The sequence below is a fragment of the Lagopus muta genome, chromosome 3 (genome assembly GCF_023343835.1).
Source record: "Lagopus muta isolate bLagMut1 chromosome 3, bLagMut1 primary, whole genome shotgun sequence".
Lineage (NCBI taxonomy): Eukaryota > Metazoa > Chordata > Aves > Galliformes > Phasianidae > Lagopus > Lagopus muta.
Genome location: NC_064435.1, coordinates 1829612 through 2117969, shown reverse-complemented (window position 1 = coordinate 2117969; position 288358 = coordinate 1829612). Strand labels below are relative to the sequence as shown.

Below are 288358 nucleotides of genomic sequence, written 5' to 3'. Positions count from 1 at the left end.
ATCTTTTTCTCATAAATTAATGCTTTTATCACTCCCAGTAGTGAGAGACATAAACACTGTTTTGGCCTGGGTAGAGAGGGAATCACATGTAGTGATGGAGTGGGGATTTAGAGATGAAATTGAGCAATAGTGCTTCCTCTTTTTTTGTCAAGGGGATAGAAATGCCTCACTTTAAAAATAGTGGTCCCCTTGGGCCATTATGGGAATATCTGTCCCACAGACTGCAGTAGTGGGCAGATAGAAAACTAGATTTGAACTAGATATTTGCAGATAGAGGGAGCAGGGGGCAGTGGTTGGTCACACATATGCACTTAAAGATGAATGGGAAGTCCATTCCGTGCTCAATGAGAGATCATCATCTCTCTGCTGCCAGAGGGCAAAAAGAAATTCTGTTCCATTGAAATTTGGAAATCTTGTCCTTCTCCTTGGAGAATGAGATGAGATGAGAGGTTTCCCCTCTACACATAAGCAGGAGAGTTAAGATGTCTCTAACATGGCTCTAATGTGTACTAAGTAGCAGTACATGGGGAAATTTTCTCCCATTTCTTCTTGGCAGCTTTTTCCTTTCAGTATTTGAAGTGGGACTATAACAAAGAAGGGGACACATTCTTGGACAGGATCTGTTGTGATAGGACAAGGGGAAATGGTTTCAAACTAAAACAAAGGAGATTTAGACTAGATATAAAGAATGACCTTGAAGGTGTCATCTGCAAACTTGCTGAGAGTCCACTCAATCCCACTGTCGATGTCATTGATGACACTGAAAATCATCAGTCTCAGTACTGAGCCCTGAGGAACATCATTCATCACTGATCTCCATCTGGATATTGAGCCATTGACCACCACTCTGGGTATTATCTCACAACCAGTTCCTTGTCCATCAAATAGTCCACCCATCAGACTGATATCTTTCCAATGTGATGAGAAGGATGTTATGTGGGACCATGTCAAAGCCCTGCTGGAGTCCAGATAGATGACATCAGTGACTCTTTTCTAGCCCATTGAGGCAGTGACATCGTCACAGAAGGCTACAAGGTTGGTCAGGCAGGACCTGCCCTTGGTGTAGTCATGCTGACTGTCCCTTATCACCTCCCTCTCTTCCATGTGTCTTAGCAATGCCTCAAAGAAGATCTGCTCCTTGATCTTCCCCATTACAGAGGTGAGGCTGACAGGTTTGTAGTTGCCTGGGTCATGCTTTCTATACACCCTTTCTGCATGTCCTGATGAACCACACTCAAATAAGCACCAAAAGAATTATCTCAGGCAGGTGGAAATACACAGTCAGGAGTCCCAATCCTTTGGTGTCTATGTAAGACAGCCAATTTGGCAGCCCACAGGAGATAGGTCACAAGGGTCCCTCTGCTTCCGACAAATCCCTTGGTCTTTTTTTTTTTATCATTTTACTGATGCAGAGAAATTCATTTCTGGGTTTTCTGCTAGCAGCTGTTTGCCAGCAGTCTAATCTGAGCTCCTTTTCAGTGAGCAAATTAAACAGAAGAAGAGACCCATCTGATGCCAAGCTAAACCCAGCAGTTGCTTCCATTTGAAGGCTGCATCACTAAAGGGCTGCAGAGAACAGTGTTGGCAAAGCCACAGGGTGACAAGCATGTCAGATAAGCGTAGGCACATCAAGAGCTCTCTTTCTGTAGATGGCAGGCTGCCTGGCAGCTGGATGGAATTGCTATGTGGGTTTAATACTCTTCTGCATTTGCAGGCAGAAGGAAAATAAGACCTGATACAGCTTGGCACCCAGTGAAGGATTTGAGGGCTGTGCAGCTCTATCACCTCCTGGCTTGCCAGCCTCTGAAATTCAGGGAGACAGCAGGACCCAGAATTGTCTTTTTTTTATCAGAGATGTTCAGCACTCTCAATGAATTATTCTCCATTTGACCTTCCCTGCTTTGGCTCCCCTTCCACAACCCAATGGCACTAATAAAAGTCTTTGATTAAAAAAAGCAACAACATGCTCTGAGGTTATCCCAAGAGGTTCATGGTCATCTCAGCTTAAGGCTTCCACTTCTGGACTCTGTGTCACTTCTCAAATATGCTCACCACTATGTCCATCTGGAAAGAATGTCCAAAGGACAATTTGCACCACAAACTCAAATATATTTTGTGTCTTCGCTGACAAAGTATGATGCACATTATATGTTGAGTTAGGCAGAGGGCTAAAGAGGAATAGTATGTTATCTCTTAGAGAGAAACATTTCTTATTATTGCTCTTTCAGATCAGAAAATATGACTCTGGGCCATATAGTCTTCATTTTTTAGTAATTTCTAAACGAAAAGGTCATCAGGGCTCCCCATTTCCAAGGACAGTTGCAATGCTAGTTTGTAAGAAAAGAAGTACATTTTCTCCAGGGTTGTCCCTGACTGGAAGAGGAGTTCTCCAAAATGTTCTGGTCACTGTGGTCTACACCCACGGTGGGGTGGTGGGACTGATATAGTTGTGGACATTCCTGTTCACTGCAGCAGATTTAGATCAGGTGGACTTTAAAGGTCCCTTCCAACTCAAACCGTTCTATAATTTTATGATTCTATGACTCTGCTTCTTTTCACAACTAATGCTACAGCTGATAACCTGTGGAGGGAAAACTCAGACTCAATTTTCCACAACTGGTTCAGTTATTCAAGTGGTGAAGGACACGTGCTTCTTTTGATGGATCAGAGGCTTGCAAAAATGCTGACTGCTCACAGGACCAAGTTTCAAATGCTTCAGACTAAATTCTAAACACCAGAGATCCATTTTCATAGAATCATAGCATTGTAGAATTATTAAGGATGGGAAAGACCACTAAAATTGTCTGTTCCAACTGTTAGCCCATCACCACCATGCCCATTATACCATATTCCTTAGTGCCACATTCATCTTAAAAACCTCCAGGGACAGTGACTCTACCACCTTAACTCCCTAGTAAATATATATATTAAAAAAAAAAAAAAAAAAAAAAAAAGTGGTTCTTTTTTAATTCCAAAAAGTAAATTAATAATAGTAAAATATCATGAATAGTCAGCTTTGAAGTCCTTTAAAAAGAAAAGCAAAGGAAATGGGACAGATCTAAAAGATGGGCAATTTTTTTTTTTTTTTTTTTTTTTTTTTTTTGTGAGCTGCTTTGATTTACAGCATAAGAGGCTTTAAAAAGTGTTAAAAGCAATGGTGGTTGCTATAAGCAGTAACATAAGACACTGAAAAAAAACTACAAGATTTTATGTCTGACCCATAAGCTTCTTTTCATTCACTTTGCACTTGCAAATATTTCATAAAAGATGAAAGTCCGTATTCTGGTTTCATATCTCTCAGTTCAAATCCCATATACAGTGAGATGTGTTTCTCACACTGACATTATTTTAAATGGGGTCTTTATCATGCCAGTTTCTAACTCTTGGGTTGCTTTTACTGCCAAGAAAGCTTTGGGAAACAAATGATATGAAGACTTCTGCATTGCATATACCAACATTTCAAGTAGCATAAATACTATGCTAAATAAATAACTCAGGTGTGGATATCAGCTCCACAGTCCTAAACCTGGCTATTCGTTGAGACCTTTGCAGCATGCAAAGAAAAAATACTTTTTTCCCCAGTCCATTGTATGGACAGTGTGAGTTGAGATTAATTATCTACTTGAAAACAAGCATTTATCTCATGGGTTAATGCAGCTTCCATGAGCTAGCAGCATACTCTGGTCCATTGTAAGGGACACACTTGAGTTACCCAGTAATGAACTGAGAATGGGCCACAGAAATTTTTCAGAACCCTCATGAACATGGATCCAGTGAGTTCTGGGATATGGATTGATTGCCATGACTTCTAGTGGACCACTATAACACCCCAGCCCAGGAGCTATTTTTGAAGGAGAAGCATTGCATCAAAGGCAGACTTAAGGCACCAGTAAGGACAAGAGTAGTTTGTTTTTTTGTAGTGGAATTCCTTGATTTAAGAAGAAAAAGGTGGATCATTCTGCAGTTTTATACTAGTGCTGTAAGAACATTCCCATCTCTCATGATTTTTATTACATTCCATGGAGCTCAATGATTTGTAAGATCCTAACCTAAGCCATCCTATGATCATATGATTCTATAATTTTATCATGAGTATTGCATTATTTGCTATTTTTTCCTGAAGTTCTATAGACTTTGGGTGTAGTATCTCTTTAATACGCATTGTATAACCTCCTACCTGTGAAAAGAAACCTGGAAACACAAAACCTCCAGAGCTAGGTGGCATAAAATCACTGTATCCTCATTACATCTCCTATTTATTCATTTTACACTATGATTTTCCAACCTGACCAGGGATTTAAGATTGTTTTTCAGGTTTTTATTGCAGTAGGTTATTTTCCAGCACCTAGAATACATAAAATCAGTTAGGTAGAGTTTATAAGCCCCCTCATTCTTAGCAGGAAAAGAGAGTTAATGAATAATAATAATACTAGTAATAACAGTAATAGCAATAATAGTGGTGGTAATAATAATAATAATATATATAACACAGGGTGATGCCAGCTCTGCTATCCAGTGAGAAAAAAGTACTCACAGCAATTACAGGCTGGAAAAATTCCTTTTGCTGGGTCCTGCTGAAATGAAATGTCATTTTCACAGGAGGGAGGAAAAAGAAAATGCATTGATATTTTGGGCTACTCTTCCCTCTCAACTGTCTGCCAATGCCAGATCTCTGTGGATATCTCAGAAGAGAACAAGTCTCCAGGACAGAGAAAATTATAAGTGTTTTTCCTGCATTTTTGTGCATTCCCTGTTCCCAATAGAGAATAACTGAGAAACTTTCATGGTTGACTCAAAAGTGCTGAAAGCCAGGCAGCAAGTCCCAGGAGGAGAGGAATGAGTTAATGATGAAGGAGGAGATCAGGAGAGGAGAAATTCTGACTGGATTAAAGCAAGTGGCAAAACTCCCAACACTTTTATTAAGGTCATAAATTCTGGTCTAGTTTTTCTTCATATTAAGAGTATAAGTTTGAACTTCTACATAAGAGAGTATATGCAGAAATGGCATTGGTGGGTACAAATGTAGATGCACACTATATTAATATACATAGTTATATACTCTAGTTGTGGGTTGATGCATAGTATATCAATATATATTTATAATGCTTGTCAAAATACAAAATAGTTCTTTTCTTTTCTTTTAAAATTTGTTTTATTCTACAAGAAATCCCAGGAATCACTCAGGGTACTTTAGTGCCACAATTGCTATGAAATCACATAACCTCTCTACAGCCCAACAGGTTACAACCCCTTCTCAAGCTTTGTTCTCTACCCCATAGGAAACAGGAACAAAATTCTCACAGCCTTTAAACTGAGCACAATTCAGTGCTGTACATCACAGATCTGGTGGGGAGAGATCTGGCTCCTCTCTGGGCTGAGCAGAAGCAATTGTGGTACAGCAACGAGAAGCTCATTTTGCTGCAGAGAAGAGAATAAGTGAGCCTGAATTCGATAACTGCCAGAAGCCCTGCACAGCATTAATGAAACATCTGCGGAATATCCTCCTGCAGAATCAAGGATTTAAAGGCTGCAGGAGCTGTTGTTGTTTTGTGGTTGTGCTAATAAGAGCAAAAGCATTTCTAGCTAATGGCTTCATTCACGTGAGGCCAAATCGTCTTTTCAGGGTTGCAGAAGGCAGAATATGCAGGAGGAGAAATATTTTCCTGGTATTCATATTTATGATACTTTCCAGGGTAATAGCCATGATGGCACTCAGTTAATAGCTGTAATGACACTTCATGCAGGTGTTTCTACTTAAATACTCATTAACACTCTAATCTTCCTCTTTTGGCTTTAGCAATATTTCCATCCTGTCATGGGTTCCAGAGAGAGTAAAAAAGGGATTCTGAAGAGCACCTCTGTGGTTCCCATTCTTAGCGAACAGCAACTGGGCTTTTCTGCTCAGGAAAACACTGAGGTCCAACATCTGTGCAGTTGGCCTGGGAAAAAAAAAAAATGCTCCAGAACCATAGGGTCCTAAATGTCATGAGATTTCTCTGCAGTCTGTGGTTCAAATGAATGAAGACCAAGGGATGATGTACATGTCCTGACTTTTTCCCTTGGCTAAGGTGAGAAATTGGTGTCTGAGAACAGAACACATCCTAAAAACGAAAAGCCTCTTCTTCTGTATGCAAAAGCCTGGGAAACTAACTGTAAGATACCTGTGATAAACACCAAGCTGTGTGCTGCGGTTGACACGCCTGAGGATGAGATGCCATCCAGAGACACCTAGACAAGCTTGAGCACTGTGCCCATGTGAACCTCATGAGGTCCAACAAATACAAGTGCAAGATCTTAGGGCTAGAAGAAGAAAGGTACAGACTATTTAGTGTTGTGATAGGACAAAGGGAGATGCTTTCAAACTAAAAGAGGGAAGATTTAGGTTGGATATAAGGAGAAGTTTTTTTAAATAGTGGTAGTGAAGCACTGGAACAGATTGCCCAAGGAGGTGGTGGAAGTCCCATCCTTGGAGACATTCAAGGTCAGGATGGACAGGGCTCTGAGCAACCTGATCAAGCTGTAGATATCCCTGTTCAGTGCAAGGGATTTTGACTAGATGATCTTTATGGTCTCTTCCAGCTCATATGGTTCTATGATTCTATGATTCTAAGTCTTAGAAGACTAGCTTTACTGTCTTACTACAACTCCGGAAGTTATTCAGAAAGAAAAAGATACAGGGATTAAACTTGCCATAACAGATAGTTTTAAAAATATATATTTAGCTAAGAAGACAGCAGGTTTACTGATCACAGAATCATAGAATCACAGAACTGTAGGGGTTGGAAGGGACCTCCAGAGGTCATCGAGTCCAACCCCCCTGCCAAAACAGGTTCCCTACACCAGGTGATGTCTTCCCTGGTTTCCTCCCTGCATTAGAACTGGTAGAAAAGCACACATAAACTCTGAAATCTGTTTCAACACCAGCTGCTGTGGGTTAACGAAACAAGTGCAAGTTACTTTGGCTAGTGGAGGTGAAGTACATAATTACTGTAATCTACTGTTCCGGTACAAAAGCATTCACACAAAGAGAAACAACACTTTCGGTGTGTTGAAAATAATATCTTTAAGATGTTTCCAGACTATATATGTATATTTGGATGTTGCTCAAGAACACCCCATCCCATAGCAGCAGAGAGTAAAATAATCCAATATTCCATTCAGAGATAAAGGGGTGCCCCAGTTCTCTAGTTCCCATGGCACAGATATCCCAGGCTAATTCTCATTGAGATTCCTAGTGACTCCTTCTTTGGCTCATTCCACATTCATCCAGTGTCATTTCCTTTCAAAACTCATTAGTGGCATTTATCCTCATTTGAATGAGAAGAAGCCACGAAGGTAAGATATACAGATGGCATATTGTCTGTGGAGAATCGTTATAGCTTGGAAAAGATTTAAAATAACAGGGGAGAAAAAAAAAAGGAAAAAAAAAAAAAAAAGATGAATAGTATACTGTGGAGATAAAAACTCCACAGCGAATTATCTGTGGGAGAAAGAAAGACAAAGGCCTGCTGGAAGGCTGGGATCGCTCTGGGGAAGGAGCCAGGCAGTCTCTGGAGGAGCAGAGGAGAATCAATGAAGAGCATTTTGCCTTTCAAAATGATGAAAGAATAAAAAAGCAAAACATAACGATTAAGCACGTAGGCAGGAAAGACTGAGGGGTTGAGCAGAACAGACTTACAGAAAATGAGTGGTACTATAAGAACAAAGTCACTTCTAGATGTAGGAGCTGGAAGAGTTCAAATTCTCCAGTTTTGATTACATTCTGATTCTGTCAAAGGAAGGCCTGGAGGTGGGCCATAAGGGTAAGGGGTGCTGGACCATTCTACAAGGAATGCTGCATTGTGACTAGAGACCTTCTCATTTACAGAGTAAATGTATTCATGCAACATTTCTACATATTTCTTATATCAGCCTTATCTTTAACCCCTTGACACTCCCTGAAGCATATAAAGAGGCCAATAATACAGAAAATCCCAAGTTGGAAGGGACCTGTAATGGTCTTGGAGTCTAATATTCATGAACATGAATTTCATTCTATAAGTCATAGAGACTTATAGAGGTAGAAGAGACATGGCAAAACTAATTAGTTCATTCCAGCAAGAAAGCAACAAAGAGTTTCACACTCATTCTGCTCACCCAGAACAGCTTTCCTAGCCCTAATACCTGGATGTTTCTGCCCTATGTCCTACAGGAGAGCCTTCCCAGAGTCTGGCAGGTAAGATCAGGTCCCACAGGCAGAGGAACAAATAAACATTGATGCCGAGGCAGTTACTCAGCCTTGGTCCTGAATAGCTTTGAGAATCTCTTCAGTAGGAAACTCAGCATGCCCTGTGACATCTGTGTCACCTGGGATTTCCTGTTATTCAAAGCATACCATCCCACCTCTGCTTGTTCTTCCTTTGATATTTCTTCTGGCTCTTGATTCAAAGACTCAATTTATGTAGCACAGAATGTACTCCTAGTAGCCTGTAATACAGAATGTGTACAACATAAAATTTATACTCCTACATAGCATTTTAAAGCCTATAACAGAAGTGTGTTAGCAATATTATGTCCTCTCTGTACTTTATATAATTATGATACACTTTGGGATTGAAGCTATCTTTACTATAAATGTGTGTACAGCACTATACAGATTTGGTCCACATTTAAAATTTCTAGGTATTGCTATGAAGTCTACAGGTTTATTGGATGAAAATTTTTATCACAGCTAAAGAGGCTTTCCTGGGATTATGACATCCATGCAGCCCACTTTAGAAAACAAAAACAAAAGAAAAACAGCAGACGAAGGAATAAAGAAATGAGTTGGAAGTAAGATAAATCCATATATATGCAGGTTTATGTTGGCAGTTCACATACTTAGTAAGAGAAAATAATATTTGAAGATGATAAAAGGGCTGGAGCACTTCTATGAAGAAAGATTGAGGGAGTGGGGCTTGTTTAGCCTGGAGAAGAGTAGTCTCTGGGGACACCTCAATGTGGCTTTCAAATACTTGAAGGGAGCTTACATGCAGAAGGTAGACTGACTTTTTACACCGTATCATGGTGATAGGGCAAGGGGGAAAGGCTTTAAAGGAAAAGAAGGGATGTTTAGCTTAGATGTTAGGAAAAAACTTTTTACTCAGAAAGTGATGAGACGCTGGAAGAAGCTGCCCAGAGAAGTTGTGGATTCCCCATCCCTGGGGGTGTTCGAGGCCAGGTTGGATAGAGCCGTGGGCAGCATCATCTGGTGGCTGGCAATCCTGCCCATGGCAGACTGGTTGGAACAAGATGGTCTTTAATTCTCCCTCCAACCTAAGCTATTCTGTGATCCTTTATATATATATTGGAAAACTTATAGAAGGGAGTGCTAGATTCAGGAGTCTTTTTAACAACTGGAGAGGAGGAAGACACCTTTTGCTTTACTTCATGCAGAGATGACAGGATGTCTTCATCCATCCTGTCACCTCTGTGCAAACTGATGGAGAAAGTACATTCTGGGAGGCACTTATTGCATATGCTGACTTTTAGTATGGCTTTTCTCTCTGTAGTTGTGAATGCAGTCTAAGATCAAGCTTCTTTGACCTAGGTATAGAACTCTATAGGAAGTCACCCTGTGCAGTTCCTTGATGCATCTCACTAGAGACAATAAAGTTTGAAGTACTATCTCCCCATGCTAAGGTAATTGCCTATGTTTCACCAGATGATTTGTGCTATTTGCTTCATTTACTGTATTCGCTAGATCTCTCATAATTGTAACAGCAGCATAACCAAGTAGCTCAAGGAATTCCAATATATCCTATCATTGGTTATAGATCTTTTTTTTGTTAAATATTGCATATGAAGGCAGAGCTGAGGCTTCCCAGGCTGTTTTCTCTAGAAATGAACCAGCTGGAATCTCAAGCCTCTTAACAACATCCAGAAGCATTAGCAAAATACTGGAACGCAGTATGCATTCCCTACTTAGATTTATGATGCCTCCCTAGTCACTGAATAGCATGAAAAACATCTTGCAGTTAAAAGGGATCCATGAAACGAGCTCTAGAGTCCCACGCTACACAACTGCACCCAACCAACTGTTCATCTTTTCCTATATCAGAAACTAATAAAACCCTAAAACCCCTCTGTTTGCACCTCACTCTTTTATTTCAGTCAACCCCACAAGCTGGGGACAAATGCATTTGGTGCTATGCAACTCCATTATGATCCTGCTAGGATTTGGATGTGGCACAGAGGGACATGGTTTAGTGGGCATGGTGGTGATCGGCTGATGATTGGACTAGATGATCTTGGAGGTTCTTTCCAACCTTGCTGATTCTATGATTCTATGACTGGGTGTGATTATGATGAGTTGATGTTTGGATTTGTTGATCCTAGAGCTCATAGAATCACAGAATCACAGGTCTTTTCAAACCTTACTGATTCTATGACTTCATGTGTTAAATAATACTTTTTTTTCTGGAGGATCATCCACTTCCCAACATTCAAATTCTACCAGTCACTCTGTATTCATGTTTTCTCCCCACAGTTTTTATCTCTGTGATTTATATGCTCATGCTGTTCTTTGCAGTCGGCAGATCCCTGTTATCTCTCAAATTGTTTTCAAAAGCACTTCTTAAATGGCATGCAGAATGAGCTGAGGATTATCTTCCACTGTAGTGAAACCATTCTGGTCGGATTTGTTACAGCACTCACGCACATCACCATCACAGGAGGAGAAGAATGTAAGCTAGGAGAGGTGAGCTGGAGCAGCCTACTTGCCGTAGGAAAAATATGGTATTTGTACCTGTTTTCCTAATGGTAGGTGAGCATTTATGTAGGAAAATCCAGCTGGACTGGCAGGAATGGCAGATTGAAGAGCTGATGTGTTGGATATTCACTGTTCTGTGTACATTGCTGGCATTTCCCAAACTCTTGCAAAGCATTAGAAAATTACTGTTCATTTCCTCACTTTTTGATATCCATATTAAAATGATGAAGAGAGAGTGAGTTTAAAAAAAGGCTTCAAGGAAGAATCAGGAATGAATGTCTGTTGTTCTGACTGACACTCTGCTGCTACAAGTAGAAGAGCACTGTTCTGTTGTTTTCTGGCATTTGCATCATATTTTCCAACCCTGAGGTCCCTGATCATAACTGCTTCTACCTCAGGCATGAGACTGCTTTGAAACCCAGAGGATGCTATGTCTGCTGTTACTGAAACTAGTAACCCAGGCAGCCTCTTTATTTGATTTTGCTCACACTGATTTCCATTTCCAAATTATTTTCTCCAGGTACATGCATGAGAAACATCCTTAAAAACCTCAGCTCAGATTTTTGAGTAATCCCGTGGCTCCATGAAACTAAAGTTTATAGAAGAGCCAGATGAGTACCCTGGGGCTTGCAATATAAGTAAGTGTAAGACCTGTCTATACCTCATTGAACGTACCTTGAAGAGCACTTGGTAACAGAGGAAAAGCATGCTCTGTAAGGAGGCTTGTCTATTGGGAAAAGCTCCAAGAAAGCAAAATGATACAAAGAAAGAGCCAAAACTGAAATGCAAGGTCTCATACATGCATTACATTATAGGGACATTTTCTGCAACAGACTAATGAGAAAACAGGCTTCTGTGTACTTCAGTCAAGCTATTTTATCCTTTCTTATAACTAATAATCTGCTGTAACTAGTAATCATCTAAACTGCCTTGTCTATCATTCTCTCTGCCCACATCCAGACAGAACCATTTACTCTAAAATCTTTAAAAGTATACAAAGGTGAAATCAGTCATAAATGATGGGGGAAGAATCTCTAGAAGAGATATTACAAAAAGTGAACAGTGTTGAATGTTCCTACTTGAAAGAAAACTGCTCAATATTATAAGCAGTATGCATCTGTACAAGATCTTCACGTTACAGCAGCAGTAAAAACTGAATGTGTATTGCCACACAGGAAATGGTTAATCCATCTGTTTGCAAAGACAGGTTCTAAGAAATAGGTCAACCACCAGCATTGAAAAATCATGAGATAAGATCTAAAATGACAAGTTGTAAAAAATGCAGTATGGGTTCATTTAATAACCTCCTTGGTCCTAGCTTGTAGGAAATGCTATTTGCATGCAGTTTTCCTCTGCCACGTGGTACGTAGCACTTCTAGTACGAAAATATCTTCATCTGGGCTGGAAAACTGGAACAAGTTGCCCGAAGAAGTTTTGGATGCTTTATCTCCAGAGGTGTTTAAGGCCATGTTGGATAGGGCCCTGGGCAGCATGATTGGGTAGACATCAACCCTGCTCACTGCAAGGGGGATAGTACTGACTGATATCACAGAATAACAGAATCATAGAATGGCCCAGGTTGGAAAGGACCTCAAGGATCATGAATCTCCAACCCTCCTGCAACATTCAGGGCCACCAACCTCCCCATTTAATACCAGACCAGGCTGCCCAGGGCCCCATACAACCTGGCCTTGAACACCTTCAGGGATGGGGCATCCACAACCTCTCTGGGCAGCCTGTTCCAGCACCTCTCTAGTCTCATAGTAAAGAACTTCCCCTTGACATCCAACCTACATCTTCCCTCCTTCAACCTAAAACCATTTCCCCTTGTCCTGCCGTTATCTACCTTCAAAAATTTGAATCATCTTTAATGTTCCTTCCAAATTCAGCCATTCTGTATCATTCTATGATAACACACTGATGCAGCAGTCACCAAAAGCCCATAGTCCTCATAATACAAGTGCAAAAGTTGTCATAATGCAGTTACCAAGCAGGGTGAAATTAGAATCACAGAATCATAGAATCATAGAATCATAAAGGCTGGAAGTGGGGCTTTAAACCATTCCCACCATGTCCACTAAATGATGTCTCTCAGTGTCCCATCTACATGCCTCTTGAAAACCTCCAGATACAGTGATTCCACCTCTTCCCTGGCCAGACTGTTCCAATGAAGGTCCCAGGCATGGAATATTCTCAAAGCTGAACTATAACTTAGCTGCAATTTTACTGTAAAGTCCATAACCCATTCTTATTTTCCAGAGTTTGTTGACCTTTTGGAGCACACAGTGTGAGCTCAAAACAGAAGGGAGCATTTCCCCATGGTTTCAGTGCTTGCCACAAATGCAGGAGCCATTTTCCAGGGGATAATTGTATTTTAGTTTTTCTGATTTAAAGGCAAATATGTGGAGCTATGATTGAATTTCCTGCCTTGCAGTTCAGAGAAATGAAAAAGTTTAATCAAAAACTACAGTTACTGTTATTGAAAATTAGTCTGGGCTGATTCCATTATTTTCCATCTGTAATTAGTGAGATAAGGGAGCTGGGATTTTCCGATGAGACCACCAGGTCTCAATCCAATAATTTTACCATCCAGAGTAAGGAGATGCTGACATGTCTTTGGCTAACAAGTACCTCTCACCATGAGCTGTTTACAGCAGTCTGCATTAAGGGCTACTAAGCTGCTTTGAAACCACTGGGAGAGTCTTAAAGGCAAAATGTGAATCCCCCAACTAATACCCTGCACTGTTGTGAGATATCCAGATGAAGAAGACTTCTACATAGGAGGGAAAACACTCTCCTTTTGTCTTTTTCCCATTCCTTGTGAATGTGAAGACAGAGGTCTCAGATATATATTCAGAAGTTTAGAAGGGAACTGACATATAAAAGGATAGTCTAAATATTTCAGCTATAATAGCCTTCACCTTTCCCTTCTCTCCCTCCAGTAACTATCTTATTATTACATTTCATTGTGGTTCTCAGGGGGCTTAGCCTGCTTGTTACAGCTGGATAATTCTTTTATCACTCCAAGGCTGTCTATTAGATCTCTCCTTCTCTAAATCTTTCTTCTTAATTATTCTCACATACTTTCTTTTTTTTTTTCTATTACTAGATTTCAACTGGAGGTTCACTCAGCAGGTCCCAGCAATTCCCACCAAGCCCTCACTCACCATCAATCATTCTCCTTCACGTAGCTTTAAATTGGAAAATTCTTTTCTATTCCCATGCCACAGGCTACTCCAGGAGGTTAGTATATGGGAAGGGTTGTACTGGAGTGAATCAGTGCTAACTCAGTGGACCATGCCAAGGAGACTAGTCTGTAACATGGCAGGAGCCTCAGTGATTGGCTGTGCTTTCTGAAGACTTCTGCTTCTGTCATAGAAAATAACAGTGTTAAAAGCTTATTTTGTATGTATGGAAGGAGAAGGAGGGCAGAGAGATGAAAGACAGCCTTAAAAAGTTTAAACCATCAACTTTTTGACACATGGACCTTTTTGAGCAGCTACTGTGTGTTATTTATATATAGCTGGATGGCTGAATAGGTGGCAGAATGGATGGATGGATGGATGGATGGATGGATGGATGGATGGATGGATGGATGGATGGATGGATGGATGCATGGATGCATGGAGGGATAGATGGAGCAAGCTGCTGTTCTCAAGTATGAGATGCATATAGAAATATTGCCCCTATTCCAGCTTCTGCTGTTTCTTGTGTCTGATTTGTGGGCCATTAAAAGGAATGGGAACATGTTAAACAGAAAGTATGGTTTGAGCTTGTTTATCTTGGAGAAGGGAAGACTCCAGGGAAACCTCACTGTAGTCTTCCATTATTAGAAAGCAGCTTACAAGCAGTAGCAGGCCAACTTTTCACAAAATCTGATGATAGCACACGGGGGAATGGCTTTAAACTGAAAAAGGGTAGATTTAGGTTAGATGTTAGGAAGAAGCCTTTTATTCACAGGGTGGTGAGGCACTGGAACAGGTTGCAAAGAGAGGGCCTTCAAAGTCAGTTTGGATGGGGCTCTGGGAAGTCTCATCTATTGGTGGCAACCCTGCCAATGGCAGGGGGTTTGGAACTAAATGATCTTTATTAAGGTTCCTTCCAACCTAAAATATTCTATGATTCTATGATTTCCACAGATGTAGATTGCATGCAGGAAAAATTTGGACAGCATATCAGGCACACCAGTTACATCTTCAGAGCTGTCCCACACTTGAGACAGATAGAGTCCCAGTTCACAAAAAAAGTATCAGGCAAAATAATTGACTGTGACTCCTCTGTTGAAGACTTCGCATTGACAGAATCAATAGCAGAGCTGGAAGCCTTTAAAGGGAAAGGCTGAAAATAAGCTCCACTGTGGGAAGCAAAAAAGGGGAGCAATTTTCTTACCCACTTCTTGCTTTGGATGCTCTTTTAAACTCATGTGACCTAACCTACATTTCCGAGTTTTTTGAGGCTCTATTTTTTTATTTTATTCTGTGTTTCTAACCCTGTTAAAAGCTGAGATACACAAGAATGGTAAAAACATATCTGTCAATCAGTGCTATCATCTGAAGGCCTGAGAAAACACATTATTCACAAAGACAGAAGGCTGCAAATTTCTCTTTCAGCAATGGTCATTATCTCACCTGTGTGGGTGCTGTATCATGGGGAATCTCCCGAGAGAGTTTTAAAACAAAGTGATGTTGGTGATGAAATATTTGAAGTGCAATGCATTTGTTTGTGTTTGTATGTATGCATGAGGGACATGTGCTTTTGCAAATGATCATTTTCCATTTAGCAATGAGAAGAACTGGAAGGCTGCTTTGATGACAACCCTCTAGGCTGGCAATTTTTCACAGAGTAATGTGAATTTGGCTGAAACTCTTTTCCCCATAATGACAGTTTAGCAACTCAAGTGGTTGCCCTGGAAGAGGACTCCACCCTCCCTAAGTCACTGTTTCTCCAAATCAATTGTGCTCATTCATTTGGGGTACTGATTTTGCCTCAGCCCTGTGCTCCAAACCCTCTTGGAGGCTTAGTAAATCAACACGGTTGATAAAGTCATGTTGCATTCCCTGACAAAGCATAGTTACTTTGATCCTGTGGGAGATGGTTGTGCTTTTATGCTCAGTTTTGCTTGGCTTCCAAGCAATCATTCCATTATGTCCTACAAGAAGCAGGCATGTTCATCTCATCAATAAGGGACACGTTCTGCACTTTCTTTTTTGCCGTCACCTCTCCGACCAGTTGCATATCAACCCATAAATGTCTATAGCCTCTGTATGATGCCATGTATCTTGCTCTGAGAGAAGAAGGTGTTTTTCTGTCCCTCACATCAAAACAGGATATTTAAACCCTTTCTTTTTTTTTTCAGGCTTTAAAGCCTTTTTGAGTACTCTGATATTCAGAATTAAAAACAAAGTTTAAAAGCAACAGCATGACAGCTGGAAGTGAGAGTCTGGGACACTTAATGAGACACCCTGAGCTGTGCTGTATATCAGCTGATGGCTCCTGCTCATACTAGAATCCAAATGCTCATATAGGGCAAGGCTATAGCTCCTTAACATACCCTGTGTCCTTTGAAACTTGCCATCATCTCCACAATTTACTTTCCTGAATTTTGAATCTAAGTTTGTGTGTTTTCCCTGTAGATCAGATCCATCAATTTGACTCAGAGCAGCTGACAGGTATATTATTTCATAACAACTACAGCTTTCCAAATGCCAATCCTTTACATCAGAGACCCTAAAAAAAAAAACAACCCATATTCTGTCAGGTAAATAGGCAGCTGACTGTCACCACTGTAAAATGTAAAAACATATTACTTTTTAATGACAGTCTGGATTGTGTTTCCCCAAACTCTGTTTTTCTTGCAAGTTTCTTCTAACATCTCTGCATGCTAAAAATTCTTGATAGCAGGGTTTTCTGGGAATGGTAGGGAAAGATTTCACTCAGAAAGCTCAAACGTGTTTTCCAAGCCTTAGGTTCACTAAGCAGCTGATCTACACATTTGGAACTTAACAGTATTTGATGAAGTGTATCATGTGAGGCTTGGAGACAAAGGGCAAGAGTCAATTGCACTGTTTATTCCATTTTAATGATGAGAGGTCAACAGAAGATAGAGTCAGAAGAAACACTAACAGGTGGTTCGTCATTCAAAGTGTAGTTAGTCTGTCCTACGATACGATGGATGCTAAAAGCTTAGATGAGTTCATGGAATAAATGGATACATAGTTCCTGAAAGAGAAATCCATCAGAGGCTACTAATACACAGAAACCATTTCTGGTGTAAGGATTCTCAGAGATAGAAATGGCTGAACAGTGAGAGACTGTAGGAAAAAAAAATCTTTGAATTCTCACCCTCTGCTTATGCTCTTCGAGCTTAGCGTCTGCTTTTAGTCACTCAGAGAAAGGAGAGATACATAGATGTGCCTCTGACAAAGACTGAAGAATGTGATCAGAGAAAGTAGACACAAAGCTCAAGGATCCATCCATACCAGGGTTAAGTAGGTCAGACTTTTCTAGATGGTTGTTATGGCCAAAATGTTTCATCTTGACCTTTCTCCATCCAGATTATTGAAGTGATCTCACTAGTGAACTGTTCTTATTTCTCCAGCCATGCCAGCAAACCACCAGGGCATGAGCAGGAGAAGCTGAGCCCATCGTTCCCTTTACTTCTATCTCCTGATGCATCTGTTGGATGCTGGATCTGCTGTTCCCAGGTCTACTAGAAACAGTCAAACCTTGGAACCTTCCTGAGAATGTCTGTGAGAACAGGAGCTACACAGTGATCCAAAAGGATAACCAGAGAGCCACACATTATCCCAACACCAATCAGACATTCAGATCAAGAAGCATTGGCCTGATAGTCCAAAGATCCTTTTGTTCCTATGCTTGAGTCTGAAGTTCTCAATAATTGCGTATAAGCTTTTTTTTTTTTTTTTTTTGTCTTTCACATCTCTTAAATGCCTTATCTTCTCCATGACATTTCTTGCTTTCTGAATTTTGAGCCATTCATGATAAATCTCTGACCGCTAGCAATGGTTCTGCAGAAGAGAAATATTTGTTACATTCTCTGCTGTGGGGATTGCTCAGGTGTTAATTCCTGAGATATGCCAGGCATCACATGCAATAGAAACCTTGTCTCAGATGCATGAAGGTGAAAAGCTCAGCCAAGCTGTTCCCAATCCTCTGTATCTTCCCATGCTTCAGACACCTGCCATAAATGTGTTGGCCAATGCATCTATTATTTCCCAAGAGGAGGAGACTATCTGAAAAACAACAAAATGGTGAAAATGTCAATTCTCACTTTCTTAGTTACAGCCATCCAAGGTGGTTTGTCTCATTGTCTGATTTTAATATGGGCACCTGGTGCAGAGGCCTGAATTACTTCTGTCCTTGGGAGCACTGGCACCTACTTTAGTATTAATATGTGGGCACCACATTTCTGCTGCTGGTGGGGCAGATGACAGGAGCTGCAGGCAATGAGCTCTGCTGAAAGAGGGTGAAGTATTGACTGAGTCATTGGATCCCCAATGAGGTTTGTGTGTCAGTTCCCTGAGAACTGAGATCTCTTATACTTACCTCAAATAATATGCTTTCCCATTTCTTTTATCTTTTATCATTATTTATATATATATTTATATATATATATTTTTTTTTTTCTGTACAAAATTATTTATTTATAAATATTATTTGTTTCCAAAAACAGTGAAAAGGAAGAAAAGGAAAATGACCGGAAAACTGTAGGGGGGGAGAAGGGGAGGATCCTGAATTTTGGGGTGGAAAAGTCTCGTTTTGGGGGGTGAGTTCCCTTTAAGAGGAGGGCCACCCATCCTGGGCTGCAGACCTCAACACTTCGGGGCAAAAAAGTCCGATTTTGGGGGTAGGGGGGGTTCTGATATTTTGGGGCTTTTTTGGAGGGAGTGTTACCAATTTAGGGGGACGATACCATCCCATTTTTTGGTGGAAAAGTCTCATTTTTGGAGGGGCTCCCATCACAGGGCTGCAGGCCATATGTTTTGAGGCAAAAAAGTCCAATTTTGGGAGTGGGGATTCCCATGTTTTGAGAGGAGGGGGGGAGGGTCCCAATTTGAGGGGTGGGGAGGGCATTGTTGGGTGGGAACATCTCATTTTTGGGTGGAAAAGTTCCATTTTGGGGTGGAAAATTCCCATTTTTGGGTGGTGCGGTCCCTTTAAGGGTACAGACCTCACCCTTTTGGGGTGGAAAAGTCTGATTTTGGTACCCCTCGATGTGGGGGCATGAGGGGGTCCCTCATGTTTTTTAAGGGGGGGGTGTCGTTCTGCTCAGGAACATGATTTAGCAGAGGGTTGTTAGTTAGGGTACTATGGTTAGGTCATGATTGGACTTGATGATCTTTAAGGTCTTTTCCAACCTATGATTCTATAATTCTTCTCTTTATTTATTATTTTTTTTAATCCCTTTGCTGTTGCAAAAAAAAAAAACAATCTCAGCTTGACCAGCTCTACAGCTCAAAAATAGCTTGATGGCTTCTTGACTCCTATTTTTTTTTTTTTAGCCTGGTGCTTATCCTATCTTGCTTTTCCATATGCCTTTTAAAATTTCTATTTTAATTTCTGTCTTCTTTTGAATACATATATTTTTAATCAGCTCACTGTATCAGCGGCCATCGTGCTGGCAATGTGTTGACTGATCACTCCATAAATAGAGCATTTCTATTGCTGCTGGAGGCACTTCAGCATTTTGAATCACTTTCCACTCTACATTATCTCTTTAAAAAAACAGAAGTGATGGCATGTTTTTCCTTCTGAGTCACCAAACATGGCAGGGTTGGGAGGTCCTTGGCAAGGGACCTACAAAATAATTACTGATTCTTTCTCTCTTTTCCCTCACTCTCTGGAGGAAATGCCCTCCAAAATGACATTTGAGGGCTCAAAATATTTTGCATGGGCCTACATATCCACTTGAGGTGAACAGTGCTTGAACATGATTCCTGCTGCTTTTCCACCCTGAAACTGAACATAAAGGAAAACAATTAGTGAGAAATCTTGATTTAATTAGAGATTTAGGGAGAAAAAATTTGGACATCACAATGGAAGAGATCTTGAATGATATCAGGAGGAGTTTAAGAATAAAAACACAAGTGCAGAAGAGATCTGTCAGGAGAGATGGAGCTGGGTGATCTTCAAGGTCTCTTCCATTCAAATCATTCTATGATACAAGTTCTCATCTAGCAGGGCTTCATGCAATTTTTAGTTTTAATAAATGCTAACTAGGCTGTAACAGTGGAAAGATCATAGAATACAATCATATCAGAGAATGACTTGGTTTGGAAGGGACCCCAAAGCTTATAGAATCACAAAATCATAGAATCATTTGTATAGGAAGGGACCCTTAAAGGTCACCTAGTTTGAATGCTTTGCAGTGAACCATCTCTCTAGATCACCTGTTCCAACTCTTCTGCCATGGGCAGGGTTGCCAATCACTTAACAAAATGATCAGGTACTAGAACAGGTTGCCCAGGGCACTGTCCAATCTGGTCTTGAACATTCATGGTGCATCCATAACTTACCTGACCATGATTCTGTGACAGACCTGTCACTTCAGGATATAGGCTGTAGCCCTTGGCATTGCAGTTTTCCTTTAAGCACTCTGAAGACAAGTCACCATGCCACAGTTCACACCCATAAGAGTAACTCCAACACTCCCATGTGTCCTCTTAGATAAACACACTTATCAACACAGCCAGATGGTTAACACCCAACACCATCTTGAAATTGCAGTAGTAAATCATAGAATCATAGAATCTTTTGAGTTGGAAGGGACACTTAAAGGACATCTTGTTCAATTCCCTGTAGTGAAAAGGAACACCTACAGATAGATCAGGTTGCCCAGAACTTCATCCAGCCTGACCTTGAATGTCTCAAATGGTCTTCCACCATCTCCATCTCTCCGGTCAACATGTGCCAGTGCCTCACAACCATCCAAGATTTGTTATCCAAGATATATATGTATATCTAAGATTTGTTAATCATGTGTGACTCCTGCCTTCCTTCTATCTCCCTCACATGTGAATAAATAACTTTGCAGAGATTATCTAGAGACTGGTCAGTATTAGAGATGCTGTGGACTTTTCTTTCAATCTTTAGTCTTCATTACTGTTGGAGACAAAGCATAATTTCAAATAAATAAATCCTGAAAGACATTCACTTATAAGAGTTAAATAAAGAGTAAAAAATTGTTCACACTGGAGGAAAAAAAGTCATTTCAACAGACTGGATAACAGGACACCAGAATAGACCATCAGAGTATGCTGAGCACCTATCTTTAATATTGGTTAACATTTCTAATAGCATCCTCCAGTTTATTCAGAAACTGTTAGAGCCAGAGCTAGGTAAGATCCTCTATCTTGTGTTATGCTGATGATGACAGAAGGCAAGTCATAACAGTCCATTATGGAATGAAAAATTTATGATACTTATCACGTTTTACATTTCCACATCACAGAGTAATCTCTTTATAAGAATAGTTAAAATTCTTTTGCGTTTCAGTGCATATTTTTTTCTGTCAGTTTGATCTCCAGAATGTTTCTTGATGTTGGTATTTGTTTGTATTATCACACAGTTAGATATTTCCTGGCCCAAATTAGAAATCATCAATGAGAAATTATATTCAGTCACCCTTAAAAAATTCTAATAGTTTCAGTTTCCATATAGATGTGTATAGATACATTTGCTTCTTGAATTAGATAGCCTGTTCTTGATGGAAATTCTTTTAAATTGTGATCAAACAATTAATTTCGCAAACTTCTCTCTAATAAGTAGGGTCTGTTCCATTTATTTCAAGCCAAGTTCAACCCTTTAATGAGTCTCATACCCTTTCTCTGAACCCTCTTCAATTTATCATTTTTTTCACTGTAGTCCAGGTCATAATCTCACCAGTGACAAATTCAGAATTAAAAGAGCCTCAGCCAAACTGAGCTTGAATGTTAGTGCCTCAAGGAATTGCATTAGTCTCTTTTGTCTCCTGCACTGAAGTAGCTCATATTTGTCTGATTATTTGCCATGAGTCTTTCTCAGATTTACTGCTCTATTTAAGTCCTATGAAGTATCAATCCACTCTATATGTTAATTTGTAAGATGGAGTCAGCCTCTGATGGGTGAATGATCTGCCTTTTTTGCTCTTAGGTGTATGTAAAATCAGACGCAATTGAAATACACACTACTTTCTGAACACAGTTAACAAAATGATGCATGTGGCTCCATGTCAACTCTGCCATCCTTCTTATTTAGATTCCCCCAAGCTTCATGACATCTATAAAATTTGATAGCTGTATTTTATTCCTGGCCACTAACCAGGCTAAAATATTTTATAGTAAAGGGAGAAAAACTGAGCTTTGCAGAAATCCGTTACAAATAATTACTTGGGACTGGATTGATGGGACCTGTATTATCTTACAGAACAGCTGCAGAGAGGATTTCCCGTTTCTTGATCTACAGAGAAAGACAACTCCAAGTTTATTTTCTGCTGAGAAGCTCCAAGGTAAAGTAAGGAGAGGAGGACTGTGTTTTCCCTTCAAATCTAGATGTAAACTGGTTAAATAAGAACTTCAAACGCACGAAGATGTCATCCTCCAACAAGACTTAATGTCACAGTAGTGTGGGTTGAAGATGGCAGCATGCTCATTGAATGACAGGAGTGAGCTGTTGCCAGCTGGCACATGTTTTCAAGGAAAGTCTATTAGCAATACCCCTTTAACTCATCAGATACCAATAACTTTTACTGTTCCCTTCCTCTGTTGCTGTTATTTCTGTTCCTTAAGAGATGGGACACATCCAAGTCAGAGAAGTTTGGTCACACCCTTGGATCAGAAAAGGGTCAAATCTCTATGGTTATTCCTGCTTTTTTCTATGTCCAGAACCAAAATCCTGTACTGATTTGTGTGCCATGGGAACAGGGTGCCCAGGGAAGTGGTGGAGTCACTGTCCCTGGAGGGGTGGTAAATGTGGCACTTAGGGGCATGATTTAGTGGGCATGATCGGGATGGGTTGCTCGTTGGACTCGATGATCTTAGAGGTCTTTTCCAACCTAAACGATTCTATGATTCTATGAATATTAAATGGGAATGAGAAATGTTTTACTTTTTCTCAAGAGAGCCCCTGTCTGGCTTTGTCTCCCAGGCAGAACAACCCCAAACGTTTACCAGAGAGTTGATGCAATTTCATATGAGTGGCTGCAAAGACGTGCTGATCTGTACCACCTTTCCAAAATCACTCTATCTTGGCAATAAAAAGCTATCTCAGACAGAGACTCCCACCTGATCAATAATTAAATTTACATGTGACAAATACCATCTTAGAAGACCCTGAGTCAAAAAAAAACTGATCTCCTTTTAAAAGCCAGCTGTATCCTACAAAGAAGAAGAAACACAACAAAGGCAGGGAGCAGCAGAAATTATATCAGCTCTCCCAGTTTACCATTATTGTTGCATTTGGAAGATCTGGGACTATAACCCTGAAGTTTGTTAATAGCTTTTATTTACTGTAGTAGCTAGCAATTAATCAGTGTGCCTGTTTTTCTGGGTTCTGTATAACAAGCATATAGAAACGAGCTTATATAATCTGCTAATAAAAAGACAGACCCTGTCATGAAGAAATGAACATCTAAAATCTACTTTAATTATAGGTATAATTACTACAATTGGGCATTCTCTAAAGCAAAATGCATGCTTCAGAGAGCCTCTGGAAAAGCATTCGGATTAGTTTATTGGCCACTTGTTCTGATTTTCTCCCTATTTTCAGGCATTATCTGGATGGATATAAGTACTTTTCCAGATGCATAACCACATCCACATGAAAAGTAGTGTGATTTCACATCTGCATAATGACAATACCACTTTCAAGTGTACCAGACCTCAAGTAACCCCGTTGCTAAGTGTTTTTGAGAACCCATCACATTGGTATGAAACACATCCCTTTACATTAGGAAACACACGGCAGAGTTCATTTACAGCACATAGTGCTCACACACATCAAAGTTCATTTAGAAGGAGACAGGACACTAAAATAGAAAAAACATTTTTAATTAACACACTTTGTGGATGCTACTGATCTAGAGTAAACAAGTCATATGACAAATTATTCTCAGAAATTGACTGAATTCACCTGATAAAAGGCTATCTTGTTCCATGATACGCACATTCACAGGAGGAATCTATAGAGGAACCACTCTGGATTTACTTCTCAGTAAAGAGAAGTCATTTCAGACTGAGGAACACCTCGCTTTTTGAAACTCTCCTCATGGTGGACCCATGAGGATGGGGAATTCTTCAGATTCATTGCACTTTGACTGAAACTGCTCTCCAAACTTTTTTCTTTTGGTATATTTTTTTCCCCTCACCAAACTGGAAATAATTGCCTGCGATATCCAAATTAGTCTGTGCAATTTTTATCAAGAACATTTGTAATTTAAATTGGATCAGCAAAAGGAGGGGGCTAAAAAAAAGTAATGTTCATTTCATGCTCATTATGTATCTCGGTGAGACTGATGACATTTTAATATTAACATTGTTATGGGTCTCTTATAAAAAAATTAAGTCTACTTAATATTCCAGACTCCGTTGATTGGAAACCGGTTACTCTTGAAAATCAATTGGCATTCTAATTAAAAAGAATAGCACAGAAACAAACAAAACAATGAAAAAATGTATTCCATATATTAGATGAAAGCCTCTGTTCACTCCTTTTAAAGCACCTCTTCTCCCTTTCAGTTTTCCTAACTGTCTAGTTTGGACTTTGGTCTTGAGCTGGAAGAGCAAATGTGATCCATAAGATCAACAAAGCACAAAGTAATGTCATTTAAGAATGTATATAAAAAACTGCAAGTGGATGTAAACGGAAATAAGAGGTGAATCCCCTCTTGCAGATGACACGTTGACTGTGTTGAATAGCTTTGTTTTCTTTTTTCTGTTTTTTGTAAAAATAATTTCCTTTCTCAACTTCAGTTTAAAAAAATAAGGTTTTAAAACTTAATTTTTCTACTTCACCTCCCCCTCTTTATTTTCTCTTGGTTTGCTGTTATATCTAGGAAAAAAAAACTGGATAAAAAACGGGGGAAAAGAAAATAAAAGAAATTGTAGAGAAAAAAAATATATATATTTTATTTCAGTTTTTTTTAACGACATACAATTCATACTGATACAAAGACAACTCTTATTACATTATATGCTGAGAGAAAGGTTTCTAACCTCAACTCCTAGCTTTTTTGAAGCCCTAATCTGTATGTCTCTCAGAACTAAACCTTTTGTTGTTGTTGTTGTTGGCTTTATTACATCTTTCCCTAAAACAAAGGGAAAAGTGAGTAAATATGACTAAAGCTTGGATATTAGGAAATTTTTATTCTCTGAAAGAGTGGTGAGGTATAGGAACAGGCTGCCCAGCATGGTGTGGGAGTCACTGTCACTGAAGGTGTTCAAGAACCATGGAGATGGTGGATTTGAAGACTTGGTATAGTGGGCATTAAAGGAATGGGTTGATGGTTCGACTTGATGACCTAAGAGAACTTTTCCAACCTTAACGGTTCTATAGTTCTGTGAGCAGGCATGTTGGTCAATGTTTGTGCCAGGTGACCTTAGTGTTCCTATCCAACCTTAATGATTCCGTGATTAAAGCCTTATTTGCTCCAGACAGGATCACTCAAAAATCAGACCATACATCTGAAAGCATTCTCCAGACACTTCTTGAATTCTAGCAAACTCAGTGTTGTGACCACTTTCTTTAGGAGCCTGTTCCATGCCTACAGCCCTCTGGTAAATAACCTTTTCCTCATATCCAAACTGACCCTACCCTGTCACAGATCAGTTCCATTCCTATTGATCTTAGGGGAAACAAAATGACATACCTTGAATAATTTACCCAGAGAAACCACACAATCCAATCCCCATTCACATCTATAATTAAAACTTCATTGGGCATTTGAGCAACCTGATCTGACTTTGAAGCAGAAATTAATTTCAAGATCAGCTTTGTTTTGAGCAGGTGGTTGAAACAGACCTCCTGAGTTCCCTTCCAGCTTCAGGTCATCTGTCATTCCATAATCATTCTCATTTTGTCTCTTCTCCAGCTTGTAACAGATCAAAGTGTCCCATGCCAGGACATCTTACTGTGTCTTCTGGATTCATTGTGGCAGTGAGGCATTCAATATTTAAAATAAAATAAAAAAGGAGGAGTCATCTTTTTTCTGAGTTTTTCACTGTAGCTCTCCAAGCAATTTAAGGTGATGTGAATAAGTATTGCCACTAAGAAAAGGAAATGTTCTACTTTGCTGCTCTTGACCACTTTTATCTAGAGAATCAAGGTAAAAGGTAGGAGGGGGAAAGAAAAAGGAAAGAAAAATAGAAGTGTCAGAGAAGCATCAGGCTGGAAAAGGATTGTTAGTAAGTTTGTCTGTAGATCAGTCCTGGGATATAGTTCACTGTTTTTTTTTTCCTTTTCATTAATCATGATTATGCAAAAATTGGGACAGTTTTCAGTTCAATGCACAAATGTAGAAGCCATTTTCCCTAGCAATGCGGATCAAGCTATCACAGAGAGAGAAAAAAGTAATGACCTTGAGGATATCAGTATTCAAAATGGGATGAGATACAGCAACATCAACTGCAAGGATCAGTAGCAAGAATATGTGCTCTAGGGAAGGAGTTAATCAACTAGAAATGGAGAAGACACTTCTGAAGATGCCTATCAAATGCTGCCATTTAACTGTTGATGTACAACATGGGTGATCACACCAAAGCTAATCACCCCAAAATCTTTTTTTAATCAACAAAAATTGACTTCATGAGAGTCATTAACATGAATCATCTATCCAAATGCTCATATCTTCTTTAAGGTGAGAAGAGTAACTGGCACCATACACAGCACTGACACTATTGACTCATTTAATTGAGCTACGGGAAATGAACAAGACTGTCATGCTAGCATGGTTGCTTCCACTCAACCAGCTTCATGTGACAAATGCAGACCTGGGAAGCAGTTAGTGAAATATGTGAAGGAGATATAGAATTAATGATATTTATTCGAGTCTCAAGTACAACCTAATGTGGACTGTTATGTGCATTTCCCATCACCTGCAGCCACAAAGAACAAATTCCACTCTGACCTTGTACAGTAAAGGCTATGAGGATTTCCAGGGGAAGAAGAACCTCTTTAATCGAATGAGATAACCAGGTGAACTGAGTTCAAGCAGCTGAACAAGGCAATGGCTGGGCATGAATTAATTGCAGGCTATTAATACACTGCCAAAGAATGGGACCTACTGGAGCTAAAGGACATCAGTGGCAAAAGAACGAATAGATCTAAATTAGCTATGCATAAATGCAGCAGTGAAATTAGAAGGAGGTTGCAACTGATTAGAACAGCTTCCCATTTGGAGAAACAGAGGCAAACAATATTTGTATCAAAGAGGAAGATAATTTATTTAAAAAAGGATTTGGAGGCACAACCAGTCGTGCCAGCAGGACAGCAGATGTAGTTCGCCAGAAGATTCAGAACCAGGTTCTCTTACCTCCTCATGGGAAACTCTTTGTGCATCAGTGGCAGATGAACCTTCTGCATAGGTTTAGATTAACAATCCTTCCAGACTTTACAGCACAATACTGCAGAATTAATACACAGATAAAATGTAATAGCCCCAAAGTGATATTAATAGTTGCCTTAGGGCTAAAACATCCAATGTGGTGAGAGAAGTGTAATGTGATCCTGCAATACTTGCAGTTGTTAAGAGTTCTAAAATTGTGTTCAGCTGGGAAAAATTTGTATTCTATCACCAAATACTGCAATGTCACATTTAGCATTGGTTTGGAAAACTTCCTCAAGGAAATCCCACATTTTCTAGTAGCATCCCACCTCTTACAAATGAAAAGATTTCTGTTTTTATTACAGTTATTGTCCACAAGTTGAGGAGAAATTATGGACATACCACTCTTCTCAGATATTACCTATGTATTCCCAAACAATCTCTTCTGCATCTCATCTCTAGTTACTAGTGTTTTCTTAAATGTTCCCCAGCCCAATTTAGTGAAAGAAAAAAAAACAAAAAAACAAATATAGACAGATTTAACCAGCTTGCTCATTTAAACTTCATTACTCACTTTAACTTTATTACTGCGCCTTTAAGTTCTTTGCACAGTTGGAGTTTGGCTGCCACTCAACCAAGGTGCCAGAAGAATTGAAAACCGTGATGTCTACTGAACTGATAGAAAGAGAAATCTCCTATGACACAAAATCAGTGTCTCTTGTTAATTGTTTCTGGCTCATTCTGACCAGCAATTATTTTAACAGCCCAGCTAAGTTAGCTCTGACGATGTGATACCAGTATCAATCACATTAATGACCCATCTGCTAGGAAGCCAAAGGAAACTATTACCAAAACCAAACTCACTGCATAAGAAGTCTGTGTGGCTCTCAACAAACGGCTCTACTATTATTTCTAAGTTAGAAAGCCGTTGATTCGTGTCTGTGTAATGTTTTTAACCAAGCAGAAGTTTACACCCATCTTGTCCAAATGTAGGCTCTTGCCACCAGAGTTGACTGATCAGCTAGAATCAGTAATGAGAAACAGAGACTTCCAGATGGTAAATCAGGACACCAATGAACTGAATTGTCCCTGGAAGGCACTCATCAATCATTGAAGGCAGCTGAATAGGTCCATAATGTAGGTACTTCACTTCAATGTTAAAAATCAGGTGAATTGAATTTGGGTCTCTGTGCACTGGGATCCTGAGAAAAGCTAAATTCAGTAACACCACACTGTTACGAAAGTCTGTTTTACATATTTTTCTGGCCCCTATCACTGGACTGACACAGTACCTTCTATTTATTATTTACCCTCATGTCCCCACTCAGGGTAAAGTAAGTGTTATTATTAGGCTCAGCTGAAACATCAGAATTCTGTTTTCTGGAAAAAAATTAATATTTAAGGACACATTTTGGCACAAAACAAAGCAAAAATAGACATTCATAGAATCATTAAGGTTGGAAAAAACATGTAGGATCATCTAGTTCAGCCATCAACCCATCACCATCATACCATATATTAAAATATAATTCTACAAAATTGGATTTCTAAAGTCTTTCTTTTGGGAAACTTCCTCTGAATTCTGAGACTTCCATTTTAAGTTCTGCTTGTTGCCAGTATACGATGTTCATCTTTAGTTTGTGGTAGCAGTAATTAGTGTGTTCCATAGATTTTTAATGAGATTATTCATACTCATGTCTCAGAAACTATAAAAATCCTGAAATTTTTTTCCTCTTTTACAGACATGGAAAATGAGGCATGGATAGATAATTTGGTAACCATAAATTAGTTATAATTTCTCAGTAAATTCTCCCCTCCTCTTCTAAGAGAACTATACTTCTTAATTTAAGTTTGTTTTTCTTCCTAAACATCTTTTTCCCATGGCTTCTAAAGGAATGCATGTCCTTTCCTCTATTAACGGATGTGACAAAAAAACCACTCTGGGAATTACTGCAGCAGGTTTGCTCAGTATCAGAAACTGAAATAAAATAATCTCTGGACATTAAATGAGTTCACTACAACAGCTAAAAGGAGTTCCAGGGTTTTGGTATAAATTTAGGTACACAGAGTAACTTCATCTCAAGACAGTTTTAGCCATAGGATAGGCTCCTTCCACCTTCCGCTAAAGCAAGGATGAGAGGTAATGGGGGACTTAAGCTGCAGCAGGGGAGGTCCAGGTTGGATATTTGGAAAAATTTCTTCTCTGAAGAAAGTCAGGTTTTGGAACTGGCTGCCCAGGGAAGTGGTAAAGTCGCCATCCTTAGAAATGTTTACAAACTGTGTAGATGTGGCACTGAGGGCCATGGTTTAGTGGACATGATGGGGAAGAGCTGTGATTGGACTGGGTGATTGTCGTAATCTTTTCCAGCCTCTATAATTCTATCATCCTATGGAGTTAACCAGCAGATGCTGGTGTAAGAGAGACTGCATGCCAAAAAGAATTACTGTTAAAAAAAATGTCTTGAATTGAAAAGGATTGAAGAATTAAAGGACCCCTCCCAAACAACTGCAGATCAAAGAGCCACTGAGCAAAAAGGACACAATTATTATGAGAAAATCTATCTGGAGGGATGGTGGATTAGAGGTATTCCAGGTGGAAGGAGTTAATGAATTCCCTGGTGGGGGGAGGAGGGAGGGAGGAAAGCAGGCAAAAGCTTCTCTCATATGGCTTTATCGATTTTTCACTGCACTAACTTCACATTAAGCTAGAGCAGGTCACATCACATGAAAATGTAATTGTAGTCAGTGTGGGAGAATGGACTTTTGCTGTTGCATTAAAGCTGATTCTTTGATAAAAGGCAGAAGAAAATGTTTTGGTTTTGCTTTGTTTTCTACTAGCAGATACTCAGCCTCGTTTCTCACTGAAGTTATTTTTAAAGACAGAGATATTCTTGTTTCCACAGTGCCTCTGGATCCAGCATATCAGAGATCTGTGAGGGGCACTCAAGGTGGATAAAACTCCTATCTTCTGCTCCTTATATTGCAGCTCAGAAGGGTACGAATGTCTCTTGCTGGATGGTTGATGTGGGGTCAAATCCCATCATTTAAAAAATAATAATAATAATTAAGCCTTGGAAATATATCCTTATTATTGAAACAATAGTTCCAGGCATCGGCTTCCATGCCATTAAGCTGTTGGAACAGCCTATATCAAAAGCATATTCTCCTGTGCACTTCTCAGTCATGGTGCAGGAGATAACATGTCAAAGTCCTTGGAGATGTTCAAGATCAGGTTGGGCAGGGCTCGTCACAACCTGATTCAGCTGTAGATGTCCATGTTCACTACAGTGGAGTTGGACTAGATGTTCTTCAAATGTCCCTTCCAATTCAAACAGTTCTATGATTCTATTAATTTGAAGACCTTAATTTGGAAATTTTAGGAGCAAAAGAATTGTTTCTTCCAATTCTGTGATTCTAGGATTCTGTGAAATATTTTCACCATGTGCCAGTCAGCATGTGTGCCAGTGAATGCTCCTCAAACAAGTTTAATTTCCTAATACAGCCTGGGGCATCCCAGTCCCAGTGCCTTCACTGTCTTGAAACAGGTAGAATAGAGGTTTTTCTGACCTCAATGATTCTATGATTCTGTGATTATAAATTGGCTAAAACCTCATTCCTCAGATTTCCCCACTGTAAATTTTTGCTCCATGGCGTGGTGCCTGAGTCCTCCCTTACCTTTAATGAGAAGTCACTTATCGATTCTGTTGTAAGAATTTTCCTGCCATAAGCACCACTGACTACAAAGGGAGCAGGAAGTCTAGATGGGATGACTTGCTTGTGGAGAGGAGCCTGTATACCAGGCAACCAAATTTATTAATCTGTACTGAATGACTGCTGTTGGGTATCCTCCCCTGAGTAGAGAAAAAATTACAAAGGTTGCCCCAGTATGCAGTTCTCTTCAAACAACCCTGTAATTTCCTGAAGAGTTTTGGAGCTGGATGAACTGCTGGAATACAAATTATAAGTTAAATTGGAGTTTGACTCAATGATCTTTATAAGTCCTTTCCAATTCAGGATATTCTATGAAATTGTATGTGTACACATGCACAATCATGTGCCGTCAGGAATTCCATGGATGAAAGGGACTGCATACCTTGATGTGGGTATAACATCACATACCATTCATATCTTTAGTGGCCATGCAATAAACCTAACAGCACCAGAAAGTTTTACTGGAGTACACTCTATTAAGCAGAGCAAAAATTCACTCTCTCCCCTTGAGTTTTTTGCAGAGAAAGTGATGAGGTCACATTCAAGCAACATTAGAAAGTTTAGTCCACCCATCTCATCTCCTTCTAGGTTTTTTAAGCAACACTTGTCACCAGGATATCTGAAATGAATATTTCAATCTGGCTTTAAAACCCAAGCCTAGCATTAATTTGAAGCTTTAATGCATTTTTCAGTATGCCACAAAAATAAAATGAGCTTGAAACATTTTTCTGAGCTGAAGCAATTGTTGAGTGCTCTGATCAGAGAACTATTAGCTCTCCTTTGGGATATACTTATGGATGGAGAATGTGTATGCTTGGGTTGAAAGTCACTGTATTTATGCTATTTTTTATGCAGAGTCACTGGAGAGGCAGGAAATGTCATGCTAGATTAAAGGAAACATCACATGTGACTCATTTGTTTTAATTCTATTGTTTCATAGATTTACTTACATAGAGGATACAGAAAAGCTCTGTCCCAAAACATATGAACCAAAAAGAGAACATAAATTATCAAAAATCATCCCCCTCTAGACTACAAACAAAAGGGATTAACAGATGTTTATTCCAGTAAAGGTTACATCCCTTGAACCCCAGAAACCCCAAAACTCCATAAAAGGTATAAGACTTCTCATAAAAGATTGAAAACTTTCTACCAATACCCCAAACTATGCTGTAATGTCAGAGTCCTTTGCTGGTATGCAGCACAGTGGGAAACAAAAACTGGTTTGAAATGAAAATCTACTTTAGAGGTATGTTTTCCTTAGACACTCTTCTGATAACGCGACATTAAAATCCGGGTGGGAAATGTTCATGCTTTTGAGCTGAAGGATTTTTATTTGAGTGTCATTTTCAAGCTGCACAGAGAGATGAAGAGAAGAAAAACAGTGTTTAGGCAATGCAAGGGTTTGTGGCAAGAAATGGAAGGTTGAAACTGGACCAAAAAATGTCTGATTATGTTTTATGTTCTTTTTTAGTTCTTTTTCATTCTCCAGAGTGCTCTAAAGCAGGAAAGATTTTTCTCCTTATCATAGTGTTTTCAAAAATATACTCTGAGTCTAAACAAACCTTAAAGGTCCATTCTAACTCACATGATTCAATGATTCTATGAACACATATCAACAACTTCCATGTAGCACCCATGTCAAACTGCTCAACCGTTCAACTGTCCTCTCTCATATAGTTCTGACATATGACATCGGTTTGTGGTGAGATGCCTTTGTTTTCACTGCAGTAGAGTTTTATTACAGGTGAAGAGATGAATTGAAGAAATACGGAAACATCATCATATCATGGATATGATCATCTTGGAGCAGGTCCAGAGGAGGGCCACTAAGATGATCAGAGGGCTGGAGCACCTCTGCTATGAGGAAAGGTTGAGGGAACTGGGATTCTTTACTTTGGAAAAGAGAAGGCTACAGGGAGACCTCACTGTGGCCTTCCAGTACTTGAAGGGAGCACATAAACAGGAGGGAGAACAACTGTTTTTGAGGGTGGACAGTGATAGGACAAGGGGGAATGGTTTTAAACTGAGACAGGGGAGGTTTAGGTTAGATATTAGGAGGATGTTTTTCACTCTGGGGTGGTGACACACTGGAACAGGTTGCTCAAAGGGGTTGTGGATGCTCCATTCCTGGAGGCATTCAGGGCCAGGCTGGATGTGGCTCTGGGCAGCCTGTTCTGCTGGTTGGCGACCCTGCATATAGCAGGGGGGTTGAAACTAGATGATCATTGTGGTCCTTTTCAACCCAGGCCATTCTATGATTCTATTATTCTGTGTGATTCTATGATTCTATATCATTGTATCAGCAAACAGTAAATACAAATGTGATTGTCTCTTGCTAGCATGCTTAGTTGGCTTCATTGCTTAAAATTCATGAAGTGCTCTGCTGGAGCACCTCTCCTACGAAAATAGGCTGACTGAGCTGAGCTTGTTCAGCCAGGAGATAAGAAAGATCCAAGGCGACATCATTGCTGCCCTCCAGTACTTGAAAGTAGCTTACAAGCAGCAATGGACCAACTTTTTACATGGTCTGCTATTGAAAAGACAAGGGGGAATGGTTTTAAACTAAAAGGAGGGAGATTTAGGTTAGATGTTAGGAAGACCCAGAAGGTGGTGTAACACTGGAATATGAACAGGTTGCCCAAAGAAGTTGTCTCATCTCTGGAGGTGCTCAAGGGCTGATTGGGGCTCTGGGCAGCCTGATCTGGTGAGTGGCAACACTGCCCATGGCAGGGGCGTTGGAACTAGACAGGTGTTAAGGTCCCCTCCAACCTTAACTGTTCTATAATTGTATGATTCTATGATTCTCAGATCCCTAGTAAGCATTCAAACAACTGGGTGACACTTCCCATACTAATGGTAGTTTCAATATACATGAGTAATTAGTGAAAATCCTCAGCACATACCACTGAAAAAGCAGACTTGCTAAAGAGAGGAATAATGCAAATGGAAATATTGAACTCAGCTGCAAGAAATTGAGATGTATCCCTTTACTTCTGTCTTTCTTTTACATAAAACATGATTAACAGGCACCAGCGAGGCTTGGAAATATTTTTGCAGCATCTGTGTGATCTTAATCTCAGCCTCTTGAATATTTACTATGAATTTCACTAGATCTTTATTTTACCAAGTAAAAAGGATCACTCAGAAAAGAAATGTGATTTCCCATATTGCCAAGCTGATCAAATCATACTTAGGGATTCCATTTCAGGACAGACCCTGAGCAATCTGTTCTTTGAGAAAAATAATTTGTATTTTCTCCACTTGCTTTTTTTTTTTTTTTTTTCCTTTTCTTTTTCCTTTTTTTTTTTTTTTTTTCTTTTTTCTCTTTTTTTTTCCTGAGAACGAGGAGTTTGTATTCAAGTCAGCCCTGGGCTTGTTTTCAGGTCTGGAGAATGGCTGGGAACCTGTCCCCTTTCTCCCACTTCAGACTCTTTTCCTGTAGCTCTAACGATTTCTGGACTTGACTTAATTAGCATGTGTGTAATTGGGCATTCTGGTAGAATGCAGCAAACCCAGTGAGAAGCAAGCAATGCTTAAAAGTTCAAAGCTTACCTTTGATTCAACCAGCCTTCTTACATATTCAGCTTTGTTTCATGCTATCAGTCAGTTGCTGAACGGTGGGATAAGACTCTTTATTCCAACCTCATAGTTACCTAGCCCCTGGGCAGCTCCAACCCCCTCCTTTTAATTATCGCTCCAAAAGCATAGAGCCCACGGTTACATGAGTCACAAATTATATCTCCCAGCAGTGCATAATGCTCCTTTTCACACCTACAGAGGATGACTCATTAAAAAATACATTTAAAAAAAAAAAAAAAAAAAAAAAAAAAGGAAATTCAACATTTCCCATCGGCAAAAACGGAAGAAAAAACATAAAAGAATAAATTGGACGTATCACCCCAAGTACAACCAGCTCCCTTTGAAATGGACAAAACTCTGAGCTTGTCTTCTGGTGAGTTTTGTCACATAGAGCACTGTTGTAGGAAAACAAATCTATCAAAATCCCACTGCAGCTCTGCTCAGCTCTTCTTTAGTTGAGAACAGTGGGAAAAGCCAATCTCACAGCAAGGGGATGGCAGACAGTGTGTGCAGAAGAGCTGAGCTGTCAACTGGGAAGATGAACCAAGGAGGAGAGAGATACAGTTAAAAAAAAGTGTTAGAAGTTGGAGTTTGATTCAAGGTCCAAATACATTCTTTATATCTAGTTCTCAAATAAAGAGAAAAGCCACTTATGCTAAGTTCAGTAATACAGGAATAAGTTGAGTAGGAGGGAACCTCTGGTCCAGTCTCCTTAAAGGAGGGTTGTCTTGAAAGGCAAATCAGATAGTTAAAAGGCCATATCCATCTTTATGTAGGTCATTCACTCTGTACATACCAGAGATAAATCTTACAGGTTCACAGGTGGACAAGTGGGATGTTGTAGAATCACAGAATATTTTGTGTTGGAAGAAACCTTTTAAGGTCATTTTGTCCAACTCTCTTGCAATGTGCAGGAACACATACAGCTCAATCAGGTTGTTGCCCTATCCAGCCTGACCTTGAATGTCTTCAGGGATGGGACACCACCACCTCCCTGGACAACCAGTTGGAGTGCCTCAGCATCTCCACCATAAAAAGCTTTTTTCCTTATTTCCAACCTAAATCTCCTCTGTCTTAGTTTGAAATCATTTCCCCTCATCCTATCATGTGTTGCCAAAATATTTCCCTGGGGACACTAACAAATATTATGGCTTTGACTAAGGTTTATTTGTTCCCTGTAGGCTGAGAAATCTTACGCTAATGGTTTGGTTTTGTTTTAGCTCATACAACACTGGTTCTCAAAAAGTGAGAGATTTCTAACAATATACACAAGAAAGATTTCTTTCAGTCTAGGTTGCTAGTGGATGAAAACCTACCTGGTGTGCTCTTTGGTGGTGATTAATAAATTCTCAGAAGCAATGCTTCTAAGAAAAATAAATTTTTGGTAAGCAGCTAAACAAACAAATATCAGAGGAAAAGGCTATGGGGAGGCAGAAGGACCACAAGCATCTGCCAGCTCAGAAAAACAACTCTGCTGAACCAGAACATGCTGAGGAAGCTGTATCACAGCCAAGTCTTTTAATGTATAAAACACCTCACATTTCTACATCCCAGAATTAAAGGAGATCACAGTGAAAGCACAGTATGTGCTATTGTTCTCTGTCAGTCCTCTTTTGACTTGAATATCTCTGGAGTGTTTTGTGTCCTTGTTCATTCTCCACATCAGCTCTCTACTTTGGCAAAGTTTGAAACACTTGCACCTGAGCTCTCTCCGACATCAAAAATTCAGAATAGTTCCCTTTTTTCTTCTCCTCCTTCCCTTGCAGACAAAGCTTCCTTTTCTGCCTCTTAAAGAGCAAGGAAATAAACATCAACAACTTCTGACCTTCTTTCTTTAATATATAAATACAATATCTTGGGGCCATAAATGTTCTTGTTCATAAAACCTTTTATTTCTATTTCCATACTGAATTTTTAATATTCATAAGAATTTAATATTACTTAGGTTTTAAAAGCAGAATGACAACACTGTCCAGTAGACATGAAGTGTTTTTAGCAGCTAAGGAATTTAGTGCTGAAGGTAGTTAATATCTTGAACTGATCCTAGAAAATAATGAGCCTGAAATATGGCAAAAGACAGAGCTAACTACAGTAATAGGACCACAACCATTGCTGGACAGGAATTGGTTAGGTGTGTTCCAGCTCAGCTATTTCTGCAGTCCTGATCTTCCACCAAGAATCTCCACAGACCTTCAGAAGAGCCACTCAACTGATGAGAAGTGTCAATGCACGGGATCTTCTTTCTCTAATGTATGACACAGACATAGTGCTTAACAAGCCAGAACTTGAGCTAAGCATAGTTCTTTAATGAGGTTAATATATTAGGGTGCATGCATGCTGAAAGACTAATGATGCAAGTTCTTGGACTGCCTCATACTAGAAATGCTTCTCCTAATGTACATCAACAGAGACAATCCTGCCTGTCTCACTCAGGATTATGGGAAGAAACAGAAAAGTCAGACCCTTGCTGTATCAGTGTGTGTCCTGACTATGGAAAGTTTGCATGGAGTAGGAGGAATTTGTTCTACGAAATCCAGGTGAATGCCTATGCTAACAGATTAAAAAATCTGACTGATATGGGAAGACTATCCATACTAATAAAATCTCTCATCCTTCAAAAGAGGCTGCCATCCACACTGCTTGCTGGGGTGCTCCTTGGACAACTTTAACTCTTTAACCACATCTAAGATTTGTTGAGGAGAGTGCTAATGTAGAGCAAAATCATGCCAAGCACCATTCCTGAATTTATCTGTGTCAAAAACGTACCTTCAGCACTCAGGAATACTCTCTAGCAAGGTTTAATTTGCTAATGTAAGTATAAATAAGCCCTGATAATTTTCTCATCTCCCTGAAGATGATTCCTTTGAAAAAGAGATTAATGGCCTTAAGTTGTGCCAGAGAAGGTTCAGGTTGGACATTAGGAAACATTTATTCTCTGAAGGAGTGGTAATGCACTGGAACATGCTGCCCATGGAGGTGGTGGAGTCACCGTCCCTGGAGATGTTCAAGAAACATGGAGATATAGCACTGAGACATAAGGTTTAGTGGGCAAGGTAGGAATGGGTTGATGGGTGGATTTGATGATCTTGGAAGTCTTTTCCAGTCTTAATGATTCTACAATTCTATGACAAACTTGAGTTTTGGTGTCGCCTGACGTTTCCAAGGGTCCCCAAATCAAATCAGTATTATTTGAAATAGGGCAGCACTGAATGCCTTGGTCAGGGTGAGGGATTCACTGTGGTCAGCAATACTCAGACATTTAGGAAAGGATTCATCTCAGCTGCATGGAGGGCACATATCTAAAGATCAGTCTATCATCTCAGATTTGCTCTCTGTCCAACAGAAGAAAAGAAGCACTTTGAAGATACATTTCATTTGACTTTGCTTTGCCATAGATTTTATGCTGAGATGAGGTGATGAAAAGAGTCTTGCATTTTCCACACAGCATGAGCTTCCCTTGCAAAGTGGGGATGTAAAATGAATATTGGGACAACCTGGGGGGAAAAAAGAAGGTGCCTGAAGCCTTTCTTCCATATACTTAACCACACTGTGGCATTAATTCCTTTCTGTCTTGACTTTTCTCCTTCAGTTATTCAGGAAACTCTGCTTAACCAGTGGCAACCATTGGTATTAAAAAGATGTCTGATCTCTTGCTGCCTTTCTGCAAGCATCAGGTCCATGGACTGGAATAAAGTAGGCATAGCACAGACTGAAAGGTTATGCTGATGCTTCCAGAGCTCAAGAAACCTCATTACCAGGCTTAGAAGGCTCTCTAAACTTTATTTATTTTGCACCCTGCTCTGTCTATTTTTCCTGTCACATTTGTTCTCTTAATTGCTTAGTTTCTTATTGTGGTGAATTTCTAGCAACATACTTTCCTTTTACTTTCCTGGTTCTTGAAAACAAGCCACTTAACCTCTGGGACTGATGGGTTTTAAAGGAGGTGGTGCAGCTGCCGAATCTGAGATGTGAAGAGAGGTGAAAAGAGATTGGACAGAGTCCAGAGATGCTATCACCTAAAGGTGTCTGCTTTGAAAGACTCTGAGAATCCAGACTTCTTCCTGTCCGTGCAGACTTGTCTTTGACGTAAAGGTTGTTAATTCTTAATAAAATATAGCAAGTACAATAGTAACAGACATCACTGTTACTGAAATAGCACAATGCAGAAATTTTCTTATCTGCAATTGAACCTCAGGATTGGCACTTTATGTTCAGAGGTTCATACAACAGACCACCAAATGCGGGTAGGTAGTTTTCTAAAATAAATGATATTATCTAATAATTACACTTTTAATATTGAAGTTTAAGAAATGACATTATCTGGCAGTGATTTGCCCAGTGATGGCTATAACTTTTCTCAGATTAGAAGCAGAATTAGTCCCTGGCTAGAAAGGACTGAAAGCTAAAATCAATATGCTGTTGCTCAGGCTAAATGATTAGAGTCCTGTCATTATTACAGCTGTATTTTTGTGTATTTTTTCTAATATTTTCTTCAGTGGAAAGTGGGAATAGTAACCTCTGCCACGTCAGTATTCCAGGAGAATGTGTTGGTTCAGGTTATCTGAGTTCTACCAATGCGTATGTAGATAATATAGCATTCTAAGTACCAGAATATTCAGTGTTCTGAACATACTCCTTTGCATTAAAAGCACAGACAATGTCTCTCATGGTACTTTTCTCCCTTATCTTCTCCTCTGAGACAGAGCACGCAATTTGGACTGATAACTTAGTTGGATTTTCTTTAACATATCTATTCCTGAGCACTTGTGTTAGAGAAGGGAGATCAAATGAACGTGCCTCATCCTTGCAACTGTAAATGTTGCCTGAAATACAGATCACCATTATAAGACAATAAATAAGATAGATAGATAGATAGATAGATAGATCGATAGATAGATAGATAAAATTATACATTTAAGTCAACTGTAAGGTGTTTAACTGAGATTAAGGAATTGGATTTGATAATTTACATAGAGATTAATGTAAACATAGTTTGCTGCCAAGAAGGCCCAGCAGTCTGCGCTTCTCCCTCTCCAGGGGCCAAACGTGATGAGATGTAGTGACCAGAAAGCAATAACTGAGTAGCCCCCCAGGGACAGTTATGATTGAAAGCATTGTCATAAAGAAAGACAGAAAAATGGTGGTGGAGTTAGCAAACAACAGTAATAACAGAAGGAAAAGTCAATAAATACAGCATTGATTTTCTGATGTTCTTTGTGTGTGTGCAATGCTACTAACTTGAACTTTTAAACAATTGAGCCAGACTGTATTGGTTAAGTATTCTTCTGCCTGAATAGCATTATACCTTGAATACCTTAGCATCTGAGCTATCTATGCATATTCTTTTATCCCTCATAAGGTACAGCTGAAAGAATAGACCTCAACAATTACAACTGGGAGATCAGATAGAAATAAAAAAGGAACGACTGTTACAATATTCAAAGGAGAAATAATTTCCCCTGTGCCTCAAATTTATCAGTTTGGGTTGAATTTATAAAATAACTTCCCTTGAAACTAGCAAAAAGCTAGCAAAAATATCATCTATTTTGCTCTTCCTTCACAGCCAATGGGTAGCTGAAGATAAACAGACTGAAAGAAGGTATTTTCGGAAGCTAAAGAGAAACTTACAACAGGATTAATAATGAATTGAAAAGGGGGCAGCTACAAAGCAGGGACTTTCTGAAGTGTGCTTCTGTTACTCTGTAGAAAATGTATGTGAATTTGCCAGTCAGGCACAGAGACACAGCAATTAACATTGAACACAAAATAAAGTTCCAAGAGAAAAGCAAATTCCAAAGATTAAACATAATTCTTGTTTACTTATTTATACCTATCCATAAAAACAGAATGGAAATTCACATTTTAATGTACCAAAAGTTCCCTTCAGCAAATGTGTTATTCATTATTTACATTCTTTTCCATTTTTTAGCATCCTATTTGAAAGAAACAAATAAACTGGTGGGCCAGTGGAGCAATGCATGCACTTGCACAACTTGCATGTTTATAGAATCATGCATTTTATATCCCAATATCCAGAGGTCTTGCTGTTATTTATATAGCTGATTGTTGGAATACTCTTCAAAACTTAAGCTTCTCACAGAAATGAAGACAAAATTAAGCAAAGTTGCACTGCAGGGTAGCCAGAAATGCTATTTCCTTTTGCTTTTCTTCAGGAGATAACTAACTTGTAGTTACAGATATACACAGTGCATATACGTATACCCATAATTATACATAAAAATATACAAGGACTGTATTTATAAATACACTACTTCAGCTATGTATAGACAGGGAGACAATGATGATGCCAAACTGCTGTACATAAGAAACCAAGAAAGACAGAAAGAGCCCCCAGAATCCTTCTTGTTCATCTTTCTCCCAGGCACCCATCCATGTCGTATGCATCAGTAGCCCCACAACTCTGCTGTGTGATAATTGTAAATGTCAGGAAGCACATTCCTTCTGCACCAAAATTAGGCAGCAAGTTGAATCAAGTGGGGTATGTCATTTTATTTTTGATTTTGGAGTCTTCCTTGGGTTTAATACCTATACAGGTGGCAGCTGTTGTTCCTTCTCCCCTTTAGAGATATCACATCCATCACTTTAAGTGATATTTTATTGTCACACATAAGAATGCCTTTCAAAGCCAGAGGAAGTAAAAGGGACATATTTAAGGTGAGTTGATGAGGAACTGGCAGCTATCCACAATACTCATCCAGCATTTGTTAGAGCTTGAAAGGAATTGGCCACCAATGGCTGGAGGTGTAAAAGCTCATGGAGAGGTTATCCCCAAAATGAGGATATCAGCAGGGAAGGGAGAAGTGTGACTTAGCTAGCTCCCTTACGCAAACTGTAGGAGGATTAGTCAGAGCCACTTCCAGCTGACAAATCTCAGAGGAATTCATTCACACTTGCAGGTAAGATGTATGGGAGCTTTGGAGCTAGAAAGATCTGTACTTTTTCAGAAATAAATACTGTATATTACTCATTAGTGCGTATTATGATCCCCGGTTGCTCTATGCCAGCCTTGTGAAAAAGAGATTACAGTCATCCCTGGGGAGGAAAATTTGCATTCAAATCCCTTCTCTGCTTTTACTGAAGTGATGTTAAAAGCCTGTCTGAAACTCTGTGTAGGACTATTTGCTCTCACCCCCCTCCCCCCCCCCCCCCCCCCCCCATCAGTAGGTCTTAACTCAGGTCACATGAAAGTATGTTTATTTTCTTTTTTAAATTAAAATATGTATATTTGAAATTGTGCGGTTTTATTTGGAACAAAGCAAAACACATTTCTGTGAAGTGCTTGCTTGACACAGTCAATGCAAAAAAATAACAACCAAGAAAGGAAATAAAAAACATACTTAGCTTTTTCAGTAAACTCTCCTTGTTCAAACTTTGCATTGAGAATCATAGAATCATTTGAGTTGGAAAGGACCTTTAAAGGTCAACTGATCCAACTTGCTTGCAATGAACAGGGATACATACCTATAGCTTGATCAGGGTGCTCAGAACCTGGTCCAGAGAATTTTTAGATTATAACAGAGACTCAGTCCTCTCTCAGGTCTTTTAAAAGTTGATAGAGTGCCTATCCCATGTTGGAGTAAAACTCTTCCTTGACTTAATGATTAAGTACTTTTTTGCACGATATATTCATAGCAAGCATTAATGGAAACCATTCTTGGTAGCTGTGTGTGCCACCCAGAAGGTGATAAAACCTATTCACTGCTGTCTTCCCTTCAGTGAATGTTTACACATTCCTATGCAGAGCACAAAAGCATCAACAGGCAGAAGCCTTGCAGCGCCCTGTGTGAAGCACTTTTCTTCTTGAGTAACAGCTTTCCTTCGTGGAGAGAGGGCAGTTCAACCCACAGCCTTGTTCACAGAATCCTTACAGTTGGGAAAGACCACTAAGGACATCGAGTTCTATTGTCAACCCATCTCCACTGTGTCCCTAAGAGCCACATCCCCATGTCTCTTGCAAACCTCCAGGGATGGTGACTCCACTACCTCCTTAGGCCACTTGTTCCAGTGCCTCAGCACTCCTTCAGAGAAGAAATTTTCCTAATACCCAATGTGAGTTGGAACTACTCAGAACCACCAAGTAGTTACTGCGGAGCTTTTCTTCTAAATGCAAAACAGTGACTAAACACAGCTCCATTAAAATATTTAGCCAATATCTTTAGAGAAACACGTAACAAATTTATTGCTGTGGCAACTCAAAGAGACTCAATACCACAGACAGAGAGAAAGGAAAATTCAGCCAGCCTTTTGTTTCCTTCACAAAGCCAAAATGAACCCAGCAAATACGTTTATAGCATTAAGTAGCTGTATCAAGGCTTGTTCTTTTGAGCTGTATCAATTGCTCGTTCTTCAGTGCTGAGATTAGCATGGAGAATTTGCCAGACATAGCAGGGGTGCCATAGAGGGCCTTCTTTTTTCCTGGAAAGCAGTAGAATTTCTTTACTGGCTTGAATGGGCTTTAGAAGCAGACTGAGAAGACATTCAGATATACAGAGCACATGTGAATAGATGCACGTATCTGTAGATTGATTATCTTCTGATAGAGTCCATCACTATCTTCCAACACCTTTTCAGTAGAAAATAGTGCATCATTTAAGCCAAAATGTATTTTGTGAACTTAATGACTGTTTCAGCAAGGAAGAGAATTTCTTTGCTCAAAGCTGCCCAGTCCCTCAAATTTTCTTCACGCTCTCTTGATTTGTGTTTGTGCTCAACTTAACTTCTCCAAACTCAACAGAATTTGAGGGAAACAAAAGTAGGGGGAGAATCATCCCTCAGTAGGAGAAACTGTCTCTTGAAGAGGCAATTTGTTGGTGACTGCTTGATAGACAGAAGCATGAAATTGGCATGCACACTGATAAAATGCTACTAGTTTCATCAACTGAACCTTGACCTTCTGAAAGCCACAGATCCTTCAGCCTTACCAGATGCCACAACTTCCCCATCCAAACCAGTGGGACATTAAACTTCGTCCCCTACCAGCAGTGGTTGCTGACTGGGATCTCAGGACAAGTGCCTTTGTTTCCAGACCATTTCTGATCCTCAGTTAATCTCTTCTTCCAACTTAGATTCTGTGAGATGGGTGGACTATTTCACCACCAAAATGATTTGTGAGGTAAAAAAACATTAATGCCCATAGGAACTTCAGGAATACTCACAGTGAGCATCATGACTCCCTAGATAGACTTGCAGACACCAGTCAACATTTCTCAACCACCCATTTTCAATTTCCAAACTAGTCAGCATTTAATACAGTCCCAAAACTGTCTTTTATTTCTTTAATCTAAATGAGTCTGAAATAAAAACAATTAACCAATAACCTCAAATTTGAACAGAAGTACTTTAGTGAAAGCTTGAATAAAAGGAGGTAATAGCTTTAGGGCTTGGTGCAGTGTTGTATGGGATCACATCATCCATCAATCTAATGTATCCCTCTGGAATGGAGTATGATTCATTATTTGTAATTTGATAGTATTCAATAGCTCCTAATGAGACAAGGTCATGATAGCCAGTACATTGGGTTGAAATGAATTCATATATTTTCTGAAGTACCAAAACATCTTGGCATGAAATGTCCAAGTTTTCAGGGCCTCTGGTCAACACTGACAGGAGAGTGTATAGGAGACAGACACAGACAGGAGAGTGTGTAGGAACCACATCCATTTTAAGAGAATGTGAAAACATTAAGGGTTACGTTTTAGTAGCTGCAGCTTTCACAGTTAAAACTCAGTGAAACATTTTCCATATTCTTATTATGGATAGCAATGAGATGCTTTTGCTTTGCTTATTTGTACTCTCATAATTCTATAAGCTGAGAAATACATGGAAAGAACTTCCTTTCAGTGATGAAAAAGAGCTATGATTTGTGTTCTGTAACCCAAAGAGGCACAGTTTTCTCTATGTAATGTGTGATCTGCAGGTTCCAAAGTTCTTAATAGTTCATTCCAATATACTATTATCCAAATACTAAAGATGGATTGTGTTCTGGGCATGGGAGATTATGTTGAACCTTCAGCACATCTCCAGCTGTCTTGTGTAATCCTAGAGATGCTGCAAAGGGTTGTGTAAGGAGGTGGAGAGTGGCAGGAAAGTGATAGTGTGTGAAGGGCAAGACTGACTGTCTATAGTCTGGTGAGATTTAAATTAGACCAATAAATACACTGAAGCATTGCAGCATCTCCTTCAGTCCTTGCAGGAGTTTCAGGGATGGTGCTGATTTACTGTGTATTTTGGAGGCCTCACACATGCTGCTGAGACATACAAAAAAAAACAGAGAAAGAATCTCAGAAGTCTTTGAGGGATTGAAGTGTCCAAATTTCCATCAACCAAGAGAAAAATGGGAAATGCAAACCCCAGTGGTAGCTTCCTTTCCACTCTCTAAGTGCAAATCTCTCATTGTTCTGCAAACTAGTGACATTAAATAACTTTTTCTCCCTGTAAAACCACTCAACGCTACACAGGATGTATGGGAAAGTTGTTTCCACGGGACACAAGGAAATGTGGAAGAACAATAAGGGAGAGGAACATTTGTTAGACCTGGATTTTTATTTATAGGCTTTTTCATGGGATTCATAACTTTTCCTTTTGTTTATGTTCTTAAAGTTTTGTATCTATCCTTGTCACCGTACAGCTCAAAAATATGAATAGTAAACAACACACTCTGCCCCTTGCTTCAGGAGCTACATCGATTCTCATCTGGAGTAATTTCCTGTTTGAAGTCTGAGAGCCTCAGGAATCCCTGTGAGAAAAGCAGAAGTAATAGGATTAGGAGATGTTGCCTGTAGTCAATAGCAGTGCTCTGGACAGTTGACACCTCCTGGTCAGGAAGCTCAATGTGAAAAAGAAAGGTTGGGATATTACACAGCCCGTGAAAAATGCCTGATGGGTGATTAAGCAGACGTCACTGTTGAAACAGCTTTTGACATCTCAGCCACAGTTCTAAATCTGATTCAGGTCTTTTATTTTTTACCCTCAACTCCTTCCATCTATAGCTGTTACTTGCCAATGGCATGCATTTACTTTTTACTTTTCAAAAAGGGAATATTTTCTGGCATTGGGATTGCCAGGCATGGAACAAGCCACATGCATGCCATTATTCTCTTGTCCTTCAAAACTAAATGACGATTTCCAAATTGTGACTGTGATGGTTTCTGACCCAGAATGATTGCCCACTCATGCTCAGGAGTTGCTGAGGAAGGTGTTATTTGGCCCAGGAGGATACTTAGTAATCCAGTGGGGGACTCTTTTTAATTCACTCTTATAGACAAAGCCAGAATGAAACAGGTCATGGTTTAACAGCCGTTCTGTTTACAAAGGCCAAGCAGATGATTACTGTTGTGAAATATGCTGCAAGCATTAAAGTACACATCACACATTGCAAATGCTTTGAGAGGAGGCTTTTAGGATGGTTCTAGGAGACCTGCCAAATCTCATATTAGTTAACCATTAATTCAACTGTCAGCAGCGACACATCAACCCTTTAAAAATGTTAGAAGAGACATTATCATTACTTCTTTGCACTGCAGAACAGGTTCTGTGTTGTCCAATCAAAGCACTCACATAGTCCTGCTGTTTGGTGTGCCCACTGTGGCAAGGCTTGAGGCATGCTCTGGGAACCCTCTACATTGCAGCCAATAGTCATTACAGCAGGGCAAGACATCTCCAAATACACAGCTAGGGATATGGGCTCTTAAACTCAACCTGATATTTCCCTTCCAGAAATAGGGATAAAATTAGAAATGGCATTGAGTGGTTGATTAGCATTGTCTGAGGAACTCTAGTGGTAAGGAACGTTCCTCACTAATGAGCAAGAGGAGAAACAGAGAAATAAGCAGGACATTTTTTCACGTGCTCTGTCTGCAGTGTTCTCCTACACCATTCACAAAGGTGGCACCTGAGTGTTTTGCGAGTATTATTGAATATCCTCACGTCTCTTGACTATATTTATTGTGCATGACTTATTAAATACAATCCAGACCATGGGAATCCAAGAGGAATTCAAAGACCCATTTGTACTGCAGCACAGTCACTTCTGTTCTATTCAGTCCTCTTGGGCACAGTTGGAAACATGAGAATTACCCATTTAAGTGTAATAAAATCAAACCCATGTAAGCTATTACTTGCTATTAAAGCTTTATGTAATGTGCAGCAAGGAAGAAAGCAAGGTTCCTGTTCTTTTCTTTTCAACCTGCAATAAAGATGTGTATGAGGTACTTTGAATAGTTCCTGTGAAAATCCTGAGGAAAGTAGGTCATGAGGAGTTCTCTGGAGGATAGCAAAAGACTTCTTATGTAAGCTGGAATTTCCCACTTGCTTCCTGGTAAACACTGCATTATTTCCCATCTGATTGACGCTTAGCGTAGGATGGTTTCTGTTGCATAGCCAACCACACCTCACCCTTATGGTTTGTAAAGAGCAGAACTGGATGATTCATGAAAGGAAGAAAGCCCAGAGGAATTTGTTCAACTCTTTCAGCATGCATCATGGGGCAATGACCACAACTACACTGGGAGATGATGTGATGTGAACCTCTAAAACCTTCTCCCATTTCTCACTTCAGCCATAGTCAACAGGCAGGATCTCTCACTACAACCTCTCACCCTTTTCTACACCCTTCCTCCTAAAAAAGGTCTTCCTCCTAAAAAAAACTCCTTTCAAATAGACTTGCCATTCATTTTATCAACTCCTTATTTCTTACTCTGGCTATTTCCTGGATATTTGCCAACATCGATCCTACCCTGAAACTTCAAGAGAAAGTAACTTTAAAACTGAATATATTCCTAGAAAAAAAAAAAATCTAAATGTCAGTATTTTTGTGATTCTTCTTTTTTGTTTTTTAAGAAAAGAATGCAACCTTCCTTGGTCAATTAGGGACATGTGCATTTTTCTCTGAGGAGGAAGAGCTTTGGATGGCATTTTTATACTTCTGGAGAAGCCAGTGTTGTTCTACTGTGTTCTTAATTTTCTTCAAAATGAAGATAATTATAAAAAGGTATGTTTCTATAAATAAGCTCATAGGAATCTGTGTTTTTCTAAATCTGTGTATATGTTCCTTACATTGTATCCTAGATAAAGCTGGAGTGGTGGCGTAATACATATAATGGGATGAGTTAAATGTCAGCACAGAGTGGGCGAATCTGGTGTTATTCCAAACATTCTAGCAGGGTAGAAAATTTCAAAAATTCACTGATAAATAAAGGCAAGTGGTTTCAAATAATGTTTTACCCTTTAAGGAAGTTCTATTCCTGAAGACTTAAATGTTTCAAGGTAAAAGAAATCCATAAGAAATTTCCATTTCCCCTATTAATTTCTGCCAAGGAATTACCAGTTTTAGAAACCTTGTACCCACTCTCTTCTGGAAGTGTCCTGATTTTATTCCACATTTGCTCTTGCTAAGAAACAGCATCACTGCTTTCAATGGAGTTTCAAGGAGTTCCAAAAAAAGATAGAATATCAGTAAATTAGTCCAAGAATGTCAATTCTGGCTCTTCAGTCTTCTCGATCATTAGAATTTTTATGCTCAGATCCAAAAATCTTTATTTGCTGGACTTTTTCTCCTATGGTTTCAGAATGTGACTTTGGCTTTGTATTTTCCAACCTTCTCTAACTCACAAAGACCTTTTTCAAGAAAAGAGTCCTATTTGTCATAACTCATGGGATTAAGGGAGATGACTGTGTGCCATAACTAAACAGCATATCCACAGAATGACATTGCTTACTTCTGCTCTTGGTAGCACAGAGATGAGATTGTACTGAGACATTCAGGAGAAAGTGAAAAGGTCAAAGAGGCTAATTTGTAATTAAAGGGATGTAATTAAAGGGATGAGTCATTCCATAAGTGAGCTGTGAACCTTAGCTCATCTCCTATCCAGGCACATATACTCATGTCTGTTAGAAGCAGGGGGATGGAGAGTTGTTTCATTTGAATGTTAAACATCTGTCTGGAGCTTCATCTGCTTAGTAGAAAAAACAGAACCTGTAGACTTCTTAAATAGCCTTTGCAGACAGTCCCTGCAAGCCAACTCTACCTGTAGTCCCTCTTTCTTCTCAGTGTAATCACTTCTTCCTGTCACATTTGTTCTGAGAGTAATTTACCAAAAAGCAGGGTTTTCCTGACAAGGGCACATCTGGGAACCTGTTGGGAAAGGTGCACTGGAATGTTCTCAGTTCAGGAAAGAAATCATCACAACATAATGAAAAAGCAAAGCAACAATGAGGAGTTGTGAGAAATGTCACTGCCCTAGGGACATAAGTATATGGTCAAGTGCGGGGTGAGAGAGAAAAGATGTAAATTCTTCAGTGTTTGGCCAACAGTGAGAAGAGATGAAGCCATACACACAGAATAACTGAAAATCTTCTGAAGACATCTGCTGCCTTCTGTCTTCTCAGTGTTGGTCCTATGACTGTACAAGACTAGGTTTGTATGAAGGGACCAAAGGTCTTTTTGCTAAAATGATCATTTTCTGGCAGCTGTTGCCACCTGAAGGTTCTCGAGGACATCTGAGTCTTCTGCAGAAGACTGGCTGATTCACCACAGAGTCCAGGGGAAAACTGTGCCTTTCTGACTCGGATGCTGTAGTCCTGGTAGTACACACCAGCACATTTCAGCTGTTTCTACGTGCTAGTGGGTGCTCAGATTTGTCTTAGTTGATGTCAGAGCATGTATTATCATCAGCAGAGACCTTCAGAGCAGTATCAGCCTTCACAGAATTGTAAAGTTTGGAATATACCTCCAAGATCATCAAGTCCAACTGTCACCACTATTCTCACTCATAGAATCATGGATTCATTAAGGCACTGTGAACCACTGAACAAAATAAGGGCTTTTGCTTTAGGATGAGAATAAAACCTTCATAAATTCCACTGATTTCACTGATAAGTCCAAATAGGGGTGCCTTCATGGCAGGCACAAGTATTCACCCAGCTGAATTCCAACTAAAGTTTCCTTTTATCATTTTTTTTCCCTTTCAGTTCAATGTCTGAAAGTCAAGCAAAAGGAACAAGGTGAAACAAATGCCAATAAAATGAGAGGAAAAATTTTCTCTTGTTCAGCAAAGCTTGGACTAGAAATGGCCCCTCTGACAAAGATTTTTTGGGATTAAGTCAACTAGTGATGCCCACAGTCAATGAACAAAGCATATTCTGTTCATAGGCCCATAGTCAGTGCTAGTCAGTCCAGCTAGACACTTGGTTATTTGAAGTTTCACAGCCTTTTTGTATTCATTATTTGGATCCTGAGAGGAACAGCCTGAGAGGAACTGTTTTCTTCCAGAAGAGAACTGTTGCAGACAACATGAACATCTGGTTGAAGGAGATGATGGCTGCCAGCGTGGTGCATTTGAACACATCAGGAGATGTGTTTCTACTGTCAAAACCAGCAAGCACAATAACTCCTGTAACAGAAATTATGGCTTTCCTCTCTCAGTTTAATGTCACTTTCCTCAATTGGAAGCTATCCAGTTGTTGTATCATCCATTGATGTTAAGCTGTGTTTCCTTTGTTTCCTTGAGTTTGTCATGGATCTCAAGAAACAAAAAAAAAAAAAAAAAAGGAAAAAAACAGAAGGGAAGGGAAGGGAAGGGAAGGGAAGGGAAGGGAAGGGAAGGGAAGGGAAGGGAAGGGAAGGGAAGGGAAGGGAAGGGAAGGGAAGGGAAGGGAAGGGAAGGGAAGGGAAGGGAAGGGAAGGGAAGGGAAGGGAAGGGAAGGGAAGGGAAGGGAAGGGAAGGGAAGGGAAGGGAAGGGAAGGGAAGGGAAGGGAAGGGAAGGGAAGGGAAGGGAAGGGAAGAAAGAAAGAAAAGGGAAGAGAAGAGAAGAGAAGAGAAGAGAAGAGAAGAGAAGAGAAGAGAAGAGAAGAGAAGAGAAGAGAAGAGAAGAGAAGAGAAGAGAAGAAAAGAAAAGAAAAGAAAAGAAAAGAAAAGAAAAGAAAAGAAAAGAAAAGAAAAGAAAAGAAAAGAAAAGAAAAGAAAAGAAAAGAAAAGAAAAGAAAAGAAAAGAAAAGAAAAGAAAAGAAAAGGCATTTGATGTGTATGAGCAAGCTCTCCAGAGCTAATATCATCCAACAAAATTTTGGCTGGCTTGTCTAATTAGAAAGGAAAAAGATATTTCCACTAATGGCAATATACACACATGACTATATATAAACATATATATATGACTGTGAAAGAAAGAGGCTCTCATTTCTAATTAACTGCCTGGCTCTTCTGGCTGTACTCCAGATCGATCTGACAGATGGTGACAAGCCACTCTTCTCTATCCTCCTTGTATTAATTTTCTAACCAGAAGCAAATGTCTCTTCCATTCAATGCAGAATTGGCTGAAACCCACGGCCAGCCCTTCTACTGTGTTTTTTATTAAGTCATTAATATCTGAATTCCGGTTCATTAATGCACAGGTTGTTGAAGGTCTCCAGTGTAATTAGTTCCACAACTGGCAGTAGATTTTTCTGTTAAAGATAAATTGGGACTGGTTTGTGACAGGAGTTTGTGAAGAGCTGTACGAAGGGAAAACTGCAAAGTCCCCAGTGAACATAAGCACATCTCCACTCCAAGCTTCCTATGCTGATGACAAGGTTGATTATTAGGAAAATTTATTCTCGGAAAGAGTGGTGAGGCATTGGAACAGGATGCTCAAGGAAGTGGTGGAGTCACTCTCCTTGGAGATGTTCAAGAAATGTGAAGATGGGACGTCATTAGTGGGCATAGTGAGGATGGGCTGGGGTTGGACTAGATGATCTTGGATGTCTTGTCCAACCTGAACAGTTCAGTCATTCTATGATTCTAAGAAGGAAGTTATTTTTCTCTCCCTATTAGCTCCTCCTCAGACTAATATTTTTACTAGATCAGCATAAAGATGCTCCCAGTCCTTGATGACAGCCAACAGGACAGTTGATACTGACTTTAGAATCAAATCACAAGTCACTTGCCCTAAATAAATGGAAGACTTAAACTGGAATACCATCTCCCTCGATTCTGCTCCTTTACTCTCCTGCTGAACATAAAACAAAACTGTAAGGATTTTGATTCAAAGCAGCAGCTATAGACCATTAGATCACAGAGTAATTTATGATTGAAAGAATCTGAGGAAGGCGTTAATTCCAACATCTTGCTCCAAGCAGGTTCAGATATGAGTCTAGTAGTGCATGTTATGCATGAAGCGCATTGAAGATGAGGAAGGTAAAAGCCTACTGCACAGGGCTAGCAAGGATAATTTCTTCATTAAACAGTCATGTAGATGACTGGAGGATACATTGTCCATGGCAAGGAGATTGGAACTATATGATCTTTAAGGTTCCTTCCAACCAAAGCCATTCTATGATTCTATGATTTGGAAAGGATGACCACGCAGTGAAGCATGGATACCTACAGCTAATGCTAACCAAGTAGCACTGGAACTAGAACCAGTACATCTTTACATTTTATTGTCTACATAGATCTTAGAGGGAGCAATGATTATCTCAAGTAGACCTGTCAGAATGGAGTTGCCCTCCAGTTCTTTGGAACAGGCTTCCTGTAGGTACAGCATGAATGCACCAGCATGAATTAGGAAACTGTTCCCATTCTAGAAGCATCATAGCAAAGCAGGGAAATTCCAGGATTCATGAACTGAGCTTCAAGACTTTCAGGTTTACTCTCAGCTTTGTTATTGCCAGTGGGATGACCTTAGGCCTTTTTTTTTTTTTTTCCTTACCTCTCTGCTCCTCAGTTTCCCAGAGCATAATGGAGAATAACAACACTACATTTGCTTTTTTTCTGTCTCTCCTGCAGGGTAATGACCTTATCACTTACCAGCCCTATCAACACACCTGCTTGCTACTCACGTACAAAATGCCTTTCCTTTCAAATTATCCCACCAATTAACACCAGGAAGATAACTCAGAGCAATTTTGCTCTCAGCTGTTCTTATGTTCAAGCCTGCTGCTTGCATTTCAGACCTGATGAAGGGCTTCCGTGCTCTGAGAGCTGGAGAGTGTTCTCCAGCTGCAACTGTTGGTCTCAGAAACAAAAGGACTTCCCGCTGTGAGCGTTGCCTCCTCACTAAAAAAGTTTACCATTGAGGAATTAGACTAAATAAGACTAGTTATGGTTATGTGGTCCTGTGCAGCTAACCCATAATTAGTATGCCTATTGAAAACTTTTGCATGCAGAATATTTGAGTAGCTGAGTTCACAAAGAATTAGAGGGGTTCCAACACCACATTGTCCTTTCTTAAGCCTTCTTCTTCTGCTCTCTATAACCTGTCTCTGATAAAAGTATACCATAATTATATGTATGCTCCTGCTGGCCCTTTTTTCAACCTTTTTATTTGTTCTCTCTCTCTTCAGTGGGTTAGAGTAAGGCTAGTGTGATCCCTCACCCCTTCATGTATGTCTTACTGCCAGGAGATTGAAGAGGATTGCATATTTAAGTAGCATGTCTACTTTGATCCTACTCAAGCCAGTACATTCACTGCCATATTTGGGAATTCCAAGAACATTGTATCCCAAGATGCCACATATTCAGCAGGTTTTGCTGACACATGAAGCAGACTGATTGCACTGATACCTTTATTTTCTACCTGACAATTCTTAGATGTAGAACTGTTTCTCAGTTCCAACCTAGTTCCTGCCATTTGTGCTTCCTTGGACCTCCTGTCTGATGAGGTTCAAGCTGACATCAGGATTCAGAATGGGAGAAGATCAAAAGCACTGCAACCTGAAATGTTCAAACACTTGTCATCTCATACTATGGACTAGACTTTTAGTCTACAGTCAAACATGTTATTCCTGATCACCTTGGTCACCCTCACCCATATGCCTAGCATCCATCAGATTTGTGGTCTCTGATGAATCAGGACCAAAAAAAAGTTCATTTTCCAGACTCACCAGCTCCACCAGAAATGAGAAACTGGATTCCAAAAACCCACATATTAGTCAAAAAGACAAGCGTATTTATCCATCACTCCCAGTCTCTCTTTGAGTCTTGGATGGATAACCTGGGTGCTATTATCCATTAAGACATTCCCACAGCTCCATTGCTCATTGAATGACACAGCTCAAGGTAAATAAGTTAAGAAAAAAAATCCCACCACTCTTATTTCCTTCAACCCTGTGAATGACACCATCTTTACAATCTCCGTATCAGTTCTTCATGCACAGACAGATAAACAGACAGCCATGCTCATTCCTCCACTACAAAGGCAGTCTGTAAGGGAGCACACTCATCACTCCATCTTTATTTAGTGCAATGGCTCTGTGGAGTTGTACAGGGGTAGAGAGAGTATTACTATTACAAATCAGCAGCTGCACCTCACCTCACAAATAAAATTGGTAACACATCTATTAAAAATTGTTTGGCTCACAATGCTAGGCAGATACTCAACATTTCCCATGCAGAAGGTAAAGGCTGCCTTAGATCTCTGCCCATCACTGCTACATCTGAGAGGAAAGCTTTGAATGTCTATGACACTTAAAATTGGTTTCTTTCACTTTTATATGCCTCTTGAAAGTGATTTTCTGACTGAAAAGATTATAGAATCAGAGAATCATTGAGTTTGGAAAAGGCCTCTAAGATCATCCAGTCCAGCCATCCACACATCATTGCTATGTGCACCCACAGAATCATAGAATCATTACAGTTGGAAAAGACCAATGAGATCACTTAGTCCAACCATCAACTCATCACCACCATACTCACTACACCATGTCCTATGTCAGTGTGCATGTATCCATGGCAGAAGTGCAATGGAAAGGGACAGTAGACACCGTTTCCCTCAGCTGTGATGAGGCTGCACTTGGATGCTGGGCCCAGTAGCCTTGAGACTGACTGGAGCCCAGGAGCTGCCTCTGCTCCTTAGGAAGCACTTCTATGCTGTGTGGCTGCTGGAGCTGGCACAGGGACAAAAAAAAGCTGAGGGCTACTCTTGCAAATCTCCATCCCCACCTGCTTGTAGCTCTGGACAATCTGTTCTGGGTATCCCTACCTGAGCAGGGATTGGACCAGATGTATACCATGGGGCTCTTCCAACTTCAGTCATTCTGTCATTCTGTGAATTGCAAGTGAGCAGAATTTAGTAGTAAGAACAAGAAAGCAGTCATTGGTACATGCTCACTAGCACAAACTATCGTTAACACATTCATCACCTGAATGCTAAAGGCAATGGGAAACATTTTTTCCTTCTTTTTAGCAAGAACTGTCAACTTGCTTCCTGCTTTTTGCAGTGGGAGAAATCTCTTGGATTTTGAGTGATTTGGGATTCACCTAAAAGGAGTTTGCTTTTTCCAAGGGAGGCCAATCAGAGCTGCAGTCCTTTACAGGTGTCTGCTCTTACATACACCATGATGGTCTTTAATAAAGCCGACGTGGTTAAATGGAATACAGATCAAAGAAATGAATAAAAAATGAGTACAAAATATATTGCTAGGAGAAAATATATAGAACAGTACATAAATCCAGGAAGCAAAATATATAACCCTACTAAAGGAAATCTAAGCTGTCATATTATCTTAAATGGAAAATTAAAAAAAAAAAAACAAAGATATATGAAGCTAAGCCCAATTCTTAATAACTTACTTAAAATAAAACTGAGTTTGCTTCTTTATTTCCCTTTCCTCTATGCAGGAGAAGGAAAGAAAATCTTCCCAAGTCTATATGATAAATCACAAGCAGTTAGAGCAGGCAAGGAATTTACAAGTTGTGGTTAATAGAAATGTTTATCAGAGACAGTGTAATTACCAGACAGCTTGCTCAAAAACAGAGTTGTTAAAAAAAGATGGGTAAAAAAGGCAAGAGTAGATACTAAAACAAAAATTTGCACGAACATATGTAAATGCAAGTGGTTTTCAATCCAAACAGGTGTCTCAGCTCTCTCTACTCAAAGCAACAGTCATAATATGAGAAGGCTATATAACCAAGGAATGCTGTAAAATCCTGTGTTAATGGGAATAAATAACAGCAATAAATGTCTGGGGTTGTGGAGGGTGTCCCTATCATTTGTTTGAGGGCATGTTTATTGAGTCAGACATCAAGTGGCATCCCCATCCAAGTCAAATGAGACTTAAATATACATTTAAAGTTAAGTACATGTTTAATTGTTTTGCCAAACGCATTCCCTGGGTAATTAGAAGGCCACCTTTGAGATAACATCACAGAGCAGCACTAGGCTGCTTTATGAGCAATGCCAGCAGCAGCTGAAATAAACAGCAAGTGATGTTTCATTATTACATGAGTAATAATAGCAGAAAGAGTTAATGGTGTAACCTGGATCACCAGGATTCAGGCCAGCACAACACCTCCTTCAGCCCTAATCTCACAGTGATCATCATGGAACAGGTTGCCCAGAGCGGTGATGGATGCCTCGCTTCTGGAGACATTCAAGGTCAGGCTGGATGGGGCTCTGGGCACTTTGATCTAGCTCTAGATGTCCCAGTTTATTGCAGAGGCCCTTTGACCTTTAAAGGTCCCTGTCAACACAAATGCTCCTGTGATTCTATGTTATGCCTGGTGTTGCTTGTTCTGAGTTAGCAGCACTGATGTCCAATGTGAATCATATCTCCCATTTCACACAGTCACAACACAGCTGAGGCTGGAAGGGATCTTCTGGGTCCATTTGGTCCAACATGTGCTCAGGCAGGGATACCCACAGCTGCTTGCACACAACCACGTACATACACCTTTTTAGTATCTCCAAGGAGCATATACCACAAGCTGTCTGGGCAACCTATGCCTGCCATGAGTCATCTGTACAGTTCTTCTAATGAAGGAAACCTCCTGTCCTCCATTTTGTACCCACTGCCTCTTAGAATTATAGAATCATTAAGGTTGGAAAGACCTCCAAGATCATGTCCAGCAGTTGATCCGTCACCACCATGCCCACTCACACAATCATAGAGTTATTAAGGTTGGAAAAGACTGACAAGATCATCAAGCCCAAATGTCAACCTATCACCACCATGCTTGCTCATAGAATCATTAACACTAGAATCTTGTCCTGGCACTGGGTGCCACTACAATGTCCCATCTTCTGTTTCACTTCTGAGCTAACTGCACTTCAACCCAGGGTAAAAGCAGTCACTGCACACAGAGCACTTTGTGATAAGCATTGGTTACTGTATTCCTGATAGGCTCAATCATTCAGCCTATGGGGATTTATTAGACTGACAAGAAGTGCCACTCTGTTGTGTTTCTATGGGTTTCTCTTCAAAGCTGTGGTCCACCTATGTAGATTCATTTAATTCAGAGGCTATCTTTCCTTTTTTTTCCTTCCCAGATGATAAGTTTGGAGTGTTGATCTCTTTAGAAGGACTGTGGTATTTAGCAGGTGTTGAGAACTGACACAAACTGTGGCACTGAGGGACTTGACTAGTGGGCATGATTGGGATGGGTTCATGGATGAACTAGAAGATTTTTGTGTTCTTTTCCAATCTTAATGATTCTATCATTTTATGATTCTATGAATGCAATACTTTTAGATCACCTACAAATTAAAGCTGGTCAAACAGTTCCTACTACAGACATGGTCACCAAAAAAACAGTAACAACCCCACATTTGCAGACTAAAGTTATTGTTTTCATGGCCAAAAAGCTTCAGTTCACTGCAGAAATACCTTCTCTATGGTGGTTATTGCCAATTTCTGTTCTAGCAAATTGGTCTGAGCACCATTAAACATGGAAAGGTTTTCATTCAAGTCAAGTAATGGTCCCATAAAAATATTGAAACATTTTTACAGAAAATATTAATTGCAAATCAATCAAATAATGCTTTGTGGAGAATTATAAATACTCCAAGGTTTAAAGCAGCACATTTTTATAAAAAGAACAAAATAATAACCCATTCCTACTGAAACTCTTGTAAGTTCTGTGATGTTAAGAAACATTAACAGGAATCAGCTGGTTTGGGTTAAATTACATTAAACTCCTGGTGTTGAAGTAGAAGGAAGTGGGAGTCTGTGTGTCCTCACACTGAGAACTGGAGATATGCCAGGGCACAGCCCATTTTTCTTTTGCAAACCCTAATACAAAGCTGTATTATTACAAATGTGATTTATTTATAACCTTATTTCCAAGCAAGCTCTGTCTAAACCAGTCTGATTTTGTACCATGGCTGATCCTGGATGTTCAGATTGAAAACAGACTCCTTCTGCACTTCTCACCTCTGCCCCTTTCTTTTGATTGTTCTTCCCTTTGTGTCTCTTTTTCAATTGTTTCAGATAAATGTAAAAAAATTTACTCAAAAATCACACAGTATCTAATCTAATAAATATAGCTAATTGCCCACAATTGTCCCAGACAACTGTACAATTAGTAATTAGTATGGGTGGGAGCTATTTAAAACAGCCAGCTTTGATATGGTCCTCCTACTTGCAGGGTAAAAGAATTTGCAGCATTTGCACATCCATTTCTCTGGCAAAAATAATAATACCAACCAACACAAATAAAAAACATGAATATTTGGTTTACTCAGAGAGATGTAGGCATTGCTTTTCAAAGTACTGATTTGTCATTTTGTCTGTGAAAGTTTTAAGAAGTTTTCCATGACTTCATAAATGGATGGTCAGAAGAAAACCTTAGACCACGCTGTCTCAGCCCCTTCAGAATTTATTTTAATACCACTGGTACTGAGCACAGAGTTCTACCTCACCTTTTGCAAAATTTCTTTGAAAAGGCTTCCAGCCTTGAGCTGGAGACCTCAGCAAGAAAATAGACCTGTTAGAACAGACCCAGAGAGAAGCAAAAGCTGTCAGCAAAGGTTTGGAAAATATGTCCAGAGAGGAAAGAGAAAAAGAAGAGGTGTTTTTCAGTCTTGGAAAGAGCAGGTGAAAGTTTGATGATAAGTAAAGCTTTGGTAGAGGGTGACTTAGTATCAAAGAACAATGAGAAATCATAGAATCATTGAATAGCTTAAGTTGGAGGGGACCATAAAGATCATGCAGATCCAATCCTCCTGCCAAGGACAGGGTTAACAACCACTAGGTCACACTGCACAGTATCCCATCCAACCTGGCCTTGAACACCTCCAGGGATGGGACATCCACAGCTTCTCTGGGCTGCCTATGCCAGAGCCTCATCATCCTCTCAGTAAAAAATTTCTTCCTAACATCAAACCTTAATCTCTCTCTTTCAGTTTAAAGCCATTCCTCTTCATCTTATCCCTGGAAATTGATGAGAGAGAGAGAAATGGGAAAGAGAAATCCATAAAAACAAATATTCCATACAGAATCAAGACGCTTTAGATGCCACCTCATTCTCAAGAAAACACAAAGCCATGTGTAGGCAAAATTAGGGGACTGTGTTGAGAAAAAGCATTTTTTCTGCCTCTTTCTCTTTTTCTATGCATCCACTAAGGGTTGATGTCAGAGGCACACAAGCCAGATGGACACTTCAGTCTGATTGGGGATGGTTGTTCTCCCCTTTCTAAGCAGCAGATGCCCCACTGCTTCCCAGGGTAATTCTCTCTGATGCCTAATCAGTCCTGCTGCTAAAAATAGGCATTGCTTATTCATGCTAAAATCATTCCAGTAATTAATAGAAAATTAATTCAAGCCAGGCTGCTATACTCCTGAGAACAAACGACCTTGCTTTGTTCAGTGAAGAAGAATTAGCCAAGGTCCATCCAATGTGAATCATCAAAATGGGAGCAGCAAACAGTCCCTGAGCTCCTTTATTTTTCCTACACATGGTTCGTGGACAACAAGGGAGGAATGGCACATGCTCCTTCTTATAACCTCTATATCTGTTCCCTGATCAGCAATTATTTTGTAACATCTTTGACATTTCATTTTTCCCTCCCTTCCCTTCCCTTTCCATTTTATTTTTCCGTTTTATTCATTTCTGGATATTATTCCTATAGTCCCATAAATCTTAACTTTGTCTCCTGTGGAAAAATGAGTTATGCAATATGGATTGTGCCTCTCCATCCCTCCACCCCTTGGTCAAATAGAGGAGAAACCCAAATGAGTGTTCCCACCAAAGAACCTCAGCTCCTCAATTACTCCTAAAAGCATCATCTATTCAACACATCGTGGGTCAGACTGGCCCATCAGCACATCCATACACTGAATACCAGTGTCTTTTGACAGTTTGAAGAGGAAATCATCATGGGAGAGAGCTGAAGTGCAAGTGATAATACCTAAATAGAGAATTTGGAGCTTTGAGGATACATGTGCACAGGAAACTGAGGGACATGGCTAGTGGGCATGTTAGGGATGGATTGATGGTTGTACACAATGATCTTGGTTGATCTTTTCCAGACTTACTGATTCTATGATTCCATGAAATCAGACTTCACTAGTTTTGCTGCTCATCAGAAAACTTTGGTAATAAAAAATGCATTCCTGTGCCCAAGCTGCAGTTTGTAAGTCTGTCTCCTCCATTTGGATCCCATCAGATCCTTGTTTTAATTCCAATCACATTTCTGTCTCCATGCTTCAGCATCTCAGGTTTTGCTGAAGAAACTGAGAATGTAGTCACTAAGTCACATGCACACTGCAGAGCTATGGTATCGATTGCAAAACTCTGTTTGGGATCTGCAGCACCTCTGAAAAGGTTACAGCGAAGGAGGATGTGCAATTTGTAAAGGTCGAGGGATCTCTGACTCCTGCCTGGGGATGCATGAAAGATGTTTTCAGTCAAGTGACAAAACCATAAAAGTAACCACTGGGATTGACTTTGAACACTTCAACACACAACTTGAACACTTCATTTCCTCATACGTGTGCATATGTTGACAACAATTTCACAAGACATGATATCTGCACTGAAGTGGTCTATCAGGTGCCCAAGTTCCCAGTAGATTTATCCAACAAAGCCAATGGAGAAAGCAACATATCTTCAACTTCAGCTTAAACTACAGCCCAAATTCCCCAGATATAAGTCTTCAATTGCATTAGACAATCTCATTGTTAGTGGCTACTGAAAGAAAAAACCCAGACCATCACCAAATCCCAGTATGATGCAACTAGATTAGAACTGGTAATCCAAGGATACACCTAAGAAATCTTTAAGGATATGGATGTGACCAGCACTACACTACAAGGAAAAGATCTTTTTTTCTTCTAATCCATATTGATTACTTTAACTACTTGCATGCTGTCAGAATAGGAGGGCAATTCTTGAATTATGAAATGATTTTATTTGCCTCCTATTGCATGCCAAAGGGCCTCCTAGCCAGTACTTACCTAGGATATACAGCCAGAAAAATAAAGCTCTCACTTTAAATCCATTTGCATATACCATATTTAACAAAAACAAACAAATGTCTCTTTTAGTAATGGCTCCAAGAAACTGTAGGTTGATTTTTGAAATCGATTTTCCAGCTAAGCTATCAAAACAGGAGGAAATGATAGATATTAATCAGAAATTCCATTATCTCTCCTGGTTTTACACAGCTTGTCTTCTGTTCTCCTAAGCGTTGGAGCATTTGATAAAGGAGACAAGAAAAAAACTTTTAAAATGAAGTAGTTTTTGTCAGAATTTGCCAATTCATCACAATCAAATTGCTTCAAGACACTGCATCTCTCTGGCCCAATTAGTTTATAATTAGTTAACACCAAGCAGAATGATTCCAAGAGGAGGGACAAAGACTTGAATCCCAGTATCTGTGGATAGAGAATCTGTTCAAGCAAAAGAAAACATGGTTTTAAAGGACTGATCCTCTATCTTCCTCATCTTAATTGCATGTCTTGAGTAGTGGAGATTGGCTATTCTAGATTGATCTTGTGCTCTCTACCTGGATTTGATTGTAAAATCTATTCTGGACTTAAAATAGCTTTATTATTTCTGCAGAACATTTCCTTGTCAACAAAATGGTACTTTTGAACAGAGAAAAAAACTTGTCAACAGATTTCTTACAAAGTCACAAAACAGTCTTGACAAATATATTCCCTCAAGAAAACACTTTTCCCATATTTAAGACTTTGAACTGAGCTCTTATGACAAAGTTTCTTCCTCAAGCTCTGTTAAAGTGGGGTAACCACTAACCGCAGGATCACTGGGATCAAAATGAGGACAGAGAGGCAAAGAAGGGTCCATAAATGGCCATGCAATTAATGCACCCACCTCCACATGGAGGCCAGTTGTTCCTGCTGAACTCATGTGAAGCTTAGTGTATCCAAACATCAGATCTGCATATTGCTATTTACAGCAGCTAGTCTGGAAAACTTGGGTGTTCCATAGAGAAACTGCGTGAATTCAGAGCAATCCTGATGGGAAAATAAGGTCACAGACTATGAAAAATCTCTGCTTGAGGGTTCTGGATTCAGATATAATGCTTCTCTGCTGCATCTCAGGACAATTATGTTCTCTGCCTGTTTCTCAAGTTGCCTTTAGCTATATGTGTTTGAAGGAAGTTGTGATGCCTGGCATGCAAGGGGGCATGAAAGCGTTTTGTAAGGGCAGAGTAAACACAGGACTGCTTTGTGATCCCAGCATAAGCTTCTCTCCCCACACTTCACCCCAATGCCAAAGTGTGGGCATGGGAAAATGCACTTCATTTTCCTGCAAACAGTTTGGAGATGGGTGAGGCATCGCCAACAGAGAGACTGGCAGGGATCCCACATTCCGAGCCTTTTACAACAAAAAGAACTCAGCAATTAGCAAAATTAAAAAAAAAAAAAAAGTCAAATGCATTTTTGATGCTCTGAAGTTGCTGAGATTTTAAACAGTCTGAGCTGCTCCCACACACTGAGGGCTCTGTGCGCCAACAGCGTAGCAACAGCACCACCGTATGGGCATCATCAACCCCTCCACCCTGGGAAATTTTGTCCATCTGGTTTGTTCTGTATGCAAGATTGGTACTACGATGGGATTAGTTTTAAGCAATTGATTTCATGGTTGTTGTCAAGAGCGTGGGTGGGTTTTTCTCCAAGGCTGGTCAGGGTTACCTCTGAAATATAAAATCCCAAATGGGAGCAGCTGGTCCCTTGTAGGAACACTCAAGGTCAAACAGACTCCCTGTGCATCAAACCCTGAAAATTATCACTGTGCAGGTTCTATTCGTTGGCACCCACAGATCTCAAAGTACTTCCTTTGTGATAACAGATGTCATGAGCCCAATTTGCCACTATAGGAAGAAGAGGCACAAAGAAGGGAAAGCACATGGAAAAGAACCCTAAACTAGCAGTAACACCAATACCCTTCTGTTTCCAATGCTTTTCACTCATTGACAGTTGCAGTCTCTTTGTTGAACAACAGTAAGTATCTATGCATGTGGCTGAAACAGAACTCTGCAGCAAGCCAAGGGTATCCAGAGAAGCAGGAATCCTTCTGCTGTACCAAAGTTGTGCCTCTCCATCCCAGTTCAGGTGCATGGGAGAGTGCAAAGCATCTGGGAACATGGTAGGAAATACCTTAGGCTGAGATAGGGGCCATACTATGGCCTTTTGCCACAAGCAGAGAAACACCCCAAAATGACAATGCTTACAACTGATAGAAGAGGGTGCACAGGACCATCTGCTTCTGACAGCAAGCTGTCCACCTCTCTCTTTAGATATCTGTGTGTCTATTTGTTTTTAATCTTCCTCTCCCCTTATCTATCCATTTGCTTTCCCATCTATTCAATCATATGCATCATTTAGGATCAGTGCATCCCTCCTTATACACGAATCTGTAATGCAATTTACCTTACTGCCATCTAGTGACTCAATGTCATTTATTCCCCATCCATTTTGACTTGAGACACAGTTGCTTGCATTCCCAGAAACACTGCTGTGCAGCCACTGAGAAATACTATTTCAATGCCTGAAATTTTCATTGAAAATTCATATGGTAAATCCTGTTCTAGCAGAAAGAAATCCCCTCATTCTAAACAGATTTACAGACATCACAGCAATGCTCAGGACAAGAAATCTCCTGTTCTTCCCATTGACATCCTCAGTCTAAGCTGCACTATAACTTTCAAGGATAGACCAAGGTAAGTCGACATTACTATTTGATTCACTGCACCCATACCAAACACCTTCAAGAAGTGATAAAGTCAGTAAGATTCCCCTTGAAACACACTGCAACCTCTGTGTATGTACTTCAGAAGACCTCAAACACTTCCAAAGTTTTTTTTGGTCTTTTTTAGAGGTGGGACCTGAGCTTATTTCACACATCCTACATGCTGATCTTAGGAATCACCTCATGGAGATGTAGCCTCTTTGCACATTGACTACTGAAAGAAGTAGGATGAGTGAGAGAGACTAGATGCAGAGTTAATAGAAATAACTCTGCTCCAAGGATCCTGTTCAGAGCAACTTTCTTCTCTCTTTGGAGATGCTTGGTATCTCTATCCAGATGTCCCAGGCATCAGTTCACCTACTGCTTTACATGTCCTCAAACTTCCAGCTAATGCCTAGCACTGTTTTCCATCCCCTCAGCGTAATTGGTGACACCACGTCCTCTATCACATCCTGCCACAACTTTTCCAGCCTGACACCAGCAGATGAGCCAGCAATTAACCAAGCCTTCCATCCCTACATCCTCCACATAAGTATCCAGGGCTATATCTATCAGGAATCTGCAATGAAAACATAAACTATCCTGAAAAATAATAAATAAAAATCAACCAAGTGACTTGTACACATCCTTAGGTCCCCAGGAGAATTAGCCTCATGCATGCAATTAGACAAACTTGGGATTGTATAACATCAGTAAAATAAAAAAATACTATGTACGTACAATCCTACGGGCAAGTGAGTGTTAATGTATGTATAAAAATAACAACGGGGCATGTTTGCCATCTTCAGGAGTCAAGCAGGAACTGCATATAAAAGTTCAAAAAAGTGAAAAGCTACAACTGATATAAGTGTATGCAAACATTAAATAATAATAATAACAATAATTCCAGACCTGGGTGGATTTTATTAGGTTTTCTACTCCCCTTGACTCCCTTTTTGTCTAGCACAAGGAACCAGACACTACAGGGGCAACCATAAGTATTTAAAATAAAAATTAGCCTTAAATATCTCTAAGTGAGGTACACCAGAGCCGGAAAGCATATTACTCAATTTTTATCAAGTTATTCCATAGAAATTTATGTATAAATAAATAAAAACACAATGAAACAAAAGGCAATAGGCACAAAAAGAATGTTAAGGGATTTTTTAAATGTTATGTTTGTTTGGTTGGCTTCTTTGGTATACTTGTTCATTTGTTTACTTTCAAGTTCAGGAGTTCACGGAGGAGCACTCAAGATCTGCAAAACCATCTCCTGCATTGGATTCACCACTGGTGTAACTCAGAGTGGTGCCACTAACATTAGTAGAGTTATGTTGGTTGACCTGATCTTCCTTTGCAGCCTTTGATGGAGATCACATATTCACCAACACAAAAACACGCCTTCTCTTGTCTTTGAAGGGGTGTCTTGTGTGCATAAGAGCTGCATTGTGTGCAATAAAGACAGGTTGGATGGGGCTCTCAGCAACCTGATCTGATTTAGTGGTTGGCAACCCTGCCAGCAGCAGGGACTGGAACTAGATGGTATTAGAGGTACCTTCCAACCCAAGCCACTCGATGTTTCTAAGGAGTCTCTGAAAGCTGTTGCTGCAAAACCTATGCTACTGAGATTTAAAAAGTAAAGCAAGAAATGACAGAATGCTGAGCTTAACAGAAGAGATTTTTTGTTTTGTTTTGTGCTCTTCTACACTGAGCAGTGGACAAAGAATACGACAGACAGAAGTCTCATCAACTCACCAAAGAAAACAGTCATGTTTCAGGTTGGAATGTGGTTGAACTCACCTGGCTCTGTGGTGGGAAATGCCATTTCTTTAACAAGCCAGGATTATTTACAGTACACTCAGGTAGGAGTTCAGCTGTACCCAACCACTACTCGACAAAGGCATGCCATAGTGCTGATGATGTGGAGATAAGCATAATACTAGAGAAAGTTATCAGAAGGTCTCTTTGATTTCAGAACACATTTAAAAAAATGAATTGGGCATTGTCTTTTACTAGATCATAAACAGTGCACCCAAATAAATATATGTGAGCACGCAGTTATGTGGAAGAGGCCTACATATTGTGATTTGCCAGAATACCTTGCTACCACATGCCAATGGTGTCACATTGAGACACTAATACAAATAAATAGCTGGAGGTGTTTATTAAAAAAACAACAATTTGTGCTTGATTTGAACATAATGGCTCCACTCAGGGTAGTAATGGGGGTGGAGAGCCCTGTTCACAGGGCGTAACCACAGCCTTGCTCTCCCCAGGGAGATGCATAAGGCCAGTCTTGTTCTAAAGAATTTGAGGGTTTTTTCCACTCATGAACATTTTATCCAAGGGTGGGAGGGAAGGAAAGTGCATAGTAGTGGAGCGGAGCTGTTTGTTGGTAGCTAGGAAAGTTACAGTCAGATAGGAGAGGCACCTAAAGTAAATATCACCACCACAACCAAACCCCTCCCTTGGGTCCAGCATACAATCCTGCTCAGGTGCCTTCACACGGTAATCTGGGCATGCACAATTGCTGCCTCCCACAGCATATAAAGTGCCCCACGAGGAAATAACTCATATTCAGCACAAGGGAGGCAATCCCAAAATGAAGGTTTTCTTCGTCCTCCTGCTGGCAGTCGTCCTGTGCACTGACCCAGGTAAGATAGATCTCCATCATCTCCAGCAGATCATCAACTGGAAGAAAAGACATGTTATGGGTTTTGATACTGAGGGGGAAAATACTGGTCCAGTTGTCATAAGATGTTTGCTTTTTGATGGAGTGTCTCGTGTGTTGCAGGGGAAAACACAGTTCCTCCCTGGTACTGGTGTGATCCTAGTATGGATAGATCAGCTTCTAGGCAAGATACATCTTAAAAAATTTGGAATTTAACTGGGAAAGAAAAAATCCTTGAATTTAACTGAAATGAAAATTACTAAAGTTAGACCACATTGTTTGATATTGTTGTTTTATTTTGCTTTGCTTTGCTTTGCTTTTGAGATTCTTCTTCTTCCCATCCTATTTAATTGGACCACCGCAACATTTCTGCTGTGTTTTTGTTCCCACTTGTTTTCTTACTCATTTTAAAAGTAGCTTCTGATGCTACACAAGTTGTGGGTTAGAAAGGAGAAGAGAAAATGAGAGAATACCACAGAATGTCATTTTCTAGGCTGAATGGGTGGGATACAGGCAAAGCAGATTTGAAACTTTTCTGGTCTGACCTGAGAAAATGTGTGATTTAAAAACAGCTCTTCCAATTAGCAGAGAAGAAGTAGATCTGAACAGAAGCTTGTCTCAAAAAGCAAAGGGTGGTTAAGAAATCTGAGAAGCTGTTCATACAGACCCTCTCCTCTGCCACCTTCCATAAAGTTGCTCTAAAACATGACTTTTTGCTGCATTAATAGATAAATGTGACAGTAAGTTGTAGCACTAGATTTAAGCTGGGATTTGACTATTTGCTGAATCAGACATTTATGTCAGAACAACTTGGACATGAGACCAAGTACATAAAATCTCTTCTTGTTTCAAATCTGTTCTGCTCTGAATAGCACTCATTTCTAATTATGGCTTGTCTGCATCTTAAAAGAGTATTTCAGGCATTAGGGTGTTGAAGAAATTATGAGACAAGCCTGGCAGTCAAGGAGTTAAGGTACATATACACATTCACAGCATATTTGCAAATCTGCAAAGCTTCAGTTGTGCCTTGGGGCACGGGTGGGTAATAGGAATGGGTAATTGCACCATGCTCTCACTCCTTGGGGGACTACTTTTCATTAGGGCTAGGCATTTGTAAACTGCAATGCTTATTCTGCCTTTGCTTGACCTCTACCTCCACACGTGTTAACAGTGTTGAGCTGGGTCACAGAGAGATGGACACGTCCGTGAGTGGATGGGAACATGTGGCAACGTGGTTGTGAGATTCTGTTTTCTAAGAGGGACTATTGGATAATAGGTATCACAAGTTGATCAAACTGAGCAAACGAGCTGAAAGAAATCTTTAAAATCTCCTGCTCTGTTCCTTCCTTACTTTCTCCTTCTTTGGGCTTTCTCCATTTGTCCCAACCCTGGCCACTGTGCCTCACCTAAGGCTTTCATGTACAACCTTCCTGTCTATAGAGGAAGACAAACAACATTGACCAACCCTTCTGGGAACTTCATCCTTCCATCTCTGCTCAGTTCACAAGGTGGGAATATCACAATAATCCCATTCCTGAGAGGAACTGTGCTGGGCATCTCAAATGCTGAGGAAGGAATAGTCTCCTTCTCATTGACTGACGACTGAGTCTCCTTCCCATTTGCTTCATCTCCTTCAACTGCTTTCTTGCATCCTCAGTGCACTACCTACATCTGAAACCACTCCACTACCTACTAGATTTTCCTCTCACCTCAAGCAAGTAGGACATCCTCAAGCAAAAATGTAAAAAAAATGCTGTTTTCCCAATAACAGAGGTAGTGTCTTCCTTTGAGAATCCACAAAAATGATCCTATTTCCCAGTGCACACATTAGATTTGGTTACCTGGAGAGCTTCAAATGGATTTGTGTTATAACCTCTCTTGGTCTTTTGCAGGTTCTTCTTTGCAATGCTACAGCTGCAAGTCAAAACTCAGCAACAGCAACTGTCAGGAATCAGTGAACTGCAAGGAAAATGAAGTGTGCAAGACAGATGTAATCAGTAAGGCAAAGAGGGGGTGGACAACATGGGGAAGGGATTGTTATTGGAGACTGGCATGGTGTCAGCTGTCCATGTCTGCCCCACCAATTCTAGATACATCAGATGGTATGGGCCAGCAAAGCTCAGCATCCGTCCCCAAAAATTATTTGGTGAGAAAGGGATGATGTAAAGCTTTCAGAAAAGTTCTAGTTTAGGTAAAAGTGACAGAAAAATAATCTTTGTCCCTTGGTGATAGCTAGTGCTGTCATCGATTTTAAGTGCCTTAGTAGTAGTGTTGGCAAATATTCCCCTCCCACAGAAAGAAGAATGTTATTACACCTATGGCTGAAACAAATTTAGAGACATGATTTATTGGCCATGGTGTTGATGGTATGACAGTTGAACTCGATGATCTTAGTTGTCTTTTCCGACCTTAATGATTCTATGATTCTAAGTTCAGATCTTCTCCTCTCACTGGCTGTAAGGATGTGATTCAAAAGGCACATACTTGTTGTATCTCTTAAATTCCTCAGTGTTTGCCAATGGATCATGTGAAATAATAAGCACTATGCTCAGTGTAGTGCCAGAGTCTGGAAAAAATCTCAAGAGAGCACAACTGCTTTGTTTAGCACATAGCAGAGCAGGGCACTAGCGGTTAAGCACATGATATTATGAATAACATATACAAATGTCCCTCTTTTTTTTCTTCCTTAATACCAAGAAGTTTTGCTTATAAGGGAAATCATTAAGTTTATAGCTTCACGAACCTTGGCTGGGATAATATTTCATTGAGACCTTGGAGTAATGGTCCTGTCTTCTTTCCAGGGGTGATAGGGTTCTTCAGCATCATCAGCAAGGGCTGTGAGGCAACATGTCAAGAAGACTATCAAGATTTCAAAGTGGGCAACAGGAATGTCTCCTGCTGCACCAGCAACCTCTGCAATGTCAATGCAGCAGGAAGTGTGAGGAGCAGCTATGGAATGGCAGCAGGGATAACAGCCAGTGTGCTCTTGACCTTCCTGAACAACAGACTGTGAAGAGGAAAGAGAGCTCCTGTGACCACAGAAAGTCTCGAAGCACCCCTGTTATGATGGGAATTGTAGCCAGATGCAATTTGGTGTGTTGGGCATACAGCATCTTTGGAGCTGATGGCAGATCTTTGCCTTATGATAGCTTCTTTATTACTGTTGTACTGCTGTATTGCTGCTAGATGAGAAAGCGTGTGTGTGCAATCCACTGAAAATAAAATATACTAATTTCTGAATCCAGTGTGAGTGCATTGCCTGTATATCACTTACCTATGTATTCCTGCACACAACAGTTGGGTGTGTTGTATATCTGGCGATTGTTCAACCTTGTTAATTGCTATGTAATGACGTGTGTTGAGAGATGCCGAGAGATTAGGGACATGGCTTAGTGGGCATGGCAAGGGGTTGGTGGTTGGACTAGATGATCTTCTCCTTAATCATTCTATGATTCTATTATATGATTTCATGCCATTACACATCAGAATAGAGTTGGCATCCATAGCTCCAAATCTTGAGAGGTTCTGATTAATGACAAACTCTAGAGGGTATATAACCTAAGAAGACCCACAAAGAGCAAATATCTAAAGAGAAACTTGCTTCCAGCCAAGAGATCCCACAATCCTGCACCTTGTTGGTTACCACACAAGACAAAAACATTGCTCACCTTCCCTGCTCCATGTGCATATGGTCACTCGTAATCCCACAGCTGTAGGATCCTTGGGATGGTGGGCAGGACTGCACAGCCAGATAGCCAGATCATCACTGTGGGCAGTAACTGTTGGAGTGAAAAATATGTCCTTAGCGTGTCCTGGTTAATCTATGTGCGACCTAAGATTGCCTGCAAATTCTGCAATTGCCTGCACATCTTCATGATGGCCAAAGGTATCATGGTTGGCAGTGGCATCCTCTAAAAGCTTTCATCTCCCAACAAAACATTCTCAAGCTTTCTTCTCTAAGTTCCACCCTGATCCATTTGTCATGCCACAGCCTGGCACACAGATTCTGCCACAAGGTTGAAAAAGTGCTGATTTCAAAGCCTAGTTTTGAAGGAAGGGTGGAGAAATAAAACATTAGAGGTTTCATTTTCCCCTCTAAGCATCTTGATTTTGTAATTAAGCCTAACATTTGGGTCACATAACCAGATGCACCCCTATGTTGGATACGGTTGGTTAGAATGAGGAGGATACAAGGGTGGTGAAAAAATGAAAATATTGCCCCATCCATAGAGGTCTTCAAGACCAGATTGGATGGGGCCTTGGGCAGCCTGGTCTAGTATTAAGTGGGGAGGTTGGTGGCCCTGCATGTGGCATTGGGGTTGGAGATTCATGATCCTTGAGGTCCTTTCCAACCCTGGCCATTCTGTGATTGTGTGATTCTGTGATATTAAGGAAAAGAAGAGCAGTGGAGATAAATAAAGGAATGAAGCTGTTTCCACTTCTCCTGAGGTATAGGGGAACAGAAAATTAGGATAGGAATTGTGTTCCCTGAAAGTTTGTTGAGGCCCTGAGGATATCAACAGAGTACACTTCCCTTTTTACAAAATTCACAAAAATTCCCTTCTTTACAAAAGATTCAACATACAAAACCCAAATACATGGAAAATTATTTCAAACTCTCTCAGTCAGTGGTAGCAGTAAGGTGTCTGCGTGCAAGGCAGGCTGTACAGTTTTATCTTCACTCATATACAGTTATAGCCTCTCTCTATAGTTACGGATTCTATATTATATAACTTGCCCTCCCCATGTAGCTTATTTTATAAACTCAAGTGTTCTCACCTTGCACTGGGATAACCTCTACAGCATTAGGCAAAACTGTCTGCAAGAAACTCTCCAATAAGGCCTTCAAACCTTATGTGTGTAGAGATCTGAAAAACAAGTTAGAAATCATAGAATCGTAGAATCATGGAATCTTTAGAGTTGGAAGGAACCTTTAAAGGTCATCTAGTCTAACTCCCCTGCAATGAAAAAGGACAGATACATCAGGGTGTTCAGAAGCCCACCCATCATTGAATGAATTTTGGAGAATAAAACACATGTTCCTCTTCCCAATATACAACAAAGGAACAAAAGAATTCCTGGAACTGCAAAGGATGTGCAGAGCCACAGAATGAAATAAGAAAAACATTAACCTGGTAGAGGTGAGTCATCAAGGGTTGACCAGATCACACATAGCTGTGGGATAAGGGTCAGCATCAAATTTTGGATGAGGTCAGAGAGATGTCAGAAGATTATGACACTGTCTGCTGTTGTGAAAGAGAAAAACACATAAATCTTCGGTTATAAGATGTTGACAAGCTGCTAATTGTAGGAAGCAGGGAAGGGGTTTCCCCAAAATAAACTGAAATGAAACATCTTCCCCCTAAGATGCCTGTCTCATTATCAGCAGAGCAAGGATATGGAGTAGGTGAGGTGGCTTGGTTGGTTTTTTGGTATTTTTTTGTCTTTTTCCAAGCCTCCAGAGTCTAAGAGACTGGAAAGCAGGGTTATCCATCTATACACACCCCAGCCAGACTGCTTTCTGTGTGAACAACTAGCTTCATGATCTCTCTAGCCCAGAGGCTCATCTTCGTGTAAAAGGATCCTTAATACACTACTGCCCCATGCCCACTTTCTCAAATAATTCCCAGGTAGTTAGAAATGTCTACATCCAGAGACTATTCCCTGGAGTCTGTATGACTGTGATAGCCCTTTTGTGAAGACTGGGATTTCAGCTGTCTGGAAATGGTCAAAATATGTTAGCCAGATTCTCAAGTGATGTTTAGTGAGACGCAGCCTCTTTGATCAAACTGCAGTTACTGGTGAAGTCAAAAACTGAATGAATAAAATATTCTCAGGTATTTATTTTCTCTGTGTCAAAATCTATGAGGGAGTGTGGTTTATCTGCATTATAGCACACTGATTGGTTTGATTGGATGGGTTGGTTGGACTTGATGAGTTTTAAGCTCTTTTTCAACCTGAGTGATTCTGTGATCCCATGTAGCACTGATATCTATTTGTGGAGGCATAGGAAAGCTTAGGATTTTCTTGATGGAGCCAAGAGGTTCTACTGGTTGAAACCTTGTGTCTGTATTCTACAGGCTGAGAGAACTATTTTTCCTCCCAGTTTTCTCTTTGTACATATTCTGGAAAAGAGTACATGATTGACAACTGAGTTATTTTTCTCTCTAGGGATACACCTGGAGTTTTTATATGTAAACACAGAATAACAGAACTATAGAATCATTAAGGTTGGAAAGGACCACTGAGATCATCAAGTCCAACCATCAGCCCATCCCTACTATGCCCACTAAAACACATCACTCACTGTGACATGCACTCTTTTCTTGAAAACCACATGGGACAGTGACTCCACCATCTTCTTGGACAGCCTATTCCAGTGCAGTACAACTTTTTTAGAGAAGAATTTTTTCCTAATATCTAACCTAGCATAGGGGTAGGGATTAGGTAGCTTAATATGAAGAAGGTGTAAATGCAATAGGTTGTGCCTGGGATGAAGGCAGTAAACAGAAGTGTAGGAAGCACCTACAGAAATGGTCACTGGTAGACCTCCCTGCTGCTTGATATATCCTGGAACAGCACTTGCAATAATGCACTTCCTTTTCCATTCAGGTCACCAACAGACAGCCTTAAAAACAAGCTGCTAAATTCTGGGAAGGACTAGGAGGTGGCACAGTAAAGTGGAAAAATGACTCACCCACAAGTCAAAAGCTGGGCTGGGTCAAGGGCAGGACCAGAAAGAGGTCTGCCTTTTTAGGTCCCATGAATGCAGGTTGGCAGAAAGCCTAGCTTCCCCTTCTTCCTTGTAAACCCCTAATAAACACAAACAGGACTTGTTCCCTCCTGCAGCCTCTTCCAGCCCTGTGCTTAGTTCGTGGCATCTTACAACTCCACAAGCCTTTGGTTGAAGGTCAATTTGCACTGGGAAAATGGGTTGAGAGCTGTTTGCTGGATCAAGAATAACATTTATTTGAAAAACAAGGCTATTTTTTATTCACCCGTAAAAGTTGCTTCTTGACATTGCTGGCTAAGCAGTGCTATCAGTTTTTCTCCTATCTTTTACACACTTTCTTTTACACACTTACCAAGAGGCCTGAAGCTTACAGTCTCTTTAAGCAACTTAATCTATTGTGTATACAAGAGATTCCTAAACTTCCAGGATCGCTTGCTTAAATAATAAGCAGTTGCACAATAAACTGGATTGTTTCTTATCTCTCAAATACAGGAAAGGTCAAGCAAATCTGACCCAGAGTGACTGCTTTGGCATATCTTCTATGGTAGGAAGCATTACAAATGTGCATTTTGAGCAATATAAAAGTGTTTCTTGGATTATTGCTGTGGTGTTGTATTTGCTGATAGTAGTGTTACTAGTCCTCATTATCTCTGTGGATAGGGATTAGAGCATACAGCATTTCCTATGGCCCAGCAGCATTAACACCCAGTATATGCACCTGATTCTAAAAGTGTCACCAAGGCCCCTTGAATTCAGCCCAATTTACAGCAGCTGGTTAAAAACATTTGATGATATTAAAAAAAATATCCCTGTTTAAGGACCAGCAATTCCTTGCAATGCTCCACATTTCTTTTGTGGCCCAGGGCAAATTACACAGCCTCTCCATATCTCTATCTTCTACAGATGTTATCAGGTCCAGTCTATCAAGAGATGCACAGAGAGTGACTTTAATGGGGCCAGCGGAGAGAAGTAAGCTAAAAATAAGCCAGAACAGAGTCAGCTAGCTAACAGAGCCAGAGAACTACCCGCTACCCACCCACCCTGCACAGCCACATTCCTGTTCCCAATTATGCAGAAACTGTTGTGCAACCAGGCTTTTCATGGTTTAAAAAGACTGAGGGAGAGCCTGCAGTTAACCGTGCTCTTGCAGTCATAAAAACAATCAAAAGACCAATCCTTTAATTGCAGAACATCCCTCAAGTAACTGCACCTGTCACTCACCCTGGGCAAGGCTGGCTGGGCAAGGCTGGTGGAGCCACGCTCATGCCATGCCATCTTGACTCATCCCAGTCCCACCCTGTCACATAACAACCGTGTGGCAGTTTCAGCTTACTTTCAGCTCTGCTGATGCCCTTCTAAGTTAAATAACAAAACTCCTTGCAAACTTGCTGCACCCATTCATCCTCTCAACCCACATCTTCACTCACTGATATTCACAATCCACAACTCCTACTGCAGTCCTGATCTGCTCTTAATAGAATTTCTCTGATTTGCATCCACAAGCCCATATTTTGTAGGCATCACACTACAAATTTAGCCGTTCATTAAAACACCTCTTGCTATGTGGGAGGTGAGGCACTGAAACAGGTTACCTAGTATTGTAGTTATTGCCCCATCCCTGGAGACTTTCAAGGTGAGGCTGGATAAGGCTCTGGGCAGCTGATCTAGATGTGGTGTCCCTGTTCATTAGAGGAGTTGGATTAGATGGCCTCAGAGGTCCCTTCCAACGCTAAGGATTCTATTATTCTATGATTCTGCGTAGACCAGTTTGGATGGGAACCTGGGCAACCTAATCTAGTGCCTGATTATTGGTTGGCATCCCTGCCCATGGCATTGAGATGGGAACGAGATGGTCTTCAAGATTCCTTTCATCCTAAGCCATTCTGTGATTCTACAATTCTATGTGCCTGTGACAGATTTTGAATACCCCATCTGTGTTTACCACCTCCACTGAAACAGTCATAGTGCCCTTCATGAGCACAAATTCAGCTCTCCCAGTGCTTCTCCATGTGAATCAGAGGCACCGTGGCCTAGCCCCTGGCTTTCCATACTCAGATTAATTTGAGTACTTCATCAAGAATCAAAGAGTCATTAAGATTGGGAAAGACCACTGAGATCATTTAATCTAACCTTCAACTCATCATCACCATGCCCACTAAACCACATCACTCAGTGTAACATCCAGTCTTCTCTTGAAAACTTCATGGGACAGTGATTCCACTACTTCCCTTGACAGTCCACTACAATACATCACCTTCCACACACCTTCTCTACAGCAAAGATGATTGGTAAGGGTCTGCATCAGGAAGCAAAAATGTTTCACTCTGCTTGTTATTTTCATTAGAGATACTATCTGATTTTGAAGGAATTTGGGGAATGAGGGCTTCACCCAGGACAGGCAAGTAAAAGTGCAGTGATGGCCAGGAAAGGGAGTTGTTTTCATCAGGGTTCACTACGTGATAATTTATTATTATGTTTATTATGTTATTTGCATGCAGCCATCCATCTACCTGAGTGACTGCGAAGAATTATATCCATGGTGTCACACACACCTTCTGTCAATCCTATTTGTGTCTTCTGCTCTGGATTTGCACACAGCTGCATCTTTTAAACTCACATTCTACTGTGTAGTAAGGGGATATGTTTGTCTGCTTCCACAGACGAATTCATGACGAAATTGTAAAATATCTGACTGTAACATCCTCTGTTTCTATATTAAAGAGAAAAGCATTCATCCCACTTGAAATACCGATGCTCACAGAGAGACTAGCTTTTTTGATACCTATTCAGCTACAGTGACTAAAAGCCATGCTGAATAGAAGCATCCTTGGCTAAGCTTCAAAGACTCCACTGAGATGTGATAATTTGAATATATCTGACCTGCTCCTGTACACATTAAATGAGATTTAAGAGGAAAAAAAGTTAGATTAAATGTATTAATTTGACCAAAGTTTAAATGTGAACGTTTAAATGAAAACAATTAAGAAAACAACCTTTCCTGCTCTTTCTCATGCATGCCACAGAGAAGCAGAGAAAGGAAATCCTTGCCAAGAGTGTACTGCTTATGTGCAAGCGCTGCTTCTGGACCAGCTCCAGTTGCCTGGATGTAAAATGGCAAGGCATTTCACAATTGTTCTCACACCCATGTACTATTAAAGACAGTTGTTTCCCTGCCCTTAATAATCCTGTATAATCATTTTTTTCTTCTTTCCTGTTTTTGCTATCAGGCACTTTTCAAATACCACGACTCTCCACTGTTTCTCCTTAGGAGTCCCCAGGTGGATGGAGAAAGGAAGTCAGCTGCAAGCATGTTCAACTTGAGAGTGCTACACAAGCTACTACTCAAATCCGTTCAAGAAGTGCTGATCTAAAGAGCAGATGATACTAACATTTGACACAAAGACAATGAGACAGAACAATGCTGGCATGAAGAAACGCTCAGAAACCAAGAACCAATTATATCAAGGAGCAGTGATAACCTCGGGATGAATGGAAAGTGGTCCCAAGTTTCCCATGCTGAAAGTTTCAGGATGACATTTTACTGACTGTGTTAATGCAGAAGGAGTTAGTGTTCCAAAGCATGGAGAAGCTCTGTAGGACCAAGGTCAAGAACCCAACAGGAGCCCAAAGACGCCAGCAGAGAAACCTCATTACTGTCCTTGATACCAGTGAAAATGGAGGCGGCAAGTAGCTCAGCTGAAGAGAAGGGTGAGCATGTGTGGAGAAGAGAGATATAGTTTGTTTTTCTGATTGGCACCACGTACTGTAATTAAAGGCAGCAGAGAATGGAGGCATTTTTCTAAATCTTGCTTTCATTCCCTCCCTGTACTCAGAATTGCCCATGAAGACAGCAAAAATACTTCTCTTATCTCCTCCTCCTTCCTGTTTTACCCAACGTCCAGCTTCACCACAAGCACTGAAATACTATAATCAAACCAACAGCCTTCTTCCCTCAAGCTGTACCTTGCTCGTACAGCTCCCTCTCATCTCACCCATGTTCCAGTCACAGCAACTGCTTCCAGGACCTAGTTTTATACAGATCTGTGTCTCCATTTCCCTTAATGTCTATGAAAGCTGGGGTCACCACGCAGCCTTTCACAAAGAGAGGTTGGTCCTCTGTTCTACCTCAACACCTTTCACAAAAATTTTAAGATTTGGACTGGTTCAGAATTTCTTGGAGACATTCAGATGGGCAGAAGTGCACTTGAATGTATGCATACTATGTGCTTGTTGAAGTAATAGAGATTAAGATATTATCAAAAACAATGTTTCACACACACATATCTGTGTTTACTGGATGCTGAGATTCAGATCTCCAAAAAATCACACAGGTTATATGCAGTTGAAGGAAAGAATAGCTACCTAAGGAAATCTTGCCTAGCTACTATGAAAACCTAGTAGTTTTTCATTTCATTTATGCATAGAACTTAACAGAAAGATATAAAATCTACATTATGAAAAAACATAAGTTCTTGCAGGGCTTTTATCAGTGATATCCGTATCTGTAAGAGTCAAGAATTCACTGATGCAGAAGAAATTTAAATGTAAACATTATCAGAGCCTCTACTAAAATATCTTTTCACTTTGTAGTGCTTTCTTCACATGGATTGTGAGGCCCAGACAGGGATAAATCAAGTTCAACAAGGAGCCATACAAACCATTAAACTACCAGCTAAGATCTAGATTAACAAGTTCTGGAGGTGGGATAAACCCACATACAAGATGCGTAAGGGATGAGAAAAGCAAAATCATAGAACCCAAAATACAAACGACTTTCTACTTTTTTAATCTTCAACAGTTCCAGGCTCAGGGGTTGCAGCTACACTTAAAAATTAAACCAGGTCAGGGGACACTTGTGGGCACAGAAGATTAGCTTGTCACCAGCATGGGTCAGGCCAAAAGATCTACCAAACAACTCCTGGGGATGGCAGAGGAATTAACACAAGCCAGTGACCATTTCCAGGAAGCAGTCTGAATGCCACAACTCTTTCAGCAGGAAGAAGAGTCATAGACAATATGTTGCTACTTGACTTCAGTGCCAGAGACTGGACCTTGGCATCTTTAATTTTTTAGGTACTCTCCAAAGTCATTTTTAACAATGTCTTTTGAAACTGAAATATACAGAAAAAGACTGAAGAAAAGGATGTTTGCAGAGACTGAAGGGATGTGAGTAAAAGGTGATGTGATGCTGTCATTGAAATGTGGGATTTCTGGGAAAGGAGGTAGATAGAAACAGCAGTGCAGGGAGGATAACTAGCCTGACCCAACAGCTAGTGTAAAGCCCAATTACTACAGCACCAATCTGAGCAAGCCAAACTCGTTTGTCATTAACTAATAGCTGCAGCTATACGATAAGTTTCCTGATGATTAAAAACCCTTTTCCAAATAGATACAGAAGTTCTCAGATTGAACTATTCTCTCCCAGCCTATATCCAAATCCTTGAGAAAGTGCCTTCAGTCAGTCAGCACCTCAGCTCCAGCCAAAGCTGCCAAAACAGCCAAGTCTTTCATTTGTCCATGCAAGGTTCACAGATCCAGGGCTGCGTATTTGTGTATTTCTTCTTGTTCAGCAGACCAGACTGCATCAACCTGTTTACCTATGAAAGTTGGCTTCCAACATTATACGTCTCTTGGGTAGAGGTAAGCAGGGTGCAACCATGAGTGACAATGTGTACCCTTGATTTCCAATAACTTCTTTTTGGAGAAGTGACTCATCTCTAGAGACCATTCTGCAGTGAGTAAAAAAGAATTAAAGAACAGAAATAGATGACCTGCAATCTGGGATGGATGTTTATCCCCCAAATGTAGAACAGAACAGCTTGCTATTTTTTCTGCACATATTTCACCATTCTTCCTGCAGATAGTCCCAAAATGCAAAGGGTGTAGCAGAACTAAACAGGAAGCCAATCTACAGAACTGTGTGGGTACTTCACAGCAAATTTCCTGTCATCACCACCCTGATGATTCATCCTGAAATAAAAAACATTGGACACCTTTACGTCACAGAAATTACCTTGAAACATTTGCTTCCACGCTTCTCTCTTTGGGATTAAGGTATTGATGTAAATAAGCTCAAAGTCCTAAAACTGAGGTAGAATATAGAGTTTCTTCTTTATTACTGAATGGTGGGATAAGAAGCAGGCGTCATCCTCAAGATAACCAAATATATAGATTAAGTGATCATGCATACACCCTCCTAAGATGATTGTGTTTGTCTATTTCACATAATGGGACTGCCTGTCTAAGAAAAGCCTAAGAGGAAAGGGGCCTCATCTAGTCATCTAGTATCTAGTCAGGGTTAATATTAGGTTTGTCAATACTTTGAGCAGAAGTGTAGAGGTGTAGAGTGGGTGTCTCACATGGAATGTCTTTTAAAACTACTTAGCTACGTCTACAACTCGAGATGCTACTTGGTTGCTTCTTTCTTCATCACCACTCTACATACCTCCAGCTTGGATTACCAAGGCACTGGCATAAATAAACAAAACAAGCCTTGGCCTCTGGAAAATCTCACTTTAGCTGTGCCCAGAGCTGAGCACTGTTTCTGTCCGTGCACTCTAATTCCTACGTATGGGAGCTACTTTCCCACATAGAGTAGTAAATGGTGCATCTATCCAACATCTTTGTGTGACAGGGCAGTACCATTAGGTTCACTGAACAGATAGTTATTGAAGGCTATGGAGGGTAATTGTTTGCCTGGGACTCTAGAAATCCACTGCTGGGAAGGACATAGAGCAACTGTGCTCAAGTGTCTGGAAAGATTATTCCTACTTTTAGTCTACACCAGCTCTTCCGTCTGTGTCTCTACGAGAATTTGCTGGTCACATGCACATACATTGTTGTTCTGGCCTTTCCCCATCTGCTAGTAGAGGGCAGATTCACTGGTAGTGAACACACTTCTAATTTCTCGCCATGATTTTTTTTCCTGGTCAGATCCCACCCACCCAGTGCCACTATTTTTCTTATATCATAGACATAGGTCTTCCTTTTTGAATTGCCTCCTGTTCAATATATCTGGACTTGGCAATCTTCTCTCCCTGTGATGAAAAAAAAGTACATCTATTTTAACTGACAGACATTTCATTCCTATCTTCATATGTGCTTCTGTATGGGACTCCACTTCCCTTCCACAGAGGTAATGAGAAATGCACCCAGTGCTGCAAGTGTGGTCTTGTCAGTGCCTTTCACAATGACCGTAGCACTGTACTGTGCCCACTGGCAAAGACCCTGAATGTGGCACCCCTCTTCATGTTTCATTGGATGTGTGAATTACACACAGCCTGTGACCAAAAATTATTCTTCCATCTGTCCAATTATTTAGGTTAGAAGGTCACCTTCTACGGTATAAATTATTAGTACAGTATGTTCTTGTTACTCTTATTATGACTTAAATCTTAATCAACTTGGTTATTTTTGCTGTCCTGATCCTTCTCTGCACAGCTGATGCATCACCAATTTATGACATCAGTAAATGTTATTAATGTTGTCAAGCAGTCTTGCAGAGAACTTGGGGATGTTGGTGGATTAAAAATTGGATATGAGCTAGCAGTGTGTCCTTGCATCCCAGGAAGCCAATCATAACATGAGTTACATCAAAAGAAGTGCAGCTAGCAGGCCTAAAGGTTGTTCTCCTTTGCTCTGCTCTCATGAGACATTATCTGGAGTACTGCATTCAGTCCTGGGGTCCCCACTTAAAGAAAGACATGGACTTATTATGGCTGGTCAAGAGATGGATCATGAAAATGATCAAAGAGCTGGAACATCTCTCCTATGAATAAAAGTTAAGAGATCTGGGATTGTTCATCCTGGAGAAAAGAGGATCCCAAGGGGACCTTACTGCACCCATTCAATATAAATGATATCTAAGAAAGATGAAAAATTGTCAGATTCTATCGTGACAGGACAAGGGGTAATAAATCTAAACTGAGAACAGATATAAAAGGGATGTAAGGAAGAAATTTTTCATGACTGATGTAGTGATATGAGTTGTGCAAAAATGTGGATGCCCCATTGTTGGAAGTGTTCAAAGTTGGGTTAGATGTGGTTTGAGCAACCTGATTTAATGAAATATGTCAATATCCCTGGCATGCGGGTTGGAACTAGATGATCTTAAAGGGTGCCTCCCAACCTAAACTATTCTATAACAGTATGATTCCATGATACAGCCTCCTTCAAGAGTCTTACAGAAAATATTAAACAGGAATACTGCAAGACCATATCAAGAGGAACTGCATTATTGTTCTCCTCTAGACTGAAATCCTTCTTTCAACACAAAAAAATTTCAACCCCTCCACTTCTAATCCTTCAAAAAGGTCTCACCCTGTTCATATTGAGCTAATTTCCACTTTTTCTATTTTAATAAATATTTTTGTGTGATATTGCAATATCATGTTGCTGAATTCTTATAAATCATACCTACTAATGTGAAATCGAGAGAGTGGTCATGTGCCCCATTTTCCTGTCTTTCCACGTTTTCCCTCTCTTTCAAAAATTGCTCTTGATCCTGGTATGTTATTGATATCAGACAAATGACTGTGTAGTGTATTTTTCCCCTTCTCTCTTTCACTTAGATGGTAAATTATGATCACATGACACCAAGATGTCTTGAACCAGATCAATTTATGAACAGTATTTGAGAGATAACCTGTAACTCTTTGTCAGTATTCAGTCTAAGTGTTCCAGTGTGGGAAATACTCTATCTCGCTTTCCTTGAACTTGAACATACTAAACTCTTTCATTCTATCCTAGACATGGTTATTTCTATTTCTGGATATCTGTATGCTGCCATTACTCCTAAAGTCAAAATCTTTGCATATTAAATAAATGGTTTAATTTAATACTCAGTTTTCATCTTATTGTGTCTTCACTGCTTTCTTTTTTCTCCTAGTGTAAGGGCTAAAGAATTTTAATGTTGTAATGTCCTTCCTGACACTTTAGTCATTTTGACTTCTGCAAATTTTCACTTTATATGTTTCTCACTTTCTATCATGTCATTGTGTCTGATGCTCAGTTTTTCCTTACATTCTTTTTAGGTTTATCCCTTTCCCAGAGTAATTTTCCTGGTTATTCACTCTTTTCAGCCCACAGCTATTTTCCTGTAGTTACTTATTCCTCGCTTTTCCTCTTTAATAGGAAAACAATTTCTAGACACACCTCTGAATTTTTATTGATAGGGAACCACTGGCTTCATGTCTCACAGGTACGTCTTCCAGCTCGTTGCTCACTCACCCTTCCTCTAGCCACCTCATAATAATGCTTATCTTCTGTATGTGTTTAGCTTAAACAAAATAAATCCAACACTGAGCTGGATTGGAGGACAGTGTTGTTCCAAGTGCACTTAGACTCCTTAGTTTAACCATCAGAGTATGCAATCTCAAAAAAACAGCTCTGCAAGGAGGGGAGATACAGAGGAGTGATGTAAGAGATAATTGATCTGTGGTAGAAGTCAGATAAGACTGAAATGAGTTTGAACAGGTAAGCTCTGGAAACATAGGATGCCCAGAAGCAACATATGTAGAGGAGGAAAAAGAGATACCATTAATCTTTTCCATTGGAAACCACCAGTAATTGAGGAAAGAGCCTAAGAGATTGTTCCTACCAGGAATGATTGGCACAATCCTGTGTGAGGATTGTAGGTCTTTCTCCTATTTGAGTTAGAATGTCCTCTTGTTCAAGACACTCACCCAAAAACAGAGATGGAAAAGAAATTTTAATGACAAAGACCCATTTGAGAAATGTTGTCTTCTGCAGCTGTCATTTGAAGACAAATACGAAAGGTATTCATTCTTCAGTAAGTGTGATGGTAGGGAGGAGAATATTAATTACTGAGAATACTGGATATCATGTGCTAGACCCATTCTCATCCTGCTTCTCCAGGAGCACTCATGACCAAGCTGACAGCTTTTAATAGCTGACCTTCTACAATAAAATCACTACAGATTTTTTATGCTGGAAGTATACTGCATCCCAGGGTGTGAGTTGCAGCTGGCCTATGCATAGTTTGTAATTGCTTTATGTTCATCTTTGCATAGAAGTCTTGCTGAAGCTCCATAACAATATTCAATCATTGTTATTTAGGCAAATAAAAGTACACCTCCATTTTTGACATTATCAACTCTCTTTTCTTCCAAAGTAGTTATGCAAGTAGCCCCTTCAGAAAAATATCCAACAGATATCCAGCAGGATTCATACAATTGTGCATTCTGCTCATCTTAACAATGTCTCAACATTAGAGAGAAAGGAAGGCATAAACTTAGAACACAGTTATGAAGTCCCTAATAAATAATACTGCACAAAACAAAGTTTGTTGCTTGTGGAAAATCTTTCTAGTGGTTGAGAAAGTGAAGTACCAGTTCCAGACCTGTAGCCTGAGTTTATGCAGAGGCCACAACAAGCTTCTTCCATCAGTCATCCACCTAGTGCAGCCCTACCCAAGAGCAAGGCTGGGAATGTAAACAGAAGGCTGGTGGAATTTTTCAACAGCATGACAAGAGCTGTTATTATTACTTTATCTGCAAAATAATCTTGAAATCCTACATAATAAGGTGTATGAGACAACAGTGATTACAGCCAGCCACATTCTCAGGAGTAGCTCTGTTTTAAATGTCAAGATGTTGACATCTTCCAGAAAAGTACAGTCCAATGAAAGTGTCTGAGCCAATGACACATCTCGAGTGCCATCTCATAGACATCTGGAATAAGCTGCTGTTGTGAGATGTTCTTGTCCATGTCCTTTTCAAACTCATTCTGAGGATTTTTGCACAGTTTTTGCTTCCACTGGCCACTCCGCTTCTCATCATAAAGAATTCTGGGGATATGTTACTTTGTCACTTCCAAACCCATTATCACTGGAGTTGGATGCAGCTGGTAAGATGCACACTTTCACTCCAGGTCAGGTGAGCGTGTCCACAACTTCAGCAAGTGCCTTTCAGTGGCAGTGAAAGCAAGCAGGTAATCCAGAATGTCATTCATTTGTTTTGTTGAGGCAATTGTCTGGAGCAGATATGAATAATAGTGCATGTGTCTACTAGCCTGCAAAAATGTTTATGGTGATTCATTCTAGAGACATATATAGAATCATAGAAGCATAGGGACCTTTAAGATCACTCAGTTCCAACCCCCCTGCTAAAGCTATAGAAGAATATAGATCAGATGTCTCAGGACTTGTGACTTCCTTCCTTCAATATGTTTGCTACCATGAACATTTCCAAAGGTTATGGTCTTCTGCATTTTCTGTTAATTGGTGCTCCCACAGCTTTGATCCCTGTAGAGATGTCTCTGATCACGTAGATCCCAATGGCAGTGACTGGTTTCTTTGCAATATTATTCCAGTTATCACAGTGGATGCCCATGGTGACATGCATAGTAAGCTGTTCTCAATATTTATCAAGGCTTATTATTTAGACTAGCTCATGATAAGGCATTTAGACCTGTATCTGATGATAGACTTTGCTATTAACACGAGCAAAAGCAATAGCCTGAAGAACAAGCTTGCTGATAACATGGTTGTCAATTCAATCAGTGAAAGGCACTGCAACTGACAGTGAAGTGGTGACAAAATGATGTGGACTAAGTGATCACTCACAGACTCATTAACAGTCCCCAGTTTTGTCAAAAGTAAACGACATCTTAAATTAAGTGGGAGAACTCAAGAGGGAAAATGTTCCTGCTAAAGGAAAGGAGGTGCCAGTCCCTTGATTCTGGCCAGTCATTTTGTGTTTTCTGCTCCTAAACTGCTGCAGGATGTTGCTCAAAGACTGACAGTGCAATCAGTGGATCAAAGACATTGGAGACTCCAAGCCAACAACAGCCCCCAAGAGTACTTCCAGCACCTTTCAGCTTTGGTTTTAAATTATAGATGGAAAATTACATATTCACAAGGTCCTCTCACCTGTCATAACGTGTACTTCTGGTTCACATCTCAAAGACTCACATCTCAAAGACATTTCAAAGACCATCAGACAGGGGAATCACAGTGGAACAACGATTACAGGAGACTTTCATGTGAGGTGACATACATGCTATGTCTATGTCAGCCTTTAAAAGGAGCCAAGATTCATCCTGTGAACCTGAGAACATCTGGCACAGCTCATACCACATAGCTAAACTGTCTTATCCCCACAACCAGAATGGTAGAATTATACCAGAAAATATCTTTGGCCCACACTGTGTTTCACAGTGTGGCTGGGTACCATCTGGAACAGATCCAGTGGGTTCAGGCCATAACATGGACAGGGAGCACATCAAGTGATACAAATATTGAGGAAGTACTTGAGTCCATGGTAGAAATGATAGAAGTTAAAGGAACCCCACAATGCCTGTCTTTCCAAAGGATGAATATCTACAATACGCAACCCAGGTCCATGTGTTGGGCACTTTGCATGCCCTCTGTAAATACCTGGGAGACTTCTGCTCCTAGGGCTGATGAAACGCAGCTGGCCAGACGATGTTTGAAGGGATTATATTCATCCTCGAAACTGGGAGCAGAAGGACCTGCAGGTACAGAGTCTACAACGTTAGACTCCTCATTTTCTCTCAGAGGACTGAGAGACATCATTTCCTTCTCTAAAAACTCAATGGGAGTGGAGGATTTCCTTCCATCTCCACAAGTGCACTTGATTTTTAGCCTAGAGGTTAGTGTTCTGAATACACAGCATACACAACTTGGGAAACTTTTTCCTTTTCTATTTTTGAGGAGGTACAATTTCCTGTCTCACATCTCCAGATGAAATTTTCAAATCACCAAAACAAAGTACACACATGGGAAGAGAGAGGTTAAAGTTCCTCACACATTGAGTCAGCACTGGGACTCTGGGTATCTCCTTGATACTCCCCTATGTGGAGACACCTGTGTTTTATATCAAACCATTCTGTAAGAAAGATCTAAAGAGCTCCTAAGGGAAGGGTGCTAACTCTGTCGTGCTCACACTTTCACCCTTCTCCAGCCCAATGAAATCTACATTCCTTTCCATCCAGTAGAACAGTTTCATAAGGAGGGTGGAGAGCAACTCCACCCGAACAAGCCTATAGTCTTGTTATTAGTGCACACCCTTGGGAGGTGAGAGCTTTGATTAACCGTACACATCATTGAGCATCACTGCAGACATGATCAGGGACAGCATACTTTCCCACTGTTGAATCACAGATGGTGATAATAGAGCCTGTAGACACAGTCATCCAAATGGTACCTAGCAAAAATCTGCCTTCTCTGAATAACAGAAGCGGAATGAAGTTGACTCAACACACTGTTCATTAATTTCTATATTTTCCTACACTCCTGCCATCACCATGATATCTGGAAACCTGATGGCAGACTCCATCCTGATAAGCAGTTCCCAAAAAAGACATTGACTTCAGGTAGACCAATGCCAAGGCTACAACACCATGAAATCATAGTCATAGAATGGCTTGGGTTGGAAGGGACCTTACAGATCATCTGGTTCCAACTCCCTGCCATGAACAGAGTTGTCACCCATCAGATCAGGCTGCCCAGGGCCCCATCTAACCCGGCATTGAACATCTCCAGGGATGGAACACCCACAACTTCTCTGGGCAACCTGTTTTAGTACCATGATTTTTATCCTGTCTTTGCTTTATAAGGGATGTTATTTTTTCTGATTTCCAGCCCAATTTCATATACTCACAGATTCACAGAATGGTTAAGGTTGGAAGGGACCTCTGGGTCCATTGGATCCATCCCTTTCTCGAGCAAGGACACCCTGAGCTGCTTGACAAGGACCATGCCCAGGTAGATTTTTAAGATCTCCAAGAAGACTCCACAATCTCAGTGGGCAACTTGTGCAAGTGTTGAATCATATTTACAGTAAAGAAGTGCTTCCTGATGTTTAGATGGAACCTCCTCTGTTGCAGTTGGTGCTCATTTCCTCTTGGACACCTCTGACAAGAGCCTGGCTTTGTCCTCATTACAACCTCCACTAAGATATGTAAAGACACTGATGATTCCTAAGAACCTTATTTTCTCTAGGAAGAAAAGTCCCATTCTCTCAGCTTCTCCTCACAGGAGAGATGCTCCAAATCACTACAGCATTTTGGTGGCCCTCCCCTGGAGTCTATCTTGTGTCTACTAATGTCTATCATATACTGTGGGATCCAGATATGGACCCAATACTCCAGGTGTTTGCCTCACCAGTGTTTAACAGAGTGGAAGGATCACTTCCCTAGATCTGTTGGCTATGCCCTGCCTAACACAGTCCAGAACAGAATTAGCCTTTTTTTGTGGCAAGGATATGTTCATACCTCATGTACTACTTGGTGGACTCCAGGACACAGAGGCTCTTTCCTGCAGAGCTTTAGAGCTGGGTGGCCCCCAGCACATACTGGTGCATTTAACTCATGCTAGTCTTCACTCAGCTCTAGACCAACAGGATGTTTTATCATAAAACCTTTCCTTCTGAAATTCTGCTATCTTCATTCAATTCATTTATGGATAAATTGTGTCTCTTTAAAACTCTGATCTCCTGGGATAATGAGGGCCAATATTTTCCAGTGTCATCTGTCACATCTGTCCCAGTTATGCCATTATTTCCCATCTCCAATTTTTTTTTTTCTGTCAGGAAATATGGCAATAAAATTCCATGTGAAGTTGTCAGCACTTCAAGAATCAACCTCCCTAACAGACTAACGTGTGACTTGAGATTTTGGCTTGGGCTCCTTTTATTTTCTCTTCTCTTCTTCTTTTCTTTTCTTTTCTTTTCTTTTCTTTTCTTTTCTTTTCTTTTCTTTTCTTTTCTTTTCTTTTCTTTTCTTTTCTTTTCTTTTCTTTTCTTTTCTTTTCTTTTCTTTTCTTTTCTTTTCTTTTCTTTTCTTTTCTTTTCTTTTCTTTTCTCTCCTCTCCTCTCCTCTCCTCTCCTCTCCTCTCCTCTCCTCTCCTCTCCTCTCCTCTCCTCTCCTCTCCTCTCCTCTCCTCTCCTCTCCTCTCCTCTCCTCTCCTCTCCTCTCCTCTCCTCTCCTCTCCTCTCCTCTCCTCTTTCCTTTCTCCTTTCCTTTCTCCTTTCCTTTCTCCTTTCCTTTCTCCTTCCCTTCCCTTCCCTTCCCTTCCCTTCCCTTCCCTTCCCTTCCCTTCCCTTCCCTTCCCTTCCCTTCCCTTCCCTTCCCTTCCCTTCCCTTCCCTTCCCTTCCCTTCTCTTTTTTCTTCTCTTTTCTTTTCTTCTCTTTCTCTTCCCTTTTCCCTTCCCTTTTCCCTTCCCTTTTCCCTTATCTTATCTTTTTTTAATGCTCTGTTTCACCTGGGGGTCCTAGCTATCTTCAGATCATCTAATATTTGTTGGTGATCCCTTTCCCTGATACTTTTACCAGCAGACTCCCAACTTTTCTCTCTCTGAAATTTGCATCCTGCATAGTCTGCAGAAGTTTTAACAGCCCCTGCTCCAATAGCTTCCTGATGTTACGCATTATGGCCAGATCTCAAACCCTTCTGAGCCCTTAGACAAAGTTAAATAATTTTGCACTGGCCTGTGGCAAACAGTCATAGCATGCTGATGTATCCCATATCTGAACACTGAAGTAATGGACAACATCTACAAAGCTGGACAGGCTTACTTGATCTCCCTTTTGCATCACTATTTCTTCAACCATGCTGACTTATTCCAATGCTCAGTATGCAATGCCTTTCAAGCACATTTCACCAATGCACACATAGTCTGTTTTGAAGACTCATAGAATTTTTAATACCAGACCATTCAGCCCATTGAGATTACCTACTGAGCAATGACTACTTCGAATACTTACTGTATTGGACCTTTTCCACTTTCCTGAATGTTAACTAAGATCTTGTTCAAATGTGCCTTACACTGCCCAGTTACAAGAGAGGATCTGGATTTAAATGGGTCCAGTGGCTTTCACTGTGCAGAATCTTTTCATAGGATCATAGAATCATACAAACATAGAATCATAGAATCATAGAATGGCCTGGGTTGAAAAGGACCACAATGATCATCAAGTTTCAACCCCCCTGCTATGTTCAGGGTTGCCAACCAGGCTGTCCAGAGCCACATCCAGCCTGGCCCTGAATGCCTCCAGGGATGGAGCATCCACAACCTCCTTGGGCAACCTGTTCCAGTGCATCACCACCCTCTGTGTGAAAAACTTCCTCTTAATATCTAATCTAAACCTCCCCGTCTCAGTTTAAAACCATTCCCTTCGTCCTATCACTATCCACCCTCATAAAACGCTGTTCTCCCTCCTGTTTATGCTTTCAAATACTGGAAGGCCACAACAAGGTCTCACCAGAACCTTATCTAAGCTAAACAATCCCAGTTCCCTCAACCTTTCCTCATAGCAGAAGTGTTTCAGCCCTCTGATCATCTAAGTGCCCTCCTCTGGACCCGCTCCAAGAGCTCCACATCCTTCGTGTACTGGGTGCCCCAGGCGTGGATGCAGTACTTCAGATGGGACCTTACAAGATCTGAGCAGAGGGGGACAATCACCTCCCTCTCCCTGCTGGCCACCTCTTTTTTAATGCAGCCCAGAACACAGCTGTCCTTCTGGGCTGCAAGTGCACACTGCTGGCTCATGTCCAGTTTCACATCTGCCAAAACCCCCAAGTTCTTCTCCACAGGGCTGCTCTCAAGGTGATCTTCCCCCAGTTTGTATAAATTCAGTGGGATTGCCCCAACCCAAATGCAGCACCCTGCACTTGGGCTTGTTGAAATTTTTCTACACACTCAATGAATATGTTTGCAGTGGTGTTGGTATTTTTGTTGTGGTAGATATATACCTGGTCTATGATGGCATAGCAAGATAAAATAGAGACAAATGATGGTTTTCAGTCTTAACAACTGTTAAGCAAGCATTAAGGTACATGTCCTTCTCTCCCTTTCCCATGGCACAGTGCTAATCCTGCTGATGCAGTTTGATCATCTTCGTGTTATCTGTGACCGCGGAAATTTCCATTAGCTTCCAATTAGCTTCTCAAGTTACTGTGAACTCTTAGAGGAGCAGTGCTTCCCCCCATCTCCCCCATCCAAAAAAAAAAAAAAAGGAAAGAAAAGAAAAAAAAAGAAAACCATTCCCAAATGAGGTATAAAAAGGTGAGAACACCAACATGTGTCATCACAGTGGTCCCATGGCCAAGAAATCAACCTGTGTGCTCACCTTGTCTCCCATCCCTGAAGTCTCTGAGTGCTTCACAGTGAATTACAAACTTTCATACTGTAACTTATTCAGCTCTTTTATGGGAAATTGCATAATGCTGGGGTTTTCCACCCTGGATCACAACAAAACCAACAAAAAGTGCATATTTTCTCACAGAATGCAGAAATGCTATTGGCATTTTCTCTCTAACCACAAACTTTTTAAGCCATTTCCACAGATACTGTATAAGATTTGGAAAAAATATGTTTGAAAAGTTTGCCTTGAAATGCATTAAAGGGAAATGTTCCTTCTGGGAAGGGATGGAAAGTAGGAATATTGATCCAGTTCTCCATGTTGTGTTTATTTCTCATCTTCAGAATAAAACTTGCTGAACAGCTTATATCTTGGGCTTTGCTCCCTGTTCTGCCAGGACAACTCAGGACCTGAAACAATATGATGTATCCAAACCCCAGACTTGGAGGCTCCACCTAATCAGCTCTCCACTACTGCCTTTTGGTAACTCCCATGCCCAGCAACTAAAAACTATGGCTCAATTCATAACTAAGCCCCTGGGAGACAGAAACTGAGTTGTTTTTGCACAGTATTTGGGAAAACAAACATGCTTTGTGCAAATGCAACCACGCCAGATTCCTGCCCGCCAGCCCAGGGAGCAGTAGGCATGAAAACATGGCACAAATTTTGAGGATGCTGAGCCAACGCAGGTAGAAGCCCAACCTGCTGCCACTTGCATCTTGCCTGATGTTGCCCAACTCAATATGCATGACACAATCTGGATCTCAGCTCACAGAGCCAGACTTGAAGGAACAAACTGTGTCACATTCCCTATCCAAGCACCTTTGTGTGCTTGCAGTGCAGGCTGTTTTTTCTTTTCCATGGGACCAGCCTCAGGTCATAAACCTGAAGAGGAGATGAGGTATGGTTGGAGTCTGCTCATTGCGGTGATGTCACCTTCTCCAGGAACTCACTCCTCTGCAAATCCCAATCCAGGCTGGAGCTGGGCTTCCCCTCTGTTAAACCCAGGGGAATCCGCCCACAGGATCAAGAGGAGGTGGAGGGTGGAAAGAGATATAAAGCTACCCAGGAGCAGCTCAACCTTACTGCCCTTGTTGCACGGATCTACTCTCAGCATGAAGATGCCTCTGGTGGGGCTGCTGCTTGGCCTGGCATGCATAGAGTTGGGTAAGACTGCTGCATTCTTGACGCTTTGGGAAATGCCTGGGAGGGGAGGGGAAAGGCAGCAATTCAGAAAAACCTGCTAGGACAAATGATGTCTTAATATATTTGGGAATATTAACAGATAGAGGAAAAGAGATATTCATTCCTGTTGGGGAGAACTGTGATGCCTCTCATAGAGAGCAGAGAGCAGACCCATCAGTGATCTTGTGTCTGCCATTCCCATTCACACTGGATCTCAGGGTGGAGGGGACTGACATCAGTTTTCATAAAGCTAAGGGATGAAGGATATGTGGTACAGGGCAGCACAAGTGCGGGCGAGGTCTTTAGTCATCAGGATAGAAATGGGTGAGAGTATGACAAATAACTCCAGGAACTTTGTGAAGCTTAATGAAACCAATAGATTCCAGTCTTTAAAGTAATTTCAAGATGTTAGGTGATAGGTAGAAATAGGAAATTCCTTTGGGTCTGTCTGGGTATCACAGTCTGGGTATGGAATCTACTGGATCAGAGTCTCAGCCAAGCTGGTTGTAGAGTCCAGTTATTGTTATCGTCTCTCCCTCTCTGTGATCTACTGCAAATATCTCCACTTCTTTTTGAATGGGTCATTCTTAGAGAGACACAAACATTGTGGCTTTCACCCTCTATCCCATGGTCACCAGAAATCCTTCGTCAGCTTTGATGGGACTCTGACAGATCTCAAAGGAAAAGCAGCCTGGGTAGGAATTGAACACCCTCAATGCCATGTGGGCATTACTACATGAAGATCATCCACAGGGCTGCCAGTGAAGATGGCTGAAAGGCATACACCTTGCAAACATTATGCACAGAAGTGTTGAGTCTTGTCCTCAAGCTGCATTGTATTGTTTTATTCCTTTTATCCTCATTCTTCTTTCCCTATATCTCTGAAGCAAACCCAAATCTGGTTGAATTCATTTCCTTACATGCTCTGGGTTGAACAACACACCATAGAGCTGAATTAAGAAAGATACAGACACTTGTGTATAGTTACTGTAATTTATTACATTTCAGTACATGTATGGTGTTTTTTTTTAGTTTGTTTTATTTCTCCTTTCAAGACTCTTCACAGATGGTATATTACATTTCTGCTTCCATCCAGACTTGTTCTGGGTTTAATTGCATTGCTAAGGAGCTGGCAGGGAAGGTTTTCATCCACTAGTCTTGAAGAAATTTACAGGAGCAGAGTAGCATCAACACCCTTTGCTTTATAGTTGAGGCTGGGGCAGGCATGGCTTTTCTGGGATGACGCAGTGGGAAGCAACTGGGTTTGACAGCACTTGCAGCTCAGGAATATGCCTGTAACAAGTGGATCTATTCGACTTGTGTCTATAACTGACTACTTTTCTATATTTCGAGTGTTGTATTGGTTTAATCAAAGAAATGTTCATTAAATTTTAAGATTTACACAAGCTTTGAGATATAACAAGTCTTGAACCACATGAAGTAATACAGAAATTAGTATTTGTTTCTTTAGAATATATGAATCGAATCTATACTTTGAACATGCTTGCATGTGGCCCAAGAAAAATTACTAACCTTCCAGAATTTTAAAATGAAGGGGTAGAAAGTGTCATTGGACAATGATGGACAATGGTTTTTTGCCTTGGGTCAGGACATAGCACTCTCCTCAATGCTCAGTTCATCTCTTCTGCTCTTGTCCTGACAATTCTGGACATTCCTCTTCTACTACAGTCTTCCCACATAAGAAATGTCTCCACATAGATGCAGTGAAATAATAAGAGGCAGAGGGATGATGGTTTTCTCACTTAAATCTACTCTTCACTGGAATTAATTCCTCCAGAAAACATAATACAGTACAGATGTCAGTAATTAATTAATTGTATTAAACATAATACAGTACAGATGTCCACCCATCCAAAATGATGAGGTTTGGAAATCAGCTCGACCCAAATATCACAGACCAGTTCCTCAGATGATTTGAACTGGCACTGCTCCACCCATACACCCATACACAAGCTGGTCCTTCACACCCAAAAGCATCCTTGCATTTGCAAGGTTGAAAACTTTCTGATTTTTCTCCCACATGCACAACATGTTAAGATATCAAAAATATGCATTAAAAAAAAAAATAAATCTCTTGTGGATCATTCCAAAGCTATCCTCAAAAATCCTCAAATTGGGTAAACTCAAGCTAAAAAGTTCTTTCTGCCTTTGCAAAGAGGATAGAGAAAATTCTGCATCATGAAGGTTCTCTTGCACGGCTGAGTTTTTCAAAAGTGGTGCTAAGAGAAATAGATGCCCTGGAAATCCATTTTGTCACTGGGTGTTCAAGCAACTGCCTTCAAAAATATTTATCCTTATCGCATAGTCCCAGGAGTTTCTCTATAACAGCAGAACTAGTGCCAAGAATACATCATCTTCCTGCTGTTTTATCAATAGATGGCAGTGGATACATTTGCGTGGTTCATCAGCTGCTGCATTGCTGGAAGATGCGTAGCACAAAAAACATCAAAGTGGGCTGTTTTCTGATGTAAAGTCACACCAGCATGACTGAAAAATATGCACACTCAGTATCTTTTGGCTGTGGATGGGCAGGTCTAGTAGCAAGACTTTTGAGCAACTGCTGTAATCGCGGCTTATATAAAAGAGTCCATGTGTCAACATCCACTGCTTTGTAGCATCACCTCTTTCAAAAAAAAAAAAAAAACCAACAGCCCTGATGAGTTTTTAGGCCACATTCAACCCTTAGGATCTCTGGTACAGCTCTGAAATTTCGGTTACTAAGCTGTTCAGAAAACTCTCTAAACAAGCGGAATGGAGCCCTGAAAATTCAACTTCAGTGACTGTCTCTGTGGATGAAGGAACTACAAACGAATGCTGCTCTAAGCAGAAGGAGATATTTCACTCTCTGTATTGCAGCACAGCTTATACAGGATGCACAAAATACAAAAGTGTCCCAGTTCAGGCCAGATCAGTTCCCTAAATCTAGAATTTGATTAGTTTTAAGGAAATTATATTACCTTATTCTTTGAGTCTGTAGAACAACAGAAAACTACCACGCTGTAACACATGTGAATAGTCACAGCCGTGGATCCCTAAACAGCTGATGGGCCAAACTCCTCCAAGGATTTTATTAAAGCTGCTCAAGCAGAAGTTCCCTGTAGATCTGCTCTTTTCAGGCTGCTGAGCCCAGAAAGCAGTGATAATGCCCAATTCTCTGCATTATCAGCCTCATCCTTGGATGCTGGGGTTTGGTCTTTGCCCTTGACATACCCAAGTTTTGCCACTGCCTCCAGCTTCCAGGGGTTGTGTATCTTGAGTGGGGGGGCGAAGCAGTTACCATAACACATTCTCTACAATAGACTTGCTGTCTTTGCTTCTGTGACCAACTTAAAAATGTTTTGTTCCCCTCTGCAGCCCAGTCCTTGCAGTGCTACACATGCAAGGAGCCAATGGACATTTCCAAGTGCAGAACACCCACAGAATGTCCCCCGAGAGCCAAGGTGTGCACAACAACTCTGCACTCTGTAGACTTAGGTAAGTCTCATTGTTTTCTTTGAATGGTGCTAGAACACTAAGGTCATTAAGCCTAGTTCTACCCATCCACACCATGTTCACTAAACCATATCCCTCTGTGCCATATCTCCATGTTTCTTGAACACCTCCAGAAACAGCAACTCCATCACTTCCCTGGGTACCCTGTTCCACTACCTTACCACTCCTTCTGGAAGAAATTTTTCCTGATATCCATTGCATCCAAAATCCAATATCTTGGAGCAAGATGAAGCCTTTGTGAACTGAATAATCTTACAAACTTCCTCCATGCTTCCCTCTCCCCAGCTTGGGTTATTCTTTACTTCTCTGCAAGAATCATTGCGGGGTTACCCAGGGTAAGAAGGAGAAAAGTCCACTGAACTCAGAGCTTCATAGTGAAGCACACAGAACTCAATCCACTTACTCTGTTATGCCTTTCCTACTCCTATGCATTACAGATCCTGAAATGTCAGATGTGTGAAAACATATTGCAGAAGCACAAGGACTCCTTGTTTGTAGACATTCTCGCTTAGCACCAGTGAGAAAAAAACAACTTTAGCATGCTAGTATTATACCAGTGCTTCTTGACATTTCCATTTCCTATGCAAAACTATAGCAGGAGCAACCCACCTGAACAAAACATGCAGAAACTTGTGTTACTTGTTTGCACTAGAATAAATTTGGAAGGAACAGAAAGGAGGGTGGGAGGCAGCAGGGAAATCCAGGGGACCTGCTCCTTAAAGAGCAGTTTGGATTACAGGTACAAGTATATTAAAGATGGTGCCCCCTTTATTTGTCTTTGTTGACCTATAAACACTGTGCCTTCAAGTTCTGTCCATTCGACAAAGGCAGCGTTGCTCAAAGCCAGATGTTTGTATTTCCCTTCACCATTTTGTTCTCTCTTCTATTTCTCCAATGCATCTATTCCAGGTTACCCGTTTTTTGGCAACATCACCGTCACAAGAAGCTGTGAAGAGGAGTGTGTCACCTATGAAGGGATAGGGTCAAATAGACCAACAACATGCTGCTACACTGACCTCTGCACTGAAGACACCAGGAGCAGCAAGGGGGAGAGAAGCAGCTCTGCAGCGCTGGGTGTGATGGCCATGATTTTTGGCACGCTCCTCCAGTGTGTTCTGTGATGTTGATGGGTATCTGTGCTCCAGTCAAAGCATTCTCACTCCTCTCTCTGCCAAGATGTGAACTTTGAGATACCCTGGGAAAACTTCTTCACTCAAGTGTGTCTTCACCCATCTTCAGCGCTATGAATTCAATGGGATTCAAGCCAAAAGTTTGGGCATTCAGAACTAAAATCCTCAAATTTCCACTTTCCAGCTGATATAAACAGATGTTCTTCACCTATGGTTGCTTCTGTTTCCCAGAATCCACATCTCACCTTGCAGCTTTCTTCACTGGGGAGCAGAGGTGGATAAAGAGAGTGGTGGCTCTGAGCAGCATGAGGGACTGGGCTGTGACACTGGGCTTGAGCAAGAGCAGGGGCTGTACTTATATGTGTATTGGACACAACGGATCTCCCCAGCTCCCACACAGTGTACATCTGTGACAATAACCTAATGCAAAATCCCCAAAATACCTGCAACTCTTCATCGGGATCTTCCTTTACTTTCTTTCCACACTGGGTGCTATCTCCTGAGCCAGATGGATGTTGCAACCTTCCCAGTACTCAACAAAGCACAGTATGCAATTGGAGGGAGCTGGCTCTTAAATCTGTCCAGAATGTTATGGAATGGGTTCAGAAGGGCTCAGCCTTCACGCATGGAGATGGGACATGTTTCTGAAAAGCTCAAAAGATGTTCAGGATGAAGCACTCAAGGCTAGTTAAACTGATAAAAGCAAGTCAAGGAGTTTGAGCAGAACAAACTCCCATCAGCCCTTCGCCTGAGCTCAGGTTGCAATCATAGTCCCTGGCTTTCTCCTTCCAGATGTTTCACAGACTGTTCCTAGTAATTTCTCCTATTACTCTGTCCTTCCCCATTCTTTCTCAGCAGGGATGATGGGAAAGGAAAAGCAATGACTATTTCAGACCTCAGCTTTGGGACAAACCGGTGGCTCCACTCAGTGCTGGGGATTTGCTCCAATTCTCCCTTGGAGCAACACAATAATTTGGTTTTGATGCTTTGACTACTGTAAAAACAGGAGCGGGAGCAGATCCAAACAAGTTAGGCATGCCCAGCTTATAGATCTTTTTGGGAAGGGAAAGCTGAGGAACAAGCATTTCTCACTAGTCTTATTCCTTGGCTCATTCAAGGAATGAAAGAGGCAAAAGGCAGCATGAGTACATCCCATGAACTGTCCTAACACATTCATAATGTTTCTGCCATGTCCTTTGTGGCAAACTCAGTTTTTACTCTATCTCCATAACAGACATCTAGGAAAAAAACATCATCCAGGAAAATCTAAGAGTAAGAAGGGGGCTTTCTGGATGAGAACCCAGTGAATAAAGTTGGATCCTCCAGTTTTCAGCCTGCAGTGTCTTTCTTGTTTGCTCAGCATGTCTTTGGAAAATTTCCTGCACATCAAGGTCTGGATAAGTAGAGAAGTGCCAGGGAGGGAGAGAACTACAAAAGAGGACAAACAGAGGAGGAGAGAAACACTCCTTGCAAGAGCTAGATTAAAGGCTGATGGGAGAGGAGGGGGAGAAGGGCAGTAGAAGGGTAAAAGACAATGAATGGTTACAGAATGCTTATTTAGGGCATGCACAGGGAGAAGTGGGATTTTTTTCCTTGTCTTGCAGGAAACATGGGGAAAACAGTTGAACTCAGAGCTGCAACGTGAGTAGGTGGCTGCAAACAAGGATGCTGTGGGTGGGGACCAATGCCTTCCTTGTGCCACTGGTGCTGGTGGTGAGCATCCTGCATCTCACTGCACTGACAATCTCCTGCTTCCTGGGATTTCCCTCATGATGCAGCTCTGTTGCTAAAGCATCAAGCATCTAGTGTGGAAAATAGAGCAGAAAGCTCAAAGCACTTGTAATACATTCCTATATTAGGCAAGTCTTTAGCACAATGTGTCAGAGGTGCAAAATTTCACAGCAATATTCATCCATTCATGCTCTGCTGGTCCTAAGCCACAGGACGAACAGCTGGAAGCCCTTGCAAAGTTTAATTCACATCAAACTTCTGCTTCTGTTATTGCTTTTATTTATTCTGTCTGCTTTGTCTCTGGGAATTAAACTCAGTGAGAACCACTGCCCCAGTAAAAGCAGAATACTGCTGGGAGATTCAAAGGTATTTGCAGAATTTTGCATCACTGGGTCAAGTGGACATATGGAGGTAGAAGTTTAAATATAGGCTGAATAAAATAGAACAGAGAAATAAGTGTCTCTAAAGGGACATAAAAAGATGTGCAGCCCCTCAACATGAGGCTACAGCACTGCTGTAACTGGAGGATTTTACCTGCCCCTCTGCAGGCTTGTCTCCTTTGATTGTTGGACTAGATGATACTAGTTTTAGGTTTTCTCTAACCTTAATGATTCAATGATTCTCAGCAATCACTTTGTGCAGGGACAGGGATATTATCTCTAGACTTGAGGGCATTCCTTGATGCCTTATGCTTTATCTGGACTAGCGGTTGCTTTTTCCACCATTTTCCAGCAATTCTGCAAATGTGGGGCAGCCCTACAGATGTATGGTCCTTGTTACTCACTTTCAAATCTGGAGGCAAAGTTTTTCATCCATTCAGGAATTAAAGAACAAAGCAAAACAGAGAGTAAAATTTCATGGAGACGTTTAAATATCCGGTTGCTGGGGGTATTCAAACTTGTATACTCAGCTGAGTCTTGCCTCCAGCCAACTGTCAGTGCTATATGTTGTTTGCCTTGGTGGCCTTTCATTGTGGTTTCCATGACTCAAAGGTGGAGTGAACACTTCAGAGATTTCTTCATCTTATGGAAACACAGTGTACACACAAACCTGGCTTGAGCTGAATCAGCAGTGCAGCTCCGTGGCAACCTGTTCGTCTTAGTCCCAGAATCACAAGGGGAAGACAGCAGAGTCACTGATGTCATTTAGCTGGAATTCAGTAAGGCCTATGACACGGTTCCCCATAACATCCTTCTCTCCAAATTGGAAAGATTGGATTGGATGGGTGGACTGTTCAATGGGTGATGAACCGCCTGCAGATTCGAAGCCAGAGAGTGGTAGCCAATGGCTCAATGCCTGGATGGAGATCAGTGACAAGTGGCGTCCCACAGGGGTCAGTACTGAGACTGATGCTCTTTAACATCTTCATCAGTGACATCAACAATGGGATTGAGTGCACCCTCAGGAAGTTTGATGACACCAAGCTGTGGGGTCCAGTCAACCTGTCCAAACGATGGGATGCCATCCAGTGAGATCTAGACAGTCTGAGCAGTGGGCCCAGGAAAACCTCATGAGGTTCAACAAAGCTAATTGCCAAAGTCTTGCACTTGGGTTGTGGCAACCCCAGCTGTTTGTACAAGCTAGGGGACAAAAGGATAGAGCACAGCTCTGCCAAAAAGGACCTGAGGGTATTGGTGGATGGGAAGCTGGATGTGAACCAGTAATGTGCCCTTGCAGCCAAGAAAGTCAGTCCCTAGAATGGGTTGCCCAGAGATGTGGTGCATGCCCTGTCCCTGGAGATATTCAAGGTCAGGATGGATGAGGCTCTGAGGAGTCTGATCTAGATATAAGTGTCTCTGTTCATTACAAGGGAGTTTGACCAGGTGGCCTTCAGGGATCCATTTCAACTCAAATGACTCCACGATTCTACTTCCTACCCAAACTATGTGATACAGGCTAGAAAATGATATTAACTCTGCACTGCTGGAAAAAAACTACTGGAGAGAACGATTCCAGTATCTCAGTAAGCTGAAATTTGGACTTGTATTCAGTCCTGAAGCTTTGAATCCCACGAAGGCACCAGTGGTGCTGCACAAACACTGTGATTAATACTTAGAGAGCTGTGGTTTCCAGCAGTGATCATTTGCAGTTCCTTTCCACAAGTCACAGCAGGACACTGTTCACATCATGCATAGATGTGAGAGGAGGTAGTTATCCTGGCATGCCCTGATTGCAGCCTGGCTCAAGCTGCAAGGTGGGAAACACCAGGAGATATTTTGCTGCTTGATCTCTTTTAATTTGATATATTTTTTCTTCCTAGGGAAGGAGGGAAAGGGAGAAAAATACACCCATATAGCTCTCCTGGAAGGTGCATTAATCCTATTGGGTCTGAAAGTAATAGAGAAGAGACAAGGGGAGAAATAATTGCAAAGCTCCCAGAAAAGGGGGAAAAAGAGGGGATATTTGCACAGTCCAGACATTTAAAATAAAATAGATCTTTGATGTAATCTAATAAAGAAGGAACTTGTAGTTCTTGCTAAAAATACCTATCTAGAACATAAATATACATTAGCACGTAGCTGCAAGGCTTATGTAGTTATCTGCCATAGTCTTATATTTACAGATGGGGATTTAAATGTTTAATACTGCACATTCAAAAGAAAGACACTTCATCTGAAGTAGCTATTAATTATAGAAGGCACTTGGCAGGACTGAAAGAGCAGCAGGAGAAATATCATTTTCAATATCATTTCCAAATTATTTCTTATATAAAATCTATCATGTGCTTTTTTATTTTTTCTTTTTGTCTTTCTTAAAATAGATCAGTTTTTCCATATTAGGCCATGGGTGACTTGAAATGGCTGCGTCTTATACACCAGCATGTCCTTTCTTTTTTCAGTACAGCCCCAGGTCTAAGAATAAAGCAAACCCCACCAAAATGAGATTAAAAAATGCTGAATTGGACATGTTGAGGAAGTAGGGAGGCAAGCATCGTGGCTGGTGTCTCAATTCAGCAAAGTCATTTAGGGTCACTTCAAATCCATTAATTCAAGAGGGATGGTCTTGAGTACTGCAGAAGGATTCAATCCTTCTGTGCCCTATCTGAGGCTGGTATGGACCAGTGAGAATGTGGTCCTAAACACTTTTGTCAGTTAGCCTCTATTATACATGCATGGATGGTATGGGGTATGACCCATGTCATACATGGATACCTCCAAACAAGGTACTGCAATAATTATTCAGTGAGGACTTAGATTTAAGCAAATTCCTCTTGACCATTTTGATGAAATCGTTGCAAATCCATGAAATTAAAGCAAATTGAATGTCCTGGTGTATTAAATTCACGGGTTTCAGAACCCAGTCTTCTAAAACACTCCAGGCTCCTTTTTTAGCCAGCACGTCTCTCAGACCAAAGGGTGACAGTAACCTTCACAATGAACTCCTTCCTATTGCAAGAGCAATTTGGTATGTCTACCAACACCACAACAGAGAGCATTACCCAACTCTTGTTTTAACCCACAACCTTGCCTTGGTGTCAATGATGTTTAAGGAAAGAGACCTCACTTCTACCTTGTTGACACTTGTGACACCTGTGGCGGGAAAATCTCTTCATCTCCTTGCAAAACAAACTGCTTTTGTTCAAAAGTCTGGGAATGGAAGACTGCTTGGAAAAGGAGGAGAGATATGAAGGTGCTTTGGTTTTAGCATTTGCTTCTCCAGTGCCTTTGGACTTGCAGCAAGATGTGTAAGGAGCAACTTTGAATATCTGGGAGAAGTTTTCCACCTTCTTTGAGCCCAGCTGCTATGCATGCACCTTCATTACTCAACTGGTGTCCTTATAAACCTGGGATAAAAGCAAGCTGCAATTTGTTTTTCAGCTTTTCTGATTGCTGCCCATCTCCTGGCTCTGAGGAGAGAGGACACAGGGGAACGGATGTTTTCACTGTAAAGATATTTGTATGGTGTTCCTCATGCATAGGGATCCAGTCTAGGTGCTTTTACTGCTAATTTCAAGGAGTGCATCCAAAGGCTCTCAAGCTAATAAGAATCAGCCCCCTATACTTATTTATTGTTATCACTTCTTTACAGAAAAAAACTATTCTGAAATACATTCATGTTTGTTACACTGCTGACAGAAGCCATTCTAAATTCTCCCTTTCCTGTTGGAAAACACATTTGTAATGAAATGTTTCTCTTGCTTCTTGTTCTAACATGGTGTTTTTATGGGCTCTCCGAGATGCTCTTTTAAGCTAAACAAATCACCATGTGTGGGTCTCATTTCGGAAAATTCACTCTCCAACCACAATACTTTTCATTCATTATGACAATGCTATCTTCATGTCACGGCTTTCTCAGATCCAAGCTACATGCAAGATCTCATGAGCTAGAAGGCCTTCACTAAAAAGATCCTTAGGGGATTTGTTGTTTCACCAGTCTCCCAAGGCAGACTTGTTTTGAATAAAGGAAATGAGTGATGTTTGATTTAGGCAGTCTCTGAGACAAAATATTACCGCTTTCTGGAGACAGTTCATGAATCATAATCTAATGGAAAAACCCAGACAACCATTTCATTGTAGTCCCTTGCTGTACTAGTTCTGCTGAATAGAGCAGGGAAAGAGAACGGTATGCAACAATTGAGAAATGAGGATGCATGCACAAGACTGAGAATCAGTTTTCAGGATACCTCAGAAAAATCCTTCCAAACTCCTTGGATAAAGGTTGGCAGGCATAGGACATTTTTCACATACAATAAAGTCCAATTGCTGCCAGGCTGCTGTTCTAACAAACCGCAAGGTCTGGAAAAGAAATATCAAGTGTGTGCAGTCAAGCACTAACTTTCTGATAAAGAAATGATCGTTTGTTCACACAAGTGCATCTAGTCCCTACAGAAAAATCTGTGCCATAAGATAAACATCAATAAAGTGTAAATGGATTTCTGTGTCATTTCTACTTTTTCCTCTCCTCTCCTCTCCTCTCCTTTCCTTTCTCTTTCCCTCTCCTCTCCTCTCCTCTCCTCTCCTCTCCTCTCCTCTCCTCTCCTCTCCTCTCCTCTCCTCTCCTCTCCTCTCCTCTCCTCTCCTCTCCTCTCCTCTCCTCTTCTTTCCTTTCTTTTTTGGAAAGTCCAGGGCAGCAGGAGCACAGTCATGTCAGTCTTTATTTATAGTGTGTGAGTATTCCTCTACTATTGTTTCTTCTTTGATGCTCAGTAATCTCATTTGTTTACTTTGGCATGAGCTCAATAGCCCTGGAGTCCAAGGTAGATTTAATGAGTTTTATGATATTCTGTAATCACACAAAGTTTGAAGTAATGTGTGACAATAAGGAGTAGGTGCACGTAATGTTAATTTGGGAGATGCTTCTTTTGCACTCAGGTACCAGCAAGTGGCCAAGTATTACATATACACCCACAGAATTTTCAGTTGCTTGTCTCCAGAATCCCCCCCAACATTCATTTTTGGGAAAATGGAGTGACACTGAATCATTAGTGACAAAGAATCATTAAGGTTGGAAAAGATCCAAGATCATCAAGTCAAGCCATTGATCCATCCCACCATGTCCACTACACTACATCCCTCAGTACCACATCTCCATGGTTTTTGAACACCTCCAGGGATGGTAACTGCCACTTCCATGAGCAGCCTGTACTAATGCCTTGCCACTCTTTATAAGAAGAAATTTTTTTCATGTTATCAGACCTGACAGATGCAACAGGATGAGCCAACATCTGAGAAAACAGCTTATAAGAAAACCAGGTCCATGGGATGTCTGCAGCTCCTGAAATGCAGCACTGTTAATTCTAGCGTATTTCTTCTTTATTATTATTATTCCTCAGTATTTTTGGTATTTATTTTTGGTACCAAGACATAGGTTTCCACTATAAATAGCTGCATATTCTAATTCAGCCTGATAACTAGGACAAAGATGTGCTGGGCTTCCAGACTTAGGTTTCAGGAGATCAAGAATACATTTCCAGCCAAGCTTCACACTTCCTGAGAACTCTTTATCTTGGGAAAAACTTGTTGCTCTGTATCTAGAAAGTTTCCCGAGCTCCTTGGATGTAATCTCAATGTAATCACTCATTACCAGGCTGACAAATCATAGAAACAACACTTTGAAGCTCTATAGCACCTTTCCCTCAGAGGCTGAATTTAGGCACAAGGTTCCCACATCAAAGCTGGGTGATAAATATTCTTCCCATTTTACAGCCATGACATAAGTCTGTGTGTTTTTGTATGTGACAATGAAACAAAACCTCCTGTGAAAATTAAAAATAAAATTACTGCTGTTTGTGAACACTTTTAAATGATTAATTACTTCAAAGAAAATCAGAAGCAGGTTGCAAACTTTTTCCAATGAGCAGAAACACTTCTATTTGTAAAAATATCATTCATCCATGAATAAGGGAGGGCCAATGGTTCAGGGCAACAATGAGATTAATTACAGAATCATAGAACTGCAGAGTTTGGAAGGGATCTCTGAGGACCATCAAGTCCACCCCCAAAATGAGAAATAGCTTAATTCCCATCCCACCCCCAAACAACTGCAGCCTCGGGAATCTCTAAACTTATATAATTTGCTGTGGGCTTTGGATCAGGAGTTCAATTTACATGCTTCCCAGCTGCTTGTTTGTGCAAAGAAACACTTCTGATCATGCTGCTGCAATGGGGCTGGCGAAGGGAAGGGCACATGGAATCTGTTCACTTGCAAAATGACAGCAACCAGTAAAGAGATCACCTGGATCAGCAGATCCCAGGACCAGAGGCACTGAGGACAAACCAGTGCATAGGAGATTCCATCTGAACATCAGGAAACACTTCTGTGCTATGTCAGTGATGGAGAACTGGCACTGGGACCCAGAGAGGTGCTGGAGGCTCCTTGGAGATCTTCCAAACTCACCTGGACATTGTGCTGGGATAGCTGTCCCTGCTTGAAAAGGAGTTGGACCAGATGGACCCAGACATCCCTTCTAACCTCAGTCATACTGTGATTCTGTGATTTTATGATCTGGATCCATAGTGGGGGCAATTCCTTATTTTCTGCCTCAAAATCTCTTTCACTATACTCCAGTATAAGGCTTTCCTTGCAGTTGGATGTCTTAAATGTCAGCACCAGTCCACATTCTCCCTTGAGAGGATTACAATCTATTGGCTATACTGTATTTAAACCCTTCACAGTTTATTTGCAAAGGGAAAGGTAAAGTAAACACAGAGAGCACAGATTTGTAAGTGCATAACCATTGACTGATGACAAGGGCATGAGTCATCTTTACATATGCATTAAGTGAAAGATAATCTACACAACTACGGATATTCTTCTCTGATTGAAATAAGTCATCTAGGTTTGTTTTAAAAACAATTTTTAAAAGCTTTTCACAGGTGTACACAACTTCTTCCCCACTTATGCAAATATATAACTCTGCTGACAAACAGTGATCTTCATACTGGGTATAACTGTGTCCACTTTTTTATCCAGGAGGGTGACATAGGTGGGTCGCTCCGGCTTGATCAGAAAGGTGCATAGAGGAATATAGCAAACAAGAACTAGCAGGAATGGGAAATAAGCAATAGAGCAGATGAGATTTTTGCTGTACAACTTTTTCTGAGGTGACAACACCAGTTGTCTGGCTTGCACATAACACTGTCAGAAACAACAAAGTCTATGTTAATATGGGGGCCATAAAAAGAAAAAGCCTCCATGCTCCTGTTCCATATTACTGAATGTCTCTGCAGTCTCAGGAGGGGGATAAAAATGCCCCCCCAAAATGCCTCCTCTTAAGAAAAAAAAATAGCAAACATAGTATATTCCAACTGCTCTTTGAGAATCGTAGAATCATAGAATGACCCAAGTTGGAAGGGACACATAAGGATTATTGTGTCTAACTCAAGAACTGGGAGCACAAGATAGTTCCATGCTTTTCGTGGCTTTCACGGGCAGCCATGCACATAGAGTGTTTTTGTCATGGTACCCACTACTTCCCAAGTTCCTTGCCTATATCCTGCAGTCACAGATTTATAGATCCACAGAATGTTGGAGGCTAGAAGGGATCTCTGGATGTCATGTGCTCCAAACCCTCTCCACTCCAGCAGGGACATCTAGAACAGGTTGTCTACAAAGCTGGATTTCACCTGGAAGTGTTCCCAACACATCCCCTTTGCTATGGCACAGGAGAGGGGGAGAAATTCTGAATCTTTTCAGAGAAATATGCTGCTATCTGGCAGATAGTTCAGCTCTGCAAATGGTGATGTTGTATTTATTGACAACCCTGGTTCTTCGCATGGGAAGCCCATCTCAGATGTACCCAAAGCCCTGGAGATGGGCTTGTGAGCTGATAACTGATGCAATGAGCTACAACCAGACTGATCTGCCAAAATTCAAAGCAGTTCTGAGATAGGGAAAGAATGCAAGTCACTCTGGGAGACATCCACATCTCCAAAAACTTAGAAACTCACTTCAATCCAATGCCTGTATCACTGAAGGTCCCTTGGTCTCTTGGTCCCTTGGTCAGAGACCAAGGAAAATCCTACCTGATTTCATCAGGCAGATTTCGTATATCTGCCTCACCATGAAGCTCCCCTTGTCTTGCATCTGTGATAGGAACTATTGTCTCTCCCATAACTTCAAAACATTTGCTGAAATACTTTACGTAACTTTTTTCATTTTTAAAATAAAACACCAAAAATTTCCAATTCTGCTGTAAAAAGTTGGCAAAGAAGTTCCATGTAGTGTTTATATATAGTTCAAACACGAGGTATGGAAAGCTGTTCTTCAGTGTTTTCAGAATTGCATGTTCCCAGTCTTTTTTTATTCTCAAAATCTTTCTAAACAAAAGCAAAACATTTTCATTTTTCTCTAGAAAGGTTGGAAAACTTCCCTTCCTCTATGCAAAAATATCAATCAAAGATCAAATTCAGTTCTAGCAAAAACATTACCCAAAATACTGGGAGGTTCAGGATATTTTTTGGTGGAATGGGAAAAAATATATATCAGACTAGTAGGAAATTTCATGAAACAAAACTTCTTTCTGCTCATCTCCCTCTATCATCCACTGTGGAGGACTATCTAAATAGGGTCATGACACAGACCGGTTGTTCTTGTCTCATTTTGGGTTAATCTAGATCTTCATTGTAAAGTACAGGGTACTGCATTCTTGCTCTGACAGTTTTTCTTTCCCAGTTCTAGCACAAACTGGGTCAGCTCACGTGGGTCATCTTGATGCCACCATGTTTCTTGTCTCTAGAAATGGCCACTTGTAACGCAAAGAGTGCACTGTTGAATGGCAGGGATGGGTGCTGTGGTAGGGAAAAGACATTCCAGTCATGCTCAGCTACATTCCTAACTTAAAGAAGAGAATAAGAAAATGAAACAGAAAACAAATGTGTTTCAGCTTTTGGGCTGAGGAGCTGAGATATTAAGAAGAACAAAATAAAAACTTCTACTTTGAGACACCAACTTTGGAAAGACATCAAGAAAGTAAAGCAACCTTGTCAAAAGCGTGCAGGGAGCTGGAGCCCAGCAGATGGAAGGAAAGGCAGAGGGTTTGGGTTACTTCACCCTGAAGAAGAGAAGGAAAAGGGGAAACCTTACTGCTGTTTGCAACAACCCAGTGGGAGGATATATAGGCAAGACTTTTGGACTAGATGATCTTTGTGGTCTTTTCCAACCTCAGTGATTCTTGAAGATGTACAGTGATGGGAAAAAAGGAAACAGACATAAGACAGTGGGAAAGCTTAGGAGCAGAGGCCATAAATGGGTAAAAGAATACAAACCTTCAGGTAGAATATACAAATTTAACAGCCTCTGAGAGTGAAAAGGACCAGAAAAAAAAAAAAGAAAAAAAAAAAAAAAAAAAAAATCCCATGCATCTGAGGGAGACCTGAATGAGGAGGGAAATACACTTCAGCAAAATCAGCAAAACTCAACACAAGGACCTGTTGTGTCTTTTGTGGGGGAAATAAATACACTGAGTAAGCAATTCCAGAAGTAGTCCAGGTATAGACAACTTTTATGCCAGGTAAGTGGGAAAAGAACTATATGCTAGATTTGCATGCTACATTACTTGCTCTTTGCACAAGAGGCTCAGGTTTGTCCAGAAAACAATGCCCTGTGATTTCAGAGCTCTGCTTTGTTCTTGGGTACAACTGTGAAACAGACAGCCTCACCCACAAAGATTTTATGCTTCTCATAGCAGATCTGAAAAAGGAGCTGTGATACATGCCATAATAGCTGAAATGAAGGAAACATGCTGACAAACTGGCCAGAGATCAAAGAGGTGAAGCATCCATGGCCAATGAAGGGAGGGGATGATTAGCATCCTCTGCATGTGGCTTGTCAAACCAACGACAGCTATGTGGCACAGAATTTAAAGCCATGGAGCAAGAGCACTGAGAATCAGCTGTGTCTAATGTATTTTTAACTGACAAGGATCTGAACAAAATCTCCTTGGTTCAAGAGCATCATTAAAAGGGAAGCCTGGAGCACACAGCTGTGAAATAAATTCTCACCACTTGCCTCTAGATGTATGTGTCGTGTTCATTGCAGGGGAGTTGGACGAGATGACCATTAAGGGACCCTTCCAACTCAGACAGTTCTATGATTCTATGACTCTAATGAAACTGTAGAAAAGTTGAGGACTTTGTTGGGACCTTCTGATTTCCTCCTAAGTGCCACTTCTTGTGTCATAGAAATATATTGAATGTAGGTCCCATGCCACCAGATCTTGAATGTTCCTAACATGGAGATGTCCACCAGAACTAGGCACTCAAACTCCTCTTAAGAGTGGTCATTTCCAGCCTACTCTGTCCTAAAGTAGATGTTAACAGGTCATTCAGTTAAAATGTGCATCTTATTTCCAGTCTGAATTTGTCCACCTTCAGCTTGCAGCATCTTCTTACACCACTGGCTGTTACAGTGAAGAATCCTGTGTTACCAGATCTCCTTTTCTCATAGAAATTCTTGCACTGCTCGTCCTCAGACTTGCTGTACAAGCAATTGCAAGAAGTGGCGTAACACAAAAGAAAGGACAGAAGTTCTGTGTATTGCTCCTTTTCCCAACTAGCCCAGATCAGAGAGATGACTTAACCTCCTCATCCTTTTGGTGTTATGCCCTGTTGAAAACACAGCAATGATCCAAGGGGTTTTAGTATCTCTCTAAGATCTCTTCTTCAATTGCCCATCTCCAGTGCTACACATATTTCCCAAATGTCTGACCCCCAGAATAATATATCCTTGACTGTGAGTTTACCACAAAAATGCCTTCGGTGTCAAGAGCTGGACTGGCTGTATCCTATGGAGATACTGATGCACATCACAATGAAATAAGCAGCACAGGAAATTAGACTTACTTAAGCAGCTGCACATATCACCATCTCTCCATGGTCTGATGGGAATATTCTTATTTTTATTATGCTCAAAATCTTGTTAGATACAAAAAGGAAATGCACCTTATAAATAAACCCAATAATTGGCCATTAACCTAAATGAAATCTTAACAGTCTAATCAAAGCATTATAATTAGTGAAGGTCGAAATCTTCATCAACTGACGATCCACAGGGAGTCCTTCTGATTATGTTTGCTATAACACTTTTAATCCTTCCTCTTCTTTCCTTAGTCCACCCTACGTCAGATTTTACACTGTATAGTGCATTTTAAGTAGGTTTGATTCTTAACTCGTTTTCCTTTAAGCTAGTTTTGTCCACATCCAGGTCTGTATTTCTTTATTGAACCACCAGTGAGTTGATTATCATAGAATCACTGAAGTTGGGAAGGACACTTAAAGGTCACCTAGTCCAACTCCTCTGCAATGAACAGAGACATCTACAGCTAGATGAAGGTGCTCAGACCCCTGTCCAACCTGACCTTGAATGTCTCCAAGGATCGGATGTCCATCACCTCTCTGGGCAACCTGTTCCAGTTTCTCATCACTCTTACTGTAAAAAACTTCTTCCTTACACCAGTCTAAACCTTTCCTCAAGGGAGATTGCTGAAATGGCTGATGGGTCTCTGGTGCAAGCCTAGGGTCCATCTCTTGTCCCTCCATCCATGCACTTCTTTTTTTCATGTCCTACACCTCTACTTCTTAATGCATCACTGCTGAACCAAGTCTGTGATTCTTTACACCCCATCATTACACTGGAGTCATAATTTCTACAGAACTCATTTTTATGGTTGCCTATGTAAACCTACAGTTGCACCATATGAAAACAAAACTAAAGCAAATTAACATAACCACCAGTTCAAACAGAAAAACTGTAGGTAGAGCTTAGAACAAATGAAAAACAAAGCTCCAGGCAGGCCAAGACAGGCTCAGCCAAACAAATCCAACGTGCCTCAGCCCTGAGGGCGTCCTAACTCAAGAAAAAACTTGTGGCCTATTACTAGCCATGACAATACAGTGTTTACTGTGCTACAGGGCTCTAACTATGTAATCTCTGGAACTGAGACTCTGCTCTTTCAAACTGATCGACTCAGTTCACTTCTTCAAGCCCAACAGCAGATTGGTTTCAACCACTTTCAGTAACTTTGCCAATGGTTTATACTCTCAGTGTGCGCAACTGCATGGATATTTTTAGTAGTGTTCACTAAAATAACAGTATAACACAATAATCTGGCTGCTGATGTATTTTTTCTTAAAAGTTCTTTGAGGTGACAGTTTCATGATGTTCTGGGCCATGGCTCCAGTGAGTATCAACAAACACAGGGTAAGGACAAGGTAATCCAAGCTCAGTAACTCATGCCCGAAAAAGAGCAGTGCTATGCAGTGAAAATCTGGTGAAGTTGCTCTTCTAGTAAATACATAATGTTGGTTTCATGTGTAGGAGTGCTGACTTACACTTTCAGCCAATAGTTTTTCCAATAGTTTTTCCATTCCTGACAATTGACCAAGTAATTCAGTGTTCTGGTCACATCCAAATAAACCCTCCATTTACTGAAATGAAAAATATATGGGCTCCTTTAGGCTTTGTCTGCAGAGAGAAAGTAAAGTAGTGCTTCTCACAAGTGCTTATAGGCTGAGATGAGGAAGTCATTATCCACCTGGGCTCCAGCTTTGCTGTCAGTGATATCTTGGCTTCTTTAGACTGTAGAAGAAAGTTTTGAGGTCTTATTTCCTTGGAAAAGTGCTCTAGAGTGAAAGTTCAGTGAACAGATGAAGAGCAGAGATGTGGTCTTAAGGAATGTAATAGTCATGAGATGGCACATTACCATTGCATTTACCCTATATGTGAGAAATCACTTGCACTAGATGTTAGCAAAAGCACAGCAAGATCAAAAGTGCCCAGTTCATTTCATGCCAACTCACAGAGTCTTAGAATAATAGAATCATTAAGGTTGAAAAAGACCACTAAGATCACCTAGTCCAAGATCATCTAATCCAAATATCGACCTATCCCCAATATACCCACTAACCATCTCACTCTGTGCCGTATTTCCACATTTCTTGAAAACCTCCAAGGACAGTGACTCCATCATCTCCCTCAGCAGGCTGTGCCAGTGCTCAACCACTCTGTCTGTGAATAATCTTTCTCTAATGTCCAACCTGAACCTCCTCTGGCAAAACTTAAGGCCATTACCTCTCATCCTATAATGGAATTTTGAGGGATACCTGGATTTAGGCACAATATCTTTGGTTAGGAGAAGAACTACCAGGGTAGCTATAAGGCTATATAACATTAATTATGTAGGAAAGGCAGACAGGAAGCAATTGATTATCGCTGATTATTGCTGATTATTGCTTATCTGTAAGAACGAAGGATTTGAATGAAACAGTGAGGCAGAAGATTTAGAAAAGAAACAAATTAGCCTTAATGAAATAGTGGCACTGATCCTAAAAGGGCGCTTTGAAGACTGGAGAGTGTGAATAAACTCAACGTGAAATAATGCATACTGATAGTCCTGAGTAGTCCTGAGCCAGCAAAACCTGAGGCTGCTGATTACCAAAGCTATCTGGTGAAAAGGAAACCCCCACATACCATATTTGTACAGCAGCAAGCCACAGATATTTCACACATCTCTGGGGAGCAAGCTTTGGACACGGCTCACAAGCAGAGGACGCTGAAAAACACACATTGTCAGCTAGGACAAACCTGTAGATAGTTTCTATTGACAGAAATGTGGTTCCTCTTGTCACCTCTATGCAGCATCTTGGCCACTCTGTTGTTTCAAAAAAAAAAGAACCACATTTGATCCAGCTAAGAACTATGTACAAATCCAGGAATTGGAGTTCATCAAATATTCATCCCATTTTTGGCAGTGAGAAGCAATATGGGGCAGGAAAAAAACAGCTGCAAAAGCAACTACCAAACATTGCAACGAGCTTGGAAATAATGATGTTTATTCTCTGGTGATGTCAGTAGGTGGATTATAGCATTACAAGAAACACAAGTTGGAAGGAAAACCCCAGGTCCCTAGTTCAAGTTCTTTATCAGAGCTCTCAACCATGAGGATCAGACTAAGTTTCTCAGGGCTTCATCCAGCTGAACTGTGAAAATTCCCAGGAATGGAAAATGCACTGTCTTGCTTCAAAACCTGCTACGTGGAAGGCTTCAAATAACATCTTTATTGATAATTCCACATATCATAAGCAAAGTGATAATTAGAGGAAGAGTAATTCGCTGGTAAATCCTGAAAAGGATTTTATAGGAAAAGGAAGAATTGGTTCAGATCAGAATTCCAAACTCAGACAAGAATTTAACAAAACCTATCATCCCAATAAAGATAATTCCTTACATGTGGAGTCTGTGAAAGAAATACTGATGAAAAGCCTCTGTCAGTAGGGAATAATGAGAAATGTCTTATTACTGCAAGACTGATCACAAAACCTAACTCATCCCACTGTACAAAACACTACTAGAAGGGGGAACTGGAGATTGAAAATCAGTGGAAGTAAAAAGTAAAATAAATTTTATCAGAATACAGGTACATTATAAATAACTTCAGAGACCACTATAGTGTTAACACAACATTGTTTTTATTTTGCTCGAAAGGGTACAGAAAACAAAAGGTATTTCAGCTTTCTTGGATCAGGTCACCAATCTCCTGTCTCATATTCTGGAAGCATAGTAATATCCTTCTGATTTCTTATGCACTAAGAAGGAAATCTAGGCAGCAAAAAGGGCCAGCACAAAAATGTGGGCTGGAGAGGATATACTACATAAAAGTGAATTTCATATGAGAAGATCAGTCAGTTCGGCTATGAACATGTGGGGAAGAGAATGCTCTAAGGAAAATTTAGCTCTGTGTCTTTTGCTTTAAATATACTATACAAACCATAATTTTAGTTCAAAAATCAACCATACCAGCAAAAGAAAGAAAGTTATTTCTGTGGGAAATGTTGGAGAATCAACCTCAAAAATTTTGTTGAGAATTCCTGAATTTTTGTTTCTTCCTGATTATGGAAGGAGGTTAGGAACTAGAAACATCATTTGTGGAAGATGTTGAAGGTAGTCCATGAGGCATCTAAATGGAAAGCTGGGCTGGCAGGGCTTCATTCTCTTCTCTGTTGGGTTCTTCAGCAGAAACATGCCCTCCTCAGCTCCTCACAATCTAGACCAGAAGAGACCACATACGGCGCTTGCTAACATCCCAACTGGCACAAAGCTGATTCTCAAACTAGCTGCACCATCAATGTTGCACAAGTTGGAGTAACAGCAGGTGACGGGGCGCGTCATGCCAATCCCATCCACATCAGATGGGCTGCAGACCGAAGAGCACATCTTGGTGACAGTTGAGAGTCCCACAAAAGGATAAACTGCAACAAAGCAAGAAAGAAGGAACATTAAGGAATGGGAGGTGTGAACAGCGATTTCTTTGTCCCTAGCTATAACATTAACTAACTTCACCACTGAAGTTTTGGCATCAGTTCAAACACAACTGTACCACTTCCTACCAGAAATAAGAAACAGTTCCTGACCAGTGGTTCTAAGCTGAAGAGCACATTGCATCCTCTATGTCCTATTGGGATCTGCTTACTCCTGCAGAAGTCCCATTAAACACTTAATCTATCTCCACTTTGACTCTACTCAATATCTCCTTCGTCTGCCACATGCAAACAGAGACTTCCCAGGTGAGTCAGAAAAAAAGATGAAACCTCCACCTTAACAGTACATTTCTTTATTTGGACAGGTCATGGCCTTTAGGTTCACTTGCAGACTGATGATACCTTCCCAAAGGCTCCTGAGAACTCAGTTATATTTATGGTTTGCATCTGGTTAGCCATCAGTTGGCCTTCCTACCTTACTGAGCTTGACGTACCTCTATCAGCTCTCTACTCCACACACCCACTGCGTAGGTCATGCAGATGGTCTGGAGAGATAGAAGGCTCCATATCTCCATTTCTCAGATTCAAGTCAACACATTTTCTCTGACTGTGACCAGTGTTGAACATCATTGCATTGAACTTGCATTCACTAAGTGCTGGCACATGTGAAAAGAGCAGGAGACTTCCAGTTTTAAATATGTGAGAAAAGATACTTCTCCCCATACCAGCAGACTGCACTGGAGAAGCACTGATTTGCACTAATTGTATGGATAAAGAAGACTTGCTCTTACCTTCCTCCAAGGAATACATGGTTGTCTTGCACATGGTTTCATTCTTACCACACTTCTGGATCTTCATGCACTTCTCAGATGATGTAGGTTCATGGCAGGTGTAACACTTCAAGGTTTGGGCTGTAAGGAGGAAAAATATGAGATTAGCCTTAGTGTAGAACATCAGGTTCTGTCCACACTCGCTCCCCCCCAGGTACATCTGAGTAGCATCACTCTCCAGAATACTCATACACTGCACATAAAAGGAATGGTAGAACGCATTTGCATTACAGGGAATGAGAAATACATTGGTCTGGTCAGCCAGACACAGTCTCAGATGTAGGTTCAACTCCCTCAGTAACAAGGTAGGAAAGACAGAGCCATATGCAGATGGCCTTATAATACAGGCAAGTCCTGTCAACTTCTGGCTGCTGAATATCATGAACGTTTATTTGCTTTTCTAACGTCCAGATAGTTCTTAAGTAAACAGAGGAGTTTAAGAATAATTTAACTTAATTGTTGATTCTACACCCTAAGGAATGCACCAAATATGTGCTGAATGTGCTGGAACATCCCAACACTAAATAAAAATAGAGGAAAAATTATAAAAAAAAAACCAACAGTAAGCTCACAAAGGTAAGAAATAAGATCATTTCGACTCACCTACTCCTCCCTTATTTCCAATCACTATGGGCAATTGTGTTACCTAAGGCAGGGCTGACTACTCTGCATGGTGAATGGATAGATGTCAGCAAGACAGGCTTTGTAAAAGACAAAATTTCATTGCTTGAATTCTTCAAACATCTTATCCCAGATGCCAGCAGCCAGCTAGGACATGCAAAGAGCCAGGAAAACTCCAACCATTCACTTATGCAATTTGCAAGATGTTTTTCTTTTAATCATCATCACAATTAGCTAACAGACCCTGCTTCACGTGTTTATGACAAGCAACTAATTATTCTGCTTGCCAGCCAACCACTTCCCCAGGTGGTTTTCATCTGTTATTCCCACAGGACAATAAGCACGCTTGTAGCTAATTTAGCCCCAACAGCTCTTACTCTGCATATACTTTTCTTCTTGTCTTTATGTTACTGGAGTGTCAGAAAAAGGTCTGGATGCACAGAGAAGTCAGACTTGAGTGTGAATTGCAGCAGGGAGAATTTCATCTGATGTTGATCACTCTCCAGATATTGAGCTCTCGGATAGGAGATCATTCCAGACAGGAGGAACTGTCTCCATTCAATTCACTGAGTCATAGGAGCAAGTTAAGTACAATCTTTCTCTTCTACTGAGGAATATGAAAAAAATTATTTTAAAAAAAGATGACTATGTGTACAATAACAGACAGCATAGGGAGATGTTCCTGGTTTCTGTGCTCTAGAAAGAAGCTATGAAGAGACACTCTGGCACCAAAGGTCCCAAGTCCAATCCAAGCTATCTCACTCTGCCTCAACTCTCCTAGGTTCCTTCATCACTTTCCTGTTGGGCTGCAGAATGGCTCCTAGATGTACAGAAGAACCAAGCTCAGGTCAGTGCCTGAAGTCTTTTGGATGGAGAAATTTCTCCAGGAGACACCAGGAAGCTCAGTGCACTTTGGCGCAGTGTTTCCTGAGCATTCCAAGCTAAAGACACCAAGACAAAATGGTTGATTGGTATTTCCAATCAAAGGTTCCCAGGCAGGACAAACCATATTGGACAAGCTGCCCAGAATGCTTTATTCCCCAGTCTTGATGAAGAACCCAAAATTTGATCTAGGTTCTCTCTTTAATGCCTTCAAGTCATAGAAATACAAGTCATATAAATACTTTTTGTCACTATCTAAGGCTGGTAGCTCCTCCTCAGGCATTTCCAGTCTGGAAAACCTTTCTCATTCTATCAGTGTGACACTCATGATGACAGTGCTTTAAACCTCATTGAGAAAGAGAAACCTAAAATGGACTTTCATAAGAGCAGGCTGAGGCAAGTTAAAACACCTTATGAAAATAGCTATTACCTGCAGCTTCACCCTAATTAGCAACCCAGAAAAAGCCCTTTCATAAATAGCTTCAGCAATTGTATTGTTTTTATTCAAAGCTTGCTTTATTATCCGGCTTTTCTTACTGTGGACTGATGCTTTGTTTGCATTAATTCTATGTCTGGCAGATGTCAAATACACCTTCAAGGAGGAAGCTTTGTCTTTATTCTCAGATTTCAGGAAACTCATCATCTGACAAGCCAAAGCTACAGGATTGGCATTTATATTTGGAAAGTAAAAAAGCACAAAGGGAGTCAAATTAAGAGATCTTAGTACCCAACGTGTGCGAACTCAGTATTTTCATTATCATTCAAACTAGTGGGATCAAACATGGCTAAATACATTAAATAATAGCTATATTTATGAGCATACCATTTTTTGAAGACAGAAAAAATAGCAGATCAAGAAGTGTTTAACACAGCTAAATGACCAAAAGCTAGAATTAAACAGCTTCACATTTGAAAATAAGGCAGTGCTTCAGTAGTCATGGTGAGCTGGCATCACACAAAGCAGGGCAAAACACCAAGATTTTAACATTTAGGATATAAAAGCTCTTGTTTGTAACAAGCTCTGAAATACCTGTGAAGCTTATTTGTGAAGAGCACATATTTGTGCAGACAGCAGAACTGCAGTGGTGCCTTTTTTGTTTTAAGAGCTTATGAGCTTACACACTGACAAGCAGACATGCAGTAGCTTAGAAATGAAACCAGACCATGAAAAGGAATGGAGACAGATGGCAATCCTTCTTTAAAAAAAAGAGAAAAATTAAAATGTTAAAATATTTCAATATTAGCAGTTATAGCACTTTTGTGTCTGTATGTGTGTGAGCTGAAAGCAAAAGAGAAGATAAGATAAAGATCTTGGAATTTCTTAGAGAAGATTTTGCTAGTTTTGCTTAGATATGGGCAGATCTTCCCTACTTCACCTCCGACTGAATTTCTAGAAAATTAAAAAAATTCAAATTTCATTCATGTTTAGAAAAAGTTATAGAGGAAATATAAGTATATCACAATTTCACCCCAATTTTGCAGGAGGAAAGAAGAAAATTCTTTTCTTCCATTAAGAGGAAAATTCTGCTTCCAAATCTTCTATGAAGTTTCCAAGATTTGCCCATCTTCGCCTCCTAATTAAAGCATCCTTCCTGACCATGACTACCTCACTGAGAATTGGAAGTGGAAGAGAATGAAGCAGAAATGTAGCAGCCCTGAACCAGAGCAGGAGCCTCTGTTAACCGGCTGCCCAACTCTTGACAAAAATCTCATTGAGAAGGATGGTAAAATTAGGAGTCAATCTTCAACCAAATTTGTATCCCACTCCATTATTTTCCTACTCTAGGATTCCATCCCTTCCTTTGAGGACACCTGACTACATAGATAATTTCTGTCCAAGTTATTCCTCTGTCAGTTAAATACATTCCTCTCTGAACTACTGTCTCTCCATTGATGAGCAGAAAAGAAACCCCAGAAAGAAAAGAGTATAATGGTGAAAAAAGATACCTCTTCTTCTCTTGAGACCAGTGAGGACTGGATCTCTTCAGTAACAGCTGTGGCAAGCACAAGATAATCATTGATTTGGCACAGTACAAGAACCCCAAAGGCTTTGGACTACAAGTGACCAGAGCCATGCCTTGAAAGAAAGCAGGATATTAAAAAAAATAAAAAAGAGAGAACTGCTGTGCCAGCCCTTGGTTGGATCTGCCTCCTAGAGGCCATCTTGCAAAAAATCTCCACAAAACCCTTCTTTCCCCATCCACTTGGTCCTCCCTGGAAGAATTCAATCTTCAGACTCAATGGTGGAGGAAGGAAGGCATCTTATTATATAAACTGGAAATAAACATAAAGGAAAAAGGCAAATCCTAACTAGGTACTGATTAAATCATTCTCTGTACTGGCTGCATGCAGAGAAACACAGGGCATGTGAACATCCCAAAAGCAAGTACAGCCCCTGATTTGTCCTACATAGGACTTGCCTCAAACCCCAACTCACAGCCTGACACCAGCAATATAAAATCATGCTGTGAAGCAAGAAACCATTCTGGTGGCAGCAGGATGAGGAGCTTATATCAAGATCAATGTCTATGCACCATGTGGTCACATTCCACCATTTGAGGCTGTGGCATTGCTGCTCATGTGGAGCTGTCTGCGACAAGAGGATTTCTTACTCCCTCAGGAATGCAAACAGCCATATGTCATACATCTCTTCATATTTGACCTCATAAGCTGGTTATGGAGGAGAAACAATTGAATTTCATAAGCTGGACATATAAAGGTTTACATGGCATCTCTGAAGATACAGAACTGATGGGGTTTGCTTTCTACATTCACATCCCAGATTGATCACATCCAATATTAAGTTGCTTTTGTATGACCAGCAAAGGTGGACAGAAATGAAGCAGGAAGGATTGTAAGGGGTGATACTTCTAGCCATGAAAAACTCTCTAATCCTCTGCCAAGGAGAAAAATCCCCCAAACTCTACACCCTTGGTTATTTCCCAAGGTGGACTGCCAAAATTGTCCTTGGCTTCATGCAGACAACAATGCATTACTAAATGGAGCTGGAAAAATCAGCCCTGCAGTACTTTGGGTCAGGAGCTTTGAGTCCCAGCCTGTCTTACCCAATTCTGACAGCTGAAGTTTAATAAAATATAAATGCAACGTATAATTAGAGAGAGCTGCTACACACATGGCATTAAATACGCTGGCTGGCTTCAGGATTAAATTTAAAAAAAAAATAGGAACTAAAATTAAGAGGAAAAAAGAAAGAAAAAAAAAAGAACAAAAAGAAGATGAGAGTCAGACAAGAACACATAGAAAGTTGAAATTTGTATCAGAGAAATAACACCGTAGAATCAAATTTTATCTTTAACACATCCTACAGAGCCTAAACTAACAATCTCAATGAGAACATGATGGTCCTGGCCATCTGAAAGGATGGAAATATTTCATAGACAGATTTTTGCTGAAAATTCCCCAAAGTGGGAGGCTTTCACCTTGCATCTCCCTCAGCAGTTCGGACAAGGCAGAGTGGAAACTTACCAAACTCCATGCCAGCAATGGCAACCAACAGAAGAGGCAGAAAGAGCTTCATCTTTTGTGGATCCTTGCCACCTGGTCACTAAGCTGCTACCTGTCTTCACCACAGGATTTAATGCTACACCTCCTGGTGCCTTGCCGTACAGTGATTCCAGCCTGAGATTCAATTCTACTGGAAAAAACTAGTCTAATTGAGCTATAAATGTATTTAACCATCCACAAAGTAAGCCACACCTTCTGTTATACAGTCATTTCTTTTCAAGTTCCTTGAAGAAGAAAATCAGGGTTTAGCTGATGGACAATAGCTGAGGTTGTTTAAGCTGGATCCTTTGTGTCTAAGCATGATGTGCAAGCCTAGGGGTATTAAATCATTCCAGTATCTCTGCTTTGCAGCTTGTTGATGTTTCTTTTCTTTTTCTTTTTCTTTTTTTTTTAATTATGGTGAAATGTTGGTGGTTTCCATGCACTTTGGGAAAAAAACATCTGTATCTGCGAACAGCAAGACACTAAATCCCATGTACTGGAGAGCTGGGCAAACAGGAATCTGATGAGGTGCAATAAGAGCAAATGCACCTCATTGCACCTGGGGAGGAATAACTGCATGCATCAGTACAGTCTGGGGACCAGCCTGCTGGAAAGGAGCTCTGCAGAGAAGGATCTGAGTATGCTAGCGGAGAGTAGGTTGGCCATGAACCAACCTAGGAGGAAAGAAGGGACAGCTGAAACAAAGACATTCTTGGAGACATTTGCATCATTTTTGTTACCTACGAAATCATTGGAGGAAGCTTACTCAGGTTTAGTATCACTTGAGCTTCTGAAATGTGAAAAATAATTGGTCCTTCTGGGTCTTTTCCAGATAAACAACCCAGTCCTCGTCAGTCCAAACTTAAAGTTCCAGTTACTGTCCTATACTGGTGGTAGGTGGATGGTTGGACTAGATGATTATATGATTCTATGATAACTGTCACTTAGAAGCAACACTTCTGAGTTATCTACATCCTCATGAGTTCAGAACAATTGTTTTCTCAGTGGCACCATAATAAAGTCATTACGTTGATTATGGAAGTCTAGTAGCTCATTCCAGCTCTGAATTATCTAGGGAAAGATATTTTGGTGTGTTCTTGGTATGACATTCATCAAGTTGAGCTGAGAGAATTTTATAATCTATTAAGAAGGGGGAAATATTCTGATTGTGTTTGCTTTCTTCTTAAGAAAAAAACTAAACATGGAAAGGGGTGTGGATTCTAGTTTCTGGTATCAAGTGGCCTCAAAAAAATGTGCACTAGATGAATGGTTTCACTTGCACATCTGAAATGTGATCTTCATTACATTCTAAGTTTTTTGGACAGAAGAATTTTTAAAACAGTGCTGACAGCTTTCTTAAAGCCTGTGCATTCCTTCAGTTTGGAGGGTTGCTTAGGGGGATGACAACATAACTCACTTGTTTATAGTTTCAGTTGATCTCATCTGAGTAAGTCTTTAAGCAGCACCTGAGATGTTTCCTCTTTTACATCCACCTTATGCAATTGCTTTGCAGTTTTGGCAAGCCAGAAAATAAGTAACAAGAACTAATAGGAAAGTCCAAACAGCAATTCATTGAACTCATTTTTTCTTTTGTGGGTATTCAAATCCTGTACTGCTGGGGTTTTCTATTAATTACAGAGAAGAAAAAGAATTTAAAAGGACATAAGCCATATAAACCTGACTCAGCAACAAGATATATTTGAAGAAAAAAATAAATTTTCTACTGTATGAGTTCAAATGCAAATAAATGCAAGAATCTGCTGCATTTGAGAGGCATTTTTACTATAAATATAAGGGAAAGTTCCATTTAATTTTTATTTCCAACCTGACGAATCTGGGCCAAGCCATTTTCCTATCCTAGATACAGTCTCCTGGAGAACAAGATAGGATGAGAGGTAATGGCCTTAAGTTGCACCAGGAGAGGTTCAGGTTGGATATTAGGAAAAATTTATTCTCAGAAGCATTGGCAAGGCATTGGCACAAGCTGCCCAGGGGAGTGATGGAGTCACCATCTCTGAAGGTGTTCAAAAAACATGGAGCTGTGACAATGAGGGCATGGTGGTGATGGGTTAATGGTTGGACTTTATGATCTCAGTGATCTTTTCCAACCTTTATGATACTGTCATTCTAAGAAGGCATTGTCAATTGTCATCTGGTGGAATAGTCCTTCAACTGTTGAAACATGTTGGAAATATGCCATAACTTAGATTCCAAATGCAATATACTCCAAAACCCAACCTTCCCAGTAGACCTACTTTCCCCAGTTACCAGACTGAATGGGACTTGCCAGGAAGTCCTACGAGATGTCCGCACACCTTTGTGGTAAATCTTCAGGCTCCATGGGTTGAATGTGTGCTTGAAGAAATGCAGGCACTGGTTTCAATTTAGAGCCTTTTTGACTTAATCATCTTAAACCCTCCATTCTATTGATTCTATTCATCTTTTCGCATATTTGCTAGAAATCCCACATATTTCCAGAAAGGAAATGCTTTGATAGGATTTAAAGGTAGATGTGCAGGGATGCTGAAATAACTGTGTTGCATGCTAGCACTAGGCTTTTGCTGCACACCTACAAGTAGGTTAAACCTGAGAATACTCCTGCAACACGAGTAAATATTATTATATCAAGATCAGACATAAGAAGCTGAGATTCAGAGAGGTTAATTAGGCGTATGCAGTAAGGTAGTAGCAACTCCAGAAATAGAGACAGCATTGTATTCCACATGGTTTAACCACTAGTTAATTCTTCTTTTTCATGAGTACTCTACTGCTATTTTTGTGTAACCCTGATAATAAGTGCATGAGCTACTGGAAGCAACAGGAGCAGGCACTGACCTTAAAAGCAGATGCTTAGAGGTATATTTTTAGCCCTACCAATGAATTACTAGATGACCTTGGAAAATTAACCTCAGTTTCCCAACCTTTGATATTAAGTTAGGGCTTGTTTTAATGTTAATTATACCTACAATATAAGCTATGTATTAGAAAGGTTAAAAAGGAGATTTGTCAAACAATTCATTGTTTTCTCCTAGTAATTACAAAATAATGTCAACGATGAAAGCCAGTTAAGGAAGGCAGCAGCAAGAATGGGTTTGTCTAATGAGCAAACCTGCTGGTGTGGAGAGATTAAATGACATAAACTTCACCTCTAATGCATAATCTCCCCCATTTATCTCTTGTGGACACCATGATTCTGCAGAGATTAGAGCACTTTGCACCTAGAAAGAGAAAAATTAAACATCCACCTCTTCTCTCCTCTCCTGCTCTGATGAGGAGTGTCTTTAAAAGTTAAAGAGAAATCTGGAGAAGCGAGGTAAAAGCCAGACATTACCAAGGCTGAATCTGGCATATCCCTATGACTGCATGTATCAGGAATCCAACCCTGCACATCTCTTGAAGCCATTTCCATTCAGGCATCACTCATTAACTTATTAGTCACAGCAGTCTTATTCCTACTAATTGATTTTACTACAATTCCCTACAGTGAATGGCCAAGACCTAACATGTCTGGGGCTGGATTAAAAACTGTTATATCAGAATGGCTTTGCAAAACACTTCAGCCATCCCTTAAACCCATAAATGCCAGGTAATTCTTGGAACTGAGTTGTTGGAAGATGCCATTGGGGAAGGGGCATTAGTCTCCCTGATCTGACCAGCCAGAGGCCCAAAGCACTGTACTGAGGACAGATTTGTGGCTTTTATATCTGATAGAAGGTCAGTCTTTCTATAGCCTGGAGATGCAAATAGGCATAGAAAGCTTGGCAGCTCTACCAACACTTTTTCATCTTGATACTGGATGTCAACTAGTGCAAGACATGGGACAAACTGATCAGAGCAAACCGCAAGTCTGAGAAGTTTCCTTAATTTTGCTTCTCTTCTGAAATTCCTACTGGACTCTATGAAATTTATCCTCCCTACCCCAGGCATTCAAAGTGTACTGTGCCTGAGCATCTCTGTGCAATTACCAGGATGGAGAGGTAGGGAACAAGATGATTTTATAGGGAGTCATGTTCCTTGTATGTAATAATTCATTAGGTTTAGGGTTTTTTTAAGCCATCTTTCTTTCTTTTTTTCCTTTGAACTTGGTGCAGGTACTTCTTACCCTTAGGTAATTTAGACTGATCTACACATAGCACTTACAGGGGATGTTCCAGGAGTTAATAACTACCTAGGTGTGTTCCCCCATCTGTTTACAATATGCAGTAAGAGTCACATCTTTATAATTAGTGGGAATTCGTATTCCTTCCATACCAAATTTTTTTTTTTTTTTTTTCCTGGTTGATCGGATTTTTTGTTGTTGTTGTTTGTTTGTTTGCTCACTTTGCTTATAACCCATTATTTTTTCCCTTCTCATAAGCCCTAACTGACTTAGGAAGTAGTCACTTGCTTCAAGATTATTTACTTCAATCAGCTTTCCTGTTAATGTTGAAGGAACATAAATCACTTGCTCAGCTTTTTCATCGCCTGACTTAATTATTCCCTATGTTCTTCAGGTCTTAATCCAATTAACAGGAGATATTTTCCTATCTGAGTCACTTCCATTGACCCTGAAGGGAAGAACAAGGACAACACATGTAAAATACAAAATGGCCTGGCTGAAAGGAAATGGCTCTCTCTTCAGACCCTTATTGTCTTCCTATAATGCTACAGTGCTTGGCATTGAAGCTGGAAACTTCTGTTTATTTTTGGACTGGTAGGAGTGTATCTTCAGGTTCAGTCTGCTCAAACCAGTAGAAAGTCTATGTGTCTTGAAGCTACCCACACAACCCACGTGATAGAATGTGAGAAACATTATCAAAAGCCTTACAGAAATCAAAAAAATAACATCAACTGGCTTCTCTTGGTCAACTAGATGGGTGACCTTGTCATAAAAAGAAATTAAGTTAGTTAAACAAACTTTCCCCACATGAACCCATGTTGGCTGTGACCCATGACCACATTGTCCTTCAGGTGTTTTTCAATAACTGCCAGCATAATTTTCCCTGTAATTTTAACAGGCACTGAAGTGAGACTCACAGGCCTATAATTACCAGGGACTTCTTTCTTGCCCTTCTTGAAAACTGGAACATTTGCCAGGTTCCAGTCAACTGGGGCCTCTTCAGATTCCAAAGTCCATTGAAAAGTAATTGAGAGAAGTCTTGTGATGACATCAACCAGCTCTCTGAGTACCCCAGCATGAATCCCATTGGGTCCAATAGACTTACATACATCCAGGTGGAGCAGCAAATTGCACACCAGTCAGGGCTTGAATGAGAATTGATCATTACTGCAGTCACGGTCCTCCAACTCAGGTCTCAGAGCTCATCATCACTGTTGAAGGCAGAGGCAAAGAAGGTATTCTGCTTTGTCTATGCCCCTGTTCATAATATGACCATTCTCATCAAATAATGAACAATTGTTCTCACTGGTTCTCTTTTTTTGCTTAAAATATTGAAAACAAACAAACAAAACAAAGCAAAACAAACAAACAAAAAAACAAAACCAAAACCAAACAAACAAAAAAAACCCCCACACCTTTATGTTTTCTGCCACAGATTCAGTCAGTTTCCATTCTAAATGATCTCTGGCCACACACATTTTCTCTCTAAAAAGGAAAACAACATCCCTGTAGTTTTCCCATGTTGCCTGACCTTGCTTCCAATGTCCATACACTCTTTTTCGGCCTAAGATGATGAAGAAGATCCCTGTACAGCCAAGCCAGCCTTCTGTTCCATCTGCTCGACATTAAAAATTTTGGAATTTCCTCTTCCTGTGTAATATTGAAAAAGTGACAAGCACTGAAGAAAAGAACCCTGCAGCTATGGAGATGTGATTTTTTTTTCCCAGCCATTTGACCAACTCAGCCTGTCTGATATTCCTGGCAAATGGGCAAAGAAAGGTCTGAGTGCACCTGTCATCTCCCACCAAGCCTGTCACTTCAAGAAGGTAGGGCATGATTTCCCCTTTGTGAATCCATGCTGATGACTCCTGATCACCGTCTTGCCCTTCTTACATCCAGACACAATTTCCAGAATAAGTTTCCCAGAGGCTGAGATGAGACTGACTAGCCTGCAGCTCCCCAAATTCTCCTTGATCTTATTTAACAGAGGTCTGATGTTTGCTTCCTTCCAGTTGTCAGGAACCTCTCCCATCTGCCATAGTTTTTTAAAGACATTAGGAAGAGGCTCTTCACCAAGAGGTTGGTTGGGAAGTGGAACTGGCTGCCCAGGGAAGAGATCATGGAACCATGCTTCTGGAGTTCAAGAAACATTTGGACAACTCTCTCAGAAATACAGTTTGAATTCTTGGTGGTCCTGCGTGGAGCCAGGAGTTGGACTCATTGATTCACCCTCAACAGGTTTACTGATGACACCAACCTTAGGGCTGCAGCTGATACAAAAGAAGGAAGGGGTGCCATCTAGAGGCACCTGGACATACTTGAGAAGTGGTTTCATGAAAACCTGATGAGGTTCAATAAGGCCGAGTACAAGGTTTTGCACGTGGGTCGGGGCAATCACAGATATATGTACAAAGTGGAAGAAGAACTCATTGAGAACGGTCCTGCTGAAAAGGACTTGGGGATCCTAGTGGATGAAAAGCTGGACATGAGCCAGCAGTGTTCTGTTGCAGCCCAGAAGGCCAACCGTACCCTGGGCTGCAACAAAAGAGGGATGATAACAGAATGAGAGAAGTGTTTGTCCCTCTCTATTCTGTCCTTGTAAGGTTCCATCTGGAGTACTGTGACCAGGTCTGGGGCCCCCAGGAAGGATGCAGAGCTGTTGGAGTGAGTCCAGAGGAGGGCCATGAAAATGCTTAGAGGGCTGGAGCACCTCTCCTATGAACAAAGGTTGAGGGAACTGGGCTTCTTTAGCTTAGAGAAGAGAAGACTCTGGGGGGGGACCTCGTTTTGACCTTCCAATATTTGAAAGAAGAGTATAAACAGGAGGGAGAATGACTGTTTATGAGGGTGGATGGTGATAGGACAAGAGGGAATGTTTTTAAACTGAGACAGGTTAGATATTAGGAGGAAGTTTTTCACACAGAAGGTATTGATGCATTGGAACAGGTTGCCCAAGGATGCTGTGGATGCCCCATCCCTGGAGATGCTCTAGGCCAGGTTGGATAGGACCCTGAGCAGCCTGAAACGATGCGTGGCAACCCTTCCCATGGCAGTAGGATTGGAACTAGGTGATCCTTGAGATCTCTACCATCTCAAGCCTTTCATTGATTCCACAATTCTGTGATTTTTGTGGGTCCCTTCCAAATTTGGGTATTCAGCTATTCTATGATTCTTAGACTCGTCTCTGTTTTCTGAAGAAAGCCCCATGTACTTGCTCCTGGTCTGTACCAGACATTCACTGCATCATCACCCACATTGATCTGCCTGCTAATCCCATCAGCTTTCAGCCAACTCTTCACTCATCCCGAGGTAGAGCTTCAGGCATTTCAGCTTCTCTCACATGAAGGGTTTCTTTTCTTCCTCACTTTCCCAACCTGTCCTTCCCAAACAGCTTGTATCTGTCCATGACAGAACCTTGAGTTTTTCAGCATGGAAAAGAGGGCTCAGAAAGTTTAACAACATGTGAGCTAAAAGAAGGGCAGAGAGAAGATTACCTTGGGCTGTCCTTGAGGATGCTTATAGAAAAGGACAAACAGCACTACACACAGACTGTAGGAACAGAAATTCTGATCCAATATAAGGACAAATATTTCTCCATGTGAGTGTTCAAAAAAAAAGAAGCAGAGAGGCCATAGTGTCTCTATGCTTGGGATGCATGCTGAGCTAACACACCTTTTCCTCCTCCCCGGACTCCAGATAAGCTTCTTATTGTACCATTTCCCTTAGCAGAAGTGGGTTTGCGGTCCTGGTACCTCTACACATGCAGGACGTCCCACTGAGGATCTGGGGCCTGCCACTGCCATCTTCTGGCAAGAGAAGAAATCGCAAATGCCTGATTCTGGCCCCATTTCCCGAAGGGAAGATTTTTAGTAGTTCTTGATTTTTTTGTAGTTCTTCATTTTCACTGTTTTTAGACCTCGAGTTTCCTATTCAGTTGGTTCCAGGAAGCTTCAGGATGAGTTATATACGTATGAAAAGGAGAAAGGGAGAAAAATTCAGGAAAAAACAAAACAAAACAAACTGCCTTGAATAAAGCAGGAGTTGAATTCCAACATGTTACCCATGGTCTATGCCATGCCCTGATAGATGCCCTGAGTATTGACAAGTGGTCACATGCAAGGTTCCACCGTACAGCCAGTGGGTTATTGTACTTGGTTTTTGTCTTCTTCCTTCAAATGGTGATATCAAATAGACATCTCTCCTATAAACAGCAAGTTTAGCTGGTCTGAGCTCAGCAAGTGTCCCTCCCTCATTCAATGATTCTATGATTTTATGATCCACTTGTGTGGGGTTTTTTAAATCATTTTGCATCCACACCTCAGATTTCAACTTGCAAGCTACCTACATGCTTATCCCAAGTCCTCCATGACAAAACTAGGAAATAATATACCTGTTTCCCGCAGACTACCCCTCCATCTCAAGAGGTCTTCCTTGACATAATCAACATCTCCTTGGAAGGCTAGTGAGTCCAATGTTTGTGGAGCCAAATGAAACTGAAACAGTGGCAACAACCTGAGTCATTTGTTTCCAGAAACACTTTGGATATTGGCACTACATCTCTCAGAGATGCTCACCTAGGAATATGGATTTTAATGAAGAAAACAGCTTTGGCACATCAGGGTCAAAACATTAATGGTTTTCTCTCAGATCTAGAGAAACAGAATCCCCTAAGCACTCATAAATGAGGCTGCAAAACATGGAAGAACAGTGGAGAAGATCCTTTTGCAGGAAGGACAAATTCCAGTTTCTGTTATCCAGAGAAAAATATTTATTTACTTGTTTCAAACCTAAGAAACCCATTGCTGTTATTCTGCATTTACTACGCATTGCTCAGGCAACATAATTTCCTTCTTCCATGATACTGAGGCTAGGGTCCCTCAAGACAGGCAGTCCCTGGCCTTTGTCCATCAACAGGAAAAGACTCCAATGGCGTTCAGATGATAAGTACAAATTTATCCCTCCCCTAAAGTCTGTAGGCTCAGATTCATGGCTGTGCTCCTTGTGGCCAGCCTGCAACTCCCAGTCCTGGGTTTTGGATCCAATCCAAAGCAATACTCTGTAATGAATATCTGTAACTCAGAACCATCCAAAAGAAACTGTTCGAAGCGTAACTTTTCTATTAATTCCATATCATTTTATTAGAGTATAACAAACAATATGCAACGTACACTACACGTATATTTATGTTAATATATTGAAAGAAATCAATATGTTTTTATTCTGCTTATTCTGTTACAATAAAGGTAGTACACAATTACAAAGCTCACGCATATGCATTAGTAAAATCGACATTTCTTGGTAACCATCTCAGTGAAATGAGATCATTCAACAAAGCTGAAATAAAATGTATTAATTTTTTTTTTCTGCAACACTTTATTGGCCTTATTATATTTTCATGAAGTGTTTCAGTTCTGATTAACTGGTAGGTTTGAGGCTGGAAAAGTGCTCAGAAAACGTTGGACCTGGGAAGCCTATTATCTTTTTATTTCTCAATTGACACTAACAGCACAGAGTTGGACAAACTAATACACGCCATCAACTTCTGAAGCCTCTCATTTTCCGCTTTGCATGCAATTATGTGGTTAAAGGTAGTTCACCCTTGGGTCCCGACTCTCTGTTTCATTTGTATTAAGGTTTTCTCCTTGACCTGTGAGATCTTGGCTTCAAAGCATCTCTATCAGGTCTAGCAAAAGCCAGTAGATGGCAGGGTTGACTCAGGGCTTTGCTTGACTGTGCACCATAAATGCTCCCAGCAAAATGCAGATTTATAGAATCATAGAATCATAGAATCACCAAGGTTGGAAAAGATCTAAAAGATCACCCAGTCCAACCGTTCACCTATTCCCAATAGCTCCCACTAAACCATGTCCCTCAACACAACATCCAGCCTTTCCTTGAACACCCCTAGGGTCGGTGACTCCACTACCTCCCTTGGCAGTCCATTCCAGTGCCTGACCACCCTTTCTGAAAAGTAATACTTCCTAATGTCCAGTGCATTTGTGCATGTCTAGCTCTGATTCAGCTTGATACCCTCAAACAACAGCATTTCAGATGGGAAGGCAGTTCATCAAAGGAAAATACTCAAGACCCACATAACCTGCAGTGAAAGAACCCAACTTCAGCATGCAAATCACTGCGTTCACAAGATTGAGGGTCTTGTAACAGCATTCTAAACATCCAAGCATCCAGATGAGTATCACACCCGCCTTCCCCAGAAATGGACAGCTGTATCTCACTCCAGCATGAAAGCACAACCTCCACACATCCTGCAGGATTGGTGGGACCACAGCCATCTCCATTGCAAAAGTCTCCAGGAGGAAAGTTATCTCAAGTAATGCATAACTTGAATGAATCAGCACCAAGCAAGGACATCCTCTGCATATCAGGATCAAACAATTGGCAATATTTGTTCTGGCTGTTTGTTCAAGGAAGTCACATGAAGTCTATTATTTTCCAAAAGGAGAAGGTCTGTCCTTTTGCAAGAAAAGAATCTCAAATCAGTGTTTGGAAGAACACTATTCATATTTTAAGTCCTCCTTTCAGCAAATAGCAAACCCAGTTGAATTTGAGCAGAAAGCACTGGTGCTGCAGTGTACAGCATGTACAGACAATACATAAAAAATGGGAGCCCTTGTGACGTTAACACAGTGGTGGGTGGCAGCAGCTGCCATTGGAAATACAGCTATTTCCAGAATGGAAGCACAGAAACACAGGTTGCCCAAGGAGGCTGTGGATGCTCCATCCCTGGAGGCATTCAAGGCCAGGCTGGATGTGACTCTGGGCAGCCTGGTCTGCTGGTTGGCGACCCTGCACATAGCAGGGGGTTGAAACCAGATGATCAATGTGGTCCTTTTCAACCCAGGCCATTCTATGATTCTATTGTTCTATGAAAACATTTTATCATTAGCGTGCTCCAAAGTGGGCAGTTTTTGACCTAAGCTGTTCAAATTTTCCAGTAAAAATTGCTCCAGGGTATTTTATATAAAGCAAAGCTGTCTCCCCTTAAAACCTTCTTCTGGTCAGAAAAGGTGAAGATCTGAGATTTTCACAAAGATTTCAATCTCTAATTCCATCAACCAAGTAAACATATGCAAAGCATTTAAGGGCTGGCCCTCCAGCTCCAAATCAGCCATTTGGTTTAACATGCCTCCAGTTTCAATGCTCTGTAAATGCTCGGTTCTTACTCTATTTTCTTCATGTTGTTAATGTTTTTAATTACTACATTTGCATATTTTGAGGCTTTTTACCTCTGGGCTTTATGACAGCTGAGGTTCTCGCATGATTTCAGGTGATTGGAGATTCAGGTGCAAAAAAATATCTACAGCGAGAACTGTTCATATGATGCCTGGAATTAAGCTATTGAATTACATCTCTTGAACTTGACAGGCTGCTATACCCTCCCTGTGTCTCAAATGCACATATATCAATCAAAGTGATCTTCACCAGCTGTGTTTGAAAGGAAAAATTGCAAATCTCTCTTCTCCTCCATACTAAGTGTACAAGAATATACCGTGCAAGGAGAGAAACAGAAAATGAGAGTGAAGAAAAAAGGAAGAAAAAAATATCTCCATATGCAATCTATTTACCATCTTTATGCTTAAGAACATGTGCAAGTTAACCTTCAGATCACATGCCTTGGCAATGCCATTAATATAACATTTCTACAGGTTATATAGCCTGCTGACCACACTTTCTGCTCCCTTGCTCCTTTGTGTAAGCAATTCCTTGTTATGAGGAAACTTTAGAATGCCAAAATAAGAACAAATGGGCCATTTGTCTGATTTTCAGGTGGTCCTGAGTGGAGTATATTCTGTAATTCTATGACTGGAAGAAGTGACCATGCCTTCCAATCCTGCTCTTAGCTTTATCCCAAGGCATTCTCTGCTGTGAGAGCCTCAGGGCAGCCTTGCAAAGGCACAAATATGTATTAGGACATAACTATGCTGGTGGCTTTTAAATCTAGCTATTCCATTGCTGTTGCAAGGATAATTTGAGTCCAAAACTAAGATTAGCAGGTAGCTAGAAGAGCCAGAGTCCCACTGCTGATGGGTAGAACACTCCAGGCGCTGCCTTGGTCTCACATAATGGCACCCCCATCCCTTTGATCTGCATTTATCCCACAGGAACTACAGCATTTACTCACACCAAGCAGTGAGGAACAACCTTATCCTGAAAAAAAAGGGATTCTAACCCTTTCAGGATGGAGGCTTGAAGGCTTAGGTGCAAGGAAGCTAGGGGATATTAACTGCCCCACCCTTGTGAAATTCTTCCATGGCTTGCCACGTGCTAGTGCACATAGCAGAGGTCTGGACACTGGATCACAGTGCACCCCGAGCAGGATTGAGCCCTGCTAAACCTGGATGATGATGGAGGTTGAGATAAGCAGAGGAAGGCACATCTCAAGCCTAGTGAGATAATAGAGTACCGTGCGTTCTTACCAGACTCATCACCTAATTGTGGGTTGCACTCACGATGACCAGCCATTCCTGTTGTATACCCCATCATTAGCCTCTATGACAGTTTAATTAATAGATGGGGAGCAAAGGAAAGGAAGCAAAGACATAATAATGCTTTTGTTGTAAGATGTCTATACAACTGCACACATATTTCATTGATAAGTTGTTCATTACTAATTTAAGTGGGAACAGAGATATACAATTGAATAGTGTGTGCCACTTGGGAGTTCGTTTTCTTTTTGACACAAAATAGAAGAAACACAATCAAAGGAAAGGAGGGCAAGGCTGAAGAGTACCAAATATTGCAATCAAATTTTGCTGCTAGAAAAGAAAAAAAGCCCAGTGCACTTCTCATCAAACTGTGGAATCTTAGGCTTTGCCTTAGATTAAGGCTCACTTTTGACTTGTTTTGAGTCTAGCAGATAGGAAGAGTAGGTAGGAAACCAGTAAAACGTGGAGGCAGCAGGAAGACACGTCTCCCATGGGATGGCTGAAAGCCTCCAGGAGCAGTGCAGTGGAGAGATCTGGCAAAATCCTGGGATCTGGAAGGCAGCAGATGTGGCAGGTTTGGTGAAGTCACCTTCTGTAGTCCAGACACCGTCAACCATCCAGGGATTGCAGCTTAAACTTAAATTTCTGAATACTCATCTCTTCACCTCAGACTTCATTACATTTTGCAAACAGACCTTTGGCCCTGGCTCATTCAGGTATTGAAGTTATCCATTATCATGATCCCAAGTCTGTAAGCAGGGAAATTGAGGCACCAAGTCTCTTCATCACGCAGACTAACTTGTACAAGGCTAATTTGCAGTGTTAGGAGTAATAGGGTTGACTCAGATCCCAACGACTGGCATTTTTCACAAAAATGCACCTGGAAAAAGCAATGCCCAATGGATGTGAAGCATGCTGGCCAAAGGGTATTTTATCAGGGCTCTCAGAAAAAAGAGGGACAGGGAGGAGGTGGACTCGCTGCTCAGAGGTGAACTGCTGAGATGGAGTGCTCAAAAAACACTTGAGAGGGTAAGAAGCTCTCATGCTGGGCATAATATTTGAGTTTTCCTCAAGTGTTCCTAATCTCTCTGGTGGCAGCAAGGAAACACACACAGTACACATCCCCACTCAGGTAACAACAGGAGCATGTTTATTCAGGTCTGGCACTTACAGAGCTCAGAGGGACAAGGTACACGTCATTTGTTTTCCAGAAAAAGTCAGCCCGAGATTGGAAGAAATTTATAAAAAGAGACTCCAGCTGCAGGGGTTGGGAATTTGTCTCCACTGGGGTCATGCGTTCCCCATGCCTGGGGGGACATGTTGGGAGACACTGGTGCCAGGCACCTCCAGGACCATCTGAACACTTGAGTGAGCGGTGTCTGGGGACAATTGCTTCTCAGTGAGTCCCAACCTTGTTTTAAGCAACCTTAGAAACTGGGGGCACAGGTTAAAAAAGCAGAAACCTTTCCAAAACAATCCACCGGGAAGTGCTAGAGTGCAGTGGGGTATGTCCGAAGGAGGAGGAGAAGGGTTAGGCCCAGCCACTCAGGTCTCTGATACTGGAAGAGCATAAAGTCTGGGAAACAATCACTGTTGGAAGCCTGTTGAGAAGTAGAAGATCTCCTTGTAGGCAGCAATAGAGAAGACATCAGCTAATGAGACCTGTGATGGCCAATGGAAGACAAGGCGCCATGTTGCAGAGGTGCAGAGGTCCCCGGGCGCTGGGTCTTCTTTGGCCTTCCCCATCACTCACGAGCCCTGAGGATGTAGGCAAAGCTAACCAGGATACTCAAGGCCAGGACAGCATAGCTGGCTTTAACGCTGCTAGAGCCGCTGATGTTGCAGAGGAAGGAGTCGCAGCAGTAGACGGAGGCAGCCGCAATGCCGAGGTTAATCCCAGCACTGGGGCAAATGGGAGAGCAGCCTTTGGAGATGGACTGGCCAGACTTGCCACCTGAATTTAGGTTGGGAAGAAAAGCAGAAAGGAGATGAGTTTAAAACTTTTCAGCTTTCAGATCACATTTTGCAAAGGAAATAATTGTACTGAAAAGACAAGCAGCACAGAAGTTGTTGAGTTTCTCAGTAAACTACATCAATCTTTGCCTCAATAAACATTCCCGCTGACTTTCCATAATACACAGCACCTCTTCCAGGCAGCTGGACAGAATTTGGAAATGTGGTGGGAAAAAAAATCTCAAAAATCCCATTCAAGCTCAATCCTCAGGTGAGACTGGGAGAGTCAGAGAGGGATTCACGAGCAAACACTGTGTTCTGAGCTTGGCACAGCTTGCATTTACCAGTGAGAACAAGAAACAGGAAGCCGTTAGCAAGTGACAGGTTTATAAAAGCTTCCAGCCCCTGTTTATGCATGCACGAGCCGCCCACATTATGGACTGCAAAACTTGGGTTTGAAACTGTCTTCCCTCCTGCATGCCAGAAGCAGAGGCTGGAGGAAAGTGAGGCAACCCAGAGTGGGATGCAGGCTTGGCAATACCACCAGGAGACCCACCAGAGCAGCATGCTTCCCTGAGAGATCCTTCAGATTTTTCCTGGTGCCTGTTCCCTTCTGCCAAAAGCCCATGCTTGGTAAGAAATTTGCAAATTCCTGACAATCCTGCTGCACCCAGAGAGCAAAGCAATGGAAGGACTCAGAGATAACAACCAGAACAGCAGTCAGCACAGGGCAAAAGCAGGAAGGGTAACCCTTCCTGCAGACGAAATCCTCTACCCCTCCACTGAATTCATCAGCAACCTTTTCTCTCCACTTCTAAATTCCCTTCAGACTCCTAGCACGAGTGCATGCACGTGAGCCTTAACATTACTTGGCTTGGCAGCAAGTTCCTCATAAAACACCCTTGAGATGGTCCGGCACTCAGCAAACAAGCCTCACCTTCTCTTTTCTCCAACCAAATGAAAGAAAACCTTCTTGCACCTCCCTAGGTGATCCAGCTAAGAAGGGCAGAAAGTCTCATCACCACTCACCGATTCCCACTCCGACATACGTTGTCACACAGTGGTTTTCATTCTCTGCACACTTGACAGGTGTCAGGCAGGCCCAGTTGGAGGATGCATCCGAGCACGAAAAGCAGACGAGCGTGTGGGCTGCAAGGAAAAGGCACATCTTAGCAAAGGGCCAGTGGGAAGATCTCTGTGCTGTGGCTCCCACCTCCAACACTCAGCACTCACTGCACCCAGCCAAAGCCCACGCTTGTTGCGTTAATCTGTGACAGGCTTTTTGCTCCCAAAATTTGGCCAAGTGAAGGGTTCAAGCAGAAGGAATACATTTTAAGGTCTTGGCTGGAGACTCAGGTTAGTTGGCCAATAAAAGTCTCCACGCAATTGCAGGTCTGCCTGCTACTCTGCAGCCTGTTTATACCAAGAGCAGATCCATGTCAACCTGAAACACAAAAACAAGCTCAGGCTTGCAGGCTGGAGTCTGAAATTTAGGCTTACTCACCTTTGCCGCAGTGGTCACTGATGGGAAATGCCCCAGGTGTGATGTGACTACAGGTTTGAGTTTTTCATGGTGTGCCTTTGGCAGCAGGACACAAAGCTCAGGCTATGCTTAAGCTAACACATGGTAGAAATGATCTGCTAGCAAGAGCAAGCCCAGCATTTCAGCAAGGCCTGCAAGGACTTGTACTGCCCTGCTACCCAGGGAGTCATAGCAGTATGATGGCAGCATAGGCAACTAACTGTTCTAACCTGGGGCAAAGGGAAAACAAATGAACATGATTTCCTACATGGCAGACCCCCTAATGTGGTCTATCCCCTACACTAGGGGAATGGATTGTACTAGGCTAGCTCCCTTCTCATATCCTTCAGGTCTGCCCATGTAAAATCAAAGATTGGGAAACAGCATTTAGTGGAGGGAAATGGTTGCAGAAACAGCCTGGACCAGTGACTCAGCATTGACATACGTATTTTGCAGTGGACAGATGATCTTCTCTGTATTTTACATACAGGAACATCACATCCACACTGCAACTGTTGACCTACATACACAGAGAGCTGGTCTGTTCCCAACGCTTGACAGGCTCTGATTTTGGAGCATTCAGACTGCAAACTCTTCCATAAAGCCCTGCCTCTCTCTTCCTTGTTTATAGGATGCAAAATGGAGGAGAGGAAGATTCAGGATGGGGGGAAGTACAAGGCTGCCTTGTACTCTTGTTTCTTATCCCTTTCACCCCCATGGCAAAGGGATTATCCCAAGGGGATATCAGAGAAGCCCTGGATGATTTTGCTAGGGCTTGGCAATCCCTGCTGTGGTATATTTTGAAGAATAAATTGGAAAAACGTTGATAGCAGCTGTCCCACTCTGCTATGGGCCTGCATGACCTCTTGAGGTTGTTCTCAATCTTGTCTCAGAAAAAAATATAAAAAGCCCTTTATGGGAAAATTGGGAAAAAAAAAAAAACAATTGTGCTAAGAAGAATGATTTTTGAGCAGCAATGGCCAAGGCAGGGGAAAAAAAAAGAATGAAGCAAAAACATAATAGCAAATCTCACAGAAACAGACCAAAGCAGGTTAGTGGGTGGGCCTGAATCCAGAGATGAAGCCAACATCACAACCCCCTAGCAGGAATTTCCTGGATTGTCTCATAGAGCCTTCAACCATCATCACCAGTCTGCCAATAAAGCAGTGTTACCCCAACATGCTAACAGCACAGTCACAGCCTACATAAAGCATCTGGGATTACCAGTTGACACCAGTTGAGTCAAGGCCTCAGGGCAGATTCCTCATTGGAACATGCCTTTGGGTCTAGGAGAGGAGGAGGACTAAGAGAAAGGCAGGACTGAGCGACTCATTGCAGGGCCATCATTGACTGTCAACATCATTTCCATGGATTGGCATTCTTCACTGGCCAAAAATCAGCCTGAGACATCCAAGGAAAGCCTGGCTCCTTCCTTTTCCACTATCCTCAGTATGTCCCTACTCTCAAGTTTCAGCTCACTGTCCCAAACCCTTCTTCTTGCAACCACCCTGATGGCAAACTGAGGCCCAGAAAGGCAAAGCGACTCATTCCATCTCACGGGAATCATCAGCAAGCAGGAATTAAGTGAATTACAGACTTCCCATGAACATTATGGTAGGACATCCATTCCCGTAAGCATTTGCTTATTATGCTGAATGCACAAGTTGAGTGGTGCAGTACTATTCATTATGCCTTAAAGATTACAGATACATACACATCAGAAATATTTGTATGTACAAATAAAAGTGCCTCTAGGCTTTAAATCCCCTGCCACTAAATCTACGTTCTTAACACTGTCCTGTCCACACCTTTTCCTTTGTCACATCTGTCTATTACGCTTTGTCTAAGCGTAGACTAAGTCTTTCCAGGATGGGTAAGTCTTGCAGCATAGCTTAACAGAGGAAATATTCAGTCTTAATTAACTACTGCTGCTTTCTGCTGTGGCGAAACAGAACTAAATGACTGACTGCAGAGTGAGGAGAGCAAGCAGGCTGCGTACTTCAGACAAAAGGCACAAGAGGGAAGCAGAATTATTTTACGCAGCTGGAGACAGAGCACAGAGTTGGAGCTCAAGGCTAAAGGAAGAAAAGAAAAAAAAAAAAAGACTGAACAATGCAAAAAAGAAAGCCTCGTTTTCATCAACTAGAAAAGGCAGTTTTCTTCAATAGGAAGAACTTATGTGTTTATTTGTTTGCCACTTGGCTCCTTGGAGGAACAAAGGGCTTCTAAACCAGAGCAGATCATTTGGGATAATTCAGATAAGAGGTTGAACCCCTCCTTGCAAAGAGCAATGCAGGGACAACAAAAAAGCCTTTATAAGCCCACTCCAAAGCTCAGCAGCACCAGTGAAAAACGCTGAAAAATGCTGTTGCTTCGGCAGCTCTCCATTCATCCCTACCCAAATGTTCTTCTCCTTACACTGCTCTTAGGCGAGATTCTTACACACCATATGCCAGCTCTTCGGGGCACTTTGAACACCAGGAAAAAAAAAAAAAAAACAAAAAAACAAAAAAAACAACTCCCTGGATGTGTTGGAAATGTTTGCAGATAAAGCAAACTCACAGCAAAGCCTTTTGCCTGGGTAAGAAGAACCTAATCTTAAGTGGAAGTGGGTTTTTTTTGGAAGGGGCTGGAAGGGGGGGGAATGCATTAACCTCTTCTTGCCTGGGTCTAAGCACATGCCAGCTGGGTTTTGATGGAGAGCCAGAGCTTAAACTGCCAGTTGCTTCACAAACCCCAAGAGTAGGGGGATATAAGAAGGGCAGAAAACAATTAGTTTCTTCTTATTGGTGTCCTCGACAGCCAGAGAGGGTCTGTGCTTTCTGACAAGAGGGTCAGATGACAAAAAATTCTCCCAGTTTGCTCTTTGTCTGTCTTTCTCCAAGAACTGCCATAAGAAAACAACGCAGGGTTCTGCATGGCCCCATGGAGTTCGGCTAGGCAGAAATTGAGTCACAAAGACTGCAGACCTGCAACTTAGCCAACTTGCAGTTTCACACCCAGCAACAGGCAGCACTTCGGCCCAGGGTTCAAGAGCAGCTACAAGACGTTGCTCCACACGACCCCGTCCCTTGGGGGTGCCACCTCTCACCTGCTGGCCATATCAGCCTGTCGTTAAGAACGCTGGGGAACAACAGCAGCCAGAATCTCAAGCGGTTCTGCCCAGACTTGACTCCATCTGCCATAACCGGGGCAGGTCTCCATCTCTCCCCCTCCCTCCCCCCCCATCCTCCTTCCTCCCTTCCCTTCGGCAGCATCTCAGCCCATTTCAGCGCCGTTATCCCGACTCGCTGCAGCGAAAGGAGGGAGCGGAGCCACCCCTGCTCTTTGTTCGAGCTGTAACTGGGAAAGGCTCCAAAATACAGACGTGCACAGCTGGAGGTGCGCACCTATAATACAGACACTGAAGTTCCAGCTGCAAGAGGAACACTGCTGAGAGGTCTTGGCAAGATCTCTCTCCCTCTCCCAAAACCTCCGCCAACCCCCTGCACCACTCAGCCCCGTTCCCTCCCCCACTACCACCTCTTTTCGCTACCCGCATGCCTACAACTTCCAGACCACCCCCTGCAAGACGCAGACCCCACTAATTCGATCCCAAAGCAGGAAAAAGCTTGGAGGACCTCGGGAAGATGTGGTGGTATCCGGGGGTAGCCCTCTTACCTCTCTCTACGCACAGCACCGCAGCCAACACGGCGAGCAGAAACGCCTTCATGGTGCGGCGATGGGGCCGAGGAGATGCGCAAAGAGACGACAAGCGCGCTGTGCTAGCGGTAGGGCTGAGCGCTGGGGGCGGGAAAAGGGCACCGGCGACGCCCAGCGGTCCGCCTTCAAGCCCTGAGCCGCCCTCCCCCTCCGCCTCCCCGGCCTGCGATGGTTTCGTTTCCCCGCTCCGTCGCTCCGGAGGCCGGGAAAGGGGTAGCTGTTGAAGGGGGGGAGGGATGGCGCGCGGAGTGATCAGAGACTTCGTGAGAGCAAAACCAGCTTTTCTCCGGCCCCTTACCTCCCTGCCCCCATTTCAAGGCTTTTTCCACCCCGCCCCCGTTCGGTTCATTTCCCTGGGGGAAGGGCATCGTTCAGCAGGGGAACCCCTTACATGCAGATCTTCCTTCGTGCATAACTCTCTTTCGTGAGCAACGCGTTGCATTCACAACTCTTTTCATCCGCTGTATTTATGGCACCAAAACACACATGCACAGATCCCCTGCGTGCACGTGTGCTCCTGATACATCCACAACCGCCCTGCATGCCATGTGTGTGCAGCTCCTTCTGTGCGTGACCGGATCCCCTGCCTGCACAAACATATGCAAGACTCCTGACATGTGTGGTGCCTTCTTTGCATGTATGCTGCATGCACAGCCCCATGCATACAAAACTAGATGGACTAGATTATCTTTAAGGACTTTTCCGACTTTAATGATTCTATTATTCTAAGACCCAAGCAAGTAAGGAACCAACTTTCTGACCTGCCTACCAGATCCCAAGCGGGATTAGATGAAGACATAGTGCTAGGCTAGGCAGCAGAGACAGCATGGGACATTCTGAGCTATGAGACAGGACAGGTCTTCAGAACACAGAGTGGTCCAATGAAAAGGATTGCAGTTGTGACCCAGGTTCTGTAGGTCCCAAAGAAATAGCAAAGTCTTGCTAGAGGAAATGAGCTTGGTAGAGGCTGCTGAGGAAGGGAGCCTGGGAAGTTTGCTGTTGAAGGGAGTCTGGGAATGCAGGTTTGACAAACTCTGTATGCCACAGCTGGATTTAATTCTGTAGAATCAGCATTTTCTGGCAAATGAGTCTGAGTTTTGTCGGAAGAAATTCCAGCTCCTGACTTTTCAGTGTGCATTCAGAGTCCTCTACAATGAAACCTCTTCCCTCATTTATTTCATGGCTCATTCTTATTTATCACTGCCAGTTATTCTAGCAGGAACTGAGTGTGTGTGGTGTCTTTTTGTGGTCTAATGTCTTCCACTGAAATCAGCTGCTAGTGCTGTTTCTTTCTTTGGTTTGAAACTCAGATGCACAAAGCCTGTCAAGTTTCAGCTTTGAAATAGCTTGAGCATAATTCAGTTGCTCTGTGCACCATCGGTCACATTAACTCACAAGATACCAGTATCATAGAGTGACAATGACCAAGTTCAGGCATTATCTGCAAGAGTCAATCTGACTTTTTGTAGTCCATATGTGAGCAATCTCATGGCACACATCTGGTTATCAGGAAGGCAAAGCATGTTCTTTCATCCTTCCTGCTCCTTTGGTGTCTTGTTTGCTCCACACATCCCCAGCAGAAACATACAAACACGTACAGCTCTCTGGTTTTCTCACCCCCACAAATTTAACATTAGCAGCTCCATTACTTCATGAAGAGAATTCGACAGGACCACAGGATCTGGAGTCATCCCAGTAATACTGAAATGACGGGGTAAGGACAGCAGTAATTATAGGATGCTGCCAGTAGAGCAGGTGAGCAGAGTGCCTAGGGACCAATTTGCTATGGTAGGCGATATGGAAAAAGCACCAGGTAAGGAAGCTCTTTTGAAAACTCACTGATCTAAAGCCCACATCTCCCACGCCACAGCCTTGGTAAGGAGGATGGCAAAGTTGTGATTGTCTCATGGCAGGGTTCTCTTTTCTAAAGCAACATACAGCCAACCACTGCTGAATAACCCAGCCTTGTAGGTTTGGGGCTTGTTGAATGAATTTGCTGAAGTGTAGGGTTCCTATTGTGAATGTAAGGTGGAAAAATATGTCCTCAGAGGCAGTGAAAAAGGCAGAAGGGGTAAAATCCAGCAGCAGGAATGTGGTCTGCGCTGGAGAGAAGTGGATTCAGGTAAAGAGATATGCTCAAGGTAATCCTTTTACCTTGGGAGGTAAAAAGAAGCAGCTGGAATTGAAAGCAAAGTAGTGCTAGAGTTAAGCATAACACGGTTTGCTCTGTGCTGGGGAGAAACGGCCAGTTTGAAAATAAGGAAATGAAGATAGTGGCAGTTTCCTTCACGGGTCAAGAGAACGGGTTAGCAGGGATCAGTGCAGCAATTAAAACTGGAATTACTAGGTCTGCAAGGTTTTAGGGCTGAACTGGCACTTTGGGAGTTTGCTCAGCATTTGCATAGGCTGGTGGCATGCAGAGAGTTTCCTTCACAATACATTCTCTGTTTCAAGGCTTGGGGAGAATGCCTGACTCTGGCCATGGTTGTCTCTGTGAAGCACATTTACCCCACTGGGGTTTGCAAATGAGGTGTTTCTCCTGCTAGTGGAGGAGAATGGCTTCCCAGAGCAAACCTGCTAAAACCACTTTGCAAAGATTTCTCATTGGCAAGCCAAGCCACAGGTGTTTCTTTGGACTTTCTTGCCGTTCTACAGTGCCAAAATACTCTCCATCACCTTGACAAGACACTCTTTGCTGCAACCCATGGGGACAAACCTAAGATAACTGAATATGTGGGTATGTAGTCGCTGGGCTGCAGTATATTCTAGAATAGGACCTTCATCTGATCAGTGCAAACAGAAGTCAGGAGTGTGCAGTCATAGTCAGGCTGACAGATTTATGAACTGTTGTTTGCAGTTGGTGTCAACATGTCAGATTTCCCTTTTTCAGAACCATTCAGAACCATTTTTTCAGAACCATTAAGGTGAAGGTAGTTCTCTGACTGCTGCATGTCCAATCAGTATCCACGGCAGCATTCTTACTAATTCCATTCTGTATGACTCACACTCTGTCTTGCTTGTTTATTCTAGGCTTTTTGAACTGTGAAGCTTTAAGCAGAGGTCATTAGTTAAGAAGTTGCATTCCGGTTGCTGTTGTTAAAGTGTACTGGAGGATATGTCTCTGTCTAGAACAGCCAGAATGCTTCCAAATAAAGGTTGCTCTAGAATGATGCCCTCCAGCATTATAAACCAGCTCCTCTATCCAAACCTGACCCTTCTGTCCTTGTGTGGACTATGTGGCTGGTGTGCATATCTGCAGCCAGAATGAACCTTGGAGCCATGCTGTCATTATTTTAACTCCAGTTCTGTTTTTGGCTTCATTTTCTAGATGGTCATTGTACTTGAGCCTTTTCTCCAGCCCTGTCTGCTTGATGACCCTTGGACCTGTATAGTACATATAACATCTCCAGTCCTATCTCTGTTTTCTGGCTGAAATTCGGATGCATTTTGTAGCTTTTTTTTCCATTCCTGGCATCTTTTAAACTGTAGTGAGGTTATGCAGCCTTTCTGCAAAGGTTTCTGTGCCTGGGGACTTCTCTCCAAGAGCACGACCTTACGTGTCTGGTGGTTCTGGGAAGAGAAGAAGCCATTCCAGACCTTTCCCATCCCTTCCATCAAAAACGTATCACACTGAATGTGAAGCTTTAGGCAAGGTGCTGGACTTCGGGAGATTTGTAGTGCAAATACTAAGTTCAGGATGACTAAAATACGATTGGATATATGTCCATGTGTGTGAGGGCACCTAGAAGAATCAGAAACACAAGGGTGAAGAGGAAAGGCATGTGTTTACTGCTGTATTCACCATTCTGTATTGGATTGCTTTCAAACAAAGCAGAACAACAAAGTGACCTTAAGTAAGAGAATGGAGATGGGATGGGAGCAATAAAACGCCCTGATAAGCTAAACAAAAGAACTGGGAATTTCAGGATTTTTGAGTTAAAAGAGGCAAAATAAAAGGAGAAATGAGCCAAGATAGCTTATTTCCTTCCAAAGGGTGTAAGAAGCAAATCCAAAATCAACCTGTGCTCTGACAAGTACCTTAGAAGTATGGTGAGGACTGCATAACTGTCATTTCTTGTTTAAGTGTGGCATAGAATTGACACTGGCCAGATCAGCTGACCACACATGTGCTGGTGCTTGTGAGAAAGTGAGTAGATTAAATCTGTAAGAATAAGTTTGAGAGGGCAAAATCCACCTGCTTGAATATTTTGTATGATAAAATTGCTTTCTTCTCCCGGAAGTTATTGCACTCCGTTTTATTACACTCATTTCCTCTAGACTGCAGAAAGAGAGTTTCTTGTTCCCAAGAGCACTGTCTGCAGGTTATCTAATTGCTGATTACATCTAATGCTGGAGCAGGCCCTGGAGCCAGGGGCAGGTCCCAGATGAGCTATTGTGAACACCAGGAACAGAGCCAGTGCTTGCTTCCTGGTCCTCCTGCACCAGCACTGAACTTCTTTTCATGCATGATGAACCTCATTGTGCATGATGACAGTGCTCTGCATGGTGTTCAGGGGTTTACCTGGGTGAGAAATCAGCTGAAAAAGGTGAAATCCATATCTCATTCATATTATGCAGAGCTGTGTCAGCAAGTCTAGTGCTTGTACTGCTGATGCTGGGAACCCTGGAGGTGTTCTGGGATTGAACATCCTTCGGAGTGATCTTCCTACGTGATGTCAATGGAAGAACATTTTTGGGTCACATTTGGTGCTATGAAACAAAATCAAGCCTGAATAGTACAAGACAATTATGCTTTAATGAAGAAATCATAGAATCATAGAATCACCAAGGTTGGAAAAGACTTCCAAGATCATCCAAGCATCCACCTACCAATATTTCCCCACTAAACCATGCCCCTTAGTACAACATCTAAACATTTTTGGGCTAGGAAAGAAAAGGTAGCCAGAACCCTCAACAGCTACATGAGAATGAATGATAGGAGGGAGAGAAGGGAGATGGAGGGGACCTGGAAGGGTGTTCGAGTTTATTCTCCTTTCCCAGTAGACACTAATGAGATGCTGAGGACAGTATTTCTATCATGCATCTGGATAATGATACTCAATCTGCTGATGCTGGAGGCAGTTCTCCCAGCAATCAACTCTAGCTTTCTTCCCTTAGATGCTAGGAACTTTTCTGATCCTATCTAAAAACTCCTTTGTGGCCATGTGAAATAACCCTAAAGCAGAAAGTGGAGAGAATGCAGCATCTCAAGCTTTCCCACTGGGGAAGAGATTGGAAGGATCTCATCCCATCAAACTCCAGTTTACACTGCCCAGCGTGAAGCGTGCAACTTTTCAATAGATGTAGAGTTCCAACAAGGCCTTTTTTTGTTCTATTTCCCCATGTATGAGAGATGTTAAATGCATGATCTAATGTAACTGCAACTTCTTTTTCTGCCAAATTACTGGAAGAGGTATTTCTTCATCCTATATTTGTGCAGATGATGTGTTCACAGTAACAGTATGCTTGCCCCGTGCAGATTTCATCCTCTTTCTCAGATTCTCCTAGTGTGTCACCTGCAAGCTCAATCTATTTATTCGCTATTCTGTCTGTTAAACCGGTAATTAAAATATTGCATCATAGCAGAACCATGGCAAGCTGCAGAGGATCCCATTTAATACATCCTTCTTGTTTGACAGCAAGCCGTCGACAGTTATTTGCTTGTGCTTTTAACTAGTTTCCTTGTGAGACTGTCTTGTGGTGTGGTGGAAAAAGTTGTATTAACACTGAAATATGTGATAAGTACCAGATCTACAGATTATCTACAGATTTTTCCACCTTGTCACAGGTGGGAATAACACCCATGTGTCACAAAGCTCTTGTTGTTCATTGCCATCTCCTTGACATCCCCTACGCCATTACAGGTTGTTCAACATTTTATTTCAGTTTTCTTTCCTGGACTGACTGCTCAGTATTTCCCCATGATTTCCCTATCCCCTTTATAACAATGCGCACTGCATTTGGGAATCCCCGGTTTCCCACCCTGAAGAAAAAGGAGCAGGTGAAACAAGCTTGGTTGCTACGATGTGCAAGATTTCTTTTCCTCTGTGCCTGGTTGCCACTTAGTTTGGTTAATACCCCTTACTGATGTGCATATGGAAAAAGACACCTTTTCTTTTTGTGGCCTGCTTCATTTTCATGTTGTTGGTTTTGATGTGCTAGTTGGCACATCAATTAACATGTATTAGATGTGGTTGCTGTCTCCACCTGCCTTCCTTTTACCATGCATCAGCTGCAGGCTGGAAGCAAAAACACATCTCCCAACTCTGGGTGTGGAACTCAAAGTTATTGTGGGATTGCAGAACAGGAGCACCTCTAAGTATCACCTAGGTGTCTGCTCCTGGAACAGATCCTATGCTGAAGGAGCATTTCTAAGCATCATCTGGATGTCTGCTGCCAACAAATGCAGTTAATGCTGGAGATGACCAGCAGCACAATCCTGGGTATGGCCATGCACTGTTGCTTCATTGGAAAAGGCAAATTTGATTCTTCCCATGGAGGAAGAGGTGATTTGTCAGTCTGTGCCCAAACTCCTGGGACATAGGAACCCATATCTGTGGCCTGCACCTTTCTTCAGCCCAGGAAAGGTTGTTACCAGTGTGAAGATGAGCTTGGACCTTATCCAGACAACATATAACTCATGGCTTATGCCCAAGCAAGAAGGACAGAAATGTGGTGGATTACCCATCCTTGAGACATTGAAGGGGCTCAGGGGCTTTGAGCAACCTGATCTAGCTGTAGGTGTCCCTGTTCGTTGCAGGAGAGTTGGACTAGATGATTCCCAAGAGTCCATTCCAACTCATTTCTATGACTCTAAGTGTCCCTCTTTATTTCTCTCAAGGAATTTCAGTGATTTCCCACTCAGAGCATCAGCTTTGACAAAGTCCAGTCATAAACCCTACCTGAGTAGTTACTATTGAGAGACATTCAGCTCCTCATTCACCACTGTGGGCTTTCAGTCTGGGAGCTAAGTGTATACTGGCCATGAAACAGGTAAATCCCTTTAAAAAAAATACTTAAAATAGTGAAAATCTGAAGGCATTTCACCCACAAATGTTCAATCACCATAATCCTTGTACATCCAGGTGGAATCCAAAAGTTTCAAGAAAGGAAGGGGTTCCTTCTGAATTTGGAGACAGGCAGACATAGGAACTCCTCTGTTCATTTTGTCTTGTTGGAGATAATATTTGTTTGGGTGCTATCAGCAGGCAGCACAAGGGTGTGTGGTGAAGAGAAAAGGAAGGCAACTTGAGTCTGCCCCTCAGACTGCCAGTCTCACTGTACTTTTCTCAATCTTTGACTCCTTCCCTCCCCGCCAGCTGACCTCGCTTTGCTTTCTCCCATTCAGTGAAAGTGGTTGAGGCATAAATTACTCCTGCTTCCCCTTTCCTGTGCTAACTTGTCTGATGCTAAAGACAGTAATAGCTCTGGCCCTGAGCCCAGCTTTCCTAGAGTTTTTGGAGAGCATCTAATGTATTGCAGGGCCTCTTGGAAGACGTGCCTTCCATTTTCTCTGCATAGGGTATTTGTGGTGCATGTGTTTGTGGTTTCAAGAAGCAGCATGGTCACCATAGCCTGTAACATTGATGCCAGCTCCTTCCCTTGGCAGAATCATTTCCCTCCCAGACACAGAATGAAATATCTAAAACACGGGCCACACACCAGGTTCCAGAGATCACAGTGGAAACACGAAAGGTGGGCATCTTTAGCTGGCCATAGAACCATAGAATGTGTTTGGGTTGGAAGGGACCTTGAAGATCATCTGGTTCCAAATCCCCTGCCAACCACTAGATCTAGCACCAGATCAGGCTGCCCAGGACTCCAGCTTGGCCTTGAATGCCTCCCAGGATGAGGCATCCACAATTTCTATGGGCAGCATCTTCCAGCACCTCACCAATCTCTGAGTGAAAGATTTGCCCCTCACACCTAGTATAAATCTACCCTCCCTAGTTTAAAATGATTCCCCCTTGTCTTTTCACAATCAGAGTATATAGGAAGTCTGTCTCCCTCCTGATTGTAAACACCTTTGAAGTACTGGAAAAAAACAAGTTGCTTTCTATCCTGGCAGTGTAAAACATCTCAAAAATAACAGAATCACAGAATGGTTGTGGTTGGAAGGGACTTCTGAAGATCCAGCTTCCCTGGTTAGGAGCTTATGGCCAACTTTTTGTCCACCAGGACTCCCAGGTCCTTCTCTGAAGAGTTACTTTCCCATCAGGTCTGCCTCCAGCTGTATTGGTGCATAGGGTTATTCCTCACCAGTTGCAGGGCCTTGCACTTGCCCTTGTTGAATTACAAGAGGTTCTTTTCCTCCCATCTCTCCAGCTTGTCAAAATCCTTCCAGATAGCAGCACAGAATTCTGGGGCATCAGCCACTCCTCCCAGTTTTGTTTCATCAGCAAACTTTCAGAGGAGGCTTCACCAAAATCATTGATAAATGACTTAAACAATACTGGAACCAGAGTTGACCCCAGAGGACACTGCTACCTACAGGCCTCCAAAAGACTCTGTGCTACTGATCACAACCCTCTGAGACTTGCCATTTTCAATCCACCTCACCATCCACTCATCCAGCCCACACTTCCTGAGCTTGCCTATGAAGGTATCATGGGAAACTGTTGCCTTGCTGACATCCCAGTAGACAACATCCACTGCTCTCACCTCATCCAGCCTGTTGTCCCATTACAAAAGACAATAGGTTAGTGTAGCATATCCCTTTGCTGAATCCTTCTTGTCTTCCACATGCTTAGAGACAGCCTAAGCTATTCCATCACTTTTCCAGGAACTGATGTGAGGCTGACTTGCCTGTAGTTTCCTGGATCTTCCTTGCCCTTGTTGAAGACTGGGATGGTACTTGCTTTATGGTATTTGCTTTCTTCCAGTCATCAGGCACCTCTCCTGATTGCCAAGACCTTTCAAAGATGATTAACCATGATGTCCACCATCTCCCCTGGTTCTTTTTTCGCATCCCATCAGGATCCATGGATATATGGATGTCAAATTTGCCTAAATGATTTCTAACCCAGTCCTCCTCAACCAAGAGAAATTCTTCCTCTCTCCAGAATTTCTCTCTGGTCTCCTGAATCAGAGATTCCTTCATGCTGATCTTTGTAGTGAAGACTGAAGCAAAGAAGTCCTTCAGTATCTCTGCATTTTCTTCATCCTCTGTTGCCAGTTTTCCTGCCTCGTTCTGCAGTGGGCCCATATTTTCTTTAGTTTTCCTTTTGTTGTTGATTCATTTGAAGAAGCCCTTCTTGTTGTCCTGGACATCCCTAGCCAGATTTAATTGCAAATGTGCCCAGGCCTTTCTTATCACATTTCTGCCTACTCTGACAATATCCTTATATTCTATCCCAAATGGCCTGTCCCTGCTTCCACTCCCTACACACCTCTGTTTGAGTTTTGTCAGGAATGCTTTGTTCATCCATGGAGGTCTTATATTCACTCTGCTTGATTTCTTGCCCACGGAGATGCATCATTCTTTAGCCTATTAGATGTGATCCTTGAATATTAACCTTGGATCTCTATTCCTTCTAGGGACTCTTCTCATAGTATTCATTCAAGAAGGTCCCTGAAGAGGCCAAAGTTGGCCCTCCTGCAGTCCACTTCTGCAGTTCTACTTATTACCCTGCTTTCTCCTCAAAGAATACAGAACTCCACTATGAAAGGCCTCACCTACTTCCTCCCCCTGATCAGGTGTCCTGTAGCAAACACCCACAACAGTGTCATCCTTGTAGTCTGTCCTTTAATCCAGCATTTGATGGAGGTATCCACACTTTAGCTTTGATTTGCTATCTGGGTGCTCTCTGTAACTCTCCTATTCCCCCCTCTTTCCTAGCTTAAATCATTCCTTATCAGGTTGGCCAGACTGGCAAGGATGCATGTTCCCCACTTTCTGAGATTGATTCCATCTCTTACAATTAATTGTCAATCTTACTGAGTCCCATGATTATAGAAACCAAGATTCTGTTGCCAGCACCAGCAATGGATCCTTCCAGATTTGCAGTCAAAAATATGCTGACTTTCAAGACAATGCTTTAGGCAAATCATCTCATAAAAGATCTCATTTAGCTAGCAAATAAAGCATCTCATGAAAGGAAAAATTAATTAAATAAATAAATAAATAAATAAAAGAACAGCTACAACAACCACAAAACAAAGACTCTGAATTGTTTGGATGAGTCCTGGTGTCAGACTAGCTGAGCTAGTCTTGCTGCCAACTCTTCCCTTTTTTATTTTCGTTCCGGAGAAGTGAGCTTGCAGCAGGGGTTATGACCAGGAAGCTCTGGGTATTTATGTTAGTCTTTAGCTGCCTGCCCCTCTTCTTCGTAGACATCTCCAGGCCTCATACAGAGCCATTTCTGCCTCCCTTCAGCTGCAGCTCTTGCTGGGAGAGGAGGAAGCAAAGAGCCTTGAATCTAACAAAGCCAAATCATTTCTAAGCTATGGTTTTCTTAAAGCTATCTCACAGTCTCTAAATGACTGGGTTTGGCAATAGCAGTTGGGTTGAGTTGGCCCTGAAAGAAAAAAAAAGGGAAATAGATATGGAGACATTTTCTTTTCCAGCTGGACCAGGTCTGTGTATGCCAAACCGTTTCTTTCTCCCTTCCATCTCCCCACTACCAGACATTGCATCTCCTCTCTAGGTCTCATTTGTTCCTCTTTGCCTTTTCTCCAAACTCATTTGGCACATCAGAGCTGGGAGATGAAGAATGCTCATGATAGATACCCTTCCAAGTGCAAATAGCCATGGGAACCAGAAATTGTTGCCGACTGAGGCTGGAGGAATTTCCAGAAATTGCCAGAAATAAGATTTATCTCTTCTTTCTTGTTTATGAACTGATGTTTGTTAACCAACATATTGTGACCTGAAGAAGGTACTGAACTTCTCCACTGTGCTGACATAACTATTGAACTATTACCTGTATTTCTGGCAGGGTGGATTGCTATTCCGCATGGTGTTCAAAAACTCAAAGAGAAAAAAGTGTGTCTTCAAGATTATCTTCAGAGCTGTAACTATTTGAAGCCTGAACATGTCAAAAGGGTCTTTCTTAGATGTGTTTTCTTAGATGACATGACTGTCTGAAGACACTTCAGGTTCAAGGAGGATTAGGAAATCAATGGGAGTTCAGCATCTAACTTACTGAGATTCTTGAAAATCCCAGGCGAAGCTCATCTGCAAGTCATGAGCTCTTAGAGCAGTAATTATCCCGGTGTAACACAATTTTATTTTAGACAATAATGCCAACACAGGGTGCTTTTCCTAAGCCATCACTGTCCACAGGCAAAAATGTAAGTGATACTAGCTAGGACACCCAGGAACGTCGCTGCATAGCTGCCTTGCTTGCTGCTGCCTCCATTCACATTGCACAATGGTTTCTCACAGCATGAAACATTCCGGTGGGCTTGGGTTTGTTGCTGACTTGTTTCTGGACACGTTGGAGAGCACATCTTAGAGATGACATACTTAGGCTTGTCAGAGTCTAATGCAGAGGAGAAGGGAAAGAAAAAAAGAAAGAATAAAGTGCAAGGATTACTGCTATAATGCTTTCCTAGCTAAATCTGCAGTGGTGATTATTAAAAAAAAGGAGGCCAGGGGAGGGGTCCCCAAGGCAAATATGTTCTCTCAGGACTAGCAGCAGTCTGGCCATGTCAATACTGCTGATATATGATGAATGACTGTTCTGGGCTCCAAGTTATATCTGTCTCTAAAGTGAAATTATCATAGAATCGTTTGAGCTGGAAGGAACCCTTAAAAGTCATTTGGTCCAACTCCCATGCAGTGATCAGGGACATCTACAGCCAGATCATAGCCTGGTCCAGCTTGACCTTGAAAAGTCTGGGGTGAGTAGTCAGATGCTCTGCTGAACTTTCGCATATTACTCCAAGATAGACAATAAATAGGAAGTTTTAACCAGAATTATGGTTTAACTGGTGTTCCTATACACGGTGGCAGCATTTCCCCAACTCTTGATAACAATATCAAGCAACACTGCAGTGTTTGCAATAGGGAGCAGCAGGGTTTCCTAACAATTGTTGACTGGGTCTATTGTTTCCATATGTGGCTGTGACTGGCATGAATTCATAGGACTCCTTTTCCTACAGCACAAATAAAGAGTTGTTCAGTAACTTACTTGTTCCAACTTTGTCACGGACAGTCACACAATATTTGTCTTCCTTTGCACACATGGAAATGGTTAAACAGTCCTTGTTGGACTCCTGTTCTTGGCACACATAGCACATAAATGGATAACCTGGGGGGGGAATAAAGGAGCACATTTTGTGGTTTAAGAACTGCAATACCTGCAATCTAAATATCTACATTTTTCCTAGTTATATCCTGACAAATTCTCATGTGTAGATGACCAGTGACTTGCTTTATCCCTTGACCTGTAGCAGCAATGTTAAATCCCTCTGTCTCATATGTCTCAGACTGAGAAGTATTATTGATCTGTTTGCAATCTCTGGCAGCAGTAGATGTGAGTGGAATTCAAGGATTTGGGAGACTTTTATGATGGAGATTATTGCTGAGCAAAAGCTTCTCTATCCTGAGAGATCCTTCACATGGATTGTCAATGACTGCTTATTTGCTTCTCCAAAAGTGTTTGCCATGGAAAACTTGAGGATGCCTGAGTCCTGAAGTATTTTGAGGAGATGGACATTGCCTAGTATCCTACTTTTCTTTCAGTTGTATTGGAGAGTGCTGTCACGTATCTTTTCTTGAGGTCAGACACCACTAACTGAGCTGGCCTAACCTCAGTCCTAAGGAGCCTGGGGAGAGCAGTTAGATGCTGTGTTGAACTTCTGCAAACTGCTGTAAGATAGACAGTAAATAGGAAGTCTTAACCAAAAGAATGGTTTAACTGTATTTGTCTGAAATACAGATGAAGATGACCAGCAGCACAGGCAGACAACGATGAGTTGTCCTGTCTGTCAAGGATGCTTATGCTTGCTGTGAGATACAGAAGGTTATAAGATAAAAATGAAAGCCTATGGAAAGTGATGATAAAAGGAGAGAAAAATAACAGCAAAACAACAACAAAAAACAGAAAGACAGTGTGCATGAGAAACCAGATCCTTGCTCAGCAGATTAACTGATTTACAGACTTGGTTGTGGCGATTGCATTCTGAGCTTTCAAAATCACCAAGAGCAAAATATGTGTTTGTGTGTGTAGGAGAGGGGATTAGTTTATTTAAAAACACAGATATTTTTGGAAAGTGAATCAGCGCAAAATGCTTGCCAAGCTCCTGGTAGATGTGGGGACACTATCAGTACAGAAAGGGCAGAACGCAACTAGAGGACGCATTATTGTGAGTGTGGTTTTGCCTGATAAGAAGTTGGCTACAAAGAAGTATAAGGGCAATGTATTTCAGAGAAACTATTAAATTAGAAGTTCCTGATGATCATGTGACTGTTAGGTGAAGTCCTCAGTGACTGGAAAAAGGGAAATATCACTCCTGTTTATAATAAAGGAAGGAAGGAGGACCTGGGGAACTACAGGCCAGTGAGTCTCACCTCTGTCTGGGAAGGTCATGAAACAATTCCTCCTGGAAGAGATGTTAAGGCACGTGGGGGATGAGCAGGTGATCTGAGACAGCCAGCATGGCTTCACCAAGGGAAGACCATGCCTGACCAATCTGGTGGCCTTCTGTGATGGAGTGTTGGCATCAGTGGACAAAAGCAAGGCAACCAATGTCATTTACCTGGACTTGTGCAGGCCTTTGACATGATCCCACGCCATATCCTTATCTCTAAATTGGAGAAATGTAGGTTTGAAGAGTGGACTATTCAGTGGATAAGGAATTGGATAGTCATAGCCAGAGGGTTGTTGTCAATGGCTCTATGGCCAGGTGGAGGTTGGTGACTACTGGTGTCCCCAGCTGTCTGTCTTGGGACTGATACTCTTTAACATCTTTATCTATGGCATGGAATGATGAGATTGAATGAATCCTCAGCAAGTCTGCAGATGACACCAAGCAGAGTGGTGCAGTTGTGTAAACAGTTTATGGGCTGGTTCAGCCCAGTTCCGTGACTAATGGGGCGGGTGGGACCCGTGGAGCATCTGTAACTCCCAGTGTACTACATGATGTTATGATGTAGAATACTGATAATAAAAATATTATAAAACCATCACAAGTTGATACAGAAGAAGGAAGGGATGCCATGCAGAGGGATCTTGAATAAATCTGAAGGTGAGCCCTTATAAGCATCATGAGGTTCAACAAAGCCAAGTGCAAAGTGTTGCACTTATGTTGGGGCACTTATGTTCCAGGCATGCATACAGACGGGGAGAAGAAGTCTTTCAGAGCAGCCCTATGGAGAAGGACTTGAGGGTCTTGGTGGATGAAAAGTGGGACATGAGCCAGCAGTGTGTGCACTCAGTGTGGCCCAGAAAGCCAGCTATGTCCAGGGCTGCATCAAAAGATATGGATGGTCCATCCTTAGAAATATTCATGACCAGACTGGATGGGACCTTATGAAACCTGATCTAGTGCTTAATTTAGTGGTTGGCAACCCTTCCCCCAACAGAGTTCCTTCCAACCCAAGTCATTCTATGATTCTATGAGAAAAAGGAAGGGAAGAGCAAGGAAAGATGGGAAAGAGAAGGGAAGGGAAGGGAAGGGAAGGGAAGGGAAGGGAAGGGAAGGGAAGGGAAGGGAAGGGAAGGGAAGGGAAGGGAAGGGAAGGGAAGGGAAGGGAAGGGAAGGGAAGGGAAGGGAAGGGAAGGGAAGGGAAGGGAAGGGAAGGGAAGGGAAGGGAAGGGAAGGGAAGGGAAGGCGGGGGGAAGGCGAGGGGAGGGGAGGGGAGGGGAGGGGAGGGGAGGCGGGGGGGGGGAAGGCGAGGGGAGGGGAGGGGAGGCGGGGGGGGGAAGGCAGGGGGAAGGCGAGGGGAGGGGAGGGGAGGGGAGGCGGGGGGAAGGCAGGGGGAAGGCGAGGGGAGGGGAGGGGAAGGAGAAAATCACTGAAAATGTACTGTAAGCAGAGTTCTAGGTGATTTTGATCTGTGGATGTAACAAAGGAATGGAAAAAAAAAAGAATGCATGCGGTTCAATAAAGAAAAGTATGTTGTACTAAGATAAAAACTGACCCCATAAATGTAGGATGAGAAACAACAGGTTCTGTTACAATTAAGAATGGCAGTGTAAACAGTGGGGGCCAACAGTGTCACATTATAGCAATGAAAACAAACATCACTCAAAGGAACACAGGCAGCAATGTCATGTGGAAGGTATGCAAGGTGGCCTTTCCACTCTGTCAAGACCTCAGCTGAAACACTGATGTCCAAGTCTGTATGTGGCACTTCAAAAAATATGCAAAGCACTTGGAGAGACCAGAGGAGAGGGAGGAGAAGTGGTCAGAGATCTTGAAAATACAGCCTTGTAAAAAATATTTGAAGCATTTAACTTTCTCAATCAAAGCAAGATAACATTGAGGAAAGACGCAGTAACCCTCTTCAAAGAAGAAAAAAGAAGCTGCATGGAAGGTAATAAACTCCCTATGGTGAAAACGGGAGAACTACATAAAAAGAGATGGTCATTAGATATTTAGATTAGCTCATTGAAGGAAGAAGTGTCTGAGCAGTTCTAGGCTATTTTATCTTCTTTTTTGGAAACTTTCAAAGCTGCATCTGACAAGACATCTTCCTGATCTGGCCCAGCATCGGAGCGGGAAAAAGATCTTGACCTTTTAAGATTTCTTCTGGTCATATGTTCTGTACTGCTGAGATCATGGAAACAAATGGAACAGACCATGTTTTTTGGGCTGTGAGACCAGATTGATCAGAATTTGACACAGGAATGGAATGGAACCCCAGATACATGAGAAGAATAAAATAATGGTTGTCTCCAAGACTGCCTTTGTATTAGTATGGAGAGTTGTGATCTTTTACTCTTGAGTGTAGAAGTCTTGACTTAGAATTACTAGCTTTCTCTGATCTAGACTGGTCTACAGAAAGACGCTGTATAAAAGGCTGTCTTCACGTCTGTTTGCAAGCTAATATCAGCATAGAACATCACCAGCCCACTAGATCAATAAAGTACGCCAATGAAATGTATTCTGCTAGAGTCTTGGATCTCACATCACTCAGGACTGGGCACAAAGTCATTTTTTTTTGTACAGTTACATACCCCTTTCCTCACCCCAAAACCGTCCAAAACTTTCAGGCACACTGAAGAGCCATCTGCCAGAATAATGTGGGAGTAAAGGTTTGATACATCAGAGAGCAAGAATTAATTAAACGCCTCTTTCTCAACCCCTGCTAGATATGTATCATGGTTTCTGGGAAACCATCGGGCGTGGGGAGATGTTGGCAATCTGATCATTATTCCTAAGTGCCAGTAGCAAAGCAGCAGTACACATGGATCAGTCTCAGAAGGAAGACACACATTTAGAATACTTCAGGCTTCCTTTTGGAAGAAGTATACCTTTAACATTATGTATGCAAGAAAAGTTCTTTCACCTCTGACTCTGATTTCACCTATAAAAATCCTCACTGCTGCATTTCCTAGCAAACAAAACATGTGACACAGCACATGGCTCCCTACAATGAAAGAAGCAGCAGCATGGAAAAGAATGTAAAATATTTAAAACCAATATGAATAAAAAATATGCCTTCTTATGTCTTCTGGCACTTGCAACTTGCATAGCTGAGAAGGATACTGTAGACCACTCTATGAATATAACCCAGCATACAGTAGCAACATAGGACTATATCACTTGGTACTGCCTGCTGGAAAGAATTACTTTATCAGGATCTTATATCTGCAGCAAATAGAGAGCTCAGTGTTAATCAGGGTATATTTGGAAGTTGGCAGTAGCATGGCTGAGGCGCTGCAATACTGCAAAGCTGTTGATAGCTCCCTAAATTCCATCTTCTCATTGGTAACAGCATTAGAGGCTCACCTTGCTCCACACACAGGACAGCAACCAGCAAGATAACAGGAGTAGTCTTCATCTCCACCAGATCCTCTCAGCTCAATTGGGAAGGTGTTTGGAGGACAGGTTATATACCTTTTGAACAGCAGCAGTTTTACAGGTTCCAGGCATGAAGTCAACCCAAGGGTGTGTAAGGTGCGTGTGGGAGTTCTCCATGCTGGAGCCCATGGTGCACGATAGCACCTTGGGAAAAAGTCCCTTTAGCACCTTCGTTATTGCTCCTCCAGTCTAATGAGCAATGGGAAATGGGGGCTGTCTCTTCTCTCTCTGATTGCCTTTACTTCCTCCTGTCTTTCCACAGAAGCAGCAGCTGCACTGATGAAATAGCGGAGCCTGCAGGCAAAGGAAAACAGTTTTGGCAGTGCATTTTTGTAATCCCTTTCCCAGGGCTCATACCGTTGTCTTAATTGTTACACAGAACCAGAAGGCCAGACTCACACCCATGCTGATATAGCTCCAATAAAGTCAATTTTACTCTAAATGAAGTTGGATAATGGCTATTCACAAAATATTTTTCTCAAATTTTTGTGTCAGCCTTCATTTCTTTATCATTTTTTTTCCATTAGCTGCAGTTAATCCCTGTGTGCTCTCCTCTCTTCGTTGTATTTCTTGAATACCTTCTGAAATTCCATAAATGTTTTATTTAATGACGTTTTGCTTCTATTTTAGGCATCTTTTAGAGAGTCTGCTTTTCTCCACATCCAGCACTTCCTGGAAATCAGACCTCTATTTACAATACCACAAATTGTCACTCTGGAATTCCCAATCTATTTTTTAAAAAAAAAAAAAAAAAAAAAAAAAAGCCATCTCTCACAATGTCTCTTTTTCAATCTCTCTTCTTAAATAAATCATTTTCTCTCTATTCCTCTGTGTGTCTCTCCTCTGAATTTCTTAAGATCATCTTCTGACATTCTGGGAAATAGGATGTTTCTTGTAAGAGCTCGTGCTTCTACTTTAGTGTTCCTCCGAGGTGAGACTTGTCCTGCACAGCAGGGAGCAGAACGCACAAAAGAACAAGTTGTCAAAACCCCCTTTTTCTGACAATTATGGAATAGTACAGCTGGTGTTTTTTGTAGTAGCCATCAGTAGAGTATTTTATTGGCCTTTGCGACATAAGGTGTTGTTTCCTTCGTGTCTCAATCGTTTAACGCTGGATGATTTCCTTATCCTCATGACATACTGACACTTTGCAGGCTTTTCCAATACTGCTCCAGCAATGGCATAGCCAGGTGGTGAATTCCAGAGTTAATCAAGACCAATGTCAAAATACTCATCTCTTATCATGGTGTTGGAGATTTGTCAGCTTCACAGGGGACGTGCTGGTAAAGATCAGATTAAACCTTTTGCTTTGCAGGAGGCAATCAAGTTTATTGTGTCTTATAAACAGGTTGTTGTTCATAATTAGTGGGTGTCTCTTTCTGCTGTTATTTTGCAATGAGGATAAAAGGAAGCAACCATTTCCCCTTTGTTTTTCTCCTATTAATTATCCCATAGACTTTTGTTCTGTGTATTTCTTCACCTTTTCCCCACATGTGAAAGATTGCTCTATTTATTGCCACAGACCCTTGTTTTGCCAGTGGATAGGGTCAGCACAAATGTCACAGATGCCACGTTAAAGAAGTGTGTTTACTTCTGCTTAAATTTAAAGCAATTGGATAATAAGTGAAAGGATACAGCCAGAATAATAAAGATCAAGGCAGTGCATCTAACCATTACTACATGACGGTAGCAATACTCAGGGTTTCCACTTGTAGGCAAGGTCTCCAGCTTCGCTAGAAGAGGGTCCATCTTTTGTATTGTTGCACAAAAAAGATTACATGACAGGCGGAAACATCTGGTTTCATTTTTTCCTTTGGATTGCACTTAAAGCCTGGCCAGGGCTCAAGGAGAAACTAAGGAAGTTTTTGTACTAGTTGGCCTTGACACTGCTTCTAAGCAAGGAAAGGTTAATTCATTCTCATAGTGCTTTATCTAAGCTACATCTTTGGCTAACGAGATGTTTTGTCCAAGATACACATTTCACTAATTATCATACATATTTCACTAATGATCAGATGCTGATGATATGTAACGCTGGGTTGTGAGATTCACTTAGAGGTCAGCTTTGATTTGAGGTCTACTGTTCAGGACTTAATACTTCAACCCCATCATGCAAATCTTGCCAACATCCATTTGTTTCTACATGAACTTTAATGAAATAGGATTTTGGCTCACTCCTTTTATCAGATCTAGCTTATTAGTCATCAAGTGCAGCTAAGAACTGCCAAGAAGTGTGTACTGAGTTTAAGAAGAGAAAATTGAGTAGGAAACTGCTGTATGTCAAACAGTTATTTGGGAGCTGTTCTCAAGACATTAAAGTCTTTGCTATTCCCTGGGCTTATTACAATGCTGGAGCATGCTCTCTTCCCAGCATTTAGAGAGAACTAATTTGCAGCCCAGTGACTAAGTCACAATGATTCCTTATTTCCCAAGAGGACAGATTACAAAACTCACAGCAGTCAGAGACAACAATTAAGCACACAGAATGGGGAAGCGAGCATCTCCTGCTGACCTTAGCCTGGAGGAAGGCCTGAAGCTGGCCAATCAGGGGCACCAAGTGGGAAGAAAGATTGAGGAAGATCAAAATAACTATGGAGGCTGAGTCACCTCTGTAGAATGATCTCATCGATACCCATTTGGGAAATCTAAAATGGACCTCAGAATGGTGCTATGAGTAGTCTATATGTCAATAGAGCTAAAGCTAATTTTGAAAAAGGGTTGGTTTTGACACCTGTCATGGTTTTCAGAAGCATTTTAGACCCTTTGAAGACCTTACTCTGATCTTACACACCCACCTTGTATCCTTCTTTGTCCCTGGTGTGCTTGCCGATCTGATCTGCACAAATAAGGGAAGAAAACTGACATTGTGAGGGAAAAATAGGGACAACACATTCAAGGAGAGCAGAAGGCAGCATAGAAATTTCCGTATCAATGGCAATAAAGCCTTGAGTTGAGGGAAAACAAGGGCCAAGTCAAATCACGTCCTACACATGCCTGATTTAGTCAGGGCAAGGTCTCCTTGTCTGATTCAGATCCTGGCATTGTAACTGAGAGCACTGTAAACCGAGCTTTTATGTAATCCATGTAGAGAGAGCCAATTCCACCAGGAGCGATCCCAGCTATTTGAGTGAGGCACCAGTCTTCCCAAGAACCCTCAAGGCATCTCAAATGTCTGCAGGGCAGATTGGTGCTCCCATGGGAAGAGTGTGTAGTCACTGTAGCCAAATAGAAACCCTGGGTGGAGATATGAAATTAGGCATGGAAGAAATCAGGATTTCTCAGGCAGGCTAGCAGAGAGGAGTCTCCTGTTATACAAGAGCTATTGCCAAGAAGGCTTTACTATGGAAGGACCTCCTGTGCCTCAGGGCAATTGCTGCTCCCATCTCCAGATAAGGAACATTTTATGTAACATGAGATGTAGGTCAGTCCTGATGGGTTGTGTTGTTGGGCAACACAGAATGTAAAACATTTGGGGTCACAGAATCACACAATCACAGAATGGCCTGGGTTGGAAAGGACCTCAAGGATCGTAAATCTCCAACCCCCTATCACAGGCAGGGCCACCAACCTCCACATTTAATACTAGACCAGGCTGCCCAGGGCTCCATCCAACCTGGCCTTGAACACCTCCAGGGATGGGGCATCCACAACCTCTCTGGGCAGCCTGTTCCAGCACCTTACCAATCTCATAGTAAAGAGCAGGAAGAAACAAAGTGAGATGAAGGCAGGCTGGGGCCCACAAATGGAGCTGCTCCCTTTGGGACAGGATTCTGGCTTCCCAGTGCTGTCCATAACTCCTCCATGCAACAGCCATAAGCAGAACATAGATCATAGAATTGTAGAATCATTAAGATTGAAAAGACCACTATGATCATCTAGTCCAAGCACTAACCCATCAAAAATGCAATCTTGCATGAAGTCCTGCATGGCAGAAGCAGGCTCTGTGATGTGACTTCAGATCTTTTGCCCACACATTTTTCTTTCAGGTCCCAGCCTTCCTCTGAACCCAAAACAGAGACACCTTCCAAGCTCAGGTAGCATAGAACACTACCTTCTTTTAAACCTTGATGTCAAGAACAGGTTTATATTCCCAAGTTCACCAGGACAAGACATGTCCTGTAATCAGTGCAGTCACTATTACTGTCCCAGGCTGATCTTGGCCTGTGCCAACTAACTTTGTCCCTAAGAAATCCTAAGGCTGGGGATAGCAAAGACTGGAGACTACTTCAGTCTGATTTTCACAACCATATGATCAGGTTTGGGGGCAGAGCATGGCCATTTGAGGGCAGAGTGTGGTCACAGAAGTTCTTGACTTGTTCAAGATGTTCAGATGTGTATGCCACAGAAGTATCTTTAAATTTAGCAGGAGGGAAAGAAAGGTGAAGGCAGTAGATTGGATAGAAGGCAGGAGCCAGCTCAGTTGAAGAATGGCAGTGCAGTAGAAAACATAGGAACAGCAAAGACTCTTATGGCTAAAGATGAATTATCCTTGGCCAACCTTGGATTTGCACCAAGGAGAAAAAAAAAAAGTGAGATGAATCTCTAGATAGAAAATAAATATTGGAAGCAAAGTCCAGGCTGGCATTGGATGAAGAAGGAAGACTAGGAAATAGCTAGAGAGTATGTAGTCAGATACGGAAGGGAGGAAGGATGGACAAAAAGGGACAGGAGCAGGTTGAGTAAGCTGGGGCTGTAAGACCACATTTCCTTTGCAAACCTGTTATAAAGATCCAGATATTTCTCACTATTGCCATTCCTCTGTTCCCAGCAAGTCCCAATTGAGTGAGCAACATGTACAGCTGCTCTCCCTGTGTGGTGAGTCTATGGAGACAGAACCAGCTGGGTGAGCTGCACCCAGCTAATTACCCTGGGAGATCTTTGATGGAGTAATCCTAATGGAAAGCTTCTCCAGCTCAGGAGAAAGCATTTCAGCATTGAGTGATTCACTCTGAAAGAGTTTCAGTGAGCAACTCTCTTATTCACAGCTATTATCCACAAGGAAGGTCACCAAAGGGGAATAAGTTCCTTCAATTTTAGCACAGGTAGAAAACTTGACTAGCAAACATAAGAGATTTGTCCTCAGAGTTAATATTTGTTAAACACTCCAGCACACACAGGGTAGAAACCACCTGTTTTTTTCTGATGAGTTTCCTTTAAGCACCACTCTAGTTACTTTTCTTTCTTTTCAAGATAATCCGTAATGCTTATAAAGCAACTTCTACTAGAAGAAGTGATTTCTTAAATCATTTTAAGAAAAATTTAATGCTCGAGATCTCTTCATTTTCAGTCCTACCTTGTCCCCTCTGTTTGCCTGCTGAAGAGCTCAGCAGCCATTTACTTTCTGCCAGCTGACCCAGAAGAGAAATTGAAAGCAAGTTAAATAGAATTGAGTTTACTCTGAAATAGACTTACAAAATGACACTTCTACCAATACAAAAAAAAAAAAAAAAAGAAAGAAAAGAAAACAACACATTGAAGGAAAACCTTAGAGGAGGCTTCCCAGAGTGAATGCAAAGTGAATGGAATATATTTCAGTGTTATTTCCATTCAACTTGCAGACAAACTTGTTGCTGGTAATGTGGGTGCACCCAACCACTGCACCCTATATGCCATACCACACACTCACACAACAGACTAAAATAATACTTTATTGTGCCCAGTTTCTGTTTAACAAATCTAATATCAAACGGGAGAAAATGGTATAAAGGGAAAAATGGCACAGGAGAATGGTAGGGCCAAAATGAAGGGGAAAAATGCATGGAGTTACAAAGTAGGAGAGATGGTGCCTGTATGGTACTCTGTGTATGGTAAAGAGCATACATGGTGTTCCAAACACCATTCTGAGGTAGGGTCATGCTCTTGTGCATGGCCGTCAGAGCATGGAAAGAGTAAAAATATTTACTGATGGGATGTGACACACCAGGTTGAAGAGACAAGATGGCATTCACCCTGGCAGAAACTTCTGTACAGATGAGATACTGAACTCTTGCAGTGCAAGGCCACGTAGCCCCTTTCCTCCCATCCCATTTAGAACCCAAGGCGGAGGATGCAGGCAAGACTGGCCAAGACACCCACAGCTATCATGGTGTAACTGGTTTTCACACTGCTGGCCCCACTGATGTTGCACAAGGAAGTCTGGCAGCAGTTAGTGGCAACACCTGCAATCCCTATATTCAGGTCAATTGTTGGGCAAAATGCAGCACATCTCTTGGTAATACTTTGCTGACGGTCATCGCCTGAGGTGGGAGAGAGAGAACAAGGGGAAAAGTCAGGTTTTTTTAATAAGTGATAAAATATCTGCACAATATGCACTGGGGAATGTACTGTTCTATACTGAATGCTGATGGTTTTCCTTTGGGCTTTGGCACACTGCATCATTTATTTGTTTATAGGTAACCTATGGTGACCATCCCTTGACTTTAAGTCTCCTATGCCATGTTCAGGCCCAGCTGAATGGAACCTGAAGCATGAATTCAGAGTTCTAATGCATTTGTTTAGTACAAGATTGCCACATTTCTGGAAATGTTCAAAGCCAGGTTGGATAGGGCCCAGGTTTAGTGCCTGATTTAGCAGTTGGCAAACATATCTATGGAAGGGTGTTGGAACTAGATGATCTTTGAGGTCCCTTCTGATCCAAGCCATTCTATGATTCTCTGTGGTTCCACAATTCTATGAAGATGTCGTCATCATCTTGCCTTGGCTTTGTCCCTTCCACAGCACCTGGTCTTTTCTAGTTCCAACACTGCCGATATATCTACAGATTAGACAAGGTTGTTGTGCAAATAAATCTTCTCTTTTCCATTATTTCCCTCTCCTGGGTGTGTTTTACACGCATTGTTATGATATATTGTGACAGAAATGAATTAGCTGAGTTCACACCTGAAGTAATATTTGATGTCTTTGTGACATGATCCTTCTAACTCTTCTGTCACATCTCCTGATGGGAGGGCACCTGTAGTCAGCCTAATCTTGAACCTCTTTTGTCAAGAGAGACCTAGAAAAAGCTTCACACTCACCGAATCCCTTAGTAGAATATGTCGTTAGACAGTACTTCTCATGGTCAGCACACGTGATTGTACTGAGACAGTGTATGTTGGAAGTTGCATCTTTGCACGAGAAACATGTCAAGGAGAAAGCTGCAAGAGAAGCACACAAACATCCATCACTCATCTCTAGAAATATTCATAGGAACACAAAACTGGCGGTGCTAGTCCAGACTGAAGATCTGTCAACAGTCACAGGAGGCATCCAAATTTGGACCAAAATTGCTCTTTGGGACCAAAATTGCTTTAAGTTCTAATTCTTGTGGTTTGCTTATTTAGTAATCTTCTAGGGACATTCCTTCTGGATACTTGAGTCTCACTTGAATCCATTTAAACTTCTTGCATCACAAACATTTGTTCGAAAGAGTTCCCCAGTCTACTACTACTAGAAGCATGTGGCTTTTGTGGTCTCTTTCTAACCCAGTTTCTAACACCTCTCCCCATCTCTTTTTGCTGGCTAATAGCTGTTTTATGAAAAGAAACCAGCTGATTCCTGTCCACTCTCTTTTGTATCCCTGTCAAGTTATCTGAAAAGTCCTGGCCTATACATCCTTTCTCAGAACAGACAGGTGGACCAACACTGAATTCTTTTAAAAATCTTGAATACTAAAAGGAAGAGAGATTTGAGAGTAAGTCCCCTGGTCATACTGAGTGTGATTTTTTTCCTCATGCTCCCACAACCTATCTCAAATAAGAGACAGGCCATGTAGCTCTCCACCTCAGTGTTTAGTGGGAAGAGGGATGCTTGCATCTGATGAATTCATTCTTGGAACTTTCCTGCACTGGGAAGCAATCCTGGCTCTGTGGATGACATGACTCAGCAAACCAGCTCCTCAGCTGCAGCACATTCCTTTTTTAGCTGTCCAAGGGTAAAGACTCACTAATACTACAAATTTGGTACATCTGTAACACAGTGCATCTGCAAAGTGTTGTGCTAATAGGAATGAATGAAAACAGCTTGTGCTCAAGTAAGCTAAAGCAGTCATTCATGGCAAAGAGATCCTTAGGGAAGGTTTCTCTGCATGATAACAGGAATTTCCTGCTCATCTGTTTATCTGGAGCAAACACTCCTGCAGTAATGCCACCCAAAGGGGATTAGTCTCATTCTTCTCATTCTCAGGCTATCCCTGTCTGTGACCAGTTAATATCCATCTTATTCTTGTGCCAGCAATCTCCCTTAGCTTTGTTTCCCTGCTCTTCTTTTCCTCCATCCTTCTTCTCTCTTGCCCAAGATCCTTTGCCCTTCTTGGTACCTTTGCCAGCAATGTCCTAACTGCATTTCTGCCCTTGTTCGAGCCAAACAGGGGTCAAATAAATCTGTCTGACCCAAACAGAATCTCCACTTCCTACCATTAACCCAAGTGAGCGGAGCATGCACTGTATCTCATAGGAAACCACAAAAATGAATTTTAGGGAAGAAGTATCCATCTGTCTCTGCCTCTGTGGAAGCTGCTTCCTCACCATACTGCAGCTAACAACCCGTTTTCCCTTCCCATAGCCACTCAGCGCTGACCTTCACTTTCCTCTTGTGGCCTCTAGTCCTCACATATTCTACCCTCCTTTTATCTCTTGATGACGAGCACCTAGCAGAGGACACAAAATTTGGGTAGCTGGGCTTGCAGTGTCTTAGATAGCATCTCTCTCCTTTCCCAAGCTCAACACTTGTGTTGCCTTGCTCACTTCTCTTGTGCAACTCGCAACCAGGCACATATCTGCTCCACCCCACTGGGAACCACCCTTTCCACCTTGATAGCCATACACTAGAGCAGAGTCCTCAGTCTCGGTTTTCTAGACATGTTATACATTTTGTGCTTTAATCACAATGAAGAGAAACTTTCTGGATCTATGCAGGAAACTGTGGAGCTTGTTGGATGCCCAAATCTTGTTTCATCCCAGATTGACAATGCTAGTAATTTAAGAGTCCTGTTGCCATGGGAGGGAGAAAGCAAGCGATTTTGCCAACTACCCTTTTGTAAGGTTTCTCTCCCAATATGTATTTACTGATTTTTGGGTGGCCCTGTGTGGAATGAGGAGTTGGGCTTGATGATCCCTATGGGTCCCTTCCAACTCAGGGTATTCTATGATTCTACTAAAGATGACTCTGGAGGCATGTGGCTACCTTGAAGGTAACCTTCCCATCTAGCAAGAATGATCTCTGCTCTAAATGAAATGGAGTATTCTACAATGAAGATTGTCATGTGAATAATTTGAGCCACATGGATAAACAACATTTGTAAGGCATTAGAAAGTACAGGTTCTGGCAGATGCAGAATTTGCACCGTTAAAATCATTCAAGTTTGAGATTAATTGTAACAGCTACCAGCCTTCTGGCTACATTGCACAGCAAAGTGATGCTGCCTATGTTTTAATTTTCATCAACTCCTTTAGTGAGTTTGCCATCTCATTATGTGATCTTTTTAAAAAATATGATTATAGTTGATAAGCTGCAGGAAGGGATTGGCTTTATTGCCCTTGAGTTTCTCAACCCCATTGAGTACATGCCAAGTTTAAAGCCTGTGAAGTCCCATAGTATAAACGTTTACAGCTTCAAATTAACTATGAGTCTTAGTGCTCTGCTAGGTGGGGACTAAAATTGATGGTAATTTGCAGGTATTCTCTAGCTCTACAACTGAGTCAGAGAAAGATTAGATTTATTCTAGGTTTAGAATGGGGCAAAAGCCATCTGAGCTGGCAAAATCAAATATTTCCCCTGAAGTAGTCAGAGGGATGTTCAGATTAAAAAGGAAAAGTTATCAGAATGAGGACGGACCCTGTGTCTCCATCCCAAACCTGGGATAAGCACTGACAAAGGAGTTGCAGGAAAGAGATGGGAGACAGAGCTGCATCTTCTTGCAGCACAAACATCTCTATCAAGTTAGGTGATTAAGGTTTGCAATTGCAAACAATAAATAAGCAAGAAAAAAAAAAGTCAGGCTATATTTTCTTATAGGTCAAATTTGCAGCCTTGTTGGAAATATTTGTCAGGCTCGAGAGGGCTCTAAGCACTCTGACAGAGCTGTAGGTGTCCCCGTTCATTGCAGGGGAACTGGACTAGATGACTTTTAAAGGTCCCTTTCAACTCAAACGATTCTATGATTCAATGATTCCGTATTGCCAATGATTCTATATTACCACTTCCAGTTCTGTATAATCCTCAATTAAGTCCCCTTCTCATGGAGCTCCACTGAGACTCCTGGCTCGCAGATCTCTACATAGAGCCACTCCAAATGTTGGAGTGGGTTGGAAGGTGTCAGGTGTGAGAGTATCTCAACCCCCACTTCAGCTCCTCAGCATCATTTCAGCTGGGACCAGGCTCTAAGCATCTGATCTAGCTGTATATGTCCCTGTTCATTGCAGGGGAGTTGGACTAGGTGACCTTTAAAGATCCCTTCCAACTCAAATGGTTCTGTGGTTCTGTGACTTCTCCTGGTAGGAAAGCAGCAGCCCACAGAAAGGATCGGCTGTTCTTATCCTGAAGAATGGAATAGAGCATAATGAGCTTCAGCATTACCATTTGTGCTGCAAAATCCTTTCCTCAGCCTGCAATGTCAAAGACTTGCCCCAGCTCTGGCCTTTTGCTCGCACCAAACAACCCTTGGCGACTCACCGCTCTCCGTGCACAGGGCAACAACGAGCACGACAAGAAGAGAAGCCTTCATCCTTTATAGTTCTCGCAGCCTCCAAAATAAGCAGAGCGCACGCGGGGCAGTTTTTATACCTCTGCAGTGTTTGCTTTTGTGCTAGGATAATAACTATGGTGTTGCAGTGTGTCAGATGATGAGTGATTGAGAGTAACGTGTCAGTGCTTGTATGGGGAAATATGCTTTGTTGGAAATCTAAACAAGCGTATGTTCTCTCCTACCCCCCCCCCCCCCCAGTTCTTTTCTGAGTTATTTCACAATCTGGTTTACTCATCTGGTACCAAGTAAGAAACAGTTTCTAATTCTGGATAAGTGGAGGAAGAGCAGCACACGAAAACAAAACAGAGTCCATGTGAGAAGAGAGCGCTCGCCTTTCCAGGCTCTCAGCAAAGGCTGCATCCTCCAGGATCCCATCCTCACACACTGTTTTAATGCATATGGAAATGGATTGAATTTGAAATTGAAATTGGGATTGAAACGTCTTCAAAATGTCTCTCAGGATTCTCAATACAGCTAGATCACAAGAGCAATCTCCTTCCACTGCATTTCATAGGGGACCAGATATAATTTTCTGTGAGTCTTTTCAATACTGCTGTTCAAAATCCTAAATGTTTCTGTTCAAAAAAGTGGATATTTTATATGAGGGAAGACATTCTCTTATTGGAAAATAAATTCCACTAGGCAATGAAAATGACCACCTAAATTAGAAAATAAAAATAACATCCACCCCCATCACATTGAGCAAGCTGTGAATTTTCTCACGAATTGCGAAAAAACAAATGTCAGGGAGAAAAAAAACAACAGCAGACAAAACACTGAAATCATGGAGAGTGAGGGGCTGCCTGATCAATGTTCTCAACTCATTAAGTCTTCAGAAAAAAAGAGTGATAGCCAACCAGTATTATTCTAGACGCCTGACAGAAATACTCCCTTGGGTTTCTATACGGTGCTCTTTATTCCTCCATTTTTACCACGTTTCAACCTCTCTCCCTGTACAAAATCAGATCATTCTTCATTTTCTTCTCATCTCTGTTGCCTTTTCCTCCCACTGTTGTCTTTCTGCCATCTAACCATTGGGATGGAGGCACAGTCCCAAAAATGATCCAGCTGGGCCCTTTGCACGTGACACTCAGAGCAACCTGTGTGCCCCAGGCTTCTGTCAGGGACTCTGCCCCTTGCTGCTCTCCATCTGTTGTATTTTCTTTTTTTCTTGGTCTCAAAACTGCTTAGATTTCCACCTCCCACTAGATAGTTGAGCTTCCAGTAGGACCCACCTCCAATCATTATCTCATTGAAAAGGCATGTCCAGTTCTTCAGGTGTTGTAAGTCTTTCCAGTGTCTTGTAAATTGAATGTAGAAATATTCCTAGTATGGAAACTTACGTGACTAAGGTGAGGAAATTTCTGCTTTCTCAATCGGTAGGGCATGAAACTCAGCTGGAACAGAGGCAGCAATTAACCAAGAAAGCTCAAAGGAGGAGTGTTGTTTGGCCTTGGAAAGCCAATGCCTTCGTAATGTACCAGGCAGGAAGAAAATAGAAGCTTGCACCCTTCATACCAGGGACTGCAGCTCTCTTTTCCTTGAAATAGTTTGTTATCTCCAATCCAGAAGAGATTTCATACATCTTTATTGGCAAATGAACTTTTACTGCAGACTATTCGAGGTAACAGCAGAGAAGGGTGCTCCAGCCACCAGGCAATGTCATTCTGCAGCCTGTACATTGCACTGCAGAGGCAGCCCACATTCAGTTTTATTTCAGCCAGCAGCATCCATTAACAGGTACAGAAATAGCAGATCTGCCAGGCACTTTTTTTCTTCCCTCCCTTGTAGTTTCATCTAAGCAAAAACCAAAATATGTCTTGTCTCCTGCAAGCTGCTGAGATCTGGAGATGGAGAGAATGTATTTTTTAAAGAGGTACTGCAGGGTTTTTGTATGCTCCTGTAACTGGCCCCATGTGCGTCTCTGATGTTAATGCTATCTTCAACTCTTATCAATACCAGGTGAAATAGATTGAAAAGAATCCAAGCGGATAGAAAGAGGTCACCAGATGGACCCAGGCAAAAGAGAAGAGAATATTACAGCTTACAAGTGTTTAGATGTTATGAAATTCCAGAACATTTTGGAAAGAGAAACAAGGGATTTAAATGAGAGTGAGGGGGATGTGTCTTTTGCTCGTCTTGTTTTACTTATCTTGTTCTAAATCTAGTTGAGGTCGCCACAGGAGAAGGATGAATAATTTCTTTATTTTGGTGAAAACATTTATTTTTTCATGAAATGAAAGATGAATTTTAAAGTTAATCATGGTGCCTAATTCAGATGTTGTTTATAGATCTTCCAGTTGGCCCAAAGCCTTAAGAATAATTTCAGAAATGAATGCGGTTAGTATACAGGAAAAGTGATGGTGAAAGCAATTAAAGAGAAGCACAAAAGCCAAGTTTCTTTTTCTCTTTCCAAAAAGAAATGCCACAACATTTCAGCTGGTCCATCTCATATTTCAAGGAATGCCACGACACCCTCGTTGCCCAGAAAATAAATCTTTACAGAGTGACTAAGCCTTTCACAGCCTTCAGCCAGCACTGTGGTTTCTCACTGTGCTGTAGAAGTTCATGCCCTTAGCAGTTTGCCTCGAGCACTGATGGAGCAGAACTCCCTAACCCAGCTGGGCTGCAAACAGGAGTTTTTTCCAGGTGTTACTTTTACTTAAGCTTTCCTAAAATGTAGCTCCTGCATGGTGTTCCACCAGGAATTATGCACCTTCTTGCTCCAGGAATGCAGGTCCTTTGACCATCTCCATTATCTTAGAGCTTTGCTCTCCAAGAACTCTTCTGGGATCTCCATCTCTCTCATTCCCAAGCCTCAAAAGCAGTGAAAGAGATCACCCCATCTGATCAGGCATCAGCACCTCTCCAAGCTCTTTCTGCCCAATTCACATCCCGTTGTCATGAGCAATCATTTAGAATCATAGAATCGTGAAGGCTGCACAAGACCTCTAGGATCATCAAGTCCAATCTTCAACCCATTCCCATCATGTCCACTATACCATGTCCCTCAGTGCCACATCTCCATGTTTCTGGAAAACCCCCAGGGGTGGTGACTCCAGTATTTCTCTGGGCAGCCCGTGCCAATATCTCACCATGCTTTCAGAGGAGAAATTTTTCCTAAAGTACCCAACCATCATCTTCTCCAAGCTGGCACAGAGGCCACCTCTCAATGAGGAGAACACTAAAGCACCGTCCTTATCTTGAACATCCCCAGCATCTTGAGAAAGTACTTAGACCCATTTAAGAGGTGAAATCATCCACATTGCAGCGATCACATGAAGACTTGTTAGCACTGCCAAGAGTGCAACTTGCCAAGCCCCCACTCCCAAGTGCCTGTAGGCACAAAGCAGTTCTCTCTGCTGCTACAAGTGCCAGCTTGCAGTGGGAACAACACAGATGGCTTTGACCTTTCCACATTGACACCTTCATTCATCAGCTCTGAGTGATCAGGCAGAACATGTGGCTTTATGGAGTGTCTTTCTTGAGCTGCTGGATGCAATTGAGTCAATGAAGAAAGGCAGCCAAGAGAGTACTCCCAGACACTAAAAAAATAAAAGGAATTTGATGTGATGTAGAGATTCAAGCTGCAGCCCTTTCTGGCAGAGCTGTTTTCTCAGGCTGAGCTTAGTGTGGATATATCAAACACACTCTAGAATAACATAAATCTTTATTTGGTCTGACAATTGTCACATATGTGCAAACAAAATAGCTTTCTCAGGGAAAATTAGTACAAAACAATCAGGGAAAAAAAAAAAAAGGGAGCTATACTGCCATGCCATTTTGTGGGTCAGATCTGAAAAAGAAGTGTTGGAAAAAAAGCAGAATAGCATAGACCTTGATGGAGACACTTGACAAAAGATGTTGTTTAATCTATTTGGCAAGAGCATATGTAGGCCTTTGGGTCATCACATCTTCTCCCACCCTCAACCCTCATCACAGTCCTGCCCTAATGACGCAGATCAAACTGGCGACCGTTCCCAGGAACATCACAGCATAGCTCAATTTCACACTGTTGGCACCACTGAAATTGCACAGGGAGGTCTTGCAGCACTTGGTGGCAATGGCCACGATGCCAAAGTCTGTGTTGGTCTCAGGACAGTCTGCAGAACATTTCTTGGTTATGCGATATCCCATGTCTTTGCCTGGATGAAAAACAGACAAGAAAGGAGAGTTGTGAAGTAAGATTCCCCTGCAAGTCCTGACCAGAGGAAAATGGGAGGAGTATAATGCTCTGCATTTAACTTGCAATGCAGGAATATCAGAGATCAGCAGATTTGATGAGTACTGGGTGAGAGTTCACACAACCTGGCTCAAGTGCACAACACTAGAAAGACCTTGATAGAAATCCATGCCATGCTTCATGCAGGACAGCAAAAAATCACTGTCAACGCATATTTAATTTCTAAAACTACATTCCTTATGACTAACCTCTTTCCATCCTATGTCACAAAGCATGGGTATGAGCTTCCAGATCATGAGGTCTGCTCATGAAAATATCTGTGTTCCACATCATATGATGTGAGCCTCAAGCCCTTGTGATCAACTCTTTCCAACAAGAGCAACTACTGCCCTGAAGAAATAATTGCCCATCGCTGTCCTTGGAGACAAAAAACATAGTTCTTGAGGTGTTACTAGTACTCACCAAGATCAGCAGCACTGTATGTGGTTGTACAGTATTTCTCATGGTCTTCACACTTGTAGGTTTTAAGACAGTTCCAGTTGGAGTGCTCATTTTCGCATACGTAGCAAAACAAGGAGGAAGCTGAATAGAGCATACATGACACACATCAGTGGTTTTAGCAATGCCCTCCTGGGAAGAAAGTGTCAAAAGCTACGTCCTTTATTGGAGAATAAAAAGTACGTGTTACAAATGCTTCTTCACGGCAAGTGAAATAAGAGGTTGGTTTTGATTAATGAAGCTGAAAAGGCAAGCAAACAGAAGAAAACAAGTTTTCTCTCTTTACTTTAGATTTTTGGTGATTAAATCCGAAAACACATTTTTCAGCCTCAGCAGTGCTCTGCTGTGACTTTTCCTGCAGACTAAGCTTCATCTCTCCCATGTTTTATACTGGTCTGGTTGGCATCCAATCGGCAGAAGGAGAAGTCAGTACAGTTTAGCATAGCACAGTTTGGGCAAGGAGAGGATAAACTGGCGCTGTTCTCAGCTGAGAGCTTAGGGGTTTTTTTAGTATTTTCAGAGTGCATCTGCAAAACATTGTACAGGCACGAATTAATTAAAGCCTATGATACCTCTGTGGGATAAATTACTAAGCAGAGTCACGTTAAAGGGAGTTCCCTGGGAGAGGTTGCTCTGAACAATGGAGCGATTATTTCTACCATTGCCTCGAACAGCACGTCCTCGGTGACATTATAAACAGGTCTCAGCAAGGGCTATTACAATGACAGGAGGTGGAAGGATATCTATTTCTGAACAAAACTGTTGTAAATTGATTCAAATTTCCAAGCTTGACACCTGGCCAAGCAAAAAACACAGGCACGTGCCATTGCGTTCCCTGGAGGTTGGTTCGCAATTGCTGGGAGTGGAAAAATGGTTCCTATCCTGTTCAGAGTCCCATGACATTTTCCTTACATTTCTGGTCAGAGGTGTAGGAGGCAGTCAAACAGATATCAAAGACAGCCTGCTCCACTGCCACCAATGGTTAGTATTACAGAATCGTAGAAAAGTTGGAAAAGGCCACTAAGATCATCAAATCCAATCACCAACCCTTCCTCACCATGTCCATTAAACCATGCCACTTAGTCCCACATCTCCCCTTTTCTTGAACACCTCCAGAATGGTGACCACAAGAACCTGCACAGCAAAACCTCAATGATTGAGGGTTCCTGATCAAAGGTGATGAACTGCCAACTCAGAGAGGGTATTCATTTAGATAAACGTTTCCTTACTTCAGCTCTTTTTGGCTTTTTCACGTCCTTATTTCTGCACAGAGCAGCTCCTTTCAATTGATTTTGAACCTGTTTTTTGTAATCTCCTTCCACTATTCTCTGAAGCCCACTTGCTCAGTTGATTCAAACACATCCCTAAATTTGAACGTGCCCATAACATTTGGTTAGACAACTCCAGAAGCAACTATAAAAGAGAAAAAAAAGCCATTTCATGCCCAAACTCCCTCAGGTAAGAGAAGAAAAAGCTACTTTCTTTGCTGCACAGAGCTCAGGTGCCTTGCATACAGATCTGGAGCTTGGAACCTCACCAAACAACGAATCACCTTATTCTGAAACCAATCCAGATGCTCTTTCAACTTCCTTTTAAATTGACACATCAACACTGAGTGCTTCTCTGTCATTTGGATGAAGCCTCCCACCTTCCTCTCTGGAGGTCCCCTGACTCAGGCTGTGGATTGATACCCTTTGCGTACCATGCAATAGCAATTCCAGACTTGCTGTTTGACCCATATGTTACCAGATTTTTCACTCCATGTAGTCCTCCTTGATCTGTTCCTCTGATAAATCACACATAGCTATTCAAAAACAATTTCTTCAGAGCTGAGATTCCAGTGCATGTGCAAAAGCAACTGAAATGCACTCATGCTTTCACTAATGTAAGACAGGAAACCACTTAAAACACTGTAGTTGTTGTGAAGTCTTGCCTGTGTTTGGCCTCCACCCTCCATTAACTCTAGTTTTGCAAATGCAGACAGAAATAGCCTTAGCAGTGCAAAAAGGCTTGAAGTACTCCTTGGGATTATAAACATGCAGGGAGAGCAACTGTTGTTGTTGTTGTGGGTTTTTTTTTTGTTATCTCAAGGCAGTTATCAAGTCATATTTGTATCTGCTTTTGAAAGAGGCCAAGCACAACATATTGTGGATCCCATTACAAATACGCTCACTGTGAGGCATTTAAGAAAGCTCATCAAAGCTGTGAACAAAGAGCTCTTGGGTTTTCAAATATCTGCCAGCAACCCAGTTTCTTAATTGCAGTGCCATTGTGGGAAATAAAGTGAAACACTGGCAGAAGATGAAGCCTCAACATTAGCCCGGTTATCTTTATCAGCAACTCCAGCAGTTTCATTCAGGAAGAAAAAGAAAACTGAAGGCAAAACTGTGAGCCCAGCTTAATTCATAGAATCATAGAATATTTCGAGTTGGAAGGGGCCCACAAGGATCATTGAGTCCAACTTCTGGCTCTGCATAGGACCACCCAAAAATCAAACCCTATGCTGAGAGCATTGTCCAAAAACTCTCACAGGCTCGATGGTCTACTCAACTCTTAGCATTTTTCAGTTCACGTATGTATCTTCAGATGCTCAGAGCACAGTACTCAAGAGTGAGGGAAACACAAGTGGTGAGCTCATCTTCTGTGAGGTATGAGCACCTTGGTAGAGCTCAAGCAGAGACTCAGAGACTCAGCTCAAGCAGAGACTCAGCCTCACTAAATACTGTTTGAAGTAAGGAATACCAAAGAAAAAAGTGCACTACCAAGACTTCAGAAATTGCAGCAAAAGCAGTCAAATCCTCTTGTTCTTGTATTATCTCTAACTTCTCTTCTGGCATTTCCATCCTCTCCACCTGGCTGCCCCAGCCTCTGTACCACCTTACCTTGCTCGGCACACAGGACTGCCACCAGCAGGGCAACAAGCAAAGCCTTCATGATTGTTGTACCCTCAGAGCCTGCACGGTGTGGGATGATGCACCATCGAAAGGTTTTATACTGGGACTGTGTTTGCTTTGACTTCATCTGATTGCATCAAATTGAAGTTTTGGGGAGTGACAGCCCATAATGTGGAATCAGCGCTGGGTGTGTTTGTGCGTAGGAAATAACCCATCACGCACAGCAATTTCTTCTACCTCTCACTCAGATCCAATCTGTTATTCCAACATCTGCAGGGCTAATTGGAGGAACAATTTATGATTCAGACATGGGAGTCCCTTCTTACTCTATAGGGTTGAGCCACAAAACTTAGAGCAAGGCTGAGGCATCCATGCCAGTCTGGTGTGGCTCACTGCTTTCATGATAGGAATCATCTGGCATCCTCCATCCATGGTAGGACAGCTTCATATCTGTCATAATGAAAGTGGGAGAATAGGTAAATATTGGAATTTCCACTGGCTTGCCCAGAGTCCTTCAAAATTAACACACTTGTACCGAGAAAAGTACTTTAAGCAGAAAAACACCAACACTGTACTGTAGCATTCCCACTGTACAACTATTTGTGCCTGGAGACTGTCACTGAGGTTCTCAAGGGCCCAAGCAGGAATGAGGTCCAATGCCTTTGTTTGCTCTGCTTCTCTGCCCTCCAGAAACATTTGGGGTTTCCAAGCGACAATGCTTGTTGTTATGTGTGCATTCTATCAGGTTTTTCCAGTCCTTGGTGACCTCCTCAGTCCATCCAGGCTCCCTCCCCCTGCTCTCACAATCACACTGTCACCTCTTGCCACATAGCTCAGGATGCAGCAGAGACAAAAGAGAATGGGAACAGCTGTGGGAGTTAAATTGGGAATGATCAGAAATGAAAATAAGAAAGAAATGAAATACGTGCTGATCAAGAGGAGATCTCATTAGACCAGGAGCTTTCAGAGAGAGAAAAGACCATGTGGAGTTCAGAAGCAAGACAGATTTGCTTCTGGGGTTTAGGAACATGGTTTATTGGGTAATATTGGTAGGTAGACAGTGGGCAGTGGAATAGATGGCCTTAGAGGTCTTTTCCAACCCTAATGATTCTATGATTCTAAGATTTAAAAGTCATGGAGAGTGCGGAAACAGAATGAAAAGAATCCAATTGTTTTTTCTTTTCCCTACATTGCTCCCCAACACCTTGGTTCACAGTCTATATGTTCAGGATCCTATATAGATTGCATCTTGGTTTGTCTTTTGTTTCCAGTCCTTCTTTTGTACAATTCCTCATTCCTTCAAACCCTGGTGCCTATCTCTCTTTGCTTTGCCTGTAGCAGGATGGAAGCATCCTATTTTCAGAGTCCTCCATTCTTCTTTCTAGATTTGCCCTGACCTTGAACATGAATCTTTAATCATCTCTTCTTTTAGCAAGGCTGTGTGAGTCCCACATGACTGCTAATGCAGCAGTGATACTTAGGAAATAATCTGCAAAAAAGCCATACTCTCTGCACCAGACATTGTACAAATACATGCACGAATGCTATCAGGAAGGAAATAGGATCTGCTGGAGAGTTAGGGGGAGGAAGGATAAGTATTAGTCCACATGTTTGTTTTCCTTACAATGTCCAGCCTCCAGCTGGCTAGCAGTGAAATAGAAAGTAAAAACTTTCCATCCACACTGAAAATCCAGAAAAGAAATCAAAAGAAAGAAAATAAATTGAATTATTGTTCTTAATCCAGCCCGTCTTGGAGCCAACTAAGCAGAGAAATGCTTGTCCTCAGCAGGAGGAAAGGAGCAATGCATGAACACAGACCATAACAAGAAAGGAGAAAGGCTTTGAAATTAAAACAAATAAATGAGCAGTAAATAAATGACACTGTTAAAGCACAGTGCAGCAGAACAGAAAATCTACAAGTGAGAAATGGGCTGTAGGAAGTAGAAATGTAGGAAAGCATTTAAATAGATTAGAGAGAGGGAAGGCTAATAATAATAAACAAGATTAATATTTCAACCAGAACTGGAAAGAGAGAGAGAGTTGAAAAATATTGTTACAAAGCAAAAATAAATCAAATTGAACAGACAAAGCTCTAATGGGGAAATAATTAAAGACGGTCAGAAGGAATGGGATGGGAGGGAAGGATTGGTCCTTCACTTTGTCCCCTATGGTGGCATTACTTAATCACTGTGCACAGTGCACATGTTAAGTGCAGATGCTGCTTAGGTATTAACCACATCACTTTAGGTCTGAGGAGCATTTTCTATAGCTCCACAAATCTCAGCTGCAGTCCTGTAAAGCCTGGGTGCAGAAGGCAACTAGAGCATCACCTAGCCCCTACCCCTGTATCCTGAAGGAGAAAACTGCAAAAGCTTTCAGACCCAGACCAGGTTCTGGCCATGTCTCAAACTGCTTTTTTCTTGCATGGTGTTGCTATTGCAGTCACGCTCAGGGCCACTGCCAGGGCTCTGGGCTCCCACCAATACCACCAAAAGGGGCCAAGTATGTCTTGAAGCTCAGTTTTTAAAGCAAGGAGAGGAAAAAGCTAGGGGAAAAAAAAAAAAAAAAAAAAAAAAAAAAGGTAGAAGACAAAGGGGACGGGGTGGGGGGGAGCAGAAGGTGGGCTAGGAGGTCGCCAACCTGATGGTACCATGGAGGGTGTGAAAAACTAACAGAGCCTCAGAGTTTTAAGGAAGAAACTTTAACCCACTTAGTGTTTGGCAGTGGTCAGCACGTGTGTTTGTGCCAGACCTTGGGAGCACATTGTGCAAAGCTTGTCCCCTTTTATGTAACTGCAAATAGACAAAGAGTGTTCTCAATGCACGATGGAGCGGATATATGTTACAAAAGTCAAGGTCCAAGAAAGTTTCACTGTCAGTTCCCTCTGATTCATCCGTTTTTTCTTTCTGGAGGATGGCTCCAATCACAGAAATTCTTCATTTCAGCTCACGGTTGCAAACTGCAGAATGTGGGAGAGAAAAGATCGTGGGACAATAAGAACAGGAACAAGTTATGAGCTGTGCTCATGATATGCCTGAATCATGCAGCTGGAGCATGCAGGGCAAGCAGTCCAGCTCAGCCCCAGATAGAATCAGGCTGGTCAGGTTTTGTCCTCTCCTCCCTCCTTGCTGGGTCAGGGAAGGCTCCATATTTAATTGCAGTGGCAACAGTTAAGTGTAGAGGCATCTGACTGGTAGAATCAAAGAATCATTAGTGTTGGAAAATACCACTTAGACTGTCAGGTCCAACTATTGACCCTTCACCATCACGAGCATTAAACCATGTAGTCAAGTGCCACATCTCCTTGGTTTTTGAACGTCTCCAGGGATGGGGACTCCACCACTTCTCTGGACAGCCTTCCCAGTGCACTATCACTCCTTTGGGAAAGCATTTTTCCTGACAACCAGCATGAACCCCTCCTGGTGGACTTTAAGGCCATTACCTCTCATTCTAGCTCCAAACAGAATAAGTAGGCTCCAAACAGGACAGAGCTCCTTAAGGCAGACTTATGGTAGCTAGTGGAGGCTACCAAGCCTCCAGCTAGGAAGCACAGGATTTGCCCAAATTCACCTTGTCTGGCTGAAAACGATATGAATTTGGTAGACTTTTATCTCAGTGTGACAGCTGTCTGTCACCTAAAGTTTTGCCATTGGTCACAAGAGCTGAATAACAGTAGTGAGGCTCGAGAGGTTGCTCAAAGTTGTGGATGCCCCATCCTTTGAAGCATTGTAGGCCATGTTGAGTGGGGCACTGGGCAGCCTGAGCTAATGATGATAACTCTGTTTACAACAGGGAGATTGGAACTATATGATTTTTGAGATCCCTTCCAACCCAGGTCAGTCTATGATTCTATGATTCTATGAACATGAGCCTACTGGGGCCATGGCTACCAGCCAAGAAGCTATGAAAACCATTTTCTCACATGCCTTTAACCTCCAAGGTCATGAAAGATAACTCATCCTCATCAGCTTGGGACACATCAGACATAGAAACACAGAATCATAAAGGTAGGAAAAGGCCACTAAGATCACCTAGTTTAGTGATGGGGTCAAGTATCCTGATTCACATCCCCATCAATGTCCTGGCTCAAGGATCACATCCAGAGTAGCAAACAGGGCACAAGCCCAGCCTTATCCATACCATCAGACTATCAAAACAGTTTGGGCACACCTCAATCAGCAGCCCTCACATGAGACTGTTCCTTGCAAGCAATTTGGAGGTTACCACCCTGTTTGTAAAGGAAAGAGGCTGTGGATGTGAATCATCCTTCTTGGATTCAGAGCCAAGGTGTATGTTGATGGTGAGACCTCTGTAGCCAGGAGGAGGGATACTGGAAGTCTGTAGGCTCTGAAGGAAAAGGACAATGGAAAGAATGATTGGGATGAAGAAGAGCTGGAAGGGAAAATAACCCTCTAAGGAGTTAATGCCAGTTCTCTCAAGGAGGACACCACTGGCCTCCACTGTGTTTGGAGAGACATTATTGTGGACAGGTTTATTGAAGCTACGCTTGTAACACAGCTCAGCTGATAATTCTGCCATTGCATTCCCCTGAATGTGGGATATCTGGAGGTCCAGCCCTCCTAAAATTCAAGATCCTAGAGTCACGTGGTGGTGCAGGGAACAGTCATTTGGAGCTTCTAGGGATATGTGAGAGAAACTCATCAGTGAAACAGCTGTGGTAGTAACTGGCCTTGTGAGAGCCTCCACAGGGACACCAGAAAGTCATGATGTACTTGTCCATTTACCTTCTGTCAGAAATATAATTTCCCTTATCTACCCATTATTAAGGCACCCAGCATGCCACACATCCCCTTCTTCCCCAGAAGGCAAGGAAACAGTCAGGCTTTGCAAAATTGTTCTTTTTTTTTTTTTTTTTTTTTTTTTTTTTTAATTTGCTTGACTCATCCAATGATTTGAGTGATGGTTCTTTCAGGGCTGGAAATATCTTCTGCTATGCAATGTGCAACCTGATAGCTAAAATTTCCATGGTTAGATGAGAGCTGAGAGTGAAATGAGAAAACTTTCTTTCTCCATCTGGGGGAAAGCTGTAATGAGCTCCATAGACAACCTGACTTCAATTCATTTGTTTTAGGAATTCTGGTTCTGATTTCTTGCAGGTGAGAACCCAACTAAGAGTGGAAAGTGAGACTCAGTTGAGAGTGGAAAAATTCAGCACATGCGTGGGAAGATCAGGGTGCTCCAGTTTTTCTCCTGACCCGGTCCTGCTCACCCAGCAAGGCGTCAATACTCCAGTTGCATGGTGAGAAAAAGGTGCTTGTTACATCTAGAAACTCGTCACACCTTGGATAATAGCCATGCTGAAACCTCCACAACCGCATCCTCAAAGGCAGACAGGGAGAGCAAGGAGAGCAGGGCTGTCTCTGCAAGAGGTGAGCCCACAGCAGGTGGAGGAGCAGTGGATGGAGGAAACATCCTGGCTGAAACCATCCCAACCCGAAAAGTGTGTTTTCAGAAGGGTAGAGAAACAAACAGCAGGATATCTGGGAACACAATCGTATGCCTAACAGAGCAAGCAAGAGGGTATTTTCCCAGGAGGATCAGCCGAAGAGTCATAGCTGTGTGTGGTTGGTTTATTTTACTTTATTATTATCATGGAGAAAATATGGTTTTATGATGTATGTTTTCACTGGTGGTCAAGCAGAGGGAAGGAAAGGAACTGGTCTGTCTTTGCAACATACTGCAGCCTTCCCAGGCTTTGGTTCTTTACCCCCATCCCTGCTGCTCAAAGTTGTGGGGAAAGCAGCTCTCTTGCCACAGTCCATGCCATCTATTGGTGGAACAGCCCCTCCAGAACCCAGCTCACCAGTCACATAGCACAAACAAAAGCTTTGAAAACCTCATGGATGACAGCCTGGGAAGGGCATGGGAACAAAAAGCCACCCACACCATGCCAGGGAGCAATAGCAGCGTGGAAAAACCACCCTGGGTTTGTAGACACCACTTTGCTTGCCAAGAAAAGGGCATAGTTGGAACAGCGTGTTCCAGTTTGACTGTATACACTGGGTACTGGGTTTTGACTCATTCTGAATTTGAGAAGCATGCCCAAAATCACTGGCATGGTAAAGAGGTGGATTTTGCTGCTGCAGCTGCAATTGCTGCTTTCCTTTGCAGCCCAAAGCACGATCAGGGCAGGGAAAGTAAGCAGGATCTCTGATGGGAAAAGAAGCTCTATGAAGTTTCCCTCTTTCTGATTGCGTGGGGCAGGGAAACATCCTCCCATTTCTGAGCTGTAAACGCAGTGCTTGGCATCAGGCACTGCTTTTGTTCACAGCTGCTCTCTTCCATCTTCTGCCTCCCCAGCATGGAGAAAAACCCAACTTTAAAGTCACAGAATCATTAAAGTTGAAAAAGATCACTGTGATCATGAAGTCCAACCCCAACCCATCTCCTCCATATCCACTAAACCATGTTCCTCAGTACCACATCTCCATAGTTCACGAAAACCTCCAGGGACAGTGACTCCACCACCTCCCTGGACAGTTTGTTCCAGTGCCTGAGCACTCTTTGTTCATTCTAAAAGAGATCTGGGACAAAGGAAAAGCTAATAAAAATGTCTCTGGGACAAGCTCAACCCTGGATACCTGTTTTGAAGACGAAACCTCACTTCTCATTCTCCAGGCACAACTTTCCCCACTGACCCATCCATCATACCTGGCATTACCATCTGGTGTCACTTCCACAGCTGCAACATCTTCAGTGTTCCACTGCCATGGACTCCTACTGTGGGACAACATCCCACTCTGATGCCATTCATTCATAGAATCATAGAATGGCCTGGTTGAAAAGGACCATAATCGTCAACTATTTTCAACCCCTCTACCACAGGCAGGGTTGCCAACCACTAGACCAGGCTGCCCAGAACCACATCCAGCCTGGCTTTGAAAGCTTCCAGGGATGGAGCATTCCATCTCATTTCCCCAGAGAAACATGGATAGGAAGGAGAGGATGCAATACACCATACTAAACATGCAATTACTGCATGTGCAGGAATTGGGTTGCACAACATGGTTGTGCCCTCTGAAATGTTCTGATAATAAAAAGGAGATTTGAGCCTACATCTACACCAGTAAATAAGTCAAGGACAAGGGCATGGGCTTGCTCGTCAGTACAATTCCAGAGGTGAATTTTTCACCAATGTCAAGACCACATGCAGGAGACAGCCCAGACCCAGTGGGCCATTTTTCTGTAATGCTTGGGATGTGCTGAGCACCATTTGTGCTGGTTTCCTTGGAAGCAGGAAAGGATCTCAGGCAGGACTGAATTTCTGTACCACGCCTTGGTGATAGTGGGTATTTTGGGAAATTAAATTTCCCAAAACTCAGCAATTCTTCAAGCTTTTCTTCCTCTGAATCCTTCAGTCCCACAATGTGGACAAGCCCTGGGGGGAGCATCAATCCACAGTTACATCCAGCCCAACAGCACGACAGCTTTTCCTCACACAGCAAAAAACTCTGAGCATGGGGAAAGGAGAAACAAAGCAGCCTGGAGAGGTTTTTAAACTGTGCAGAGGGGCAAAGCACTGCCTTCCCTTGTCACCACTGCTGACATCCAGCTGGGAGCTGGGCAAGGAGTAGATAAGCTGCTGTCCCAGGTTTTCTAGGGTGGAGGACATTTCCAAGCCTTCTCCTTGCTCTCCTCTCTGCTGTAGCATTTATTTACTCTGCCCTCCTCACCCACACCAGTGCTCTCACCCACTGCTTTTAGAGGTTTCCTGAGGACACAGGACTCTATATCTTACCCTGCTGTTGGGATCAGCTCTGGAGGACAAGTCCTGGCCCTGCAATCTCTACCCTGTGCAGCACCGGGATCCTAATGTTTGAACATGAGACTGCTGGCTCATGAATCCCTTCAGATGGGTTTGAGCTCATGCTTCTGACTGCGAGACTTGAGTCTTTGCTGACACCAAATCATGCTTTGGCCAAGCAACCAATACACTGAGCAACGTCCACTCCCTTGCTCTCACCTCTAATCGTAAAATGGTCCTAATAAAGCTCCTAAGAGCTCCTCAGCTTTACAGTGAGTCGAAGAACAGCATTTCTGTAGGAGGGAGCAACGTGGGAGCAGCTCTGGTTTTGCCATGACAGATTTCTGTGTTGCATGAAAGGGAGGATGAGTGTTACATCAGTTGTAGCAGAATAGCACTGCAGGATCTGAGCTTTGCATGGCACCAGGAGGGCAGGTTTTAAAGGTTAAGGAGGGGGCTACACCCCATGGATAAGGAGGAATGGAAATAGTGGAATTTAGTATTAGAAAGGGGAGAAGATGTTACAGGAGTCATTGCAAAGAGGGAATGTGCAGGAAAATCGGAAAGAGGGGACAGAGTCATCCATAATTCAGAATGGATATTATGAGAAATTTATTCTCAGGAAGAGTGGTGAGGGATTGAAACAGGTTGCACAGGGAGGTAATGGAGTCACTGTCCTGGGAGGCGTTCAAGAAATGTGTAGCTGTGGCACTGAGGGACATGGTTAAGTGAGCATGGTGTTGATGGGTTGACAATTGGACTAGATGATTGTAGTGGTCTTTTCCAACCTTAATGATTCTATGATTCTTTAACAGCACAGATCCCTCCAGTTTGATTCTCTCTTCACTCCCTAGGCCAGGGGACTTTGCAGATGCCAAGAAAAGAATGTTCCCTGCATAAAGCCCAGCAATTGGCAGGACTCCCAAGAGCACCACAGGAAGAAAGGGAGGTTTGCATCTTACTTCCAAGTACCCCACAGCCATACACTGTGGGCTGAAACCTTGCACAGAGCTTGGTACCAGCTTTGGGCTTTGGATATTTTGTTGGATGGGACTATGGACAGCCTGGTCTAGTGACTGGCAACCCTGCCTATGGCGCAGGGGCTTGGAACTTCATGACCTTTAAAGTCCCTTACAACCCAAATTATTCTATGGTTCTGTGGTTCCATGATTCTATGAGTCTATGCTAGAGCAAGAACAAGCTCCCCAAGAGCTGATATGAGACAAACAAGAAAACCCTATGCCAACAAACAGAGGCACATCCCCTGCTGCCGACAGCGTGGGAGTAAGCAGACGCTGGAGGCTCGCCAGGGCTGCTCACACAGTCTGGTTGGTTTCCAGCAGAGCCCTTGCATCCCTTGCATGGCTGCTGGTTTCTGTTCCCTTGAAAATTGCTCTGGCATTCTGTAGCCACTCCAGTGCCGTACAGAGGCATCAGCTCCCTCTCGTGGGCTTAGATCAGCTCTCATTGTTGGAATACATCCAGGATTTCCCAGGAAAGTTATTATCTTTTTTTTTTTTTCTTTCCTTTTTTCTTTTCTTCTTTTTTTTTTTTTTTTTTTTTTTTTTTGACACCTGTCACTCTGAATATTCACTAACGCAAAACTGAAGTTTTGTAGGAATGTGTTGACTTCTGTCAAGTTTCCTTTCAGTAAGTATAGGGAGTCTCATTTCTTCCCATATTTTTGCTGTCATTATTTTTATTTTGTCAGTGATTCAAAGCAACTAATTTGGGGAATCACCCCCAAAGTGTCCAGTTTTCTACTAACTCAACGTTGATGCATTCAGAGTTGAGATACGCCAATGAAGGCCATGGTGTAGCTTCCCCAAGGTTATTTCACTTTCTACTGGTTGAGAGGTGGTGGATTCACTGTTTCTGTACATGTTCATGAAATGTGAAGATGTGGCACTGGGGAACATGGGTTAGTGATTTTAGTAATTGATGGGCAGTGGGACTAGGTGGTCTTGAAGGTGTTTTCTTAATGATTCTATGGTTCTGTTTTCTGTGAAGTCAAAAGTGAAGAAACAAAATGAAAATAAAAATTAAAACAGCTGGTTTCAATCTGTGCAACAAATAAAAATGTGACTTGAGTCCATACAGGACCTTGGAAATACTAATTTCTGTTTTGAAAAACTCCCCAAATTGCTGGAATTTCCCTCAAAGCTGAGATCCCACCCCAGGCCGCAGCAGGGAAGTGACATTAGTCCATGGAGATGTAAGACCACAAAAATGATCCAAGGGATAGAACACCTCCCCTGTGAGGACAAGCTGAGAGAGCTGGGGCTGTTCAGCCTGGAGAAAAGAAGGTTTCAGGGAGATTGGAGCAGTCTTTCAGTGTCTAAAAGGGGGTCTGTAAGAAAGAAGAGGGTAGAGACTTTAGCAGGATCTGTTGTGATAGGACAAGGAGAAATGGTTTCAAACTAAAAGAGGGAAGATTTAGACTGAATATAAGGACAATTTTTTTTAATTTTTATTTTTGTTTTTATTTTTATTTGCTATAAGGGTAGTGAAGCACTGGAACAGGTTGCCCAGAGTTGTGCTGGGTGACATTCAAGGTCCAGTCCCTGAATAACATAATAATGATAATAATAATAATCACAATAATGAGCTGTAGATGTCTCTGTTTGTTGCAGGGGAGTTGGACTAGATGACCTTCCAACTCAAGATGACCTTCCAACTCCAATGATTCTATGGATCTATGTTCATCTAGCTCCAGCCCCCTGCCATAGGCAGGGTTGTCTGCAGGGTCTCACCAACATCCTAGTGATGCTCACAATCCCACAAAGAAAACAAGGATATGACCCTACACGCCAAACCCTACAGAGAGTTGGGCAACATTTTGGTGGAACCACTCTTCAGAAAGGTGGTTTGAGGTTTTCCTGCTTGCCTTAACACTCATCTTGTTGGTTTGGGTGGATGGCAGCCATAGAAAGGCTTGACTACCTGTATTTGCCATTTGCCCTAATCTTTGCGAGGCCTGATGGCTCCAGTTGGCTTCCAGCACTCTTTCAGCTTTGTTCACACACTCACAGCTTGGGCTAAATTTATTGCATGGGTTTGGCTGTTGGAGGCTTCAAGTTTATAGCTGTGATGCTTGAGGAGAAGGGTTATAACCAGACACAGCAGATCTGACCATACAACCATCTGGCCCCAAAGCAGCTACGTCACAGCTTCCCCTTCCTTCCATTTGACTCATCACTTAGGTATTTAAACTGCTATTTATTATCTGCAATCAAGCATTTACTATGTCATCTGTAATTGTGTGTTTCTTCACCTCTATGCTGCATGCACATGCCAGCTCCAGCCACTGAAAGGATGCAGTGTTTGCCTCCTGCCATGCTCAGGCACTTCTTCCTCCATGTGCTTCTCTCCAGTGTCTACCATCACTTTGGAAGACAAACTCAAAGTGCTCTTCCACTTTATGCCATGTGCTAGGACAAGCAGGGACTGGTGCAGTACCCATTCCAAAAGTCTGATTCAAGTTCTTGGGATCCATGGGGTAATTCTCTGTACAGCCTCATCCTTGTGCTAATGATTGCTACCTCTCTGTGGTCCCCATCAACTCTGACTGCTGGGAAGAATCAGTGGTTAGACATGGCACCTAAGTTTTTTTTCTACCCACACATCTCAGATAAGAGGTTTTGCTCCTCCAGGATGGTTTTGTGCCATGGGAGGAGGTCACATTTTAATGCCTTTAGAGCTGCAGTACCTTTTGCTCTTTACATTTATGTTTCTTTATATTTACCATGGGGTACAAGAAGGCTTTTCTGCAGCAAGGATAGAGCAAACCAAGCCAGCAAACCAAGCAAAATAAGACAGTTCTGCTTGAAAATGGCAAAAAAAAAAAAAAAAAAAAAAAAAAAAAAAAGGGAAGAAAACAATCCTGTCTTTTCCTGCAGGCTGCAGGGGACTGTCTCTGCTGCTGCAGGATGTGTAAATCCAATGCAATGAAATATTAATTATTAGAGTCTGTCCAACTGGGATTCCTTTCAGAGAGCTGAATAATTCTGGTGCACTGAAAAGAAAAAAAACAAAAAACAACAACCAAAAATATGCACACACACAAAGTCGGGTTTCTTTTACATTAAAAAATTGTGTCTGGAGTAAATTAGAGCTTTTGAGCACTCAGGCTTAGAGACAGGGGGGTGCTGTGATTGCTTCAAGGCGAAAAGAAGAAGCAGATTCCTAATTAGGGCATGAAAACGATTGTGGTCTAAGAGGTAAAGAGAGGTGCATTGGTCAGCACAGCTTCTTCAGCTCAGAGAGCTTCCCTTGCAGCTTGGTGTAGGGGTAAAGGAAAAGCTGAAGCCGATTAATAAAAGAGAGCATGCATCTCTGAAGGCTGCCGTTATGCAGCATTTCAGAAGGAGGCATTCATCCGGAGAAGCCGTGGCACCGGCCCCAGGGAGATGCACTCTGCAGGGATCAAAGCCCCTTTTGTCCCCTTGTTTACCAGCGTTGGGTTGGAAGCACCACACAGCACGGAGCGTCATCCTTTGGCTGAGCAGCACTTTGCAGATTTGAAAGCTCAGAGAGAGTTGATTGTGAAGCGAGTCCTGGGCTGCAGATGTGCTCTGTTTTGCTCATGGGAGTGTGGTGTAAAAGTTCAGCATCCAAATCATGGCCCCAGACCTGAGAAGAGCTCCTCCACCCTCCCAGCTTATCCAAGTTTGTGCATTTCCATTCTCCTTCAAAAAGTGCTTCTGGGGAAGAGGGAAAGGCACTCAGCAACACCTCTGGCAATGGAGAGTCCCTGAGCTCTCATTATCATCATTCATTTTTTCAGCTTCCTTTTACCCTCCATTCTCTGCAGCGTCTGGAAACATCTACATGCAATACTCAAAAATCTGTATTCTTCTCTCATAAACCTCTCCAGATGTTCCTCCCCAGATTGACCCAAAGGCTGCAAGTACTTTTCATTACCCTGCAGTTGCTCTGAGGGATGTCCGAGGGATGGGTAAATGAATGATTCATTGTCATCAGGATGATGCATTGCCAAGAGCTAGATCCAGGGGAACTGGTTCACTTGGCTCAAACAGCAGCTGCAAGCAAGCAAGGCGACATGAAGGGGGTGGCCAATGAGAGCCCCTGGAAATGGAGGTGGGGACAAAGACTGCAGATAAGCAGTTTGTTTTTTATAAAAGTGTGGCATCATGGACAGAGCCAAAAGCAACAAGAATGTCAACTGCTAATGGCATGGTAGCACAGGAATGTCACTGGCACTAGCTGAAGACCAGGAGCAAGAGGCTGTACAGCAGAAGGCAAGGAAGAAAATCTGTGGTTGAGATCCATTACAAGCTTAGGTTTTTATACTGTTTCCCTTCCCCCTCAGACATGATGTGAGTTTGTACAGTTTACTTTGAATTGGCACCAAGAAGTACTTATTTCTGGTCTACCCTCTATCCCAAGGCTGGAAAGCTGCTCTTTGCTGTATGGCTCCCACCTGCACCCAAGACAAGGCAAGACTGCAGGAGAAATCCCTCCAGAGAGGCACAGGCCGTGCAGAAGCAGCATCTCCCTCCTCCAAGCTGCAGAGGACATAGCATGGCCACTTCTCCATCAAAGTACTGGGGTGACAGAACTCAGGCATAAGAAGCAAGTAAGAAGCTCCAGATGAAGAGGCAACACAGGGCAGGAGGTGGCAACCATAATATTTTATCTACTTAGCATGCATGCATGGTGTCCATACCATAGATCGTAGAATCATAGAGTCATAGAATCACATAATCATGGAATCATAGAGTCAGAACTGTAGAATGGCTTGGGTTGGAAGAGACCTCAAGGATCATCAAGTTCTAATCCCGCTGCCGCAGGCAAGGTTGTCAACCATTAGATAAGTTGCCCAGGTCCCCGTCCAACCTGGTCTCAATCACATCCATAGTCAGGGCACCACAACCTCTCTGGGCAACCTGTTCCAAGACTACATCACACTCTCACTGAAAGACTTCCCCCCGACATACCCTTCTGGGGAAATCTGACCATGTTCTTCAGGCCTTCAGGAGCCCTTTTCTCTGAGCAAGTGAAGGGCACTGATTCAGGAGCCCCTACATCTTATGGTCGAGCAAGCCTGGGTCCTGGGCAGGCATGTAGGTTGCACAAGAAGGTCTGGCAGCAGAACGAGGTGTAGGTAGCCAGGCCCAGGCTGAAGTTGTGGTATGGACAGGTCTTGGAGCACTTCTTAGTGATCCTCTTCCAGAAAGACAAAGAACCTTGATCAAAGGAGAAAGGGGAGAGCAGTATTAGTGATGTGGACTTCCCAAGAGCTCTTCAGTCTTCTAGAAGAGGAACTAATATGTCTTCCTGTCATGAGAACAGCTCGGTCAATAAGACCCCTCCCAATCTCACCCACTCAGTGATTGCCAAGACCATTTAATATCTCTGAAGGGCATCCAGCACTTCCCAGCATAGATCCTCATGCTGAGTCTTTATTAGGTGTACAAAGATGGCATACATAGAATCATTTAATATCCTGAGGTAGAAGGGATTCACAACGAATATTGAATCCAGCTCCATGAAGATCCATGAAGGAATGCTCTTGCCTGGATTGAAAGCACGTTGCCAGGTTTTATTTCCTTCTGCATCTCACTAGACCTTTTTCAGCATCCTTTTACATGCAGGCATAAAACAAGAAAGAAGATCCCAAGCTGTGTTGGGGAGGAATTTTTCAAACTCTGCTAACTTCAGCACTGCCAGATTGGGCTATCAAAATCTCCATCTTCCATATGTCCTTCCCCATGATTCCTCAACTCACCCATTCGCAAAGGGCAACCATACAAATCTAGCCAAAACCCCACATTCCATTCCTGAGTCCCTGTGCACTGACAGCACATACCTATTCCTACAGCGGCAACGTTTGTCACACAGTACTCATCCTTGTCTGAGCACTTCTTAGCCTTCAGACAGCTCCAGTTGCTTTGTTCCCACTCACAGGTGTAGCAATATAGGGCTTTTGCTGCAGGATGAGACATGAGAAGATGGAATATGAAAGATGATGACAAAATGCTATTACTCCCACTAGCAAAAATTACCACTTTCTTTCCATTGCCCCTCAAGTGCACAACATGCAAATTTGCTGAAAACTACGGATTTGCAAGACTCAGACTCATCTCACTCTGCTCTCTGCACACTTTGCACATTTAAACCCAACACATGCACCCAGGTGCAGGCATTTGTATGTAGAAGATCCTGCCCTGCACTCAAAATACAGCACAGTGAGCCAAAGACACTGGGTTTGATATGATGCAAAGAGCAGGGAAGGTCAGGATTTGCTGTCCCAAGGCTTGGATTCACTTTTTCTAGCTGCTAGGGACATTATAAATAAGAGTACAGCCCAACTGGTCCATAAGTGCTGGCAGTTGTTTGCCCCATTAATTGGGACCTCCATGGCCTGAAGTTGTCAGTCCTCACACTTATGGTCTATGGGTGGAACTTCAGTGCCTTCAAATCGGTGTTAAAACACCAATGAAAAATACTACATTTAACTCTTAGCTGTGTGAATTCAGCCATAAGACATGTACAGCCCAAAACCTTGTTTTTTACTGCCTAAGTTATCTAACTCAAGTTAAGGTGCTCTTGGTTTTGGTGCTGAAGAGAATCTCTCTGTCCCCTGGGCCTTGTTAACACTTGGAAATTTGCAAAAATCACTATTCTAGAAAGTGAACCAAGGTAAATAGCAGAAAGGTATTCTTAGGCCTCAATGAGACAGAAATAACTATTCCAATAAATTATTTTTCTACAGCAGAAAATGTGGCAAATTTCCAGGAGCTGGAAAACCTTATTTCCCTCTACAAATCAAGGATGACATTTACTCTCCTGGTTGCTTATGTATTTTGTCAATAGCGGATATAGGACCATATACTTTCAGGGGGCTCAGATTTCAATCTCAGTAAAATAAACAATACAATCCATAATGCAAATAAGAAGCAAATATTCCTCTCCACCCAATATCCCAGCATAAAGACACTTATCCCATATAGCTCACTACCAAACTTCTCCCTAATTCCCCAGCTTGACTCCAAAGACCCAGAAATCACTTGGGTAGGGTCTCTGAGAAGGGCAGACAGTAGGGGCATTCAGCAGGAAGCTGCACAAAGGAAGATGCAGATCTGGCCCTATCCCACTAGAAATTGTGTCAATAGCTGCAGGAGGAGATAGGAGCACCAAGATATGGATGCATTGTGTGATTGTAGGCTGGAGCATTTCATCAAGATATAGAAATAACCACAGTCTTACAACATCTGAACAAACAAACTCACTGGAAAGTCTTTTATCAAAGACACAAAAGTGGCAACTACTTCCTACGTTTTTTGTTGGTCTTGCTTTCATAAAAATCCAGTAGTATGTGAGTTTATAGAGAAATATGCTCCAAAAAAAAAGGCAAGCCTTCATACATTCAAGCTGAGAAATCTAAGAGGAATTCCATGTCCTTCAGTAGCTCCATTGCAAGCACTGAGGCACTACAAGCACTAAGACGTCTCTTCCCACAAGTCCTCTCTGATTTTCCAACATTCAACAATTCTTTGTGTAGTAGAAACCATGCTCTTACCTTCATGTGCACATAGGACCAAAGCCAGAAGGACAAGGAGGGAAGCTTTCATCTTCTCAGTCGTCTTCACAGCTCAAGAAAAGCACCCTCATCTGGGGACAGGATATATATCTTGCCTGCGTTTGGACTGAGTGATGATGAAGACAACAATTTTAAAAGATGGGCAGGGATCATGTATTATTTGACAGGATAGGAATGCACGTTGGTTGTTTTCTCACCTCGGCATTGCCTTCGGGCTGGTCTGATGGGTCTGAAGATGAGTGAAAGCACCACCAGGGCAATTCATCCTATTTATTGCTTTTAAATGCTTTAATGTCTCTATGGTCAGGCTAGTAGTACTATCAGTGTAGCACTACTGCACCACATCTATGGCCAGATAGTTCAGCAAAGGCATCTACTCAAAGCAAAATGGCAATAAGTAGCATAAATTAATGCCTTCATTGTGTGGATGACTGCCAAGTGCCTTTCCAGGATTAGACCTGGAGAACTCCCTTATGTCTACAGTCAGGGTAGATCGAGCTTTGTATTCATGGTTGACAATATAAACAGGAAACGTTTTATGATTTCCTGTAGCCTATAAAAGCTGCTGGTTACCTATAAAGTGCTAAATGCTTTGCATCCTACTTGTGAAAGGAGCTGCAGCAAGAGAACAATGGCTTTGGTGTTCAAACACAGGAGCTAGCATATTGGAAGTTGGTTTCCAGCTTTGCTACACCTGAGAAAAGTGTAAAAACACCTTTGTGCCCCTTCTACACAGAGCATCCAGTGCAAAGTGCTGCTAGATAGCATTCAAATGTAAGGTTCCCCACCCGTATGACTTCTCTGTATGTTTATCTATTTGGGTGGAGCTGAAGCTGATAATTTAAGACCATCTGGAGCCTCTGTTTGACTGCTTGTCACACTTCTGCTCCTAAGGAAAGAGCTACCAGGAAAACTGGTGCACGAAATCTGCAGACTTCTCCATGAATCATCATAGACCCAGCCACCAAAGAGCAGAGAGGACAAAGCAGGAACAGATTCTCCACCAGATTACAGCTGCTTGCTCTGCTCAACTCCTCCACCTTGCAAGACTTGGCTGAGGAAAGAAAATGGGATTGAAGAAGGAACAGGGACCTGGATACAACCTGGGATTTAGGAGATGGAGATGCAGAATAAGAATTGGCAGAGACTCAGAGAACATGTAGAAGAGTTTAGATGGAGAAAGGGAAGGCAAAAATACCTGGGTGAACTTTAGGTCCTGAACAGATCAGCCAGATGTGTGAGCAGCCTTGAAGCAGAAGTCATGAGCATCTTGCACATTTAAGGCACCTGATACGACTACTCATTGCTCACCACAGTGAAGGCATGGCCAGAGGAAGTTCAGAGGGACACCAAAACCCATGATATCATCCTTTTCAATGAAAAAAATAATAATAATAAATGGTGAGGGGGGGTACTGGTGTTGGGGGTAGCAATTTTCAGGTATTTTTGAGGTTTCTGACATTGGCTTCAAACCACTGGGGCTACTGTTGACATGAAGCAGGATTAACAGGATGGTGAAGTCAGCCCTGATAACCTCATGAGCATTCATCATTCCTCAGCAATGGACATACAGCTTCTGGGCGTGGAGAGGGTAAGCCACATCTCTTGCCCAACAGATCTGCCAGGCATAGGGATTGCTTGCCATTGTGGATGCTGAAGGAGGTGTGTCAGTCCTCCTCGATGTCACGAGGCAGCAACCAAAGAGCCAGACCCACTGCAGAGAATAAGGATTGCCCAGTGTGATTCACAAGATGATGTCCTCCTGCAGGGATGACTCTTTGTAAGGATCTGGAAATCAGCGTGGGAAGCCAAGGCTGAGTGTCCTGCAGCTAAAGGACAAAGCTCTGCAAGGAAGCAGTTTGCTTTAATCTGACTTGACTCTTATTTCTGAGGAAGAAGCGAAAAATAACAACATGATTAACATGGTGCATTATTGAATCTACAGGGCTTGCTGAAAGTCAACATGGGTTTAAACTCTTCATGTTCCAAATTGCTGAAGGACTTTAATGCTTTGGCTCTGACCCCGTATCCCACGTGCTCACACTTTTTGTGAGTGCTCTGAAGATATCTGGGTGCTCACCATGGGAGTCCCACCATGGCACAGAGATATTTAAATTCAACAATACAGCATGGGCAGCCGGGGGGCCAGGTTACACAGAGGTGTTGAAATCCTTTGGAGAAGTTGCCCTTTGGCTCAAGGAAGGAAAATGGTGCCTCAGGGGCTTTCCAGTACCATATTACCTAATTTGCTTGTAATAGGGGAATCCAGTTGTGCTACAGAGGAAGTCACCAACCTTCCACCTTCCCTGAGGCTAGAACCACACTGAAGAAGAGCTGTGACAGAAACAGCTATATCTATCCCAATAATTTTTTGATGTGGAATACTGAAACCCAAAAACAAAAAACAGAACCATGACATACATGAAGAGTTCGGTCACAGTTTCAAGGGCTGTCCTACAGGATGGGAACAGTTGTCCATGTTGTTTAATTATTAGCACAGTTTTTGCCTAAATGACAAAGACCATCTCTGACAATTCCTGGACAGGTGCAGGACTTATCACAACTTAGACATACTTTCCAATTGGCATTTTGGACTCAGCCACTTTATTTTGGAGGGATACAAATGGGTACCAGCTAACCTCAGGGCCAGGAACAGATCCAGGAGCTTTCATTTGCTTATATGCCTTCCCTGCAGTGTCCCAACTCTTGTCAGGACCAGAGAGTAGATGGCAGAATACCACTGAATATGTAAATTAATGATTTTCTAGATGCCTTTCTATGCACCCTCAGAAATTTCTGCCTGGTTGAAGCAGTAGGAGACACACTTTGCTCCAGGGTTGTGCTGATGAGGATAATATCCTCCTCCTACTCATCTCCATTTGTTTAGCTCTCTCTAATTGCAGGAACAACCAGACCATGCTGCTTGCAAAACGCCAGCCCTGCTGTGAGTCAGCTATCAACAGACATTTCCAAGATGGGTGTTATTTATTTATTCTCTTTTATTTCACGCTGGCCAAAGAGCCCCGTTGCATGAAAAACTAGAAGATTAAAGGAAGGATCGAGTCAGGTTCAGACTGGCCTGTCCATGTTTGATCACCAGCTGTTCAGGAGACAGATGAGTCAAACAATGGGAGGAACTGGGGGACCAGAATGGGCTAAGAGGCTGGCATGGGTTATTCAACAGGAACCCAATCTTCTAGGGCATCACAGTTCAGTTCAGAGAATGGACCTGCTGACACTGAACTGCAGTTCTCAGTAACAGGAAAGGACATCTCGTCCCGGATGCCTCCTTGTATCTAGGATGAGTGTTAATGGCCTTAAGTTGTTCCAGGGGAGGTTCAGATTGGATATTAGGAAAAATTTATTCTCTGAAAGAGTGGCAATGCATTGAAACAGGCTGCCTAGGGAGGTGGTGGGGTCAGCATCCCTGGAGGCTTTCAAGAAAAGGGTAGATGTGGTGCTTAGGGATGTGGTTTAGTGTAGGGTATGGTGGTAATGGGTCAGCTTCTGGACTTGATGATCCTGGTGGTCCTTTCCAACCTTAATGATTGTACAGTTCTATAAGTGCAATTGCAGTAGCTGCAGAATTCATGAAAAGCAGACTGCAAGTTTGCAGATTTGTTGATCACCTTCCAATAGATCAAGAGACAAACAAAAACAACCCATGAACCTTTGTCATAAGGGCAAATCCTATCTTTACCGTGTAGAGATCACCCAAGTTGTATGACTTATGGTTTATTTAATTGCCCTTTGTTTCTCTGCTCAAGCAAATTGTGCTTGACCTGCAATATTTGGTTTTCCCAAATCACCAGCAATGGGGAACATTTCAGACCCAAATCCACCAGAACAGAAACAGCATCACTGAAAGTAGATCTGGAGCACACAGGAACATTGGGTAGCAGGGCTAGGAGGCCACAACCAGCTAGGTCATGGCTATGGGACTCACCAACACTGATCTTCAAAATAGGATTCATGCAGACTGTCTCATTTCTGACACATCTGGAAGGCTCCAGGCACTGATCTTTGCTGGCCTGGTTGGTGTAGACATAGCACATCAGCAAGTTGGCTATGGAGGGAAACACAGACTGTTTGTATGAGGTCAAAGAAAGAATCTCCTTCCCAGTTGGACTCATTCTCATCCTTCTGCAGGCCACGGGACATTAAGACAGACAGTGTGGTTGTGTAGATCCAGCCCTTCTACTGTCCTACCTACACCCAAAATTGCTAAACACCCACTTCCCAGTAGAAAAAAACTTCTTTACAGGTGAGATCTCAGGGCATCAGGCTCTCAGCAGATCCTGACATTCAACTATCACATTACAGTATTTCACAGAACCACAGAATCACAGAATGGCCAGGGTTGGAAGGGACCTCAAGGATCATGAATCTTCAACCCCTCTGCTACATGCAGGGCCACCAACCTCCACGTTTAATGCTAAACCAGGCTGCCCAGGGCCCCATCCAACCTGGCCTTGAACACCTCCAAGGATGGGGCATCCACAACCTCTCTGGGCAGCCTGTTCCAGTACCTCACCACTCTCTGGGTAAAGAATTTCCCCAAATGGTCACTGGGCCAGAACAGCAGTAAAGGCTGCACTCAATTTTTAGCTCAAAGTTCAGCTGTACTCCCCACAAAAAGTGCACCATTAGCTCCATCCAAAGCTGGGATTGGATTTGCAGCAAAACCAAAAAGGGCCCTTTCTTGTGAGAAACACAGAAGGTGACAAATTTTGGTTTCCTCTGCGGGCAGCTAGACGATGTAGGGTGTCTAAGAACAGGGCCCTGCTGCAGAAGTGTGAAGGAGAGGCAAAGCTGATCTTGCACAGCTGCTCTTTGTTCAAGTAGCCTGTTGTCTTCTTAAAGACCAATGGGTTTAGAATTTGAGAACATGTCTTCTCCAGGGAAAAAAAAAACAATAGCTCTCATTCCCCCAGCCTCAGACTTGCATGAACAACTCACCAAAGTCCATATAGAGGACAGCACACAGAAACACCATCAGAAGAGCATTCATCTAAGTTTGCTCTTCTCAGCCTGCATGGTCTCAGAGGCGGCAGCTCCCAACTCCCTGTGAAGTGCTGGCAGGGATGATGGCCAATATGAAGGCTGGTTCCTGGCTGGCACAGATCACCTGTGCTACTGATACATTTGCACACCATGCAAAGCCTGGACAAAGGTTTCTTGTGGAATTTTGCAGCCAGTGCTTTGCCTTTTCCCAGTCTGTATGCATAACTAAGATTGCCCCAACCCAAGGGCAACATCTTGCACTTGGCTTTGATGAACCTTGTTAGGTTCACATGGGCAGACCTTTCAAGATTGTTCAGGTCCCATTGGATAGCATCCCTTCCTTCTGTTGTATCAACTGCACCGCTCAGCTTGGTGTCATCCACAAACTTGCTGAGGATCCCTCTCAAGCCCTCTGTCTACGTCATTGATAAAGATGTTGAAGAGCATCAGCCCCAACACAGACTGCTGGAGGACACCACTCATCTCTGGTTTCCACTACGTATCTATTGCTCAAGGGCACTATGGGGGTAGGAGAAAGATGTCTCCATCTGCTCTTAGCAGAGATGAGAATCCAGTCTCCCTCACCTTGGGTGATATCGGGGCCTGAAAATAAACCCAAAGGAAAGCAAATGCCACTAACATAAGCAGTTCCTCTTTGAAAAAAGACAGGAGATTAGGAAGTGGTGACTAGCCTAGGAGAAATTCAGGCCTCCTGAAAGTGGATGACGACTCTCAGACTTGCACACTATAAAAAGTAGATTAGAACTGAAGAAAAGGGGAAATGTGTGCAAACACTCTGTGGACTAACGCTGCACATAACCCACTGGCTGTACAGTTTTGTTGGAGCACTGGTACAAGCTGCCCAGTGAGATGATGAAGTCTCCCTGCTTAGACATCTTCAGAAACCACCTGGACGTGGTAGGGAGAAGTGATGGAGTCACCATCCCTGGAGGTTTTCAAGGACAGGGAAGATGTGGCACTTAAGGACTGGGCTTAGTAGGCATGGTGAGGATGGGTCAGCAGTTGGACTACATGATCTCAGTGGTCTTTTCCAACCTTAGTGATTCTTTGGTCTTGGATAAGCAGCTCTGGGTGTTCCTGTTTGAGCAGGGGTCTGAGCTGGTGACCTCCAGAGGTCCTTTCCATTCTCACCCATTCTGTAATTCTGCTTCCCCTTCCATCTTTAATTGCCCAATCTAAGTTGAAGCCTCAGATTAGAGCTAGGTCACTAGAAAAGCTCAGAACTTCTGAGGCCACATGGATTTCCCTTTGGTGACTTGGTCCAAGAGCTACTGTACTAGTTCCATTACCACGGCTCTGAGATCAGCATGGTATCAGCAAGATCAGAAGAGCACAAGGGAACTAGAGAAAGATGTGTTTTTGCTACAACATCAACATTTTGTCAAAAATTACAACCCAATGTGCAATTGAGATGCTTTTTTTGTTTTCTTGTTACCCCTAAACCATGCCTGGTCCATCTTGATGAGGTACTGGAACAGCCTGCCCGTGGAAGAGTCACAATCCCTGGAGATGTTCAGGATAGACGTGGCAATGAGTGACATGGTTTAGCAGGCATCGTGGTGAGGGGTTGACAGCTGGACTAGATGATCTTAGAGGTCTTTTCCAACCTTAATGATTCCATGATCTACAGGTCTGCATTTCTTCAGCTAGCCAGTGATGAGCTGTTAATAACCAAGAACCCTCCAGTGCCAGTCTTAGCCCCAAGTTTTCTTATACACATCTCCACGTCTCCAGATCTCTGTTGTTATACCAGACCTGTTTTTCTCCACATTATATCTTTGTGCCTGTGCCATAAATATCTCACTGTATACAGAATAATGGATTGTTATTGCTATCTATAAAAGCCTACAGCTGCATCATACAAAGATAGATAAAAGTAGAACAAATTAGCCAAAGCCACCTGGTCAATTAGAAAAATTGCTCTTACAGCTCAGCCAAGTGAAACAAAGCCTCAGGCAGGTCAAGACAAACTCAGTCAGAGAAAACCTCGCAAACCTAAATCCTGAGGTCTCACAAGCTCATTTAAAAGCTTATAGCCCATTACCAGCAAAAGCAGCACCAAATTAAGGTGCTAAGGGATACCAAACCCTCTTGTCTTAGAAGCTAATGAGCGAAAAAAATAGTCTGAGCAATTTGGTTTTATTTATTGTATTATGTATCCTGTTTAGTTTTTTCTTTTCTTTTCCAGTATACAGAAAGGGACTTTAGAAAGCTGGATAAGAAGTGAAACTGCATCTGCCCAATATAGAATATCAATGAAAAAGGGAGAAAAAATGAGTACAAAACAGAAAAATAATAGCATTCTGCCATGTGCCTGGGTTAGGAGAAGCTAGGAAATGAAGCCAGACCTACAGGGCCTTATTCTTCACCTCTCTTCCCCACCTTGAAGTCTCACCTCTAAAAGGGCAACAAACAGGATTTGCTTTCACAGGGAGCCGGAGTGGGGAATCCTATGTCCAAATAGGAGACCAGGATCCCCAGAATCCATTCTCTTATGTCCAGAAACACACAGGAAGAGGAAGCAGTAGAGATTTAACCCTCCCATGTTCTTCCTCTGATATAAGTAGTGTTTGCAGCACCAGGAATGAACCGCAGGGACTCCTTCGGCCTGAGAGAGAACTTCCAAGAAGGAGACATAAGCCTTACTTACAACTGATTGCAATAATTCACACCTAACTCAAGAGTCCAGCTTAAGAAATAGACAGAAGAAATTACAGAGAATAACTATATACAACAAAGAGCTCATTCACATAGAGGCAACTTCTCGGAAGGAATTAGAGAATTCCTCCCCTGACTCACCTTAGTAGGTAAATGTCCTATGTGCAAGAGAAGGGAGAGTTGTACACAATCCACTGAGCTAGAAATACAACACTTTTTTTAGAAGATATCAGCTACCCACTTCCCTATTCCTCCTTTACAAGCCTGATACACTACAGGCTAGCTAGAATCTGCCTTGGCTTGCAGAGATATCACATCATGCTCTTCTCAGGCTCATGGCAGCAGAAGGCATTTATGGCCCCCCTGCAGTTATTTAAAGGCTTATTTCTGAGGCAAACGGATCACTTGTAATTGCAGCCTAATCCAGGTTTGGATTAAGAATTGTAATTAAGCAATTTATTGGAATTCCTCATGCTCCAGCTTGCAGCAGCTCAGGATTAAGATTGGGAGAAGCTGTTCTCAGCACTGGGGATGGGCACAGTTAGACTGAGATATTCCTTAGCCTGTATTGTTCTTTTAAATAATGCATGTGCTTGGCCAGCCAAGAATATGGCAATTATTTCTAAAAAGAAGCCATAGGGCAAACCAGTCAGCATGTCATCTACTCGCTCCCTGTGGGATGCTAGTGATGGGTAGCTATCCCCTTCCTTCCAAAGCTGGGCACAGTGCCACAAGCTCTCCTTCCTACTGCATAAACTCGATATCCTAGAGTTTTTATCTTTGCCTTGGCAGCCGTTCCTCTTCCCCTCATTAGACTGCCCTTCATTTTGTCACAAGGATCCAGTTTCTTGTAGGTCAATCATTCCCTTTCCTTTGCAGCCGCTCACCTTGGCACAGCAGTACCACATTTACAAACACATGACATGGGCTAATGCCATGGCCCAGCAGAGCTTATTTTACAGCCATCTGAACTCGGCCAACTGTTTATGGACACAGAGTACAACACGGAGCTCCTGAAGCACGTATTTTATTAATGCCAAAACACAGCTGTGATTTCCTTTTTACTAAAGGGGGCTGGATAAGAAGGTATTCCATTTACTGCATTCTGGGGAAGAATGCCTGAAGCCCAGCAATGATGGTCTCACTTAAATATTTTCCTATCATACTGACAAAAAATTCCCCTTTAAAGTTTCTGTTCCATTTTTCCCTTTTTTTTTTTGCCTCCTCCGGTTTTGCAACATCAGGTCTCATGGGAAGAAGGTGGGGGAGAGAGCAGAACCCTCTGGCAACCTTTCTCGTTTCTCTTCCTCACATCCCTGCAGGAATTTCCCACCTCTCACCAGCCTGCCAGCCTACAGCTGTTTTATTTTCTCCTTAATCCGATGGCTCACCAGGGAGCAGACACAGAGTGTAAAAAGCAGTCCAACAGAAAATACTCCTTGCTAAGGAGCTCTTATCACACCCACTTCCTTCTCTGCACCGATTATGATGGATCAGCCCAAAGGCTGTCTCTTTGAAGAGCCTACAGGTGAGCAAAGTCCATGCCATTAAGCAGATGAAAGAGCAGCTTATGATGGAGACTTGGTCACTGAAGACATTCAAGGTTAGGCTAGACAGGGCTCTGAGAAACCCAACTTAACTGTGTGCATCCCTATTCATTGCAGAGGAGTTGGGCTAGATGGCTTTTAAAGGTCTCTTCCAACTCAAACAATTCTATGGCTGCTCTTCTCAAGTCACATAATAAGTCCCTTCTCCCAACACTACCTACCCGAGCTGCCAGCCCCAACAGAAAGCAAGAAGCAGCTCCAGGAAATGAATGAAAGGCTGATGCATGCTTTTTGTCAATAAGCATCAATAACCTGTTGGCTGTGCCTCAAGAGTTTGACTCATGCCCAGGAGAAATCACTATGTGGGAAGGTTGCTGATAAGCAGCAGCTAGGACCAGTTGCTGCAAAGGGTGTCAACACACTGGCTTTCCGTTCCTATCTTTCCAGGCTGTTGATTCTATTCTACAATTCTGCATCAAAGAATAGCCCAAGGTGGAAGGGACTCATAAAGACCATCAGGTGCAATGCCTGGTTCTACATAGGACTAACCAAAAATCAGCCCCATTAGAGCCTCCAACTGCACAAAGGAACAGCATGGATCTGCATGAGTGGAGGGTCAGGCTGCATGTTAGGAAAAGACTATTCACCAGAAGGTGGTGGGCATGGAAAAGGCCCCCACGGCAGTGGTCATGACCCCAGACCTGCCAAAGTTCAGGGATTGTGTGGACAGTGCTTTCAGACATGGGGTTTGAATTTTGTATGGTCCTGGGTGGAGCCAGGGGTTGGATTCAACAATCCTTGTAGGTTCTTTCTAATGTGGGACACTACATGATTCTATGAAATTACTTGCCCTACGTAGCAGGAGAAGCATTGCTCTTATTCCTCAAAGCCATATGTTGAAGTGTTCTTACCACCTCCAGCCACAATATCCCACCTCATCCACCACCCCTCTGGGCAACCAAGCTTATTCAAGCTCATGAAGTTCAGCAGTCCCAAACTTAGGTTTGAATGACCCCATGCAACAGGCAGGCTGGAAAGAAGCAGGTTAAGAGGGGGGATCAAGGTCCTGCCTTCAGCTATTTAATACAGAGTAAATATCAGAGAAGGTCAAAGCAAAACACTCGGCTAAGGCACACTGAGAAGGGCCCGGCGTCGGGTCATAAAATGCAAGAAGGGAAATTCCTACCAGACCTGAGAGAAAACAAACCAAAACCTTTAGCACAGCAATACTTAAGCACTTGGAGAAATAGCAGAGAAAGATTTCTGAAAGATCTTGCTGTAGAAGGGCCAGAGCAACTCAAAGAAAGCTTGCCCTCATTGGAGCAGGAGATGGTAACAGAGCCCTCAGAGACCCTCCCATCCTCAGCATTTCTCAGAAGAGGTAGATGCCAATGCAAGTCAGCAGGAACTTCTTGCTACCTCCTTCCCATAGGTTTAATCTCAATGAGCGGCTACAGCATTGGTGCTGTCCTTCAGCATCACATGGGATAGGATATATCAAGTCTGCAGACAATGAGGCTCTCATTGTCAAGCCACCAGAGGCTTTTACATTACAAAACAAGAGCAGTCTGTACCTGTACCTGTACCAGCACGAGCAGGCAGCATTGTTCCTGGTAAATTTACCTTGAGGTCTCCTCCCAACCAGTATCAAGAGCAAGGCTTCTGTGAAAAGCACATTAGCAACCCAGAAATTTACATGGGAGAGTACCACTTCTAGTTGTTGCTGAAAACCAGATCTTCCTCTCCAACTTCTTTTTTTTTTTTTTTAGGGCAGGAAAAGAAAAAAAAGTGATTACGAAGAAAAATGAAGTTATCAGCTAGTATTTCTCCTTTGGGCTACACTAAGCACCTTAGTCACCAGCTACAGGTTTTAGGTGCCTACAGAAAAGTCATCTCAATTGGAAAAACTGAACTGAAAGCACCCCCGAAAGGGCCAAGGAAGGTAATGTTCAGCTGAGCATGAGTCAGCCAACGGTGACTGCTCTTACGATGTCTGTGATGGAGGCACATTCCTGCTCTACAGGAGCAGTGGAAAATCCCTTGCAAATTAGAAATTAGGCCAGAACACTGTATTTTGCCACTATGATATCAATGGTGAGAAATCATATCAGAAGGAAATTTATCACTGAAAGGGTGGTGAGGTGCTGGCACACACCTAGAAGTATTCATGGCCAGATTGAATGGGGCCATGGGCAATATAATCAAGTGCATGGCAACACTGCCCAGAGCAGGGGGCTGGAACTTGGTCTTTGAAATTCCTTCCAACACAAGCCATTCTATGATTCCATGAAACCCATCTTCCCCAATCTCTGGGTTGCTTGATTATGGCCACAGGCCAAGAGGACACTCCTCAGACATTGTCACCTTCTCTCCTTAAAGCTCAGCTAGTTCCAAGGTATTGCACTGCTCAACCCAGCAGTTGATACCTAGCCAAACACATGATTTCCCCGCCTTGCTTTTGCTCTATTGAATCTCCAGTCTTTTTTTTCCCCCAATGAGTTTTTTTTTTTTTTTTTTTTTTTTAAACAGAACTTGACAAGCCCTACATGTAAATGCAACACAGGTTAACACCCTCATGGGGGAAAAAAAAAATGTAGATGCTTAATTTAAGCTCCTACATTACAACCAGTAACTGTTTCGCTGACACTGGCAGCTCTTCACAGTCCTGATTTCCAGAGCATCTGAGCATGGCCAAGAAGCCCTTCAGTAGTACTATAGCCCACATGCAGCTGCTCTTATTAAAACAGTTCCTTGTGAGAAACATTCACTGTGCTTATCCATTTGCATCTTGTTCCTTTATTCTGCAATAAAAAGAATATTCCCCACCCCTCTCAGCCCCCGGGGTTCCTCTAGAGTTACCCCTTATTTGGGGTGGAACAAACTTCCAATAAATCTTTTTTAAAAAAAAAAAAAACAACACTCTTTAAAGCCAGGAAATATTTGTTAGTAGGTAAATAACTCAGTCTATTGGAGCCAAACTGGGTCTTTTGTGTTTGCAGGTACAAATGGGGTCAAGGCATGCTTAGCAATTTCACCGATAGCTGGTCTAACTTTGCCAGGTAAATAAAGCCCCTCTCACTTTTGCCACCATTCAGATCCCTGCTTTAGAATTCAGTTGCCTCAGTTAAACTCTATATAAGCTCCCATGGCTTAGAGAGACAGTACTGTTACATCCCAGCTATGTCACGGAGCATTATTATACACATTATCCCACACCAGTACAGATGCAAGACAAAACTGCATTGGGTTTGCTCATGTATTTCTCCTCATACCTGAGGCATAGAGGCCCTTAGGAACCAACCACAAATGGTTTGAGATTTCCAGGAGGTTCTTCACTTGAAGGCAAACGATTTCATATCAATTTCTGCAGGCAACTGAGCACATATATACACCCATTGTAGAGCCCAAACACAAAGCTAGAGCATCAGCTCTCAGCTGAACCACATCCTGTTTGAGCTGCAGAAAGGCCCCTGGCTTCCAATCACATATTGAGAAAAATCACTTGCAGTTGTAATAGTTTCCAAGTGAAATAGCAATTTAAACAGAAGAACAAGTGGCTGTAAACAAACCCGTTATATGCACCAACTACAGCAGCTTCAATGTCAGCACTGAGCTATAAGGTTTTGCTGTTGATGCAACAGCTTGCTTACACTTGAGGTTCACTGACAACTAGGCTAACTGTACATGCAAATATCACTTTTTTCCTTTCTCTGCAAAGCAGCCAACTGAGCAAGCACCTGCATTGTATGCAATTGGTCTGTGCCTTCTCCATGTCCACTGGAAGGATGCAGACTGTCGATTGCTACCACTCCCCAGTACATCTGCCTCCCATCATAATCTCACAGCCAGCATTACACTTTCCCAGTGTGAAGTCAGTAGCTGGAGAGCTTATTTCTGGACCAAAATGAGATCTCACACACCAAAGGTTTGATCATGCAGGGGTGGAACAGAGTATATATCGCTCATTTGTGGCATTCTACCATTAAACTCACTTTCTGACCCAGCACTTTCCCATCCCTCCTTCTCAAGGATGCAGCTGCTCCTTCAGCGATATTGGCTCCCTCCCAGAGTGTTTCCATTTTGATTATATTTGTGCAATTGCAGTTTTGTCAAATCCCAAGGATGGAATGGCATAAAATACCCTGAGATTTTTTTCCCTTTACTCCAGTGCATCCCCTGACCCAAGCCCATGTCTTACACTGCAGCTGCCTGTTTCAGCACATCACTGCCTCATGTTTCCACATCAGGATAATTCAGAGCATCTAAGAAGCACAGCACTTCTCCATAAGGAAATAGGATTAACTGTGTAATCTTATTTATTGGCACAGTTAAGGCTCTCAATCTTCTTCCAAGATTCTGGACGAGGAGGAAGGAAGAAGATACCCGAAGCACCTGGCAGCTCTAGAGAGGAATTAAAAGTTCACATTTAATTTGCACTCAGAATGAGTGTCACAAGTCAGCAGTATTTGCTTTTAACACTTGGTTTCTATTTTTTTTTAATACAAAAACCAGCATGAACCACCCACAAACTTGTGTTAGACAACCATCCCACCTCTGCAACAACTGCAGCAGCACATAAAAAAAGTTATTTATCAGCACCAGATGAGCATGAGGCTAACAGGAAAGGTGCTTCCTCAGAACTCAAAATCCTCATCAGTCATGTCAATTGCCCAGGCAAACTTCTCCCTCTGTGTCTTGTTGAAGATCTTCTCAATGGGCACACCAAACTTCTTACACCTACGGAGATCACAACACAATGGGGAGACATTCCAAGGGATACACTACCCATCCCAATTGGCTCCCATCGTAGTCCTCCATGTTTACTTGTGCAATTTCCTTCAGCCCCCAGAGGAAATCACTTTTGTACCTTGTACATTTATCAACAGAGGCAAATTGTCCCTTCTGGTTTTAAGGTAAGAAGCATCATCTTACCTTGCAATCAGTGCCTTGCAAACAAGGGAAGTTGCAGTTTTGAGCTTTGTTGATGGTTGGACTAGATGATCTTAGGAGGTTTTTCCCAACCTTAATGATTCTGTTATCAACTCCAGAGCTTGGACAGGTTTCTCTGTCCAAACACTAAGTTTTTCCCCAAAGGCTCAAGCATGTGCTTGTTCCCCAAAAGCAGGCAGTCTGCACATCTCTAGAGAAACATCTTCCCTAGAGCATGTTCAAAGCTTACCAGGCTATGCTAATCCTGGGATCCAGGTAATTCAGCTTGGACGTGCCCAGAGCTATCTGTTTGTTCTCCTCCTTGTCCGTGGCCTGGACATTCAGCTTGGCCAGCTGCTCCTTCAGACGTTCCAACAGCTTCTTTTTCTTTTGCACATTGCTGAGGGTAGAGAAAGAGCAACACAAGGAGCAGGTTAAAAGGGGAAAAGCAGCAGAAGTGAAATACAGAGTAGTTCTCCTGTTTTTATGCTTTTTAGGAAAATGACAGGAAGCCAGCAAGCTTCATCTCAGTGACCTCTACACCCACTCAGTCTAGAAATAGCTCTAGAATGGCAAAGTGGAAGATTTAGTACCAGACTATGAGAGAAAAGTAGAATCACTAAGATTGGAAAATACCTCCAAGGTCATCAAGTCCAACCATCACCACCATGCCCACTCATAGATTAATTACTTGAGAAATAAGATTTTTTTCTTTTTAAAACATTTTTGTACAAAGATTGGGCAAGTAGCAGCCAGACTCCATGGGCAAACACAATCTCAAACAGCCACACTTGGGCTCCAGGAGGAGGAGTAAACTCAGACAAGACCCATGCTATGACTGCTGCATAGATTTGATATGCCACAGTCCACAGGAAAACATATCAGGACTGTGCATACTCAGCTTCAACCCCAAGTTAAGTGCTCTATGCACCACAGCATTTGTAGGAGGACCCAGCAGTTTGCATTGAAGTCTAAATATTCATAGAGATGTGCCCTACTATAAAAGAAATGAATCTCTACAAGCAGTTATTTGGTAGTCCTACTGCTGCAGAGAACCATTCACAAAGACCTTCATCCATCTGCCAGGCTCCCATAGGAAAGGAGGTACCCAGAAACGATTTCAGTTCCAATTAGCTACATATAGGGTATTGGACCACAACATTCCCACCCACAGATCTGGGCACAGGTCCCTCTGCTAACAAGAATTGAAAAGAATCACTCACGCCTCTGCTTTGGCATCTTTTTTGTCTTTTAACTCATCTTCAGCTTCTTCCAGCTCTTGTTGGGCTTTTTCCAGCTGTTCCTTCTTGGCATCAATCTGAAGTAAATAGAGTGAGTCCCAGCTCATGTCCCTCCATAGAGATTTCAGCTACCCTTACCACACCACATTGCTCCTCAATTTCTCATCAGCCCCACTGCAGGCCCCAGAAACAGCCCTGAGACTCATGCTAGAGCTCACATTACTGATCTCAGAAACACTTGCAGCACTTACTCATCTTATGCAACTGACCAAAGCTGTCTGGCTCACAACAGTGTTGAGCCACAATCACAAAGGCCCAAGATCACTGGTAGACTGTGAAAAAAAGAGCTGAGGACAGCTACAAAAAATCATAGTTTGTAGCATTTCTATAGCAGACCCATTAAAATTTCAGCTGGTTCTCCTGCAAGCCACCAAATTGTAAAACTTATTTCCATGGCCCTAAGCCATGCACTCAGCTTGGTCTGAAGACAAGAAATGATTAAAAAAACCCAAACATATTCATGCCATTTGTGTTTACCACATCCCTATCCCCCTAGATTGCTAGTATCTCTGCACTAATTAAAAAAAGCTGCTATTTCTGAGTCATTCCTTCATAGAATCATTAACATTGTAAAAAAGATTACCCAGTCCAACTATCAACCCATCACCATCAATGTCCACTAAACCACTTCATCATTCAATGCCACAAAATTCCTTGCCATGCTTGCTCTATGCTGTCTCCTCAAGCACCGTGTTTATCCCCCTTCTTTTTCCCCATTCAAGGGATATCAGTGAGGTGGGAGCAAATCTGAGGACTCTTAGTTTGGTCTGCCTCACCTTGGTTTGCAGATTTTGCATTGACTTCTCAAAGGTTTTCGGCGTGGATCTCTGATGGTTGCACAGGATGGCCACAGCTCGGTTTGCTCGGTTGTAGGAGAGAAGCTTTTCAGCAACACTGTCTTCAGCTGGAAATGAAGTGCAGCATCACTATTTGTTTCCTTTCTGGGAATTGGGGAAGGCAAAGAACAGACCAGAACATCAAGTTGTTGGCCTTTGGCATAAGAGAGCAATAATGGTGGTCCTTTACCAATTTCTACAACCAAGTGATCGTGTCTCATCACTTGAAGGCAGGACAGAAATAACACAACCAGCCAATAACGTAAAGAAGAGGAAAAAAATCTACTCCCATCTTGACTGTCAGACTACCACTGAGCAGGTGATTTGATTTTGCCACTTTGCATGACTCCCAACCTGCTGCACGTACCCATAAGCTACATACCACTCTACAACATGATGCATGACCAGCCAAGGAAGAGTGGACAATGGGGACGCCAAGCCAATGGATGGATATCTGAGCCCACTGCCCCTACAACACAGCTGGAGTTGCCACAAACATGATTAAGAACTAACGGTTAGTGAGGGCCTTGAGCTGCTCCTGCAAGGTGATGGAAGCATTGTAGGTCCTGAACACTTTGGCAGTCAAACCATTCATCAGCTTCTGAAGGTGTTTGTTCAAGACGGTTGTCTGGAAGGCGAGTGCAGGACAACACAGAGAGGAAAAAGGAAGAACAAGCAGATGTCAAAACAATAAACTTTTTTTTTTTTTTCTCCAGACCATTATCTTCTGCTTAAACAAACCAATTAAACAGACAAGCTATATCTTGCACATTTACCTGTTGGCTCACACCCTAATGAAGACTAGAAGAAACATCACTGAAATTCAGAGAACCTCTCAAATTCAATAGCTTCTGCCCACATATGTCCAAGAAGCCACATCTCACATTGAGCATCTCTCACATTAATTGCATTAGATATCTTTGTTCTAAAGAGCACATGGAGCTACAATCAGATCAGAAGATACAAAAGGCCTATCAGAGGAAGTTGATCCAGGCAACTTCTTACCTCTATAAAGTTGGGCAAGGGGCTTTCTAAGGCATGTGGGCAGAAAGGTAGTGTGGGGGGCAGCAGTCCATATCAAATGCTGAAGAGGAGGCAAGAGGTTTTACCAAGGGGATAGCTTGGAAGAAGGCTGCAGCACATCACTCCAGCATGCTCTCACACTTCCACTGAGCCCCAGTTAGGTGTGGAAGTGCCAAATGGGTGAGGTTTGACACCTCCAGCAATGCCCTGGGCAGCATTTGGATGGGCAGTTCCTCCCAGACAGGTCAGTTAGAGGAGGGAAGGAGCAGAAAACCACCTCCTTAGCAGGGACATGCATTACTTATGGGTGCATACAGACAGCTAGGCCTGCATTTGGGAAATTAGAGATATCACCAGTGAAGGAAGAATGGGAAAAAAAATAGAATCGTGATTGAGATGCTGAAATTTTATGGTTCAACAAAGGGTTCAAAAGTAGAGATGCAAAAACTTACAGAGAGCCTATCAAAGAGGTCATCACCCGGGTCTTTGTTCTTCACGAACAGCTGCAGGTTCTTGAACACCTAGAGGGGGAAGAAAGAATGGCCCTGGTCAAGGACAGAGAGCAAATTGACCCCTGACAATTCCCTCATCTCCATCAGCCTTCCCAACCAGCAACACTCTGAGTTGGACTTGCAGAATATACATCCTACCAAATCACTCACCAAATTTCAAGGACATTCATTGGGACTTCAAGACAACATTAGTGCCACAAGCTGTTTTCTCCATCACCCCTACCACTAGAATTCCATCATCCCACACAAACAGCATCACCTATCCCACAGGCACACTAACAAACAATGGGGCTTGCTTGCAAGTCTTAATTCCCAGTAGTCAACGGGGGAGATGCTTCAGAAGGTGTTACTTCTCTCATAGTTCATGGGCTAAAACAGCCTTGAAAGCCCTAACCCAAAAGTTCCCCCCCTTTTTGCAGTCCAGGAGTCAACACGCATACATCCTTACTACGCTGCACCCTTATAGTAGTGGTAAGGGGACAGCTGGTCTAGACAACCTTAAATGGAACTACAGAATCATTAAGGTTGAAAAAGACTGTCTCTTGCACATACTGTCAATATTGGAGTCAAAACAGTTTTCAGATTTGGGACTAATAACTATTAAATGAGCCAAGCCACCCAGTGAACCTTGTGCCACATCACCACACTGGCCATGATGTCCATCTCTGCCACACTTACTGGCTTTTCCACTGATACTTTGTTGTAATAGCGGATGGAGTCTTTCCCAAGGAAGTCAAACTCCACCACATGCTCCTGCCCATCCAGCTTAGAGTGCAGCTTGATGTGCTCCACACGTAGGGAACAGCAGCCAACTGTGTCTGCAGTCTCCCCTTCTTCTTTCTCATTACCAGCTCTCAGGGCCAGCTGAAAGGACACACAAAGCCATAAATCAACCACTCCAGCCCACCAGAATTCTTCTTGAAAAGGTGAAGTAGACATGAACACCAGGAAAAATGTGGAGCCCATCAGTCAATAAAAAAGTGGATCAGGTAAGATAATGCCAGCCTCAAAAGCAGCAAAGAAGCAAGGTGCCAAGGTGAGGCAACAGGTACCTTATCAATGAAGTAGAGAGCCACTGCTCTTTGTCGCTTCCTCATCTCCTTGGACTTCCAGTCAGCCTGGTACTGAGCACGGATTTTGTGGACAACATCCTTTAGTCTCCGGGCTACCTCAAACTTCTGCCAGTCCTTTTCCCCCTGGAAAAAGAAGCCAATGCATTGTCACTCAGCACCCCATCTTACTTCCATTCCCTCCAGCCAGACAGTTTTGGAAACACAACTTCCAGGGTCTAAATACTCAGAATACAGTGCCTTCTTGAGGAAAAAAAGAATAATAATAATAACAACCCTTGAAATGCAGGAAAAAAAAAAAAACAACAAGCAGAAACAACTCAACTGGGGTCTCGATGCCCTCTGCTGGCTGCGCTGGACTCAGGATCTTCACAGAATCTGAGCTACTCGTTGTCTGGATGCATCTTCTGCCAACTTGTGGCCAGAATAAGACAAGCATACTGTCAACTGTTACAGCACTGCACAGCTACAGCCACCGATTTTCACACACCATTAGTGTGGAATGACACGCAATGCATGTACTCGGCTGTGCTCAACTTGCATGCACTTTCCTTATTTGCTTTGAAGAATGGAAATAGCTTTAAATCACCTTTCTCTCCCCTGTTCATTTCCCTCCCTCCTACAGTACTACAGATGGCCATCCCACCTCCTCCTGTCCTCCATTTGCTGACACAAATGAACCAAACCCCACAGACTCCAGCTCCCCGTGGATCTTCTCAGTGCAAGCCCAGCTCTCAGCAGCCTTACCAGGATGCATGTGAGCAGCACAGCACAGGGACAGCTCTACAAGTAGCAATCTGTTCCTAAAAACACACTCAAAGCTCAACATAAACACATTTTTCCCCCTCTCACCCAACCACAACCAAGGGCATCCCAATCAATCTAGTTTTCTGCTTTTTTTCTCAAAAAGCACATTTTTTGTAGGCACACAACATCATTCTATGATATTCTCCCTTATGACCTTTCTTCCTGGAAAGAGAGGAGTGACCATAGAACTCCTCACAAAGAGCAGCATCTCACTGACCTTCAGCTTGGAGCTCGGGTTCAGCATGATGTACTTTAAGGAGTTCTGGATGTTTTCAGTCCACGAGGCCAGCCAGGTGACTGTGTTGTCAAAGCGTACTTCCTTCCATTTATGCCCCACTGGTGGCTCAGGGATCTTGGAGTCCCTGTAGATAGAACAAGGATGCAATCATTGGTTATACCAGATATCTTAGCAGTGCTTTTCAACATGATTCTATGATTTGAGAGATCACAAAGGAGAAGAAACAGGTTAGCACCTCAATAATTTTTTCACAGCAAGCTAAAGATGCCCAAAAAGTTGCATCATTGCCTGCTCAGCCTGCTCACAATTACTCCACAATGCTATCAGTCTTTATCCTCCAGATGCAAGGGATAACAGGAGAACTAACATATTTCCACTTAGAGGAAATGTGTTGTTTACCCCATCCCCAAGAATTCATCTCTTATCTCAGCAACTCACTTGCTACAGTTGATGATCACATCTTCTGGCATAATCCTCTTCTTCAGCATGCCCATTTTGGGGTGATCACCACGTCCACGGAACAGCCCTGGAGGCTCAGTTTTGAAGTTGCCTATCTTCTCCCTGTGCCCATCAAGGATGCAGTATCCATACTCCTCCTGGATCTTATCTGCCTCCTCCTTCAGTTTCTGAAACAAGCACCGTGTCAACCCATAAGACAAAGCTGAATCCCCATGATTTCTTTCCACTAGTGGAAAAAGGTAAGAAAGCACAAGGCAGTAAAGAGAGCTCAAAAGGTTAGAGAAAATTGATTAAAGGTCCAAGTTTTCTTCATACACATTATTCCTCATGCACCTTGCAAACCCGTATGGCAATGCAGTCCCAGCATGATGCTAATGAAGCAAAGGGAGGCAAGAATAATCTAAAACACCCCAAGCTGCCCCCAAAACATATCAAGTCAGTTCCAGGCATCATAGGAAACCCCAGGTTCTCACCTGCTTCTCCTCTTTGGAGAGTGCTTTCCGTGCCTCATTTTTGTCCACAAAGTACTTATGAATCTCCCTGAAGTCACACTTGTCCAACTGCTTGATTATCTCTTGTTCCTGAGGTGTCATCTCCTGTGGAAGAAATGAAGAGAGCTGAGTATGGCACAGAGGGACATGATGTAGTGGGCATGGTGGTGATGAGTTAGCAATTGAACTAGATCTTATGTCTTTTCCAGACATAAAATAATTAATCTAGGTGGCAAAAACAACTCTGTAGTGCTTTTTGGCTGTGTTTCACCTCTGGAGAAAAGCAAGTAAAGATACTCACACCAGTTCATAAAAAAAAAAAAAAAAAAAATGGCAGAAAGATACAGCCAACCCAGATATCTTAGCTACATCCACCCAAGGGTAGATAAAGCTGTACCAGCAAGTGGCCAGGCTGCTCTGGACCCACAAAGAAGCAAAACACAACCAGCTGTGGAATGGAGCAGACTTAGAGCTCTGCTACAGAAAGAAGGGGCTCCAAGAGCAAACGCAGATGGCACAGCCTACAGAAGTGACACTGAAGGGTGGGATGTGCACTAGGAAGTGTCTCATTTGTGCATAAGGAATTTGCCATAGTGTTGCAGGACCAGAAGGTTTTATCTTTGAGAGGGATGAATACCCCAGAGAAAACCTAGGGTCCATCTTGAGATAGTATCACTAAAACCCAGAAGTGCTACCTTGAGGAACTCAGGGATGCTGTAGACAGCAAACCACGACCCATCCCCAAATAAATATGGAAATAAGAAGATACATCCCCCAAAAGCATCCCTTCCTTCCCACACAACAGTCCAAGGATGACAGTCTTAACACTGGCTCTTAATGCAGAGGATTGACAGCAAGGAAACCACAATATGCAAGGTACCTTCCTCCAATCATTAAAAAAGTTGTTCTGGAAGATCTCTTTAGTTGTGTACTCATGATCAAGCATTTTTGCATAGAAAGTGGCAATTTCCTCCGTGGCCAGGCTCAGCTTCAGGGGTTTACCTAGAAAGGAGAAAAGCATTAGTTACAGGGACATCTCAATCCAGCAGTCCTAGGAGGCTGCTTGGTTGGTCCTCATGTTCAGCACAGTACCCAGAGCAAGGACAAAGGCTGAAAATGGACACTGGCAGCCCACACACAGCTTTGCCTGTGGATTAACACTGAGCACTCAGCACAGCAGGATGCTGCCACAACCAATTTGAAATCACACGCTACGTGTTCTTCTCCAGGAGAGATCCTGAATTACTCTGAGCTCACTGAGCCACAGCAGACTCTGTGCAATGAATTGTAGAATCACTACTGTTAAAAAAAAGACCTCTAAAATCATCAAGTCCAACCATAAATCCATCAACACCGTGACCACCAAATCACATCCCTCAACATTGTCCCTCAGTCCCAAACTCTTGGCTTAACAGGACAACATAGAAAGGTTTGTTTTCCCAACTATGGTCAGTTCCAGGTGCATGCTGAATAGCCAAGATACCACTCAGAAGTTTCACATCAAATCACATCCCACAAGATGTGGGATGAAACAATCAATGTGGAAATTCCACAAGTCATTTTGTGGAGGTGGCAAAAACCACCAGCCTCTCTTGAATCAATGAGCTCAGGAAACATCTTGGTTCCTGCTAGAAAGCAAACACTTTAAAAACAGCTTTTCTAGACAAGCCACTAAAAAAAGCACCCTTCAGAGTCCCAGGGATGGTTCAATTCTGCACTAGACGCTGATTTTGGAGTGTTGACTGCCACCTGAACTGCAGCAATAATGACAGCACCTCCCCAGATCCCAAACTAAAGAACCAGCCCTGATGCACACCACACAAATGGGTCTGCAGGAGCACAGAGGGGATCCAAACCCTATGCAGAACCACAAATAGCTGCCTCACATAGCAAAAAAAAAAAATAAAAAAAATAAAGGTCACTGGCAATCCCATCAATGTCCTAGCATGCCCTCTACTGACTGAACTGCCACATATCACATTTTCTCATATTGGCTTTTTATTTATTCCTGTTACAAAGAACTACAAGGAACAGGAAGCCTCAGTGAGAGGCTGAGGAGCAAGGTTCCATGGGACTGATCTCCTCCCAACTCAATTATCCCTTAATTGTAACAGACTGCTCAGGGTGGTGGTAGAACCACTGTCCCCAGAGGTGTTCAAGAAACATGGACAGGGGGCACTGAGGGACACGGTTAGTAGGAAAAAATGGTGATAGGCTAACAGACTTGATGTTCTTAGAAGTCTTTTCCAGCCTTAATGATTCTATGGTTCTTGCTTCCACCCCTAGGAGGGTGGGGTTCATGGCTGGACAATGGGGAAAAAGAGAGTTCAGCAAACACAGAATAAACCAAAGGAGGACAGTAGAAGGCTGCATCCATCCCCTCCTGGTCCACCTTCGCAAAGTTAAACATAATCTTAAGGTATTGGCATTGATACGCATTGCATCACTTTGAGATACTCAGGGTCCAGCCAGCCCTGAGCATCCCACAATCAAAAAAAAAGGCTGTAAGCAGAGGACCAAGTCCCAAGTGAGGTTTACTCCAAGGGGATATTATGGCCCTTTTAATAAGTGCTCTGCAGCTTGCCTCTCCTGTCTAAGAGGAGATACCAGCTCCTTGGCCATGCAGAAAACAACACCACATGCCCCCTCCCAGGTTGAACCTACCATCATAATAAAATTGCACATCATCAGGCAGAGGCTCGTAGAGAGGGACAAAGTAGGGTCCTTTGTGTTCCAGCTGTTTCCACTTCACCCCATCGTTTGTCTTCTCTTCTTCCCACCTGGGATAGAAGCACATATATCCATGAGATCAACCCTACCTCAGTGTCTGGGACCTTGTCCTGAGCAGTACCACAACATATAAGTGAAATTCCATCACTCCAGACACTGCCTCAGTTTCCCCATTCTTCCAAACATGCAAAACAATGATCCAACCAAGGGAAAAACATCCTGGAGGAGGCAGAAAATAATGACCCCAGTTCAGTGGGATGTGAAGGAACTGAAGGAGGGCAAAAAGACAGAACCATCGACCAAACCCCTGGGGACAGCCACCAACATGCCACCAAGAGCTACAAAAGATTCTCATTTTGCACCAAAGATGCAAGGGTTAAAATGGACAGGACACCTCGTCCTGCTCATTAAAAAGCACAAAAACAAAAGGGATCATGGTCATCCCACCATCCCATGCTGCCTATGGTGTGACCTTAATGCAAATAGGGTCTTAACGCACCACTCCCTCACCCCTGCATGGCAAATAGGATTTTAAAATGACTGCAAGTTGCAGCTGTAAAATAAGGATGCGAGTTAGATAGATTAAGAAACACCCACCCTGGGGAGAAAAAAAAAAAAACAACGAAAAACCACAAAACATTTATAAATATTTTAAACAGTATATTAAATAAGCTAACTGAGGTTTGAGTAAAGAGGAAGAAGCAGCAGGCAATGCACGGAGACAAGCAGGGGATCTGCACCCCATGGCTCTGTACATACAGAACACCCAACATCTCTGGGAAAATGGAACCAGCAGGAAAAAAAAGAATAGCAAAATTTTACCACTGGAAACAAGCAAGCAAAAAGAAAAGCGGAAAACAAAGACTAAGAATGGAGTCGTGTTGCTCGGCGGTACCCCGGAAGTGTTTCAGAGGAGGAGTGTTCCAGGGGAGGAAATTGCATCAAAAGCTAGATAGATTGCATCAAAAAGCGTGTTGTGCCAGGAAAATAAAAATATATGGGAAAAATATATAAAGATATTTAGGAAAATATAAAGATATACACATTAAATCAACAGGCTGCAGAAAACGTGGCTGAAAGCGCCTCTGAGAGGCTAGCAGTGATTTGCAGAGCGCTGTAATGCCTCCACCTCTCCCCCCAAACCCATGCAACCCGCCGGCCAAGCAAAGCAAATCCCTGTACTCACCTGCTGTAGCCCCCTGACCCTGCACGAAAGGCAGTGGGGATGAACGGAGGGCGAGGGATCCCTCGGCCAAGCAGCGAGGTGGCCAAACACCGATACATCCCACCCACAGCCCACAGAGGTGGTCACCCCCAGCATCATGTCCCAGGCACCCTGCTACCCGCTGGGGCACGCTGGCATTACCCAAAGCATTGCCATGAGAAGAAAACACCCGCTGTTGGTTGGGGTTGTGGCACTTCCCCCCCACGTGTCGGAGCAATGGAGCCTTGTGGGAAATGTAGTTCTGTGTGTTCGTGTGCATGCTTTGAGGCAATTCAGCCTAACGCACGACTTCAGCAATGTAGCAGCACTGCTTTTTATGAAATAGATTTTTCTTCTTTAAAAAAATCTATTTTCAAAACACACTGTGCCCTACAAAATCATTTCCTAAGGTCTGGGGTTGTTGGAACTGAATGATCTTAAGACACCCTTTCCAACCAAAGTCGTACTATCATTGTATGATTTGGATGATACCCATGAGCATCCCTGTCTGGGATAACTGGGATAATGCCCAGCAGCTCCATACAGCCAAGGGTTTGTGACAGGCTGGAAAGGGGTTTGTTGATCACCTCCTTTCACCAGCCATGAGCACCTACCTTACTTGGTTGTACATCAGCAAAGCCAGTTCAGGAGGAATTCTTATAGTAGTATGTACCATAAAAATATCATATGAATACTATTATGTTGTCACAACCTCCTGTCATCTCTCACACCCTTCCTCTTGCCCAAAGCATCAAGTTCAGGACTTCAGAAAATACAGCCAAGCAATTAATAAAAATATTAATAAAAAATAGAAAAGTTTCAGTTTTATCCTAAGAAATAAAACTAAAAGCCTCATTATACTCAAGTTAAATCTGCTCAGAGGCCAAACACATGCAGTATGCTTACCATTTCCACTTGTTTTCTGTTTCTTCTTTCTTTTCTTTTTCTTTTCCCTCCTTTTTAACCCTTTTGTTGTTATTCTCCTCTCCTTCATCCTTAGATTTTCTTTTCTGGGTTTTCTTTGGGGTCTCTTCCTCTTTGCCTTTCTTCCCCTTCTCTTTGTCTTTCTTTTTCTCTTTTGGCTTTTTCTCCTTATCTTTCTGCTTTTTCTCCAGCACATCTCCATTCCCCACCTCCTTATCCTCAGTCTCCATGCTCTGACTCTGCCCCCATCCCTTTTCTCCCTGTTTATCCACCTCCTCCTCCTTTATTCCTTTTCCATCTTCACTTTCCTTTTCTTCGTCTCTCACTCCTAATTCCTCACCCAAGCTTTCCAGCTCTTGCTTCTCTTCCACCTTTTTCTCCTTCTTTATTTTCTTCCTCCCCTGCTCCTCCTCCTCCACTTTTACCTTCTTGCGCTTCTCCCCTCTCCCTTTCTGCTTTTCCCTCTCATCAGCCCTTCCCCATGTGCTGCTGCTCCCTTGCTTGGCTTTATCCTGTCTGACTCCACAATTCCTGTCCCCATCAGCACCATCTTCTTCCCTGATGTCCTCCATCACATTCCCAAGGCTTTCCTCTAACTTATCCTTTTTGGTCTCTCCTTTTCTCAGCAAATTCTCCCTCTGCTTCTTTGGCTCTTGCTTCTTCTCTGTTTGTTTTTTTCTTTTCATGCCTCTGGCATCCCCTTTCTGCATTGGAACATGAGGGTCTAGTTCCTTCTCCACACTCTCCATCGAAGCAGTGACCTCCACAGCCAACCTTGAAGCCCCAGGCTCTCCAGAGAGGAATTCAGCTACACCATTATCACCTCTACTTGGCTTGAGGAGCTGCAGGAAGCAAAAAACAGGGGAAAAAAAGATTGACATTGGGAAAGGAGACAAAGCAAACAGATGCATAGAGGAGGAGCATACCACACAAGATTGGGTTTGGGGAACCATGGTCATCCCACAGCTTTCCTACCCCAACTTCATCCTCTGCCTCTGAGAGCTGCTGTCCCACTGCAGGTCCCTCTCTCCAGGATTTACTCTTTGACCTGTAACAAACACACAGCCTCTTCTCATAGCAGAATGGCTGAGGAATGGAATGGACCTCTTTGTCCATCTGGTCCAAGCCCTGCTCAAGTAAGAGCAAGTTGCCCAGAAACAAAATTTCAGGCAAAATAGGAAGGACGTAGAACTATTAAAAAGCATCCAAAGGAAGACCATGAAGAGCAGGAAGGATCTAAAGGGCAATACATAAAAAAGCAGCCAAAATCACTGTGTTTGTTCAGCCCAGAGCAGAGGAGGCTGAGGGAGACCTCATAGCAGCCTACAACTCCCCAGAGGGGCAGTGCTGAGCTCTGTTCTCTGGTGACAGTGACAGAACCAGAGGGAACGGCATGAAGCTGTGACCCTATGGAGAGGGTCAAGTGGATGTTAGGATCTTCACCAGAGTGGCAGGCATGAAATAGGCTCCCAAGGGCAACGGTCACAGCCCCAAACTGTCACAGTTTAAGGAGTGTTGTGACAATGCTCTCAAATAATAGGATTTGGATTTTGAGTGGTCCTGCATGGAGCCAGGAATTGGTCTCTATGATCTCTATGGGTCCCTTTCAACATTCTGCGATTCTCAGCTTCTCCACTCAGCAGAGCTGCTCCAAGTCAAGAAGCATCTTTGTGGCTCTTCATTAGACCCTGTCAAATATATTCAGGTCTCTCTTGTACTGGGGAGCACAGGATTTATCAAGATGCAGCCTCTGCATCTTACATAGGGGGAAAAAAAAAAAAGGATTGCTCCTGAACATGTTCACATCTTCTCCAGCACAGCAGCACCCCATGCTGCAGCAGACAAAGATAACCCAAAGCAGCAGAAAGCAGCCTTCATAGGAATAGGATGGCCTGTTTGCAGCTTACAGCATGACACTCCCCCTGATAGGACAAGAGGAAATGTTTTCAAACTAAAAGAGGGGACATTTAGACTGAATGTAAGGAACAAGGTTTTGTTTGTTTTCTCTTTTACAGTAAGGGTAGTGAAGCACTGGAACAGGTTACCCAGTGAGGTAATGGATGTCTCACCCTTGGAGACATTCAAGGTCAGGCTGAACAAGGCTCTGAGCAACTGCCTGAACTGTAGATGTCTCTGTTCACTGTACGGAGAGTTGGACTAGATGACCTTTAAGAGGCCCTTCCAACTCAAACAATTTTATGACAAAGCTCAAATGAGCAGGACCACAAGAACTCCTGATCAAGCGTAGACGCATCATGCCCACGGACATCTCCAAGAACACCCCTGCCTAGTGAACAGGACAGTTCTGCAGGGTTTAGTGAATAAAGAAGCACATGGAGGTGGCATCTGAACACCATGGAAACACTGGAGGAAGTGATGGCCTTTGGGTAAGACAGACTGAAGTCAGCTGTCTTGCTGAAGACTCTGAGGATTTGCAGACAGACACCCTCATATCCCTCTTAACAAGGGGAACAGAGGGTCAGCACAATGAGGAAGTACACAACCCCCTTAATCAAAATACGCTGCAGGATGAGAAGGAGCATGCAGATCCGTGATCTCCACTGGCAGCAACATGGGTGGGGGAAACAAAGACATTTTATCAGTCAAAGACATCGGGTGAATTTTTGGAAGCTCTGTGGTACGTGCCAACACCATAAAGAACCAACTTTCCTGTATAAAGAATGCCAGAGCATCCACCAAGCAAAATCAGTTTCAACAATAGGAGGGAGACGTTCCACTAATTTCTAGGAGAGCAGTGCTAAGTTACTGGACTGCAGGACTCTAGAGCAAACCAGGCTTCCAGAAAACCTTCAAGGTTGCTCAGGGTGGAGGAGAAAATGCCCCAGAAAGGCAACAGCTTGAGGATCAGCACTGGCAGCCTATTCTGCATCAGGGAGGAATAATCCTAGTTGCTGGCATCAACACTTCATCACAGCAAGCCATTGGATGGGGTCTTCCCACCCTGTCTTCAGATCCCTACAAAGAGTCAGCATTCCCACTCTTCACCAGCAGTACCTCATGTATCCCTGACATATCAAACTCAAGACCCTAAATAGCTCTCCCATGTCCTACTAGGCTGCCCCATGAAGAACGCACGACCTACAGCCAAGCTGAAGTATGGCTTTGCAGTCAAATCCCTGGAGAAGAACTTGTTTTCCCACAGCCCAAGCCCCAAAGCAACTCCGGGGAAATAACACCAGGGAGATGGCCCAGTCCGGATGCATTTTTGGAGTATTGCACAATTTTCACTAAACTCATTAGTGCAAATAGCTAGGCAAAACACACTTCAATATTATTAGGAGCCAGTTGATTTGTGACTCAGAGGGCAAAGTCCCGCAGCCTTTTCAGAGGAGATCCTTCCCTAGAAGGTCTTATTAGAGGCTTCTCACTGGACATGAAAGCCTCTGCCTCTGTAAGGTGGAGAGGATCAGCCTGCTGAAGGCCAGCATTATGAATGCAGGTTCCTATCTCTACCCAGATCTAGCATAGGGAGAGGGATAGAAACACCCTTTTCCCAGGCATTGTGAGACTGCTTGTCCCCCCTAGTGTTTCCTCACCGCCTACCTTCCACATTTATGTAGGTATGTGCAGCCAAGCAGTTGTGTCTTGCTGACTTGAGCATCCTTCTATACTTTGAGAGGTCAGATCAGGCCAGGAGCCTCCCACATCCACTCAAAACCCAGGATACACACCCAAATTCTACTTGCATTGTTTTCTGGCCATCTCTGGGGGCCACCAGAGGCACCAATACACATCCAAGCCCCACAAAGGCATAAATAGTCGGGTAGTCTCAATGATAAAGGAGATAAAGGGTAAGTTTCCATTTCTCTGCACAAAAAAGAAAAAATTAAAAAAAAAAAATATCAAGAAAACATCCTGATTTACCTGGAGGAGTCCTTCAGTCCCACTGATGACCCTTGGTGGAGGGTGGAATCAGTTTCCTCCTGGAAGGGATTAACAGCATTGATGCAGCAAGAGGTTAAAAAGGCAGAGTTTGCATGGGTATCCCAACAGCAGCACTGCCCCCAAGCAGTCATCCAGCTCCTTTGACAGCAGCCACCCAGGCCATGGTCCCTGCATCCCACTAATATCCCCTTCCTCAGCCACCTCTTCTAGAAACCCACACCCCAAAACAGTGGGCATAAATTAGCCTGATTTCTCCAAACGTGAAGGCACTTTTGATGTTTTATCAGGTTTGGAAAACCATATCTTAACTTCACTGCTAAAAAGGTATTTTTGTAGAGCACAGCCACAAAAAAAAATCATCACCTGTTTTATCCATATGCTTATTAGATGTATTGCTGTTACTGGGGACAATGGGCCAGGATGCCAGAAAGACGGGAGAAAAAAAAAAAGATGCTTCTAATCACAGCTTATGTGCATTCAGGCCAGCTTATTCCTTACAAGGTTAAACGGCCATTGTAGCAGATGGCAGAAGGAAAAGAGATGCAAGGGGCAAAGCCATAGGTGGGAAATACAACAAGAGGGAACAGCAGGGAAGGAAGTGAAGGAAAAAAGCAAAACAACAGGAAAAAAAATGAGGACAGGATCTGGAAGCAAATGCGCTCAGGTTGGACTCAGAGCCCCAGAATCTGCCAACCAGCATACAAAGCTATGTCCAACGATGCGCTGCCCTGAAGCCCATGCCAGCTTCAATCAGTGTTTGCCAAGCACTGGGGATCTTGTTAAGAAATTCTGACTCCCTGAGTTTCTCTTTCCAAAAGCTTTCAAGGGAGGCCAAAACCACACAGGGATTTTTCTTGAAAGCTGCTCATGAGAAGCAGCTGGGTTAACTCATTAAGGGCTAAGAAAGCTGAGTTAATTATAGGTTGGTTATGGCAATATGCACTTCTGTTCTCTGGGAATATGCCTGCTCTCAGATTCACAATCATCCAGCCGCCATCAGAAATTAGGTGGTCAATTCAGGAGCCAGGCTTTTCCACAGAAATCCTACGTGCAAATGCTGTTGAGAATGGTGGCAATAACAGGACATCAACCATGACGCTTCTAGGTTTCAAGGCTGCAACACAGCTCCAATTGGGAAAGGTCAACATTTTCAACGCCATTTGCAAGAAGGATGGAGACTCATCATGGGAGAGTAAAAGCATATACTAAGTACCCCTAAAGCAGCAAAAAACAAACAAACAAAAACAAAAAAAACCACCAAGGGCTCTGCTATGGGAAAAAGCTCCATGGATTTATCACCGGTCCTGGATGTCAATACAAAGCACTGCAACTTTTCCTGAGGTCTACACGGAGATGGGGCTCCAGCTACTCCTACCCATGTGAGATATATTAACGTGGGTAATGCAAGATATACAGAGAATTGCCTTGGATACATGCTTCCTAGCATTATCCCAAGAACAGCAGCAAGTCATAGAGTAGGGAAAACTATTAGTAAAACCTAAATAAGTCAAAGGAATGTTGTTAGGATGAGACCTATCCCAGTCTTATGCTTGGGTGTGCCATCATGGTGCTTCCCATTAGGGCAAGCTCACACTCTTGATCCAACACTAAATGCATTGGATGCAACCTCAATGCCACCCACATCTACTTGTAGAGCACACAAGCTTCAGTTCTTTTATTTAATTGAAGTTGCTCAAAAGATCCTTATTGTGGGCTCAAACCAAGCTACAGGACAGTATTCCCACAGCTCCCTTGAAAGTAAACTAAGAGTGTTTCTGAATCCCTCAGCACAGAGACCACCACATACCAACAAGGATGAAGCTGCCTCCTTCACTTGAATCCCATCCTGCCGCATTGAGTCGAGATCTTTTTCTTCTGCAACCTCACGCCTTAGAGAGCTTCTTGGACAGAAAGAAAAGAGAAGACATGTTTTTTCCAATTAATAAAAAAAACCTATTTTAATAATAATAATGATTCCAACCTGGAATAGGCAAAGTCCCACAGCTCCCATCCCCTCCCCATAAATGCCTTCAACCCTTCCATCCAGCTAAGGAGTTACCTACTGATGGTGTTCTCCTGCAGTGGCTTCTCCTTGACTTTCTTCTTCCCTTTCAGTACAGCAGCCTACATACCAGAAGAAAGGAAGAGAGAAGTTAATGCAATGGGTTTAGTGCCTATGAAACACCAAGGCACACACTAGAATCATCTCCACCGCCCAAGTATAGAAAAGGCTGTTAAGTACCTGCCCCATGCATGGTATTTCTTCTGGTTGCTCCTTCACCTGACTTGTCTTCGGCATCCCCTGCCCCTTCTCCAACTTGCTCTTTTGTTTTCTGAGGATGATAGCAAGTTTATCCCATAGAGGCCAACCTCTGCAAACGCTTTGGTGACAATAACCCACCATACAGCTGCATTGCATAACCTTACTAGAAAGGAAATAACAACAAAAACACTCCCCAAAAGGACAGTTAATGAGCTGCCCACTAGAACTAGTTACAATAACATAAAAACCCAAGCCCCACCAAGGTGCTCACCGACTGCTGCTGTCCTTTGTCTTCTTGGTCCTTGAGACCCCCATGGCTTCATTGATGTCTGGCTCTTCAGGATGGGACACAGAGTTAAGGCAGCATTCCCAAAGATGTACACTGCAACAAGATGGAGATGAGTGACAACACCCCAGCAATGCTCTCAGGGGAAACCCTACTGAGCGCTTGCTCTGTAGCTCAACTTCCAAAAGGACCATCAAGCAGCAAAGCATTAAGCTTAGCTCCTAAAATGTTGATAGCTTCATTTTCAATGCTCTGTCCCAAAATAAATCCCCACGTAACATTGATAGCTTCATAAAAGTAGGCAGGGACTGTGTGCTGGGCTGGATTTGCACCCAAAAGATGCAACAGAACTTACCCATAGCACTGAACATACCCAAAAAAATGATCAGAGCCAAAACATAATAAAATATAGCAAACATGCAAGTGCACAGTTTAAACTTAGACTTTACAGTTAGGATACCATTTCCCCTCCTTTCCACTGCTGGAGCAGGCAAAATCTCCCTAAAAATTACTGCCTCCCCCTTGAAACTCAAGGTGTAAAAGACTGCAAGAAATAAAGTTCTGATTTCAGCAACATTAAGGTGACCCTTAACCATGAAGGTCCTTCCCATCAAGGAAAATAGTGAATTTTCTAAAGACTGAAGAGCACAACATACCCTAAAAAACTCTCTAAGAAATAAGAAACACTTTGAAGACTTCTGTTTCACCAGCTCTTCTAGAACTGTGAGGGCTTACATTGCTGGTAGGACTATTTTCATCCAGCACAGGGTAACATGCTCAAAACCACTCAAGCTAGAGAAAGCCTCAACCTCCTCCCACACTACTCCCCAAAAGAAAATACCCCCAATGAAGTCAGTTTAAGACTTTCTTGGCCCTGATTGGAGGCTGCCAACCTAAAATGCACCTGGGGAAATGAAGCTTTCAGCCCCCAAAAGGAGTTTAAGGAGAAACCTAGCAAGAATGCTTTCAGCAAGGGGTCAAAAGGACTTGGTATTACTTCAGAAAAAAAACAACCTTATGCAACTTTGTCTCTTCCAGAGGATTTCACCCCTGCTATCAGATAATTAGAAGTCTAAACACAGTTTTTCTCTCTCACTTCTTACCCATCAGAGCCCCATGGTTGAATACATAGAGTGTTTAAACCGAGGCACGGGGTGCAGAGCTTGAAGTCTCATAGGTACTTCTGGCCATAACTTTCACCTTGAAGTGTTCACCCATGCTGCTCCCTCCCCAGCCCTATTCAAACAGGTGAAACTATTGATTGCACCTGCACTCATTCCCATCCAATACCTCTTTGCAGCTGAGGATCTCCTCCTTTGCAAAGGGATCTCCTCATCAGCAGCACATGGGCTTGGTGGAAAGGGACTGCAGGTGACTCAGAACACTTCCCTCTCAGTTGTGGTGCTCATGGACGTGATCTTTGTAGTTGTAGGCTGATGGTTGGACTTGATATTCTTTTCCAACCTGAATGATCCTACGAGCACTTTGCATGGCACAAAAAATGACCTTTGCCCCAAAGTTTGTTTTTTAAGGAAATTTTTACCCACTGTCCCATATTCTATGATTTGGGCTAGTAGCTCTTCCACCATAGATCTGGTGCTAAAAAGGATGTGGTGTAACATGGTTTTGGTCGTGGTAGATTGATGGCTGGACGTGATGCTTTTAAGAGTCTTTTTCCAATCCATGTTACTAAATGGGCATTTTGCATAGCAAGATACGTGACCATTGCCTACCAATGGTAGGTTTGGTTTTTAAGGAAACATTTCAGCATCACCCCATATATGGGTAAATAGCGGGGCCCTGTGTTCCCTTGGGAAGATGCCGAAGCGGAAACACCCCAAGGCAGGGCTGGCTCCAGGAGAATCCTCTTTGATCCCATTGCGCCACATAGAGAAGAAGCACCCAAGCCACCTTTCTTGCTGGATGAGTAAAAGTCATCAAGGGGTGGGAGCCTGCCCCAGGGCAGGGAGCAGGAGACAGTGGCATGCTATGGCTTGTTTGCTCTTGGAAGCCTTCTGTAAGCTGGGGACCGGTGTACATTCAGGTTGTTGGGGTTTTTTTTGTGCCTATATGGATTTATTTAACCTCGATGAGGATTTCTCTTGAGATCTCAGTGCTGGTTGTGTTTTCTGTGATGGGAAAGGATGGGGTTTGTAGGGTAGATAAGCTGGGAAAAAAACCTTTTCCAAGCTGTAAGTGCTCTAATTTGCATATCTCTCCTCTCCAAAACAAAATCCGTGTTAAAACTGGATATATATTACTTATTATTATATGGTTTCCTATTGCACTCTTTGAAATGGGAGCAGGATAGCATCATGTGGGACTTTTCAGTGGAATCTCTGCATGGTTTGGTGATGCCACGGTGCTGTCACCCTGTTGGTGGCAATGCCCTCATGAAGTTTCAATCCTAGCTAACTTCCTCATCAGCAAAACATGGAACAGAAAGAGAAAATCCCAATGGAGACAGTGCACGAGTGCAGGGAATTCCTTTTCCCACATGCTCCTTGGCTTGTGCATGAGGATTAAAGCATTCAACTCTGCTGTGATACTCAGCAGAAAAGGCATTGCTGCCATTCCAGATTAAATGCTGTTTTCGTCATTCTGTTCCAGAAGCTCTTTTTGGATTGGGAAGCCAAATGAGAAAACCCCATTATAACCCATTGCTTTCCTCAAGACAGCATGAAACACTCATAGCCTCGACAAGGGAAAATCTTACAGGAAAGGCGGATAGGGTTTAGTTTACTTTGGCTGTTATGCAATGATCTAATACACACTAGGCTAACATTTCCCTTCATTAAACAGCTGAGTGGAGTTGACGTGCATAGGACTCATTGTACACAAGTGCACTCTCATTAACTTCATTATAGAAACAAAACCAGGAGTATAAGGGACCTTTTGGGATGACACACGCATCGCTGTGATGGATGCCACATGTTTAAGGATTCTAAGTGCAACTGGGAATTATCATTTTCCAACCTCTGGGTATTTTCCATGACATTTTGCTGCTTTTCATCCAGCTCGTATACTGTAGAAAGCAAAACGCTGACATTTGTTAACCACACGGCTCACAGAGGTGAAAGCAGGGCAGAATTTGCTTGTGAAAATTATTAAAAAAAAAAAAAAAGAAAGAAAAAAAAAAGAAAAAAGATTTTATTTTATTTTTAAGTTCTTTTGCCATAAATTTTTTTTAATATTTTCTTTCTTTTTAAAATTGTTTTTAATTTTTGCTGTAAAAATAATAGATTCTAGACATTAAAAAAAAAAAAAAAAGCATTCTATTTCAGTTTTACTTGTTGTTGTCTATTTCAATGGTACTTTTTGCTGGTGTAGGACGAAAGCCCTGCATGATGCAGCTGTTCCCCCATCCAGATGTGCCCAGGGGCTCCCAGATGCGCACAGGGGGGCGGGACGAAGCGCTCAGCGAGGCCCCGCCCCCCTCGCGTGACGTCACAGCGTTCTAATTCCCACCGTTGCTACGGGCGACGGGCTCCCCTTTCCCCCCTCCCCTCCGTTCTCCTCGCCGCCATCCATTGGACGGCGGCGCCGCCCATCCGCTCCGTTCCCTTTTTCTATTGGTTACTTCCTCCGTTCGCCCCGCTTCGCTGCCTTGCTTATGCTCCGCGCCGCCCGGCGTTGCCCTCAGTGTTGAGAAAAGAAGGGGGGGGGGGGGGTGAGGGGTACAAGGGGAAAAGGGCCCCTGGGGGGAAGCTCCCGGTGGGAGATTTGGGGCTGCACCCTCCCCTCGGAAATGATGCCTCCTGCAGAGGACGAGCAGAGTACGGTTGAAGGAGGAGAAGGGGTTGGGGGCTTTGCCCTTTTGCGAGCCCTGAAAAGCAGCAGTGCCCGGAAGGTGAGACCTGGGGTGGGATGGGGTTTAACACCTCTTTCCTTATTTTCCTTTCATGATAGCGTTATTTAGGCTTAAAGTTTGGAGGGAGAGGGGCGGCAGCTCAGTCTGAACTTTCAGTGTTGTCTTAAGGTGTTGTTTAGGGTGGGGAGGGGGGATGTGGGGTTCCCCCCCTACTGTATCTGGGTGCCCTTTGGGGGGTGAGCTGGGAGATGAAGTCACCCCTAAGCCCAAGTCATCACCTGAATACCTGCTATGCTTCTCCTAAACTCAATTCTTCCCCGTTTCATTTATTTTCCCTCTTTTCTAGAAGCCCGCCCTACTTCTGGAGGTGCTGTCAGCCTTGCCCCTTTATCCCAGTGTGATTTGTCCCCTTATTTCAGCAATTACCCAGCCGCTTGATTAATTAGTAACAGTAGGATGAGCTCTGTCCTTGGGTGCCACCAACCCTATGTTGAGTGCCAAGGTAAGCTTGCACCCTCCTGGCATTGCTCTTTAAAGAGCATGACAGCCATAAAAGTTGCTCCAGATGACTATTAGTGGGGTGTTTCATGCACCTATTCTGTTAGCAGCTGGAAAAACCTTCACTCTTATCCCATCCCTTTTGCAAAAATAGTTTTCCAGGAAACTTTTTTTTATTTTTATTTTATTTATTTATTTTTTTTTTTGCAGGGTGTTTCTGCCTTTCTGCAGCCCTTTAGCCAAAAAATAAATAAGAAAAAAAAAAAAAAAAGCATGGATTGAAAGTGCAATCTGTGGATTAATCTGACCCTGAATCACTCAAGCCACTGCAGCTCTGAAAGCTGCAACCTTAAACCAGGCTGAGTTCACTCAGGGCTGTTTCTTGATAGCAGGTGCCAATTTGCAAAGGGAGATTAGATGGGCCCCTTCTTTCACATTTACCCATGTGAGTTTTCCTTCTTTCAGTTTATTCTGTTTTAAAGTGTTGGGAGAGGATAACACAGCTAATAACTGCCAAGCTTTGAAGGGGTAAAACCTATCAGAGGACATGCAGCATCTCTCCTGACACGATTTTCCCTTCCAAAGAAACAATCTAACGGCATTTCCTATTAGTGCTATCAATTTTGAAGTACACTCTCAATATAACCAGCATTTTTTTCGTTCACTCGGACTGTGGGTGTAGCCTCACATGTTCATCCTCTCATAGGGCAAGCACAAATGCTATGGTGTTGCTTCCCCCCCCCCCCCCCCCCCCCCCGGGTTAGTTTTGTGGGGCCATGGATTTGATGCATCTGTTTCCTGCTGGCTCCATGCCCTGGCTCCCATGACACATACAGAGCACTGCAGCAACTGCATCTTTCCAAAAATCCAAGCTCTGAGTTGAGATTAAAATGCCCACTGCCCCATTTCCCTCCCCCTTGCCTTTTTTTTTTTTTTTTTTTTTTTTTTTTTTTTTCCTCCCTATGGGCACTTTGGGAAGTTTAAAACCTTAATCCTCAGCCCATTTGTTAAAGGGCTGTGTGATGTAACCATATTCTCAATAAAGGTTTTAGAGGGTTTTAGCTGGTAATGTCTCCCACAGGAAAAACAGCTTTCAGCCAGAGTGCTCCGTGAGATTAGTTCTGTGATAAGGACTTTTCTATATAAATAGACATGAAAGGAGCAGTAGCTTTCACCGTGACTGACCTGTTGCCTTGCTGTAGCAGCTCACACTCCAATCTGAAATGGGGAAATTGAGAAAATATTGATGATTCTCCCAAAAAAAAGACTGTTAAAGACTTCTTCAGCGCTTGGAACAGCTCTCTGGGTTTTGTTTTCCCCTGTCCCATGGCTAAACCAGGGTCACTTGGCCACTTATCCTGTGCTGACCTAATCTACGACTCATGGGTTGCAGTGGGGAATAATAATGCTGGGTGACAGCTCTGGCTGCACTGCAATAGCAGGGCTTTTACACCAGAGTTGTTCTGTGAAGAAGGTGTGGAGAGCCTGTTGTCCTATTGCTAGGACAAGCTTTGCTGCTGCTGGACCACCTGAGCATGTTGTTTAAAAAAAAAAAAAAAAAAAAAAAAGCTTGTCCCTTCTGGGGACAAACCCTTGTGCATGACTGTTAGGAGACAATATTACACCAGAGAGTGGATGGAAAGAAGTGCCTATCTTATTTATGAGTTGGAGCTATGGTCATCAATTGCTGGAGAAGACTTGGAGTGGGGTGAGACTGCGTCCATGCCCAGTGTAGAAGGTTGGGGTTGTCTTCAGTCTCTGAACTTTGCATGGGGTCGCTCACCTCTGCCTGCATTACTCTCAGATTATCCTTCTGGGAGCATTTCCTGGGTGAAAGTAGTTGGGTTTTCCTTGTACCTTAGTGCTCTTTTGCATGTTGTTTTGCATGGAAACTGCAAACTTACAGTACCCAACACCACCAAGCAAACCACTGACCGGCCCAGCGCTGCAGGAGCTCGATACCCAGGACTCCCAAAACAGCTATGGAGGACAAAGACCTTTAGGAATAGCAGTAATCAGAGGCCAGCATCAGCACAGCTTTGGCATTGCCTGTAAATCCTGGTCCCACCAAAAGGACTTCCACTTTAGACAAGAGGGTGGCTTGCTCATGATGGCTCTATCTGGAGTGTGCCTCCCTTGGCTATCAGATGTCAGTCTCATTTGGCAGCCTTGCTTGTCTTTTCACCCTGAAAAGTGTGTTTATTAAGACTCTACAGTTTTTGGTACATGTAGAAGTAGCACCTGGGTTGGCTCTTATGGGAGCAGATTGGGTAGAAGGCAATGAGATAAGGGTGGGTTATGGAACCAGACTCCAATTGTGCTCCTGATGTGTTGTGTGTATACTTGGAGCAGCCAACCTTGAGCTTTGGTGCAAAGAGCAGATCTCTGGATGTCAAGGGATTGAAATCACCATGGGAAGTTCTCTCTTAAAATAAAACAAGCTATGTATTCCCAGGGAAGCAAAGGTTAGGTTATGTAAGGCACATGTACAGCAATGTGGAGTAATAAAGATGCTGAAGGCAGTTGAAATAGCAGGAATATAGTAAGCTGCACATTGTAAATCACTTTGTTAAAGGCAACAGGGCTATGCTTTGTGTATTCTGGTATCCAGCATCTTCTGGATTAGTTTAAAATTGAATGCTGTGGTAGGCTTAATCCTGCTGTTAATCCAAGGTCCTGAGCTATATACCTATCAACTGCATTGCTCTCCATTGAAAGACTCAATGTTGTGTAACATTGGCAGTGGGAATGTGCTCCAGCCCATGTGCAATGCATGACTTGGGCTACAAATCTGGGGGCAGATAATTCAATTTGCATGAAACCAGATGACTTTGCCCACTGGAGGGAATGGGGGGGAAAAAAAAAAAAAAAGGGGGCCATGGCTTCTCTGAAGGCAGCAGCTCACCCTCTATGTGTTGTACTCCTGGCACCAAAGGTTTCTATATGTTTACATACCCAAATGCATTGATAAGGACTGGTTCATGCCTTGCTACCCTGCTACTTTCTCCTTGAACCTCCGTGGGCCAGTGTGGTTGGGTTGCTGGGTGTACAACCCAGGTCAGCACCATCCAATTCATGACTGCAGTACTATGAATGTCTATGGTTTAGGCATGAATTAAACATTTTCAGCTTTTCTTTGTTATTCTGTGGGCTGTGGAATACCTCCCATAATCCAGCCAATCTCTCCAGGTAACCAGGAGCAGTTGCTGCAGTACTCTTGGGGCTATAACTAAACTTACAGCTGTAGGCTCCATTTTCACTTCTCATTTTGATAGATTCATGCCTGCCTTGTTACCATTCTCCTGAACTGTGAAGTCACCTTCAGACAGGAATGTAACTTCTCCTCCAACAACAAGATCTGCAGATGCTAGAATCTATCAAGCAACACAAAATCATAGACTATCTCAAGTAAGGATCATTGAGTCCAACTCCTGGCTCCACAGGACCACCCAGGAGTACAGTCATACAATATTCCAAGTTGAAAGAGATGCCTGGATCTAGATTTCCATTTTTCTTGCTTATAACTGTACCAGCACATCCCAGGAGTGCTTTCCTTTCTGACAGGTGTCATGCTGTTCTTTGATGACTTCAGATACTTAAGCTTTGCTTTCCTCCGGACACTTCCAAGCTCCCATTCTTCCAGCACAAATGGAAGAGCAGAAATTAGTCCTTTTGTACAAGCCTTTGTTCTTTGGACTTTCTGGTCTCCACCTCTTCCCACAAGTGATTAGTGTTGTCTGTTATTGCCTGGAAGAAGGCTGGAAGGCAATGGCCTTGTTTTTGCACCCAGGTCATAAATAAAACCCTGGGTGTGCCTTGTCACCCAGGATACATCCGGACTTCATGTCCTGGTGTTTACTGGAGACACAAAGAGCAACATGAACTTGATGATCATCTCTAAGCAAACACTCCCTAAGGACTTGCTTGGACAAGGCAGCCTAACTGTGTAATTGCCTTACTTAACACTCCATATGGGTGCGCTTAAATGGGGAGAAGTCACCATTATATCACTCTCTATATCAACACAAAGATAGGATTTGAGTTGACACAAGCCTTGATGCCCCTCCAGGGGGATGTCTTTTGGCTTGGCCTCATCTTTATGTTCAGCACTTTCTCTCATCTTTGAATGTTGAGGCTTGGAGGTAATGTTATTTGGCAGATGTGCCATACAAGAGCATAAATTGGCCTTGCTGCAATAATGCTGTCTCTAATCCTGCTTTGTCAGATGCTATGAACTTCAGAGCCGGACACAACTTCTGTAATTTAATGGCCCTCACTTCATCCATTTTTATGGCTTTCCTAACGTGTGCTGCATGCTGTGGGCATATATGGTGTTCCATTCCTGGCTACTACGCAGTTTATAGCCTTCTGTTGGAAGAACTACATGCTTGCTTTCACAAAAGAAACCTGAGAAGTCTCCTGTTCAACCTGGCCACTTGCTAGGTACCCAGCTGTATCCTTGTACCAATGTCCTTGGGTGCACTCAAGAGGCTGAAATACCACATCTTTCTTCTGACCTTGAAAGGGTTGATCTCAAGAGCTTGTACAAAGAAGAATTGAGGAAAATCCCTTTTTATAACCAGCAGTGGGGCTTGGGTTTCTCTCTGTGTGCTCTCTTACATAAAGCATGCTTAAGTCCACCACAGCTTACTTTACAAACTCTGTGCTATAGCATTTAGCTCTTGGTTGCAGTCTGAAGAGCATGGCTAAAATCCTGGGTTCCTTTGAAAGCAGACTGTCAGAGGATGGGCATGCTCTGCTCCCGACTCTCTTTTTCCACCCAAGCTAGTTTGCAATTGAAATATGCCCTTTTAAAAACTGTGACCTCTTTAAACTTGTGATGGTGTTTCCTTCTGTATGGAAGTTGACCTGGGCTAGTCCTAGAGCTGAATTTCCTTTGCACTGCAATATTTGTGAAATAATATAACTTCAGCAGTGTTCCTATTTGGATGCTAGGCACAGTGGCCTTGGTGCGGTGACTCTATAGATCTACAGTAGAGGCCAGGCATGGATATTCCCCGTGGTGGCCTTGAAGTTATGACTTTGGTCCATGTTGGCCAGTGACAGTTCTTCAAGACCAATGGCAGAGTCATTGGAGGCTGAAAACAAGACATGGGGAGAACACATCAAGTTTCTAAAAGTGAGAAATCTCAAGATCCTGCTTTGTCATCCTTACTAGGCTTTGGTGTTGCATCAGATGCTCCAATATCTGACTTCCCAGCAGGTTTTTGCTGTTGGTGTAGAAGCTTGTATGGGAATTGATAACTATCTTGCTAAATCCTATTGAGGAGACATGCAGTGTTCAGGCAGAAAAAGCCTTGCAGCTGCATAGCTTAGTGTCTCTTTTGGGGTGAAGCCTAAGCAAATCCAAATGCCAAGACATCTTGGGTGTTGTCAGAGCATGTTTACATCAGAGCTTGCAAGAGTTCCTGAAAGGCACCTCCTCTATTCCCATCTGCAAAGCCAAGGTGATGGATGATTATCAGTGCTGCTGTGTTTGCATGCGTGGAGAAGGTCTCGTTCATTGCTTTGATGTGGTAATGTCTTGAATTTTGTGCCTTAGTTACCTCTTCCATCCTTTCTCAGCTGCAGTTCTTCTGGCTTCCTGTTTGTGACATCTGGGTAATCTTTATTCTTCTCTCCCCCCAGAATGTCTTAAAAACTAACTCCAACTAAACTTTTCCAGGAGTTGAAAGCATCTAAAAGGTGATCAAAGCTGCTCTTGTGCAGGAAAAGGATGCTTAGCTCTGTTGCTTTGTCACCAGCAGTGTGTTGACTACACCATTTCTGGATGCTGCTTGTGTGGCGAGCTGCTACTGGGGCTGTTCATGTTTTGAATGGGGTTTTATGGCCTTTTTATGGGGGGGGTGAGAGATTCCTTGTCTTTTTCCTTCCTCCAGTTTCTGGATTTTTGCTAGCTAGGAAGCAATGATCTGTGCAAGATGGCTGGGTTTGCCCATGGTGAATCCAGAGGTAGCATTCTCAGAGCACCCTTTCGTGTCTTTGCTCTTGAGAGTCTTGACTTGGGATTTGTGCAGTTGTTGGAGTGTTTTCCTTAACATCCTACATAATTGCTGTTGCAGAATAATCACAGCTCTGTGCTTTCAGCTTGGCCCTTTAGTGATTTTAATGAATTTGTGGATTACTGTAAAGCACTAATCCTGCAGACTTACAGTCCAGATGGAGTGACTCTGATTCTTCAGGGTCCCGTACTAATTAGGAGCTGAAATCATATTACTTCAATGAAAAAGTCAGTGTTAGTCCCAGAGCTTTTTCAAACTGAGCACCTGTTGTTGGACATCTCATATGAGACATGAATTCCCAGAAACCTGAAATCCATTAAAATGCAAGCTTTTCATTCCCTACTTCTGATTCAAAACTGGTTTGAATCACTTTTTCCTCCTTTTTCCTCCCTTTTTTTGGCGCCCCAGAAAAATAACTTGAACAAAGAATTTGGAAAGAAGTCCTCCCAGAGTAACACTGGGATCTAGAGGGATCTCTGGGGATGTAACCAAGCACTGTCCGTGTTTTTTGGATTAAATAGTGCTGAAGGATGGGCTGACATCTGAAGAGGCCCACCAAGAGATGGGAAAAATGATCCAAAACTGTGTTTTGGGCAGGGTGAAAGCAGGCACTGTTGGAGCTCAGTCGACCCTCTTGAGTGGCAAAATTCCCACTCTTAAATGGTTTTACCAGAGAGTATTTTTACCCAGGCATCTTTCTTCCATGACAAAAATAATCTCTGCTCGAACAGAGTTTTTGTGGACATGGATGCAGAGATGCTCTTTGTGGCCTCCCTTCTGCCTGGAGCGTCGTGTAGTAACCTCCTGTCCCTGTGGGATGCAGGGATGTTGCCATCTGCTGTTTCCTGAAGCCAGCAATTAAATGTGCTCCCCATCTGCAGGAAGTCTGAGCTGAAGCTCGTGTAGGAGGCAGGGATGGAGTGAATTTATTGCTTTGTGCAACTTGCATCTCCGTCCCATGAACTTTTGACTTGCTTCCTCTTGATCCCCTGTAGCCAGCAGGAGATGGTAGCACTTACAGATGTAGCCCTTGAGCTCAGGAACAGATGTGATGCTATGTGAGCTTGTCTGCACACCCCAGGATGACTCTTTTCACTTATATTATGTCCAGATGGCAAGTCCTTAGTAAGGAGATGCTTAATTCCTGTATCCCTTCACTGCAGTACTTAAGAAACCTTTTCTGAATAGCTCAGGAAACAAATTTACTGTAAGCAACAGGTGTTATCTAATAACCTTTTCTGAGTGGCACTGCTGCCTCCTGCAATGCTAGTCCATTCCCAGGCTTACCAGCGTGCATGCACCAAATCTGAACTTTCCCTGCTGCAGATCAAGCAAATGTCTTGCAAGCCTGCAGCCCCTGGCATCACTGATGTGATTTTTATCCTCTAATAATGGAATTTTGGCTGTTGGAGATCATCAGCCCTGAGCAAGTTCAAAGCCTCTGTGTACGTAGCAGCGATGGGGTGATGCAAGACCACGCATGAGAGCAGCAGGGGATGGAGCAGGATGGGGTCAGTTGCCAAGATGCCATGGTGAGATCATCTCCCTTTCTCTCAGCAGGGCTGTGATCCCTTTGCCCAGACCCAACGCAGCAAGCTGCAGCACCGGCGGGCACGGATCAACCAGCAGATCAACAAGGAGATGAGGATGCGTGCTGGGGCAGAAAACCTTTTCAGGTGGGTCCTGGCCTCCAAAGCATCCATCCGGTCCAGGGATTTGGCTGGGGAGTGGAAATGAAATTTCATTGTATAGAGAAGGGGGTATAAAACTGTCCAGGAAGCACCTGCAAGCTGCTTGCAGAAAAGGAATGGCTTTGGATTATCAGTTGCTTTTTCTTCACGTTTTTCAATCCTTTCCCCTCCCCTAAGAGGCAGTTTTATCTCCTGCTTACACAAGGCTTTTCGTTTAAACCACTATGAGCTTGTCTGCAAGTGTGTATCAGTCACTGAACAGCTGTTTTTTGCCCTAGTAATGCTTGCTTAGGGCTCCCATGGCTCTACCTTGCTTGGGCTTTGCAGCACTCCTGGAAATGCCTGCCCCGTGTTCAGTGCAATGCTGATGCAGCGGGGGTTAATGAAATGTGGTTGTTTTAATGCCCTGCAAGCCTGTTAGAAAGCAGGCTGGGAATGGATGCAATTATGGGAACAAATGTTGAACTGGGATTGAGCTCTGAGTGCAGACATCCTGCATGATAGCCCCCAGTAAATGGGTCAAATCCAGCTTTATTTAAAAGAAAAGAAAAAAGCTGTCCCAGTAATTCCACCCAAGGAAAATCTGTTGGAAAACTCGAGCATTCCTTTGGATGCAGCCACAGCCCAGCAGCTCTCCATCCTGCTTCGCGGGTGCCTTTATGGGATGGTGCAAAAACTGCTGCTTCTGCATGGCATTCAGGTCACAGCTGGTTCAGCACATTATTGCCATTCCTAAAGACGGGTCATGATGAAGTCATGATGCAATAACGTGATGTTTTTTAAAAATAAAGCATCTACTGTCTTTTTAACCTGTAGGTGACCTTCTTTATAGCTTTAGTGTATGTATCAGTTCCTGTAATAAATCTGAGCAGGTGTGTAGGCTTGTTAAGATATTCTCTTTTATGGAGACTGCTTTTTTTTCATGGTTATCTTGTGATTTTTAGTGTTGTTCCTCCCACCCTCTCCAATAAAATGAACATTTTTTTCCTGTTGGATCAGGGTGATTTGATGTCAATGATATGTGCAGCTGAAAGAAAGGAGCTATCAATGTTCTACCACAGCAAGAAATGGAGTTTGGCAGGGGGCTGAGAACAGCAGGGATCCCCTGAAAGATGGGATCCTGGGGACAGTGAGGTATGAGGCCCTGAAGGACCGTAACTCATCTAATTAAAAAGTCCATGAGATCTCCATGTGCCTCACCTTTTGTTATTAAGAAAAAAAGAAATTCCCTGGAATCGTGCAGCCTCAGCAGAAAATGTGCCCAGCTGTGGTTTTGGTGTGAAGTGCATGCATCAGAGCTGTTTTGTCTCCTCCCTCACCAGGGAGTGAGCAAAAATATGATGCAAAAGGCGTATTAATTACTTGTCCAGGGAAGGGAGGGATTGTTTTTCTGCAGGGAAGAGGCGAAATGCACTGTTGGGGCCCTTTTTTGCCTGGATCAGCTGTTTGGATGTGCTTTGGTAGCAGCGATGTTTCCTTCCTCCCACCTTCCCTCCAGTCTAGTTTGCAGCTGATAAGCAGTTTGGAGGAGGGATGGGGCTTTTGGAGTTTGTAAACATGGAGGGGAAGAAAGTGAAGGTTGTGCCTTAGATTAAAGCCTGAGAGGGGAAGATCATAACAGGTTTTGAGCAACAACCCTTTAGACTTGACTTGCACTGACCTAACAAAACTAGCAAGATGCAAAGAAGAAACAGTGCTGTGCTCAGCCCAGAGTGAAGTTCGCAGTTTCTTTCTGTTCTTGGTTTAAAAAAAAAAAGCACCATAAATCTCAATGCAGTTTCCTAAGCTCAGTTCAGTTCAGCATATCAGTCCCCTTTCCTGGAGAAGCTGTTATGCCATTGCTGCACATTGGCAAAAATGCATGTGGTGTTTGCTCAGCATTATGGGGTTGTGGTTTTTTTTTTCTGGATAAATAAATCAACAGTGGAAACTCTTTCCTTGTTCAAATACTGGGGTGCAGAGAAGATAAAGGTGTTGCCAATAAACCATTTTTTTTTTTTTTAAATAGCTCAGAAATCTTTGTTCAACATTAGCTAAGCAAACAGCTGATAATTCCACTTTGTGTGCTGTTATATAGATCAGTGTGTACGCCTGAAGATACCAAAGTCTTTACCAGCAGAGATTTGCTCATTGTGCTACTGGTAAACAATTGTTTGCTCCTCAGATCACCTCTCTGAGAGGTGCTGTGCTGCAAAAAGCGCTTGTAGGGTGCAAAATGGAGGGCCCCAGGGTTAAAAATGTTTGTTCTAAACCTGGTAGCAAGCAAAACTGTCTGGAGGTGCAGAGGAGGTGACTAAGGAGCCATCATCTTGAAAGAAAAGCAGCATAGCTCCTTAAGTCAGAGCAAGGGCCCTGGAGGATGATGTCAGTAATAAACAAAGGCAATGCGCTCTGCAAAAATTGGGGGGAAGTGTTGCCCTGGCCAAGCAGAGCTCATGCACGTGGCATTTTTACTGCATCCCAGTGGGGCTTGGTGTGATTTAAGGCAAGCAGCCAGAGTCCCTTTCAGCCAACAATTGCTCACCATTGGCTTTGCCTGGCTGCTGGGTTATCTCTCCCTGCTTTAGTTTGGAGCAGATAAAGAGGGTATAATCAGCCTGGGAGTTTGCTTTGCTGAGAGCAGGCAGCTTGCTGCAGCTGAAATCAATCCTCTGTGTTTACATCTCTTGACATGCATGAGGGGGAAGGGTGGGGAGGGTGCTGCTAATGGCAAGCCTGGCCCTTGCAGAATGGTTATTCGCACACACAAAGAGGTTTTTCTGCTTTAAGTGGAGGTCTAAGCATGAAGCACAGCTTTTGTTTGGTGTGGGCAAACACCTGAGTGCTTATAACCAAATCCAAGGATGTGCTGGAGGTAGGAGCATGGATGGAGCTCATGAGGGATACTGCTTGAGAGTGCAAGTCATATGGGTTGCTCTGAGGGAGAAACAAAGTCAACATCCCCAACAAAATGCAAAGAACTAAAATTCTTCTCTGCTCTGTGAAGAATTGGATGGAAATAGTTAGCCAGGAAGGTTTGGATGGATGTACGTGGCAGGGAAGATGTAATGGTATCACACCAACAGCTGACTTAGTTGCTGTTCTTTGACTCAGCCAGGCTTTTACAGGGAGATTTGATCTATGCAGTGCTGTCTTTCAGAGCCACCAGTAACCACAAGGTCAAGGAGACAGTTGCATTGGAGCTGAGTTACGTGAACTCCAACCTGCAGCTGCTAAAGGAGGAGCTGGAGGAGCTAAACAGCTGCATGGATGTCTACCAGAATGACAGGTAGGGGGTTTTGCTTGAGGGGTAGCCAGAGAATAGAAGACTGGGGCATGGGACAGATTGGCCAGAACGAGTTTTTCAGGCCAATGAGCATCCATCTGTGCTTCATCTGCAAGACTGCAAGGAGACCAAACTCAGCACCTTTCTTAACAGATCCTTTTGGAGGTGTTTCTGTGTGGGTGGTTGTGTCCTTTAGATTCTAATATCCCAAAGCAGGAGGAGTAGAGCAGAAACAACCATGAATCTTCCCTTACCTAATCTCCTTGTCCTGAGCATCCTTCCAGAGCATGATGATTTCCAGTGGGATATTTAACAGAAGTAGTTAAAACTGTAAGCCGTTCTAGTTGATCCTGGGGTGGTTTCTTTTCCCAACAAGGGTATTAGGTTTGTTCCCACCTTTCTGAGGTTAGACCTTTTGCTAATTGAGAGTTTCTGTTGCTTTGAAATCCTCACTCAGTCACTTCATGCTTGATTCATTGGAGCCATTTCAGTGAGGTGAGAAAAGCAGCAATCATGAAAGCCAAAAAGGCCAGAGATGCTGCAGCAATGTGGAGCTATGGGTGTTCCTCCCCTGTTCAAAACAGCTGGATGGTGTCCATACATCCATGTGCTTTGCTCGTTGTCTGGTCCTCCTTTTGGAGGATTGTTCTGCTTCTGTGGACAGAAAGAGCTGCAGACAGCATCACTGACTCCATCGTGTTTGCTGCACTTCTGCTAAATGCAGAGCAAGGACAATCTAGATGTGTGAATGATGCATTAGGGTTGCAGAGAGAAGAGGAGGCTTAAGGAGATCCTACCTGTGGCCTTTGATCCCTGCGTGACCCTAGATGTTTGCTCTCTTCCCCAGCAGTGGGCTGGTGATGGAAAGTTGCAGTTTGGACTGCCAGGATTGCAAGCATCCTCCCTGAGCTCTGCCCAAGTGTTTGTTTGTTTTGGTTCAAAAAGGAAACAACAGCAGCAGCAACCCCCAAACCGTGCCCAAGCCAGACAAAAGCCCCTTTGTTTGCTCTGGGCATTGGATTCAAATAGAAATGAGCATGTATGAGAATGAGCAATAATGGCTTTTCTGCTCTAATTATAGCTCTTGAAGCTGTTTATTCAGTGAGTATGAATAGACCAAAGTGTGGGTGCAACCCCTGCTCCCCAGTTTAACCCTCCTAGGCCTGTGATGTGCTAATCCATGTTTCTGCTAACATGCAGTTTCTGAAGATAATGAGACCTTGCTGTTGTGCAAATCTGGTCTGTTGAGGGCCTGATCCTGCCTGACCTGACTCCCTTCTTGCGTTTTGGGGAGCTCAGTGCAAGTTGGGAACCCATCAAGGGTTCTCACCTGATATCTGTGTACAGGAGACAGAGGATGGGACCAATTTGAAAGGTTTTTGCAGAGCAACAAGATGGTAATTTTATGCGTGCTCAAGGCCTTTGGAGACCATCACTTCTTGTCAGCAAAAAAAGAAAATATCAAAATTGCAATAAAATCCTACAAAAGATGATCCTTCCTCAGTTCTGTGCAAATGCTCTGCTTTAGTGTTGGAAAACAAACCACTCCCAGCTGGGTGTTACCAATGTCATCCTAATCTTCAGCATTTTACAGTATTGACCTGGCAGTGTGATAAGTGCTATTTATAGCCAGCTGCTTTTAATAGAGGCAGCAAATTTCAATATCAGGTGGAGCTGCACTCCTGAGCTGGTCCTTATCAGCAAATCCTTATCAACGACAAAGCCCAGATTAGCACGTAGGAGCTCATGAATCCATGACCTGTGCACACATCACTCCCATTTCTCAAGAGTTGTTAATTAAAGCAGCTTCATCACTGCAGCCTGATGTGGTTGCTGTTGTATCTGTCAGAGATAAAAGCAGAAATTTAAGTAATATGGCAGATTTGAGGTTATCAGCATGTTTTCTGTGCATAATCTCTGCAAAGCGTGTCCCTCTGCTGGGCAAAATTGAGTTCTCTTCTAGTTGTACTCTTAAAAAAAAAAACATCCATCAAAGGGTTTGTTGTCTTCTTCCAGTGATTCCATCAGTGTCCCCATGATTCCTTTGGGCCTGAAAGAGACCAAGGAGCTGGATTTGCTGGTGCCACTGAAGGTGAGTGAAGAGAGTTTGCACCTGAGATGCAATGAAGATGGATGGAGGAGTGCAGACTTGCACTTTGGGGATGTTTCTTCACTTGGTCATGGTTGGGAGCTGTAGAGAAGATGGCACATCAGTTTTGAAACAATTATAACATATATTTAGGTGGAGAAAACGGGGGGAAAAAGGAAATGGGGGTCTGAAGCAATGGGGAAGGGAATGTATTTTCTGTTGAAGTGGAGAAGAATAGCTGAATGGGGAGATTACTTTCCATACTGTAAGTTTTCTTGCAGGGAGAGCTGACAAATCACCCTTTAAATCTTGAATACTTATTTGCAATGTTTATTCAGACTTTTCTTTTCTTTCACCATCCAGGATTTCATCAGTGAGCACTATGGAGAGGAGGGTGTCATGTTTGAAAAAGAAATCAAAGAGTTCATGGAGCTGCGGCAGGTCGGTGTCCCTTGAGATGCGAAGCCTTACTTTGATTTGTCAAGAAATACCCATTTGGAGGTGCTGTATTTTGCTCTGGGTACCTCAGTGCTCACTGTAAACTGCACCCTTGTCCTCGTGTCTCAGGGTGCTGCATCCCTGGCTTCAGTTCAGAGATTACAAAAATATTACAGACCTTTTGGTAATTGTTTTCTGTCTCTATGGAGACAGATGTTTTCTGACTCTAATGGAGTCCTTTAATGACCTGATAACCTAGAATGAACAGCAATAAAAATACCATGCCGTCCATTATTGTTGTTTTATGAATAGTTCACCCCTGGCAAGGCTAAATGACTGCTCTCTCTCCAGCTAACACGCAGCGTAGTGCTTGGAGAAGAGGAAGTGTAGAGCAATCCTGTGAAGGTATTCTCTCCTACAAAGCAGCTCTCATAAGTAACCTCAGTTTTGCCTTGCCATGAAGCTTTGATCTTAAGAGCGGAAAGAAAAGGCTTTCTCAGGCTTTATGAAGGTCCTGATCCTGTTCTTTGGGCTGTGGGAGTGGTGCCCTGAAAAGCCACAAGCTGGGAAAAGACTCGTGACTGAAACTAGGAGAGCTCTGGCACTCCTCCTGTCTCGAGTCAAAAGCCCAAGGATTTATCTGTTTTGAGAAGAAAGTCTTATTTCTTCCCTAGCATTAATTCCATCAGATTTTGCATGAGTTTCTCTCTTTAAATAAATAAATAAATAAATAAATAAAAAAGTCAAATCCCAGCTTGGTTTAGATGAGTGTTGCCACCAGCATTCCATTGCTCCCAGGCTGCTGCCTCTGATCTGGGTGCCCCAACGTGTCTCCCCAGCCAAACCATCAGTTGCATGAGGGTTTGCCTCCTTTCAACCTTCTGAAAAGCAGAGAAGCCACAGAAATAAAGCTTCTTTTTCAGCATTAATACAACCCTGTCCCTTGCCTGCATGTGTTAGGGTGGTCCAGAGGAGCTCAGCTCCGTACCATTCCCCTCATCCCCTGCAGTCTTGCCCACAAAGCCTTTTGGATGGGATTTCTCCCACCTAGGCTGTAGCCCATAGGGTTGACCAGCATGTGCAGCTCCATAAATCTCATCTTTCCCTCCCATTCTCCTCTCTCTTTCTCCCAATGTTTTTCTTCCCTCTCTTCCATCCCTGCAGGCGATGCGTACCCCCAGCCGGAATGAGGCTGGACTGGAGCTCCTCATGGAGTATTATAACCAACTCTACTTTCTCGACAGCCGCTTCTTCCCTCCCAGCAAAAGCCTGGGTGTCTTCTTCCACTGGTTGGTGCAGCTTTTTCCATCCATGCATCATTACTAATGGGGAGTGGGGAGGGAAGTGGAGCTGGGCTTCCTTCACTGTGCTGGGTTTTCTTTGGGGTTCATCCTTCCTCTGAGCTCCATCACAGAGTCAAAAGCTGGGTTTCATTCTTGCTTTTGGTTTGAGGATGTTGCCTTCAATGGATCTATTGAAGGGTATAGGGGGAATTGAGGCTCTGAGGATACATGGTGGTGGGAAGAGAGTCTGTACAAAATGCAGAAAGTTCTGAAGGTCCGTTCTTCGTCATCTTGGACTAGCTGAACCTTAAAGGTTCCTACCAACTCAAAATCCTGTGATTAGGTGGGAGCAATGGCTGATGGCCTTGATATTCTCATCCCTTCTGGCTCTTCCCTTTTCCAGGTACGACTCACTGACTGGGGTTCCATCCCACCAGCGGGCACTGGCCTTTGAGAAAGGCAGTGTCCTCTTCAACATCGGAGCCTTGCACACCCAGATAGGGGCACGGCAGGACCGTGCCTCCCTGCCAGGGCTCAACCAGGCTATTGATGCCTTTCAGAAGGCAGCTGGTATGTACGTTTTCCTTCTGTCTCCTTCCTTACCTCTGGGTAGTGGTCAGAGCAGGGCTAATAATCCCTTATGGCAGGGATGATGTGAAGGAGGGGAATCAGTTGTGCAAAGCGAGTTGGAAGAGTCTCTAAGGGATTGATGTCATCCAAAGCTCTGAGAAAAAAGCTGCAGGGACAAGAATGGGTTAAGAAGCAAGGTAGCACCCCTAGAGATTATTTGCTGCAGTAGCATTGCGTGTTATGGTAAGATATTTGAAATGCACAGCCCATCTGGGTGAGCATCCTGGGCTGTTCTTGGTGGCTGATTTTCTCCTGTATCCTCACAAAATCCCAAAATGGTTGAGGTTGGAGGGGGCCTCTTGGTCTATCTGGTCCAACCCTTTTGAGTTGAGCAAGACCACCTAGAGTAGATTGCCTAGGACGATATCCAGGTAACTTCTGAACATCTCCAAAGAGGAAACTCCACAACCTTTCTTGGAACCTGTACTCAGGCATGGAAAAACCTTGTTCCAAACCCTCCTCACCTGTAAGCCTAGCAGCTCTCACCATCTTCTCCCTTGTATAGGTGCCTTTAACTACTTGAAGGAAAACTTCTCCAATGCTCCCAGCCTGGACATGAGCACTGCTTCCCTCAACATGCTGGTGAGGCTGATGGTCGCCCAAGTCCAGGAGTGTGTTTTTGAGAAGGTGACTTTACTGCATGCCCAGAAGGACTTCCTCACGTGGCTGCAGCTCGCTCAGGAGGCAGCCAGGGTAAGAGCACCCCAGAAAGATCCCCGCAGTCCCTAAGAGGAATGACAACATGCTGTCACTTCCACCCAATGAACATGCTAGATTCCAACCCATACATCACCTATCTGTGCATTGACACCCACAGGTGGAAGATGTCTACTCACTGGTGCACCAGACAATGACCCAGGCTCACGTGAAGGATTATGTTCCCTTCTCATGGACCACCATGGTCCATGTCAAGTCAGAGCATTTCAAAGCCTTGTCCCACTACTTTGCTGCCATTGCTCTCTGTGACTGCCCAGGTGAGTGCTGTGGCACAGAAACAGCTGCTTAGCTGAGTGCTGTCTTCATGTCTTGATCTTAGGGGTGTTTTCCAACCTAAGTAATTCTCTGATTCTGTGTAGCAGCCTGGTGTTGGGGGGGCACTGTGAGAAAGAATTGAAAGGAATCTTGCGTAGGATCCCATGCCTAGATTTTTTGGGATGCTCTGAGCTGCTGATCACATTGATGGATTCACTAATTTGTACACAATGCAAATGTACCCCATATTTCTGTTCATGACTTGCACGGTGCTTGCAAAGAAAGTCCTTCCAAGATGGCCAGCAAAAAAAAAATCTATACAGTTGTCACTTGCTGTCCCCCTTGGTTCTGGGTGTGTGTTTCCAGCCAAGCAGCTTTCAGACCCACTTAACTATATGTTGGACCAGCAAAGGACTTCCTGAAAAAAAAACCCAGCAATAAACTCCCTCAAACCAAGAAATCCCTGGGCTACTTGAATTTATTTGTCAGCCTTATGGATGGCTGCCTTGAGTATCTGTGTGTGGTGTGGCTGTACCAGAGCGAGGTGACGTGGCTATGGGGAGCCAGCTGGAATGTGGAAGCAGGATGTGACCTATAATTTCCATCTGTGCTGTCACCATGGTCCCGTACAATCAATTTTGTGTCAGGCTGAGGGTTTGGAGGCGGGCAGATGATGCACACAGGAACCTGTGGTGTTGAGCCGCTATGTGCTAAGGACAGAACTGGAGGGCTCCTGAAGGTCGTCTTCTAGAGTAGATTCATCTTTTTGGCCAAAAGCAGCATTCACAGCTCTGCTGTGAGCCTGGAAGTATTGCAGGGCTTGAGATTACCAAGCTGCTGGGCTTGTGCATTGCAGAAACAGGATTGAGCAAGGACAGCTGTTGGGGTGGAGATGGAAGAGAGTGGGATGTCATGGGGATGAGGACAGAAATGGCAGAAGGATGTGATGGAACCAGGTTTGCATGAGGTTACAAGGGATGGAGCCAAACTCTTCCCTGAAATTCTGAAACCCTTTGCCTGTCCAAATAACATGAGACACCGGAGGGAGTACAAATCCACAGGAAATCCCTGAGTCAGGGGGTTTGTTTTGTACCAGCACCCTGCAGAGATCTCATGTTCCCACTCTCTGTATCTCCAAGTATGAACTCTGGTCAAGAGTAGTGAATCCTTCACTCCTCCAGATGGCTGGCAATAAGCTCCTTATACTTCTGTGGGTACAGGAATAGGACAGGCTAGCCCTGGAGATGCTCAGTACCAATGCCAGGGATGCTGACAGAGCTTTGGCATCTCCTACAGTTTGGACCAGCAAGTCCATGGGGCTCTCTTACTTGCTTGTGCCCAGAAGAGGAGGTTGCTGTATAAGCCAAGGAAACAGGGAACAGCTCTGGATGAGAATAATGGTGTAGAAATCAAGCCTGCTGTGATGCTTGGAACAATGTCCTGACTTTTCTCTGCATCCCTTTTTCTTTCTTTTCTTTTTTTTTCTGTTAGCGGCATCTGATGCTGAGCTGCCAGAGCATGAAAAGGCTTTTCTCCAGTTCCACATCACCATGCCTGAGGGACCATCACTTCGTGTTCTACTGCAGGATTCTGAGGAGAGAAGGAAGCTGGGTGAGTGCATCCATAGGGGCAAACTGCCAGGTTTGGGGAATGAAACCCTGAATCCTCGTGGGAATGGGATTCATGGAATTATAAAATGGCTCGGGTTGGAAGGGACCTCAAAGGTTGTCCACTATCAACACCCCTGAGCTTCTAGTGATGAACTTCTGCAGGACCTCTCTATGCAAAAACACCTTTTGCTGAAAAGAACCTCTCCTGGGAAGGCAGAGAAGCATTATGGTGTTCCCTATTAAGATGTTGAGGACAACTCACGGTACTTGTATTGACACATTTCGCCAAGTATAACAGTAAAACCCCAGGCATTTGAGACAGGTAACATCACGCAATGCAGCTCAGAGAAATCCAATGGGGATGGGGATCTGGAGCTTTTGCAAAGGAGCTTGGCTCAAGCTTGCAGCTTGACAAGGAGAAGCAGTGAAGGCTGGGGGTGGCTTCTTTTTTTTTTTTTTTTTTTTGCTGCTGCATCAAAAGGTTTGGGAGATGAGAGCTTTCCTCCCACGCAAATTTTCAGCTTCGGGGAAGAGACACAACGTTGCTTATTCAGCTGAAGTCATGTTTTAGCAAAGAGGCAGGAGTGAGAGCAAGCTCAGTGCCCTGCTTCTGGGGTGTCGTCTTCTGCTTGCCTCCTCCACAAGCTGCCTTTTGGTCTTCTTTTTCCAAACAGTCTCCATTCGATGTTGCCTTGTGAAAAATTCATGCGCAGACACCAACTTCAGCTCTAATTTTGGTCTGTAGGAAGGGAGGAAACTCACAGCATTATAACCATCTCCCTAGAATGATATTTTTTCTCCTTCTGCTGTCTCATGGTCTTAGAACATTGTGTTTTATTCCACCAGTTTCAATAAACCGGAGCCAAAAGCTTGCACAACTTCTATTCCTGACCTGTATCCTCCATGCTTTTATCTATTTCATCAGTGTAAATGCAGAAGTTAGTGATAAGTCATTAAAACCTACTTAATATAGCATTTTCTTGCTCAGGAATGAAGCTGGTTGTAAGTGCTTGCATAGAATATGTTTGATGCATTCGATAAGATTATTTTGGACAGTCCATTCCTCCCTTTTTTTTTCATCCAGTCTCAAAATCCTTCCTTGATTCCTCACTCTGAGTGAACTCCATCGTCTCCCTGGCTTATGTTGCCACCGTGTGTCCTAAAGGTGGAAATGCTGCAGGCGCACATGTATCTATGATACATCCCTCTCTCTATGTGTATATCTATGTCCTTTTTAGCTTACATTGGATATGTGTACCGTTGTCACAGTCTCTTGCAAAGGAGTTGTTTGCAGGATATTCATAGGGCATTTATTTGCAGGTCGTTGGGATTTATTTGGCTGCTCTCTTCACAATTTGTTTTCACAAAGTTGAAAATACTTTCATGATCAACTGAGAAGCAGAAAGTGAGAAAAGGCACCAAAAGGGATCTTTGGGGCATGGCGAAGGCTGTGCTTAGCCTAGAAAAGAGGCATCTGCAGCAGATCTCCCCAAAGCTAAAGTGCTGTCACCAGGAGGACAGGGCTCAATTGTCCTCTGTACCCACTAGGGACACGAGGCAACGGAGAGAAGTTAATATGCAGAGATTTAGGTTAAGCAATAGGAGGAACTTTGGGGGCGGTGGTGCCAGCCTCCCTCTCCGGGTGACGGCAGCATCATCACTAATTTTTTTTGGGAACATCTGCCAGCCCATCTCCAGATTCACTCAGAGGAATGAAGTAGGTCACCCTTCAAGGTCCCTTCCCAGCCCTCCATTGGGGGCTTGAGCTGACGGCTGGGACCTACTCCATTTAGAGCCCGTTGGCAGGCTGCGAACGTGACGGGGCCGTCCCTGAGTCACGTCGGGTGACACAGCCGCGGAGGCTGCTTTAATCCGTGGGCAGCCGAGCGAGCGACAGAGCCTGGGCTCGGAACGGTGCTGAGCTCTTGGGCTGCCATCTCTCCGCTTTCCGCAGGCAAAGCTCACCTAAAGAAAGCCATCATGAAGCACGAGGAAGCCATGAGGATCCACGGCTTGTGCAAGATCCTACGGAAGATGGACATCCTCCAGGAGGTCCTCTCCTTTGCCCACAAGCGCTCGCTGAGCAAATACTCAGAAATTGACCACGAGGAGGATTTTTTTGAAACTGGAGATGCCCCGGATATTCACCGTAAGTGGTTTTCAGTGTCCTGTGGGTTTTTATGGGTCGCACCTTTGCTATGTGGGCAGCAGGATGCAGAGGCGGCAGCTGCCACTTTGGCTCCTTCCTGACCTGGTGAATGTGCTTTTCTCCCCCTTCCGTTAGCCAAAACGCACCAGAAGCCGGAGATCAAATCACCCAGCTTCTCTCAGGTGAAGGTGACAGATCTCTTCCACAGGCTGGTATGTATAGCTCTGAGGTGGGGTGGCCCCACGGGAGCAAATGTCACCTCCTCCCTTGCATGCTCTGTTTTCCTGCTTTCCTTCTTCCTGGCACAGCTGCTCTCTGAGAAGGACAAGTCAATTCCTTGTAGAAAGGACCTGGGCAGGAGAAAGGGTGGGAGAGTGTGGGTCCCTCCCCACAAGAGCTAAATGGGTTGAGCCAGATTCCAAAATCCACCCTGGATTTTATTGTGAAGCTCCTCCAATGTATGGGGAAGCAGGCATGGGTGTTTTGAGTGGGTCTTGGGCTATTTAGGGGAGCAGAGCAAGTTGAGGGTAGTGTTATCCCTAGGGGTAACACTGCTCTATCTTAGATATATTATGTTGACCAGTTAGGGACCAGTAAGAAAATCCTAGCAGGTCCTTTGTTTCTGCCATGGTGGGATAATGGGGTCCTGGGGGGAAGGGCTGAGCTTTGGGGCTGCCTTGGAGGCTGCAGTGACTGCACTGTCCCTGTCCCCCAGGCATCTGAAGCCTACGTAGCACCTTGAGGAGAGGATGAGTTGATTGGGATATAACCAGCACTTCTGCCTTCAGGCAACCTGAGTGGAAGGCAGGCAGGTAAATCCTGCTTCTGGGAGAACAGGAAGGATTTTTGGAGTGGTCTGACCCTGAAAGTGTGACCCATCCCAATGCCTTGTGCCCTACAGTTGACCACTCCAGTCTGGCTCTGTTTCCCAGAGCAATGCTGAGGTGAAGACATCTTCCGTCTCATCCCTCCGTTTAGTTCCAGAAGTGGGGAGTTAAGGAGCCAGCTTTGCATCGAAGCTTTCTGTTTCATTTCTTCGAGGATTTCAGTGTCTGAAATGATGCCAACTCCCTGACCTTGATGAGACCTTCTCCTGCCTTGCAGGGAGGATATCATAGAACTGTGACCTAGGCTGCTTATAAGAGAATAGGAAAGGAGGACGGAGGTCCTTTCCAACATGCACTAGTCTGGACTGCTGCTCACAAAGGCACTTGTAAGATACTTTAGCTCCTCTAGCTTTATTGGCCATAAATGTCCTGGTTTTTTGGATATGCAGGCATGGTAAAGCCCTGGGCAGGCTCATAACTGCATTATCAAAGAAGTGCAAAGGACAGGCTATCTTGTTCTGCCTCTTTTCCGTCAAAAGTTGTATGTTCCCTTTGAGTTGCTCTTGCACTGAAAGGTGCTTTCCTCATTTCTGCCTTACCCCAGGGGCCCCTCTCAGTTTTCTCGGCCAAAAACAAGTGGTACCCAATGCGGAGAGTCCATCTTATGAGAGGAGAGAATGGCTTTGGGTTCACACTGCGAGGAGATTCCCCAGTCCTCATTGCTGGTGTCATCCCTGGAGGCTGTGCTGCTGTGAGTACTCCAAGCTCTGCTGTCATCACAGGGGGTGCTTGAGGTGGGGGGATCCCCCCACTGATGGATGTGACGTGGGATGGAACGTGATGTCAAACACAAATCAATGCTGTGCAGACTCACCGTGTGAGCTTTGCAGCGGATCAGGATGTTTTCTGGCAGAACCTTTCTTGAAGCATCCTGGTGGGATGATTGGGTGGACCTCCCCCCCCATAACTGTGCTGCATCCTCTGTGCCACCCAGATCCTAGAATCTCCTTAATAATAGGCTCCTTAGCAGCAGGATTGCATCCCTTTGAGGGAGATGGAAAGCTTTTTAAAGCAGATTCAAAACACAGTGTGTACCCTGTGCTACCAACACTCGTTGCACTGATCTGGGGTGGGATTGCACTCCAGATAGACACCAAAATGTGGGTGTTCCCATGTGGATAAGTTACTAAACCTCTATTGTATCTAGGTTAGCATGTCCTTGCTCTGGGTTACTCCTGTCTGTAATGTTCCACAGCTGCAGCCCGGCACATGCTTTGCTTTAAGCACTTCTAGTGCTTTATTGATTCCTGACACATGGAATGAGTGCATAGGGCCTTGCTAAGCTTGCTCTGTTTTCCCAAGGGTCAAAGCTTGCAGGCATTATTTTTTTTTTCTGTTTTGTAGACCTACAGCATTTAACCTCAGTTGAAGCTGGATATGCTCTTATCGGAGAGCTTGAGAGTTCACTGCATGGTGGATACTGAGTGTAGCCATCACCACGTTTGTGAGCTGCAAAGCAGCTGTAAAAAATCATTAGTATGATGGCTTTAAGTATTTCATACTGCAGGCCATACCCTACCCTTCCCACGCCCTGTGTTTCTGCAAAATTGGGATCTGCTGGATGGGGAGGAAAGCAATCAGGCCTCATGCTGCATTATCTTTGATCAAAAATGGGTGATTCTTTTCTTTTCACCTGCAGGAAGCTGGATTGAAGGAGGGTGACTACATCATCTTGGTGAATGGCAAGGATTGCAGGTGGTCCAAGCATGCCGAGGTGGTCCAGCTGCTGAAGAGCACTGGGGAAGAGGGCGTGGAGATTGGAGTGATAACCCTGCAGGGCTCGGAGGGGCCAAAAGCTGTAAGTCACATTCTGAGCCTCAGATGGGAAGCTGAAGCTTTGGGGAGTGAAATGGGCTATGATCTGCTTAAGGCTCGGCTTTGTCTCCAGTGTGCAGCACACTGGTTTGCAGCCAGCTTGGCAAATACAAAGCAGGTAGCAGCTTGCAAAGATGGAAAACTTCTCCGTTTTGCTCTTAACCTCAAGAAAACCAAGCTGCTCTGCAGCACACAGAGGTTTCCCAGTGCCCTGGGGCAGGGCTGAGACCCAAGCATTGTGTTTATACCCCCAGCTCAGTGCTGCCCTGCCTTTACTCATCTCTGCTCCCCAAACAGGCGGAGAAGAAAGCAGCAGCAATGTCCTCTGGCAGCGGGCTGCTGAAAAGCAACAAGGAGAACAGCCGGAAGAGCCTGATGAACAGCAAAAGTGCCAGCACACTGCTTGTCTGGAACAAGAAGAGCAAGCGGAGCAAGAACAGCACTTACAGCATCCCTTTCACTGCTGTGGGAGACAACGAGGCCATGTACTGAGGCTAGGCTGTGTCCCGTGAGCTCTGGGGCTGGTTGCCTATTGATCCTCAGGAGCTCTGATTGCTTCTATGGGCTGTGCTGGTGTCGTGGCCGCATGGAGCATCCCTGGTCCAGAGGATGCTGGGACCCCCCCTCCTTGGGGATGCATTGCTGGTCAAATCCTCTCCAAAGAGGTGAGAAATGCACAGCCACTGTTGCTGCTGATTGCCGGACTCCTCCCCCTGTGTTAAACTCTATGGGGAAACACTGATTTATTATTTTTTTTTTGCTCTTAAGGGGTCGGGGGAAACTGTGCTTCAAGATAAAGCAGAGACTGGTTTGTGTCTTATGCTCAGCACGAGGAGCAGCCAAACCAAACCCAGCCATTAAAGCAAAAGCTATAACCTTCTCTAGCATCTCTCAGGCTTTCTGTGCAAGGTAGAAGGCAGCACCATCGCCGTACCACTCACTGCCAGTGGAGCCAAGTTGTTCAGAAGACGGAGAGGGTTTCAGTTTTGCAAGCCCCATGTTAACAAAACCCTTCAGGGCAAATGGAGGTGATGTTTGACTCCTCTATTTTTGGGAGAGGGTTTTGCTCAGGCACCAGTGATGTGCACTGTGTATGTTTTGGGGTCCAGCTCAGACCTGCCTCTTGTTAGGCAGCACTGAGCTGCAGGTATGGGTCAGGCTGAGCAGGGCTCTGAGCAATCTGGTCGAGCTGTAGATATTCCTACTCTTTGCAGGGAAGCTGGACTAGATGACCTTTAAAGGTCCCTTTCAACTCAAACAATTCCATGATTCAATCCCTGCTGTGATACAACTTAGGGGCATCCCAGCAATCTAGGATGGCATTAACCATGTCCTTATCATCAGCTGGCAATGTATCAGGTGTTCCATCAGATAATCAGCAGAAGGGCAGAGTTTGGGCTACACATTCCCTTGAGTTTTGCAAATAGCGTAGGGTTGGTCGCATCTAGGCCAGCTCAAATAGAAATAAGAACATGAGTTAGTGCTGTGCTGAATTGGGGCACTTGTGCAGGTTTGTTTTTTTTTTTTTTAATGGGAACTCAGGCTTGCCCAGCAAACAGCCTGGCTGTACAACCTGCTTCTTGGGAAGAAAAGGGAAAGACTTAACGTGCATTTGTTGTCTCATTTTTTTAATCAGTAGAGGTGGATTGCCCTAAATATGTGAGTAGATTAATAGCTAAGAGCCTTGTTTCTTACTTGGTATGAGATTAAAATTCCAGGAAGATAGCTCCTCCAGATTATTAAACTACTAAATTTGTGCTAGTATTGGATCTTGCACACGTTGCTAATACCCTAACACTGTGCTGTCAGCATTCGTACCAGAGCTGGCCTGATGGATACATGCATCTTGGTAATTGTACTGGAAATGCAGGGTGACTCGGAATTCGCATAGATATATTGGCAAAATTTTTTCAATCTCATTTCTGCCTCATGCATTAGTTTTCTGAAAGCTAAAGAGCTGTCTGGTCCTGAGTGCTTGGATGATCTTGGTAGGTATAAAATACCCTTCAGAGATGCAATTGTATTTTTGTACTTTTTAAGTCGTGATAAATTCGTAGTGGGAGATTCATGGAAACCAAGAGCGGGTTGGCAGAGAGACGTCGCTGCAATAGCATCCCCCAGGATTTGACCTCCATTTCCCCTCTGCGGCCCCGTGCCCACGTGCCAAGCTTTCAGCTCTAATTTTATTTGAGGAGAACTGGAGGGAGCGCTTCCAGCTCTGCCTTCCTTCTTGAGAATCCTCTCCGTTTGCGCGATGCGAGACCTAGACCTCGTCAGACAGGATTATGGGTCTGGCTGCCACCACGAGGCCATCTGCTGCAGTCAGATTTTCTGCATAATCTTGCCAGCTGCTCGGCGCGGGAGTGGTGAGATATGCAGAAAATGGCTGCCTTGCCCTTAACGCATCCTGAACACCTAAATGTCTTGGAGCTAGAGATGTATTTATTTATAAGGAGCGTGGGCATCGCGGTTCCTCCCGCATCACCCAACCCTTCTGTCGGCGTTGCTGGAGGGGTTGCATTTTGTGCAAGTTGGATATTTTTCTTAACGCCAGTTAAGGGGTTTTTGTTTTTGTCGTTGTTTTTTAACTTGTACATGGACTCTCACCTTTTATGGATTAAAAAGCACTGGTTTGAAAGCGCTTTGTGATGTGTATTTTTGCCAGTTGTAAGTGAATTGGGCACACTAGTTGGGTGACAAATTGGGTTGGTGAATGGGTCAGTTTTGTCTGAATCTGGAACTGGGAGAGGTGGTTTGGCTCTAGTGTGAACAGATCCACAGCAAAGCAATCTTAAGCATCCAAATCAATCCAACAGCCTGTGCTGAGCCATCTCCAGCATGCTACAGGGGGAACTGGTGGCTTTGTCACACGAGTTATTTCATGGAAGTAAAGGAAGAGGTGGGGAATGGAGCTCAGACTGAATCCCCCAGAGGCTTTACTCCTGAATAAAAAAGGAAACCATTCAAATAAGTCATCTTTGCTTCAAAATCTGTGTTCCTGTTGCTGGAAGAGCCTTCATTGAGGATGAAGGCATCGCTCCCAGCTGGAGGAGGAAATCACTGTAGAGTGGCTAGGTCTGTGGCTGGAGGGGAGGTGGCTTCCAGAAGCCATGATCCCACCCCGGAGCTGAGTCACTTGAGGAATATACACCTCTCTGCTCCCTAGAGGAGGTGAAAGGACAGAATAAGATCTCCTTTCCTGAGGCAGTGAGGAGTTCAAACCCCTTCAGGTAGGAATGGATGAACATCAGTGCTTTCAGCACTAAGGAGTAGGTGTTGCTCTGCTCTGTTTGGACCCAGCTTCTCATCTGCCAAACCAGGTTTAAAATAACATCTTGCATCTTTTTGACTTCATTTTGCAATATAGACATTTAGGACTTGTTTTGCCTTAGATCAGGTTTCTGTGCCCAGCACCAACCATGAAGCCCTGCCAGGTTTTAACCATGGAGGGTCTATCAGGTTTTTAAAGCCACCTACAAATGTTCTGCTGCGCTAGATCCTCTTTCCACCTACCGCTGACATAGGAAACTTGTGATGCTGGAGGCAGGATCACCTCCTCCTCTGATGACAGCTTTTCAGATGTGTGCTCTATCAGCAAGAACTCCACACTGATCATTTGCAGAGCTGGATTCTGCCATGCTTCTCTTCTCCATCTGAACCAGAGAAAACATAAGCAGGAAACACAAGAGCCAATGCAAACAAACAAACAAGCAAATAATAATAATAATAAAATAGATTTATGAATGTAATGTCTCTCCAGCCACCATTCCTGCAGTGAGGAGCTCCAGGTGTGTCTAGGAACTGAGGCCATGCACAGCTGTCTTTGGGATGAACATCATCATTTGGGACCAGGTAGCACATCTCAACTTATGGCCAGCAAGGACGTACAATGAAGGCTTTAATCCTTTGTTGATTTTTAAGACCCTTGAGACAGATAACAGTGGTGTTTGCAGTCAGCTCAGGGAGAGCCCAGCAAACCCATGGCATTTCAGATAAGTTTCTTCCCTCTGGTTTTGACTTTTCCTTTTCTAAAAATCTGCTGGCCTATATATCAGTCATGAGGGAAAGGTCTTTTGACTTTCCCCTCCACTGAGTGCACTTCTTTTGAAAGCACCACCCTCTTGGGGCTCACCTCCTTGCTGCTTGGCTTATTGATACCATAACCGGTAATGATTCCTTGGATAATAGGTGCTCGTGTCCACCTCTTGGATATATAAAAGAAAGCATCTAATGGATTAATGACCACCAGCTCCAATGTGGTTTGGTGCTGGGGTGTTGCTCCTACACAAGGTGTGCTTGCTACCTGCTCACTCTGCAGAATTGGCTTGGTAGGAGGGTGTATCAGAACAGGCTTTCTCCTGCCCCAGGGAAGGGAAGTGATCCTGTGCCCACTTGAATCATAGAGCTGTTTGAATTGGGAAGGGCCTTTAGAGATCATCTAGTCCATCTCTCCTTGGACTCCCACTTCATCCACTTTCTGGCCGTGGAAGAAGGCGTCATCACAGAGTGGTTGAGGTCGGAGGTACTTCAGGTACCATGTGGTGCCATTCTGCTCCAGCATAACCCCTAAAGCTGTGTTCAGCCCCCCTGTCCAGATGGGGTTGGGGATCCCAAGAGCAGTCCTAAGACCCTCTATGGTCCCCGTGCCACCTTCAGCCCAGAAGTGATAGGGGAAATCCCGGGCTCCAGTTTGTCCCACAGCCTGGCACTGGGTACTGCTGGCAAGAACCCTGCTCTGTTCTCCTGTGCCTCCTTGTAGGGATTTATGGGCACTCCTGTCATCCCCTGAGCTCACCTGGTCCCAGACTGAGCATCCCCTGCTCTGTCAGCTTCTCATCCCATCAGAGCTGGTCCATGCCTTTTGGTGGTCCTTCATTGTACTCTCTCCAGCCTGCCTCCACGGTCTCTCGTGTACCATGGGCCCAGCACTGGTTCTAACACTCCACTTGTGGTCTCACCCACCATCCCTCACCCTCTGTGCGTCCTAATGTGGAACAGCCTGCCTTCTACCACCGCCCTTTCCAGCCTGAGCCCGCTGGAGGGCAGCAGCACCCTGTCCATGCTCCACTCACTGCTGCAGCAGCATCTGCCACCCAAGGGTGAATGGGAGGTATCCCTGGGGTGCTTTAAGACGAGTGCCAAGCGTGGCATGAAAAGTGGTTCTAAGCCCTATATTCTTATGGGACAAGTAGTCCAAAGGAGGGAGGAAGCTGGTCCTTTGTGAAATTAATCTAGACAAATCCTGGTGCATTAAGAGTCATCTTTTATAAGCAAGTAGCTTTACCACAACTCACCCTTCCTTACTTCGATCTGCAAAATTTTTCCCTAGGCAAAATGTGAAGCTGTCTCACTTTGGAATCACCATCCACACGTGAGGAGCTGCCTCCAGTTGCCACTGGCAAATGGCAGTGACCAGAGATTAATAAATTTCTACTGTGTCACAAACTCCACTGCCATAGAAGAACTGATTTCAGGGCTTTTGCCAGCTGCAGTATGCACTGGGCAACCAAACTTTGGGCTAACTCAAATAGTGAGGTCCAGAGGGCCATGCTATGGGGCAAGGAGATCATGCAGTGGTGAAACAGAGTCATGCCATGGAGCAAAGTAGATATGCTATAGAGCAAGAGGTCATGTTGTGATGAAAGCAGGTCATGCTGTGAAGGAAGAGGGTCATGCTAAGGGGCAAGAGCATCATGCTGTAACACAAAGGGGTCTTGTTATAGAGTAAGAGTTGAACTATATGATTTTAGATAGATTACATGATCTTAGAGACCTTTCCCAACCTTAGCAATTCTAAGATGGCTGTGTTAGGAGGCAAGTGGGTCATGATGGACAAGGGAGTTGTGCTATGGAGCAAAGTGAACCTGCTATGGAGCAAATGGGTCACACTCTGGAGAAATGGTGTCATGCTAGGAATAAAGAGGATTGTGCTATGGGGTGATGAGGAATGCAATGGATCAAAGTATTCATGTTACAGGACAAAGAGACTTTCAGGGTCCTGGAACTCAGTGGCGCTTCTCAGTGACAGAACAAGCCTAGATGGTGTGATTTCACCCAGCATGGCTGGTGCAGCAAGGCTGTAAGCCCAAAACTTGCACTGAGCAGAGCCAGCAGCCAACATGACCATCCCAGAGCTATAGGTCCTGCTCAGCTCCTGGGGACAGGGGGTAAATACACCCCACAGCAAACGAGGAGCCCTTTTTTGAGCACATGAGCATAGATATCCAGACCTATGCCCTATGCAGTGCAGCAATGCCAACACAGCTTTCTACCAACAGAAAAATGAGTCAAAGGCACATTAGTCTGATACTGGTCTGTTATCTGACTGTTTGCCTTTAACCCCAGACACTCCCAATGAACTCATCTCATTTTTTTCCTATCTCAGGAGCAGTCCTTCTCTTTTTCTCTGCACTCACAAAAGGCCCCATCTTTAATGGGAAGGACAGAACTGAGCCATTCGGAAATGGCTCCTGAATCTTTAATAAAGCAAACATTGCTTGGGCCATAAACATATGATGACAGCAACAGAGGCTCTCAAGCTTATTGCCTGGCCGCTAGTTCTTTACTTAACTCTGCCATAATGGCTTTAATAGCCCGGGAGGGAGCTGAGGTGAAAGTCCTATTAAAAAATGTATTTCCGAATTTAATTGAGGCTCCATCTGTGGGGAAAGACAGAGGAGAGGTCGCTCCACAAGAGAGCCATGAAAGAAGAGCTCTCTCCTCCTCCACCTCTGCCTCCCCTTCCTGCTTCTATCCTCGCTGGTTTGTGCCTGGCAGCAAATCTCACCCGAACTGGTGGCCACTGGGACATGGAACACCCATGGGATCTCCTTGGGGAGACTACCAGTCCACTGAGACCCTCTGCAGCATAGGGAGGGGGCACCCCGATTTGTGATGCTTGTCTTCTGGGTGTCCCCTTTGCAACTGGCCATGGGTTCCATCAGCATATGCAGGCAGCTCAGCCAGCCATGCCAGGCAGCAGCACCTGCCTGCACCCAGGCTGGCCATAAGTATCAGTGGGTGTTTGGTCTGTCTGTCCTCCCATCCATTTGACCCTCATGTGGCCCTTCTGTTATCCATCAGTCTGTCTAACAGCCTACACTAGCTTCTATTCACAGAATCACAGAATCACAGAATTGTAGGGGTTGGAAGGGACCTCCAGAGATCATCGAGTCCAACCCCCCTGCCAAAGCAGGTTCCCTACAGTAGGTTCCCTACAGTAGGTCGCACAGGCCATTCACCTGGACCCATATACATGTATACATAGAATCATAGATTTGTTTGAGTTGGAGGCTTAAAGTTCATGCTGTCCATCTTCCCTGCAAGGAACAGGGACATCTGCAGCCAGATCAGACTGCATAGAGCCACAGGGGTTGACCAGTGGGAGAACTTTGAATGGCTCCAAGAACGGATCATCCACCAGCCCTCTGGACAACTTGCTTCAGTGCCTCACCATTGTTATTGTGAAAAACTTTCTCCTTATATCCAGTCTAAATCTCTCCTCTTTTAGTTTTGAAACTATTTCCTCTATTCCTATCACAGCAGACCCCGCCAGAGTCTGTCCCCTTCTTTCTCATAGATCCCCCACTAGACACTGAAAGGCTGCTCTCAGGTCTTCCTGCAGCCTTCTCTTCTCCAGGCTGAAGAACCCCAGCTCTCTCAGTCTGTCCTTGTAGGAAAGGTGTTCCATCCCTTGGATCATTTCTGTGGCCCTCCCCTGATTCTATTATGTACAAATATATGTGTACATATATACATACATCATCAGATTGCCACAGCTCCATCTATAGCCAACTAGCTATCCATCTCTATCATTCTATCTATCTGTCTGTCTGTCTATCTGTCTAACCGTCCATCCATCCATCCATCCATCCATCCATCCATCCATCCATCCATCCATCCATCCATCCATCCATCTCTTTATCTATACATCTATTCTTCTATCTAACTATCTACCCATTTATCTGCCTATCCATGTACTTAACCATCTAACTATCCACTCAATGATCCATCTGCCCATCCATCTCTCTCTCCAGTTATCCAGCTTTCCTCCATCCAGGAAAGCTTTGTGCATTGACACCTTTGTAACCATGCAAAGAAGTCACCTGGGAGGAATCCCCATTTCCATTTGAGGCTAGATGTCCTAAAATAGGATTATTTCACTCCATGTCTGTTGGAAGATGCATGAATGAAGAGACAAATAGTCAGGAGATGAATAGATGATAGATAGGGAAAGGAGGAAAAAAGGAGTTGGAATCAGGCTGGGAGATGTTCCTGTCTGCTCACATCACAGCAAACGGTGGCTCTAATTAGTGATGAAGAAGAGAGAATGGGAGTGGAGGAATTCACTCCTTCCTCCACCTCCTTTCCTCATCCCCTCCTGGCGAGCATCACCCTGAGTCAGCAGATCTGCCGAGGTCACGCCACCCACTGTATTAATTGGATTAATAAAGATGTACGTCATTGAGGTAATTACTCGCTAATTGGGGATGACAAGGTTGTCAGGGTTTGTCCCTCAAAGGGACAATTTCCCGTCCCCGTCCCTCCCCTTTCCCAACACACACCGAGTCAATCTCATTAATTAAAAATCACAGAGCCCGTAACCTTGTGCTGCCAGGCCCTGGGGAAATTATCACCTCTGGAGCCATACAGCAGGGCAAGGTGGTGGCATCAGCCAACTTTGGCCACCAGAACCTTGCACATCTGGATGCAGAACCCTGCACATCATGGTGCTGCGCAGTGCGTGGGTTGGTGTAGAGCCCTGCAGAGGGATGAGGGGGGCATGCACATCTGGATGTGAGGCTGATGCATCTGGATGGTGGGCCCCGCACATCTGGATGCTGCACAACCCAGTGCGTCGGCTGATGCAGAGCCCTATTAGAAGAACTGCGAGCTTTAAACAGCTGGATATTGACTCCTCCACTCTGGGTGCTGAGCTCTGCACATCAGGAGAGATGAAGACACATGTCACGATATTGTGTGACCTCAGCACTGCTTCAGCCCTGGAGTGCTGAGTTTGCAGGACTTGGCTAATGAGCCCAGGCTTAACGACGCAAGCGCCCTTGCATGAACATTTGGCTTTTTCCCCATCTCATTGGCATGGATCTTCAGACAGTGCCCTCATATCCCATCTGTTGTTCCCTCAGAGGGTTGATGGAGAGGGAAAACTGAGGCACACAGGTCCACAGGCTCTGCTGCTGCCCGTTGTCTCTTCTAACCACCAGGTTGAGGGCTGGAAGGTGACGTTTCTGCAGCTGCTTATGTGACAGAACCAAATTATTTAATCCTTGCTGAGCTGAAATCAGTCTCCCTGCCTGGGCCCCTGTACATCGGAGAGCACGGATATATTAAAGTGCATATTAAATTGCTTGAGCAGTCATTAAAATTTGCCATACATTTGTAGTGCTACTGATCTAATGTTCCTATAGAGACCTGAACTTCTTAATTAATCGATTTAGGGTGGGTTTACCTTCTCCTAACCTTCTTTTGTTGTTTGTTTTCCCTTTTTAATTTTCTTTTTTTTTTTTTTTTTAATTTTAATGAGTAGCCAACATAATAATTTTTGTGATTTCAAGGAAAACTGCAGCTGAAGGTCTTCCCTACCATAGCCACAGTGAAAGGAATTGGGTTGTTCTGACATTACCTGCACTGAGACTCAACAGAAAGGGATGGGAAAGTCAGCAAAAGGAATTTCTATCCAGATCCTGGGACAAATACAGCAGACAGTGTATCAGATGGGGAATTAAGCAGGGTTTTGAACCACCCACTGAGCACTTGAGCATATAAAGGGTACTGGGCTCTGCTTTCTGCATTTTCCTCCACAGCAAGAAAGACAAACAATAAAAATATATTAAAGCCAAGAGATTAGCACAAGCTCAGGAAAGCCTTCGAGCAGAGGATCATCCACAAATGATGCACCTGGCAAAAAGGCACACAGCACAGAACAAACAGCGTTCTTGTTCCCAAATCCCTATGGAGACGCACACAGAGGACAGTGAGGTCAGAGTGGTGTCACGGAGGCCATATTCTCCATTCCCCAGATTTTTAACCCCAAAACTGCCTTTGGAGAGCTCTGGTAGGAGATGCTGAACTGTGTCCAGCAGGCGCTGCAGGAGAGTGATTATCCAAGCGATAAATCAACAGTGTGGGGCTGATGATATAATAATGGAGATATGATGTCATCTCAATCCTGCCCATTGATTTTTTTGCCTTTCTTTTTTTTTTCCCCTTCCTCTTGATGAATCTCTTTTCCCATCCATTCCCCTCCCTGAGCTCACACTGCTGCTGCTGCTATATGGCTCTTTATTTCCAGACCTATCGACTGAGCCCCAGGGCCATGATAAAGTGATGACAATCAGTGCCTGCATGGGGACCCTTGCTTAGGATATCTACATTGAGATGCCATATAACCCCAGCAATCTCTTAAACTTCACCCATAGAGAACAGGAGAATTTTTGTACAGGGATTGGCTGTAATTTTGTGCTTGATCCGTGGGTTGCATCCTTCCTCTTGCTTTCTCCATGCTCTTCTTCCCCCTGCTGCTGCAGCAGGTGAGAAAGAAACATCTCCCAGGACATGAAAGAACCATCTAAACACACATGTAGAGTGAGAGGAGGTAGGAAAAGGTTTCACAAAGGAAGTGAATCAGCCTTGGTTAAGGTATCTTATAGAACCATAGAATCATAAAATCATGTGGGTTGGGAGGGACTTCTAAAGGTCATCCAGTCCAGTATATGTTCATAATATTTCCAGCCATGTCTGTGTATTTGAGCATCCACAATTTAGCAGGATCTGCCTGACTTTGTTTTTCTCCTGGCCTCATCCACAAGTTTCAGTTGCAAAAGCTGCTGTACACCTTGCCCATTCCTTTTGAATAGATCCTGTCTCATGATAAAAAGACAACTCAAGACGAGGCTGATTTGGAGCCCTATCACCTTGAGCATCCTTCTAGGGAAGAATTTCCCTCTCTCATTGTCCAGGCTTCAGCATGAGAGGCACCAGGCAAGCTGACTCCTCCGGAGCAGACAGTTTTCCATTGGAAATGCAAGGACAAGCATTAATTCTCAGTCTCTGCAGAGTCAGGCTCTGCCATGGATGAGCAAAGGCTCCAGGTAGGGAATGGTTTTCCCACATGGCCTCCTCTGTATCATCTTCCCATAGCCCTGCCACCTTTCTTTGTCACCCTATAGCACCCTATAGGGCAGGATGTCTCTGCTGCCTTGGACCCCGTCTCTTTCTGTCCCTGTCCCCAAGCTTTTCAAGTCTCAGAGAAGGGCTGTGGCTCCCAAGCTCACCTGGGCAACTGAAAAGTGGTAAGCAAGGAACAGCTGATGAATTGGCTGAGCTGCTGCCAGCAATTTCACGCCAGGTAGATCCATTTATCACCTTGGCATGAGAAGAGTAGCCACCAGCATCAAAAGCCACCAACACATCAGTACATCTGTCACTGATGGGCAAGGATTCCTCCCCTGCACCCTAAATGTTTAGAAAAATGAGCTGCAAACAGGGAGGGACAGGGGTTTCACAGTGCTGATAGGACCTTCCAGTGGCTTGAGAGCTCCTGAGCTGCCTCTGGGCTCTGGGGATGCTGCACCCGAGGGTGCACCCAAGGATAAGAGAGATTTTGAGTGGCTTTCAAGTCACAGGTGTATCTCTGGTGGCAAGAAGCTGCATGGGACTTTCCATCCTGTAGCATCTGTTAATGGTTTCTGGGACATTTTTCTCCTTGAAACTCACTCAGACCTCACTATAAAAAAAATAAGTAGCACAGATATCTTTGGGATGCATCAATTTACCTTGTCATGTGCTGTCCTCTCCATTGCTGAGGTGGGCACTTCCCTGAATATCCTCCAAGGGAGAGATTCAGAGCCAGCACAAAGGAGTCACCATCCACGCAGGATCTGAGCAAATTGCGAGCACGTTGCAAGCAGAATGTTGCCTGCAAACATGCATGTTGTCCATCTCTGAGTGAGCAAATGCACACACAGTCTGCGTGTGCATGTGGGAAGACGCATATCCATGTGCAGACGAACCCATGCATCCTGTGGTCCCCTCAATGGGTGTTTCTTAGGGCACACAGTTGGGGTGCAGGGCATTAACGGCACATCCTCCTCTAAGTGGTAGCCGTGTTTCGCAGAGTTAGCACTTTGTAAAGTGTAATGTTAGGGCTGCAGTGGGAATTGCTCTCTGATATTGAACAGGTAAATAAAGCACGGCTTGGAAAAAGCCTGCAGAAATGGGCTGTGAGTGAGGCAGTCTTCCCCAGGGTGTTCTTAACCCACAGCCCATCCTGTCTACCCTAAGACCATGGCAGCCTCCAATCTCCTTAACATCTGAGACTGTGGCTGGCGGCTCCCAGCCCTGCAGCTTCCATTCTTTTACATCCCTTCCCGATCCCTCTGTATTCCAAGAGCAGAAATTGCCCCCACAAGAGTCATTTTCCTCCCCTCCAAAGAGATATGGCCTGACGATGTGATGGTGATCAAGAATGGTCTTTGCACACCCTTGGACCTCCACCACGTCCACCATCCCCATTGGGATTCCTTGCTTTCAGAACGTGACAAAGGGTATGGATTCAGCATTTCAGACATCAGCAGAGCACATCCAGCACAGCTTCATGCCCGTCAACACAACCAGTGTTGTGAACCCCTTCCTGCAGTCTAAATAGAAGTTGAGGATAATGTCACATCTTCTGTGCCTCCTTTAGAGATGAACCCCATTTCCCACTGCATCCAGAAGCAGAAGGATGCTCTACTGCAGAAGAGCTGCTGGGAAATGACCCCTTTCCTAGTTGGAAATCCCATCTGAATGTTGTGCACATCCCTGCTTATTCCAGGGCTCACTGGTGGAAACCAGGATGGGTATTTGTAGCACTATCAGAATTGCTCCCCATTGCCCCCCACTGTCACCATGCAAATGACACAAATCACATTCCTGCAACCCCACAAACCCATCCATAGTGATAGTCCAAACCCTTCCAAACCCACATTTACAGGGCAGCAACATGCTCATCCCAGTGCTCATCACTTCCCAATTTGATCCCCATCTTTCTCCTTGATCCAACGTGCTTGTAAAGTGGTTACATCTCTGCTGAAGGGGATTTGAGGCTGATGTATATCAGTATTTTCTACTCCCCTTGGAGACCCATTTGTGAAGTTATTGCTGTAAAGAAGACGGCTGCCACCGAACACTGAGCAGCCCTTACATGCAGTATTTGGACAGATTAATGGTATCAGCATGGGGTAGCTTTCCTTCAGATATATTAAATGAAAAGATTATTATTTTGTTATAAAACAAAGAAGAGAGAGAGAGAAAAGGGACGGAAGATGAAAGCCCTCTGGAGCTTGCATAAGCCTAACTCTGGAGAAGAAAGATTTGGAAAAAGGAATTTGTTGCTTATGAAAAATTTCTAGAAAAAAAAAGATCGTTTTAGTGGTGCTTGGATGGTGTACTTTAAAACTGCAAATCCTAGAAGGTATCATCTAGGTATGTTTATTAAAAACTCTCAAATTGGTTTCTTCAGGTTGCTTTTCAAGAAGTGCTTTCATTTATCAGAAATATGGAAGTGGAACATTTTGCACTTTCGTTTTCTCATTGAAAATGTGGAGAATTTCCCTGGAAATAACCCTAAATGAGATAAAATGCCACTTGCAATAGAATCACAGATTTTCATGCACTTCCTACCATATTCATTGCTGAATTTGCTACAGAAGTGATGGTTACTTTGGGGGTTTCATGATTTCACACTGGAGCTTTTCATCCTAAACCCATGGGAAGGAATGCACCCTATGCCTGGAAAGGACGATAATGCCTGAGTCCCTGGGACTTAGAACAGCCCTTTCTGGGAGCAAAAAGGAGTTTGCTGTCCCAAGGGTGATTCACATCAAGGTGAGGTTACCTTAAGGTGCAGGAGGCATGGAGAGAGCTGGCTCTGAGTTTGGCCTCAGCAATACATAGCTTAGCAGAGTCAGGCAAGGACTCTACAAGCTCCGGGGCTGGTCAATACACCTCGCTGCAATCAATGGACAAGCGGCAGTAATTACATTTCCAAGATCAAATGGGCATATAAATGTTTCATCTGGGTAAACGTTGTGTTGTCGAGTGTGTTTTTTTGGTTTAGGTTTGTAGTTTTCTTTTTCATTTCTCTTTTCTGCATACACTGCGGGCATCTGAGTGGTTCCCATCGACCCAGGCTGAGCCTTCCCCCCATAGCATCCCCCATAGCTCTCCAATAGCTCTGGCACAGGTTTGCATCTATTTTTGCACCTGTCCAAGGTAGGTGGACATTGTCTATACCAGCAAAAGTGATTGTGATGTGAATACATCCAAAGAGACCTAATGCACCAATTGTAAAACCCACTCTTCTAACACCACTGTGGCCACCATCCTGTCCTGAAGACTGCCCTGCTGGCTGCTGGACCCCCACATTTGTCATCCATCAGTACGTGGACATATGCTTTCCTGTATTGTTCAGCAGATAGACATATCCCCAGCAGCAATGGTGGGAAGCATCCTCTCCAGTCACTGCCTCTCCCTGTGCCATCCAACACCAGGCCGTTTTGCACAGCAAAGCAGAAGAAACTCGAGCAGCCTCTGAGGACACAACATAACCACTTGGATCTGTTTCACCCTGCAGATAAGCCCCCAAAGCATTTTCCTTCCGGATGCTTCAACTCTTTTCTGACACCACTGACCTCCAGGCTGTGATGTGCCAATGGTAAAGGACTGCAGGAGAGGGAGCTGGGTTCTTCCAACATTGAGGAAATATCTTTACACAGCTCAGGCAATGTCTGACCCCATCTCTGCTGCTCCCCATATCTTTCCTTTCCTCACCTCTCCTTGGCTTTTCCTATTTACTCACAGGCTGCTCAGCAGATGTAACAAAGCAGAGGCAAAAGGGAGGTGACTCTGCTGAGGTGCAAGGATCAGACCCCTTCTAAACCACATGGGTTATCTTTAGAGGAGTAAGGACAGTGAAAAAGTGAATTTTACCACTGGTGTCTGTGGAGATCAGGAAACACAATTTTGATTTTTCCCTGGGCATATAAAAAGTTCTTTTTTGACTGTCTAGGAGAGAGGAAGGCATTTGGGCAGTTTTAGACATTTAGAAAGTTCAGACTTGATTGTATGTCTGGAGCAGCATTATGAAACCAAGTTTTTACTGCTCAGCAGCAAAAGGGCAGATCTTCCTATTGAGTGTAGCAGTGATGCCTGGGAACATCCCAGTGCCATTTTCCATCTGCTCACTCACCAAACCAAGAGTCTGGTGTGATGTCTTTTGATGCCTCAGATCTTTTGGTCTCCCTCTTGTCTATCTCTGCCTTTGCAAGAGCATTGGGAATCCCCGGAGTGGGGATTGTCCCCAAGCAGGGCTGGTCCCAGAAGTTTCCCTTAAGGATATGGCAAGGCATGTCCTGAATATCTCAATCCCTAGCCAAGGTGATCTTCAATGGGAAGGCAAATGATCTGATGGACCCAGGACATTGCAAAGGGGACACTAACTAGGTGGCTCCCCAATCCCAGATCTGCTTCTACACTTGAGTCAGGGATGAATCCACCCCAAAATCCTTGCAATCCCTGCTTACCTGCTTCCTTCCCTCTCCACCCTTGCCATGCACTAGCCACTCCACGCTGTCAAAGGCATCACAGCCCCATGTGGCCTCTGCAGGAGGATTGCCCTTGAGATGTCCTCAGAAGTTGCTGAGGAGCCAGTTCCCTAGCTGCTGACTTAGTGCATTGGCTCACACAGGGAGGCATTTTGGGGCCAGCTTCCTCACCTGGGCCCTGAAGCTGAAACCCAACACCAAGCTGACCCTTGGAAGAAGGCTGACTGTCCTGTCCCTGACAGACAGGAGTTTTACTGCAGAGAGCAGGGATGGTGTTCCCATAGCTCTTGACTGCGGTAAAATCTGGGCATGTTTTTGGACTGGACATAGGTTTTTGTCTTCCCTTTTTTCAAACCCATTTGCACCAGCCAAGAGCAGAATGGCCCTAATTCTGTGCAAAACCCTTTGGGCCTTGATGGGTTTTAGCTAATAGTGTCTAAGAACGTGACTGTCTCTTTGTCCAAGCATGATTAAAGGCCCATAGAACCAGTACAGATGGGCACACATTGATGGCCCAAGATGAGTATCAGGCCTAAGGCTGACAACAGTCCTCTCATTGCATGTAACATTCTCCAGAATATATTGTATGCAGGTCAGCAATGGTTGGCATTGACCCTGTACTCCATCAGGTGTTTCCATGAGAGCACAGGTCATGTACTTCATAGCCCATCTTGGCCTCCTGGGTAGTGACCAAGAGTTGTTTTGGGAAGATCAAGTGACCTGAGATGCTCCATTAGTCCCTCTCCAGCTTCACAGGAGACAAAAATCCCATACCTCATTACTCTTCTCTCTGTCCTGTGGGTTTTCTTAAACACCACAAATCTTGTATTTACCTAATTCTGCCTAACTAATTGGACTCTGCTACTAATTATATTTCCTTCTCCTTCATACAAGTATTGCTGTCTTTGCCAGTAAGTTCTCCTCTCTGCAAATGAATCACTGAATGTAGAGACTAACCATCATGCATCCCCACCATTCTAATGCACATCAACGTGAAGATTTCTTCTTTTACAGAAAACTTCAAATCTCTTTCTAAAAAAGACATGCAAGCTTCTGGTTTTCTTTTTCAGGCTTCTTAAAGAGACCTGAAAATCTTCAGCAAAAGCAGGCTCTTTCCAGGGTGAAGTTCTTTTTGTTAGCAAAGGGAATTGAACAGCAATTTGCAAGCAGCTCCGCTTGAAGGGGGCTTTGCAGCAGTTCTCCTTTTTATTGTTTCTACATCAAGAAGACTTTGGATGATGCTAAGGATGGGTATGGCAAGAGATGAGCTCCACTGAGACCAACTGATAGTAAATTGTGCCAAGATTCAGCAATGACCTTCAAGGCATTCAAGGTCAGGCTGAACCAGGCTTTGAGCAACCCATTCAAGTTGTAGGTGTCCCTGTTTATTGCAGGGGAGTTAGACTAGATGGCCTTTTAAGGTCTCTTCCAATTCAAATGATTCTATTATTCTAAAATTCTATTACTTCTCCCAGGTATCTCCAAATCTGGAGCACAGCAGAGCCCCAGTTCGCAGTCTGATGACCTCACTTCAAGGGCCCTTTTTGCTCGTGAGGGCTGCAGAGTTGGGGAGAGTAGCCTCTGTCCCAGGGTGCTGCAATCATCGTCACTATAATACAGAGCATCATGCCTAACTTCTGAGCTCAAAACCCCATGTTCATTTCCACTTTTTCCCAGAAGAGAGTGAACTGAAAGAGCTTACCAGGATAATCACAATATCACAGCAAGCCATAGGACGGGATTCTTCTGTCTCAAACTATCCAAAATACAACAAACAAATGACCCCAGTCCACAGCTGAATTGAGGTAGGCAGTGAACAGCAAGGAAAGATTGAAACTCCAGCAGTCAGCTTGCCAACTTCACCGTTAAAGCAGGCATTTCTTTAATGAGCCCCCACCTTCCAGGTTCCTTCCCCACTTTCCTGCATTGAAATAATTAGTTTCCACTTCTAAATTAATATTTTTTTTCCAGAGCTCAGAAGGTCAAAGTTTACTACCTCCAGAAATAAAAAATAAAAATAATACTAGTGAAAAAAAAAATCCCTTCTCTGCTTTGCTGGCAGAAAACAGCAGGGGGTGAGGGGTAAGGGAAAAAAAATCAATTTGAGCTTGGGTCAGCGGTGTGTGCTAGAGAGACCTTTGGAGCAATGGAGATTAATTTAGTAAGAGAGAGAAGGCAGAGTGGAAAAGCAAGGAGGGGGAGAGGAGAGAGCCTAGCCCGGCTGCAGGGGAGCTGGGGACAGGTTCGGGATGTGCTTGCTCTCTCTTTAATAAGATCTCCGTGTGGCCCAGTGAAATTAATCACTGCTTCGTTAGTACACAGATGCAAAAAAGTGCCGAGTCAGTTGCTGCACTAGAGGAAAAATCCTGTGTCCCAGAGCCATTGTCCACATGGATGGAAGCATACAGGGAGATAATGGTGCTCAGGTGAAGCCCTTCCTGATTGTCTCTGATGGGAACCCTCCAGCCTGACTGGAAACCCTTTCACCAAGCTGATAGTGGGCTTAGAGGGGCTCCAGCAGCAGCAAAGGTGCAGATCCCCAAGGATCTCACCAGAATGTTGCTGACCCAGGGAGAAGCTGGGATAGCATCAACAATGGATGATCAGTGATTTCTTTACTGAAAGGATTGTTAAACACTGGAATAGGCTCCCCAGGGAGGTGGTTGAGTCACCATCCCTGAATGTGTTTAAAAACCATTTGGATGTGGTGCTCAGGGACATGATTTAGCAGAAGATTGTTAGAGTTAGGATAGTTTGGTTAGGTTGTGGTTGGACTCAATGATCTTTAAGGTCTTTTCCAGCCTGAGCAATTCTATGATTCTATGAAGAGCTTGGCTGTCTATGGAGTTGCTGGAAGCATCTTAGTGACAGGAGGGATGGGCCCAAATGCTCATCTCCACCTGTCAAAAGCATCATCTCCGGATTATGTGTTGCTATAACTGGGAGAGGATAATAAACACCTAATCCAATGTCTGCCCAAGCCTTGTAGCATCTCAGTGGAAGATGAGCTCCTCTGCAAATCTGTTCTGCTCACCTCCCTCTGCTGCACTGGTGGTTTCTTTGACGTGGGCCTTTCCAGATCTGCTTAAGAGCTTATGGAGCCCAGCTGGCTCATTAGAGGCACCTTTTCAATCTTTGGATGGAAAACAAGAATGTTCGAAGCAGGAGGGTGAGGTGGGGCAAGAATAGGGTAAAATGAATCATATAATCATAGAATATCCCAAATTGGAAGGGAGGAGCAAGGATCATGAATCCTACTCCTGGCTCTGCTCATGACCACTCAAAATCCAGACCCTATGTTTGAGAACATTGTTCAAATACTCCTTGAGTTCCAGTGCTTTGGGGCTGTGTCCACTGCCCTGGGGAGCCTGTTCAAAGCTCACCACTCTTTGGTGAAGAACCTTTTCATAACACCTAGCCTGACCCTCCCTGACACAGCTCCATGCCATTCTCTGGAATCCTGTCATTGTCATCAGAGCAGAGTTTGTCAGTTGGCTGTAGTTTGCCACAGGGGAGCTGTAGTTTACCATGAGGTCTCCCCTCAGCCTCCTCTTTTCTGGACCCAACAAACCAATGGACCTCAGCCATTCGTCATTCATAGAATCATAGAATCATAGAATCACCAAGGTTGGAAAAGACCTCTAAGGTCATCCAATCCAACTGTCCACAGATCACAAATATTTCCCATTAAACCATGTCCCTCAGTACAACATTCCAGGGACGGTGGCTTCACCACATCCCTGGTAGCCTGTTGCAGTGCCTGACCACTCTCTCAGAGAAGTACTTCCTAACACCCAACCTGTATCTCCCTTGGCACAGCTGGAGGCCATTCTCTCTAGTCTATCGCTAGTTACATGGGAGAAGAGAACAACCCCCACTTCACCACAACCTCTCTTCAGGTAGTTATAGAGAGCCTCGAGGTTACTCCTGAGCCTCCTATTCTCCAGATGAAACAATACCAGCTCCCTCAGCCACCCCTCATAAAACTTGCTCTCCAGACCCCTCACCAGCTTCATTGTCCTTCTCTAAACACACTACAGAGCTTCAACGTATTTCTTGTAGTAAGGGGCCCAGAAATGAACACAGCACTTGAGATGAAGCCTCACCAGGGCTGAGTACATGAGATCACTTCCCTGCTTCTGCTGGTAACACTACTTCTGATACAAGCCAGGATGCCATTGGCTTTCTTGGCCACCTGGGCACACTGCTGACTCCTGTTCAGCTGAGCATCAATCAGTACCCCCAAGTCTGTTTCCTCTACTGTCTTCCAGCCTCCCTGCCCCAGGCATTGCCTGGGGTTGTTGTGGTCAAAGTGCAGGACTTGGCACTTGTTCTTGCTGAAGGCCATTGGCTTCAGCCCAGCTAAACAATCTGTACAGAACCCTCTGAAGGGCCTTCCTATCCCCAGGCAGATTGACACGGTCCTGCCAACTTTACATTCAGTGCCTTCACCCAGGTCATTGATAGATGATGGCCTGGATAGAAAGTGGCCTGGCTATTATCTCCACCAGCTCTCTTAGTACTCTTTGGTGACTCCCATCTGGCTCCGTGGACTTCCGACAGTCCAGGTGGAGTAGTAGGTTTCTAACTGCTCTAACCTGAATCATGGGAGGTTTATTCTGCTCCCCATCCAAGACTTCCAGGTCAGTATCCCAAGGATAACTGATCTGACATTTAAAGACAGACGTAAAGAAGGCACTAAGAACCTCAGCCTTTTCCTTATCTTCAGTGGTCATGTTCCCCCTGCTGCATCCAGTAAAGGATGGAGATCCTCCTTAGCACTTCTCTTACTGTTAATATATTTGTAAAAAAGTTTTTTGTTCTCTTTTATCCCAATGTCCACGTTGAGTTCAAGCTGGGCTTTCGCCTTCTTGCCCTCTTTACTCTTCATCATCTTTATAGCCATCCTTTGGACTCTTTCTAAACTTATGCATCCTTAGGATCTAAATCTAGCTCTCTAATGATGAACTTATCTGGCAGTCTCACACTGCAATAGAATGCAAAAGGCTCAACCCTTGTTGGTAATGAGTCATTCATGGATTGATTTATTTATCTGTAACAACTGCTGTAAAATATTCTGGGGTGAAGTCTGACCATATTGACCCCGGCGAACGTGGCCATCAAAGACAGGATTGACAATGATGAGTATTGCTATGGGCAGCATTTTGCATTGGCTGGGATGACAACATTGGTGGAGGGTGGTGGAGGGTAAAGAGCAATCTTTGCCTTTCCTAAAGATGCTCCAAAGCTGCCAGAAGAACAAGAATTGGGAAATGTGCTGTAGTGTCGAGGAAGCAAAGGTGAACTCCGGGCATCCTCCCATGGCCTGGCTCCGAGACTGACCGATTGCAAGAGATGGCAGAGATGCAATTTTGCTCACCAAGGCAAGTTGGCAGAGATTTGGGTAGACATTGCCTTTCTCTTCATGAGATGGTTGGCCAGCTAAGAGCCTCCAGATCACAGGACCTCAGCATGACCTGCTGAGGACAGTGTCCCATCTGCAGCCACTGAGCTCAGTTTTCACTTTCCATAAAACCGAGGGGTTCGAGTCAGGGTGAAACACTGTGTGATGCTGCAGATGAAGGGTTGGTGAATTGGAAAACTGGATTAGTCACTTGAAAGTGGGCCATCTAAAGAGACAGCTGGAAGAATTCTATCTTCAGGGCTCTTCAAAGCATCTCTCCTCTACCATTAACCACCAGCCAAGACTTGCCCTGATTTCTCTATTTCATCAGAGATAGCAGAAAACACCTAGCTAAGATAAATTGCTGTCACAACACCCTTATGTCTTAGTTCTGTGATGCTTTTCACAGAGAGAGATAAAGATGTGCCTGACTTGGCCTTGATGTGCTGATAACCTTAATGCTTACTACCCCAGCTTGAGAGCAAAGGTGTGTCTGCCTCCACAAGGCTCTTGGTGACAGCCAGATCTCACTCAGATGGAGACGGTAATATTGCTAACAGAGCTTATGTCCAGCAGGATTAATGGCTTGCTGAATGACCCCAGGAGCTCAGCAACCTTGCTCTGCCAATCATGCTAGCAGAAATAAATAAAGACTTTCTTATGGGTATTTAAAAGGCTTTTAGGGGAAAAAAAAATCCCCCCAAAACAGCAACCTATCCCAACGTTTTAATTGAGTCTGAAAAGTGTTTAAATGCTTGGCTGATCAGCAATTTCTTCTAAATTACTTAGGGAGCCATAGGGACCTTCCCACATTAGGCCAGTATCATTGAGTAGTTCTGCCTTGCAACACATCACATATTCCCAGGCACAAACCTTACCATTGGAGGATGTTTGTCCTGTTGATGGCATTTTGGGTCAAGAGTGTTTTGAGATCAGGATCCAGCCAAAAAGGCAAAGCCAAGGTCTCCTGAGCTGAGAAAGAAGGAACCCTCTTAATATAGTCACTGCCATCGTGCTTTGGTTTCCTCATCTCTAAAAGTAGGTAAAGTGAACAGAGGCAGATGGCAAAGGTGGATCAGGTTGAGTACAATATTTGAACGACAAAAAATCACTCTCTTAAGTATCTTTTCTCACATACATGCACACACACATACATATGCATATGCATTTCCTTCTCATGTATGAGCACATCATGAAAGCAGCAAAGGAGGAGCACAGTTTGAACTGAAGAACTTTGTTCACAGCATATGTCCTACATAAAAACACTGAAATGTATTAAAATCTAAAGGGAAAACTCATCTTTAAGGCAAAAAAAAAAAAAAAAAGAAAAAAAAAAACAAAAAAAGAAGAAGGCCAACTTGATCTGACTTTCATGAAATACCAGTTAAACTTTTTTAAGCTCCCACACAAAATGGAAAACTGTCTAAAATTAGATCTAGGGAATTATTTTATCTGCATGGGGAAAAAGGCTGTTTGATACAATGACTGTGTAATAGGGGACTTCTCAACTTCCCAAACACGTTAGAAAGATGCTTTTGATTTTTTTTTCCCCTTTCTTCTCCTCTTGTCTTGGCAAGCACTCAGTGCATTATTTAAAGAAAAATTAAGAGACTCTCTCAGGTCTGGCGAAGCCCAACATATAGATTTTTGTTTTAAAATAAAAGGTTGGACTGTTTTTTACTTATGTGCTTTAACACAACAGAAGAGCACTATAAAAGCAAACGCATCGCCGATGTTGTTCCAAGTGCTGATGCTCCCCGTCAACCTCTCCCCACGGCATTTCCACCGTGCCAGGCTCTGCTGAAAGCAGTTTTCAAACCTTGCATTTGCAAAGACTGGGACAGAGAAGGGAAAGACTGTGAGAAGAACCGAAGCAGAATGGTGGGTATGCGTCTGCACTCATGGGTCACAGCATGGAGAGGCGAATTGTTAACCTCCCATTGGAACTTTCCACTTATGCGCAAGATCCTATGAGCTGCTTACCTGCACGTGGGGTTGTAGAGCTCACCTCATGGGGCTGTAAACGTGGGACAGCCCTGAGCAGCAAGGGGACAGTGTGTCCCTAAAGATCTGACATAGGTGGCTTGATATCACGTAGCTCTGCAGGAGACAAATTCCCTGTCACCAACACCCTCTGTCTCTGTGACCATGCACAAGGTCCAGGACTTGGGTTTGCACAACCTCAAGCACAAGTAGGGTTGGATTTTAACAGTGCACTTTTGTGAGGCAAGAAATAATGCTAGCATGGAAAAAGTCTTCTGCCTTTATGGTTACAAGAAATTGTGGTCTCAACTGAGCTTCTACACAGTGAGAATGATGCCTGGCGTCTAGGAAACAACAGAAACCATCATTGTGCTTGAAATCCTCATCTTCCAGGCTCAGGAGAAGAAAATAACAAGGTGAAAAACAACAAACCTTTCACTTTGGGTGCCTGACTATGGGTAGACCAACAGCATATTTTGGGCAGCCTGTTACATAAAGACAGATTTTAACCCAACATGACCCTTTCAGATAGAGCAGAGGACTTAGGGAAGAAAGCAAAGGTTTCTTCTATGTTTTGTTTTTGTTTGTTTTAGTTTTCTTTTAGCATTCAAAATTGCCAGAGGAATTAAGATCCATAAGATATACTTGCCTATGATGCTGCATCTAAGCTCCTTACCTGTCAGCATTTCTAAATTAAAACCTGATCCCCACTCACCTGCATCCCATGGAACTGCCCTGCAAGTGGCCACAGTGGTGTTACACGTGTCAGATCTGAGAGTAAGGAGCTGACCATGTCCCAGTCAGTTCTACTCAAAATGAAAGTCACACTTAGGCTGCAGCTGGGACCATTTGGTTGCAGCATTGTCACCTCCTGGAAAAAGTCCTCCTCTGTGTTCACCTTGCCAGGTTCCACAACTACTGTCCTGTAATATCAGCAAGAACAAGATGTTTTCATCGTGGGACCAAGCTTGGATTTGGTGAGAGGACAGTTCACAGGCAGCCTCTGAGTAAATGGGTGCTCTCTAGAGACATATGAAAAGTGCATTTCCTTTGGCTGCAGTGCCCATGAGACAGTGAGGTTCAGATCCTGAGGGAAGAGAAACAAAGACAGATCACAGCCCTGGACACCTGGAGAGCAGATTTTGGATTGCTAGGAAGAATTCAATGAATAATAGCATCAGAAAGAGGAATTGAAGAGAGCTGGAACTTTTACAGGTATTACCTCATAGAATCATGGAATCACAAGCTCGTTTGAGTTGGAAGGGACCCTCAAATGTCATCTTGTCCAACTCTCCTGCAGTGAAGAGGGATACATCTCTAAGTAACCTATTCCAGTGCCTCACCACCCTTATTGTAAATAACTTTTTCCTAATATCCTCCTTCAAGCTCAAGAATATCCCATCCCATAGTGCAAGCAATTGAGAAAAAAAAATCAGGCTGGAAATCTGGAATAGACAATATTAAAAAATCACAATCTGTGATCAATCTGCTTACTCAGAACCATCCCTAGTAAAATCCATTCCCAACCAATCTCCCACAAGTTGTCCAGCCACATCTTCTCCACTCCACTCCTCTCCCTGCCCTTGTTCTCTGAGTGACATCCCAGCAATCAACACAACGCCAACTCAGCACCAACACTGGGCAGCAGGCATCTGTCACCAAAATCCTCTAGGAATTTCTCCCTGGGGAGAAGCTGGAATTGGGAAATCTCACACAAAAATACATCACAGTAAAGGTGACCAGCTCACAGAGAAGCTCTCCTGCAGTTATGTTGCAGTGAAGTCGTTTGCCAGCCAAGGCAAGCAAGTGTGCTCTGCAACCTGTCGTGTCATATTAATGGGCAGGATCATTTAAGCTTGGATAAAACCCACAACTTAATTTTTTTATTTTTTTTTTTTTTTAGTTCTTGGTGGTGGTGCTTGTCGCGGCTGCCTGTTCCAGATGATGAATGGTTCTGTTTCAGGCCGATCCGCTTGTTTGAGCACTGTGGTGGTTTCAAGACTTCATGCAAAAGAGGAGCCCTGGCCATTTTTCACTCGGAGAGATGAGCGACACAGGAATAAATTTTCCTGCTTAAAATTTGCTGGGCCTAGGGTTTCTTGGTGAGGCAGCTTTGACAGCCTGTCACTTTGCTAGATGTTTGGTGCTCTGAGTATTCTGGGTCCCTTTATTGCTTTTTAAAAGATTTAGAGGAAACAAAACCCTGGTGCATTATGACATTTAGCAGGGTCGATATATGTATCTGATTCAATCCAGACATCACACCAAAACACATCGGGTCCTGATCCCACCCTTGCTCAGACCAGAATAAATCATGAGTGGAACGGTGGCACGTGCAGGAATCCCAGAGCTGTAAAGCAAAGGAAGGTGAGATCATAATAGAGCCAAAGGCACAGCTCAGTGCTGGATCACAAGCAAGCCAAGACTCAGCATTCTACACCTTCCCATGACAGCAGGAGGAAGAGATTTTTCCAGGCCTGATAGAAAATAGCAGTGTATACGTAATAAACACCCAATGTACAGGGCTGTGCATAGATATGACAGCATGCAACTGGTGATGGGTGCATTTATTCAGTGACATCTGAAGAACCTCATGACATGAGCCAAGGTCAAGATGCAACTCTGATCTCCAACTAAGGTAAATTTCTTCCTTTTGAGGCTATAGATTCAGGGTCCCTCTCATCTATCTTCACTTTGCCCAATGCACTCATCCTTGGCACCATGGTTCAGCTTCAACAGGACGAGTAGAATTCCCACTCCAATCTGAGCTGCTGTGGGAGTTGTTCAATGAACCCTCTTCAGTCTGAGTAGTAGACTTGATAGACAAGTTGACTTTTCAGATTAGACACCCTGCAGAGGAATGACACCTTGTGTATCACCTCTGAAACTTCTCACCACCCTGACAGTACAGTGATACATGATGCTATGCATGTCCCATGGTCTAGCCCTCTGTGTTGCCCTCTGCAGCATGGATTGGACACTCCATAAAGTTTTCAGTCATCATAGAATCATTAAAGTTGAAAAGACCACTAAGATCATCTAGTCCAACCATCAACTCATACCTGTGACTGCTCTAGACCATGTCTCTAAGTGAGACCCTTTTCTGGAAAACCTCTAGAGGAAGAGGTTCCTGGTGTGACACACTCTTTCAGTGTACTTGTTGCTCTGTGCTACAGTGTGTTAGACAAGTAGTTTTACTTCTTCAGTGGAAGCTTTGCTCAAACAGGTTGTATAATCCTGCAGAAATCTGCAATTTGATTGTCAGCTTGAATGCAACCCTGATTTGGACATGTCTACTAAACTTGTTGTCAAGCAGGATCAGGGAATGACAGCTGTGTCCAACATCTGGGCAGATATGGAGAGCATGGCTCTGATTAGAAACTACCTGAGTTCCACCTTTAGATGTGGCCTGGGATACCAATACATGGTAAACTCATCAAGCTCATGGGTCTGGAAGAATTGGAGTGGATGGAGGCCTGAAGCATGGAGCAGAATGGGGCAAAGAGTACATAAGAGACTCCAGCTGCAGTAACACAAGGAAAAGAGGCAAAGGATGGAATCATAACAGAATTATAAAGGTTGGAAAAGACCTCCAAGATCGTCAAGACCAACTATCAGCCAAGCTAATACTTAGAGAATGATGGTGACCATCAGCCATAGGAACCGAGTCAGCCCAGCACTACCTCAGCACGGATAGTTTCAGGGAGGGGGAAAAAAGCCAACAGAGGATCAATTCCATTGGGCTGGCCCTGAAAGTGGGCACTTGGGGTCGTGTCTTATAAATGCTGCATGGAGTCCTGCAGGGACAGAGATTGGTGTCACTTTAAAAAGTAAACATACGCAGCCTAATGAATGAGTTATATCCCAGACGCTCCATTCCAGGAGAAGTATTTAACAGGCACTATTGGATTCTGCGGTATCTCTCTATCTGTAACCAGTGCATTATGACCATTAATGGATTTTTGAGGCTGGATTGATTTTTCATTAATTTGGTAAAAATCTTTTCCCTCTCCCATATAATTCTGTCTTAAAACGCTCCCCCTGACAGACCGATAAGTCACTCACCTCATAATGCAAGTCTGGCTCATAAATCTCAGCAATCCAATGAGATGGGGTGTGGGGAGCAAGCTGGGCTGGGGGAAGGGGGAAGAAGGGTAAACCTCCATGGGTCTGAATAGAGCTACCAGGCAGCTTTTATCATGTGCAGAATCAGAAAAGTTCATCAATTATAGAGTGAGGATAAAGGGTGGGGTATGTGGATGTACAGGTTTGTGGGGATGATGGTCATTCAGGTATGGCTTCCAGAGACCATCTCATACATTTATATGTGGGACAGTGCTCTGGAACCCAAAACATTGCACCCCATGCATGGTGCCGTACAGGAGATAAAACCTGTGGCACTGAACTCTGTTCAGTCCAGGGTCTCCCAGTTAATTTTGTATCTTAGGAAAAGATTATTCCAGAAAGAGTGGTCAAGTACTGGAACAGACCTCCAGGGAAATGATGGAGTCACTGTTCCCAGGAAGTGGTCAAGAAAAGGGTGGACATGGCACTGAGGGACATGCTTTGGTGGTCATGGTGGTGATGGTTTGGAATTGGACTTGATGATCTTAGTGATCTTTTCCAGTCTTTATGATTCTGTGATTCTGTGATTTCTGCATGAGTCATGAATTTTCCTTTTACGATCCCAAACGCTTTGCAGAGAGGAAGCTCTCACCCAAGGTTTGCTCCTTCCAAAAGTTATGTCCTAATCCCAAGTAGGTGAGCTGAAAATGTCTGCTTGTATGCAGACAATCCTCCCACAGATACACGTGCACAGCATCATGTTCTGGGCACCAGGCATCTGAAAAGGAGCTGAAACAACTGCTGCACTCCTCTGCATCCACTGCCCCTGCATGATCCTCCACAAATTACTGTGACTGCAGGAAGGTGCGAGAAACCTACTTTAACTCAAGCTATTGGATTTTGCTGCTGCTCTTGTTCATGTGTTGTAGCCAGTGCATTATCACCATTAAGGGATTTTTGAGGTCAGATTGATTTCTCATTAATTTGGCCCCCCAAAAGGAAAATCCTTCTTCCCTCCTTCTTTTTATTATACTATCTTTGTATGCACCCCTGGATGGTAAGGGAAAGTCAGCGCTTCCCAGTGCCATTGAAAATGAAGAGGTAGAAAACTCATATTTGTAAATCCCCATTTGCTTCCTTCCACATTGGCTGCTCCCAAGGGCCATGGGGAAGTAGGCTAGCAGTCTGCAAGATGTCATGATAAGAAACTGCAGTTCTCCACCAACACGTGTATGTCCACACATCTCTCTTCCTCTCATACCTCTCTCCTCTTCCAGGTAGGAAATCCCTTCTCTATGAGGTGCCTTGCCTATATGGTTGGCCTGGACAGAACTGTAGGCCACAAAGTAGGACTGGGAGGGGCAAAAGGAGAAAGGAGTATGAGGAATGTGGGGTTCTCCATTGTCCTTGCATTTCCATTCCCCAGAGTGGGAATATTGGCTTCCAGTTACTGGTCCAGAGAGACTGAAGGTTTCCTACAGGTCCTATAAAATATCTGCCAACGTCAGGTGGGTGTTGCAGGCATCTTGAGGAAACCCAGATGATATGGAATCATAGAATCATAGAATCATTCAGTTTGGAAAAGATCTCCAAGTTCATCAAGTCCTACCATCAACCCATCATGACCATGCCCAACATGTTTCCAAAAACCACATTTACTCTGAGTCTGATTCTCTGAAATCACATCCATCACTCCTATCACATCTGTGTCCTGCAGACTAAGGAGATTCTAATTGTTCATCCCAACATTCCAGCTCAAAAACACTGAATCTGTACACAAATAAACCCAAGTCAAAAGAAAGCCAGGAACTCACATTCAGGACTCAGGCTTTTCCCCTAGAAAAATTGCAAATGAGCAAGACTGTTCGGATGGCCCATCTGAAATAGTTTTGCAACATTTCCCAGTAAAAGCTTCTGCTTGCTCCTTGATTATCTTCCAATTGTTTATTAAAAACATTTTTAATGAAGACTAACAAGCAAATAATCAATACCCACACAAGTCATCTAGGAATAGATAAGCCTCAATAAGCCCTTGGGGATCAGTGTATTTACTAAACAGACAATTACAAGGGTAATGACTATCCGTGCAATTTAAAATTAATAAGATGTGATTGCTTCCTGAGGAAATGCAAACTGATTAGCAGAATCACACGTTGAGGTGGGCGGGCATTTTAGAAACGTGTTCTAAGCACAGAAAGTGCCACCAGAGCAAAATACTCATGATGGCTCAGTACTCAAGGTCTTCATTAAATTGGCAATCAAAAGCCTATTTTGAACTTTTTATGCATCTTTTATGGAATCATAGAATCCAAAGACAGCGGCATCTGGAAGGAACACCTGGAAACCTCCTGTCCAAAGCTCTACTTAAACGATACCAATGTTGAAACACACCTTGACCATTTCCAAGAAAACTCCCTGCCATGGTATATCTTACATGTACCTTTCATTTATTTGCTTGGTTTTTATTTTCTTTTTCCAAGTTATAACAGAGAATCTTGCTGTGAATCCAAAAGCAGTCTTCAAGGAGCTCCACTGATTCACTTCCCTTCAACCTGGTATTTCCCCACTCACTCTTCTCTCACTGTCTGCGTGTTCCTTACCCGTATCATGGTTCTTATATAGATCCTATCTTCATCTCTTATTTGCGAGGTTCCACATCACATGCTTTTCTAAATCCAGATAAATGAAATCTACACTTCCTAGAAAATCTGCTATCCAAGGAATATCTCACAAGGAAACTACCTATCTTCAATAAATGTGTTTCCTTTCATTTATCATTTGCTCTGAGTCTGTAGGTGTCTCCTTGTGTGTACCTAGGACCAGACTGACAGCCCTCTAATTACCCAATTCAGCTTTTTCTTGAGCCAATGTCCAGTCAAATGGTTTCATTCAGGTTCACTTATGCTGTTTTCTACTGTAGCACTTCAAGGATTCTGGCTACAGTGCAGTTGCTCCCAGTATGCCTTAGGTGTATAGGTAGAGTTTCACGTCATATACTCTAGGTGACTTTCTAGGGAAAACAAAGTGATATTTCTTCAGGACATAATGGAAGAAATTAACTCATCTTCCAGAGATCTCTCTGTCCTTCTTCAGAATGCCTGCAACAGACACTCTTGAATCCAGGATAGGAAATTACTGAAAATATTGATGTATCTGTGAGTGTAGAAAGGAATCTGACATCCATACAGATGATTTCCACATCAGAGCTGAGATCTAGACATGTTGTGGAAGAGACAGCCTTGGGACCTGCGGGGCTGCCACGTCTAGAGAAGACCAGTGTGAGTAGAGATGCTCCTTTCCGATGGTTCTGCTATAATTGGCTGTGACGGTTGATGTCACCATCTTTGAGCACTTCTGCCTGCTCTGCCAGTCCTGCCATTGCTATTCATCTTCAGTGCCACCTGCCTGCATGGAATGGATGTGGATGGCTTGCAGACAAGGCCTCCTTGTGTGGCTTCCTGCTGCATTTATCCCTGCTTCCTTTGCTAGTGTGGCTTTGCATGATTTCCATTTCCGTAGAGTGATACCTGTTGCTGTCACTTGTCAAAGACTGATAATGATGAGGTGCAGATAATATGAGCCCCAAACAAGCTGGGCTTCCCTGCAGCACGGCCCCCAAGTAAAAGGCCATCAAAGGAGGCATCAGTGATGCATTTTTGTCACCTCGATGCGGCAGAGCACCTTTATGCCTCCCTTTCCTCCTCACAGACAGCTCATTAAAGCTGAAAGCAGTGAAGGGTGATCAGCCACTGAGCCAGTAAGCTCTCAATCAGTCCTCTGAGTCTCGCTTTGATCAGTAGAAACCAAAGATCTGACTGTGAGAAGGCTGTTTTCCAGCTGAGTTTCTGGTTATGTGGAAATCTCAGCCTGAAATCCATGGAAAACAGGTCTGGGATGGGCACTGTTGGACATAAACTGTCAACCTGTCTCAAGACCTGTGTTGCTCTTTCACCTGACTTGATCTTGAACTCATGCAGTGTTTGAGGTCCCTCCTCTTCCCCAGTCATGGCTTCTCTCCACCCAATTAGGGAAATTTCCATAAAATCTAGCCCAAATCTTTCTTGCTGTATCTTCTCTCTGAGTATTTCTGGGTGCTGGTCATTGAATTCTCCACCTTAGCCTCAAACTGGACACTCGGTATTTTCAGCAGCTGAATGTTCCCTACAGATGTACCAAAAATGTCATATGGGAAGATAATACTGTTTTGAAGGAGATAAACTCGTATGTGGAAATTTTACTCTACAGCATAAATATGCATTTTCAACATCTATCTAGCCAACATATCCTGACTGGTGACTTTCCTTTATTTACAAAAAGGATATAATGGGTCTTGGACTTCCGTTGCAAGATCTGTGTTAGATGGTTTGTTTCCTTCTCATTTGGGTCTGCTATCCAGAGGTATCTTCAACAACACCTGTGAGAAAAACAGGGAAAACAAAACAAAATCTTCAGAGAAGGCTGGACTGCATCACTTGCAGACTTCCCTGCTCGTAAACTAGTCTGACAGGCAGGAAACCCACCCCATTGCTAGAAGGTGAAGTCACTGGAATACAAGCATGAAAGAGTAGGCCAAACGAGCTAGTAATTTGGAAAGTTCACATTTCTTGAACAAAAAAACAACCCGTATTTGGGAAACCAGCTGTGACCTGAGTCATCTCCTGTAGTCCATTTGTGGAGTAACACTAAGTGATGCAAATGCTGGTCCATAACAAATGGAAATCAATAAATACGTCAGGTCTTATCTAGCAGAGGGATGAAAGAAATGCCCTTCAAAACCACCCTTCTTCCTACTTTACACCTACCCACTTCAGCCAGGCTCTTGAATAAGCAGTATTAGCATTGTGAATGACAAGAACTGAGTTGGATGCAAAGTCAGGAGTCATCCTGACTCCAAAGCCAATCCTTTGGAGAAATACCAGACTTGCTTCCTAAGCCTCTCTGGGCTAGATTTATTGGAATATGAGGACAAGGACTGTGCTCAGACTACCTTTCTAGTTGCCTCAGCTAGATGTTGGTTGGAAAACATGTCAAAATCTGGCAGATCTCAGCAATTAACTCTCAGACTTGGTTATTCTAAACTTCTCTCTCTCAGCTGTTTAGCTATAAGCCCCAGGAGGAAGTGAAACATAGCCAGATTATTGTTTGGCGTAGCTGTACCTTTGCAAGTTCTCTATTTCAAATGGTTGAAGAAAAATTTCAATAGTCAGATGGAAAATAAATATGAAGACTACCTTCATGCCCATTTGGTATCATCGAACAGTTCTTATCCCTGCTTGGTTATTTTAGTCAACTACAGAGCATAAAAAAAAAAAAAAAAAAAAAAAAAACCACCATAAAACTATGCTGCTAAGCAATGAATATGCTTTTGCTTTCTTCAGAAATGTCTGGAAGTTCTGCCCATTTGCATCCAATTGTGGGATTATAACTCATAGTTCTCCTGGCAGCTGATGCTGTAGCTCACTATTCGTTTTATGGCTGCAAGCGTTAACATTTCTGCAGAACATCATGGTAATTTTCTGAAAAGAATGATCATTTTTTTAGTGACTCGCAACAATTAATTATCTGCCTCTTAACAATTTGCTGGGATGAATGATCACCAGGGAGAGGCCGTTGGGCTCTTATGCAAGCTGATATTCTAATAGATGAAACGGCAAGAGGTGAAAAAAGTACAATTTGCAGTTTTGGTGAGGAGCTTCCTTGCATGACACCACTTTGACTTCAGTCCATTACATGCTTTGAAAACCACCCATACCTCATGTGGGTTGATATCTGTTTGGAAAATCTGTATGTAGATGTCAGCCAGGACATAATGAGTCCCAAGTCTGTGCTCCTTGATGGTGGAAGGTCAGAAACCTTCAGAGGCTCTCATTACAGAGCCAATGGTTTCATTTTTTATTCACTTGGTGCCAGGTACCTGTAAGTAGAGCTGGATGGATGGAGCCTATTCCAGGCACACTAGCTGTTGTTCTGAACAATGGTCAGTGATGATCTGCACCCCATCTGGCTGAGAAGCAGCCACCCAACAGTACTCCAGGTATTAAGGTGGAGATTTGCACCCACCTCTGACATGCGATGCCATTGCCATGCAGCACTGATCCATCCCTGGAGGTGTTCAATAAAAGGGTAAAGGTGGCACTGAAGGACATGGTTTAATGGGCATGATGGGGATCAGCTGACAGTTGAACTAGATGATCTTAGTGGTCTTTTCCAAATTCAAATGCTTCATTCAGGTTATCCCATAAGAAAGGCTATGCCAGCTCAGCCTAAATGCCCTCTCCCAACAGGACCACACAGAGATCATAAACATAAAACTGTCATAGCAAAAACTCCCAAATTCCTTCCTAGCTTTTAAATATGTACAGCTCACAACTTCCCAAGCTACAGGCAGTGTCCTATTTTACAGACTTTTTCACAAATTTCTCCTTGCTTAATCTATCCAATTTTTCTTCTTTTTTTATAAGACCTTTATGAAGATGTTTCACTCAAAGCATGCCATGACAAGTGTCTCTACAATTTAACTATCTGCAATCAAAAGAACCCCTTCTACTTTTCTGTTTCATTTTGACTTTTCTGTTTCATTTTGATAATTTCATATGATGTCCTTCCAAGACCCTCCACTGGACTTAGGGCACCTTTCAAGGAAAAGATTCCTCTAAGAAAGAGCAACCAAGTATTGGAAGAGGCTGCCCAGGGAAGTGGTGGGGTCACCATCCTTGGAGGTGTTCAAGAAACAGTGCCACAGGGAGATGTGACACTGAGAGATGTGGTTTAATGGGCATTATGGGGATGGATCAACAGTTGGACTTGATGATCTTAGTATGCTTTGATTCTATGATTTCTGTTAACTCAGAACAAATGTCTGCATCTGCATATGCCAGCTTGGATGTAACAAAACTCAACAGCTCAACTTCACTCTCCAGGAAGGGACCAGAAGGTAACATCAAGTCCCCACCTGCCAAGCACTGCAGAAACACACTCTGACAATGTCATCTCTGCTCTGAAGAGGCCACTGTTCAAACTGCATGTGGGATTCATCTCCCCTAAGTGCCTACAGAAAGGATACGTCCATCCATGCCAGTTATCTTTGAAGCCATTATGGTTGATGGTGATGGAGTCAGTGAGGGTTCAGAGCATTATTTATTGGAGCAGCGCAGACGCTGTGCTTTAGGATGACATGAGCTTCACTAAGTCACTGCCCTTTGACTACAGAGTGGTCCCAGAGTGAGGTCAGATATATGTGCCTCCACTGTAGACAGTGCATTAGCTCCATCCTCTACCCTCCGGATGGGAGTAGGGAATAACATGAGCCATTCCTGCAAGGATCAGCAGCACTGGAGGAAGTGGACGTGTGTGATGGCAAGCCAGGGGAAGCAAGCAACGTGTCTTAGGCAGTGGGGAGCTCAGTGTGGCAGGAGGAGCCCAGCCCTGCTTACAGACTCAATCTGCTGAAGCCAGCACATTTCTGCAGACTAAGCAAGTTTACTAATAAAACCCTCTCATAATCTAGCACTGTTCAGAGAAGAGAGAGAGAGAGAGCAACTGGGCTGCAGTGTCCGTGTGTAATAAGCACCAGAGATTTAAGTGGGAGAGAATTACCTTAAATACATATCTCTATAGGGAGAGAATATATAGGTAACGTTTTAAAAAAATCTGTTCTGCCAAAGAGGAGTAGAACCAATTTCCCAATTTCAATTGCTGGCATGCTGGGAGTCAGCCTCTCAGATGTTGCCTGCTTTGCTAAATTGGCTGGGCTGAGGGCTGCTCCATTGCTTATTTCGGCTCATTGTGAAGGGCTGTCACACAAGTCTGACAGGGTGATGAATTGGTTGAGCTCACCAAGCACTGGGGGAAGGTGGGGAGGGAAGGGGTGAGGGGGTTGCTTAGGGCTGGAAGGGGTGAAGAGAGCACTTCTTGGGAAGAGATGGGGGCAGAAAGGAGCAAGAAGGAACCATCCCAAAGGGTTTCGCTCTGTAATCGATTCCTCTGGAAATAAGTAGCCAAGCCCAGGGGGAGGCTCATTTATATGAAGCTGGAGGTGGGAGAAATGGAAGGAGAGGATAGTTTGGAAGCAGCAAGTTTGTTTTAAAAACATTTGTTGTAAAATTCCTAGCTACAACAAGACTTGGCACTGTCAGAGATGAGAGCTCTGGATAAGGTATTGCAGTAGATGTGTATCTCACCTTCTCAGACTTAGTCTCAGGCTTTCAGCACCTCTCTCTACTAATTGTGTCTTTGGGAGGGCTTCATGGGTGTCAACACTGGGCTGGAAGAAAAGAGTGTCAGGGAGTAGAGCAAGAAGGAGATAGGATAAATGCATAGCTCTGAGCTTCTAAAGTGTCTCTTGGGTATCTGATGTTCTTGTTTCCTCTCCATGTGTATGATTCAGGTAAAATAGTTTTTTGTTTATTTGTTTCTCTGCCATGTAAAACCAAAAATATAAAATAAGTCAGGTAGACTGGTGGGAAACCAATGGGTGTAAAGGAGATATAGATGTATTGATCTCTGAGACAGAAAGTCTATCCAAATCTATATCTCCAGCATATTTATCTATTCTCAAGTCTCCCTCCTGTCATTTTTCCATCTCCACTATAGATCTCTATCAATTTCTCTATCAAATTTTATGCCTGTCAGTCTCCCTCCCTCCCCTGTGTCTCCCAGGCACATAACACCAACCAGACCAACAACAACAAGGCATCATCCAATGTTAGTAGATTTTAAATGGAAACAGCAATAATCCCCTTGTATGCCCAGGTGTGATGGCTTCTCTCACACATGGACTGGTACACACTATCTGAAAAACCCCAGGGGAGACCTTGAAGGCCAGGATAGCAGGGCCAAGCTTGCATCAAAATATTGCATTACCAACAACCAGGTGCAAAAGGGGAGGAAGTAGCAGCAAAAACTTCTCTCCAAGGAGCTGCCCTCTTTCAGCTGACCGTGAAAAGCAGCAAACTGTCAAACACATCCCAGCTGGGTCAGCTTGATGCATCCATCTTGCAAGCAAGATCTGTCCACATCTACTCAAAAAAATTTACAGTGGGATGGGTTCAGGATACCCCCAGATATAGATATCAATCTAGATATGAAGTGTGTTGCAAAACCAAACTCCAAAAAATGTCTGGAAAAAGCTATACCCAACAAGAATCACGACAAACATATTTGGGACTTAGCACCAGTCCCTATCTCCAATAGCAGGGATGTTTTGGTGTTTTATACACAGAGAGGGAAGGTCTACACTGTTCCCATCTTTAATACACTCATCTGTACTTCTAAAAGGACAGGGACATCATAGCTAAAAGTGTCTTTCTAAGATCTAACCCTAAATTGCAGTGATATTAATATTGACCATCCATGGCTATAATACAGAAAATATATGGATAATACAGTGCCTCCACCAGAACAGATATTATAATAAATAATCGTATAATCTAATAAATCTTCACTGTGCACTAATAAGCATATTTTTTCCTACAGAAAAGCCAGAGCTTTCAAAGTGGCTTCATCAAATTCCCTACCTATCCCAGCAGATATATCCCTTTTTATAATTACACTTTTTGTCGATTTCAAATACAGTTAAAAATGTGCAAACCGAGTCAATTTTTACACCGTAAGTTTGTGTGATATAGGACCCCGGTGTCTCAGACAGCCAGCCTCCTCCCCCTCGGTGCTCCTCTCCTCCCTGATCCTGACATTAAACTACTCCACTTAGACTGGGTACCTGGTGCCAGGCAGGCTGACCTCATTAAAATAGATTACTGCAGAAGTAAAATCTAAAAGGTAATAAAAATTGCCAATATTTTTTACTGGGACATGCATGTATATCCCCCTTCTCAGCCCCCCTCCCCCCTTCTGTATCTCAGTGGGAAAAGCTCCTTTTTGGATATCAGAATATCCAGCTTGAAGCTGAAAATCCTCATTTGCAGTATTACTCTCTAGGCAAGATGTTAGTAGTGACCTGGGCAAGAGGGAATGCAATTCTTTTACTCTTTTTGCTGTTCTAGTAATTTAAACAGGTGATGTATAGCGATGCAGCTGAGGTGAGCTAAAGCTTATAAGCAAGACTGGATTTCTAGGGAGAAACATCATGAACCTGAAAAGGTTTCTTGTTTGTTTGTTTTCCCTAATCATATCATCTAGCTTTACGAAAGCAATTACTTCTCAAACACCTCTACGAAAAATATGCATGTTTTTAATTTTCCACACTTTCCTTCTTTCCATGAGAAGAATATCCAGGACATGCAAGGAATGCCACTTGGTGGCTGGTAACCACAGGTGCTTGACCACACAGATATTGAGCAGCACCAACATGGTGACTTGTGTTGGCACATGGTCTCCTGCCAGCCTGAAAGGGCTCTTTATGTGCAGAGCCATCATATTTGGGGATACTTGAACCAACAGTGACATGGAAACATCAGCTAGCAGAAGACCTGGCCAGTGCCACTCCAAGTCCAGAGATGATGGGAAGAACACAAGCAATGAGACTGTGTCCAGCAGGACCAGGTGTTTGCAAGACTGGGTATGTTCCGTGTGGAAGCACTTCTAAGTGAAGTGGAGATTTAGCTGGGTATGGACCTGTAGTTTGGCTCTGTTGTGTCTTTTCCACCACAGAGATCATAGAATTATTGAATCATTGCATCACAGAATCACAGAATTGTAGAATCATAGAATGGCCTGGGTTGAAAAGGATCACAATGATCATCTAGTTTCAACCCCCCTGCTATGTGCAGGCTCAGTAACCACTAGACCAGGCTGCCCAGAGCCACTTCCAGCCTGGCCTTGAATGCCTCCAGGGATGGAGCATCCACAACCTTCTATAGTCCCATGTTAGGTCTCAGATGGGTCTTGCAAATGACTTATGGTGGTCATGGAGTAAAACTGCTGTCCCATTGTGCTGGACAAGGAAACCATTTTTGTCCAGTGTCCTCTGAAAGGCCTCAAGGAGGTTCTTCTGGAGAAGAGCACTATTTACTGATCTTTCTGAGCAAAAAAATATGGATTCCCGTAGTGGTTCAAACCCAACAAGAAAGCAGTGGAGTGTCCCATTTATGAGAATGGTTAATGAGTACTGTGTTTGTAAGAATGCAGGCCACAGTAAGATGTCATGCTCCTCAGGACAGTTTCATCTTTCAAATCATGAGAAAGTAGGTTTTACAACCCATCTGGAGTTCCAATGTACACATCACTGTGTGGGAGCAAAATGGAAACCACAGACGACACAAAAATGCTTGTAGCTAGTTAAGTGCAAGCATGAAATTCTTTCCAGACAAGAGCCAAAGAGGAGCTCTTGATCCTCTCTCGTCAGCCTACTCCAGCCAGGCACATAAGGATTTGTAATTTTCCCATAGAAAGAGGGTCTGATCATGATGGGATATGGTTAATCTGGCCTCCGAGCCCCCCCCTATGCCAGGACTCTCCCCATTTGCAGCTGCTTTGAAAGGGAATTAGAAATAACAACCTCCCTTGCCCCCAGCACTCTGGGAAGCACTAGGGAGTGATTTACTTTGCGCAGGGGAAGCG

At 43.1% G+C, this 288358-nt stretch overlaps 8 protein-coding genes across 21 annotated transcripts; 3 read left to right on the top strand and 5 right to left on the bottom strand.

Annotated features, from left to right (window-relative positions):
- Nucleotides 1-65837: 65837 nt before the first annotated feature.
- Nucleotides 65838-69299, top strand: LOC125690495 (prostate stem cell antigen-like). The gene is made up of 3 exons (XM_048938885.1): nucleotides 65838-66120; nucleotides 68030-68134; nucleotides 68939-69299. The coding sequence occupies exons 1-3, from the start codon at nucleotides 66069-66071 to the stop codon at nucleotides 69148-69150; spliced, it is 369 nt and encodes a 122-aa protein (XP_048794842.1). The 5' UTR covers nucleotides 65838-66068; the 3' UTR covers nucleotides 69151-69299.
- Nucleotides 69300-91098: 21799 nt separating this feature from the next.
- LOC125690492 (ly6/PLAUR domain-containing protein 2-like) lies at nucleotides 91099-96667 on the top strand. The gene is made up of 3 exons (XM_048938882.1): nucleotides 91099-91161; nucleotides 94555-94674; nucleotides 95602-96667. The coding sequence occupies exons 1-3, from the start codon at nucleotides 91110-91112 to the stop codon at nucleotides 95811-95813; spliced, it is 384 nt and encodes a 127-aa protein (XP_048794839.1). The 5' UTR covers nucleotides 91099-91109; the 3' UTR covers nucleotides 95814-96667.
- Nucleotides 96668-132762: 36095 nt separating this feature from the next.
- LOC125690493 (lymphocyte antigen 6E) lies at nucleotides 132763-139064 on the bottom strand. Its single transcript, XM_048938883.1, has 3 exons — nucleotides 138770-139064; nucleotides 134617-134736; nucleotides 132763-133588 (listed from the first exon to the last, which is right to left on the bottom strand). Exons 1-3 carry the CDS (start codon nucleotides 138819-138821, stop codon nucleotides 133380-133382), a joined length of 381 nt encoding a protein of 126 aa, XP_048794840.1. The 5' UTR covers nucleotides 138822-139064; the 3' UTR covers nucleotides 132763-133379.
- A 10239-nt stretch (nucleotides 139065-149303) lies between these two features.
- Nucleotides 149304-156072, bottom strand: LOC125690491 (lymphocyte antigen 6E-like). The gene is made up of 3 exons (XM_048938881.1): nucleotides 155714-156072; nucleotides 150946-151065; nucleotides 149304-150294 (listed from the first exon to the last, which is right to left on the bottom strand). Exons 1-3 carry the CDS (start codon nucleotides 155763-155765, stop codon nucleotides 150083-150085), a joined length of 384 nt encoding a protein of 127 aa, XP_048794838.1. The 5' UTR covers nucleotides 155766-156072; the 3' UTR covers nucleotides 149304-150082.
- A 5672-nt stretch (nucleotides 156073-161744) lies between these two features.
- LOC125690494 (lymphocyte antigen 6E-like) lies at nucleotides 161745-166540 on the bottom strand. The gene is made up of 3 exons (XM_048938884.1): nucleotides 166436-166540; nucleotides 162802-162921; nucleotides 161745-162021 (listed from the first exon to the last, which is right to left on the bottom strand). Exons 1-3 carry the CDS (start codon nucleotides 166485-166487, stop codon nucleotides 161813-161815), a joined length of 381 nt encoding a protein of 126 aa, XP_048794841.1. The 5' UTR covers nucleotides 166488-166540; the 3' UTR covers nucleotides 161745-161812.
- Nucleotides 166541-170444: 3904 nt separating this feature from the next.
- On the bottom strand, nucleotides 170445-174123 carry LOC125690496 (lymphocyte antigen 6E-like). Its single transcript, XM_048938886.1, has 3 exons — nucleotides 174072-174123; nucleotides 171154-171273; nucleotides 170445-170653 (listed from the first exon to the last, which is right to left on the bottom strand). Exons 1-3 carry the CDS (start codon nucleotides 174121-174123, stop codon nucleotides 170445-170447), a joined length of 381 nt encoding a protein of 126 aa, XP_048794843.1.
- A 10865-nt stretch (nucleotides 174124-184988) lies between these two features.
- TOP1MT (DNA topoisomerase I mitochondrial) lies at nucleotides 184989-223841 on the bottom strand. Of its 11 annotated transcripts, XR_007375695.1 has the most exons (25): nucleotides 223359-223451; nucleotides 222609-222719; nucleotides 222317-222407; nucleotides 222134-222198; nucleotides 221882-221975; nucleotides 220054-220112; nucleotides 217144-217216; nucleotides 216151-217010; nucleotides 213975-214090; nucleotides 212191-212312; nucleotides 211293-211415; nucleotides 210799-210986; nucleotides 210340-210484; nucleotides 209298-209441; nucleotides 208924-209109; nucleotides 208186-208254; nucleotides 207224-207338; nucleotides 206651-206778; nucleotides 205797-205891; nucleotides 204824-204973; nucleotides 194361-194480; nucleotides 191613-191783; nucleotides 190394-190520; nucleotides 188681-188800; nucleotides 184989-188057 (listed from the first exon to the last, which is right to left on the bottom strand). XR_007375695.1 is itself a non-coding variant. In XM_048938841.1 (21 exons), the coding sequence occupies exons 1-21, from the start codon at nucleotides 223379-223381 to the stop codon at nucleotides 194399-194401; spliced, it is 3039 nt and encodes a 1012-aa protein (XP_048794798.1). In that variant the 5' UTR covers nucleotides 223382-223451; the 3' UTR covers nucleotides 191794-194398. The 11 variants fall into 11 exon arrangements, 9 of the variants coding, with proteins under 9 accessions (XP_048794798.1, XP_048794800.1, XP_048794801.1 ...); XR_007375694.1 differs by having other exon boundaries at nucleotides 190394-191783; XM_048938841.1 differs by lacking the exons at nucleotides 184989-188057; nucleotides 188681-188800; nucleotides 190394-190520; nucleotides 191613-191783 and having other exon boundaries at nucleotides 191794-194480.
- Nucleotides 223842-226313: 2472 nt separating this feature from the next.
- RHPN1 (rhophilin Rho GTPase binding protein 1) lies at nucleotides 226314-252317 on the top strand. Of its 4 annotated transcripts, XM_048938859.1 has the most exons (16): nucleotides 226362-226473; nucleotides 226781-226936; nucleotides 234513-234631; nucleotides 237786-237914; nucleotides 239928-240003; nucleotides 240364-240441; nucleotides 241603-241727; nucleotides 242125-242291; nucleotides 242857-243044; nucleotides 243169-243325; nucleotides 244815-244934; nucleotides 246888-247082; nucleotides 247218-247294; nucleotides 248514-248660; nucleotides 249609-249767; nucleotides 250082-252317. In XM_048938859.1, exons 2-16 carry the CDS (start codon nucleotides 226922-226924, stop codon nucleotides 250274-250276), a joined length of 1947 nt encoding a protein of 648 aa, XP_048794816.1. In that variant the 5' UTR covers nucleotides 226362-226473; nucleotides 226781-226921; the 3' UTR covers nucleotides 250277-252317. The 4 variants fall into 4 exon arrangements, with proteins under 4 accessions (XP_048794815.1, XP_048794814.1, XP_048794816.1 ...); XM_048938858.1 differs by lacking the exon at nucleotides 226781-226936 and having other exon boundaries at nucleotides 226314-226473; nucleotides 234516-234631; XM_048938857.1 differs by lacking the exon at nucleotides 226781-226936 and having other exon boundaries at nucleotides 226314-226473.
- Nucleotides 252318-288358: the final 36041 nt, after the last annotated feature.

Bases quoted from the DNA above. Each gene is read 5' to 3' on its own strand.
- RHPN1 (XM_048938857.1), top strand. From the start codon at position 226,372: ATGATGCCTCCTGCAGAGGACGAGCAGAGTACGGTTGAAGGAGGAGAA. The intron at 241,728-242,124 runs GTTGGTGCAGCT...TCCCTTTTCCAG, and splicing joins CTGGGTGTCTTCTTCCACTG to GTACGACTCACTGACTGGGG. The intron at 244,935-246,887 runs GTGAGTGCATCC...CGCTTTCCGCAG, and splicing joins TGAGGAGAGAAGGAAGCTGG to GCAAAGCTCACCTAAAGAAA.
- LOC125690492 (XM_048938882.1), top strand. From the start codon at position 91,110: ATGAAGATGCCTCTGGTGGGGCTGCTGCTTGGCCTGGCATGCATAGAG. The intron at 91,162-94,554 runs GTAAGACTGCTG...TCCCCTCTGCAG, and splicing joins CCTGGCATGCATAGAGTTGG to CCCAGTCCTTGCAGTGCTAC. The intron at 94,675-95,601 runs GTAAGTCTCATT...CATCTATTCCAG, and splicing joins TCTGCACTCTGTAGACTTAG to GTTACCCGTTTTTTGGCAAC.
- LOC125690494 (XM_048938884.1), bottom strand. From the start codon at position 166,487: ATGAAGGCTTCTCTTCTTGTCGTGCTCGTTGTTGCCCTGTGCACGGAG. The intron at 162,922-166,435 runs GTGAGTCGCCAA...CTTCTCTTGCAG, and splicing joins TGCCCTGTGCACGGAGAGCG to CTTTCTCCTTGACATGTTTC. The intron at 162,022-162,801 runs GTGAGTGTGAAG...CTCCCACCTCAG, and splicing joins ATATTCTACTAAGGGATTCG to GCGATGACCGTCAGCAAAGT.
- LOC125690495 (XM_048938885.1), top strand. From the start codon at position 66,069: ATGAAGGTTTTCTTCGTCCTCCTGCTGGCAGTCGTCCTGTGCACTGAC. The intron at 66,121-68,029 runs GTAAGATAGATC...GGTCTTTTGCAG, and splicing joins CGTCCTGTGCACTGACCCAG to GTTCTTCTTTGCAATGCTAC. The intron at 68,135-68,938 runs GTAAGGCAAAGA...TCTTCTTTCCAG, and splicing joins GTGCAAGACAGATGTAATCA to GGGTGATAGGGTTCTTCAGC.
- TOP1MT (XM_048938838.1), bottom strand. From the start codon at position 223,381: ATGAAAATAGTCCTACCAGCAAT. The intron at 221,976-222,133 runs GTAACTCCTTAG...TTTCTGTCCAAG, and splicing joins CAGGAGAACACCATCAGTAG to AAGCTCTCTAAGGCGTGAGG. The intron at 206,779-207,223 runs GTTAGTTCTTAA...CTTCATTTCCAG, and splicing joins GCTCAAGGCCCTCACTAACC to CTGAAGACAGTGTTGCTGAA.
- LOC125690493 (XM_048938883.1), bottom strand. From the start codon at position 138,821: ATGAAGGCGTTTCTGCTCGCCGTGTTGGCTGCGGTGCTGTGCGTAGAG. The intron at 134,737-138,769 runs GTAAGAGGGCTA...TTTTCCTTGCAG, and splicing joins GGTGCTGTGCGTAGAGAGAG to CCCACACGCTCGTCTGCTTT. The intron at 133,589-134,616 runs GTGAGTGGTGAT...ACCTAAATTCAG, and splicing joins GTATGTCGGAGTGGGAATCG to GTGGCAAGTCTGGCCAGTCC.
- LOC125690496 (XM_048938886.1), bottom strand. From the start codon at position 174,123: ATGAAGGCTTTGCTTGTTGCCCTGCTGGTGGCAGTCCTGTGTGCCGAG. The intron at 171,274-174,071 runs GTAAGGTGGTAC...TGCTCTATTCAG, and splicing joins AGTCCTGTGTGCCGAGCAAG to CTTCCTCCTTGTTTTGCTAC. The intron at 170,654-171,153 runs GTGAGTACTAGT...TTTTTCATCCAG, and splicing joins ATACAGTGCTGCTGATCTTG to GCAAAGACATGGGATATCGC.
- LOC125690491 (XM_048938881.1), bottom strand. From the start codon at position 155,765: ATGAAGACTACTCCTGTTATCTTGCTGGTTGCTGTCCTGTGTGTGGAG. The intron at 151,066-155,713 runs GTGAGCCTCTAA...TTCCCCCCCCAG, and splicing joins TGTCCTGTGTGTGGAGCAAG to GTTATCCATTTATGTGCTAT. The intron at 150,295-150,945 runs GTAAGTTACTGA...CCTCTGCATTAG, and splicing joins CCGTGACAAAGTTGGAACAA to ACTCTGACAAGCCTAAGTAT.